At 39.1% G+C, this 258,114-nt stretch overlaps 15 protein-coding genes across 21 annotated transcripts; 8 read left to right on the top strand and 7 right to left on the bottom strand.

Annotated features, from left to right (window-relative positions):
* Positions 1-6,150: 6,150 nt before the first annotated feature.
* Positions 6,151-29,362, bottom strand: b4galnt1b (beta-1,4-N-acetyl-galactosaminyl transferase 1b). Of its 2 annotated transcripts, XM_041781772.1 has the most exons (13): positions 28,960-29,362; positions 26,162-26,263; positions 20,551-20,652; positions 18,773-18,992; positions 18,503-18,679; positions 17,978-18,084; positions 12,524-12,561; positions 12,252-12,432; positions 11,039-11,131; positions 10,726-10,913; positions 10,502-10,642; positions 10,175-10,412; positions 6,151-7,967 (listed from the first exon to the last, which is right to left on the bottom strand). In XM_041781772.1, exons 4-13 carry the CDS (start codon positions 18,982-18,984, stop codon positions 7,750-7,752), a joined length of 1,593 nt encoding a protein of 530 aa, XP_041637706.1. In that variant the 5' UTR covers positions 18,985-18,992; positions 20,551-20,652; positions 26,162-26,263; positions 28,960-29,362; the 3' UTR covers positions 6,151-7,749. The 2 variants fall into 2 exon arrangements, with proteins under 2 accessions (XP_041637706.1, XP_041637696.1); XM_041781762.1 differs by lacking the exon at positions 20,551-20,652.
* Positions 29,363-30,014: 652 nt separating this feature from the next.
* Positions 30,015-44,331, top strand: os9 (OS9 endoplasmic reticulum lectin). Its single transcript, XM_041783564.1, has 15 exons — positions 30,015-30,210; positions 30,638-30,820; positions 34,104-34,167; positions 34,260-34,336; positions 35,731-35,829; positions 35,996-36,197; positions 37,025-37,180; positions 37,301-37,416; positions 37,605-37,662; positions 37,893-37,975; positions 38,052-38,255; positions 38,341-38,542; positions 38,943-39,110; positions 39,626-39,735; positions 43,057-44,331. Exons 1-15 carry the CDS (start codon positions 30,061-30,063, stop codon positions 43,192-43,194), a joined length of 2,010 nt encoding a protein of 669 aa, XP_041639498.1. The 5' UTR covers positions 30,015-30,060; the 3' UTR covers positions 43,195-44,331.
* Positions 44,332-45,649: 1,318 nt separating this feature from the next.
* Positions 45,650-62,085, top strand: LOC121507007 (glycoprotein-N-acetylgalactosamine 3-beta-galactosyltransferase 1-B-like). Its single transcript, XM_041783111.1, has 4 exons — positions 45,650-46,159; positions 46,303-46,573; positions 57,818-58,482; positions 58,620-62,085. Exons 2-4 carry the CDS (start codon positions 46,348-46,350, stop codon positions 58,923-58,925), a joined length of 1,197 nt encoding a protein of 398 aa, XP_041639045.1. The 5' UTR covers positions 45,650-46,159; positions 46,303-46,347; the 3' UTR covers positions 58,926-62,085.
* Positions 62,086-66,879: 4,794 nt separating this feature from the next.
* LOC121507409 (glycoprotein-N-acetylgalactosamine 3-beta-galactosyltransferase 1-B-like) lies at positions 66,880-69,942 on the top strand. Its single transcript, XM_041783718.1, has 3 exons — positions 66,880-67,063; positions 68,817-69,481; positions 69,641-69,942. The coding sequence occupies exons 1-3, from the start codon at positions 66,880-66,882 to the stop codon at positions 69,827-69,829; spliced, it is 1,038 nt and encodes a 345-aa protein (XP_041639652.1). The 3' UTR covers positions 69,830-69,942.
* A 3,350-nt stretch (positions 69,943-73,292) lies between these two features.
* On the top strand, positions 73,293-77,929 carry LOC121507450 (glycoprotein-N-acetylgalactosamine 3-beta-galactosyltransferase 1-B-like). Its single transcript, XM_041783782.1, has 3 exons — positions 73,293-73,497; positions 76,568-77,232; positions 77,607-77,929. Exons 1-3 carry the CDS (start codon positions 73,293-73,295, stop codon positions 77,811-77,813), a joined length of 1,077 nt encoding a protein of 358 aa, XP_041639716.1. The 3' UTR covers positions 77,814-77,929.
* A 17,124-nt stretch (positions 77,930-95,053) lies between these two features.
* apof (apolipoprotein F) lies at positions 95,054-98,470 on the top strand. Its single transcript, XM_041783270.1, has 2 exons — positions 95,054-95,468; positions 96,202-98,470. The coding sequence occupies exon 2, from the start codon at positions 96,211-96,213 to the stop codon at positions 97,531-97,533; it is 1,323 nt and encodes a 440-aa protein (XP_041639204.1). The 5' UTR covers positions 95,054-95,468; positions 96,202-96,210; the 3' UTR covers positions 97,534-98,470.
* A 4,620-nt stretch (positions 98,471-103,090) lies between these two features.
* Positions 103,091-116,059, top strand: stat2 (signal transducer and activator of transcription 2). The gene is made up of 24 exons (XM_041782754.1): positions 103,091-103,270; positions 103,623-103,760; positions 104,194-104,338; positions 105,366-105,461; positions 105,650-105,742; positions 105,841-105,919; positions 106,058-106,137; positions 106,231-106,382; positions 106,637-106,795; positions 106,886-106,975; positions 108,433-108,492; positions 108,638-108,658; positions 108,793-108,886; positions 109,002-109,049; positions 109,171-109,254; positions 109,396-109,494; positions 109,583-109,718; positions 110,901-110,953; positions 111,277-111,362; positions 111,482-111,618; positions 111,718-111,906; positions 112,032-112,086; positions 112,264-112,355; positions 115,594-116,059. Exons 2-24 carry the CDS (start codon positions 103,630-103,632, stop codon positions 115,776-115,778), a joined length of 2,364 nt encoding a protein of 787 aa, XP_041638688.1. The 5' UTR covers positions 103,091-103,270; positions 103,623-103,629; the 3' UTR covers positions 115,779-116,059.
* Positions 116,060-119,737: 3,678 nt separating this feature from the next.
* LOC121507472 (G-protein coupled receptor 84-like) lies at positions 119,738-122,863 on the bottom strand. Its single transcript, XM_041783844.1, has 2 exons — positions 122,783-122,863; positions 119,738-121,774 (listed from the first exon to the last, which is right to left on the bottom strand). Exon 2 carries the CDS (start codon positions 121,771-121,773, stop codon positions 120,592-120,594), a length of 1,182 nt encoding a protein of 393 aa, XP_041639778.1. The 5' UTR covers position 121,774; positions 122,783-122,863; the 3' UTR covers positions 119,738-120,591.
* A 6,363-nt stretch (positions 122,864-129,226) lies between these two features.
* On the bottom strand, positions 129,227-131,036 carry LOC121507291 (G-protein coupled receptor 84-like). Its single transcript, XM_041783574.1, has 2 exons — positions 130,967-131,036; positions 129,227-130,436 (listed from the first exon to the last, which is right to left on the bottom strand). Exon 2 carries the CDS (start codon positions 130,433-130,435, stop codon positions 129,227-129,229), a length of 1,209 nt encoding a protein of 402 aa, XP_041639508.1. The 5' UTR covers position 130,436; positions 130,967-131,036.
* Positions 131,037-136,367: 5,331 nt separating this feature from the next.
* LOC121507171 (zinc finger protein 385A-like) lies at positions 136,368-192,624 on the bottom strand. 2 transcript variants are annotated; one of them, XM_041783365.1, is made up of 8 exons: positions 192,176-192,624; positions 156,703-156,848; positions 154,190-154,300; positions 140,912-141,083; positions 140,260-140,562; positions 138,920-139,107; positions 138,740-138,826; positions 136,368-138,080 (listed from the first exon to the last, which is right to left on the bottom strand). In XM_041783365.1, the coding sequence occupies exons 1-8, from the start codon at positions 192,267-192,269 to the stop codon at positions 137,853-137,855; spliced, it is 1,329 nt and encodes a 442-aa protein (XP_041639299.1). In that variant the 5' UTR covers positions 192,270-192,624; the 3' UTR covers positions 136,368-137,852. The 2 variants fall into 2 exon arrangements, with proteins under 2 accessions (XP_041639299.1, XP_041639300.1); XM_041783366.1 differs by lacking the exon at positions 192,176-192,624 and adding an exon at positions 180,239-180,417.
* A 10,905-nt stretch (positions 192,625-203,529) lies between these two features.
* LOC121507482 (neurogenic differentiation factor 4-like) lies at positions 203,530-204,528 on the bottom strand. Its single transcript, XM_041783866.1, has one exon. It carries the CDS (start codon positions 204,526-204,528, stop codon positions 203,530-203,532), a length of 999 nt encoding a protein of 332 aa, XP_041639800.1.
* A 9,894-nt stretch (positions 204,529-214,422) lies between these two features.
* endou (endonuclease, polyU-specific) lies at positions 214,423-220,669 on the bottom strand. The gene is made up of 9 exons (XM_041783733.1): positions 220,584-220,669; positions 220,355-220,477; positions 220,129-220,251; positions 216,098-216,260; positions 215,777-215,982; positions 215,153-215,266; positions 214,957-215,063; positions 214,728-214,870; positions 214,423-214,652 (listed from the first exon to the last, which is right to left on the bottom strand). The coding sequence occupies exons 1-9, from the start codon at positions 220,639-220,641 to the stop codon at positions 214,532-214,534; spliced, it is 1,158 nt and encodes a 385-aa protein (XP_041639667.1). The 5' UTR covers positions 220,642-220,669; the 3' UTR covers positions 214,423-214,531.
* Positions 220,670-223,690: 3,021 nt separating this feature from the next.
* tsfm (Ts translation elongation factor, mitochondrial) lies at positions 223,691-228,779 on the top strand. 2 transcript variants are annotated; one of them, XM_041777672.1, is made up of 6 exons: positions 223,691-223,736; positions 224,594-224,746; positions 224,864-224,992; positions 225,092-225,214; positions 227,755-227,836; positions 228,204-228,779. In XM_041777672.1, exons 2-6 carry the CDS (start codon positions 224,666-224,668, stop codon positions 228,596-228,598), a joined length of 810 nt encoding a protein of 269 aa, XP_041633606.1. In that variant the 5' UTR covers positions 223,691-223,736; positions 224,594-224,665; the 3' UTR covers positions 228,599-228,779. The 2 variants fall into 2 exon arrangements, with proteins under 2 accessions (XP_041633606.1, XP_041633597.1); XM_041777663.1 differs by lacking the exon at positions 223,691-223,736 and adding an exon at positions 224,141-224,288.
* A 2,153-nt stretch (positions 228,780-230,932) lies between these two features.
* myl6 (myosin, light chain 6, alkali, smooth muscle and non-muscle) lies at positions 230,933-237,817 on the top strand. Its single transcript, XM_041779443.1, has 6 exons — positions 230,933-231,074; positions 231,393-231,420; positions 233,631-233,774; positions 236,531-236,704; positions 236,842-236,919; positions 237,421-237,817. The coding sequence occupies exons 1-6, from the start codon at positions 231,072-231,074 to the stop codon at positions 237,447-237,449; spliced, it is 456 nt and encodes a 151-aa protein (XP_041635377.1). The 5' UTR covers positions 230,933-231,071; the 3' UTR covers positions 237,450-237,817.
* A 1,645-nt stretch (positions 237,818-239,462) lies between these two features.
* smarcc2 (SWI/SNF related, matrix associated, actin dependent regulator of chromatin, subfamily c, member 2) lies at positions 239,463-257,885 on the bottom strand. 4 transcript variants are annotated; one of them, XM_041779420.1, is made up of 26 exons: positions 257,771-257,885; positions 256,961-257,080; positions 256,278-256,363; positions 256,069-256,150; positions 255,379-255,471; positions 255,106-255,175; positions 254,959-255,028; positions 254,681-254,756; positions 251,820-252,064; positions 251,573-251,697; positions 251,391-251,444; positions 251,132-251,169; positions 250,913-251,043; positions 250,276-250,347; positions 250,064-250,177; positions 249,795-249,948; positions 249,585-249,701; positions 249,433-249,495; positions 249,072-249,330; positions 246,863-247,024; positions 246,714-246,775; positions 245,362-245,482; positions 245,116-245,279; positions 244,895-245,029; positions 244,437-244,794; positions 239,463-241,593 (listed from the first exon to the last, which is right to left on the bottom strand). In XM_041779420.1, exons 1-26 carry the CDS (start codon positions 257,879-257,881, stop codon positions 241,529-241,531), a joined length of 3,147 nt encoding a protein of 1,048 aa, XP_041635354.1. In that variant the 5' UTR covers positions 257,882-257,885; the 3' UTR covers positions 239,463-241,528. The 4 variants fall into 4 exon arrangements, with proteins under 4 accessions (XP_041635354.1, XP_041635363.1, XP_041635342.1 ...); XM_041779429.1 differs by having other exon boundaries at positions 256,069-256,144; XM_041779408.1 differs by having other exon boundaries at positions 249,585-249,948.
* Positions 257,886-258,114: the final 229 nt, after the last annotated feature.

The following is a 258,114-nucleotide window of genomic DNA, read 5'->3' as shown; positions in this document are numbered from 1 at the left end:
ACAAAAAGCCTGCTGGTGTACAGCACTCTCTAGTGGAGGATTTGTGGACACTCATGTCTGTGTTACATTTTGGATTAGATACAATTTACAGCTAGGGTACACCATTTTTAAGAAAAATTCCAGGCTTAAATAAAAAAAATCCTTACATTTTTTAATTTTTTAATGAACATTTTTTATTTATTTTGGACTTTTTGTGCCTTCGATTGGCAGAGGAGGACAGTGGACAGAACCGGAAACAGGGACGAGTTAGCGGGGAGATACATGCCGGAAAGTAGTAGTTCATCCAATAATTTAATCTTAGGAGTTTTACAGCTGAGCAGGAGGAGATGCGAGTGCCGGCACCTTTTTGTGATTACTTTTGTTTTCGAAGTAAACTTTCAAACTTTTTCAAGTGGCTTTATTCAGTGGATCTTACAGTCTTAGTCAAAAAACTTGCTCTTCACGGATTAATGGGATTTACAACAGCCTGACTTTCAAAGGAAGGACATACATGTGGACAGTCAGGTGGTTTGGAAGAGAGTACAACAAACCATAAGTTGTATCTCTGCTAGGCTTTGTCCGTTGTGTGTATGTCATTTAAGAAGAGGACGTTGTTCAAGTGAATAGAAGAATTGGAATACAGGCTGCGGTGCTTTGACATTTTATTGATTAAGTGTGGAAATTTTGCTGAACGGACAGTAAAAATGAAAGAGAAAGCTGCAGAAGAACAGAAGAATAAACAAGTGGATGCACGCAGGTACAAGCTATCCCAGCTTACCAGCAGGATAAGGTAAATTGAGCAGTTAAAGGAAGATGACACAAATGTCGATACTGTGAAAAATAAAATGCGTGTTGATTTTTGTGCTTTGCATGAAGAATTTTGCAACCTCAATTCTGGTTTAAAAGAATTCATGACTGAGGAGGAATTTTTGGAAGATCAAAAGAATTGGTTTGATCCAAAAAATAAATCATTGGATGAATTCTTCTGGAAATGTGAGGAATGGATGAAAGAAGTCATGAAACGCTCTGAGAATACAGAGAAGTTAACCTGACATGCCAGATGGATGTGTTTCACACATCCATCTGGGAAAGCTTCAATAGGAAACATTTGAGAAAAGGCAGAGGTTTTGAAAAAACTCTGAGTATGACTGGATGGACATTCTGTCTGTCACATCTCTACGGGCCAATCAGAGCAACAAAGCATGTGACGTAGCCACTAGCAAGCTGGGCATGCGCAGTTACTAAGGAATAATGCGAAATATGGCGACTAGAGACATGTAAGTACTCGACTTTTGTCGTTTTTTAAAAAGAAAAGAACTCACTGCTGTTCTTTGTTCTTCTTTAACAAAGAAATGTGGTCAAGTTCTGATAAAACTAGTGCTTTAGCAGCATCCACGCTAAGCTCTTCCTCCATAACTGCACCAGCTCTTGCTGCTGCTTGTTTACGTCACGACTCTGCTGCGCCTGAAAGTACTGCCTCTCGTAGCTGATTGGTCCTGTCACTTTCTAACGGGGCCCAAAAGGTTAAGATGGGAGTTTTGCAAGATGGATTCACCAGTGAAAAACAAGGAAACGGGCGTATCCATCTGCTTTGCAAGGTTACAGAGAAGTGTGATAAACAAGACAAGCATGCAGAAAGCAAGTCTACATCATCCAGCTCTACTACTAGACGTTCAAGGAATGCTGGACCACGATGTGGAAGCATGTTGTCTTAAGCCTCCTCAGTCTCAGTCAGAATTAAGGCTGAAATGGAAAGTGCATCATTAAAGGCAAAAGCTGCAGCTATAAAGGAAAAGCTAGCCATCGAAAAGGAAGAAGCAGAGTTTTATGCAGAAAAAAGATCTAGAGAGGCTTTACTGCAAGCTAAAGAAAAACGGTGAGAAGCAGAGTTTGAAGCAGAGCAAATATGGATAGAAGCTGCAATAAAAGCAAGAAAAGAAATGCTTGCAATGGAGACTGCTCTTGCTGAATCAGAGGCAAAAATGGAAGTTTTGCAAAAATATGAATACACGCAGGAGAATGTGAGCAGTGGTGAAGACGATGAACTGATTGAAGAAACCTAAAATAGAAAGTAATGATGGACCAGTGTTTGAAAGTTTATGCCAGGCCATCTCCCAGCAAGCCAACATCAAAGAGTACCTCATCAAAAGTTACAAGGCATCTCTACTGCCCGACTTGACGATTCAAGTGTTCAAGGGAGATCCACTGGAATATAAATCCTTCATCAGATCTATTGAACATAGCAGACTGATAACAATTGAGATCACCTACAATTTTTGCTGCTGTACACAAGTGGAAAACCACAGGAATTGGTTAAAATCTGTATTTACATGGAACCTTCAGCAGGTTATGCTAAAGAAAAACAAATGTTAAAGGATTTTTTTGGGGATGACTACAAGATTGCGGAAGCCTAGATAAAGGAGGCTTTGGGTTGGCAGACGATCAGGCCAGAAGATGGTGCTGTGCTTCAGTCTTTTGCATTATTCCTCGCTGGCTGCTCCAACACCATGATGGATATTACTTCATGTAAGACCCGGACAACACAGCTAATATAAAGGCACTGGCTAACAAGCTTCCCTATGAACTCAAAGAAAGCTGGAGGAACTACGCTTGTGATCTGCAAGAAACAACAAGGAAAAGAGTTAAGTTCAAGGATGTTGTTGACTTTGTTAATAAGCAAGTAAAGTATATGCTTCACCCACTCCGTGGAAACATAATGGAATCCAAAACCACAAGCATGAAAGACTCAGTTCAACAAAGACCAACAATATGCAGAGACACTCAAACCAAAAAAAGTATTCATGACAACCATTGCCCCCCTCTCAAGAAAGGCTATGCAGTGAAACTTGACGACACAGGAGCTCAGTCAGATAAAAGGAGAACATGGTATCTGCCTCAACACGGAGCTAGACATCCAGTCAAGTAAAAGCTGCGTGTTATCTTTGATTGTGGAGCTGAACCAACAGCTCCTTCAGGGACCAGATCTAACAAGTTTGCTTGTAGGGGTCCTCATACGGTTCCGCCAAGAGACCGTGGCAGTCATGGCTGATGTGGAAGCCATGTTTTACCAGATCAAGGTCACAGATGAAGACATGGACCTCCTCAGGTTTTTATGGTGGCCAGAAGGGAACTACAATTAGGTGCTTGTTGAACACAAGATGTTGGTTCACATCTTAGGGGCAACATCATCACTGAGTGTTTCTACCTTTGCACTTCAGAAGTGTGAGATGGATTTTGAGAATGAATTGGTTCAAGAAGCTGCCGAAACAGTCAAGAGAAATTTTTATGCTGACAACTGTCTCAAGTCAACTACTGATGAAGCAATCACTCTGTGCGCTGACTTGAGGAACATGTTAGCGAGAGGTGGATTTCAACTATCAAAATGGTCAAGCAACAGCAGGAAGCTGTTCAACTCCATTCCTGAAGAGAAATGAGTGCAAGGCTTTCAAGACTTGGACTTGGACGAAAACAGCTTACCAATGGAGAGAGCATTGGGCATCCAGTGGTGTGCTGAATCAGACCAGTTTAAGTTTAAGATAAACTTATAAGAACAGCCACACACACAGAGGGGTCTTCTCTCTATTGTCAGCTCCATCTTTGATCTGTTGGGTTTTATCACTCCAGTGGTACTGCCTGTCAAAAGAATACTGCAGGAGTTGTGCCATCTTAACAACAACATCTTAAAGGCCTGGGAAAGGTGGATCTCAGGTCTGGAACAGCTTGAGAAGTTTGGAGTTGACAGATGTGTCAAAACAAAGCAGTTGGGTGCTCCAGTTTTTGCCTAGCTGCATCACTTCACTGATGCAAGTGAACATTCTTATGGAACAGCAAGCTACATACTGCTCCGCTCCGCTGCTGGTCAAGTTTAATCCACGCTGATGATGGCGAAAGCAAGAGTTGCACCCTTGAAATCCCCAACCATACCCAGAATGGAACTGACCGCAGCCACAGTTGCAGTCAAGATGGACAGACTTATGAAGAAAGAGCTTGAGCTTGAACTTCAAGACTCAATCTTTTGGACTGACAGCACAGCAGTGCTAAAATATTTGAACAGGGAAAGCACAAGATTCAAAACCTTTGTTGCTAACAGAGTGATCCTGGAGAACTCACAGATTTCACAGTGGAGATATATAAATACCTCTCTGAATCCAGCTGATCATGTCTCAAGAGGACAAACTGCTGATACGTTCTTGAAAAAATGAAAGTTGGCTTTCAGGACCAAGTTTCTTGCTTTGCACAAAAGACCAGTGGCCAAATAATCCAGATCCTGGAATGATGAATACTGATGACCCAGAGGTCAAAAGAGTAACTCAAGCGCACATCACTCAGGTACAAGAGTATGAAGACACACTGGGCCAGTGGATGACCAGCTTCCTATCTTGGTCAAAGCTAACACATGCTGTTGCCTGGTTTCTGAGACTGAAAGATTTACTCAAGGAGCTGGCAGCAAAGAGAAAGGAATCAGATACAAGTGGAGAAAGCAGAGTGAAGGAGTTAAAAAGATCTTTCAAAGGAGCACACTTAACCTGATTTGACAAACGCAGAAGCAGAAATTGTGAAGTACAGTCAAGGGCAAAGTTTTAAAGATGACTTGGTCATGTTAAAGGAACAGCAGAGGGTGAAGAAAAGCAGCTCGCTGTACAAGTTGAATCCAGTACTTCAAGATAGAATCATAAGAGTGGGAGGAAGGTTGAGCCATGCAGCATTGCCAGAGGAGTCCAAGCAGCAGGCCATCTTGCCAAAAGACTCACACATAACAAAGCTTGTGCTGAGGCACATTCATGATGTTACTGCTCATGCAGGAAGGAATCACATGTTGGCTCCGCTTCCTCAGAAATTCTGGATTCCTGGAGCAAATGGAGCAATCAGAAAGTTCTTGGTGAAGTGTGCCATCTATAGGAAACTACATGGAACTGTTGGCAAGCAACGCATGGCTTATCTACCAAGATGCAGGGTTATGCCTGATGATCCTCCATTCACAAGACTACTTTGGCCCATTCCTAGTGAAAAAGAGGAAGAGAACAAGTTAAGAGATACAGTGTCATCTTCACATGTGTGGCCAGTGCATCTAGAGGTTGCACCTTTTCTTGACACCGATGCATGCCTTAATGCAATCAGAAGATTCCTCGCCAGGAGAGGACAAGCCAAGGAGATGTACTCTGATAGTGGAACAAACTTCCGATCAGCTGATAGTCAGTTAAAGAAATCCATCAAAGAATGAAACACCAGTAAGATCACAAAAGACTTGCAACAGAAAGGTGTTCAATGGCACTTCAACCCACCAGCAGGTTCCCACCAAGGATGAAGCTGGGAGCGGCTTATTCGCTTGATGAGAAAGGTACTGAACACCACAATGAAAAACAACTTTTGGATAAAGACAGTCTCTATACCTTGCCATGTGAAGCTGAGGCTGTTTTGAAGAGCAGGCCCATCACAAAGGCATCTTCAGACTTCAATGACCTTGAGGCCTTAATGCTGAGCCATCTGTTGTTGCTCAAGGTCAAGCCCCAGCTACCACCAGGGGTATTCAACAAGGATGATCACTACGCTAACAGAAGATGGAGACAGATCCAGTACCTTGCTGATATTTTCTGGAAATGCTGGTGCAAAGAATACCTCACACAGCTCCAAGAACCACAGCAAAGGTCAACACCTGGAAGAAACTTCTGTGTCTGTGATGTGGTACTGATTGTGGATTACACATCACCTAGAAGTTCATGGTCACTTGGGAGAACTGTGGAGACTTTTCCTGGCAAGAAAGGTCTTGTACGTCAGGTGAAAATCAAGACTAAAACCAACGAAAAGGAATCTTCGTGGGAGCGTCAAGTTGGGGGCTTCATTCAGTGGATCTTACACGCAGTATTTATTCAGCTGATTTTAGTAGTTATTTGGCATAATTAAGTATTTATTTAGCTGATTTTAGTATTTATTGAGCTGATTTTATCAGAACCTCAGAACCTCAGTACTAAGTTTTGTTCCTCAAGTAAACACACGTGTTTTAAAATGTCAATAAAGAGTCCTTGACTTATTAAATCCTAGAATCTGAGTCTGTGATTGGTCCAACATTTAGACAAACACTGACACTCTTGATACTTGGAGAGCCCCACTGAACACATTTATGTATGTTTTCAGCCAAGACCTTCACAAAGCCTCTTCTTGTTGGGAATGAAAGATTTTTGCACATACATTTTTATTTGTCAACACTGTAAATAAATAAATTAAAAAATGCTGTGATTGAATGACATACAGTGGTGCATTTTGAGTGAAGCAGGCAAGTAAATTTTCAGTGTGGTACAATACATGTCAATGCTGTATTTTCTCTTTAAAATAAAAACGGGTTTCAGCTCAGCTACAGATCTGTCGATTGTTACAAACCCTAACATGAGATGGATTTTAAACACACGACTACACAAAAGCATTTCATTTGGGTGTCAATGATTACGTTTGGTTGTGACTCCTGTCCACAGACAGAGCTGATGCTGCATTTTGGTGCACAAAAAAAAAAAAAAAAAAAAAAAACGGAAAAAGAGAAGAAAAAAATCCATGAAAATCCATGACAGAAACCTTGCACAAAATAGCTTTAAAATATCTCTCTTAAGATTTAAGAAAACATCTGAAGATAAATCTGGCACCTCTTTGCGAACAACAAATAATACAACAGAGGGATACAAGGGCGCCATCTAAAGGCCATGGTATAAAAGAACAGCATCATCACTTCAGGCGTAAGTGTTTCAGTCTTTGACGTACATAAGCTCTCTGCAGAGAAGAGAACAGAAAGGGCATCGTCTCATCACCTGTTCTCTCAGTGTTTTCTTCCATGCTTTGACTTTTTGGGTGTGAGTCCATCATCCTCTTCTCATTAAATTTCTGTTCCTCTTTTTCTCTCATAATGAGGAAAAATAATCATGCACTTTGGTTCATTCGACTTCTCTTTTAGGCAGCATGTATCACTTAAATCGTTTCTTGTCAGCTATGCGGGACAGAAACACCTCTCGTCTTCAGGGAAACAGCAGGGGATAAAAACAAACAGATTTCAAACGACTCTGAGGACTCTGGGATTTAAAAAAAAAAAAACATGGGTTGGCAGAAGAACAAGGTAACAAATAGGATTAAACACCCCAAAACCTGCAGCCAAACCTTTGGCACAAAGAGCGCGGGTACCACAGGTGGAAAAGTTCTGAGTGCGTTCTTCATGTGGCATTGGTAAGGAGGATACCTTTGCTCTGTGTGTACAGGATTGTCACTTTCAGGTTTAAGTCCCTTTTGTCCTCACTAAGGCTGAGTCATCGTCTGCAGGCGCTCTGATGTCACTATTGCTTTTCCCAAGCCTGTTCTGGTTGGATAGTGCAAATTGAAGGACACGCGTACCTCTTCTCACGTCAGCATAGAATGACAATGAAGTGATTCTGACTGTAAAGATGCTACCATTTTTTCCCCAAAGCCTGTCAACTCTAGGATGTACAGCCAGATAAGATTTGACAGACAAAAGAAAATTCTCCTCATAATCTTAAATCCATAAAGAAGGAGGGAGTATTGAACTGGGCCTGTGTAAACAAGAGGATATGTTTCCACTCAGCAAGAGACTGAACTTTCATATCTGACTTCTGAAATGTAGAAGGTAATATATGCCAGAAATCTCTTGTCTGTTTTTCAGGAAAAAGACCCACCAAAACATTTGTCTGAAATCTTATCTGATGAGACGCAGTGGAGGAGAACATCTTTGGCAACTAAGGAAGAGCAGAGGAACCCTCAGGATAAAAACAACAGGGACTAGTTATGAGTCAAACACTGGAATCGGTTCTTGAAGAACAAGAGGCCATTTTTCGTGTGTGTGGCGTCGGAGGAGGCCGGCGGGTAGCGGAACTTGGCATAAGTTTTGTCGCTCTCTGATTGGCTGACCCAGGGAAGTTTGATTTTGGTTGCATGATTGACAATGACATCATCGCAGGAGCCGACGTGCAGGGATCCCAGGCCATCGATGAAAAACTCTGCCAAACAAAACATTCAAAACAGTAACTTGATATTTATTTGAAACATTTAGACCCTAACAAACATAATTTCTACTGTTATGGATGATTCAACAGACAAAAAGTAGATCAGATAATAACATAAAATAAATCAGCAATAAGCATTAAGCTAGAGGATATCTTGACAAATATTGACTTAACCGTGCAACCACTGAAACGTGATGACATAATAAAACAGGATTTAAACAACCTTCAAGTTATGAACAGAGAGAAACTGGATATCAGATCATGTAACTGAAATATAATTCAATTTGATTTGGCACATTAATTCAGTTTATTAATGATGAAGCACAGCTTCTGGGATACTTGAATTGGCTGATAAGAAAATTGCACATTCTAATTGTTTTGCAGTTTTATCTTGGTATATGATACTATCTCAAAAACTAACGAGATGTGATGTAGCTGGTTATTAAACAGACTAGAATGGATACTGATTCCATTTTGTGACCAACAAAAGCAAACACCATCAGCAATAAGATTGAGCATTTCTGTAGAGTCTATTTAATGCCCTCAACTTCTGCCATACTACAGTACTAAAAAGTATTCACCCCGTAGATGTTTTACTCTTTCATTGATTTTATAAATCAGTTATGGTCAATATAATTTGGATTCATTTTTTTGACAAAAAAGACAAAAAAAAAAACCCCTCTTCTCCCCAGATATATGCCCTTTAAGTCAGTCTTTAGTAGAAGCACCTTTGGCTGCAATCACAGCACTGAGTCTGTGTGGATAGATCTCAGTCAGGCTTGCAGATCTGGATGCCTCAATTTTACTCCATTCTTCTTTGCAAAACTGCTCAATCTCTGTCAGGTTGCATGGGGATCGGGCATGAGCCCTTTTCAAGTCTGGCCACTCCAGAACATTCACCTTTAAATAAATTCTGTGTAGCTTTTGCTGTATGCTTCAGGTCATTGTCTTGCTGGAAAAAAAATCTTCTCCCAACCCATCGTTCTCTTTCAGACTGAATAAGATTGTCCTCCAGGATTTTCCTATATTTTGCCACATTCATTTCAGCGCCTACCTTTACAAGCCTTCCAGGGCTGGCTGCTGAAAAGCATCCCCACAGCATGATGCTTCCACCACCATTCTTCACAGTGGGGATGGTGTGTTTGTGGTGATGTGCAATGTTTGGTGTCTGCCAAACTTGCCTGATGCAAAAAACACACCATTTTGGTCTCATCAGACCAAAGAACCTTCTTCCATCTGACCACGAAATGTGCCAGATGCCTTTTGGCAAACTCTGTTTGAGATTTGATTCTAGTTTTCTTCAAAATGGCTTTCTTTTTGCCACTCCCATAAAGCTTTGACTGAAGAAGAACCTGAACAACAGTTGTATGCAGAGTCTCTCCCAACTCAGCTGCTGAAGCTTGCAACTCCTCCAGAGTAGGCATAGGTGTCTTGGTAGCCTCTCTCACTAGTCTCCTTCTTGCACAGTCACTCACTTTGTGAGGACGGCCTGATCTAGGCAGATTTACACATGCACTAGATTCCTTCCATTTCTTGATGATGGATTTAACTAAACTCCAGGGGATGTTTAGTGCTTTGGATATTTTTTTGTTTCCATTTCCTGACTTAGACATTTCAATAACCTTTTCTCCGAGTAGATTGGAGTGTTCTTTTTTCTTTGTGGTGTAATGGTAGCCAGGAATACTGATTAACAAGTGACTGGGCCTTCCAGACACAGGCGTCTCTATACTACACTCACTTGAGACACGTTTACTGCACTCAGATGATCCCCATTTCACTAATTGTGAGACTACTAGCACCAACAGGTAAGACCTCTGTTGAATTAGGTCAGTCACTTTAAAGGGGGTGAATATTTATGCTGTCACTTTTTTTACATCACATATTTTTATTAATTAATTGATATTACATTGTAGAAATTTGTTTTCACTTTGACACTGAAGAGGTTTTTTTTGTATTTTTATTTGCTAAAAAAGCCAAATGCGATTGACCATGATTTATTTCTAAAATCAATAAAAGAGTTAAATATTTAAGGAGCGGAATACTTTTTCTAGACACTGTACAGACAACTTTGGAAGGGACTTTTTTGGTACTTGTGGCAGAAATGCATGTTTGATATGTTTGTAGATGAGACATGCCAAATTTAAAAAAAAAGAAAGAAAGAAAGAAAAAGAGAAAGAAGACTCGTCACTCGATATACTGACCTAGGTGCGCCACCCTGGCCAGACGTGGGTCAAAGCCAACCTGCTGCACTTTGTCTGTGCGAGCAAGGAAGAAGTTGATGACCCCATCAGTGACCACACAGTTTGGGAAGCCTTGGATGACATGATGAAACCCTCTCCTCATGTGTAAACAGTCTCCGTCCTCCTCCCCTGGCTCGATGGAGATAGTCTGTCTGTAGGTGGCTGTATAACCTGTGGCCTCCCTTACCGCACCACCCACCTAGACTCACACAAACACACAGACACATTGAAGTGACTCAAACCTCCAAACAGCAGACCACCTTAGAGAACAAACAGTTTATTCCTCACCAGGTCCAGAGTTGTTCTCTCTAAAACATCCACCAGTTTCTCCAGCTTGGTGTTGGCTGTGAAGATGAAGTCATCATCCACCCACAGCACGTACTTCGTTGTCACTTGAGAGACAGCCAGGTTTCGACCTGCAAACCAACCCTGAGAGGCATAACACAGAGCGCTGATCAAACATCAATGCAGACAACAAAGATGTGAAATAAAAAGACTTTCTTTGTTCCTACCTTCCCAAAAGGCATAATGTAATGTTCAATGTAAGGCCCAGAGATGGTTTTGGGATTTTCGCTGTCATCAGCGATAACTATGGTGACAGTAGGATAGTATCTTCTCACGCTGTCGATCAGATCTTGCAGCTTATTGTAGCGCAGAAAGGTTTTTGTAGCTATGGTAACGAGAGCACTGACATTGTACTCTGTAGACAAGAGAGATTGAATAACCGCTTTTTAAAACAAAAAGTGTTCTGCAAGAAGCAGTCACATTGTGCAGTGCAGTGGTAAAAAAGCATTTTTTTTCTTATGTGTAGGAGGTCTGGCTTACCTCCTTTAGATCCAGTGTTATATAGTTTGGGTGTTGCACCATGACGGATCTTGATCGTGAAGACAGCTTGATGCCCCTCTGTCTCAAACTGCACTGAAAGACGATTAGAGGCAAAGATTTTTAATTACTTTGATAAGAAATTTAATGATCAAATATTTTTGGACAATTGTATTATTCCACAGTTTAAATATATGTTAAGACTACTTGCAATTTACTTATGTTGTATAAAACCGAAGCCATACCCACAATTAGCCACAATCCAATGCACACAATGCACAAAAATAAATGGCGCAATATCAGCAGGAAGTTGGGTCCTCAAGCACTCAATACACTTTTAAATGTCTTGATCCACTGTAAATATGTTATCTTCATTATTTTATGCTGTTGTTATTAGTACCCCTCCCATTCTGATTTCTTCTGCTGCCTCTTATATGGGCAGGACCATTCTTATGATGTAATCACGCACACTTATTAGCCTGTTCCAAATGTGTGTTCAAGAGTTGCCTGGGAGGACTCTGGCCTCCCGTCCGAGGGACCTGACTCGGGAGGATCCTTCCTCTTTCGGAAAGATCCTGGACTTTGAGAAACAGTTTATGTTTCGCGGACACCTAACACTGTACATCACCACAAACACACCATCCCCACTGTGAAGCATGGTGGTGGTAGCATCATGCTGTGGGGATACTTCTTGGCAGCTTGCCTTGGAAGGCTCGTAAAGGTAGGCGCTGAAATGAATGTGGCAAAATATATAATATATATGTTCGATCCATCCAAAACTTAACATAAAAAGTGAAGCCAGAGTCAGCGCTGTCTGCTGCTTTCAGCCTGATGTACAAAGTGGTGAAAGAGCAAGAAAGCATCAAAGCAGAGGCTGCTGCTGAATGCTATCTGCTTCTTTGTATTAAAGATAGATGTTGAAATATGGAACAAGTTAAACATAATAAGTGCATCTTTAGGCAGAGTTGCTGTAATTTAGCTCTTTCCTCCTGGTTAGTGACTTTGCTACTAAGCTTAGCCCTTTCTAGCTACAGCTTCATTTTAATTGTACAGAAATGATAGAAGTCACAATCTACTTTATAGACTTTCTGCAAGAAAGAGAACAAGCATGCTCCCAGCACTGAAAACCTTTTTAACAAGTGGAAAATCTGCAAAAAGTACGAACTAAAAGCCTAGAAAGCAGATGAGATTAAAAGCAGACTTTCAAAAACCTCACCTGTGTCTGCGGTGTTCGGGTGGAACAACGTGTTTGTGTATGTGACAAACTGAAGCTGTCGGTTCAGGTTCTGCAGGAGGATGCTCGACAAAGTCATGTGCATCTCACCATCACCTTTGATTTTTACCCCATCCACCTCTGCAGCCACATTCAGTGTTCCCAGCGTGGCAGTGATGTTTATCTTTAGGGGGATGAAAAAAAAGAAAAATGATTCAATGGCTGCTGGTAGCAAGAATTGGGAAAGGTAATAAAACACAAACTGAAATACTCACTGAGTAGTGGTCTCTGGGAAGGTCATGTAAGGCCAAACCTGAAAGAATATGATCATACATAATAAACTTGAAGAACACAGTGACAGGGATGCATTTAATCAATCTTCTAGTGGCAGAAATGAAATTAAAATGTCCTAAAGTCTGAAAACAAACTTTTCGGGACAGTCCTCTTTTGTTCCCAGTTCTCACAGATCTGAGGTGTCAAGGCTGACTTGACTACTTTGATATGCCTCACCTTTACTGTACTAAAGATAGTCAAACAAATCCAATGTAGATTAACATATGCTTGATAATTGCAAATGCTAAGACGCAGCTTACTTTCCATTTATGGCTGAAGAGACAGATTTCAGGGGCCCCCTATTATCACTGGTAATAAAAATTTGGAACTTTTTTTTCCTTAATTCCCCCCAAATGTTTTTATTAATTTTTTCGGACATTACAGAAAAGTAAAAAAAACAATCGGTTGAATATGTAGTGTAGGTGGAGTATGCAGACCAGAAGGCGCATAATGGACATATTTGGAGAATCTATCCACAATGGTGAGAATAACAGTGTTACTGTCAGATGGGGGTAATCCGGTGACAAAATCCAGAGCAATATGGGACCAAGGGTGACTAGGGATGGGCAGAGGGCGCAACAAACCAGCAGGGGTGGGTGAGAAGATTTTCCACGAGCACAGTCATAGCAGGCAGCAACAAATTGACGAGTGTCATTGGTCATACCAGGCCACCAGAAGCTTTGGCACACAGACTGAAGGGTACGTTGAAAACCAGGATGGCAGGTAAGTTTTGATGAATGGGCCCACTTAAGCACTTGAGAACGAGTGGCATCGGGAATGAACATTCAATTAGAGGGTCCAGTACCAGGGTCCGGTCGTCGGGCTTGTGCGTCTCAGACGATGGCCTCGATCTCCCAGGAGGCAGCTCTGACTATGCAGGAGGGAGGTAGGATAAGGCTGGGTTTATCAGAGTCAGGTAAGAGGGAATGGACACGGAAAAGTGACAGGTTTGATGTTCCTGGAGCCGGATCGGTATGATAGGGTGACATTAAACCTGCTAAAGAAGAGGGCCCAGTGAGCCTGACAAGGATTCAGGCAACAGGCGGTGCGCAGGTATGCAAGGTTCTTGTGATCAATCCAAATAATGAAAGGATGTTGGGCAGCCTCCAGCAAGTGCCTCCACTCCTGCAGGGCCCACACCACAGCCAGCAACTCTCTATTTCCCACATCATAATTTTTCTCCGCAGGTGACGGATGACAAGAGAAAAAAGCACAGGGGTGTAATCTCTGAGTACAGGGGTCTTATTGAGATAGGATGGCTCCCACTCCAGCATCAGACGTGTCCACCTCTACCACAAACTGAAGAGAGGAGTCAGGATGTTTCAGCACCGGAGCGGTAGTGAAGAGTGCCTTAAGGTGGCTGAACGTGGCTGCAGCCTCAGGTGACCACCAATAGGGGGAGCTGGAGGAGGTGAGTTTGGTGAGAGGTGAAGCCACTTTACTGTAGTCATGGATGAATCTCCTGTAAAAGTTGGCGAAACCAAGGAATCTCTGGAGTTCTTTGCGGGTGGTAGGGATGGGCCAATTGGCAACAGCTTTGATTTTCACTGGATCCGGTTGTAACTGTCCTTGAGCGATGATACATCTGTGAAAACTCACTGAAGAGGAGTGGAACTCACACTTTTCGGGTTTCACGTAAAGCTGGTTCTCTAGGAGCCTTTGGAGGACGATATGAACGTGTTACTGGGGTTCCTCCAGGGAGCGTGAGAAGATGAGTATATCGTCCAGGTAAAACAAACACGAAGCGGTTTAACATGTCACGAAGTGCGTCATTGATCAGGGCCTGGAACACATTAAGGGCTATTGTGAGGCCAAAGGGCATAACCAGGTACTCGAAGTGTCCAAGAGGTGTATTAAAAGCTGTTTTCTACCCATCCCCCTCCTTGATCTGGATGAGGTGGTAGGCTTTTTCTGAGGTCCAATTTAGTGAAGATCTTAGGGGCTCAAAAGAGGGATCGATGAGGGGGACTGAATACTTGTTTTTGATAGTGATGTCATTTAAACCACGGAAGTCAATACAGGGGCGTAGGGATGAGTCCTTCTTCTTAACAAAGAAGAATCCACCTCCCATAGGACAGGAGGAGGGACAAATGAGCCCAGAGGCTAGGGAATCCTGGATGTACGTCTCCATGGCTTCCTTCTCAGGGCGTGACAGGTTGTACAGGCAACTGCTGGGAAGGGGAGCACCAGGGAGGAGATCAATAGCACAGACATGGGGTGGTGTGGAGGTAGCAAGATGGCTAGCTCTTTGCTGAATACAGGAGCCAGGTCATGATATTCTTGAGGGACGGCTGAGAGATCAGGCTGAGAGGGAGTGACAAGGGGATGAGGAGAAAAGGGGTTGACTGAGCGAAGGCAGTGTGAATGGCAATGAATACTCCAGTTGGCTATGGAGACTGTTTTCCAGTTTAACTGGGGATTATACAGTTGAAGCCAGGGGAGACCTAACACTATGGGGGCATGAGGAGAGGGGAATGACATAGAGCTGGATGTCTTCTCTGTGGTTACCAGAGATGATGAGAGTTACAGGGACGGTGTGATGGCTAACTTTAGTTATAAGCCTTCCATCCAGCGCTGTGATGTCTTTGGGACAGGAAAGGGGTTTGAGGGAAATGTTCATTTGTCTCACTAAATCATCTTGTATAAAATTATCATCTGCTCCAGAGTCAATTAGTACTTTGAGGGGTAATGAATCTTTCTCCCACAGGAGGCAGGAAGGGACAGAGATCCGAGTAGGAGAGCTGGGGAAAGTAGAGGTTTGGCTCACCAGTGTGCCCTCCTTCACTGGCAAACCTGGTCTTTGGGAATTCTGTGGAGAAGTGGGTAACTGACCTGAAGGGGAAGCCAAACTATGGGATCTGACTGCTCTCTGCTGTCCTCTCTCCTTCTGTCTCTCCCTGTGGTGATAATCTATTTTAATGGAAAGAGCAATGAGGGACTCTAAAGAATCAGGCTTGTCCCGAAAGGCCAATTCGTCTTTGAGTTCTTCAGATAGACTTCTTAAGAATACTCCCTTGAGTTCTTGTTCCCCCCACCCAATCTCTGAGGCTATGATACGGAAATCTAAAAAAAAATCTGACTGACTGAGAGCCCTGAAAAAGGGAATTATCTCTTAGCTGCTTCTTGGCCTTGTAGGGGGTGATCAAAAACTACAAAATTCGCTAGAAAATACGGGAAAGGAGGCTAAAACAGGAGATCCCTGCTCCCAACCTACAGTGGCCCATTTACCACGTAGAAAGTTGATTTCTTAGGCTATTTTTGCTTTGTCTGAAGGATAGCTGCTGGGCTGCTGGTCAAAAACTAATGAGCAACGTATTTAAAAAAACACTATCGCCACCTATCTAGTCAGAGAATGGCTCAGGGGGAGGGACAAAGGGTTCCTTGTGAGGGTGGAGAGGTTGGGGAGGGGCAGTAGGAGCAGAGGTGGATGCAGTAGTCTCAGAAGGGTCTTCGTCAGGGGCGCTGTGTGGTGGGTTGGTTGTGTGAAGGTAGTCTGAGAGGTTGGAGAATGGGGTGCTGAGGGTTTTTAGTTTCTCCACAATTCCTCGGAGTATGTTTTTGTGTTGTCCTAGTTGTAGTTCTTGATGAGTTATGGCTGTCTTGATCGGGTCCTAGTCTGTGGGGTCCATGCTGGCCAGAGCATTCTGTAGTATAGTAGGAGTTGTGGACCCAGAATGCAGACCAGAATGACGAGTTTAAACAGATTTACTGACAATAGTAATAGTGTGTGTGTGTGTGTGTGGGTGGGTCTGCTGATCTGGGGAATGGGAGTTTGTGGAGAGAGTGCTGAGTTTGAGCTGTGGTGAGGCACGGAATGAGGCACTGGAAGAGACGGAGGAGAGGCAGGGTTAACAACAAGTTCACAAAAAGCACTGGAGATGTTTCAAACACGAAATACTGAGTGAGCCTGAGAGTGGAGGTTACCACTGGTGAGTAGCTGGCAATACTCTGGCGCTGAGGTGAGGCTCTGCAGGCTTCTTAAGGTCCGCTTGATTGTAGATCAGAGACAGGTGAGAACAGTCAACCTCAGCGCCACAGGGGAGAGGGAGCCTCAGGAGAAGCACAGTGAAGTTAGCGAACACCACAACCAAACGGGAACCGGAAATTGCCAAAATAAAGTTCAGTGCAGAAGAGAAGCACCACAGAATGCTGAGTACCAAGTGTGTTGATATGTCCATATGAATCACTGGAACACCTTCCTAGACGTCCAAACTGGTCCAAAATTGACAATATTGGAGGAAGGGAGGATGTAGGGTTTGAAATAAACAGCAACAGGTCATCGGCATAAAGGGAGATTTTGTGTACTCTACCAATTGACTGATACCCTTAAACTCATCTTGATTCCTAAGCCACATGGCTAATATTTTTCATCTTAAATTCTCTCTGACTTCACACGCTTAACAACTCAGCCAGACCGTCAGACTGCTGAAGACAAGACACCTACTGACCTGCCAGCGACTTCACCAAATTCCCCAAATACAGAATTTTACATAATCTCACGTGTTAAAACGTGACTTCAGGATAAAAAAATAAAAATACAAAAAAAAAAAAAAAACATGGATGACAATGTCTTTGGCTTGCTTTCCCTTCACCACGGTCTGTTCTGACATTTGTTAGAGGTGCAGAAGCACTGATAAAACAATGAAAATAATATGAATGAAATTGTGGCTGGAATAAAGGTGAAGTTGTGTTTATGTTATATTAAAGATGTTAAACATCTTTAATATTAATGATTCAAGATCTGGGAGGCTACGATGCAATTTGGAGCAGTAAAATAATCGTGTTGATACCATACACTTGAGGTTAATTCAGAAAAATCATCATTTATGATGAGCCTCCACTCAGGATTTGGCTACACAATCGTGGAAGAGGCAAATTTGGCCTCAAAACTGGCTTAAAACTGTGTAGTGTGTGGCCAGCCTTAAAGAGTAAGTAATGATGATAAATGAAGAAAAAGACTTCAGCAGATGTAGGCCTGTTAGCCCGGCCCAAAACCCCAAATTTAGTTGTTCATATGGCCAATATTTACAAGTAATATAGGCAGATTAATATTGCCAAGATATCAGTTGTAATTATCGGCTGAAATTTTTATATCTGCTGATTTGTTGTTTCACTTTTTAAGCTTACACCGATACTGATATCATGCTTATAATATTGTTTATCCCTACTCACTATGTACTGTGTAGTCAGCAGAGGTGGAAAAAGTTCAAGGGTACTGTACTCAAGTAAAAGTACAGTTACTCTGGTTAAAACTTACTCATGCGCCAGAGTCTGCAGGTACTGTTCCTGTTTATTAGCTGATTTAGTGGCCAATGCTTTTATGAAATAATTTACTTGTTCACACTGTGTGACTACATCAATAAGTTCAAATAGTCCAGCTCGGCCTAAGGTCTCACCTGGGATGATGATTGTTCTCAGGGGTCGTACATCCACCCCCTGCGTTGGATATTGTAAGGGATTGTTAGCCTCTGCAATAACAAGAACATCTGCAGGTGTCTGTGACCTGAAAAAAAAAAAAAGCCACATCATTAAAATGCCGTCGTCTAATAATAACCATTCACAACCATACACTGGAAACAGGTGACAAGTATGCTTTGATTGAAGTAAACTTTTCCTCCTCTTTGGATGCACTTTGGCAGCTGAATTCATCAGGTGATAATAATAGCACAGCCGCCTTATGATTTGTTCTTTACTGGAAAAGTTAATGCAGAAAAAAATATTCCATGTAACAGGTATAAACACAGCCACTGTACTGAGGTAAGATCATGATTTATTTCAGTTTTCAGTTTGATCTCCTGAATAGCACTGCTGCTGTGCTCTGGATTGTTTTAATCTGACAGAGAAAGGGACATGGCAGTCTTCTTAGAAATGAGCCAGGAATAACCAGAATTACAAAACAAACACACAGAAGAGAATATTACCTTTTCTGGAAACTTTTATACTCTTTGGCCCTTCTCCTCTTCATCTCCTCCAGCTCAGAGGCCTCAAAGGCAGTGTGCAGCGGGTGTGCTGACACCCTTGGGAATAAAAGTTGGGCGAAGGGCAGGTTTACTCCTCCGCTCTCACCCTCACATACACACCCATTACGTGCCAGCAAGCTGAAAGGTTCAGACACATACTTTATGAATATGTTGGAAGAAATGTGGCCTAAGTTGAACCCTGGTTAAGAAAAAATCTCTGTTCCCTCTTACCTGGCCACGCTTTCCCTAACATGAAAGGGGATGTGGTCTAATCGGTGGTCTAGTTCTGGTAGCCTCTCCTCCAGATGTTTTTCTATCAGCCCTGGTCGCTGCCACACATCCACTGTAGTGTAAGCCCGGGTAGGCCAAGAATGCAGTAAGGCCAGTACCAATACCACAGACACCAGGACGGCCAGCAACACGGTCTTTCTTAGTGAACGCATCCTAAAATCTGACAGACATAAGGCAATACACATAGTTAAATGTTGCTGTGGCTCTGCCTCCGGAGAAAAAGATAAGAAAACTTGATTTGCTACAACGACAACATTACGGCATCACTGGTTGTTGAACCAGTAGGGCAAGAGTCTGGGCCATACCCTCTTTTGAACAAAGACACATATTTTTACCATGGACTGAACACATGACTCAAAGATGCCTTTTTAATTTGTTTATCATTCTGCAAGACAAAGCCATCCATCCATCTTCTTCCGCTTATCCTAGGTCGGTTCGAGGGGGCAGCAGCCTAAGCAGGGAAGCCCAGACTTCCCTCTCCCCAGCTACTTTGTCCAGCTCTTCCTGGGGGATCCCAAGGCGTTCCCAGGCCAGCTGAGAGACATAGTCTCTCCAGCGTATCCTGGGTCTTTCCCTGGGCCTCCTCTTAGTGGGACCTGCCCGGAACACCTCACCAGGGAGGCATCCAGGAGGCATCTGGACCAGATGCCCGAGCCACCTCATCTGGCTCCTCTTTATGCAGAGGAGCAGTAGCTCTACTCCGAGTCCCTCCCAGATGTCCGACTTTTTGCCTTAGCAACCTCTGGAGCTGCAAACTGCTTGGCCTGCCGGTACCTGTCAGCTGTCTCTGGAGTCCCACAGGCCAAAAAGGCCCGATAAGACTCCTTCTTCAGCTTGATGGCATCCCTCACCGCCCGTGTCCACCACCGGGTTCGGGGGTAACTGCCACGACAGGCACCAACCACCCTATGGCCACAGCTCCTTTCAGCTGACTCAACAATAGAGGCATGAACATGGCCCACTCTGACTCAATGTCCCCCGCCTCCCTCGGAACATGGTTGAAGCTCTGTCGGAGGTGAGAGTTGAAGCGCCTTCTGACAGGGGCTGAATACCACCAACAGGTCCTGACTGTTGTTTGTGCTTATGCACCAAACAGCAGCTCAGAGTACCCACCCTTTTTGGGTTGCTGGAGGGGATGCTGGAGAACAAGACAAAGCCACATAAACTTATTGTATGTTTTTATTCTTTTAAAATATTTGAAACAACTTCTCCGAGAGAGATTATGTACACATAAGTAATTCAATGATCTATATAAATGTAATTTTTTTTTACCAGTTAGTGTGCGAAGGAGTTCTGTGGACTGCAGTCTTTGTTAACAGATCATTGCACTCTCATAAAAACAGCTCCAATAAGCCTTATGCTAAGAGATATCTGCACAGCTGCTTATCACTTGTAGCCTTTATTTTTGATTCTTTAAATACTCAAATAATAACCAGGGCCTTCATGACTTCATCTCATTGGACACTTTTAAGAGGATGCGGGAGGACATTGAGGCAAGAATATCTGTTTTTAGATGTCCTGCATGATTTATGGGGTAAATTCTTTTATGTTTTCTAGTGCGCTATTATGTTTGTATGTATGGCTGCTTATTGTCAGTCTGTAACTTTGTTAACTCTTGAAAAGAAGATTTTATAATCTCAGATGTTTTTCTGGTTAAATAAGGGACAAATAAAATAAACAAATCAAAAATGTCAACAGTTAAGACTAACTCAGCTTACCATCTAAGCTGACATGCTGCTCTCACCCTCTCACTTGTTTGAGCTTGTGCTGGTGTCACTGGGTTTGTGCCATGCTTGGGAGCTTTGATGTGTCATCCGTAACTGTGGAAGTTGGACAGATTGTCATCAGCTGATTGTCAGGGCACGTTCGCAGCAGGGACGTCACTAGAATTGAAAGACTGGGGGGCTTGGCCTCAAGGGTTGCAGGGAATGCGCATGTAGCACATAAGCCTCGATCGAATTCTTACTTCAATGAGTCAGTTGTAGAGTATTTATCAGGACCTATTATCTGACTCACTCTCTTTTCTTTCCCTGCTTTCTTTGGAAGACCCTGTGCCTATTCTTTCCTGACCGCCAATCTATGTACTGGTATAGCGACTGCACTGCGATCTGCCAGCAAATCAGACTACGGAGCACATCGCTCCCTCTCTAGTCCATCAGAGCAGTTCCACAGCTGGTGCTCCAGTCCAGCAGTGGAGCATTCCTGGAGCCCCTCTCCGCTTTGCTTCGTTTGAGATATGCAGCAGGTCTATTTTCAGTGCTGGCCGCTGCTGCCAAACCATGTCAATTCCCGTCAATCAGAAAACTCCAAACAGGAAGTCCCAAGCGTAGAATATCCGGTTCTTTCAAAATACAACAAAATACACAGACTCTTGATCGCAAATCACCACTATATCAACATTACTTCCCATCCTGCAGTGAGAGCAAAAGGTCACAGAGAGGTTAGGGAGTCAGCTACAATGGCGCCATTGAAAAGTTAACTTTTGAGAACATTTCGCCAAAGAATTTTACATAAAACCACAGATCTTTTAAGCAAACATTAACCTTTTAACTTCCTAATGTACTTGGCGGGAGCAATAATATTATGGACTTAAACCAGAAATGATGTTTAATTGACCCAAAAAGGTAAAATCATCCATTGTTCCTGCATAACCTCGCAGTTCCTCTGTGATCTCTGCCTGCTGATCAGGGCTGCGTGCCGCGGCGCAGTGCTCTAGACCCACTTCCGGTGGGCGAGGTCGCTTGCCCTCAGTCAGAGCAAACTTGCGTTGCTTCGGTGCGTAGCGCAGTTGTCCTATGTGGAAATTGCGGGTCAGCCTTTAGGAGGTCACAGTCTATGCAAGTTTACAGTCATGGACGAAAGTATTTTCTGTATTTTTTTTAGTTTTGTGTAAAGTTATGTCAATTTCAGCTTTTTCTTATGTTTTTGTGTTGTTCCAATGCACATAGATGAAATAAAAATGTGTATACCAAAACATTTGTAATTGCAACAATTTCTGGGAGAAATGGTATATTTTCTGGATAAAGCTTTGTGGAAATTCTGATTTCCTTCTCCAGCAGGACTTGGAACATACCTACAGTGAAGCCAAAACTACCAGAAACCAGTGTGCTTTCCATGGTATTACTGTGTTTGATTAGCCAGCCAACTGGCCTGACCTGAACCCCAGCAAGAGAATCTTTTGGGAAATGTCAAGAAAGATGAGAGACACCAGACTCAACAACACAGACGAACTTAAGGTTGCTATCAGAGCAACCTGGGCTTCATAACACCCCAGCAGTGCCACAGACTGATTGGCTCCATGCCATGTCCCATACAGTAGTACTGCAGTTTAGGAAAGGTTGCCCAATGCATTTTTGCAATCAATGTTCCTGGTTTGCTTTAAAAATAGCAGTTAATCCTAAAAAATAGCCTTAGGCTGTGCCTGCTATGACATAATGAAGCAGAAATATTAAGTACCATAATACAACAACAGAAAGAGTAGATATATTTCAATTTGTAGTTAACTCCATTATTACAGTTAATGTACAATTAATAACACTGACATATGATTATTAAATTATGTAGCCAACATGTAGAATGTACTTTTAAAATAACTGTTACTTTTTATGTGCTTCCTTGTGTAAGATGATTTTCTTTCATGTTCATCTCTGGCCATAGGGGAGTCAAACAAAACAGAGTGAACACACACCGAACGTGCGTCCATGGCATTTATTTCCCAGTGTGGGAACAGTCTGGGAGAATAATGTGATATCACTTGGAGTGGGACACCGAGAAGTGAACAGTTATGTTGTTTTTAACTGGGTACTGATAATCAGGGACATAGGGTTTGAGACAAAAAATAAAAGGGCCCATTTTTCTTCCCCATCCTGAAGCTGATACAGCTAAATCTCAACAGACGCCTGTTTCACTGGTTACATGATTAATCAAAACATACAGGCAGTTGCACACAAAATAAGTGTTTTTATTCAGTCGTGAAGCGAGTTGACTTTGTTATACGAAATACATAGCTATCTGATGTGGATTTATTTCATGTTACTATAAATTAGTGCTTGTTTTAGCACTGGGTAAAGATGCTATGCTGAAAATGTGCAATGCTGTGATTATCTTTGGCACTTGCCTAAAGAATCACAGCAGTGCTGTTATTCAGCACAACAACACTCCTTTGTATGTGATATATCTGAAGTACAGTTAAGTACTAGTCCTTATGTTCTCTGGTTCTTGTCCAGTTGAGGTACTTAGTTGGAACAAACTGATGTAGTGCCAATAAAAGGTCAGGTCAGTATAGGTCAGAGGTCAATATATTTAAGATTTTTTTTACCCCCCCCACCAAAAAAACAAACAAACAAACAAACAAAAAATTCTCTTTAATGCCAAAGTGAAAACAAAAAAAAGTCCAAAACAAAATATGTCATTTAAAATAAGTGACTGTATAAATATTTACCCCTCTAAAGTGACTGACCTGATTCAACTGAGGTCCAGCCAATTGGAGCTAGTAGTCTCACAATTAGTGAAACATGGATCACCTGAGTGCAGTGAATGTGTCCTGAGTAATTTCAGTATGAAGACACCTGAGTCAGGAAGGTCCAGCCACTGGTTAACCCTTTAACTCCTCGTCCGTCGCTGATGACGCGCTGTTGAAGCACACTTTGCATGACCATAACTGCATGACTGTTTGTGTTATTGGAAAAATTCAAACAGTTCCTGAAAGCTGAAAAACTGTGCTTCACAGTCAGCATGTGGTTATTACTGTAATTTCCCCTTTTCTCACTAAGATTCTAGCATAAAATTCCCCCCTTTTTTGTGTTTTTTCATTTCAAATTGTTAAAACACTCTTAACATGCAGTAAAATGTGTTTTATCCATGTTAATTATTTTTCCGTTGTCGAGTTATGATTACAAGGGTTTTCTCCGTTTTTAAACTTATTCAGCCGGGAGCTCCTCGTTTTAGCTGTCTACAGTCTCATCTACAAACCGGAAGTCCCAACATGCAGTAAAATGTAAATAACTGCCATATATTAAAAGTTCTAAGTATTGTGGAAAAATGGGCAAAAGCACGTACTCACAGGACATTTTCTAGGCCTTTCATGGTTAAAATAAGAAAAGAGTCCAGAAACTCAGGTTTTAAAGGGTTAATCAGTATTTCTGGATACCATTACACTATGATGACAAAAAAAAACACTCGAAGCAACTAGAGAAAAGGATAGTGAAAAATATGAGTCCTTTCAAACTGAGTGACCATGCAGGAAGGAGACTAGTGAGAAAGGCCACCAAGACACCTACTCTGAAGGAGTTTCAAGCTTCAGCAGCTGAAACTTTACATACAACAACTGTTGCCTGGGTTCTTCACCAGTCAAGCTTTAAAGAGAAGGCCACTGCTGAAGAAAACTCGTACTAAATTTCACCTAGAGTTTGTCAAAAGTCATGTGGGAGACTCCGCTGTCAATCAAAAAATATTTCTTTGGTCTGATGAGACCAAAATGGTGCTTTTTTGGCCATCAGAGAAGATGCTATGTTTGGCAGACACCAAACACTGCACATCAGCACAAACACACCATCCCCACTGTAAAGCATGGTGTCAGCAGCATCATGTTGTGGGGATGCCTCTTGGCAGCTAGCACTAGAGGACCTGTAAAGGTAGAGGGTAAACTGAATGTGGCCAAACATAGAAAATTCCTGAAGGACAATCTTATTCAGTGTGCAAGAGAACTATGGGTTGGGAGGAGATTTATTTTACAGCAAGACAATGACCTGGCTGGGGCATATATAATAAGGTGACTGTTCTGGAGTGGCTGAGTTAAAGCCCAGACTTCAGTCCAACAGAGAATTTGTGGCTGGAGTTGTAAAGGTTGTTCACTCCTGATCTCAGAGACTGAGCAATTTTTCAAAAGACTTGAGAAAAATTGCAGTGTCCAGATGTGCAAGCCTGATTGAGATCTATCCACACAGACTTACTGCTGTGATTCCAGCCAAAGGTGAAACTACTAAATACCAACTTGAAGGGATGAATATTTGTTTATTATTTATTGTTACAAGTAATTATTATTTTACATTAACTATTTTTGTTTAATACTAATTCTGCTTTGTATAAATCTGCATTCACTTTGACATTTAAGATTTTTTTTTGTCAAAAAAGATTATAAAGGGGATATATTATATTGACAATGATTGATTTATGAAATCAATAAAAAGGTAAAAAAAAAAAATCCAACAGGGGAATTATTTTAAAAGGTACTGTAAACCATTCTGAACTTCTTTCTTGAGTCCAACTGTCTGAGCAATTGAGTTTTCATCTTTACTATCCAGCTGCCACAGTTTGGAACAGGAAAACTTTCCAGACTAAAGAAAAAATGTTTTAATTTTTTTTCTTTCTTTCTTTTTTTTAATTTTTTTTTTTAATCAAAAAGCCTGAAGCCATGGAAGAATCCCCAAGATTGAACAAAACTTAGTCCACCAAAGAACCACCCCATCAACTCTGGCTGAACTTTCTGGCATAATTTTGTATGTAATAGTAAGATTGGCTTTAAAATCTGTCCTGTAAACCATCATCATAACTTAAGACATGCAGAATCATCATTTTTGAAAATGACTGTAAAAAATGAGGCCTATAGCCTTTATATCCACTAGTGGTTAACTGTGCTTACTCCTGAACTCTAACCACATTAGATATACAAAAACAGCTGGTGCAAATTCTTACAGCAATGCAAGAAACATCTGGAAGTTGTTTTCCTATTTCTGTCTGTTTCCTATCCTCTCTCTTTTAGTCAGTGAAACTACAGCCATTGAAGACAGATGTTTCACTGCCCGGAAACTTTCCACAGCATAATGAACTCTTTCTTTCACTTTCCTGCAGTGATGAACGAGATGTCTATTTCCGTTCTTAATGATAGGGAGTAAGTGTGTCAAGGGCCAAGTCTTTATGTGAGATTCATTCTCTGAGAGGAGCTATTCTTTTTCTCAAGAAACATTACAATGATCTCATCTCACCAAGAGCCTAGTGGCTGTCGAAACCTTCTTTCTTTATGTCTTATTTCCTTTCCGCTCATAAACTTTCTCCAAAACTAGACTGTTTTCCTGAAGCATACTTCTTTTCCTATGATTTCATACATTTTTGTGCCCAACAAAGCCTGTCATGGTGTAGCAAAACACAACTGCTTGTATGAAATCTCCCCTGCAACTGCTGTTTGCTGGTACAACAAAGAAATGTATGTGTATAGATGACTTGTGAACTGAAATATCCTCATTAAACTAAAAACAGCTTCATTAATAACTTGTTTAATTTTGCTCTGTTCAATATCAGCTCTGAATGTTTGATAAAAGCAAGAAAACGTACTTAACAGCCTTTATCCCATCAGTGAAAAGGCATCCTCTGAAGACATCTGCATCTCCAGAGACTGTGTAGATAGTCACAGAAATGTGTTAGTGTCTTCCCCATCTAGAAACAAATACACAAGAAAACAAATTATTATGAGGTTAAAAAAGGACCCGGAACATCACATCTACAACCCTTTCACTACAGAACCATACAGGAAAACATGCATCCATATAGTGCTTCAGCAGCTGCTTACATAGTCTCAAACTCCCCCCATGGGGAATCCTGAGAGGCTGGGGTGGTGGAGGTAATTTAACGTGACATAGTAAGTAAGAAAAATCAATGCAAGAGAAAGACAGATGGGATCAGCAGCCAATCAGCTGGGCTGTTTTTCAACCCATGCTCTTTAAATATAAGGAGGAAATGTTTTTAAGCACTCCTTTTAAAGCACTTCCACTTCCTCTCTCAGTCATGAAGCAATCACAGAAATGCATGTCCTATGTTCATCAAACTTTATCGAGAATGAGCATGGCCACTGCTTGGCTAAAAAGGGGCTGACTTTTATATGCTGGTAATTTCGCTGGTAAAGATTTTGCTATATAACTGACTTTTAGGTTCAGTGAGCTTTCTCTTGTCAGTGAGGTTGTTACGATATTTGAGTTTTTAACTTTAACATGATATAAGGAAAAATCAAACTGAATTGACACACTTGTTTTGATACCACAGCTACAATACTAGGAGTCCTAGTGACCCCATATTGGGTCATTTCTTGTTTTCAGTTATCAAATATTGCAGGCAAAGTCCTGCGCACTGCATAAATAATAAAGACATTGGAATGCAAATGGCTTTGTGGTTTAGTCGGCCCTGGTTCAAGTCTGGCCTGTGGCTCCTTTACTGCATGTCTCTTGCTCAATCTCATCCTTGTTTCTGACTCTATCCACTGCCCCCCTCCCAAATAAAGGCATAAAAAGACCAAATATTTCTCTGTAAAAAAACTATTAAAACATTGGCAACATTTGGGTACCAAAATGTAGCTAGTGTTTTTGTGCAGTGTAGATAGTGTGCAGAAATTGCCTACAAGTTTTATAGTCCCTGTAAAGTGAAATCCAAACTTTGTGTCAAAACACACTAGATATGTTGGAATAAGGTTTCTGTAAACATGTGAAAACACTGAGATCTACGTGTGACTGCATTTTTTATTTAGACAGTTATAAAGTTGTTTGCATCTTTCCTGGCTCTGTTTAATTTGAGCAGGGTAAATATCTGCTAAAATGCTACAATGATATAAAATCACTGAGCAATTCAACTCAGTACAGTCTGTTACAAGCTGATGTCACTGCCTTCAGTGAGAGTTAACAGCCAGCTACATGCTGTGTTTTTGTTGATTGTGAGGTAAATTTCCCTTACTATTAGCCTTGATGGCTGACGGATCATTAAAACTATCATAACAGTGGGATTTGGGCCAGAAAACAGTAAATTTAACCCCCAACTTCTGTCTCTTTGCTCTGGCACAGTGCCAAGAAGTTGCACTTTGATCCAAAGCATTTTTAAAATTTGAGAGAATTTTATTTCTTGTGAGAAGGCGTGGCTTCAGTCAACCAACAGCCCAACACCATCCTAGAGCAGATTTTACTGCCTCATTTTTCATGATTTTGAAGCTTTATTTATAAACTTCAAGATGTGTGGCCGACTTTTATGACCAAAATTTTGTCCTTGTGGTTCATAACACAGTGGCCTGTCATACAACAAATCTAAAACACAGATTTCTTTTTTATCACTTTACAGGGACTTTAAGAGATACAAACATGTTGTTTTTGTACTTTTTGATAATATCAATGATTATAATAAGTTGTGGATTTTGTTTACCAATATAGTATTTAGTTTTTTAATCATCTAGTCAGTAACCAACTTAACAAAAACATCAAAGACCCATAAAAATCCCTTTTCAAATGAGCCCTGCTCATTAAAATCTACAAAAGATGACAAACAAGAACAAAATAATTAATTAATTAAAAGAGTGTCATTATATGAAAGTAATGTTAAAATTGCAAATAGCACAATATGTGATTGCTTTATAAACCCCACTGTAGTGGCTGTGGCCTTTTCCCATGTCCAAATAGCTGCAGAAATAAGAATAAGAACGATGATTAGCTGGATAATATATATGGCATGTTGTGAATAAATACGCATAGTCCAATCAGACTGAAGCAGCGCTCTGCATTAGCATCTGTGCTGTTTTAATTAACCTATAAACAGGCCAGTGGGGAGGTGAGGGGAGCTGTGGACATGCTATACATGGGTACAGCCTAGTGGGTCCCTCCCAAAGTGCGCGTGACAGATTTGTTGCCTCATTCAGACTGTGGATATTAAATCTCTGCATTTTTGTTCTGCATCAGCGACTCCTCCTTACAGGCCATCATCCTCAAGCATAAGAAAGATGTCAAAGTAATGCATTAATCTGTCCAGCAATCCGGACCAGCGAGCACAAATGCCTAGCTGCAGATATGACACGATCTCTCAGACAGGCCTATTAGCCTACCTTTTCGTGATTTAGACTGCAGGAGGGAAAATCTTCACATAAAGCTTGGTTTGTCTCTCGGTAACGTTCCTCTAATGATGAAACATGCCACATTTAGTGCAAACATCTATTTAGGCTTATTATCGACAGCAACTTCTCTCCTGCCTTTTCTGTATTCTTCTCACGTTTTGTCCGGTACAAACCCCGTCATCAGTACACCACAGCCAAGATACCCACAAAAATAATGCAAGAGACACGGGCTTATTGTTAGGACACTAAAACATATGAATAAAGAGCTTACCTCAGTTTCAAAGACGCACAGTCTAAGCTGTTTCACCACCCGCCTGCATGTAGGTTGCTCCTCTCAATGACTCCGGTCCTTAGTGGTCCTGTAAATGGGATTAGATGTGGAGAAACAGAGAAGCCAGGAGACAAGTAAAGCGGCCGCACATCGCAGCACTGCAGGCTGTGGACGGACGCTCCCCCTGCAGCAGCAGCAGCAGCAGCGCAGCGGAGAGCGCACCGAAACGCAGCACTCAGCGGTCAATCAGCTGAGCAGCAGCATCCCAGAGCTCCAACATACAACATATAACACACCTCATGAAGCCAGCTGGTACAGCATTATTTATGTAAATCCCTGTTATTTTGCCGTTTTGTCAACTGGACCTGCGCATTAAGATACCTCAACAATGATGTGTAGTGATGGTGCGCAGATAGGGTGTGGGAGACTGCAAGGCTGTGTGTGTAGTGGGTCTGGGATCATGTGTGGGAATGTATGAGCGTATGCTTGAAATGGGAGGGGGGGGCAGTATGTTTGGTTAGACTATTACAGTCTATTTTCATACTTACTAGGGCTAAAATAATACAGACAACTAATGATAGGCCTTGAAAATCGATTTAGACGCAAATATCAAACAGTTGTTGTTCTAAATTACCCACACCAGTTTGTAGTTTGGCGCCGGTTAAAAAGAATTTGATCAAACTGTCAGAATATTTTTATTAAACAAAATATATATCATATATCATATTATCAGCCAATTTCAGGCACGCCTGAAATTGGCTGATAATTTGAGGCACGCCTCAAATTGGCTGATAATTTGAGGCACGCCTCACCAGCTGGGCTACGTATCTTAGGTTTCAACTTACAAATGTGTGAGTGTATTTTGTGAAAAGGCAGCTGACATGTGCGATGTCTAAAAAATGATTTCTTATGTATATATAACTACCGCCCAATCATTTTGCAACAGTAAAAGAAACTAACAAACCCCCGAACGGAACGGGGGAAATTAGCCAATGACAGGACAGCAGTTGCCCTATCGACCAATCAGCTACTACCATGTCAGGCGTTCTGTGTTTTGTTGCTGTCAGAGACAAATGGGGGTTAGTGAGGAGAGAGTCAATCATGGCTGCTTCCTTGGTTAGGTGGCTGAAAAGATTGTACGTTTTTGTGATGATATGTCCCCTCTGTGTCCCAGCCTTCTTGAATCTAGAGGAGCTAAATGAGATGAAATATGGGATTCAAATTCTCCCCGACCCCGTCATCTTGGGCCAGGTGAGTGAGGGTGTTTGGGGAAGCTAACTGTTAGCTTGCTAGCTTGAGAGTAGGCTTCTGTACCAGCGTGAAATATCTATTCTTAAATGTTGTGCGAGTATGGAGTAGCCTTAACGTTAGACTGGTGCCAAAGGTAGTTTTAAATGTATGATTTGTTTTTAAGTCATGTGAAGTAGGGTTAATACGGACGTTGTATTAATGATATACGCAGCAGACATTGTTGACAGCTGTCACAACAACCAAAACTCATCACATTTACCCTCCACCTCAATCTTTTTATTTTTTGACCGTAACGACTAATCACGCAGGAAGCTGTAAAACAGATTATTAATAAGGGTTAAAAATTCAAGCACTGTGCTAAATTGTAGCATCCTGTAGAATTATAATATAAGATGTTGCAGTGTTTATGACAATATCTCTCTTTCAGACTAAAACAGAGGAAGTTATGATGGTGTCTAATAAGTTCAAGCAGGTGTATGAGTGCCGACTTCCAGCCATGGCTGTTCGATTTCATCAGGATCTTGCATCTGAGCCTGAATCACCAGGATACACTGGACCTGACATCCCAGACCTACTGAGTCCAATGCACAGCAACCAGTGTCTTCTGAAGGTCAGTTCTCCACAGCCTGAGTGAGTGATATATTAATCAAAGGCCTGTAGAGTATGCAGGGTTTAATTTTATGCACCAGTGCAAACATATGTTGGAACAAGGGAACATAATATGAATATTGGAGAATAAAATGGTTATTTCATAATGAATTTGGATATATAAACTCATGTGTGTATTTTAACTGTCAATATATGTGCTTTACTAGAGGGTTACAGTATGACCAGTATTTTTCAACCAAGTCATATCCTTGGAAATGATATGGTAATTATTACTATTATCAATTTTTGTTAATTATCCATGCATTTTTTAAAAAAAGACAGTAATGTCTCTGATATTTGAATTATTGGTAGTATCATCACACAGTGCCAAAGCCTAAAAATCATGTCTATTTCATAAGACTAGTGTACTGTAGAGGAATAACTCCAAAGGCGGAGCGAGGGTGTGGCTTACGGGGCTTTAGCCCCAAATGTTATCTCAGAAGCTCCAGATCTTTTAGGTTGGTAAAAAGTAGTTTTCTGCTGAATGTGATGATGGATAACTGCTAAGAGAAGAAGATGATAAACAAACAAATGAAGCTTGCTGGTCGCAACATGAATATCTAATTCGTCAAATTGGCCTTTTTATAACTCATAACACCTGCACATACTGTAGAGTAAAAGAGTACTACTTGAGGTTGTACTAAATCTGAACCTTTTCTGCATTGTCATAAATAAGCATACTGTTTGTTTAGATCCACACAACTTTTTTTTAATGTTCTTCTTCAAATGCCAGTTTTTTAAATCTTATACTTAATTCACCTACCTATGTTATTTAACTTTAAAAGTTAACAGTTTCTACCTTTTTAGGTGGCAGAAATGGAAATGATTGACTTTCATTGTGTTGGTTTCAAAGGATAATGACACTTTAAATATCAAAAATAATGTTGGCTCTAAAGGGTGACTTTTATTAGTAAGAACTCAGTCATTTCCCCCCGATTATGCAGATATGCGGTTTAGAAAATGGATGTATGTATCTGAAGCTTCCTGAATTGGGCTAAGCCTATTTAATTCTCCTTGCTCTGCCCTGAATGACTTTTTATAAAAAGTGCTGTCAAACTTTTACACACTTTTTTAGAATGCACTGTAAATTAGCAATGCTTTAGTACCAAAAGGTTGCCAAAGCATTTGTTCATTTTATACAGTGTGCAGAAGTTTACCAGTAATTTTGAAACAAGTAAGATCTCTATTGGGTGCCTAAGGCTTCTATTATTGTTGCCATGGCATTGAAACGGATATTGTCATATTAACTCAAAGGTTCAAAATATGCTTTAATGGCATGAATGGTTAAAACTTTAGTTGCCAAAGCAGAGTACATAAACAAAACAAAACAAATAATAATAATAATGATGACAATCACAATAACAATAACACAACCGATAAAAATAAAATATTTACCAAAAAAAACCCCCAAAACACACAAAGTTATTGACTATTATAAAAATCATTACTATCTCTAATCTGGTGACATTCAGAAACAAAACGTGCAGCTAGGTGTATATGTTGAGGTTCTTCCGCTAGACAGAGTCTCATTATTTCTTCATGCGATCCGGCTGCTGTAACTTGACTCAAAAATGTCTTTCTTGCAGCTTCATACAGTGGGCAGATTAGGAGAAAGTGGGTTTCATCTTCAGTTTTTCCCAAATCACAATGTTTACAAATTCTTTGGTCTCTAGGTTTCCAGTCTTTATGATGACCTGTTTCAATTTCTAATTTATGGTCGCTGAGTCTGTACATTGTTAAAATTTTCCTTTGTCTGAGGTTTCTCACATGCACAAGATAATCAGCTAAAGAGTACTCTCTTCTCATTGGACAATAACATTCTAATTTATTGTAGGATTTAATTTCATTTGCCAATATTTAATGTATTTAGATTTGTTTTTTCTTTGTCAATCATTTTAATTTGTGTTTTGAAGAGATTTTGTAGCTCTTGGTTCTTTAGCTGATAATTTTCTTTAATATCTTTAAGGGGGTCAGTCTCTGGGCAGAGGCTGTTGCTCAGAAAGGCCAGGTGATGGTATGATTCAGGATCAGCTTGTGCTAGGTGAACCTGGAACTTAATGGCTCTTTTAATCATGTGAAAGAGGGAATTCCCCCAGTTCTGCTCTACATGCCAAGTGTGGACAGTTTCTGTGGACCTTTAGGGTCTCTTTACAGAACTGGAGATGAAATTTTTCTGTTGGAGTTAAGTCCCAGGATGTTTGCAACTGTTTTAGGACAGGGCCCCACACTTCACTTCCATACATAAGAATAGGACTAATAACATAACTGAATAATTTTAGCCAAATTTTAACTGGGGGATTAAGTTTATTTAGAGATGTTTTAATGCTGCAGGCTCTTTGTGCCTTATCATGAGAGAGCTTAAAGCTTTGTCAAATCTCCCTGATGCACTGATGACTATGCCCAGGTAATTATACTCCATTGTATGCTGAAGTGTACTTCCTCTGATTGTAAAATTATGTTTTAATTTTTGGGATCTGGCTTTTTTCTGAAATATGATTTTTGTTTTTTATAAATTAATGTCAAGGGCCCAATCTTGACAGAACCTCTCTAACAGTGAGAGATTCTGCTGTAGTCCATGTTCTGTTGGAGACAGCAGAACCAGGTCAACTCACAACATGAAAGATTTTAAGTTCTGGTGTCTTGATTGCTGAATTTATATACTTTTGATAAATCTGCTACATTTAATGTCCATGTCAACCAGGTGTTATTTGCTCTCCATACTCCCACATGTTAATGAAAAAGGGGAACTGAAACCTCATTTGATGCCTTTGCACAAGGTTAAGACATGAAACCTAAAGCAAGCTGCAGTAGAACTTCTTTTATAGTGAGCAAGTTTTTTTTAACAGAAAGAAATGTTTCAAGCTATTTTAGGACTGTGCTGTCCTATTACCAGAACTAAAAGGCAACTTATTTATTGGTAAGCAAACACATTCTTATTATCAAGTGGTTTTACGGAAGATTTAAGTGTATTTTCTAGTGTAGTGGCTATATTTCCCATATAGATATGTAAGTGAAAAAGGATAGTATGTTCTTGCATTTGAAACAGGTTTTGGGTTACAGATAAAAATCTGCCACAACCAGATTTACAGTAGAGATGATGCTATAAAACTTTACAAAATGGTCTTAAAATTCCTAAAAGGAGCTTTGAGAAATGAATCTTGTTGAAAGTGTTATGTAATTAAAATAAAACTTGAACACTTTATTTAAGAACCATTTTTCACTGTTTGCTTTTGTTCTTCCTCCAGACAAAGGACTGGTGGACATATGAATTCTGCCATGGCCAGTACATCAGACAGTACCACCTTGAAGGTGAGTGATTACCTCTCCAAACTTCTAATCTAAAGTTTTCATGACTATTCCTTTGTCACAGAAGATGTCATTGACACATGTTTTGTTTTTAGACACAGAAATCAAAGGTGACATACTCTTCTTGGGTTATTATGAGTCTGAATTCGATTGGAATAATGAAACAGCAAAGGTAAAGTTATTTCTCAACTTATTCATTGAACTTCTGCTATTAATATCTTGCACTACATTCCATTTATGCTTTATTCAAACACAGCTAAAATAATTTGTTGGTTTTAACAGTGCAAGATTGCCAACGTGTAAATAGCTTCATGATAGACCTTTGTTTACACTGGTAAAAACAACATGCCTCTTTAAGCCACCCTGGAGCCAGATACATCAACTGCTCATGAGGTTAATTTTGGCTGAGTTATGACAGCCTATTTACTGTATGGAGATTAACATTTCATTGAGTTTTCTTTGTAAGTGTTTGTGCCCGTACAGGGAGACTAGATAATCATTCACAGGAAATAACTGCAGGGTAGAGCTGTTGTTCATCTCAGCTGGCTCAGATAATTGACGGCTGTACCACACACACAGTGTGTAAGATATGATTAAATGACTGTCAAAGCTGAACTTACTGTTCTCTCTTAAAAATTACATACAGTTAATAAAAATAACACAAAGTAAAATTTAAAATTCCTTAGAATTACATTGGATTACAGAAATGTTGAAGTTTATTGAGGGCATTCACAGGACAGCACACAAAAAACTTGAAATAATAAACAAGAAGTAAGCATTTTGTACATAGAAAATAACAGAGCCACATGAAATAAGGTCATTAAAAGGTAGGATACACTGGATACAATCTCTGATATGTGTTGGTGATCTATTCTATCAATGTGTAAGGGCCGTGATAATCAAAACTTTAAAATGAGACCAACTGACAGAGTAAGATTATATTATTCTTACTGATGATACTGTAGTGATGGAAGGTTTCTTGTCCGATATTTTGATTGTCTTCTGGAATAGCGATCTGATGGGTTTCACTGTATTTGCTTTTGTAGGTGACCTGGTAGTAGAACAATTAGATCTTTGAGGAAAACATCCTGCATTCATGAAAGCTTTTGCTGACTTTAAAGTGTCTTACATGATAGAAATATGCCAAAGTAAACTGTGACATAGATTTTGTATATGTTTCTTAAATGTGAGATTTGATTCAAACTGCTAGACCAAGTCTCCTCATTGAGTTGTATGCATATTTGTTGTGGGCCCTCTGCTGGCTGATGGGAAGAATACATGCATACAGCTTTTAGTGTTGAGATGTAAACACGAGTTCTAAAGCCAGTGAGACAGTGCATGGCTGCAGAGTATAGCCACTTTGATTGACTGAATGATGGGATCATTTCTCTGTATAAAGTGTGGATTTTATGAGAACGCTGACTAGAAAAAAAGTAAATGACGTTGCTTTATGAAAGGGGTTATTCAGTTCACATTAGTAGCAGCACATTTGTCTTTGCTACAATGATCTAAGCCTGATTGTCTGAGGAGCTGATAAATCAATGTCTCTTTTTTTTTTATTTTCAGGCATCCAAACAGCACAGGCTGAAGCGCTACCACAGTCAGACCTACATAAACGGCTCGAAGTGTGACCTAAATGGAAATCCAAGAGAAACAGAAGTGCGGGTGAGACATTTGAACATGGAATGTTTTTGTCTTCTAAGCTGCCTGTGTTGTTTTGTCTGTTTTTCCTGTTCTGTTTAAGTTAGATATCTGTTACAGCCTTACAGACATACTCTACAAACATCATCCTCCTGAACACACCTTGACATTTTACTTTTATGGTTTTCAGTTTGTGTGTGAAGAAGGTGCCAGCGACTATATCGCCCGAGTGGATGAGCCTCAGTCATGCCGCTATGTTCTGACTGTTCACACCAGCCGCATCTGCCAACATCCATTCCTGAAGCCACCCTCCACCGCCAAGCCACAGGGGATCGTGTGCCAGCCAGCATTAAGTGCCCAGCAGTACATGGATTACGTCAAAGCTCAAGTCTGTGAGTTAAGAAAAAAATGAAGGTCACTTTGGAGAATATATAATATGTGACATTCAGAGTAGTTGTCCCACTTCAGCACCAGTCTCTCAGATCAAAATAAACTGCACTGCAATGGAAACCTCCCCTGCAAGCTGCAAGCAACAAACCCAAAATATTTAATGAATTTGGTTAGGTCTAGGGGTGTAACAGTTCACACAGGTCATGGTTCAGTTCTTTCTTAAGTTTATTTTTTCATGCTATTAAATAAACAGTAGGACAAACATTACTAGATTCCTTCACTAATATGGACTCATGGCAGAGTGGCTAGATGAAAAGCCTCTCCTCAGTCCGAAACACATAAACTCTTTTGGCTTTCCTGTTTTTTTTTTCTTGAGCTTTATATGAGCCAGGCACTTCTATTATGAAGAGCAAATTAGCTGGACCTTCATAGTGATACAATTAGTTGTGGTTTTTAATGACACTGTTGGAATATTAAGTATTTACAGACGCACGTCTGACCAGAAATCATGGCCATGGTACACTTCTTTTAATCATCTGGGAATAAACACACCTTCAGCAGGTAGAATCGTCTGAACCATGGGACAAATACAAAAACTATTAGTTATGACATATTTCAGATCTGCTACACTAATACTGAAAATGTTGCATATTAGTGTAAGTCCTCTTGAGACAGAAAATAATGTTGGTGAAGTTTTTAGAATATTATGCTGTAAATGTAATAGTGTTCACTTTTGAAAAGCTACTTTGTCATCTAGTTCATAAAAGATGAAAAAAATGTGTGAACTTTCTTTTCCCTCTTCCTCCACCTTTCTTCTGTTTGCTCCCAGCGGACACGAAGCGTAAAGTGGAGCAGATCTCTGAGGAGCTGAGGAGTCTTGATGAGATGCTGGCTGCTAATGAAGGGACGGATGGAGCTGTGGAAGTGACAACAGAGGAAACATCACCTGCACCCACTGATAACTCAAATGGTTTTGAAAAAGAAGGTGCATTTTTTTGCCTTCATATGACTTATTTGGTGTTTTACTTAGTTGTCATAGCTTTAAATTTAAAAAAAAAATTCTCCATAATTTATGGTTCTGAGAAACTCCTCTCATTTGAAACAGAAACTGTTCATGGATCAGAGGACACTGGGTCAGAGGATGGAGAAGACTCTGAGTTCTGGGAAGGTGTTACCAAGCCAGGGAGTTCAAAAACAACAGCTTCTCAGCAGAAGGATGAGGTGAAAGAACATTTAGGAATGGAAATAGCCTGGATCACAAGAGCTACTTCTATTATGTCTTAATGTTAGAAGATTGGTTGTTTTTGACAGAGAACTGTAACTTATTTTGAAAATACACCAGAACACCAGAGGCTGTAGTAGAGCAACACTTTAATCTAAATGTCATGTCTACTATCTGTCACCTGCAGGCACCAGATGGCTCAACATCAACTACAGACAATGAAGCTATAGAAGACGGTGAGGAAGGTATGACTCTGCGCTATCCTCTGGCCACGTGTGATCATTCGGATCATTTTTCTTCACATTTCAACAGATTCAATGAAACACAGTTCTAAAAGCTTAGATTAGTTAATTTCTGGGGATTTATACTGTCTAATTTGCAATTAAACAGTTTAAGTCTACATGAGGGACTTAGTGATAATTTGTCTGACTAGTTAGCCAAAGCGTTGTTTCCCTTGCAATATTGTGTCTTTCAGTTGAAAAATTCAACTTTAAAATCATCACTGATCCAGCAGACCTGATGAAATTTGTCCAACACCTCAAAGAGAGTAACAGGAAGGTTAGTACATAAATTATTATGCTGCTTCTTTTAACATTTCACCAATATATATAATCATGCAACCTTTTTTCCCCAGAAAGCACAAAACCAGGCTAAAAGTCACAGAGAAAAAACACTAAGCAGCAAGGTAGCAGAGAAACCTGAAGAGGAAGAGAAAGATGAAGATGAACGCCTGCTGCAGGAGTTTGAGGAAGAGATGGCCGACCTGTCTGTTCCTTCAGAGAAGATTGAAGAAATAAAGGAGGAGATGCAGAAGGAGTTTGACAACATCATAAATGAGGTTGGGTAAAAATGGAAATAAAATTTATTTTGCAGATGTGAGATGAGGAAATATTGTAATGTTTGAAGCTTTCTCTGTGTTTTAGGCCCAGCAGGAATTAGAGACAGAGGGTCTGAAAGGGGAGTTTGATCGTGCTCAGGCCACACAGACACTGGAGACCACACTGGACAAGCTGCTTGACCAGTTAGAGGAGAAAGATGTCCAGGACACTGAACCGCAAACAGCTGGAGTTCAGAGAGGCAGCGACCCGACCAGAGGAAGCCCCAGCTTAGCCCCCAAGCAGCCAGGTAACCTGTCAGGCATGTCTCTCTGTGCTTATGTTAATTTCTGTGCGGCTGCCATCATCTTCATACTTCATCCATGCACAGAGTCTGTTTGTCATCACATCTTTATTCCCACTAAGGACGCATACAGGTTTGTCAATAGAAATGTTGTCAGAATGATAAATTATTTGTCCTAGTCAGAGGCCTCTCTCCTGCTGTCATTAATGTATCAGTGGGTAATTTGAAGTGATTCGGGCAAAATAAATGAAATTAACTACAGTAATCTCTAAACCTATGGCAGTGCACAAATGTAAAATGTTTTGGATGACACATTTGTGGCTCCCGCCTCCTCCATCTTGTGGCACTGCTGACGAGTTTTGAGGTGAACTTTGTTGTTTGTCCCTCTTTTGTCTCGTCACCCCAGACCAAGCGGATGACGACCATGTTAAGATCAAAATTACTAAGTATAAGACGGGCAGCAGCCCTGATGGGGAGGTCAAAGTTCAGGAGATGGGCGAAGGAGACCCCCAGTGGCAGCACATAAAGGACGTGGTTAAAGAACAGCTAGAGAAAGCAGGACTGAAGGCAGAAGGTACGAGGGGGGAGTGCCCGAAACACTCATGGCCTTTTCTCTCTTCCATCTTGAGCCTTTTCCTCCTCTCATCTCTGTCAGATTTAAGTTTTTAAGGGCTTAGATTGTCTAAGACCAATATAATGTCAATAACACGAATGACTGCAAGTATTTTTCATGCTGCAAGCAATTCAACTCAATTCTGTAGACAACTGGCTAAAAAGTATTTGGTTGAAACAGTATGCAGACAGCAGATTAGTTCCTCAGTATTCTTTTTTCATGACCATAATTGGAAAAAAAGATTGTGGTTGTTAAAAAAAAAACCTGAGACAGCAGAAGCTAATCTTAAAGACTAAGGGACATGGAGGGCGTGTAATCCATGTTTGTTCTTTCTTTCTCATCCTCTTTTTTGTTTGTACCATTTTTCATCATGTTTATTTGGTCTTTCAAAATTTTTCTCTTTGTTTACTCCAAGACAACTGAAAGTACATATGTTTAACTAGAAAGTCCACTTTTTTCTTTTTTTTTCTTTTTAGGTAAAATTGAGGTGAAGATCTTGACAAGAAAAAACGCAGAGGAGGCCGGTGATCAGTGGCTGACTGAAGAAGATACAAAGTCCTTTAGAGAGCTCCTCATAAATCTCCTGGTAATTATAGACAGGACATTTTATTGGGGTTATTTGGATGCTTTTGAATGTGACTTTTACTCAGTTATACTTTGTGTGTCTTCAGCAGTGTGTTTAGAGTTTGCTTAGTAATAAAAAAAAAGCCTGTCTGAGAAAAGAACAGCTGTGCTGCTGGTATTTTCTCAGCTGCATAATGGGATTAGTTAAATCAAACAACTCTTTGGATAGATGTAAACTCTTTAGACTAAACTCAAGGATGTATGGCATTATTTTTTCTTGGTTTTTATTCTATTTCAGAAGGCTGTAAAATCATCTTCATAGTTCACTTTTTCCCTTATAACTACATATTCAGAATTCAAAGGTTATTAAAAAGTCATGTTAAAACAAAACGAATATAAAATATAACTGCAGCTTACAGTAGATGATGTTTCAGTAAAGCAAAAATATATATGAAATAGTAAAAAAGCACAGAAAACAAGGGAAGAGGTACAAGGCAGGGAAGGGAGTTGTGTTTTCATATATGCAGGTGCATCTCAAAAAATAGAATATCATGTAACTATATTAAGTTTTTCCTGTGATTTACTTCCATCCATCCATTTTCTATACCACTTATCCCATTGGGGGTCACAGAGGGGCTGGAGCCTATCCCAGCTGTCATTGGGCGAGAGGTGGGGTACACTCTGGACTGGTTGCCAGTCAGTCACGGGGCTGACATGTAGAGACAGACAACCAGGCACACTCACATTCACACCTACGGCCAATTTAGAGTCAACAGTTTACCTAATGAGCATGTCTTTGGTGGTGGAAGGAAGCGGGAGCACCCACAGAGAACCCATGCATGAATGGGGAGAACATGAAAACTCCGCACAGAAAGGCCCTGACCGGGAAGCAAACCAGGGACCATCTTGCTGGGAGGCTCACAACTCGCAACAGCGTTCACACAGCCATAATGGGGAAGACTAATGACTTGACTACTGGCCAGAAGACAATCACTGACACCCTTCACAAGTAGGGTAGGCCATAGAAGATCACTGCTGAAAGGGCAGGCTGTTCTCAGAGGCTGTATCCAAGAATATCCATGGAGAGTTGAGTGGAAGAGCGAAGTGGTAAGAAAAGTCGCACACGCAACATAGATGAGCTCAGCCTTCAGAGGATTGTCAAATAAAACAGATACAAGGAGTGGATAGGGCTGAGTCAGTGGATCAAGAGCCACCACACAAAGACTGGCCCAGGAAATGGGCTACAAGTGTTGTGTTCCTAGTGTTTAGTCAGTCCTTAACCCCAGAAAACATCATAATGTCTCACCTGGGCTAAGGAGGAAAAGAACTGGACTGTTCCTAAATGGTCCAAAGTCTTGTTTTCAGATTAAATCAAATTTTAAATTTCATTTGGTAATAAAGGTCCCAGAGTCTGGAGGAAGATCAGAGAGGCACAGAATCCAAGGTGCAGAATTCTGCGTTTTCAGTTTCTGCAGTCAGTGGTGGTTTTATGCCATGTGCCATGTCATCTGCTGCTGTTGGTTCACTGTGCTTTTTTAAGTCCAGAGTCAACACTGTCAACTGTCTACTAGGAGTTTTTAGAGCACTTCATGCTTCCATCTGCTGAGAAGCTTTATGGAGGTACTGACTTCTTTCTTCAGCAGGACATGGCACCTGCCCACAGTGAAGCCAAAAGTACGAGAGACACCAGACTCAACAATACAGATAAGAGAAAGGCTGCTATCAGAGCAACCTGGGCTCATAACTCAGTACCACAGACTGATCGCCTTCATGCCACATTGCATTTTTGCAGTGATTTGTGCAAAAGGAGCCCCGACCAAGTACTGAGTGCATAAATGAGTATAATTTTCCAGAAGGTCAACATTTCTGTAATAAAAATCCTTTTTTTTAACTAATGTTTCGTCATATTCTAATATTTTGAGATAGTTCATTTTCTTATTTTTGTGAGCTATAAGCCATAATCATCAAGATTTAAACAAAGAGTATTTAAATATTTTGCTTTGAATGAGATGAATCCAGAATGTGTGGAAGCTTCACTTTTTTTTTACAGGGAAAAAAAAGAACTTCAATGATTTTCAAATTTTTTGAGATGCACTTGTATGTGTGTGTGAGTGTAATGGCGTGGAGACTACATATACCTGCAAAGAGATGTGTAATCATTTGAAAGGCACAGATGGTATGTAACAGTTAATTGTCCGTTGCATCATTTACAGGAAGGAATTAAGATTTTAAAATTCAAAACCATACATTTCATATTTAGAATTGTATTATGCAGTTTCCAAAATTTCTCTTTAAGTAAAAGTAAATGATTTCCCTGATATTATGTTTTTACAGCAGACCTTCTTTTTTAACTCTGCTTTTTTACTTCAATAACACAGACATTAAATGAAACATTATACTGCAGCATTATTCCTATCAGGGGTAACATAGTGCAGGATCAGATAATCAAATGCTTTGAGTTGACCTGTCATTGAAATGCTTTAACACCTGTGGACTGTGGAACTGGTAGAGCCGGCAGGGCCGGGGTTGTCAGACTGTGTTCCATGGTCCTGTTAAAATATTTGGTCTGTTTTTTTTTCTGCTTGGAGGGTTCTCTGTTAGGATTTTCATAGCAGACTTAAGCTCTGTTCACACATGCACAAAACTCCTAAAAACTTTATGCAGGGCGAGCTGCATGTGTAAATGCGAGGATAATTTTTCCTGCCAGCTCCTAAGAAAATTTTGGTATGAATTTTTGGTGAGCTGATGTGAAAATGCCATGGGAAATATTCAAGAAAATTCACTGTGAGCACTTAGGGGTGGATATGGTGATGCTCATATCCTTTGCCTGGCACAAGAAATGCATCACTTCTGCGTGTTTTCCTTCTTGATAAACATTATTCATAAGGAACACCTCCTGCTGTCAGGGACAGGGGCAGTCTGCCTGAAATTTTCAAGAGTTGATATTTGAAAACAGCTTTGCAAAGACATTCTCTTACCATAAATAAATAATTACATGGCTATGAGACAAATAACAACCCGTAGTAGAAAAGAACAGTGGTTTTATTTCACAGATGTCAGATTCTCTTTTGATGAGTGTGATTAATGTTCTGGAAGTCATCAACAAACATACACCCATAGAAAGGATATGCCAGGATTTGTGGTTGGCTTACCACCACACTCAGCCCTGCATAACTTTGGTTAACCACAGGCCTGTTTCTCTCTTCCATAATAAACCAGTACATTGTGAGCCGCTACACACATGTAATTAGCACTTTTGCTGAGAAACTTCAAAGTTTTTTAAAGTTAGTTACACAATGCTAAATAGTCTCTGACATTACTTTCTCTCTCTTAACCATTACAGACTGGAGGTACAGAAGAGGTTTACAAAGAGCAAAAGAGGCAGCAGGAGTTGGAGAACAACTATAGGTTTGTGTGGGGAGAGTCTCAGGAGGAGTCACAGTCATCCAGCTCCTCTGACTCAGATGATGTGGATGTATGAGCTCCTCCAGTTCATTCACTGCACCTTTTCACACAATGAACTCCTTTGGAGACCAGCAAAGTGGAGGACTGAGTGCAGGCTCAAATTTGAAAGAGGAGCCCTTGTGTTTCAATTACTGCTATTAAACCTGGCAGAAAAAACAACTCTCATGTCTGAACATTCAGAATATCTGTTTGTCTGTCTTCAATAGGCAATATGTGTCTTTAGGAGGCACCACTTGTAGTGTATGTGCACAGTAAAGCCGTAACCTGTCAGCTTTACTTGTGCTGTTATATTAACTTATGCATTTCCCCTTTTGGATGGGATTCAGTTTGATATACTGCAACAAATGGCCATTGATTAAGGTACAATATGTACTTTTTTGGAAAAAGTCAGTGTCTCTGAGTATTTACATCTAGTTCTAACATTTTCAGCAGTACACTGTGCAAAGCTGAACTATTTCTTACCTTTTCTTACATGGAAAAAGAAGTCCCTCTGTTTTAGTACCACACCTCGGCATTGTTCATACCTCAGCAAATAGAGGAGTGTTTGCACAGGCTATTTATATTTGACTGTGAATGTGTTTAGCTTTGAAACATAGGGCATGTACTCAACAGTTCATATTTCACCTGTTCTTTCTGACGCTCTACATTTACAATGAGCAACAATGTAGATCTCATGAGAGTTGGTACACATGCTTTTGCACTTTATATTCTCAGTGGTGTTCCTTAAACTTATGATTCAAGCATATGTCCCTAAGTTTGTAGCTCCCCTTGGATTGCTATATGCTGTCAAAGAGTTCAGAATAAAATTACAAGAAGTTAGGGAGGATACAATTTTAAGTGTTTATTTTATTTTAGTGTCTCACTAGGATAGCCTTTATTTAATTGACCTTAATTTAAAGAAAGCGAAAACAAAACAAAAGCTGAAATAATAGTCATCTTCAATGCCTGACGGTTTTAACTGTTCAAAATATTTTTCAATGATCTTCAGAGGTGTACTTTAAAGGGCTGACTTTGTATATTTTGTGAATAATTGTGGCTTTGTGGAACTTCATTGTACATAATCGTTGCTTAAATATGTTTTTGAAAGGATTTGTTGTATATAAGCACATACTAAGTAGCGCTTGAGCGACTTAAGTAAACACTTTCAAATGTGTGGCTTTTTGTTGTGAAGCTTCATTTCAATGTACGAAAAAGACACAATTATCAATAGGAATCAGCAGTATGGATCTAATTCGAAAGAGGCCTATGCCCAGGGGCTGGAGGTGTGTCATGCATGAGCAGGAAAAACCTTCAGGTACAGAAGGCGTTTTTTCTTCATTTGCCCAGTTAACTTAATTTATTAAGGATGTAGGTGTCTCAGTCCTTCAAAGGAAGGCACACAATTTAAGGCCTATAAGTTTCATCTGATTAATAAATCTTTTATTATTTACTTAAATGTTTTATTTGAGCAAAATCTAATGATCTGATCAGGTGTGATAATTAGACTGAATCATTAGTCCTTAAAGGTCTGCGATGCAAGACTCAAGTAACCGAAGAGAGCAGGACAGTTTTGAAGTTTACAACCCTACCCAGGAAAGACAATAAGGAATGCACTGATGCCATGTTTTTTTTTTTTGTTTTTTTTTTTCAGACCAAGTAAAAGTACTCACATTTTGAGACTAACTCATACTGGATACAAATATGATCATACCATTACAGATCTTAACATTACTTGAAAGGTTGTTTAATTTTCATTAATTGTTCCTCAGCCCTCCTCATTTATCATGAGCACAGCACTAAACAACACAGCAAAGTTATTTTGGCAAGTAAAAACTTCTTGCAAAGTGGAAGAAACCTCAAGCAGCTCATGTTTTACAAGGATTTATTTTTCTTTCATAAAGGTCAGACAAAGAGCTTTTGTGCCTGCATGAAAATAACATCGAGATGGTAGGCTTCTTATGCTATTAAAATAATCTGTACAAATCAAACGGGGATAAAAAAAATGGGATGGTATACTCTGTATTCTTACATCAAGTACGCTATTTTACCTGCCTCTCTTTGATGCTTCTTAGTGAAGCCGCTGTATGAGTGTTGGAAAACAAACAAGAAGAGTTAGTCAAATATTAACATTAACCTGCAAGGAGTAGAAACACGACAGCAAACAGAAACTTACCTCAGTGTTTGCAGTCATAACTTTAAATCTGGAATTAAAAGATAGCACTGGGCACTTAGAATGTATATACGAGCATGATGTGTATTCTTCTTTTTCTTTTAACGGCGAAGGCAAACTACTTCCGTGCATAACCGCCACCCTTTGAACATGATACTTATGTGGCGATAAAAAATAATGACAGTTAATTATTTCGCACCATCTACTGCAATACATATGTTTGTGGTATGACAGGTTTCCGTGTTCTACGTTTACTGTGCTTCTTCTTTTGAAATCTTTGACCGGAAGTAGCGGTTTTTTTTCGGACGGAAGTAAGCAGCAAGATAAGTTAGATGTAGTTTTCACAGCGTCGTTTCATGTTGATATTGTAACGTGTGCGTTTTAAACACGAACGTTTTCGGCTTATCCCAGACACATTTATTATTAGCGAGTCTTGTCGGTCACTAAACACTGTAATGTTTCCGTTAGCGTTGCGCACTAAGCTAACTTAGCGCAGAAGTTAACCTATATGTCGATCAAATAACGGACTAGCCAGTTAGCTAACGCCACTTGTCAAGACAGTCAAACCAGGAACCATTAACTGAGGGGTATCATCATAGTTATTTTATATGTTTCGGAGATGGGCTGGTTGGCGTTTCTATTTGTTCTCTAAATGCTTAAATCAAATCCTGGCTCTTAGCAGCATATTAGTGTTGCTAGCTGGGCTAAGTTGTCATCAAGAGGTGACAAACGTAATCTTTTGGAAACTGGTCCCTTGTACAAGTTGATGGTTTCTTCTGAAATGAAGTAGCCGTGGGATGAAACAGCTGCTATGGTGCCTGCAGTACCCCTGGTGAGTAGACCACTCCTTAAACAGGTTGAACAGCTGTCAGGTAGCAGTCACAGTGGACAGCAGGGTGACGTGTAGTTTACTGTTCTTCACTGGGGCCTTAATGAAACTTCTGTACACATCGTCTGTCCTCCTCTCTCATTCAGCTGCTGTCGACTTAAAACGACCCACAGTGAGACACCTGGTCCAGCATGAAGGCCCTCGGATCTCGATTTTCCTTCTACGCTGGTTTCGTGGTGGGAACCTTTACACTGTATGTGTTCCTGCGGCAGGTTTGGTTTGAGAGGGCTATGTCAATACAGCAGCCCAACAGCCTTAACAAACCCCGCGATCGTCAGGAACAGGTCGTGGAAGAAACGAAAATATGGAAAAAGGAAAGGTCTGCCCTTTTCAACCTGAAGCATCCTCATCATACAGGTAAGCCTCACAGCAGCAGAGACAGAGGTGTTCATTTTTAACAATTCAGGGCACATCCCCATCTAGTTTTCTTTGCATTATTGTAAGAATTTAATGTGACCACTCCTGTTTATCACTTGGTCAATGTTTAATTTCCCCAGCACTTCCTTATTACACATACCAGTAAAATGTTAAGTTTCACAATAATGTGGGTGTATCTGATGGGCTGTAGAAAGGCTGAATGTATAGCTTACTCTTTCCAGGGGTGGAAATAACTTATTACATTTACTCCCATTACTGCAATTGAGTAGCTTTTTTCATATTTGCACTTTTTAAAACAGCTGCTTTTACTTAATTAATTAAGAGGGAAGTACTGAATTTCACTACATTTTTAAAAGCATGATGCAGAGTAAAAAAACAAGCACTAAAAGCCACAAGAAGGAGCTCCAAGCTATCTGTAAGCAACAAGAAAAAAAGCCAGTAGTTTGACTCAGCACATGACAGTCAGCAGCACATGGCAAGAGAATGATTGCACATTTCATCCTGAAACAGCTGTTGCATTCGACTTTTGGTTAAATAGCGGCTTATGATAACCAGGCTTGTAAGAGATTCATGTTCCCTTGTAGTTGTGGCACAATAGGGAAAGATTATATTTCACCGAGAAAGCCCCTCAAGTATTACAAGTAGCTACTCAGTACTTTGAGGAGACTTTAAATGACTAACTTTTTTCTTTCACTAGAGTGTATTTATAGACCAGTACTTTTACTTCTACTAAAGTAAATTTGAACCAGAGTAAGTGTACTTGTTTACCAAAGTCTGGGACATTTCCACCCTCTGCCTCATTTCCTCTTCTGTGAAATCAGGTAAAACAAGAAGATCTTCTTTAACATGTTAAAGAAGACATCTTCGCCCATTTGGTTGTTTATACTGTGAGTCACTGTGATTTATTTATAAACCTTTTTTTTTAAGAAGAGATTAGATGCTTCATTGCCGTTGTAGGGGAAAAATACAACCAAATTTAAGTTCTCTTCCGCTTGGCTGTAGTGTGTAATGCTGAAAAATGTACTAGTTCCTCACTATTTTTACAAAATGTGTAAGGCTTTTCAGTCTCCTTCCAACCAGGAAATGACATGTTAAAGTCACTCTTTACAAGTAAGTGTCATGCAGCTAAACTGCTAAACTTTTAAAGGTAAGATGACAGTCAATATATTATAGTACCAGAGACTTTACTCAATGTAATTATGTAACTCAGTACATAAAAAAAAAAGTATTTATTCCTGGTGGGGTAGTGGAAGTAGGTAAAGCAAGAGGGTTTGTTGGAAACAATTTCAAAGTCTTTATTCAGTGCAAACACTAAAAACAAACACAATCAGTTTAATCATTAAACACTGAACCAATATTCTTACTTATTGAGCTGCTTCCATTGCTGCTTTTCTCTTGCAGGATTGCATTTTAATTATTTAGAAAATAAATTTGAATATTAAAAGTAAGTCTGCATGATTACAGGGGTTCACTAAATTAGATAGTTGTATCTCTCATATATATAGTGAACAAAAAATGTAAATATTTGCATTTTGAGAAAACTTAAAGTAAAATCTTTAATTAACTGACCTAGATGCTGCCTTGTTTTAGTCTGAACTACACTCTGGGTAGTGTGACGTCATAAAGCTTCAGTGGTCCTCTGCTTGTACAAGTTCTATTCATTAGTTGCTCATCATCTTTATATTGTGGACATAATCCCATTATTAGTGAAAAGAAAATCAGGAAGCCCTTATTCTCGGTGTGAAATAAAAAGTGAATATAGTCGTAGAGGCAAAAAGACAGCAAGTAGAGCTGATTTTATGGTGTCTGTATTCGTGCCTGCCAAAGAGAGAGAGTGAGCAACCCTAGATGTTGACACTCCTACAACTCTTGTACTGCTATTCACACCCAGTCTGATCCTTGTTATATCCCAGTGTCTCCTTGATCACCTGGTCTGATCCCTCATGCCAATGTCTCGGTGATCAACTGAAGGCTTTTTCTCTTCATATATAAATGAACACAGAGCCCCATTCACCTTTAATCTTTAAAAACAGAAAATAATGACGACATACTGCAAACATGAGCAATGTGTTAATGTTTTTTTCTTTCTTTTTATGTGTACAGAGACTCACCTCACCTCACAAAACAGTGTTAAGCATGCAGAAACAGTATTTAATAAAGATGGACTGGTGTGATTCAGGCCATCAAGAGTTAACAAAGTCGCAATCATTTATCTTGTGAGTCTGCATACATGAAAAGAACTAAGAGACAGATCCTCTCTGTTTATATATCTAGATGCATGGTTCACAAAATGCAGAGAAATTGTTTTTGTCAATGCTCCATGTAACCTGGTTCATGTCTTAAGTTTTAGAATTTAGCTGAAATTACCCTGATTCCTCTTAAAATGCTCTGTTTCTACATGCTTAACACCATGTTAAATGATGTGAGTCTCTGTATACAGTAATCTTAAAAAAAGTAAAGGTCTGCCTAATTAATTCACGGCTCATGTTCGCAGAATGTCATCATTATTTCCTTTTTTAAAGGCTCTTGAAGGTATGGGGCTCTGTGTTTATTTGCATATAAAGAAGGGAAGCATTCAGCTGAGACATTTGAATATGATTAGGATCAGACCGGATGTGAATAGCATTACTTAAAGCTGACACAGGTCTAAGGCAGTGGTTCTCAAGGTGGGGGTTGTAAGACACTGAAAGGTGGTTGCTGGATGCCTTCCTAAAAGCAAAGAATATTCTCAGATGATTTCAGATTGTTTTAATAATTTCTATAAAAATGCATGCATTCAGTTACTTAATGTGAAATTTAAAAAATGACCATTTGTCGAGAAGTGTGCTGAAATCAAAGTAATGTTTCAACAATCCTTTAGATACAGGTCTACACACAGTTATTCTTGAATGTGCACTGCTGTGTTCAACTATGCTTCAACCATCTTCAGGTACACTGGGGGTCCCCGTTCTCTGGCACCTTTATTTTGGGGGTCACATGTTGAAAATTCTGAGAATCTTTGGTCTGAGGACCACCCTGCAAAACTGTAAAGTAGGAGTGTTGATTTTAATTTGAAAATTTGAATTTTGAAAAAGACACATTTACATTTGTTGCACTACAGAGCTCACTGTCTGGATCCCCTTCAGTGCTGTTTGCAGCTCTAGAAAAAGGAGATAAAGCTTGGATTTACTGTCACTAGTAAAATAAAGGGCGTGCAATGCACACGTTATCAAAGAAAAGTCTTTCAGTTTTCCTTCATTGAATGATTGTAGTTAAAAATATTATATCTGTAATTTATTGTAGAATCAAATGTTGCATGTCGTGTTTTATGTTTCTTAAACAATTTGACTGACACAATAAAAGTAACGGTTAAATTCTAGTTCAGGACAGTCTTGTTGTATTGGCTGTATTGGTAATAATTAATTTGAAATAAATACATATTCCAGCTATCAGAAAATCCCAATAGTGTACATCCCGTTTGAAGCAATATGACTCTGGTAGGCTTAGAATGTGTTGCAGCATTTTGATTATTTGAATTGAAGCTGTAGACATAGCATATGAATGCAGGCATGTAGGTATAGTAATATAGATTAATGTTGTATGATATACCAACGTTTAAAAAATTTTTTTTTACATTTTTTAGTACTTTTATTTCTAACTGTGTAGTACCAAAATTTCCTGGCATTTGGTTCCACTTATTAATCAAATATGGCTTCAGTTCAAGAGATTGGTAGAGTACTATACAGGATGGGAGAATGAAAAAGTTTTAGGGGAAACTTTTTAGATGGCAGTGTGATCAGGGTAGGCAGACAGTGTCAGCAGTGGAGTAGATGACTCCAGTCATTCATTCAGTTTTATACAGTGCAAGCCTCAGCTGCGAGGAGAAGCATGTCTTTTACAAACAGAAACAGCAACAGCGAGTCATCCAAAGTAATAGCTCCGCTACCAGGTAAACAGAACAGATGTTTCTTACTACAGAGCTAGTTTACCTACAGAGCTGACGCAGGGACAACAGACTTTCTGGTCACAAAAGCATAAGCTTACAAGATCGCCAAGCACCTCAGTGAAAACCTGTCCAAAGAGTACAAAACACAACAGGTTAGTATAAAAGCTATCAGGCTGATGATGGGCTGCTAAATTATGTTCTACCATAAACATAGCATTAGTAAATCTGTAGTACATCGATATCACCTCCATCTTGTAGCATAAAAAAAGCCTGACAGGCTTACAGGAAAACATTAGCTCTAAAATGACTAATTTATGGTGCTAAAGATATTTGGTGTTGCATTTAGGTTCTTTTAATACAACTGAAAGGCTAAATAGATTACAATACCAGCTTATCGCACGTGTCATTATGGTAGCTCTATAATATGATATTAAACATTCTGTTTAACAGAAAAAAGTCACATTCCCTCTGTGAACCTATCAGCACCCAATGTAATTTGATTACTGAAGCAAATTTTTAGTGTTTAAGGCCTGCTCACAGATTTATAGAATAATATGAGCGTTGTGCTGGGCAGGGCTAGAATACAAAATATGTTCTGTATTAATGTTGACTGATCAAATGTTTACCATATTTTCCAGAGTATAAGTCACATCAGTCAAAAAATGCGTCATGAAGAGAAAAAAACATATATAAGTCGCATTTATTTAGAAATTGACACACCGTTGTCCGTGCTTTGATAGAGAGGCAGTTGCGTTGCATGAAGCGGTAACACCAAGAAGGCCCACCTGCAAAGTAATTTATATTCATCTCCTTGGCAACTACCAGGGCGTGGAGACGTAATTGCACCGTTGACAAGCCTCTCCCGGCAGCACGTTGTTCAAGTACCCATCTGTGAACTCGTTCCTCCAGCTCTGGCCATCTTGCTTTCAGCCCGCAATTAGCTTTCTTTGTTTTTTTCTTTGCAGTAAGAGTAACCTCTGCTTTTTCTCATTCACTCTAAACTTTCTTTCTGCTGCTCAATTACCGTTTTCGTTCATTTGTTCAGTGGTACAGGAGCAGCATATAGTTGTCACAAGCCAAGAGGGCCCATTCGCGGCTGTAGACGGTACTATTTACTCCTTGTGCATGTCAGTCAGTATTAATTAACATAAAAAAACATGTTAAATTATATATATTTTGATTTACAAGTCGCACCTGACTATAAGTTGTAGGACGAGCCAAACTATGAAAAAAAGTGCGACTGTCCGGAAAATAGGCTATATAGAATCACATTTAATTCAGATGACAATTATCTACCGATTAGCTAATAACTGTGATATGCATGGAGTTAGGTATTAAAAGCATCTCTGAAAATGTCTTTTGTAAACTCAGTGAGTCTCCTCATTTTGCATGAGCCCAGTGTGTTTGAGCAAACAAATATACAGAAACAATAATTCATTATAAATAAAGAAAGAGTTGATGGTGAACAACTAGAATTTTATTCTAATGTATTTTCATAATTTAGGTTGTAAATAAACAGTCATTTCAAAAATGTGACTATCTCTTGTAAACATCCTGCCTCTGAATGATTAGGTACTGAGTATCAAACTAGCAACATTTTAAGTATTATTTTGGTAACAAGTATCATGATAGTAAACTTGGTATCAAAGTTAAAATTCTGATATTGAGACAGCACTAATGTAGATTTAGGCCATATTACCCTTTAAACGTACAAATTTAATCATAGACTTAAAATGTCAGAGTTTTATCTTTAGATGTTACGTCTTTAATCTCAAAATCTCATTTTAGAAAATATTTTATTGTGCCCTGACATAACCCACCAAACCAAAATCTGCTGCGGCTACTCTCCTGTTGATGCATCATGGCATTGGAGCTTCACGACTTTATGTAGTTGTGCTGCAAGTGTTGAATTTCAGGTAACTGTTCTGGAACAGAAGACTTCCCATCTGAGGTTAGATCAACTCAGAGTTAAGATTTAGGGTCAATCCTTAAAGGATGCATCTAAAAAAAACATGAAAAAGTTACTTTTAATCATAGATTTATCACACTCAAATTGAAATATTTTAATGTTGATTACAGCTAACAGCTCAAAAAATCCAGTATCCGTAAAAAGAATATTCTGAAACACCATTTATTAAAGGACTTGTGTTCAGTAATGCATCCGGTACTTGGTCGAGGCTCTTTTTGCATGAATGGCTGCATTATCTTCCTCATAACAATACCCAGAGATTTTCGGTAGGGTTCAGGTCAGGCCAGTTTGATTGCCAATCAATGTTACAATGTCATTTAGCAGACGCTTTTATCTAAAGCAACGTACATTCGAGAGCAAGAATAACACAAGCAAAGATCTAGACAAGAAGAAACAATATGTGCCACAAAGTGTTTCAGGTCCAATTGGACGCAGGTGCTGCCATGCAGTGTTAAAAGCAAAGCACATAATGGATACAAGGGGTTTTTAAAGAAATAAATGTCAAAAATGAAACAACCAAAATGTGAGATCTCATCGTCACCATCCATTAAATTGTCTTCACAACAACTTATGACCAAAGTATCAAATGCTGGGTCATTCACAAAATGCTGGACAAAAATTCCCAACTGTAGTTGGGAGACTCATTCTACCACGGGAGACATCAGTGGAGAATAGTCTAGCTAAGTGCATAGTGTTCTCCAAAGAGCCGGGTCTTTAGCTTTTCCTTGAAAGTAGAGAGGGACTCTGCGGATCGAATGGAGTTGGGTAATTCATTCCACCATTTAGGGACAACAGAAGAGAAGAGTCGAGCTAGTGATTTAGGTGCCTGATGTGCTGGAAGTACCAGGTGCCTTTCACTGGCTGAGCATAGTGGGCGAGAAGGAGTGTAGACCTGGTTGAGGGAGTCCAGGTAAACAGGAGGAGTTTTGGTTACTGCTTTGTAAGCAGTGATTAGAGTATTGAATTTAATGCGAGCTACAACTGGAAGCCAGTGTAGAGAGATTAAAAGAGGAGTGACATAAGCTCTCTTGGGTTGGTTGAAGACCAGACTGCTGCATTCTGGATCATCTGCAGAGGTTTAGCTGTGCATGCAGGGAGGCCTGCCAGTAATGAGTTGCAGTAGTCAATGTGTGATATTACAAGAGCTGGTACCAGGAGCTGTGTTGCATGCTTTGTCAAGTAGGGTCTGATCCTCTTGATGTTAACAGAGGGCAGTTCAACAGGACTGAGCAATCAAGGCCACATGAACATTGAAGGTTAGCTGGTCATCAATCATGACACCCAGATTTCGGGCAGACTTAGTGGGCATGAGATTATTTGATCCAAGCTGGATAATGATCTGTGGTTCCACAGTAGGATTGGCTGGAATGATAATAAGCTCAGTCTTGGACAGGTTGAGCTGAAAGTGATGTTCCCTTATCCATTCAGAAATATCAGCAAGGCAGGATGAGATCCGAGCTGAGACAGTTGTGTCATCTGGTGGAAAGGATAGGAAAAGCTGTGTATCGTCTGCATAGCACTGAAAAGACTAAAAAAGCACTGTGAGAGCGCAGACCTCCGCCATTAGCCCTATCTCCCAATAAAAAAATCCTTTAAAAAATTCCTGGATCCAGACGGTGATCCGGATCACTCCCAAAATCTAATCAGTTCTTCCTTATGCCATTTCTGACATTTCCTGAAAATTTCATCAAAATCCGTCCATAACTTCTTTAGTTATGTTGCTAACAAACTAACTAACAAACTAACAAACTCTGCCGCTGAAATGTTCCTGTTTCGTTCTAACATTTCCAACACAGATTATTTCCCATCAGACCCATCCTATAGAGCTTAGAAGGAGTAAAGTCAAATCTGTGTAATAACTTGTATTGAGTAAATTTCCCCCTTGCCTCTTTTATGTTTTTGCCTGTATTTGATAATATTTTTAACCAATCCTCACTCACATTACACCCCAAGTCTGTCTGCCAAATGATCCTCAGGTTTTTACTTTTTTTTTTTTTTTTTTTTGTAATTTATTGAAAGTTTTATAACATAGAGCTGCTCTGTGTGCTGCACCGGGCACTTCAAAAAAGTCAACCACCGAATTCCCACTAAGACTAAATTGTCCTTTGGGAATACAGTCTCTAATTTGTAAGTAGTTCCCAAAACTGCTCTTATTGTCCAGATCATATTTTTCCACAAGTTCTGACCAAGACATAAAACCTCCATCCTTGTACAGGTCACTTATCTTACAAATACCTTTTATAAGCCAGTGATTCTAACAGACCGATCTTTTCCCAATAAGGATGGTTGGATTATGCCTCAGGGAGGAATAAGATTGTCTGAAATGTGACACACCACAGACTTTATGTATCTCTTTGGCCTGCTGCAATTTACAAATCCCAGAGGGTGCAACATTTTTTTAACCTAAAATTTGCATCAAAATACCAGTTTGAAAGGTTTTTTTGTTTTTTTTTAGCAGAGACATTATACATAACATATCATGCAATAATTTTAGTGGCATATTTTTGGAATAGTGTACCAAAAAATAATTTTCTCTTTATTTTTTATATGTTCACTTATAAGAATTATATAAAATTATCGTTCCTTTAAACAACAGTTCATATCCAGTTTGCAAGATGAGTCAAAATCATGACAATCAGATATTTTTTCATAATTGTTCTGCCCTAGTTTAATCTAATATTGTGTTGTAGGGCTAGGTATTGCTAAGAACCTCACGATTCAATTCGATTTTGATTCTTTAGGTTGCAAATCAATTTGATATCGATTCGATATTGATTTAAATGCTTTGATGTTGATTCAGTAAGAAATAGAAATACACAAATGACCTGTTGAAAAATTTTTAATAATTATTTTCATGCCCATGTGAACATATATGGTAGGTCACCTCACATTTTTTAGCTATAAAACATTTGAAAATAAAAAATTGCACAATAATAACTTATTTGTGCATAAGGAGTACAAAAGTAAAAAAACATGCCAGTTCTGTATAAACACTGAAAAAGTAAAGTGCATGTAAACTTTAATAATATTTCTTTCCTCTTGGAAATTGTGATAAACCTCACATAACATGGTTATGGTTGGTTGTTGTTTGGTCGAGTGCTGCCTCCGTCCATGCACGCACAGTGACCCCCACTGGCCAGGAGGTGAATCGATTCAGAGGATTTGCTGAATCAATATTGAATTGAGGGGGGAAATATTGCGATGCATCAATTAATGGATATTTTTACCCACCCCTATTGTGTTGATTATAGTTTAGAATTAATTATTGTTTATTTTTGTTGGAAAATACATGAGATGAAGAACTTAGGAAATAATCGCATATTAAATCCCAATGTTTGGTAAAAAACTAACAATTAGATTATTTTCCCAAATCGTTCAGCCCTTCTAGAGGGCAGATCCTGAGATACCATGTGAAGAAAGTGTGGAGAGGAGGATTTGGTGGTTACTGTATCAAAGGCAACAGACAGATCCAGCAGTAAGAGAACTGTGGACTGACCAGCTGCTCTAACCAAACAGCGATTCCATTACTGACAAAAGTGCAGCTTCAGTAGAGTGGCCTCGCCTAAAGCCAGATTGATTCTAATCAAGCAGATCATTGTTCTGCAAGTATTCTGAGAGCTGGTTGAAGACCGTGCACTCCAGAAGTGAGACTGGCTTGTAATTTTCAACCTGGGATGGGTTGAGAGTGGGTTTTTTTGAGCAGTGGTATGACCTCCGCTTGCTTGAATGCTGCAGGGAAAACACCTGTGGACAGAGAGGAGTTGATGATACAAGTTACAGCAAGGCTGATTGTGAGCTCAATTTCCTGCAAGAGATATGAAGGTATTGGATTGAGCGGACAGGTTGTGGGCTTCAACCTGATTCATGCTTTTGCATCACATCGACATCGTAGCTACGTGTCGACCCCTACGCCGTAGCCTGACGTGCACCTCCAAAAAATCCTAACTATGTGTTGCGGCGACACAGACCGCAAGGGCTGTGATTGGTCTGCTCAAAACGTCATCCTGGTCCCTCAGTGGGCGAACCAGGGAGGTAAACTCACCCATTCTCAGCCTTGACTCGTTTAGTGGTCATACAGACCACCTCCGCAAACGTCTTCCCTTCTGCCTGCGCTTCAACATTTGCAACAAAAGAATTTGTTTGATAAAACGCCTTCTCAGCAGATTTTAGAGCAGAGGTGAAAGAGGAGAGTTTTTGCTGATAATCAGTCAGGTCAGTGGATTGTTTGGATTCACGCCATTTGCTCTCTGATGCCCTGAGCCCTTTGCGCTCTGTTGACCTCAGTGAGCCACGAACAAGGTGGAGTATTTTGAGGAGGCTTAGACCCCATAGGGCAGAGTTTGTCTAGAGAGTAGGTCTTTGAGGAGCAGAGTGTGTCTGTAGCCTCATTAGCAATGAGTGTGAAGGACTCATTACATGAGGCTAAAGCAGCTGAGACCTCATCAGACAGCTGTGTTGGGTCAAGTGACTGAAGGTTTCTGCGGTATCAAACACAGTGAAAAACATTTTAAATGCTTCACTTTGTGAATGAAACATCAAGAATGTATTTAAGTTGAATTTTTAAAAATTGAATTATGGGAAAAAAGCTGTGTACTTCTAGAAAATTGATATATATATAAAAGAACAGGGTTTCAATACCTTCACTGTTAAAGAAGGAAATCTCTTTGCTCATGCAGCCAAAGAACTCTGGATTTTTCAGATGCCTTTTAATCTACAACCTCCTTTCCACGTTTTTCTGTGCCAGCCTGGTGCCTGCCCACACACTGCCCACAGCTGGAATCAAAACACGTACAAGATCAGCTGGTGATCACAGGTCCATGACACAAGGCAGAAAGCAGGGTGACTGTGGATTTAAAGGATTTTAAAACGGTGAAGTTGGAGTCAGACACGCAAGGCCACTGATATGTGACAGAATACAGAGCACAGGATTTGGACTACAGCTTGTAGGGGAGAAAATTGCAGCATGGCTAGAGCTGCAGCAGGTACAACTGGTGGTGATAACTGTGCACAGATAAAACCTGACATCAACATGCTGCTGTGGATATCACAGTGGCATTCTAACACATCCAAACACTGTAATGGTCTTCTTGTCATTCATATCATTGTTTGGAACAAGGGATGTAAATGCTTACCTAAAACTTCACCCTGACTCATTTTGATGACTGTCTCTCATAAATAAGTTCCATTTTGTGGGTTAGCCTTTTGACTATTAAGTAATTTGTTTGAAACATACTGATTTACATTAATAAACTGATAACTTCCCAGTATTTTTGATGTTTGGAATTTCCACATTAAAGTTCACATTTGTATTTTTTTAAATCTTTACCAGGAGAGGACAGTCGCATGGCTGATGAGCTGTACAAAAGGGTTCGTGTTCTTTGCTGGGTGATGACTGCACCAAAAAACTTGGAGAAGAAGACCCGCCATGTGAAGTCTACTTGGAGTCGTCACTGTAACATTGTGGTATTCATGAGTTCAGAGGACAACGCAGACTTCCCCACAGTGGGCTTAGGCACAAAGGAGGGGCGTGATCAGCTGTACTGGAAAACAATAAAGGCATTCCATTATGTCTATGAGCATCACTTCGACGAGGCTGATTGGTTCCTCAAAGCAGATGACGACTCTTATGTCATCGTAGACAACCTGCGATTACTTCTTGCCAACCACACACCAGAGGAGCCAATTTACTTCGGCCGAAGATTCAAGCCGTACATAAAGCAGGGCTACATGAGTGGTGGGGCAGGATATGTGCTGAGCAAAGAGGCTCTGCGGAGATTTGTGGAGGGATTTAAAAACAAAGTGTGCACTCACACTTCCTCTACAGAGGATCTTGAAATGGGGCGGTGCATGGAGAAAGTCGGGGTGTTGGCAGGGGACTCCAGGGACAGTTTACACAGGGAGACATTTCACCCATTCGTCCCTGAGCAGCACCTCACATACAAGTTCCCCAAGAGCTTCTGGTATTGGCGCTACTGCTATTATCCCATCTCAGAGGCAAGTTCAGCAAACATATTTTTTGTGACATAGAATTAAATTGGCTTGAAGATTGTTTTCTTAAATAAAATGCTACCTTTTGATGTATCTACAATGTAGCATAACTTTACATTCTGTCTTTTCTCTTTCTCTCTCAGGGTCCAAACTGCTGCTCAGACCTGACGGTGTCTTTCCACTATGTAGGTGCTTCACAAATGTATATATTGGAGTACTACACCTATCACCTGCGTGCCTTTGGATACAGCTACCGTTACAAGCCCCCTGCTCCACTTGGCTACAATATTGAGAAGACAAGTTCCATAGAGGCTGCTGCAGGGAACAATAGGCCAGCTTCTCAGGAGAAAGGACAAGGAAAGGGAGGCAGGGCGGATGAGTCCAGGACTGACAAAAGACAGAAAACAGATTCCTCTCAGGTGGCTGCTAAAGACCCTCCACCTGCTTAATCAGGCTAAAAACAGAAGGACGTTTTAAAGTGTGTGAAGGAGATCTACCGTTAGTGGTAGTGTGTTCAAGTGTTTGCTCATTCATTCTGATAATCTTTGATCATATTTCCACAAAAAAGGAAGATAGACTATTTTGGTTTTACATGCCACAGATTTTATTTCTTGTTTTTTGCTTGTTTTATAAGACTATCATCTTTTTTATATATTTTAAGGTTGGAACTGCTTTCTGTCTGCTAAACTTTTTAAAACTTAATCAACCCAGTTTAAGGAATGCTTTAGACCATGTCCTTTTTTATGACAGGCTTCACAGACACCTATCAAGGGTCTACATCTTTTGACTTAATAAGAAGGAGGTATTTGACAAGATCAGGAAATTCATTCTACCTTATCTTTAAAACTTTTCCAAACCATCAAACTTGACTTGGACCACTCTGTTCAGCATTGTAGCTTTTTGACTTGCTAAAATTGTTTGATTTAATTTAACCACAAACTCTTTTTTACCCATAAGCTCCAATTCTCCAGATAATTTCAGAACATGTAGCCCTGACTTTTTGTCAGGAACTTACACTTGAAACTATTATCTGCCATGTTCACACACCTGCCTATCAAGACTATACATGCTAAATTTAATAGTGAGCTGGCAGAAATAGTCACAGTGAACAGATTCAGCCATTTGTGTTAACGCATTCTCCACTTGGAAACTGTTGGGAAAACATACAGACATGCATGTTAGGTGTGATAACGAGGTACCTCATAGGCCATCATGACCACATTTATTTACTTAGAGGTAAGAGAACAAAATGTATAGATGTTCTGCAGCTGATTTTTTTTATCTGGAGGGTTTGTTCTGAATTGGATCAATTTAAATCAAAGTGCCTCAACCTGTACATCAAATCTCCTCTCTCTGTCTGCGACATGGATGATTTGTGCACTCTGTGGTTTAGTAGGGAGCATGTCTTAATTTGCTTTCCCTCAGACAGGAGTCATGCAAAGTTTGAAAGCATTGTCAGCATTAAATAAATGTCCCGTGTCTTTGGTTGTATGCTGCAGCAGCCCTGAAAAGTTTTTTTTTTTTTAACGAGGAATTTTTCATATATGTCTCAAATAACATTTTAAAGTTTTGTTTTTATTTTAAACTTACCCTCAAATAGATAAAGTTACATTTATGCTGATAGTTTACCCATGGATTAAATATTGATTTGAATAAATGTCTGGGGGAAAAAAACAATGAAAAGGCCTGTTTTGATTTTTATTAAGCCCAAGTAACTTGTTTTTCCTGAATAATATTCAAAATTATAAATTAACAATTACATAGATCATGTCCTAGTATGTTTGGCTTCTGTCAATTCTGTTCAACTTTATGGAAATGAAAAAGTACTGTGAAAATTCAACTAAAGCATTCAGCTCTGTTGACTGAATCATTTGGACTGCAGTTTTAGTGATGATCGTGCGGTCTTAAATTAGTGTGAAGGAGATTTGAAAATGTTAATACACTAAACCTAATAAAATTAGAAAAAAAGAACAAAACACCTCCAGAAACAATCCAGCCAAAGATTTTTATATAATGACGGGATTGACTTTTCATTTCAATTTTACTACATATCTCTTCTTAATGCTGTGAATCTCCTATCAGTTTTAAAACAGTAGGTCTGTTCTTTGTCTTTATTCAGATATGCCTCTGGGGGTCAACAGAATTTCATAATAGCAAGAGTCTGGTGAAACAGCACTTGTTATGATACCAGAGGCTTTAATTTACTACATTCCTATCTGTTGTGATCAAGTGTGAAAGGCAGTGTATTTCTGTTATCTGTTTATCTAATTGTAGAGGGTTGTTATGGCATAAAGAACAAATCACCTCATGACAAAATAAATATATTATTTACAATCAAATCAGAGAGTGGGATCTGCATTTGTATTACAATTCCTGTAACATCCAACATCATATAACTGCCATCTGAGCAAACAGTTGAAATTCCCTACCTTATAAAAAGGAATCTGAAATTTGCATGTAAACTACTCCAGCTTTACAAAAATGATACCACAATAATATTTCAGTGATTTCTTACAAACCCAGTAGCAGGACTCGTCTTTGCAACAAAACACACTCTCCTAATGCTTCACAGCTCCTCACTCATTAGCTTGTGCCTTCTTTACTGAGATTGTATGAGCCATCAGCTGCACGCATGACTTTGCACTGTGACTTCACCCTGATGAGAGCGACACTTTGACATTGACGTCATCTATATTGTCTCTTTCCAATGTTTTAAATCTGACCTGTGGGAAAGCCAGTGGGAGACTGGTTTGTGGTGATTTTTTGATTAGAAGAAATGTTTTCTCTGAAATTGTATCAACTAAGAAGCTTTCTTTAAATTCTGTATTGATCAGAGCTTATTTCCTTTATGTTGATTATATTGTGTATTTAAACCTTACTCATATTGAAATCTACTTTGTTACCAAATAGTTAACCACAATTGTTAAAGATCCAAAAATGGCTGAATATAAGAAACTAAATGCAACTTTTTTGGGACAGGATTCAGAGATCACTCAAATTTACAAGACATTTACATAGATATTTAACTGTATTTTTTTCTTTTTACCTCTTCAACACCTACCCCTTCATTAATATCCAATGTCAAAAATCTGTTATTGAACTAATGCCTGTGAAAATGCCTATTTCAAGTGTTTACACCAGTTTTCTTCTTTCTTCCCACTATGAGTACAGAGCTTGCTCAGTGTTTTCCTCTTGAATGGAGTCTGAAGTGTTGTTCAAACCAAATAAGCATGTTTAATGAATTAATTTCTTTTGAAACGAACTTGTTTTGAACATTTAAATTAACAGAGCACTGCATGTTCATGAAAGCAGTGTGTTAATGTCCAGGGGCCCAAAACTTCTAAGAGTGGTGTCTTTTTCCAGTGATTAAACACATCAAGTCCTTGAAAACATGCTGCCCATACTCTAAGTTTTATTAAAGGGAAAGATGTACAGTACTGTATTTATATTTGAAATGTATTTATGTTGGTATGGATGTCTAAATTCAATCAATAGCCCTGAGTTTGAATAAGAGTTTTTGTGAGTGTGTAAGCACACATGATTAGTGTGCAGCATTGTTTTCACTGAATGGAACTGTAATCACTATAAATAAATACATATTTTATTGTACATTTCTCTTGTTTTAAATGTGTTTCCATAATGCGTCATGGTTATGTTGGATTTTTAACCAATTGACTCTACAAAAGGAAAGCTTTTCAATCTGTGATTGACACATTCTCTCACTTTATACAAAAGCAGTATTATAATCTATGGGAATATACTGGTAGGGACAATTCAGTGGTAGTTGGATATTATTGGGGCATGCTTGTAGCCATAAAACAGACAGCATAAATATCTTTATTTCATCCTCTGCTTTCACTTTTTGGTCCTCTTTTGCAGCATCTTTTCTGCTGTGCTGGAGTGATAATACCGTGCCTTGCTATGCTAGCTTATTCTCAGAGTGCTGCCCTCAGTAAACTGTGTTCTCCATGCAAACACCTGTCACATTTTGAAGTGGACTGGGAAAGGAACGATATTTGGCAAAAGTAGCCACCTCAGAATTTTATATGCAGGGAAATCCAGTATATACAGATGTGGACAAATTATAACCCCCCTTTTGAGTAAGTAAATTAAAGAAAAAATCCCAAGTGCTGTGAAACATGGCAAGTTTTTTAACACAGTCTTTTCAAACATAGTTTTATTCTGGATACTTAAATTATTTTACTCTGCACAGACAAATATAGTAATTCCACAAAAATTACCAGGGTCTAAATTATTTTCCTTCTTTACAAATGGCCCTTTTTATTGAGCCGTAGCACAAACCACTGTTGTGCAATGATGTGCTTTAAAGGTACAATGTGTAAAATTTGGCATTTTAGCGACATCTAGCCTTCAGATTTTAGAATGAGCCGATGTGTTACCAAAACGTCACATCACTAAGCAACGAGAGCCTGTGAAGACCAAAAAGGATCGTGAGCCAGACATCAATTACAGCAGTGACGAGGTGAGGGTTTATTCATTCATTTTTGTAACCACTGTTTTTATAGATTATAGGTCAGTCTTCTTCTCCACCTGCCTTCCAGGTAGCTTTCAGGACCGACGGGCAGGTTCGTATTTAAAAATCACGTTTCACTCTTTCTGTCCCCCAAACGTTGCCGTAGACAACATGGCGGTTCGTTATGTCAGCCTCCATGAGGGCAACCCACGGTAATGTAAATTTAAAAAGCTTTTTTCTAATTTTGTGAAAAGAAAACGAAAGTTTAAAGGGGATGATTGTGCACTTATTTTAACATACTTCACATAGATATATAAACATTATATCCCATGTACACCATTTCTGTTCGGCGAAATGCAGCCAAATTTTACACATTGTACCTTTAACTTTGTGATGCTCAAAGATGGTAGAATCAAGTTAAAACTCAGGGTACAGTGTTATATTCCTACCCTCCAGCCCCTGATGAGGCCCAGACTGACACCGTTCTTAATACTTTACTCACAACAGGCCTGACCCCAGATTTGGCCGGACCCCTGAAAAACCAAGTGAATAGGCCCTCCCGGTTATAATTCATTGATAATGCCAATACATGTGTGCTGAATCAATAGCATTTGTGCTAGCACCCCGGCTAACAGTCACTTCATTTTGGAGCTGAAAAGTGTGTTGAGCCATTTTTGGGTTCTGAGAGTCAAGTCTTTCATCCGTGCCACTTTTCTTCATCTCTGTTTCTGCCAATTTTTCCACATTTGTTTCAACATCACACCAATTTTACACACTTAACCAATTTTTGCAACTTTTTAACCCCTTTCCACTACTGAAGCAATCAATTTTCCCCATTTTGACCACTTTTAAACTGCTTTTCTTAATTTTGTTCTGCCCATATTTGCCATTTTGCATTTCTCAAGCTCAGTTATTCATTCCATTCTGCCACCTTTTACCCACTTTTGACAGTTTTTTCCTTTTCAATTATTTAACTTTTTTCCCTTTTGGCTATTTCAGTTCCTTCTACTTTATTCCCTGGCATCCAGTCATTGTGCACATCATGGCTTAGCAATGAAGTCTGACATAACTTCCCGAAGGGTTTAGTTAGCGTGTGCCTATCCACATTGTTAACATTACCAATAAAAAGGTAATTCTGTTTTCATTTTGAAAAAGGCCATATTTAATTACAGGATTAATAAATAAAAATCATGTTTGTTGCTTTGATAGGAATGGTTATTCAGGTTTGATAAAATATGGTTATCACAGCTTACATTTACAATGCCCATCATTTTTGCTGACGTTCATGGGCCACTGATTTGGCTAGGCCCCAGAAAGCTCTGCCCTACTCCTGAACCTTTAACCACTCCCTCATCAGAAGTCATGTCAGCTGGGTTTACGAGTGTTTCCTCCACCCCCCAACAGTATCCCCCAGTCTGGGCCAGCAGCTCTCTGCTACTACTGAGAACATCCTGAACCAACCCTTCGTTCTCCCCGTGAGCCATCAGTTTTTCAGAACTTCCCTGAGACCTTTCTACAGTCCGTCCCTTAAGTCACCCTGAATTCCTGCAAAAGCCAGGAATGGCCATCTGGTACTGTTCTGCTGCTTATAGAGACCCTTAAGCTCGCCAAGCACAAGATGCCTCCTGCACACAACCAAGCTGAGCTGCTTTACCTATGAGGCCATTTTGTTGCTGAAACTGAGTCATGTCTCTTACTGTCTTTTACTTTTAGTATTCAAAAGAGGTTGTTGGACTTTTTTTCAGAATGATTTTAGGGCACCAGCTCCAAGGGCACAAAATACCCTATTGTTTTTACTCTTGATCACTTTTCCTTGAGTTTTTTTTTTTTTTAATTTAACAGCATTAGCATATCTGAAAAGTCTTGAAACTTGGCATATGCATGGGGCCTGGTGAAAAATTTGATATTTTAATGGTTTTTAATATGGATAATGGGAATTGACTAGCGAGCACCCCCTAAACCAAGGCTAAAATTCAGCCCCTCAAGGCCTTCTTACCTAGAGAAATTAAATTTTGTACACATATTCCCCTTACTGTGACGAATAAAAAAAGTCTCTTATCATCACAGTGTTTCACAACAGAAAGTCTGCTAATTTGAATCAAAGTTTAGAATTTAGTGTTTTAGATCCAAGGGATCTTTGAGTACTAACTTGTCTGAGGGGGTTCATACAATCAAGCTGAATTTTGGTGAACAGCTAGAAGACACCTGAATGATGAAAAGTTATGTAGCTTCTGTACTAAACTCAAAGGGCGAGGCCATGGCGAGCCCCCAGATTTGCATATTTTTGAAAGAGCACTCAACTCAACTCAACTCAACTCAACTCAACTCAACTCAACAATGCATTGTCCAATCTGGCTGAAACTTTCCATGTTTATAGAGGGTCCGGTTCTGGACTAACCTGACACGCCAGATGGATATGTTTCACACATCCATCTAGGAAAGCTTCAATAGGAAATGTTTGAGAAAAGGCAGAGGCTCTGAAAAAACTCAGAGTATGACTGGGTGAACGCTCTGTCTGTCACATCACTACGGGCCAATCAGAGCAACAAAACACGTGACGTAGCCGTTATCGAGCTGCGCGTGCACAGCTACTGAGGAATAATGCAAAACATGGCGACTATAGACATGTAAGTACTCAACTTTTAAAAGAAGACAACTCACTGCTGTGAGTTGGCCATGGTGGCTTGTCAAACTCAGATGTCTCAAAATAGTACAAAAATGGACTATTTCTCAAATAAACAGAGGTAGCTCTTGCAAAGTTGAGAATTTCTACCACAAAGCTGATGTGAAACATCCTGGAAGTATTCCTATGCTATGTTGTCAAGCTTACAGGGCTGCGATTGATGTTGTTGTCATGGTGACCCATTATTTGCCATGAAAGAGGAGGTAGTTTCTTGAAGGGTTTTAAAGTGCTTTAAAGGGATTGTACTACCATGAAATTGGTAGGAATAAGCCTAGTGAAAATTTTAAAAGCTACATGTGGGTTAAGTTGCAAGGCATGGCCTACTGGCTCAGTATTGCTCCCTATATAAGTTTAAAAATTCAGCCCCTGTGACAAGTACAACATAGAATTTTGAAATTTGGTACAAATAATCAGCATAGCATGATCTACCAAAAAGCCTCTTGGGCTTCTTGTTGCCAAACCAACAGAAGGTAAGCCATTTTAAATTTTTGTTTAAAAAAAGAATTGGAATAAAATCATTTCCAGGGATCCATCTAGACTTCTATTTTTTTAAGGGGGTCTTCTGATCCTCTTGAAATTTGATTTGCTTTTAGAAAACACCTTTGTGAATTTTTTTTTTGGCTTGCATTCAAAACTGATAGGGTCAGTCTTAAAGCCAGACTTTGATGTCTCACCATGGTGCAGAATGTAAATTGGGGACTCACTGCACACTGATTAGCAGGTCTCATTTGATTGACAGTTGAAAGATCAGTTGGGACAGGGATTTCAATATGGGAGCCGCCATGGATTGGCTTCAAAAGCTGTTTGAGCCTATTGTAATCAAACGGCTGACGTCATATGGGCTTTGTCCAATTCTTTTTATAGTCTATGGTATTTACTGATTTTTTTAGTTCACTTCTTTGGCTAAAATGAATACATAGGTTTCCTTGTAGATGCTTCTTTTCAAAGATAATTTTCAAAGTAAGATGTGCATTTTTAAAACAGTGAACTTCAATGTTAAAAGAATGGCTGGCCAAACTTGTTTGTTAACAGAGACATGAGACCTGTCTAACACATATTTCTCCAGCCACACCTTACACAAGGCATTGATGAATATCAGGCTCATTCAGTGTGAGGACTGTCATACTTTTCAGCACTGAAAGGAGAGGTGCGGTTAACAGCCTCCAACTGAGGCCTTATTGATAAAACAGTTTCTCCTCCTCTCTCATTCAATCTGAAACGACACCAGTGAGACATATGGTCCACAATGAGGGCTCTCATCTTCTGCTCTGGCTTTTTGCTGGGAACCTTCATAATGTGCATTTTCCTGCAGCTGAAGAGGTTGACTTCATCTTCATCCAGCCTCCATGATCATCAGGAACAGCTCAAGGAAAAAATAAAATTATGGATAAAGGAAAGATCTGTCCTCTCCAACCTGACACATCATACAGGTATGTCATATGAAAGCTGAGTCTTAAAAATGCAAAAGGTAAAATGAGAAAGAGAGAGGAAGGAGAGAAGAGGAAGTGAAGTCACTACTGGTTTTAAAAGCAGGTGAAGACAAAGAGAGGCAGAAGATGAGACTGTTGATCAGATAATATAGCTTAGTTAGCTTAGTGTGTAGTATCAACCTCAGTGGTCAGCCAAAAACAAATGGCTGAAGATTTTTCTGACTGATTTTTTTATGATCTTGAGGCTTAATTTTATAAACTTAGAGATGTTTTTCATGACTGATATTTGGTGTTGTGGTTCATTACACAGTGGCCTGTCATACACACATAAAATACAGATTTTTTTTTTTTTGATGTTTTCCAGGGACTTTAACCTTGGTTCATTGTGTCTGTCTTTGTTCCTGCCCATATTGTTGGTGCAGGAACACTTCAGTCTAGAGCCAGATTGGAAAACATCCAACCTTACCTATTTAAGATCTACACATGAAAATGGCTTAAACCTGATTTTACGAGATCAGATGCCATGGGACTTGGGTTGTTTAAACTGTTAAAATCAGATCTGGGCTCACAGCTGGCCTAGCAGTCTGGGGCGTGACCCATGTGCACGGGCAGCCTGGGTTCAAATCCGACCTGTGGCCCTTTGCTGCATGTCTCTCCCCACTCTTATCCCATTTCGACTCTATCCACTGTCCTCCTCTGTCGAATAAAGCCACTAAAAAGCCCAAAAATAAATCTTAAAAAAAAACATCAGATCTGAGTCACATCTTGGTTTGGAAAATAAATTAAAAGAATAAAAACTGCATAAAGTCTTTTTTTTTCAGCATTCTAAATACTTATCCATAGGCGTGTCTTCAAGCTGCACAGTTCCCACTCTTTTTCTTGACCAATTTGAAGGATAACTTCATTCATTAAGGACTGCTGTGATTATCTGTCACATTTGATAGGATGTATGTATGTAGCATAAAATCAAGATATCTGCAGATTTTTCCCTCAGCATGTCAGACTATGTAATTATCTGTAAAGATTTAATTAAAAATATCAATCATACAGATTTCTTTTCACATTTTCCAATACTTGGTAACATTTTTCAAGTTTCCTAGTATTTCAGCTTTATTTTTATTTTATTAATCTCTCCATATTATTATATATAGAGAGAGATTTGTGCTGTCATGATATTAAAATAAACATCCTCTATGATTGCAACTGGTTTTCCCTGAGTTGTTTTTTTACTTATGGCAGTGTACTGTATGTATCCCAGCTTGAAGCGATGTTGATTTAAACACATATGTGTAAAAATCTTGAAATGCTGTGACTTTCTGCTTATGAAATAAATCAAGTAAACTTTAACATACCAATAACTTATGACTGGTTTGATGCAAGAAGGTTCCTGGTTTGAATCCTGACCAGACAGGGCCTTTCTGCACAGTCTGCATGTTCTCCCCATTCTTGTGTTGGTTCTCACTCGTCACTCTTGCTTCCTCCTACAGACCCAAAACATGCTTTTTGGGTTAATTGATGACTCTAAAATTTTCTGTAGGTGTACATGTAGCATGACTGGTTATTATCTTTACATGACTGATTGGTGATCAGACCAGTCTATGGTATATCCCGCCTCTCACCCAATGACAGCAAAGATTAGCTCCAACCCCCCACAACCCCAAATGGGAAAAGTTGTATAGATGATGGATGGATGATTTGATAAGAATTTAATGCTATGTTCATTCGTGTTTTTTTTTTTTTTTTTTTTTGCCAGGAGAGGACAGTCGCATGGCTGATGAGCTGTACAAAAAGGTTCGTGTTCTGTGCTGGGTGATGACCTCACCAAAAAACTTGGAGAAGAAGACCCGCCATGTGAAGTCTACTTGGAGTCGTCACTGTAACAATGTGATTTTCATGAGTTCAGAGAACAACACAGACTTCCCCACAGTGGGCTTAGGCACAAAGGAGGGGCGTGATCAGCTGTACTGGAAAACAATAAAGGCGTTCCATTATGTCTACGAGCATCACTTCGACGAGGCTGATTGGTTCCTCAAAGCAGATGACGACTCTTATGTCATCGTAGACAACCTGCGATTACTTCTTGCCAACCACACACCAGAGGAGCCAATTTACTTCGGCCGAAGATTCAAGACGTTTGTAAAGCAGGGCTACATGAGTGGTGGGGCAGGATATGTGCTGAGCAAAGAGGCTCTGCGGAGATTTGTGGAGGGATTTAAAAACAAAGTGTGCACTCACACTTCCTTTATAGAGGATCTTGAACTGGGGCGGTGCATGGAGAAAGTCGGGGTGTTGGCAGGGGACTCCAGGGACAGCTTGCACAGGGAGACATTCCACCCATTAAACCCTGAGGACCACCTCACACAAAGTCTCCCGAAGAGCTCCTGGTATTGGGGCTACTGCTATTATCCCATCACAGTGGCAAGTTCAGCAAACATCATTTTTGCTTATAGTTATGAAACTGTGTTAGAAATTCTTACCACACATCTCAATAAAGTTTTGTAATTTAATTAAATGCTATGTTTTGATGTCTCTATAACGTAGCATAACTTCACTTTTTTCTCTCTCTCTCTCTCTCAGGGTCCAAACTGCTGCTCAGACCTGACGGTGTCTTTCCACTATGTAGAGGCTTCACAAATGTATATATTGGAGTACTACACCTATCACCTGCGTGCCTTTGGATACAGCTACCGTTACAAGCCCCCTGCTCCACTTGGCTACAATATTGAGAAGACAAGTTCCATAGAGGCTGCTGGAGGAAAAAAATAGGCTAGCTTCTCAGGAGAAAGGACAAGGAAAGGGAGGCAGGGCAAATGAGTCCAGGACTGACAAAAGACAGAAGCAGATTCCTCTCAGGCGGCTGCTAAAGACCCTCCTGCTGCTTAATCAGGCTAAAAACAGAAGGATTTTTTAAAGTGTGTGAAGGAGATCTACCATTAGGTAGTGTGTTCAAGTGTTTGCTCATTCATTCTGATAATCTTTGATTACAATTTTTATAAAAGACAGAAAATAGTCCAGTGCAACAGGAGACTGTCTTACTGGTTTCTTTTCAGCACAATAGATTCAAGTCAATACACTGTCCTTTTAATTATACTCACTCTCTGTAACATAAATAAATTATCTTTCTTTTCCAAAAGTGCCCAGTGCTTGACGTTTTTAAAACTTCTCAGTGTTTAAGTCCAACTCAAAATCTTTCTCCACTGAGGAGCACAGTGTCACTGTTCAGCTAAGGGTGTGACCCAGGGCTTTAACTGAGCCCATCATGGCTGCGCTGCAGTTTGAATCTGTGCCTCACTGTCTGTCAACACCTACTAACTCTGTTTTCCGGGCATCACCGCCGGGCTGCTCGACCCACACAACCAAGGGGTTCATGTGGTAGTAACAGAGTCCAGGGCCATTTCTTGCTATATGTGGACTATGCAAATGCATAGGGCCCCACGAGCTAATAGGGGGCCCCAAAGCTGAATGTTCAGCCCCATCTGAGGAGAATTAGAGGGATACTTTAACATTCTGGCAAATTTCCCCATTAGTCTTAGTGAAAGGTTCATTACCTTTAGTTGTCAGTGCAAGCTATTTTTAGATCGGCCGCGCTAAGATGCCGGCTGCTCTGCCACCTCTATGGAGTCTTATGGTAATTCCGGCTTTTCCTCATCAAACTCATCAAATACACAATCCAACAACTCCAAAATGCTCTCGTGGACAAGTTGTAATCTGTACATTCACCACGCTATGAAATAATCATGGAACATTACGAGACGGAGTTGTTTTAAAGGCAAATGCAAAGCTGGAACTACCAAGTAACTACGGCATTGCCACAGGTGCGCACTGTGTCACTCCACCCAGTGGTTTACTTGGAAAGTAGTTCAGAGTATTTGCTTCATGTGTCATAATGTTACACAATTATACATTATTGTTACATAACATTTTTAGACTGTAAAAACAATTCCAGACTTGTCAGTGTCTTTGAAATACAGAATGAAACAGAATAAAGTTAACAAGATCAAGTTTTGGCCCTGAACCTGCCTCACATGGTCTTGCTTCTCTTCAACCCATCATGGGTGGTGTAGTGGTGCCCACTGAAATGGGTGTGTCCTTAAATGTTCGTCAGATTTTTTAGTGACACATCTGCAAAGGAAATGGTCAGTTATTTAACCTTTATTTAGCCAGGTTAGTCCAACTGTGTTATAGACTGCTTTTGCATACTCAGTACACTTAAAATATGCATTTGTATTTGCACACTGACTACCTACTTCTGCTGCTTGACTTTAGGGATAAGGATGACAGAAGCTTTGCAAGTGGCTACCTGACTGTAGGGGTCTACTCTAAGGGGCTAAAGGGGTTTTATTTCAGTCCTTCACTCAGCAGTTTTGGCAAATACTTTAAATTTAGTCTTAGATTTAGATGTTGGATGAAAATCCCTTTGACTTTTAGTCATATTTTAATAACCTCTGTAGTTTAAGTCGATGAAAACTCAAAAACATTTTAGTCCAGTGTTGGCCTATTAGTATATTAGTCTTTACTTCTTCTCAAAACATTTATTTCTTGAAATAAATCCAATAAATTATGTTATTTTTAGAGAGATTAAATAAACTAAATACAAACTCATATTCATGGACCATCAGCATTTGAATTGATTTGAAATAAACTGATAAAAATAGGGTTTCCATTGTTGAGTTTAACCCCAGCATGCCACATTGTGACTGGTTAAAGACAGATGCAGGAAACAGGTCTTTAGTTTTGATTCTCAGGCAAGGAAAAATGCGTTATCGAGGGCCTGAAGTGGAAAGATGACGCAGAATACTGCAGCAATACTCAAGAATGGACCCTTAGGTATGTGTTTATATTGCTTTTAGAAATGTTTTATGACTTTTTTATCATTACGTTGAAGGTTTTCATTTAGACTTAAAAAAAAGAAAGTTGAACAAATGCGTGCTTTAAACGATGTTAAATAAGAAAAGCATATGGGGCATTTAAAACAAAATGTTTAAAGAGAACTACCAGTTTGTCCTCATTCTTAGATGAGGGTGATTTGGTTTAAGCTCTCACTACGCTTCAGTGCAAAACAATGGCAGCAAGCAAAGCCTTTTCTTTTTTAAAGTGATAGCTCTACTCCTGCTCTTTAATAATGGCTGATAGGTGGATAAACAGATCAAACATTAAGTCATTCCAGAGATTGAATCTTAATTGTTCTCTTGGTTGCTCTAATGGCTGTGGGGAATTAAAAGTCACATATTATGCAAATATCAATTTTTTGGCTTATCTAACAAAAATGTGTGCCCCTGGCCTGTCCACAATCCCCCCGAGAATAAGAAAAATCCATTCCTTCCCTCCCCCTCTTTCTCCCCCTTCCAGAAAAGGTGTGCTAAAACATGCCATTCTCAGATTTCCCCTCATGATGTCATGTGGGGAGTTAGCACCACGCCCAGGTTCGGTTGGCCCTCCACACTTGGAAGAAAGTTCACCCCTCCTCTCCTGATCCCCCTCTCAGCAGCCAGCTGAGCGGAAGATCAGGAGAGCCACATCCATTAAGCCACATCAATTTCCTGAGAAGGGTGGAGTCAGGGGCAAAGTCACACCGCTCAGTAAGATTTAAAGCTACAGACACAGAAACCCCTCGTTCTGAGCAGGGCTGAAATAGAGGGGTTTTTAGACATGCAAAAATCCAACACCGGGATGTTATTTCAGAAACAGAATTCACAGGCATGTTTTGGGGAACTAGATTAAGAATTACATTTTCTCAATGTCCACCTGTTGAGTTTTAACATCATTTGAAGTGTCTGTTCTTTTGTTTATAATTAGTAATTCAGCTTGCAAAAGTAACATTATCCATACAACACAACTGCTCAAATAACTAAAAGCTAAGATCATGTCTGTCAACCTTTCTGTAAACTTTAGATTGATAAACTTATTTGACACACATCTTACACACAATGTATCAGTCAAATGACAGACTAGACAGCTCGGTAGCACATGTTCTCCCAACACCTGACTGCACCCATGTGGTCCCCACTTCTTTTTAATATCATGAAGATCATTTTTGTGAACGTTTTATTTGATCTAACCACACCTTAAACAGGGAATGCCACATGACATTTGGATATTTACTCACACAACACAGTCACACTTCCCAGGACAGCATGGATGTGTAGTTAACATCTTCTTGCTTTAGTCTTTTTTGTAACTCTACTACTATCTCTCTTCCTCTCTTATGAGAGTCAAACCTACCCTCAGAATGAAGGCCGTCCCCTTCTACGTTGGCTTTTTGGTAGGAACCGTCACAATGTACAGTATGCTGCAGCAGGAGTGGCTTCAGGGGACTTTGTCAACACAGAAAGCGTTGAACCTCAGTGATTACCAGAAACAGCTTGAGGAAGAAATTAAGATGTGGAAAAAGGAAAGATCTGCCCTCTTCAACCTGAAGCATCCTCATCATACAGGTACACCCGTTGAGTGTTAAAGATGTTCATGAGAAATAATTCAGAGAACGACACTAGGTTTTTGGCTGACCACTGACTGACTGAGTGATGCTACTTTCAGTGACATACCATACAGAGTTGTGCTATGGGCAGGGTTTAGTTGTGATGATAGCCCTGTAATGGCCGCCTCCACTGCTGTAAATACTTAAGATATAGCTTTAGCATTATGTCCATTTTACCTCCGCCAAGGAGGTTATGTGATCTGCAGGGTTTGTTAGTTTGTTTGTTAGTAACATAACTCAAAAAGTTATGGACAGATTTTGATGAAATTTTCGGGAAATGTCAGAAATGGCATAAGGAAGAACTGATTAGATTTTGGAAGTGATCCCGATCACCATCTGGATCCAGAAATTTTTTAAAGGATTCTATGCTATTGGGAGATAGGGCTAATGGTGGAGGTCTGCTCTCTCCGAGTGCTTTTCTAGGACTAGAACTGGGCCACGTCTCTGTGTAAAATAAGGAATAAAAACAACCCTAAAAGTTTTTGATATTGGGAAAGATTTTTTTTCTCTTCTGCTGACCTGTTTTGGCATGAGTATGTGATAGAGGGACAGCATTTCTTTATTTAAACAAGTGCAGAGAGAAACACTGAAAGCTTTATGCAACAGAAAAGGTATTTGCTCTGCACCTACACATATCATGGTTGTCTCACATTAAAACTTTGTTCTGTACAGACTTTTAGTAAAATAAATATTCACTCCTTACACTGTGGAAAGCAAGATTAAGTTTAGAACAAACTGCATAGACCAAATTCAGTACTGACTGTTTTTAGGGTCTTGCTAGATGAGTCTGTCTGTTTCGGGTGTGTTTTTCAGCTGCATGGTTTTCCCTTCCCTGATGATGATTGACGGCCAACAGCATTATTTAATCACTGATGACAGATCTTTTAATGCCCTAGCTCTGCCTCCCCCTCCCTCTTGCTAAACCTGAGTCTGTTGGAGGTGTAATTATGGGTTGTGCTAGGATAGGTTGAAGGGGAAGGTAGAACATACGCTCAGTCCTGTCGGGATGAAGGTCATCCCCAGTCAGGGCACCTCACCCTAACTCTGCCTCCCCCATGCTTTTGCTAAGCTCTCTCTCCTCAATATCTTATGTGTTGCTTTAGCAGTTTCAGTGTCATGCTGGTGCTAGAAAAAAAATTGTCCCAGAGTGCACAAATCCATAAACGACTACCGTTTCGTCTTCGTGTGGGCGGCCAACTGCATCTGTCTTGAAATGATTACGCCACACAGAGCATAGCTCCTTTAAGACGCATGCGCGGGTCTGGCCAAAACAGCTATGGCAGATTACATGGTTGTGTTCGTGCTGCAGAAGCTACTGAGCTTGTTATAGCTTTTACAGCCAAATCTGATGCTCCTTTACCACCACCGCGAAACGCATACGCCAGATGTTCTTAAATCCAACGCAGAGACCAACCAGAAGGGCAACTAGAAGAAAATTTGGCCCAATCCCAATGTCCACACTCACTGACTTTGAGGCACGCTCCCGTCCATGAGGGCTTAGGGCTGTCCCACTGTCAAATCATAAAGTGCATGAGGGATCTCTTGCTGACTTTTTGGGCCATTCATGATCCCTTTCCGCAAGTGGGCATCTCTGCAGACTTAGCGTGAGGGAATTACCCATAGTTCATTGCATTGTGACATATGACAGGGATTCTTGGGGGACGCCCGCTGGTAAACACTACAAAAGTGAAGTGAAAAGAGCGGAACTGTACACAAAGAACATGAAGGGGCAACAAAGGGGTGGACGTTGCAAAAAATAAGTATTTTCCTGTAAGTATATAAAATAATACAGCCTTCATCTACTGAGAAAGCAGGTATATAGGTGAGGCATGCTTGTTTTTATCTTTGTTTTAAGCTCTGCAAGATGCCAACTGTCAACTAAAAACAAAGGGCTGTCCCATTCCTGTTTCTATAATTTCAAGCCCTTGCAGCCTCACTCACTCAACCACTCTCCAGGTGTAGTCAGTTAAGTCAATGAGGGCTCAGAGTTTAGGGAGGAGATTGAGATTCAGCCTTTGTGTCAGTTTTTTGTGATCTTCTTCTCTCTTTTGGTGCATTTCCAGGGCAGCAATAGAGCCCCACGTACAGGCTTGGCATATGCACTACTGTGTTTTCAGTAGTTTTCTGTGGTGCCGTGCTTACGAGGATATTTCCTGAAACTATCCCATCTGTACGGAAACGTTTTCAAAATGAAACTGCATTATATCATTTTCTTCTCTGTTTGGAAGGGGCCTTACTAAGCCTGAAGGTGGCAATGCTGTTTGGCCATGTTGCAGGGTAGGTAAGAAAGAGAATGTTTCCCTTTTGGCATGGCTGGCTGTGGGACCTGGCATGGAGGGGGGTGGCTCTGGGGTACTTCTTCTGGAAATGGCGTGGGACTAACTGGACGAAACACAGACGAAGGATGGTTCCCACTGACAGCCCTCGTAAAGTGTTGCGTCTTTGCACCTCTCTATAGAAGGCCTCACAGCTGACACTAATAACAGAGTAAATGGGTCAAGAGATCAGACGAACTGCCTACAGAGCTCAGAGTCAGGATTGTTGCAAGGCACAGATCTGAAGAAGGCTACAGAACATTCTGCTGCACTGAAAGTTCCCAGGAGCACAGTGCCTCTATGATTCTAAAATGGAAAAAGTTTGGCACAACCAGGATTCTTCCAAGAGCTGGTCACCTGGCCAAACTGAGCAAGCAAGGGTCTTAGTAAGGAGAGGTGACCAAGAACCTGATGGTCACTCTGGCTGAGCTCCAGAGATCCTGCGGGACAAAGTTCTAGAAGGAAAACCATCACCGCAGCGTTCTACTAATCCAGGCTTTATAGCAGATTGGCAAGGGGGAAACCTCTCACTCACGTCTCGGCTTTCACATGGAGTTTTTTGCAAACTCCTTGTAGGCTTTACTGTGTTGTGCGCTGAAGTGAGGCTTCTATCTAGCCACTCTGCCATAATATTTGTATTCTGTTTTCGCTTTGTCATGATGGGGCACTGAAAAAAATTTCACATGTAAGTTGACATATTTTTTTCTGTTCAAGGAGAGGACAGTCGCATGGCTGATGAGCTGTACAAAAAGGTTCGTGTCCTGTGCTGGGTGATGACCGCACCAAAAAACCTGGAGACAAAGGCTCGCCATGTGAAGTCTACTTGGAGTCGTCACTGTAACAGTGTGATTTTCATGAGTTCTGAGGACGATCCAGACTTCCCCACCGTGGGCTTGGGCACGAAGGAGGGGCGGAGGCAGCTGTACTGGAAAACAATAAAGGCGTTCCATTATGTCTATGAGCATCACTTCAACGAGGCTGATTGGTTCCTCAAGACAGATGATGACACTTACGTTATCGTAGACAACCTGCGATTACTTCTTGCCAACCACACACCAGAGGAGCCAATTTACTTCGGCCGAAGATTCAAGCCGTATGTAAAGCAGGGCTACATGAGCGGTGGGGCAGGATATGTGCTGAGCAAAGAGGCTCTGCGGAGATTTGTGGAGGGATTTAAAAACAAAGTGTGCACTCACACTTCCTCTACAGAGGATCTTGCAATGGGGCGGTGCATGGAGAAAGTCGGGGTGTTGGCAGGGGACTCCAGGGACGGTTTGCACAGGGAGACATTCCACCCATTTGTCCCCGAGAGCCACCTCACAAAAAAGTTCTCAAAGAGGTCCTGGTATTGGCGCTACAGCTACTATCCCATCTCAGAGGCAAGTTCAGCAAACATCATGTTTGTTGTTTATCCTTAAAATTAAACTATTATGTTGCACTATAGTTGATATGTTTAACAGATGAAGTCTGCTCAAACTTTGTCACAATAACAGTTTATTACACTGAAATATTGCTGCATATTAGATGCTATTCCTGTATGTTTTTCTCTTTGTATTGCTAATATTATTAATGTCTAGGTAGAATGTCAACTCACACTGTAGAGTGATTCATGATGAATTGTTTACAACTGGAATATATCCTTGTGATGTAATTCTTACCTTTCCACCCATTTTTATTGGCCTTTTTTAGCATAAAATGTGACCCTCTTAGTTCTCTATTCTCTAGAAAAACTTCATATTGTGTTTTTCCTTAGGGTCCAAACCACTGCTCGGACGTATCGGTGTCTTTCCACTATGTGCATACTTATCGTATGTATTTATTGGAGTACTACACCTACCACCTGCGTGCTTTTGGTTACAGCTACCGCTATGAGCCCCTTGCTCCATTTGGCTATGATATGAAGATTTCAAGTGCCCAAGAGGCAAATGAAGGACAAAAGAGTCCAACTTCTCAGGATTAAGGACAAGGAGAAGATGTGGAGGATCTCTTCGGGCCTGTGAAGAGACAGTGTAGGCTGAACAGTAGGCTTTTTAAAAGAGTGTGCAGGAAACCATTTGACATTCATTCATTTACTCATCAATTGTATTCCTATTATAGAAAGAAATAATTCCAGCTTTCAGAGAAGAATTGATTTATTGACTGAATGCATCTTTCCTATTTGCCGCCTGAGACTGCTGTCAATTTTAAGCCCATTTTTCCACATTATTTAAATGGCATATAAACAGGCAGAGGCACACACACTCTTACTCTCATGCCACAATGAGTTGTAGTGGTTATTGTAATCTATAAAAGTTATGATAAAAGCAACAACAAAGACAATGGATACTGAAATTTCAGAGAGAAATCAAACTACTTTTTCATGTTAGAGATTAGGTTTGATAGCCTGTTAGCATTAGAGTTCATCCACTTCAGAGTTAACATTTTACATTTGAGAATCACAGACATGACAGGAAAAGGCATTTAATAATTGTGAATATTAAATTAAAAAAAACTTACATGTTTAAATACGCACTGCACTCTGGGTAGTGTGATGTCATAAGGCTTCAGCGCTCTTCTACCACCTGCATTAGTCGGCAATCAGATCTTCATATTGTGAACATCTCTATTTATATAAAGAACACTCCTGAGTTAAATCCTTTCTGTTAATATCGCTGGATGGCGTGATTGACATAATTCAGATGTTTTTTTCTGTTAATGCTCCATGTAACCTAATTCATGCCTTCAATATTAGAATTTAGCCAAAATTGTCCGGTACATCTTTTAAATGCTCAGTTTCCACAATGCTTAACAATGAGTTTTATGGTGTGAGTCTCTGTATACATATAAAAATAGGATGGGGTAAAGGTCTGACTATACAGCTCGTGTTTGCCATTTTTTCCTGCTTTTACCAGCTATTGATGGTGAACGGGGCTCTGTGTTTAGTTGCCTAAGGAAAGGTTCAGGTGATCACTGCTCTCTCTCTCTCTCTCTCTCTCTCTCTCTCTCTCTTTCTCAGCAGGCACTAATAAAATCAGTTCTACTCGCCATCTTCTTGCCTCTATGACTATATTCACTTTGATTTACACAGAGAGTAATATTTTCATGATTTTCTCTTCATTAACAATACAATGATGTTCATTTTATAAAGATTTGATGACCGCCTTATGCACAGAAACAGTATTCGCAGTTGATAACTGAAGCTTTATGGCGTCACTCAACCCAGCAGAATAAATCATGGCTTCCTGGTTAGTTCATAAATTTAAACTTTCTCAAAATGCAGATATCCATGCAGTTGTTTTTGTTTGTTTGTTTTTATTTTTTATTTTTTTAATATACATATTAGAGATATAAATATCTACGCATTCAGATAAACTTGTTTTAGGGTTCCTTTTAACATTCTGCTGTTCAGAAGAATAAATCATTACCAATAATCAGCTAATTCATCCCCAGGGTTGGGAGTCTGATGCAGCCATAAATGTTCAGTTTTGTCTCAAACTGTCTATTATTTTTTTCCTGAAAATTTTACTTTTTTTTTTTCTTTTTTTAAAGAAACTTTATGTTTAATTTCTTTAAGAGTGGCCCTAATATCACTGCTGTCAGGACCTCATATCTCCAGACTCACCCATTTTTAGGGAATGAAGAATTTGTTTTTTTTGTTTTTACAAATAATTTAATACAGACTTTTTACTGGTCTTTCTATTTGAATCAAAACTCTGACAGATGTAAAGGGATACCAGTAGCATTGTTTCATGAAAAATACTAAAATCCTGAAAAAGGAGACAGGAGGTTTTGGCTTAATGTGCCAACATGCTGTCAAAGTGTCCAGTCCTGTATTTCTATCTGAAATGTACTTGTGTGTGTATCAATATCAGCATTTGGTCAACATCTTTGAGTGTGAGCACATATTATTTGTACAACAATGTTTTCACTGAAGAATCACATTAGATAAATGCATATTTTATAGTTTATTTGCTTTGTTTACATGTTTTCATTTTTATATCATTTACCAGTGACATTTCCAGAAAAGTCATGCATGATTCATATGGCTTTTCAACTCTGTTGTTACAGTATGTAACTTGGATATTCTGTGAAAGAATGGCTACGAGGATTTAATAAGACACTGTAAGAACTGAGGGTTTTGAAATATATGCAGGCTGTGCAGGACTGACGACTCCACTACAGGATACGTTGAATTCTAAGGGGAGAGAACAGGAAGATACTGGTATGTCATAAGGGATAAAGTAACAGAGAAGTAGATTAATCCAAGATGTGTATCAGTGATTCCTACCTCTGCCTCCCGCGGTTGATGAATCGCCCTTTTGTCTGTAGATATTCTCCAGCACATGGCAAAGGGAATCCTGTTGCAAATAGAGAGAACAGCCTCTAAATCACCTAAGGTTCATTTTAGGTATGGTAAAACTTCAGGACATGATGCCATATGGTTGATTTGCAAAATTTTACAAAATCTTACTTCAAACACATGAAAGTTGATATTCAAACATATGTATATGAATGGAAAGCAAAACTTTTTCGTCATGTTTTCTGACAGATAGTGAATTTGCAGCTGACTTGCAGGTGTCACTTTATCAGGTAGCCAACTGCTGTTCAGATATGGTGAAGATAACATTCACACTAAAAACAGAATGGGCAGCACAAGACTTGTAGCTGCAGAGTGAGCTCCAAATTCCACGTCAATGCCTATAAAATGTATTCAACCCCTTGGAGTTTTTTAGCCCTTTCATCATGCTGTGGGGATGCTTCCTGGCAGCTGGCACTGGAATGCTTATAATGGCAGAAGGTAAAATGAATGCGGCAAAATATAGGAAAATCTGTAGGACAATCTTTTTCAGTCTGCAAGAGAAGCTTGAGAGATGATAAATTTTCCAGCAAGACAATGACCTGAAGCATAAAGTGAAAGTTACACAGAAATGGTTTAAAAACAACAAGGTGAATGTTCTGGAGTGGCCAAGTCAAAGACCAGATCACAATCCAATAGAGAGCTTGTGTCTGGACTTGACAAGGGCTGTTCAAGCCTGATCCTCATGCAGCCTGACAGAGCTTGAGCAGTTTTGCAAAGAAAAATGGAGTAAAATTGCAGTGTCCAGATGTGCAAGCATGATTGAGACGTATCCACACCAACTCAGTGCTACGATTGCATCCAAAGGTGCATCCACTAAATACTGACTTGAAGGGATGAATATTTATGCAGTCACTTATTTATTTTATTTCTATTTAATTGACATTACTAGAAATCTGTTTTGACCTTTGATTTTTTTTTTGTTTGTTTTTCCAATAAAGCCAAATTACATTGACCATGATTAAATCATAAAATCAATTAAAGGGTAAAACGTCTGAGGGGGTGAATACTTCTTTAGACACTGCATCTTGAAGGGTCATCCCATTTTGTAAGAGTAGAAAATGAGAGTTAGAAATGAGGTGGCATCTATGTCGATGACAGCAGGAAGTCTTTTCGAAACACTGTTTGAGTTGTTTGTTGGTCACAAACAGTAGACTTGTAGTTTTGATTCAAGATTCCTGGTCAAAACTAAAACAGTTTTTTGTTTCTGTTGTCTTCTAATGACCCTTTTTAAATCTGAATGTCCATGACTGCCCTGACAGTTGAATACTGAATATTGCAGCAATTGTTGATGCAACAACAGTGTCTATGTTGTCCTGCCTCTATAGCACTTTTTGACATCTAATTCCAACTACAGAAACCTCTGTATGTAGAGCTCAACCTGCAGCATGTTGTCATTTTATAGGTTTAAGTTCATTTTGTATTTTTAGGAGGAAAATGTGACACAGATGATAGAGAACACAACACTGCACAGGGTGAAAAGGATACATGCGTTTGGAGATGAAGCTACATGCAATACACTATTCTTCTGGACTATCTAAATAGCCTTTAATGCTATGAGTACTTAATCACTGATAGATCTCTAGCCCATCATAAACTTATTTTCTTAATGAACTGTGGCTACACCCCTGATGTACTTTCCCTGTAACTGCAGGAATTCCTTCTTTTTCATTCATTCTGAGTGAATCTGCAACAACACCTCAGAGCTCATTTGAAAAGTGTCCCACCATCACAGAAACCGTTTAGGACAGGGTATGTACTTTGAAAAATAACTCACTGTTTGGCTGAGCTGCACTTCTCCTCCCCATTAAACTCACAAAGCTGTCATAGTCCATGTCTTCATTAAACCTTTTTAGCTCTTCATCTTCACCATGGCAGCACTCTGGTTTTCTCTGAGAGACAAAACAGCAAACGATCACTCCTCTGCCCACTGGTACGAGTGTATATTTTAACCTCCTGTAAAGCTGTTCTGTAGCCTGTAGCTCGTCTTACCTCGGTTAGTGATTTGTAGGTTTCTTCCTTACACCAAGACCTCACGGGCAGTGAGACAAGGATGGCTAAAGCAAGCAGGGAAACGAGAGTGCTGCAGTTTGGACTTCTCTCCATTACTCTGAAAAGTAAATCAGATTTAAAGCGGACAAAACATACACATAACTAGGCTGGGTTAATATCCCTACTCTGATCTCTGACATTACTGGAGTCTGATGTTTGTTAGTAGGAGCCTGTTTTGAACAAATCATAATCAGGACTGGATTTGAGTTTTATTTTTACATACAAGGAAAAAGAGTTGGTGTTTTGTGCAATATAGATAACACAGAAGATAAATAAGAAATAAGAGGCAAATAAAAATATTAGGAGGCTAGAAACTCTGGCACGGACAGAGCAAAGAGATAGGTTCAGAGATAGACTACAACCTGAGCTGAAAACGAGCACACTACCTTTTAATAGAAACCATGTCCTGCCACAGGCAGGGATGGCCGATCCAGTGGGTAACTTCAGTCATGGTGCAGAAGTGTTTAACGTAAAAACAGCAATCCCTCAGAAACATAAGCAACGGAATCCCAGCAGTTATCACTGTATAACATCTGACCAGGTATGAATACACCTAAAAACACATAAATACATCTAAACATTCTGCATGATGGAAAAAAACCCACTTCTTTGTAAAGGCAGTGGGCAAAGCTTAGATCATCTGACTCTACAGATTGTGATAAACCCTGAATGGACACTCCTCTTTTTGCTTTGCATACTCTACTGATTAAAACCATCGTAGATTGACTAGTAAATGGAAATCTGCCCTTGGTCTGCCCTTGGTCTGCCCTTGGTCTCCCCTTGGTCGATTGTTCAATTTATTTATTGATTTATTCTTGGAGAAATTACACACACACATTATTTATTAAACACATACTCTCCTTGCACTCTGCCCTTCAGTGCAATGCTCACATGATGCTGTGGAGCACACTTGGTACAATCCTTGAGTAAACAACTCATTGTTTTTGGATTTCTTTTGTTGAATGTCATCTTTCTGCTGTTAAGTCAGTACAGCTGTTTGTAAACAGTGGTAAAATTATCACGTCTTTAGATCATTTTGTTGACTTTATTAATACTCACTCTGCGACTCACACATTTCTATTTATTTATGACCCTTTTGTGTGGCACAGAGCCATAGATGGTCACTGCAGTCGACTTCCTTAATGGCCTCCCCCCAACTCTCTATGATACAGAAACAGTTTGATTTGTCTCAACCAATCAGAGATTAATCAGCGTCACAGAAAGTGGCCTCACACTGTCTGACCATTCAGGCATGGCCCAGAGTGTCTCAAACCTCCTGTTTTCTCCAGAACTCAAACTATGCAGTTTTACATCTCTGTGGTCACAAAGAAACGGCTTTGATTCCCAACTAACCATAATAAGTTGATAAAACTCACAAACTAGAATGGTGATGATTGTCATGATAGGTTTTGTTTGAGTAGGATTTCTCTAAGTTAGTTCTAGAAATCCTGACTGAAAAAATAGATGAATAATATTTGGACATCTGCCTGTTGAGGGGTCTGAAACAGTGTCAATATTAAGACATATGGCCAATCCCTCCAACAACTATACTAAGACTATTTTCTTGACAAATAACTTCATCATGTAGGACAATAGTACCTTATAGTGTAGCTGGATGTGGCCACTATAAAAAAATTAATAAATAATAACTTTAATAATAACTTTATTTGTATAGCACTTTTAAAAACATGGGTTTACAAAGTGCTTTGACAAGTGCAGAAGCAAGCAGAAGAACAAAGCAACAACCCAAAGAAAAGATAAGAAGACAGAACGTGACATGCAGACAACATCAGCAGAATCCACACATTTAAAGAAACTAAACAGAAATATAGATGAGATAATAATTCATCAAGATCAATATACATCAAACCTAGATGTCATGTGATGCCATGCAAACTAAGACATCACAGATATCAATCAGAGTGCAGACATGAAGCCATTCTACACAACTAAGACATCATGAACATCATCAGGATGCAGGCAAGACACAGACACCAGGTAACATTAAACAATAGGAACCCAGGCAATGCAGGAACCCAGCTACACAGGCTGAGACCGAGAGGACCAGAATTAAAACATGAGAAATTAAAAAAGAAACAAGGAAGAATAAAAACAAAACAGGAGATAAATGAGAAAAAGAAGTAAAATGTAAATAAGAGGGCAAAAACAGACAGTAAAACGAGGTGGAAATGACTGCAAAGATCTAACAATGTCATAAAATAAAGTGGTACTAGGTTACAAAATGAACCCATAAAGATCATAACAGTCTCATTCTGACTTGGCACCTGAGGCTGTAATCTAATCTGAATATAATCAGAAAAGTGCAGAACAATGATCCTTTTTTAAAGTGAAGATTTTTAACAACCCCCTTATTGGCTTTGGCCTTCGAAATGATTAAATCACTTAATAAAGTTAGTTAATCACTAAATAAACCCCTTCTGTGCATTAAACACAAGACTGTTTTATCACTATAATCCATAAAAGTAATGTAAGGAATAAAGTCTTACCTGTTGATTAGATACGATCTGACAGTAGTAAGAAGCAATCGGTTCAACAGTTTACTTGGTTTCATATGAACTCTGTGCTGATTCAAAATATGTCTTTCAGCTCAGACGCCTCTGTTTCTCAATTATTATAGTCCATGAGCTCATTTATAATCCAATTAGCGCTCCACCCACCACTCAAGATGCTGGCATCCCACACTGTCCACACATACACTTTCACTTTCATCAAATAACCAAGAGCAACTGTGGGATTTTTGGCTGCTAGAACTATAAACTCAATAAAGTATTTAGATTTTTAGTAAATATGAATTTTATGATTGATGACAATGATTTTTGGTGTATTCTGCTTTAACCACCATGACTAAGGTCAAGGTCTCTTAACTTTTCAAGTACAAAGGACTGTAAAGCAAGCAAGCCTCCCAAAGAAATATAAGACTACATCAAAAGAGCATTTAAAGCATTATGACAACAGGACATGAAGAAATACAGACAGTGATACATGCAGATTCACACAAACGCATGCACATGACACAGTTTATAATGATGCATCTCTGTGAATTTCACTGATCAATTGTCTCAAAAGGAGAAACCTTTAAAAGCCTCCATCTATTTCATGACAGGGTCTAAGGAAAAGAATAAATCAGTCAAAAATTGCCAGCAACTTGCTACCCACTGTCTAAATTGCACAACAATGCTGACAATATTTCACACAGACTTGAGCACTTTTACACAGCCAGACAGATAAAAACACTTCTGTTAAAGGTGTGATGCAAATCAAGTGGAAGGTTAATTGTAGATAAGAGCTGGTCAATGAAAAAGAGTCTTTGTGATGGAAGGGAAAGCCAGAGTTTTGGTGTGCCTATGCTCTGTCTCTGAGAGGTCTGTGATGTGAATGTGAGCTGTTTCATTGCTGGGATGCTGGGATGAGAAGGATTTTTCCCTTCTTTTGAATCTTGGTAGCATTTTGGAAGCTGAAGTTTGGACAAGGTGTAATCAATTTGTTAGTCAAATTTCAGGTTTTTTTTTCTTTTTACTCATTCAAGGATTAACGCATAGGGCTTCAAATAGCTTGCACTGCCTAAAAAAGTAATCATCCCCTTGGATGTTTTATCCTTTTATTAACCCTTTAAGCGCCAAAGTTGCAAAATTGCAACAAGCAATATTGCTGAATAAAACGTGCTGTAGCTGCAAATGTGGTGCCTAATGCTGTTACAATCCCAGCAGCATATGTGGGCGTGTTTCCATTCAAAGTTTTGGAGAGAGAGAGTTTGGTCGAGGAGAGGAGGAAGTGGTAGTAGTGGTTGTATTTGGTGTGTAAAACAGTAAAAGAGAGCACATTTTAGCGAGAATACTCACAATTTCAGGAGCAATAGTGGAATATTCACCCCTGTGGCGATGACGTTCAGTCATCCGGTGAGACCAAGATGTCGGAGCCACACGAACTCCATGTGCCATGAGGGTCCACAAGCAGCACATACCGAAGCTGACACTTTTCCTCACGGTAGCCAGGGTGGGGACATGGCAGGGGTTGCAGGGGTGGTCAAAACACGAACATTGACGGAGGTAGCGGGAATGAAAAAAGACAGCGGAGGTAGGGGCAGCCGTGGTAGAAGCAGTGGTGGTGGAGGCTGCCTGGTGACATCAGAATATGCGAATTAGATGAGTGAATTTACTCCCACCACAAACTTTGGGTCATACTGAAGAGTTTTCTCATTTACAGTATGCCTTTATCTCTAACCACTTTCAAGCTACTGCCTTTTGAAATCTTGATATCAAAATTGAATATTTTCTTGAGGAAACTGTGGCACCCAAAGGGTTAATTTGCTGTAATCACAGCACTGAGTCTGAGTGGATAGGTCTCAATCATGCTTTCACATCTGGACACTGCAATTTTACTCCATTCTTCTGCTCTGCCAGGTTGCATGGGGATTGGGCATGAACAGCCCTTTTCGAGTCCAGCCACAAATTCTCTTCTCCCAACCCATAGTTCTAGCAGACTCAATAAGATTGTCTTCCAGGATTTTCCTATATTTTTAAACTCTCTAGCTTTACAAGACTTACAAGGCTGGCTGCCAGGAAGCATCCCCACAGCATGATGCTGCCACCCCTGTACTTCACAGTTGGGATGGTGTGTTTGTGGTCATATGTGGAGTTTGTTGTCCGCTAAACATACCATCATATTGGTTGCCAAGAAGCAACATTTTGGTCTCATTAGACCAAAGAACTTTCTTCTGCTTGACCATGGAGTCTCCCACATGTATTATGGTGAACTCTAGTCAAGATTTAATATGAGTTTTCTCCAACAGTGGCTTTCTCTTTGCCACTTGTCATCAGTGTCTTGCTAACCCCTCTCACTCTCCTTCCTGCATGGTCACTTTGTTTGTGAAGATTCCCTGATCTAGACAGATTTATACATGTGCCATACTTTCTTCTGTTTCTTGATGATGGCATTATCTGAACTCCGGGGGATGTTCAGTGCCCTAGACATTTTTTTGTATCAATCCCCTGACTTATACTTTCAATAACCTTTTCTCTGAGTTGCTTGGAATGTTCTTTTGTCTGCATGGTGTAATGGTAGCCAATTTACCAGTGACTGGACCTTCCAGACACAGGTGTCTTTATACTACAATCGCTTTAGACACATTGACTGCACACAGGTAATGCTCATTTCACTAATTGTGAGACTTCTAGAAACAATTGTCTGGACCTCTGTTGAATTAAGCCAGTCACGTGGGTGAATATTTATTCAGTCACTAATTTTACAGTACATAATTTTGTTTTATTGACATTACTTTGTAGAAACATGTTTTCACTTTGCACTGAACAGGATAAAACATCCAAGGAGGGAAAATACTTCTTATAGGCACTGTACATCTTCTGAAATTTGTTGTGTTGATGCTAAAATCAATGCACTGTTGACCCTAGGGGGAAATGATATGCAGTGAAGAGGTTTGAATTTGACACAGCATGGTTCCATGTAGCGTCTATAGTCTTCTATTTGCAAGTGTGACATGATTTAATTCGGGCATATTCATCAGCATAACTCCATTTATGTCCAAAACTAAAGAAAAGTGTGTGTATCAGAATGTAATTAAAAGTATGGCAGTATGTGCCTGTGTGTGATGATCTAGCCTTAAAAGTGTACACGAACCCTGTTAGCAGAGATTGTAGTTTTGTCTTCTGTTTCTGGCTGGTGTGCCGAACAGAAAGATGAATCTCCCTCCCACTCTCTCCAAATCAATCATCCCTCAGATGTAAAGCGGAAGCCCTTTAACTGACCTCTCCCTCCCACAGACACAAACTCAAAAACATTCACTACACCCACCTGATGTTTAAGGTCAAATAGTCGGCCCACCAATCAGAGTTTCACAAAACATCTCACCTACTCAACATGCATGTCTACACTGTTTCTCCTGTTCTGCTCTGCCTGTTTAATCTCAGAAGTTTTGCCTTTAATTTTGATCAGAATGAAACAGAAAAAGCTCACATCCAAAGGATGGTTATTATCACATTTTCCTTTGATACTAAAATATCCCCTTAATTGGGCAACTACATCTATGCTGTAGTTACGTGGGAAGGTCAGTTAAAACAGAATTTAGGTTTTCTAAGCAGAGTTACAACTCTAGTGAAATACAGGTAATCCTGGTGTTCATATATATCTGCACAATGTGTTTTATGCATATACTTCCCTGTGTTGCAATGTTGATACTCAGACTTGGTAATTACACATGCCTCCATATCAGCAACATAAGGTAATAGAAGCCCTGTGCAGTAGTCATTGAATTATGTTTTTAAAAACTTGAAATGTGACCTTTTTGGGGGTCTTTTGGCATTTTGCATTTTTTCCCATGGCACGCTGGCTTCTTCCCACAGACCAAATAAGCCTGCTTATTAAGTTAGTTGGTGACTCTAAATTGCCCATAGGTGTGACTGGCAACCAGTCCAGGGTGTACTCCATCTCTCTTGCCTAATGGCCACTGGGATTGGCTCTAGCCCTTTGCGACCCTGAATGGGATAAGTGGTGTAGATGATAGATGGCATTAGGAATCATGAAGCTGAAGTTCCTCTTCTGCAGGGCTTCCCACCGCATCCACTCCTGCCTCTGCCTTCATCACTGAGATCCAGCTGCTCATTGGTCTTTCTCACAATTGATCACACTTCATTTACACCTCATAAGTTGTTTGGATTATCACTGGGTTTCACATGCTAACAAAAATCATGAGTCACTCTAGAACCAGTTAACATCAGGTGCTAATTTGACTCTTGCAGAAGGAGTTGGATGTATTTCTTATAATTTTTCTTCACAGTAACAACTTTGGTCTGTTCAAGAGGTTTTTAACTTGTGAAAGGGGATATTCTCAGCTCAGTGCTTCAGTCAACTCTGCTTTAACTTTATCAATCAAATGCTCCAAAAAACTTAAACAAATTAAGTTCAGCTGGATCTGTAAAGTCTGTATAAATAGGGCTGTAGCCCAGTGGTTATGTTCACGTATCCCGTGCAACAAGGCTGTTAAGTGGCAAAGCTCAAATTCAGCTACTGGCCCTTTTCATGCAGTTCATTCTCTTCACTCTCTCTCCCAGTTTCCAACTCCAAATTTCTTCTAAAATAAATGTATAAAAGCCAAAATAAATTAAAGATAATAATAAACAGTCTCCATAAATTTGAAACCCTATTTAACCCCTAGTGCTATCTTTTCAACACGTTCAACATTCAGTCAATAAAAATGTAGGATCTGTAAGAGGTCTAGATTGTCAGCGTGGGAAGTGTTCTGGTTCCTGTTTTGATTCTGAGCTGTATTGACATTTTACTTATCAACAGCAGAAACAGTCCATGTGAACAGCCAAAGACATGCAAAACCTCTTTAATGAAATACTGGCTCTCAGGGCTGCCCATAAGAGGGGAACTTTCTGGGCCCCAGCGACATGGGGGTCCATTGAGGTTCACAAAACAATATCAACTGTAAAGTTAAGCTGCAATAACCATATCTTAATCAGGGGAGATTCAAACATGAGTGACCAATTATTTATTTTGCAAGTTTGGAAAAGAGAAATGTGAAATGTCCCATGTCAGGTTGAGGCCTCTTATATGGGAAAGGCCTGGGACGTTGGTCTGCAGCTGAAAGTTCCTTGCTGCACTTAAAGCAGATGATAAGAGTTCCTCTTTGGCTAAAACCTGGTTTGATTTCACAGTTTTGGCTCAATGGAGTTTTTAGGCAAAGGGAGATTATGGGTTATAGTGCAACAGGTACTGTACTGTCTGATTTACATCTCCAAAAATATGTTGTTAGCTTGGTTTCACCTGTTAGGTCGGGACCTCTCCTTTCTCACAGTGGATGCAGTAAAATGATAAAATAAAGCAGTTTGTTTGCTTTATCCTCCTTTTAAAAAATTCTTTTTTCTACCTAAACCTTTTCTGTTTGAGCATATAAAGTCAGGGTGACTATACTACATGTTAAAAGAGTGACTATGAGAAAAAATGTATATTTAATCAGAAAAACCTGTGAACAAAAACAAAGTAGTATTTCTACTTTGGTGGTTTTTCATTATTTGCTCAAATTAAGCAGTAACTCAAAATTTTATCATTTATGATTTTTAATTTTCGAACATTTAACTGTAACCTATTTATACTACATAGTTTATGGTTTTACTGTTAGGCAAAGGTAGGCAATATCTGTGTGCCTTTGGTAAATGTTTAAAAAGTTGAATAATTGGCACATGTATTATGAAAGGAGCCGAGAATAAGTAAAATAGCAAAACAGGCCAGTTTTAATTAGATAGATCCATTAATAAACAGGTTGAAACAATAGATTGGTGGATTACTGTGCTGTAAAACGGCATGCAGTGAATACAAATGTTTGATTTGTGGCAGAAGAACAGATATAGCACCATTGATGACCATATATTTTATTTTTATAAGGTCCAAACAGGCCGAGAGACATGTTAAAATATTACAATGTAATGAGTTTGAGATATGATGTTTAAAACATTTTGGTCCGTGCTACAGTTACTTAGCTATGGGGAAGGACCTAAGTTGGTCTTTGCCTGCCTCCACATTACTGAAAGTGCCTCTGAGACTACATGCCTGGTTTATATATCTGACAGACCCAAACATGATAATTGGTATGGGAGTTGCAGTGTGGCAGTGGCAGTCACATAGGTGACTCATATCAGATGAGTGTATACCCTGTAGACTTTAGATCCTGATAGTTAATCAAATCCATGTGTGAAGAGCCAGGATCCAGTCTGCATCAGCATGTTTCAAGAGTTTTGATTGGACTCTGGAGGGTTGTCCCTGTTCGTCAACTATAGTGTCAGGTTTCCCTAAGGAAAAAAACTGTTCATATCCAGTTAACCATGTCGACTTTTGAATCACATCAGCTGGATGTTTGATTCTTTAGGAGGGGAAACCAGCTGGGAGTGCAACAGTTTAGAACTGCATCACCTTTATTCCCAGCTGGAGGTTGTGAAGGTCCTTTGATTCACTTGAATGTAGATGAGACCAGCTATGGATGACATCTCCATTCCTTGTTTAACACCTCCTCCCCTTCCAGCAGAGGACAGAAAGGAACAGCAACCCCCTTATTTTAGTATGAACAGAGAGAGGAGACATTTAACAGTGTGTCAACTACAGCTGTATTATACAGAGCAAACGTCATCCTCAGCACACTGGTCACAGCATGTTTCCAAGTCTCCCTGTTGTTTGGTGTACGTCTGTGTTACAATGTCATTTAGCAGACACTTTTATCCAAAGCAACTTACAGGTCAGGGACAGATGCCCCTGGTGTTAAGGACCCACATTAGATACTTGGGGATTCAAACTACAAATCTCCCATATCAACATCAGCAGTGTAAACCAGTATTGCAGTACTAGAGAACGGTCTTGGTCTTGAGATCGGTCTCAAGACCACATTTTTGAATGTCCTGGTCTTGTCTCGGACTCAAGAGCATTTTTACTCGGTTTTGTCTCGGCCTTGGACTGGCCAGACTCAGGATTTTCCATCAAGACCAGTCGAGACCAGCACTGATCTGCTATTCTTCAACTTCATTAATGTGATAATAAGGGGAAGCACTTGCTAAAAACACCTGCAAAAACTTGGACATCAGTCCATCTTATTTCTAGTCAGAAATACGTCTGAACACTTACTCTAGGCCTCATTCACCTGGCAAATGTAGATAAACATCTCATTTTCAGATATTTAAATAACTCTGGACTTGTCAGTGGCTTTCATATACATATAGGGATTTGTTTTTTATGAGAAGTTGGTTGAACAAATTTTTTAAGATTTGAGATTTTTGCATGTTGTGCTTTGAAAGAGTTGCAGACAATTTGTTTTTATCTGTCAAATTTATTTAAAAGAAAATAAAAAGAAAGAGAATGCTCTTTAATTGTTTAACCTTGTCATGGGTTTTTAAGTTGATATTTATGGTCTTGGTCTTGTCTCAGTCTCCGTCTTGACCCCCAAAAGTCTCGGTCTTGTCTTGGTCTCAGTGCACTCTTGTCTCAGATAGTGTGGTCTTGAGTACAACACTAGTGTAAACCACTGTGCTATCCGCCATGCTGTCTTCAGTTATTCTTTCTGAAAATATTCAAGAGGCACCTGGCTGCAGACACTGGACATCCTTAGGTGCATTTATGGTTTACATGTTGTGACCCTTATCCTAATGGATAAGGCATCAGTCTCTGGAGCTGGGGATGGTGAGTTCAAATCTTACCTGGGTCAATCAAGTCATCCAGGACAAAGCTGTGAATGGAAGAACCGGTAGGAGATTGGTGGTTCAGTCAGTAACTAGTCCTCACACCTGCCCTAGATGCAAGTTACTTTGTCTGTCTGCTGACTTCTCTAGGCACAGATTCTGTCTTGCTATGCCTATGTCTGTTAGCCATAGCTTTAAAGTAAGTAGGAATTTGGAATACAATGCTTGAGCATTGAGGTGGAGTTCTTAAATGGCTGACTCAGACAGTAGGCTACAGTGACACCTTGTGTTCAGGTTGGGGAAGAGCAACTCATGCCTGCAGTAAAAGTGAACGGCATTATAGGATTGGGGAGAAAATTAAATAGATTCCATGAAGGAAAGAAACATAACAGAAAGTGAAAATGGATCATTTTCATCTGACATTCTTTTTTCCTTTATTTTGTATGAAATACTTTACATTTTCTAGAAAAGTAGTCCATAAAAGCAGGTTGTGTTAACACAATCAAACCATGTCCAGAGATTAAAAACACATTACAACAGCAGGAAGGGAGGATCACATGCTAAAACAATCCTCCATAAGTGAGGTTCGCAGTTGGAATATTGATCCTGGTTGATTTAAGGGTCAGTGTGTGATCCTTTTAACTCTTCTTTCTCAATCTCAGCCTTATGTTTGATATTCTAAATGTAGGGCACTTGCATGTTTCTATATCAAGCTATTCAGCATGCAGTAAAAATGTACAATCATGTTTTGTGTCACAGTTTTTCCAAGACTTTGACCTAGTAAAATGGCTTGAACTGCACTGTGAAGATTCTTTGGCACACATTTTTGGCTGTAGGAGCATTTGGTCTTTAATGAGTTCTGTCCTTTTTGTGCTGAATGGAAAGAAAAAAAAACTCAGAATAAAGACATTTTTGTGTAAAAGGAGAGAGAGTGTCAGAGTGTAAAAGAGCTACAGAAAGAGAGAGCACAGGAAGAAGAGAGGACTAGAGGATTTATCTGAAACTGCATACTTTCACAGTATTTATACAAGAGGTGACATCACATTGACTATATGGTCTGAATCTATAGTATATAACTCTGTGTATCAGAAATCACCTGACTAGCCAGGATTTTTAAGAACAGGAGCACACTGTTCACACTAGACCACTACACAATGTACCTCAGCTCTCAGCAGAGCTCCAGCCAGCCAATGAACAGCTTTGAAAAAAAAGTATCTATACTTTGACACATTTAAATGTTGGTTAATAAAATTTGAATAATTACATAGCTGTAATAAAAAGTGATAGTATGTACTATTGTTGAAAACTACTCATGGACTCACAGTTGTGCTAGACAGGTCCCAGCTTAGCAACATAGCGTGGATCATTAATACGCAAGCAACAGTCAAGGTTTTCAGAACGATATGGCCGACAGCTGTCTGTCCAGACAATCCAAAACAGACCGCACGCAGCCAATCTTCAGTCTCATTGGGCTGCCAGGAGGCCTGCCATGACTGCCCTTCACCATCAGGCCCGTTTGCACTGGAGTCAGCAACATGTGCACTGGAACCTGAACATGTGGAGGAACGTTACGTCCAGCGATGAGTCCAGATTCTGCCTACGGCAGTTGGATTGTAAGGTCAAAGTCTGAGAAGACACAGAGAACGCTAAGCAGATTGCTGCACTGATAGAGTAACATCTTTTGGTGGAGGCAGCGAGATGGTTTGGTGCGGCATCTTGGTGCAGAAAATAAGGCTTATCATCTTTGGAGGCAATCTCAATGCAGGGATATCAGGATGAGATTCTATAACCAGGGGCAATCCCATATCTCTACAGTCTGGGACTGAACTCTGTCCTTAAAATGACAGCGCTCACCCCCACAGAGCGGAGTTTATCAAAGATTACCTCTAGAATTTGGGAGTGGCTGTTGTGGCTATGTATGGCTCTTCCATGCACTACTGAGGCTCCTATTCATTAAATGAACAAGTTAATAAATTGTCAATTTGTCTTGTTTCTTCGGACTTCAATCATCCAATCCACCAAACAACACCAAACAAGAGTCAATGCTAGAATAAGCTGTTTGGCATTGGTAGAGAAGATTTGACAAAATTTTAATGGGTGCAACCCACATACTCAGCTTTGCTGCTCATCCCACAAATGCATGATCCTTACAAATGTGGCACCACTTAAAAGCGTAATAAAGAGGCTCGTGAATGGTATAACATTTATTACCAAGAAGCATTGTTAAAACAAAGATAATCTACCAAAAAAAATGACATTACTTTTTGAGCTAAGTTTATATGACTTCTAGTGTAACAACCAAATAAATTCTCCTGACAGGGGCTGTAACAGATTTGCTGGATATTGTTAATGAGAGGATACTGATGGTGTGCAGCAACGCAAAGTCAGGCTGAAGTTTCCTAGCTATGAGCGAATGGACAAAATTTTTTAATGTTTGTTTAAGGGAATAGAGCAAGTCATTTATTAAAATGTAGTTTGTGCAGAAGTGCGTTAAAAATAAATAGGAAAAATATATCCTTCTTAATATGGATTCCTGTATCCACTTAGGTTAATTTTTCCCAGTCTTTACCTCACATAGCCTATGTTTGCCTCTCTTGCATTGGCTGTATTGGAGATGTATTTGCTCGCTGCATAATGGGAGATTTCTTTCAAGTATTTGGGTCATAAACAAACGACTGAGTGAACAAGGAAGCAGGGGGGCGAGGGGGCTACAGGGGTGAGGGGATTGTAGGGCAGGCAAACAAAACTGCTCCGAAACACATGGACTTTCCCCCACGTGAATTAACATTCAAGCGCTGATCTCTCCCTGTTGAGCAACGAGGCCAAAGAGAAGAGGAGATAGATGAGACAGAGGGAGGGCTGTGGGATGTCATGTGTAAAGAAGGAGAATCTCATTGGAGGCAAAGAGAGAGAAGAGTGCAATGCATGTTTCAGGGGGCGAAAAGGAACAAAATAGAAGCATTTTACATGTTGAAGCCATCTTGGTCTCACTGCTACAGCCAGAACAGAACATCAGATAAAAATTGAGGTAGGTGCCCACTGCTAGCTGCTAAAGCACCAACAGGCACAATTAGTACAATTTTAAAATAATGTGGGTGGAACAGCATTTCTATTTTTAGAAAGAGTCAGAGCAGAAAATAAGGGCTGCATAAATGTTGCAGCTCTTGAGTGTCTCTTGCATTGCTAAAGAAAATATTGTTGAATTGTTGTTCTTTGTTTGACCATTTGCTCCTTTTTTTCTTAATTTTGTTGTCACTTTCTTGTTGTGGTAAATTGTGAATTGTTTTATTTCTTCATTTTTTTTAAACCACTAGAATGGGAAACTGACAAATGTTGGCAAGTGCATTTTTACAAATTCTAGTCAAAATATATTATTAAGATATTGTGAAGCATCTGAAATTGCTACATTGCTACAAGCTATTCAATGCTTATTTTTACCTTTTTAAAAACCTGAAATAAGATGGTTATTGACCTTGTTATGAGGAGGCAGCTTAAAATAAATGTAATTATCTATTTTTATAAAAAAAGAGAGAGAAAATGCACTTGCTTGTATGCAAGGTTTTGCAGTGTAGATAAACACATAGATGCTTTACAAATCCAGAGGGAATGAAGTAAATGAAACATCCTCAATACCTTCTTTGTATGTGGAAAAACTATCAAAACTAATAACAATTGTCTAAAAAAGCATACAAAATATTAATACAAGAAATTGAATAATTTTAACAAGGCTGGCTTGTTTTCTCTGTTTTTGTCTCATGTAGTGGCCTTGGATGCAAAGCTGTAACAAAAGTGAAATGATGTCCTCAAAGATGAAGTGGCTCCTTGTGATCCAGCTCCTTCTGGTTGAACAGGCTCTGTGCAGGGTCCCTCCTTCTCTGGCACCAAGAACCCCTCCCCCTCCACAAACTGACCTTCATGACGATTTTGAGAAACAGGATCATCATTCTTTCCATGGATCGCAGCTCCAGCTTGGCCTCCCAACAGCAGGAAAACCTGCATCAGAGATTGACAAAAAAGACAAGAGAGTTCAAGCTGAAAAACTTTTATCACTTCTCAGGGAGAAACTTCAGAGTCAGATACAAGATCATCTGCGCATTCAGGGGAGTGTCAGCTGTGCTGAGCTGTTGTCAGCCAGCACCCTGGATGACCCATCATCCTCCATGTTCCCACAGGAGCTGCTAGGCCTGTCTTTAGTGCCTGTGCTGGTGGTGGCAGGCTGCCAACAGGAGGCTCAGACCCTAGTGCTCAAACTGTACGAGCTGCTAGGAGAGGCTGACACAGAGGATCTCCTGATGGAGGTGAAGGATCTGATAGAGAGGAGGATGAGCAAGTCTGCATCGAAGCCTGCACCAGCATCTTCAGAGAGGGACCAAGCAGGGCGCCACATGGAGGCTGTGATGTTCAACATCCAGCAACTGGCCTGGACAAGAGAAGAAACCATGACACAGGAGGGGCACTGTGAAGGCTGGAGCAGGGTGAATGGGACAACACTGGTGGGAACAGCTGTGGAAGGAGCCACAGGTGATCTCGAGGAGGCTGTGAGCACCTGTGAGAGACTGGGAGTCATGTGTGCTGGTGTGAGCAGCAGTGGGCTGCTAAAACACAGGAAATACCAGGCCCTGCTTCGGAAAGGTAGTCACATCCTGCCCTCTGAATCCTCCGAGTCTGAAATTTGGATCCGACAGTGCAGCGCAGAGGAGGATGTTTTCATCCCTGCAGGTTCAAGTGGACGGACGAAGAGGAGCCCCCAGAGAAGCTGCATCAACAAGAGCGAGGAACGTGTGTACAGTGTGGTGGAGTGGATCCCTGCCGTCAGCACCCTCTACAACCTCGGAACTGCTGTGTATTACGCCTCGGTCAACTGCTCTGAAACGGCCAAAGAGAGAGCCATCCTCAGTGCCGTTGACATTGGCACCGATGCTCTCATGGTGGCTACGGGGGGGACAGCCGGAGTGGCAGGTTACGCGCTTGGTGCAGGAGTGAAGACGGGGGTCAAAGCTGGCGTCAGGTATCTGCTTAACTCCATGAAGCATGAAGACGATGTATTGGTGAACCAGCTCAGCACGGAGGATGGCATCTTCACCATCCAATAGACTGGAAGATCAATAAACCAAACGATGAAGCTCCAGCAATAAATACGATCATAAAAATATAACACATTGATTTTTGGGATTAAAAGTAGAATAGATTATATGAACACAAGACAACATGTACTTTGGCTCAGAGGATTATCAAAAACAAGATCTGTAAAAACAAGCCTAAAGGTATAATATGCAACTGGTAGAGTAGATGTCCATCAGTCTCTCAGACCAAAATAAAGACCTCTCACTGGTGATTCAGGGTTAGAGTGCAAAAAACTGCAGTTCCTACAGAGTCCACTTGAGGCTGACTAAAAAGTCTCTCAGGTCACATTTATATCCTTTCAAAATGCCCACTTTTATGGCAGAAATACCTTGAAACTAGTCATCCTGCTCTGTAAGCTGCTGTAAGTCTGTTTTTAAAATCTCTAAAAGAGGATAAAGATTTAGGTTGTCAAAAGTCATTACCCAGCAATACATCTTCTATAGTAATGTTAAAATGTTGCATATTATGCCTTTTATTTTACATTATATGTCATAATAACATTTGTTTATTTTAAGCTATTTCAATGATCTTTGATAAGCTCTTAAATGACTGGATTAGGTTTTGTACATAAAAGTGTTATTTAAATTTTGTTTGAGTGAAAAATTGATTCAGTACACATCCACTGTACACATTTCAAAACTTGTACAGAAATAAGCAGGATCCTCTAAGCTTTGAACTGTTTTACTTTTGTATTTTGGGCAGAACAGTGGTGCCATTTATAATGTTAAACAAATTTGAAGAAATGGTCTCAGGAATTCAACGTTCAATCCCTGAACATAATCATTTTCACTTGGTTGGATTACTTTAAAACACTGCCACCTAAAAGTCACCTCAGCTGATATTACAGGGACTTTATTTGTGATTGTTTTTTCTTTAATGTCACTAAATTGTATATTAAATCTGTTTGCAAAAAGTGACTGAGTGTGGTACTTAATGCACATTTGAAGGTCTTTTTGAATGTCTGCTTGAGCACAGGTGGCTGACAGCTTTATGTGTAGATCTCTCTTTTTCAGTTTATCTTTCTACAGTCGATGGACACTCCAGTGGCTGAACTCAATATCTGTGCCTGTGGCCTTGCGACAGGTTGTTGACCTGTCCAGAGTGTTGACTTCTTCTTTATATCCATGACAAAGCCCTAAATAATATGTAAGGACTGATTTGAGCTTTATAGAAGGATTTATACATTCTGACATGTTTGTCAAAAGCTCATCATAAACAAACGACTGATTGCAGTTCAACAATCTCTCTTCTCATTCTGAGTGCTGTCCTGTGAACTTTGCTCTCTGAACACATATTTACCAAACAGATAAAATCACACTGCTAAGTTCAGGTCAGCAATTCTACTTTTAACTTAACCAAGTAGATTGGTTAGACAATTTAATCCACACTTGAAATACATGTCAACATATCATGTGAGCTTTTCTACACTGATAAAAAAAATATCCAGCCTAATCTACTTAGAAAAAACTAGGCAACTTTTTGCATCTTTTTTTTTTTTGTAGATTAGTCAGATTGATCTTTGTAAAAACTACTAATTTGGTTTAGTTAGGAACAAAAAAATTGAAGTGAGATTTACTTACATTTTCAAGTAGAGTCAACAAGACTAATCTCTGTTTAACTTATGCTTTCATTGCAGTCTAACACAATAATAGGAAAAGTATAATTTATGATTTCCTCCTACTAGTGGTATACACCTGTAACAATGCTTGCAAAAGAACGATCTCTATTTAGTTCCACACCTTCCTGAATTTACCTCATGAATACAATTACCAGAGAATGTTTAAATTTTAGACTACAAATGTAAGTAGGCAGTCACACTCGTTGAACAAAGGAATCCCAGCAGTGATCTCTGTACAACATTCAACATCTAAACTCACCTGATGACTTTTAAACATATCTAAACACATATAAACACTCTGCCCCAGGGTATCATGGGAAAATTCCCCAGATTTGAATCCCACCAATCTGATCTATCATCACTGCCATGTCTTCAGTTAGCAGTTCATCTATTCTTAATTGCTAGAAAAGCCATTTATAACCAATTTGAAAAACCCACAATGCATCACAGGGGGCATTTATTCATGGATGATGTAGTATTTTGTAGTTTTGAAACACAGAATGAAACTGAGTAAAGGCAACAGTCAGGGTTAGTTATGTGGATAAACTTTGGAAAATTGGCATAAATTACCTAAATGATTCTTGTTTAGGAAAAAATTCACAGTGGCTTTTATTTTTAACAAAGAAACTGACAATAAAATTAGATTTACTCATGTAAAGCTAGAAACTTGGACTTTTATTGTTGATATCGAAGATTAAATGAAGTTAAATTTACTGTTGCCCAGATTCATTCTTCTCACTGTAATGTGGTGGAACCAGCTGGGTTTTGTTTATTCAGTTGGGCAGGACACAGTCTTGTTGTTTAGGGATTATTTTAATTGCATGACTCACACAGGTTTAAGATCCTGTAATAATGTGTATTCCTTCTTTGTTCATCTTAGATTTAACTTTATAAAATAACTTGTTTTTACCATCAGTCCTCAGAAGTATTATTATTTCAGGCCAGGAAAAACTTGTATCTCTTTAAGGATGACAGAAAAAGTTGTGCTGATCTTTTACTGACAAACAGTAAAGAAAATACTCTGTGAAACAAGTCAGTTTTAATTAGTTTAAAGCTTGGTGTGTTTAAGCTCCAGCAGTCATTTTTTCCTCATTTTTTCAACTCATTTCCAAAATGGTGTAAATAGTCTGACATCTACTGGTGAAGTTGGGACTGCATGGATGAAAGCACTAAGAACTCCACATGCATTTGAAATGTATATTTTTCTCTCCTTTACCCCCTTTACAGATGCACTGGAATGTAAGCATCTTATTATATTTCAAGAATTTAACTTACAGCAACCGCAACCTTCGATCTTCAGACACCGGCCTACTTTCCATGCCCAAAACCAAACTCCGAACCTATGGAGACAGAGCCTTCAGTGCTGCAGCTCCCACCCTCTGGAACACTCTTCCTGCAGACATCTGTAGCGCTCCATCTCTGGACATTTTCAAAAAACGTCTCAAGCCCCACCTGTTCACCACAGCCTACAGTCTTCACTGAACCACCCCTTACACTCATCCTACCCCTCACATAGTTTGTCCATGCCTGTGTTCCTGTAAAGCGTCCTTGGGTTTCTTGAAAGGCGCTATATAAATTCAAGATATTATTACTATTATTATTAAATAGCTTTTAAATAAGAAAAAGAAATATAAATAAGAATTTATCATGATAAATGGCACCACTGTTCTGCCACTGCTCTGCCCAAAATACAAAAAAAAAAAAAAAAAAACAGTTCAGAGCTTAGAGGATCCTGCTTATCTCTGTACACGTTTTGAAATGTGTACAGTGGATGTGTACTGAATCAATTTTTCACTCAAACAAAATTTGAATAACACTTTTATGTACAAAAATAAATTAAAATCAGACATCATCATATAAATTGTAGCCTATAGGGGAGAGTGGGGTGAGATGTGCCACTTTTTACTCAAAGTGATTTTTAAGTGAGGTCATGACAGTAATGCCTCTAACTTAAGTATGCACATATATTTCAGGATGTGGTGCATCCCTGGGAACAATAACTTTGGACCTGAAATAAACTGTTTAAGAAATACAGTTTTCAGGAAAAAAAGGGGTCTCATGGCACAACTTGCCCCCGGTTCGGGGTAAGTTGTGCCTTTGGGGAGAATACGTTGGGGTAAATTGTGCCAGTGATTATTGAAGATAATTAAAGTAAAACAGAACATTTTAATCTCATAAACTGTAATGCTATATAAAAACAAGACAAATTCAATACAAAATTACTCATTTAAGTTTTATTTAGATTTCATCACCCTATTAAACTAATGGAATAAGTCATATTTTCTAGTTTTGGGGGAAACACAAAAATCTTTAATACACAATATGTGATATTTGTGAATCATGTAATAAAGTGATATTGGCCAATTCTGAACATCTCATTGTGGCTTAGTCCAGTTAAAAACTGAATAAAACTGCTCTTTAATAACAGTGCAAACTCAAAACTGAAATCAGTGCTAGCTAAATTAAACAAATGGCAGGTAAAAACACTGACTCAAACACTGATGAGGCATGCCCATCTCCTCACTTCTCCAGCTGTTCTTGGCCTTTCTTTACTGGGTTCTAGGTGTGTAGGTCTCAGTGTGTGGATTTGTTAGGGTGGGTGTGTCAGTGTGTGTGGGTCTGGGTGAGAAGGTGTGTGGGTTAGGGTCTAGGCCTGTTGGTCTGGGATTTATGTGTCTGGGTGTGTGGCTCTGCATGTGTGGGTATTTGGGTCTGGTTGTGTGGGTGTCAGGGGTTGGATGTATCTTTGGGTCTGGGTTTATGGGTGTGCCAACTTAACCCAGGCCCTTTGGCACAAATCACCCCACCCCCATTATTTTTTAAAAACTAGCATGATCCAGCAGTTTAGAGCTAATATCATGCTAACTGTATAGACTCATAGTGTAGCCTAAAAAAGCACTATAACATGTGTGAAATGTTTTTAAACTTGTCTGTAATTGTTCAGACACAACAATCAAAAAACCTTGATCATAGAAATTTTACTCTGAAAGGCGAAAATCAGTTTTTTGAGCTAAAATGTGCTTACCTCTCATGCCATGTGTCTCCCTTTTATACAGGATGAGTAAAATAGATGGCTCTTCAAAAATAAGTGGTGACATGACCAATTTCTTCTATGGTTTTCTAGAAACAAGGGGTGGCACTACTTCCCCTTTGGCACAAATCCCCCCACTCTCCCCTACTCTGTTTCAATTATTTGAGACAACAAAAAACTAGTAGGCCCTCTACTATATTAGTTCAATAATTAGATGGTACAAGGTAATCCAAACACCACAAAACTTTGCAAAATTAGCCTAAAGAAGCCTTTAAAACTTATGTAATAAACTGAGTTAAACGGTCCACTAGATACATCCACGAAAGTAAAAATAAGGGCACGAGTATTTTTGGATACTTCATCTCTATTAGGCTATGAAGTTTGGGTGAGAATAAGTGCAAATGTTACTTTACTGATGAAGTCTGTAATTTGTGGTCCCTGCTCGTATCTCACAGCGCATAAAATATTAACAGAATTACGTAAACAGTATATCTCTGGTGAATTGTCATATTTCTAACCACGTGTTGTTTGTTAAAAGTGAATAACTACCTGTACTGAGTGGAAATCATAATCGAGTGCGTCACAGGGATGCTGCAACGTCACTCTCACACCGTAGTTTCCCCAGAAATGTTCTTAGGTTTCTATATTGCTATTCACCCCGCCCCCTACAAGATTGACGTGCGGGTGTACCAACAGCACGTACCGCTCTTTGTCCGTGTTGACCAATCAGCTGTGAGCTCTAAACGCTTTTGGAAACTGTGTAAGGTGATTTGGACATTTTGGCTCTTAGCTGCATGAGAAAGCGGCTGTCAGATCCCGAATGATTCCCGTGTTTGGCTTGATATGAACATTTTGGGAGGGATAAGAAGATGGCCAATAAAACAGCGTAAGAAGAGAAATAGACGAAGAGGGAAGTAACGTTGAGACGTCTGGACAAGTTGTTTATTTCACAAACGTTTGTTAGCAACTATAGCTATGCACTTGTGTTGAAGTTACCTTTCAAACACATCATTTAAAGAAATTTCCAAGTGGACTCGAACTGACAGAATAAAACAAGGTGAGTAAGGGTGCTATAACTCGAGCGTACGCTATTGTCAGACGCTATTTGAAATGGTTTTCTATCATAACAGGCATTATGAATATATAACGTTTGCAGAATTAACAACCAATAACTCATATATCAGGTTCATCATAGCACTGAAAGGTCGTCTTTTCGTTTAGAGGCTGCACTTTGCACTGTTGATAACTGTTTTGTGTAAATCCGTCATATATTGGTATCTTCCACTACAGAGGCTTAAGGTTGGGTTTAGGAGGTTAGCATAGTAATTTGTACATGTATTAAATGTGTTATTCCTCAATCATCCTCATTATTTTTGTATGTGTGTGTATGTTGGGATTTCCCTGGACAGTCTCAGAATGGCTCAGTGGGAGAGACTGAGGCAGCTTTCTGCTGCGTACACACAACAGCTACATGAACTGTATGACAGAGATGCTCTGCCTATGGATGTTAGACACTACCTGTCAGCCTGGATAGAGAAGCAGGATTGGTAAGACACCACCATCTTTTCATTCCTGCTTTCTATTTTTCTCTTATCTGCTTTTGGCAGTTTCATGTGTAATGTTTGTACCAGGAATAGTTGTCTAATTAGAAGTGGTGTAAGGGTAGGTAGTATCAGCATTGTCACTCTCCTTATGTGTGAGTAAGTTATGTGGTCAAAGTTGGAGTCATGCGCAGTTTGACAATATTTTAACATAAATGAACATCTGATGAAAATAAAATCAACTTTCAACAGGTATTCTTTTTAAAAAAAATACTCATGTTTGTACTTGTACTGGTATTGGTAAGTACCCAAAAGTAAGTACTTGTACTCGGTCCAGAAAGATGTGGTATTGGTGCATCCCTGCACTCCATCAATATCAAAATGAATGACCATGCTTGTTAAATATTCTACTTGATTCTTTTTTGCTTATTATTTTCAGGAAAAGAGCAGCAAGGGACCATGACTGGGCTGTGGTGCTTTTCCAGGTCTTGCTGGAGAACCTGGATATTCAGCACAGCCGTTTTGTTCAGGAAGAGTCGTTCTTAATGCAGCACAATATTAGGCGCTATAAGCAGAACTTCCAGGTTTGTAACCACAGGATTTGTGGAAAAAAAACTTTTCTTGTCATTTTTTTTGTTAAAATAAATATCTGTTAACATAAAGAGAGAGTTTGTGATTTCCCAGTATGTCTTTGACAAAATGTAAAGCAAGAAAATGTAATATGTCAGAGTTTAACGGTGCATTAAACTCACAATATGATACACTAGAATGTTTGGTTAACAAAACAATGTTATCTTGATTTTTAAAGTAGTTTCCCATGTTCAGGAAGAAACACTTTTAAATGAATCAGTGTATTAATAAATAGTATTATTTTACTTTACTTCTCTGACATCTGCACCAAAAATCATCAGTTGCTTCCTCAATGTCTATAAAGCTCTCCACTGCAAAAAGCAGACAATGCTTTCTACTGTTTTTTTAAAGACAGTATTTCAATATATACAGTGCTTAACAAATTTATTAGACCACCACCCAAAGTAAGGTTTATGCCACAGGTGCCCTAAATTAACAGCATTGGTAACTACCAAAATCTTTTTTAATGTTTCTGCAATGGTTAATACACCAATATGTAGAAGCTCTTTAACCAAAATGATATTTTTAATGCGAAAAGATAATTCTTATTGTTATCCATGAATTTTCAAATTTACTGATTTATAAACAAACTGAAAAATAGTAAAGCACATTATTATTTCTTGATTAATATGTCAAATTATAGTTATTTACTTGCATTCCTGAAGAGAAAAATGAGTTTTAGTGGTTGAATGTTATGCTTGATTAATTTCTGACTTCTCAGAGAAGCCCAGTGAGCCCGCTCAAATTTTGGTATAAAAAGGTGAATTCAGTTTGAAATCCCTCATTCCTGTTCAAAATGGGAAAACATGGAGAGCTGACTGAAAATGAAAGAGTCCGCATTAAAGCACTTCATGATGCTGAATGGTCTCTGAGACAAATATGACAGGTGGTCTAATAAATTTGTTAAGCAATGTATATTTTAGTCAAATTGATTCCGCCTGTGTAAATGATATGTTTTTACTCTAAATCACATACTGACAGAGGTACTTGGATGAGCCATGTGTTCTGGCAAATACAATCCTGTGGTTTTTGGAGAAAGAAAAGGAAATCCTGCAGAGTGCTGGTCTGGCTGAACAGGTTAGGGCATTGTTACTAAAACTGTTATTTTTATAAACACTACTGCAACACACGAGACACACCCTGCTGCTTTTTTGCCTTCAATTTGAATGCATGCAAATGAGCTCTTCGTATTACAGTACGTGTTTCCCTTAGTTCTTATATTCAGACATCTTAACCCATTCGGCTATACCTTTGCTTTGCTCCAGGTCCAGTTTTTGCGTGTAGAGCAAGAACCCATGGAGACAAGCAGCCTGCAGGACCTTGAACGTAAAATGGCTGGCCTCAGGAATGATGTTCAGGTTGGAATTATGCCACTGTATGACACTATGTTAAGTTTTTGTAAGTTAAACCTAGTACTGACCATTCAGTATTTTATTCTTTTTATTTCTGTATACAGTGCATGGAACATGCCATGTTATGTTTAGAAGAGCAGCAGGATGAGTTTGATTTTAAGTATCAAACTTTCAATATGGAAGGTGAGACTTTTGAAAAACTCTGCTTGGTTTGCTTTCATGATGTTCTCTGTGAATAAGTAATAAAGTGATGTAAATGACAACTGTGTTTTATTTTTTCTTTTGTTTAATGAAAACGCTGATCTGGAAACCATAAAGCAGCTGTGGCAGATGAAGCTGCAAAAAGAGAACGATTAAAAATGTTTCAGTCTCTTATCAACAAACTGAATGAATGTCGGAAGGTAGTGTCATTAATACACCGATATTCCATATTTTTTTCTACTTTCCACTGTTATTTCTCTCTCTTATTTTTGTCTCACTTGTCTCTTTCTTAGAGCACACTCTCTGACCTAAATAAACTCCTGGATAGGAGTGAGGACCTGATTGTCATACTGGTGAACACGGAGCTGATGGAGTGGCAGAGGAGGCAGCAGAAAGCTTGCATCGGTGCTCCAGACAATGTTTGTCTGGACCAGTTAGAGAAGTGGTACTTTAATCTTTGCTGCTCCACATCTGTTTGGATTTACTCTTAACACATCAGTTAAACTTGAGTTACTTCGCTGTTGTCATTATTGGTTTTTGAAAAACCACTCAGTTTTGACAGAAATAGAGAAACTGTCTAAAGGATGTAAACTTTGTCAGGATAGTCATCACAGCTACAGTTGTTTTTGAGGGGTATTTGTCATTTTCTCAGACCAATAAGAGCATTATCTCTTTGGCCCATGTCTTCTTGTTTTGTAGGTTCACTTGTGTGGCAGGGTGTCTGTTCCAGGTGCGTGAGTTTCTTAATAAGCTGGATGAGCTGGAAGGCAAATTGTCCTATGATGGAGATCCTGTGAAGGCCCAAAAACCAGCACTGCGAAAGAGGACAGACACTCTTCTCAAGAACTTCCTGAAAAGGTAGCTTTCTTTGGAATAATTTTCTTACTTGATCACACTGAAAAGTTATTGTGAAATCCCAGGACATGATTGTTTTACTATTCTTTTAAGTTCCTTTGTTGTTGAGACTCAGCCGTCCATGCCTCAGGGGAAAGGACCTCTGGTGTTACGCACAAACGTCCAATTCTCTGTCAAGACCAGGTCAGTGCACCACTTCAGGCTTATCACATTATTATATTTTCTTCTAGTACACATTGGTTAAACTGTTAAAATGTTTGTTTTTATTTTTCACTGATCACTAACCCAGACCTGCATATTCAGCTTTAAATTTTTAAGTATTGTATTTATTTGTGTTGTACATTTGGTTATTACAATAGGGGAGAAAAATGATCATTTAAGTTCTTCTGCAGTGTCTTCATTTATATTTTTCTTTACAGAGTTCCTGTGGATTCTGAAAAAAACTTAAGTCTAACTCTAACGCTTCTCTAAATTGGACATTTGAAATTTAAGACACAAAAAGTCTCAAAAAGTCAGATTTTTACTAATAAGAGGTCTCAAATTTTTAAGACACTTTGACTTGTCTGTCAAATCTTAATTTTCTTGCTAACCTTATTTAATTTAATTTTATTTTAATTTTTGTGCGTATAATGCTTGCACAATACAATTCTCGGTATTTACACTGCTGCTGCATAGATTAAAGTTTACACTTTAAAATTTCAAGGTGTAAACCTTTAAAGTTAAAGATTAAAAAACTAAAATAATTTTAAACATACATTGAATGTCCTGTACAATATTTACATGTTATTGCCTTATTTCAGTGAAATTTGTAGATTATACTATTTCATGTTTACCTCTATTTAAGGTTAGCTGGTTAGCTTTAAGATAGTTTTTATTTTTTCAGGGGTTAAGCAGTAAACATAATTCTCTCATGTGATTTTTGTTTTATATAAAACTACTCAGTTTTAACATGACCATTTTAAAAATCACATAAACAAGCTACAACACTATAGCATAAGCTTGATCAAGAAAAAAACATTTATTTTTGATTAATCAGCAATAATTTTGTTTCTAACTGAATTTCCTATATAAATTATATCATGAATATTCTCCAGAATTCAGGATATTCAGTGTTTTATGCTCAAAATCCGAAGGGGCTCTAATTTCATGATATTTACTGTGATTAAATAAACTACACTGTTGTAAAAAAAAACAAAACAAAACAAAAAAAAAAGCTAGTCCAGTTCTCTAACATGTGGGCCACCAAGTTTTCCACGTAAGAATATGTACTGCCCACTCTTATTTTAACAGGTCTGAACTGACTAAAGATTTTTTTCTGATTTTTAACATTAACAGTAAACTCTTTAGAGTCACCTCAGCACGCCTGCGAAAGTGTGTCAAAATAGATATCACCATATCACCATAGAATAGGGATATGTGCTAAGAATCATTACAGTTGGGCATTAATGGACAAAAATGTTTTGTCCTATACCATTTGATATTTCACAAACAGGACATTCAATCCGAAAACAGATTTGCTGTGCAAAAAGTAGTTTTTCTTTTTTGTTCAGGTCTTTAAAAGTCTTTAATTCTATTTTTAAATATTTACAGATGCTGTTTTAAGTTCTGATATTTTCTAATATTCAACCAAATGCTTTCAGACTTCTTGTTAAGTTTCCTGAGCTGAACCACACCATGAAAGTGAATGTGTCCATGGGCAGGTGAGGTTTCTCTGCAGCTGAAGTAATTTTCACCTCACACAAAGTAAAACCGCAGCCTTCAGTTCTTGACTTCAAACATTAGAGGGCATTATTTTGATGCCCCCTTGTAATAACTGCTCTGTTTTTCTCTTCCTGTGAAAAATAGGGAGACTCCCCAGATCAAAGGGTACGTTTCATTTTTTGTACAGATGCATTTAAACATAACTAAATCCTGCAAATTAAGCCATATTTTCAGATGAACTTTACTGAAGTTTCTCATTAAATGCTTTTCCTCTTTAAATTAACTTTTCATGTTTGTAGGTATCGTCGTTTTAATGTTCTGGGGACCAGTACCAAAGCCTTGAACATGGCAGAGAGCCAGAGTGGAGGAATGGTGGCAGATTTTAGACATCTGGTGAGTGCTAAATATTTTAGAAGACTTACTTTTCAGGGATCATGAGACTCTGACATAAATAAGGTCAATCTTTTAACCCTGATGCTTATATTCATTGTGTGACTTTAATGTGTAGACTCTGAAGGAGCAGAAGTCTGGAGGAGGTGGCAAAGGAGTCAGTGAAGTGAGTTAATGGACATCTCTGAAGAGATCAATATGGGATTTTAGTCAGACTTTGTATTTTATTATTCAAGTAGATGCACTCAACCAAATATCAACAGCTGTATGTATTTTAATGTTGACAGATTTCGCTCAGTGTTACAGAGGAGCTGCACATCATCTACTTCGACACTGAATTTCAGTATAAAGGCCTGTCAGTTGTGCTAAAGGTATAGTTTTGGGCTTTACAAGGATGACATAAATCTTTTTTGTGTTCAATATAAATGTTAAGCGTTTTATCTTTGTATTTGTTCTTCTTTTAATGGAAATATAACCTTATCAAAGTTGTCTTTCCCTGGCACCAAAAATAGGCAGCCTCTCTCCCTGTGATCATCATCTCCAACTCCAGTCAGCAGCAGAGTGCCTGGGCATCCGTCCTCTGGTTTAACATGCTCAGTCTGAACACCAAGGTGAGAGGTCCACATAGCTGACAAATGTCATGCTGCATTTGGCAATTCAGTTAACAGAATTCATATATTTATGTGCATCTTCCTCTAGGATGTCATGTTCTTTGCCAACACTCCTGCAGCCTCTTGGCCACAGTTTGGAGAGATGCTGAGTTGGCAGTTTCTCTCTGCCACTAAGCGAGGTCTGAATGATGCTCAGCTGGAGATGATTGCACAAAGACTCTTTGGTAAATACAGTCTCATCAGCTCTTTGGGTCATGGCCACAAAACTTTGAACTTAGCTTAAATTTTATCCAGTCAAACACTTTAAAATGTTCATTTGTTAAATGAGCTTCTATACTGTAAAATGTCTTATTTCATTTTTCTTGTACGCATCAGAAAAAAACCTTGGATTTAAAAGGGTATGCACTAGCATAACTGAAAAAAACAACTGAAAGACTAGAAAGTGTGATTGCATTTCTAACTTCTAAACTTCAATATCCAAATACAGCTGATGACTTTGTTTTTGGTGTTGTTGCTTTTTCCCTTGTGTCTAAACTAGGGATGCCCTGATCAGCATTTTTGGCCTCCAATCCCAATCAGATTTTTTAATATTGAGTATCTCACAATGCAGAGTCCTGATCTGATACTCATATTTGCCTATATTAGAGTTTCAATGCTTTTTGTTTACAAAAATAACTTAAGTAAACAAATTTAATTTAAAAAGATGTCTCAGGCTTATTCCATTTACCTTAGAAAATCTACAATCATACAACCAAATTTCAAAACACATACAATCAAATTTCTACTAAGAATGGTGTAATAGCTCAGTTTCACTTTAATAATTAGTCAAAAAATAAGTTACTTTTTTCACTTAGTGGTGCAGATTTGAATTAAATCAGACAAGAGTCAAAAATCCAACCAAAGTCCTCAAAAAAGCTGACAGACCTGAGCAGTCAAAAAACATGAATTCGAAAAAGTGAATTCAGTTCCACTTAAAAGTTTTGCGAATAGCTTTAATAGTCAATAGAGAATAAACTCAACAAGTGAATTTGAATTATTGCAATCCTACTTTTAAGTAGTATAATTAACTTGACAATATCATTCACGAAAAAAACTGAACTAAAAAAATGAATTTAAAACATCCCAACTCCACTTTAAAGTGGTGTACACAGATTGACTTGAATAGATAACAAATTAATTGATACAGACTCAAATCAACAATCCTTGTTAAAATGTAGCAGCTCAATCTGAGTCATATACCATGGTGGCACTGGTCTCTCTGTAAAGGGACCATGCTGACTGGGATCTTCCAGCATCTCCAAATTATACAACCCTTTTCAAAATTACAGTATAATCTCTTGAGGATTATTTTGATATAATTGTGATTAAGATTTGTGTAATGTGTCACTTGTGTTATATCCCACCAGGAAAGCAGAAGAACTATGACAACTGCAAAGTTGCTTGGTCCAAATTTAGTAAGGTGAGAAAACATTTTTTTTCATGGCTTTTTGACCTCCCTCGAGACTAACAATAAAGTTAACATTCTTGGTTTTAAGAGAAATGTTGTGATTTTAGAATATGTTTGTGTATAAATATCTCCATATCCACTCCTAACATGTTTTACATTCAATTCAATGTAACCGAATGGCTTATTACATTAAAGAAGAGAACCCCCACCTGTTTCACTTAAAGTTGGATTTTCTTGAATTAAGTATCAACTCACAGAGCTACCTACTTGTTCTTTTTTTTAAAATCCAAGATACCCTTGTGTGTTCAATGAGCTTTTCATTCACTTTTTTACAGGAAAACTCTCCTGACACTTTCTGGCTGTGGTTCGATGGCATCTTAGTGATGGTGAAGACTTACCTTGAAGACCTGTGGAGGGATGGGTAAGTTGTCTCAACATATTATCATGATCTCTGTTCAGCAGAGACCCATTTTTTTTTTACTCAGGATTAATGGGAGAAGTGTCTTGAAATGAGACCTCCTCTCTGTTTTTGTACTGTAGCCTCATCATGGGTTTTGTGAGTAAAGGCAGAGAGAAGTCTCTCCTGACGAAAAAACAAAGAGGCACCTTTTTGCTACGCTTCAGTGAAAGTGTCATTGGGGGAATCACCTTCTCATGGGTGGAGACCACCATGACTGGTGAGATATTTTAGTTTCCTAATCCCTTTAAAGAACATTCTCATTCACTGAGTTGAAGTCACATTATTTTTCATGAACAATCATTCTCTGCCATTCTAGGTGAGCCTGATGTAAAGACAGTTCAGCCCTTCACCAAAGTTGACCTTTCTCAGATCCCCTTCCAAGAAATCATTAGGAATTTCCAGATCTTAGAAGCTGAAAATGTCCCAGAAAATCCTCTGGTCTACCTGTATCCCAACACACCAAGGGATGAGGCTTTTGGAAAATACTACTCTGAGAAGAGTGGAGGTAGGATACCTACTGAAATTTTATTCAGTCAGATTTGGAAGAATAACCATTTTGTTATCTGGGTGAAGTTGTACCACAATGATCATTTTGGGATGAGTATGCTAAAACTAATTGTTGTCTTTCAGATCACAGTCCTTACATTCAGTACATCAAAACCAAACTGGTGTTTGTGACAAAGGAGTAAGTATATCCATTTTCTCTGGCTTAGTTCCTGATTTTCTTGAAAAAATGCCTTTTTTCTTAATGTGCTCTTCAAACAGAAAAGTCGACCAAAAACACGAAACAAAGGAGAGCATTCACACCCTTTTTATGTCATGAGCAACTGGTTGTAATGACTGTTTGTCACTGGTCATGTAGGAACTCTCTGGAGGCTAAGTCACCCATGCACTCTGACATGGCACAGGGTGAGGGCCTGGAGCCAATGAATGGCCTGTTTGAAGAGGCAGTGGGTGAGTCCTGGCTCTCCTTGCTGTCCCATCAAGCTGATCACCTCATTAAACAAGTTGCTCTCCCTTCGCCATTAAGCACTGTGTCACCCTTTTCGTTTTTGCTCTGGGGTTTAAGAAATCATTAGGGATGAATATGCTTAGATAGATGTCAGACCACAGCTCTGAAATAGTTGAACTTTTTTAAAATTCCTGGGGCTTTTGGCTATGGCTACTTAACACAAACGCTGGACAGGTGTGGAAATGATCGGAATGAGCACAACTGTTACTAACATAATGGTTTACTTTCACAGCTTTCTGAGCTGCTTTCTGTGCTTGAAAGCTTTGCTTGGTGTATGTACTAAAATCACTTAAAGAGACAGTTAAATATAAAACAGTAAAAAGCTAGTAGGAAGTGGTCCTGTTTACTAAGTATTGATGATGAAATTAAGCCATCAGGGCTCCTGCACATCCAGGAAAACCTTAAAAACAGATGGCCAGTCATAGAGCATGGAAAATGAGAGAAAAAGCAAAATGTCTCTCATCTGTCCGAGAGGATTATTTAAACATTTGAGTCATTCTTGTCAGGTTCACCAAAACAGATAACATTGTCATCCAAATGATTTTAAGGGTCATATCAAATAGTGATGGCAGTTTATGAGTAATTATATTAAAACAGGCTGCATGTTGTAAACACCCCCAAGTAACATCATACAGTAGCATCTGCATGCTGGATGGAGTTAATTGGAAAGTACGAACAAAGTGGCCTAAACTTCAAATAATCAAGGAAATATGTTTCAGTTGAAGAAAACGACTCAGCGCTGGCTGCGTTCTGTATTTTTTAAAATTCAGTATATGGATTAATATCGCTTTTTCCTCGTCTTGTTGTAAGCAGTTGAAAAATATTAAATCGGTCAGCATCTTTGGCTCAGTTGTTCAGCTGATGTCCTTGCTATCGTGTTTGCATGCAAATGTTGATGGTTTGGGGTTTAACTCTGGCTTCAAGTGTGTGTTGGGCATTTTTGGGAGAGTTTGACAATGAATGGGATGCCATGGTTAAAACTATGAGTGTCAGCCAAACCATGAGTGAGTCAAAAAGTAGCTGCATACCGACTACTGTTATGTATAATTTTCTTTCTTGTTTTCAGAATTGTCCCCACAAACAGTGTTACACTGTGCAAAATCGATGAAGACTCCACTTATAACTAATTAAGAGATTACAGTTAGTTGTGATTAACTGGTGAGATTCAGTGGTTGTTAATAATTCTAGCAAACTCCACTCTAACTTTAGAGTCTAACCTTAGATTTTATAAACTTGCAAAGCAGATGGATATGTCTGTTTCCTTGTTTTTCACTACAATCAGCGACGAGGGGCAGTACTTTCAGGTGCAACAGAGTCTTGACGTTAACAAGCAGCAGCAAGAGCTGGTGCAGTTATGAAAGAAGAGATTAGCATGGATGCTGCTAAAGCGCCGGTTTTATCAGAACTTGATGACATTTCTTTGTTAAAAGAGGAACAAAGAACTGCGCTGAGTTTTCTTTTCAAAACGACAAAAGACAAGTACTTACATGCCTATAGTCGCCATGTTTCGCATTGTTCCTCAGTAGCTGCGCATGCACAGCTCAATAGCAGCCACATCATGTGTTTTGTTGCTCTGATTGGCCCGTAGAGATGTATCAGACACAACGTTCACCCAGTCACCCTCCGAGTTTTTTTCAAAGCCTCTGCCTTTTCTCAGATGTTTCCTATTGAAGCTTTCCCAGATGGATGTGTGAAACAAATCCATCTGGCGTGTCAGGTTATAGATTTTAACCATTGAGTGTAAAATACTTTTTCCATTCTTATTTTATTGTATTTCAATTAATTTTCTGTAAATATTGGTGAAACAACCAGATACAACTGTGAACTATCCACACAACATTAAGAAGAAGCAGCAGATAAAAAAAATACAAACCACACAAAATAGAGCTAGGAATGAATGTTGTGGGAGGGGTGAAGAGGAAGAAAGAAATAAAGGCAGTTACGGTAAGGGTAGAGACAGGTGGAGGGTGGAGTAATGACAAACGGACTACATAAGGCACATTTTGTTGGCTTCGTGTGCTGTGAACATGACTGGGGGCAGAAATATTGCTTTGTATTATGTGATTGGTTCAGCCAGCTAGGGAGGATTTTTGATCAAATTAGAAGATTAAAAACTGTTTTTTTCAAATAACCGAAATAATAAATGTAAACACACTTTTATTAAGAAAATTAAGAGTTATTTATCTATTTAATATTTGATCAATTCAATATCATTTCTAAGTGTACAAGAGTGCTCATAGCCAAAGACTGCACAATTTAATCAGACCTCCACAGAAAGTAGCAGTGTAACTAGTAGTGTATGGACATGATGGGTTCCCATCATACCAGCTAAATGGCCACTGAAATGTCCTAAAAAGGCCTGGAAATGATGTGATGTAAAGAGGGGGGACCCTGATCATATATTATTACACTGTTCTAAAAGGTATGATGGCCTATAAATTTGAAATTTGTGAGGTAGATTTCATGTTATAGAGACTGAATCATTCAAAGCAAAATACATTTTTTGTTTTTGTTTGTGTTTACAGTCCTGTAAAAGTTGATTATCATAACAAGCCTGTCCTTTAATTTTAGTAAAAGTTCTAAAAATATTAGGACATTTGAAATGAAGGAAAAAAAAAACAGGACCTCTTGAACATAATAATTTACAACTTGTACTTCTCAGATCAGTAAGTGAGCATCAGTTAATCTGGCTGGCAGATTCTGAGAAAGAAATCTATCTAGATATCATCTAAAAAAGAAAACAAGGTATAATACAAAATTTAGAGCTATTCTTAAGAATTAGAAATTGTATTTATGCCATATTTATAAGAAAACATACTTGGAAGTACTAAATCAACTTTGTACCAAGATAAACTAAAAGTACATTTAGAGTACATACAAAAATACATATTGCCACAAAGCACTTTTGAGCCTTGTTTTGTTGCTGCAGATGTAACTCAATCTTCAATGAGAAGTTATGATTTAATAAGCTGTGGGGGAAATACCAAAACTGCATGCAATTTTTCCAAGTGCAAACCTTACTGATTTAAAACTCTCACTTCCTCAGCTCAGTCTTTTTTGAGTTGCATGACCCATCTTCTTGTTGTGACTTTCATATCCTCCGTTAAAGCAGCACCAGAAAACACAGCCATGTCATGACGGCAGAAATAATATTTTTCTCCTCCCTTTCTCTTCTCTTAGAACCAAACGAAGATTCTCATCAGTCTGATCCCATGCTCTCTGGCCCTGGTGCAGCCCAAGAGGAAGATTTACTGCTGTACCTCAACAACCCCAACCTCTTTGACGACTCTGACTTCTTGCAAGATGAGCCTGACATACCTTTTCAAGTGTTTAACTTTGTGCCACCTCAATCTATTTTGCAGTAAGCCTGTGTGTTCATGCTTAACCACACCACAATCATGTATCAGCAACTTTATTTTAGCTGCTTGCATTACAACAAGGTTGTATTCTGTGCATAGAAAATCTGAAGTCAACATACCATAGGGCAGGGGTTTTCAAAGTGTGGGAGAGTGTGCCTCTCTTAAGAGAAAATTATTCATACGGTGGACCCACATCCCCATAAAGATTCAGATTAAAAAATAATAATTAAAAAAATAAATAAATAAAGGGATATTTCAACACTTTGGCAAATTAACCCATTGCCATAATTCCTATAGTCTTAGTAATAGGTTCGTTTCCTTAAGTTGTTGGTGCAGGCTGTTTCTAGATCTGGGGGGGGCCGATAAACCAGCTGTACAGCTAAAGCTATGGAAGCAGACAGAATTTTTTGCTTTCCCTCATCAAACTCATCAAATACACAATCCAGCAACTCCAAAACGCTCTCGTGGACAAGTTGTGACCTGCACATTCACCACGCTATGAAATAATAGCGTATAATTATGTAACATTACGACACATGAAGCAAATACTCTGAACTATTTCTTGAGTAAACCACTGGGTGGGGTGACACAGTGCAGGCACAGGCTTTGCATTTAACTTTAAAACATCTCCGTCTGGTAATGTTCCATGATTATTTCATAGCGTGGTGAATGTACAGGTCATGACTTGTCCACAAGAGCGGTTTGGAGTTGTTGGATTGTGTATTTGATGAGTTTGATGAGGGAAAGCAAAATATTTCGTCTGCTTCCATAGCATTAGCTGTGCAGCTGGTATATCGGTCCCCCCAGATCTAGAAACAGCTTGCACCGACAACTTAAGGAAACGAACCTATTACTAAGACTATAGGAATTATGGCAATGGGCAAATTTGCCAAAATGTTGAAGTATCCCTTTAAACAACTATATTTTCAAACATTGATTTATAATTTTAATCATTTTTAACATTTTTATATCTTTGATATTTTGGTCTGTAAATGTTCTTAAACATCCATCTTTCCCAGGCAATCAGTTATTTCTTTTCAGTTATGTATTTTTTTTGCCAATACTACCTGATTATTGTGCTCTACGCTCTTGTTTAGTGGGAACCGTAAGTTTTCATCTCTACATTTGATGCAGGATTGCATAACAGCAGACCATCCTCCACCTTCAGCCTTTCCTGGCACTTGCTTTTGATCAGTGACTGAATTTCCTTTCACGTCCTGTTAAAAGGAACCCTGCATGATCAGACAAGTTAATCTTGCTGGATAGATATTTGTATGTCTCAAATGTATATTAAACTAAAAAACTCAGTAAATATCCCACATATCTGCATTTTGAGTTCATTTCAGCTCATAAACTCACCAGGAGACGGCCATGTTTTCATCCGTGTCACGGAGTATGACGTCATGGTTCCGCAGTCTCCTCTCTGTTATTGAGCAGTAACCATTTCCTGACGTTTTTTTCTGTTTGCAGCTGTTGCTGACATGAGTTTGCTGTGTGTTGGTTTTGCCTCCCTGCTGTCAAAGCTCTGTCATTCCTACAAAGTTTTACCTCAATAAACCTCCGTCAAATGACTACATTGAGTGTATAGTGGAAGCCTGCCGGGAGCTTTTCAAAATAAAAGTATTATGTACATAGAACTGAGTTTCTCCAAAGAATTGCTAAAGCGGACTTTTACTTTGAAAGGCGCAAACCGGAAGTGTGTTCATATTGCGTTTATCTTTACCTGAACCATGTGGAAACAGAGAGCCTCATAAAGAAGAGAAGTTAGGGGAACAAATTTATTAAACAGACGCATTTTAGCTCGTGGCCTTCATCTGGTTCATCAAGAAACAGATTTCAAACATTTTCTCCCCGTGTGGACATACATACTTGCTACAACAAGGTAAATATGGCTCTGCATTTATCACTATCCTGTGTAGATGGACAGATAACTGCTCGTGGTGCAAAAATAATATAGAAGAGACCTCTAATTTTAGAATTCTTTGTGCGTGAGATGTGCTGCATTTCTGAGATGCAACCCTAACACAGGCTGCCAGTCTGAAACAGGTTACTGCATAGGATCACCCTGAAACTGTGACGTCATGGCGCCAGGGCGGACCAAACGGGACCAAAACATTGCGGTTTCCTGGTGAACTTAGAAACTCAAATGACTCAAAATGTGGATATCTTGTGAGTTTTTTTAGTTCAATATATATATGAGAGATACAAATATCCATCCAACAAGATTAACTTGTCTGATCATGCAGGGTTCCTTTTAAAATTCCCCTAGTTTGGTCACTAGACTTTGTGCTCAGTCTTCAGATGACCCCAAGGTTTGCACAGCCTGCTGTCATTAGCTTAATACATCTTTGCAAATTAAACAGTGACTTGTGCATAATCGGGATCAATGTAGGAAAATCCTAACTTGAATAGCTGACTCTATTTCATAGTCCTTAAAGTAACTATAAGTCTATGCATTTTGCTCCATGCACAGCAGAAGTTAGCAAGGCAAGTCACCTTTTTTCTGGTTTATGGTTCCGCACCTCCCCTGAAGTTCTGTGGCACCCCCCAGGGGAAGCCCGCCTCACACTTTGAAAACCGCTGTCACAGGGCACTATTTCAATTAGGTGCATTTGGCATACCCTGTATAGATCCTGATGGTCCATTTTGCAGAAAAGCTTTTGTAATCAAAATTTGTTTGCACTTTAATACTTTGGAAAACAGTTATTGTTGAACTAATGTTATTAAAAAAAAATCACTGGAATCATTTTAAGACAGAGAGGAACCACTAACTAGGCTCATATGAACCCCGGTGTTTCATGAATCTTTACATGACCCCTAAACTGTTAACCATCATCACCTTTTTTAATGAAATAGAAAGAGGGTTTTTGTTGCAAGATAAGACCAATAATGAACTTCAAGTAAGCAAAAGAGTAAAATGAAGTTTTTCAGATGCTGTAGATTTTCCATATTTTGATGTATGTTTGTCCAGTTGTTGTGGTTTGTTTACACTGGGACAAAAATGACAACAAAAGAACTGATTCCTTTAAGTTTTATTTTAACCTGTTCATTTACAACTAAATGTTATATATTTCCTAATAAATGTGAAATAGTGAAACATGAGTCAATTACTGAGTTTGTTACGTGATCAAAATATGCATTTGTAATAGGTCAAAGATCAAGGGACCTTTGAGCTTATACACATAAAAATACACTTAAAAAGAAGGCAAGAAAGTGGCAATTTTGAATAAACAATTTAGTTAAGAATGAACAAAAAGTTCATTCTAAATGTTAGTTAATTTTATTACATGAATTCAATTTCTTCAAGATATCTTGGAAATATAAATAAGGGATGCATAATATGGGATTTTTGCTGATACTCAATTGTCTGGTATTTCCAAACTCGTTTTAGCCAATACTGATATAGATGCACGTTCAACCATGAGGAAAACCAAGTCTGTCCTGTCCTCAAATTGAGTGGTTCCTCAAGAATATTTTAGAAAAACAGACGTAAAAAAGACAACCTTTAGTCCCACAATTAATTATGTTTTCTTTCAAGTAAAGACATTGAAAAGTAAATAAATTCGTTGGATTACATGCACAGTTTGGTCAGCAGTAATGACAAACCAAGCTTCATTTGATTTGTAAGAGTTACAAACTGTGCACAAATTAAACAAAAACCAACATTTAGTCATAAGAACACATTCAGCATCTAATGAATTAAATTAAAAAAGGGGGAAAACATTCACCTGAGTAAAATCTGCCTACAACTCCACCAACTTTTTTGTACATTCTGCTAATATCTATGGGCAATATGTAAACTGTAAGTATTGACAGAAAATTTCCCTGAAAATAGCATAAAATGGGATGCTGAGAGCTGAACTGTGGAAGGACTGCTGAAAATAGCTGAAAAAGCAAAAAATAGCTAAAAGTAGCAAAAAAAAATCCCTGAAAATAGCATAAAATACCTAAATAGCATCCCTAAATAGCATAAAAATAGCTGAAAATGGCATAAAAAATCTCCAAAAAATTGCATAAAATAGTGAAATAGCTGAAAATAGCACATAAGTATAAGTAGCTAAAAAGAATAAAATGGTTGAAAATTGCATAAGAGCTGAAGAGTGCAATACCTGATTAGTGAAAAATGTAAAAACAAACAAACAAACAAAAAAAAACAATAAAAAGAGAGCCATTTAGAATTAGCCCGTATCAGGTTGAGGTTTGCTGTTAGCCATTGTAATGCACCATTATCTCAGGGTGTTTAACTTTTCCTGAGGCGGAGGGTACTCTGATTCATCGCTCCCATTCTTTTAAAGCGCTGCAATAAAACTTGATTATTGAACAGGGGACAAGTTGAAACAGGAAATGCTGCCTTAGTCACCACTTTCAGATAAAATGAGCTATTTCTTGTAAATCAACATTTAGGAGGTGAAGTAACTGAGGCTGAGGTGTCAGAGGTTTAGGAAATACTTATAAAACTCATGTTGTGAAGGACGGAAACATCCTGTTACGACTATCACCGTGGTAGGTTTCCTTTGTTATGTAAAAAACTAAAATTTTATTAGATCACCCATGAAAGCTGAGGGTTGCTCAGACTTCTCATACAAATACTGTGTAATCAGAAACATTCACTGTGTGCTTTTTGAAATGTATCAAAATTTCATAAAGAGCTCATCATATCAGCGTTTTTAAAATGCTTCTCCATTAAACTCAAACTGTAATTTTGTTCATTATATAAATATTTTTAATGCTGAATGTCAGCTGTGTTTTAGCTGTCTGAAGACTGTCATACTGGACTGTATTGCGACTGATACCAAGCAAGTTTAAGTTACAGAAAGTTTCACTGCTGTCTTCTCCATAGGCAGGTAAATGGTGTAGCAGCTTTGGTGAGCAACACATGATAGGCCTGTCGAAACTGTCTGTTCATGACAACATAGAGGATTGGATTAATACAGCTGTTGAGCCAGGTAAGGTTTGCACTGACCATGTGCAATACCTGCGGTGCACGGTTCTGTTTATCGACTATGTTGATCAAAATAAAAGGAAGAAAGCAGACCACAAAACACAGAAAAACTGCAAAGCACATGCGTGTCACGCGCTTAAATTCATTATCATCTCCTGATGATGCTGACGTGGTTGGGGTAGGTGTGGCAGCAACAATATTAGAGGAAGAATTTTTAGCCTGGGATGAATCTAGGGCCTTAGCAGAGCTCTCTTTGCTGGTGACCTCAGTCTTATTTTCAGATTGTGCTGCCTGGCTGCTCAGTTCAGTGCTACATGCAGTGCTACTCTCTACGCCACTGTCATCAGTTGCATGAGAAGAAAAAGCAGGCTTTTTTCTAGATGAACGGCGGCTGAATCTGTAGCGGAGCAGCGCCTGTGATGCAGTCCTGACACGTCTGTATATAAGGAGATAAAATATGCCAACACAACCCAGACCAACACAGAAGTAGAAAAAAAGTAGGACAGTGGTGTAAGGACGGCCTCTTGTCCGATGAAAGCTGCATGTGCACACATGTGGCACAAACACAAAAACAGACCAGAGTGGGCCAAAGCTGGCTAGACCTAATGCCCACACTGAGATCAGGAGTAAGGTAAGACCATAATTGGAAAAGACACGGTCAAACATAGCCCTTTTTGCCACCAGGAGGTATCTGCTAAATGCTATCAGGCACAGGGTGATGATGGACACAGAGTTGGAGAGGAAGAGGAGCAGCCCAAAGATCCTGCACCAGAGCTGGCCACTGCGCCACCGTAGGTGCAGATAGGAGTCAACTGAGATGGGCTGCAGTATGGTGCAGTACAGGAGGTCAGCTATAGCCAGGTTGATGATGAGTACATTGAAGCGAGTCCGCAGGCGAGTGTCTGAGGTGAAGGCTAGAATGGTCATCAGATTCCCCAGCGTACCAACGATGGTCACAGCACAACCCCACACCACAGCAAAATATCTGTAGCCAACGACTGAGGGACTGTAGCAGGAGAAGAGGTCATCCTCTGTTTGGTTTGTGTGGTTCATCAGCATTCTGTTGCCCAAGAGACATCAAACTATAGATGAAAATGTCTGTAATTTTCTACAAAACAACTCACTTCAAATAGAAACCCATTCCCCTTAAAAGCAGAAAAGTTACTTGATATAAAGGAAGTTACAGTTGGTTAAATCACTTCGACAGCTATTTACGATTCAGTGTTCGTCTTTAGACAAAAATGTTAGTTTAACCACATTGTGGTAATCTGTATCTTTTTTTTAGTTTATTTTAGTTGAAAACTTGAAAATGTTAAAGTCAAATTGAAAGTACTTGAATTTTTACTCCTCCGTTTTTGTGAAAACATTGGCTATCTTAAATTAATTTAATAACCCAAACTGTCAAACTATTATAAAACACTCATATTGACGCATCAAAGATATTTGATTTAATTTAAAATAAACTGATGAAAATACTGAAGGACTTTATGTGTAGTAGAGTACATTCACAGCAGGGTTGTAAATCATTTAATTTTATTGAGGTCAGTATGGTACTGTTACTCTTTAGCTATCTGAGTCTTTATTGACAACATCAGTTCTTCTCTATTAGTGATTGGCTGCAAAAAAATTAGACAATATCACATTCTTAACAGAACTCATACATCTGTTTTGTATTGCAGAGAAAGCAAACTTCTCCAAACGACCGTTTGTATTCGAATTTCCTGACAAAATTTTTTTTTTTTTTTAAATTTCATGTGACATTTGAACACATAACGATGTTACATTTGCCTTCCAGTCATAATATAGAGCTCTCCCTGAGCTAATTAGCTTTTTTCGCCTGCAGATTTTAACTCAGTCACAACTTTGGAGTACTATAGTCCTTTTTCATATCACTGAGATGAACTATTTTTAAAGAATGACTTTTGTGCAGGTTCAAACCAAGTGAAAATTTAAAAGAATAAAGCTAGAGCATAACATTTGTTTGGGATAAAAATGGTCTTCACCACATTCAAATGAATGTATTATTTATTTATTTAATACTCTAGATAAATTAAAGGAACTTCCTCACCTGAAATCTGATGATTTCTGCTGCCCTGCCTAGTCGATGTAAAGCAGTGTCATTCTCTGCTGTGATCTGTCAGCTTCTTACTGGTCTTTCATTTCATCTACTTCTCTTTGTTGCGGAAGAACTCTCTGTATGATGGAGTTGTGTAAAGGAGGGCTTTTCCATCTCATGTTATTACAGGAAGTGGCATCTTGTGAATTTATCATGATACCTTTAAAAAAACAAACTTAAGTGTACTGAATTAATGTGGAAAAGAGTTAACTCTGATAGGAAAATATGGTTTACTAAGTACATATATTTGCATATTACATGCAGACATTTAGGAGACTGTCAAAACAGAGCAGGTCATGGCCTCTAAATAAGTCATATTTTTTAAAGTATGTGGTTAAACTTGTGCTCAACATTGTTCTAATGACATGTATACTGTTAGTACACATCTCTCTTTATTTGACAATATGTAAATATAGTTTATAGGTAACCTAATCCTTTCAACATAAATCAGGATAACCTTTCAATTCGCATGATCAAAAACCAAACAAATCATTCCATTTGCCTACAGCATGTGAATGGTTATTTCGCCCGTCTATTTTGCTGTCAAATAAGTCATGCTGCTTCTGTGATACTGCTCAAGGCTTGTGACAGATTAGTAACAGTGCAATTAGTGAAAAAAGAATTATTTGTATGTGCCTTGGTCTATATAAAAAGATGGACAACAAGACAGTTCCCCTAGAGTGAAGCCAAAACATTTGCAGCTTCCCTGACTGACTGGCCGAAATGTAGGTTATAAGTAGTGCTTTTAGTTGATAAAAAAAAATCACATTAATTCTAGGCTTTGTGATTAATTAATTAATAGTAGGGCTGTAGTCAACCAAAGAAAATCTTGGTTGACCGAATTTATACCCATGGAGCAACCAATCGATTGGTCATGCAGATTAAAAAAACAGGTTAATCCATAACAGGGTCCTTATTGCAGCATCTGGTATTCTGGGTGACCTTAAAAATCTACATAACAAGCTTTAGGAGGCACTAATGTTTGTTTTTATCCTCATTTTGTTGTACTAAAATAACAGCTGACTCTGAGACAATCAGAGTGCACCCACCTTTAATCATATAGTTTCCGTGACCACGGCACGATAACTTTTTTGGCATCAGAGCCTACAAAATATCCTGAGACAACTGTTTGTATTAAATTATAACAATAACTGTAAACAGGATCCCTTGTTCCAGCTGGGGATGTCAATTATGAGCATATATCAGACCGCTTGAGCGTTTATTTCTGTTTACTCTTTGTTTCTCTTTTTAATTTCTCACGTTTTTTATTTTGGTTCTCTTGGTTCTCATTCTGCTGATGTTGTTTGCATGTCACGTTCTGTCCTCTTGTCTTTTTGGGGGGATTTGTTGCTTTGTTCTTCTGTTTGCTTCTGCACATGTCAAAGCACTTTGTAAACCCATGTTTTTAAAGGTGCTGTACAAATAAAGTTATTATTATTATCATTATTATTATTATTTGCTGAGATGAAGGGAGAAAAGTTAATGACAAAGAGACATTGTCTTTTTTTCTCTTTGCTCTCTGTCTGCCTTTAACAGACACTAACCCTGCACTCATGCATTGTGTGGTCCTTGTTATTAGCAATATTTTCCCCTCTAGAATTGTCACAAATGATGTGTGTTAACTGGTGCTAAAAGCCTTAAGCCCCCCCCCCCTTTTTTTTTTTCTTTTTTTTTTTTTCCTTTTTGAGGCTTATGTCCCTCTAGAGTCACCGTGGTTGTAAAGCACTTGCTGCTGTATTCTGGCTCTTTGTGTTAATGTAACCAGAGCCATGGTTGTGTTCTGAGAGGTTTTACACTTTTATTTCCTTACTTGTCATTGTTTTTCAACAAAGATATTCAGTTTGACAAACCTGAAAAGTTTAAGAACACATATAATGTAAAAATATTGCAGCTTTAAACAGCGAGTGCACATTATATGATTAAAGAAACATTATTCAAGTAATGAGGGCATTGAGTACTTCAGCACTGGAGTACTTGTACCCACCCCTAATATTAATTCTTCTCGTTTAAAGATCTATAAGCACATGCTGATGCAGTAGTCATTTTCCAAATCATCTTGGGAGTCATAAGGGAAAGCTGACTGGCACAATTTTTTTTGAGAAAAATACTGCCATTTTTCCCTCGCTGTTTGTACTTTTACAATTGCAATTATAAGCAAGTGCTTGAAAATAACTCAATTGCTTCTGCTTTTGTACATCCACTTCCTACTTCTGTCACACAGGGGTAGACAGGGATAAACCATAATGTGCAAACCAGAAGTGTTAAAATGGTACACATGCAAAGCAGTAACTGGGAAGTGAGCAATTCAGGGCAAGCACTGAAACTGTCAGTGTTCTGTCTTTAGGCCAGTGAGGGAAAGTTGAAGTGTTGTAAAACACCAGATACAGTGCCTATTAAAAAGTATCCAACACCCTTGGATGTTTTCCCTTTCATTGATCATTCATTATAAATCAATCATGGTCAATATAATTTGGCATCTTTGACAAAAAAATGATGATGGATTTAACTGAACTGTGGGGATGTTCAGTGCCCTAGAGTTTTTTTTTATCCATCCCCCGACTTTTATTTATAATAACCATTTCTTTGATTTGCTTGGGGTGTTCTATTGTCTTCATGGTGTAATGGTAGCTATGAATACTGATTATCCAGTGATTGGACCTTCCAGCCACAGGTGTCTTTTCTACAACAATTACTTGAGACACATTCACTGCGCTCAGGTGATCACTACTTTACTAACTGTGAGACGACTAGCACCAATTGGTTTGACCTCTGTTGAATCTGGTCAGTCACTTTAGAGGGGGTGATTATTTATGCAATGACTTATTTTACATTTCATATTTTTGTTTAATTGACATTATATTGTTGAAATATGTTTACACTTTTACATTTAAGTGTTTTTCCTTGTTAAGGTTTTTTTTGTCAAAAAAGTAAACTTATATTAACCATGATTGATTTATTAAAATAAATAAAAGGGTAAAACATTCAAGAGGGTGAATACTGGTTCCAGTCTGGCACCTGCACTCTTTAACTGTGACTTACACCAGCATAGCTTACAAAGGTAAGCTATCAGTAATGGCTACAACTCTGTGCAAGCTGGCAACTGTGTGCGTGTTTGAACACACCTGTGTGTGCAGGTGAGCTGGTATGCATATGCACCAGTGGTGTGTTTGTGTAAGTGTCAATGTGTGTACTGGTGATGTGGCAAGATGAGTCAATTTAAGGTTCTGTTTGGAGGAACTATAACAAAAAAGGCAGATAGCTGATAAAGGCAGAATAGCGATGAAATAGTTCACTGAATACATACAGTCATAAACATTTTTAATATTGGCAGTTGTCAACAAATATAAATTTTACTATTGCAAATTCATATTCCTATGAAAGTCAGTGACTATTTTTTTTGTGCTGCACTAGTTTCAGATTAAAGTGACTTCTGAGAAAGACCCAAGAGTCTGTATTGGTTGTATTTGTGCCCTTAGTCGTTGTATTTGTGTCTGTAGTCGTAAAGTGCAGGGGTGTGCATGGGTATATAGATTACAGCCACTTGTTTTTTAGTCCCCACAGAGTATACCCATCTCTAAATGAAGAGTATACCCAATAAAGAGAATCTAAGTTATGAGTATGCAAACTAACACACTCATCACTACATGACTTCTGATAGCTATAGCGACCCCTAGTGTTTGTTTATGAGAAATTGCATGTTTTACTCACTGTTGGCCCACCAGCAGAAGTTGTAAATGACATTAGTTAAAAATGTAATTTCTCTATTCACCTCATGATGGCAGCAGACCTCAATTGCCTATCATTTGGAATGAGCTCTTATAAACTTAGCACAAAAAGTAAGGAAATTTTTGTTTGGTAGATTATTTCTCTGTTGTAACAATGCTTCTTGGCAATATATCTTTTACCATTGGAAAGCCTGTTTATTTTCCTTTAACACGATGCCACATTTGTAAGGAACATGCATTTGTGGGATGAACAGCAAAGCTAAATATGTGGGTTGCGCCCAGAAAATGTGCCAAATCTTCTCTGCCAATGCCAAACAGCTGATTCTGCCATCGACTTTTGCTTGGTGTTTGGTGGATTAGATGAATGAAGTCTGAAGAAACAAGACATATTGGCAATTTAACAATTTATTCATTTAACAAACAGGAGACTCAGTAGTGTGTGGGACTATACAGAGCCACACCAGCCTGGCACCTCCTCATGCTGGTCACCAGCCCGGTCACAAACTGCTGTGGGATGGGATCCCATTCTTCAACCAGCATTTGTCGCAAGTCAGCCAACGTGGTTGTGTTGGTCACTCTGGCACCAACATCACGCCCAAGCTGATCCCACAAGTGTTCAATGGGATTAAGGTCAGGACTGCTGGCAGGCCATTCCATCCTCTCCACTCCCAAATTCTGGAGTTATTCTCTGATAAAACCCGCTCTGTGGGAGCCAGCGCTGTCATCTTGGAGGATAGAGTTCGGTCCTAGACTGTGGAGATATGGGATTGCCACTGGTTGCAGAATCTCATTTTCATATCTCTCTGCATTGAGATAATGACAAGCCTTGTTTTTCCAGTGAGGGAGATGCCGCCCCACACCATCCCACTGCCTCCACCAAAAGATGTTACTCTATCGGTTCAGCAATCAGCATAGCATTCTCCGCGTCTTCTCCACACTTTGACCCAACAATCGAACTGCTGTAGGTAGAATCTTGACTCATCACTGAACATAATGTTCCTCCACATGTTCAGGTTCCAGTGCACGTGTTGCTGACATCAGCGCAAATGGGCCTGACAGTGAAGGCCAGTCATGGCAGGCCTCCTGGCAGCCCTATGAGACGGGAAATTGTCTGGGCAGAGAGCCATCGGCCATATCGTCCCGTCATACCTTAACTGCAAATCTGTAGAAGATAGCCTACGGTACCTAAGTGCTGACAGGGTGAGGAAACGGTCTTCTTGGGGTGACGTCTTCTTGGGACGCCCACTTCGCGGCCTGTCTCTGACATCCCCCAGTTATATAGAACTTGGCCTTCAGTTTGGAGATGGTACCAGGGCTCGCTCCAAACAATGCTGCAACTTGGTTTTGTGGAACACCAGCTTGAAGTTGCCCTATCACACAGGCCCTATCCAGATCAGCCAAACATGGCATGCTGATTCTTGGAGCAGACACCTACCGACCGCTGTAGCAGGTCCCATGCTCAGAGGTGCTGACAATCAGGCACCTGACTGACAGGGGGTACCAGAAGCTCAAAACAAGAGCCAATAGCAACAGCAAAATAAGCTGTTTGTCACTGGCAGAGAAGATTTGGCACATTTTTCATGGGTGCATCCCACATACTCAGCTCTGCTGCTCATCCCGCAAATGCATGTTCCTTACAAATGTGGTGCCCTTTAAAAGGGAAATAAACAGGCTTTCCAACAGTATAAGATTTATTGCCAAGAAGCATTGTTACAACAAAGAAATAATCTACCAAACACAAATTTCCTTACTTTTTGTGCAAAGTTTAGTTTATCTGGCCTGTATTGAAACAAAGTTTGAACACCCCAGGTTTACAGGACCACTTACACACAATTGTAAGTCCCGGCATACCCCTGTGTAGAGGGCATTGCAAAAGTCCCAACAGTGATGTATGAAAGCATGGACAACCTTTTGCAAAATTGTAAAGGAAACATACAATTTTATTTTAGGGATAAACTGGAGCAGATAAACGCAATTCTGAGCAACTTTCTTTTTTATGGCAAGGAGGGATCAATCTTCAGACACACCTATCAGGAGACAGCATGATAGGGCAAACTAGTACTGAGTAAGAATGCATAATATTGGAGTTAATTTTAGCTGATACCAGTATCTACACCACTACTTAAATGTAGATCAGAACTAAAACATCAGTCCTTAAAACACACAATTTAAATTTGAAGAGAAACAAATAAAGAAATTTCTGTCCTTAAAACGAAGTTAAAAGTGTAAGGAATAATGATGAATAAAGAAAAGCTCTTCAGCTGATGAAGATCTGTTGGTTCAGCCCTGAAAAAACACTTTAGATTGACCCTGTTAGACATTTAAGCCAAAACTAAAAGTAAATTAATGAGTGTTATTCAATTAACTGTGATTGTTGACTTCATAGCTACGCTTGGTCAAATGATTTCTATAGATGCATAATAATATCCAAGCGTGTGAATCACAGTTGAACTTTATCATCCCAGCTTATGCTGTGCCACAAATATCATCAAAATAAATGTCATTAAACTAAACACCATATGATTAACCCCAAATGTGTAAAATATGTTTGAGAGCTACTCCTTTCCTAGTTTCTCTGACTCTGTCACAGAAAAGGAACTTGATAGTGGCTGAATACTCCTTATCCGTAGTGTCTCCCCAATAATATTGCATTGTATACAATTGTAGCAGGTTAGGAGCTCTTAGCCTGTCTCAAGGTCCAGAGGTAGGTGAGTGGAGCAGCAGCACTAGTCAGTAGCATTTCATAGGCCTTTCGAAACCTTCGGTTCATGGCAGCATAGAGCATTGGGTTGATACAGCTGTTGAGCCAAGTAAGGTTCATACAGATCATGTACAGTATCTGTGGTGCACGGACATGTTTGTCAGCTAGGTTTAGTAGTAGGATTGGAGCAAAGCAGAATGCAAAACAAAAGAAAACAGCCAGACACATGTGGGTAACATACATCATTTCTTTATCTTCTCTTGATGCTGTGGAGCTGAATGTGGTAGTTGCAGCAGTTTTGGGAGGAGGTGTTTGTGATCCTGGTGTAGAGACAGTATCAAAGGATGGATTTGATGTGGTAATAGAGCTCTGCTCAGGTTGGGATGACTTTTCACTGGTTTGTTCTCCCTGGCTGCTTAGTTCAGTATTAAATGTGTTGGTCATACCACTTTCTGCACCACTTTCACAAGTTCCTTGGGATGAAGAAACTTGAGTCCTTCTGGATGACTGGTGGCTTAATCTGTATTGGAGCAAAGCCTGTGATGCAGTCCTGACATGGTTGTAAATGAGAATGCTGAATGAGCCAATACAGCCCAGACCCCCAACAAAGTAGACAACAAGCAGGATGGTAGTGTAAGGACGGCCTCTTGTCTGATGGAAGCTGCACATGCACACCTGTGGCACAAACATGTAAACAGACCAGAGAGGGCCATAGCTGGCCAGACATAATGCCCACACTGAGATCAGGAGTAAGGTAAGACCTTGATTGGAGAAGATGCGGTCAAACATGGCCCTTTTTGCCACCAGGAGGTATCTGCTAAATGCTATCAGGCACAGGGTGATGATGGACACAGAGTTGGTGATCAAGAGGAGCAGCCCAAAGATCCTGCACCAGAGCTGGCCACTGCGCCACCGTAGGTGCAGATAGGAGTCAACTGAGATGGGCTGCAGTATGGTGCAGTACAGGAGGTCAGCCACAGCCAGGTTGACAATGAGTACATTGAAGCGAGTCCGCAGGTGTGCGTCTGAGGCAAAGGCTAGAATGGTCATCAGGTTCCCCAGTGTACCAGTGATGGTCACAGCACAACCCCACACCACAGCAAAATATCTGTAGCCAACGACTGACGGACTGTAGCAGGAAAGGTCATCCTCTGTTTGGTTTGTGTGGTTCATCAGCATTCTGTTGCAGGAGAATCACAATACAGGTCAACATATTTCAAAAGGTGGTTTGAAAACAGCCGTTTGTTGTCTGTAAATATTTTTTTCTTTTTTTTCTTGGGAAATTTGATTCTTATGAGGTTCTACAGGTAAATTTGAATAAATAAATAATAGGACATTTTTTGCCAATCTTTTTATAGAAATGGTCATACCCATACTCAATTTAGATTAAAAAATGCCATTCTCCTTCCTTTTATCTTTCTAATATACTACCTAAAGATAGAAAAATAGCCTTCCTGCATTTAGAATTTTAATCTGATGCAGTCCACATGGATGCATTAGCATAAAACCGACTTGAAGCAGTTTTGGATTCTCCCATAACAGATAATTCTTCATTTAGGTTAGATTACATCTATATTTTCACATTTAGGCAAGAATGCATCCATCTGAAGTTTTAAGTCCAACAGTGAACAATCCTTTTATCTTTAAATCTAAATGTTAAGGTCTACGGAAGTGTTCAAGCAGAACAAACTTTTAGATAAGATTTCTCACCTCAAAGTTGATGACTTAGTAAGTCCTTTATTCTCTCATCTGAGGCGTGTTTTACTCTGCTGTGATCTCTTTCTCTTGTTAATGTTCTTCCTGTTTGAGGTTCTTATTATACACACTATTTACAACTTCCCTTTTTTGGGAAAGTCATAACCAACTGTGTATTTGAGAAACATAATTTGCATGAAATCATCAGTGCAACATACCACATACCTGAATGTGAGCAAAGTTGTCTCTCAGTAGTCATGGTTGAATAACATGCTTAAGACAGTTGAATTCTTCACCTGTTCAATACACTTCATAAGAACTTACTTTTCTGGATTTTATAAATAAAAAAGGTCAACTAGGCTTAGACTGGGTATTTCCCATAGTCTCATGATATGATATGCATCACCATACAGAGGCTTTGATATGACACACTTTGCTATACAGGTTGATTCGGGATAATAAACATGCCCTAGTAAAAGTCCTGCTCAGAATTCTTTATAGCAGCACTACTTATTGTAAAGATTAGAAGAAGTTTTATGTATCCTATACTTTAAAGCATTTAATTTCAAATCCTCAGAGATCTGAGAAGTAAATTAATTCATTTTATTATCACTGAGCTGTTAATAAATGCAGATACAATAATATCTAACTTCTCAAACTTGAAACGCCCCTCTCTGTTGTCTCTCGCTGTTGTTTTTCATACGTTTCATATAATGATATTCTGGTTTCACTTTGCTATGTACCCACTTGAATTTGCAAGAGTGTCTTTTTTGCTTTACATCTGCATAAAATGGCACTGCAGTCTCTGTAATGAACCAACAAGTTTGGATTAAACAGTGATAATTACACTCAAAAAGCTGCTGCAGCCTTTGTTATAAGCTACACTGTATAGCACAAGCCTTTTCAAATAAAGCACTAAGAGCCGCTTGTGATCTTCTGATCCCATTTAAAGGCTGAGGGAAATTTTGACATTACAGCGTCATTTAGTGCAGGTTTGGATGGCATGTACTGGTTCGATGTAGCAAGCCTATCTGTTGTCGATAACTACTAATTAGCCTGACATCTTGTTATGTGTAGAAGATGATCGCTTCAATATTTTACCTTGTTTTTTGCACAGCTTGCATATTGCATGCTGCATTTTTAACTCCTGACTTTCCAGTGTTTCAGGAAATCCAAAATAATCCAGTATCTTTGCTTTTTGTCTTGCTGGTAGCAGATAGACTCTTTATCCATCTCACAGGTAACTTGTTTTGTTTTTTTGGGCATGAGATCCATCATGCTGTTTAGTCTCTGAAGCCATCTGTTGGCTTTTTGTTGAATGCACCATGGGAGATGTGTATTCTAAAATTTCTGTTAAGGAATTTACAGCCATATTGTTTCTGTAACATCTGTATTAATACACATGTCTGTAAGGAGCATCTAATGACATGTTACATGGATTTTTTGGGCACAGGCTGATTGAAAAGCACTTGCAAAAATACAAGTTGTAGGCTTCTTATATGTAGAACTGGAGGCTGCCCAAGTTTGTCAGGCATTGCTGACATTGAGAGTGGATAAATACGCTTTGAAAATTGAAAATGAGTGTGTGATAGGTTGCTGTGAAGTGGATTCTTGTGTGTCTACATTTGTGGTGACTAACCATTGAGTTAAAGTTCAGAAAGGGGGAACTGACCCTGACTGAATTCAATGACTGGCCTGTTTCAGGTGCACTAACATTTATTTAGTTCCTCCAGCACCACCCTCTGCTTTTTGTGTATTTGGTGTATATTATTTATGTATTTATGAACAGAACCCTTACTGGACTTTAATTCTAGATACTTGGTGTCTCCCATTGACTTTTAAAAAGATAGAGATTGCCACAAAGACATCACTCATTGGACTGCAATTTGAGCAAGTAATAAAATATGATGAGCTAAGCCAAAAGTAACATGTTGAAAAATGTTTCATATATTCATTGCATGGATGTTCATCTGGGTAACCTCCCATAGAAGGTGTTTGGGAAGGACAGGACTTTCCCTAAAATTCTCAGTAGATGATTGGATTCATGACGGGCCAATCAGAACAATAAGACAAAATGAGGTTGTACACACGCACAGCTCTGGTACAAATGCCACTGTAGTATATGAACACTGGATCATTAAAAGGATAAAACTTTTTCCAAGGCCGATTAGGAGAAGACAAAAAATGTCTTCTGCCAAGAGAAGCCTAAGGGTGGCTCTTTGCTCTTGTTCTAATAAAGAAATGTGGAACAATTCTGATAAAAATGCTGATTTTCTATAGCTACAACCATGCTAATCACATCAGCAGTAGCAGCCATTGTGTACACTGGCTGACAGTACATCTAACTAGGGCTGAAATGATTCCTCTAATTATCCAAGTGATTAGAATAAAAAAAATCCCTTTGGGGCTAATTATCTGCCTCGAGGCTTCGCTAAAATCAGTCATGTATCCATATACGTCCACACTGTAAGCTTGGACATCGTGCTGTGAGTTGCACGGCATGCTGTGTTTTGCACAGATGACTATTTGTGTGGCATAATGCACTTGTTTTTGCTGTTACTATTATGTAACATGCATGATGTGAGGCATGAAAATCACAAGGGAAGAGAAGTTGATGCAGTGATGTTTACAGGTACTCGTCCTGTGTTTTTACGCAGCCACTGGCCGTGGTTTCATGGAAAATATGGCACTATGCCTGCACTGGTGAACTATGCAGATCTCTGAGTTTATGCGCTGCCTGCATGACGCTCAGTTTGTGTCTGCAGACTTCAGGGAATTTCATAAACTTCTCTGATTGACCCGACAGTTTCACAGAAGACAGTCAGGCTTCACGATTAAAGCCCTGCTTTGGTGCTTTCCCCCTCTCTCTCTCGCTCTCCAGCATATTTTTCAAAATGTTTCAGCATCCTGAAAGATTTGACCAGCCTTATTTGATAATGAATTCACACCAATTCAATAGAAACACCTTAATGCCACAGACAGTGACTGAGAGAAAGACTAAGTAGGTTAAAGTTCATCATCATACAGTCAGGATTCAACAGGTCATAGAAGCAGCGTTATCCCTTAAAATGTGTTCTCCATGTCAGTGGATGGTCTTAATAGGTCAAATTTTTATGGTGGGTGAACTAATAAACAACAATGGGCAAAAATTAAAAGTGAACCCCCTTTAAAAAATAGACCATATTCCTGCAATTTAAAGGTTCACTTTTCAGACATCATCAGACCCCTGTGTGAATGATGAATCTCTATTTTTGCTAGAATGTGAAATATTACATTCATGCATAAAGTAGAGGATATTAAAATAATTAAGTGCCCCTTTACTTTAATGGCAAATTGGAAAATAAATATAAACAATGAAAGAAATAAAGTGCTGCCACCAAACATTTCCTGGGAGAGGATCCCTAAAACCTAAATATGGCATCTTATGTAATTATGTAACTTCCTTTCCTTGTAACTTTAAGAAATGAAAATTGTCACCAAAACTTTTTTAGACTTTGTAAAATATATTCACTTTAGAGAAACTGTTAATACCAATTTTTAATATAGATGTAGTTCATTTAAGGGATCAATCTTCTTTTCTCATTTGTCTAGTACTACTTCTCTTGAAAAAAGCAAAAGTGGCTGATTTAAAAAAAAATGCAATATTTCTTATTAGAGTACTCGATTAATCATCAGAAGAATCGATAGAGTACTTGACTACAAAAAGAATCTATTGCTGCAGCTCTGCATCTAACCCCACCCAAATCAACTGTAAACCCGCACCAAAGCAGGGCAGGAGAAGAGTGAAATCATCTTTTCCTTCATGAAAAGCTCTTTGTGTGGCTTTTTACTCTAGGTTAATAAAAAAAATGCAATGCAGTTCTTATAAAACTTATAAAACTGCCGCTATACTATAGCTAAAGTGGAGCTTATTGCTAACTGGAGCCATTACTAACTGAACTCCGCCTGTAGCTACCATCTCAGGTTTATACTCTGTTCATGCTGTCTTTATTGGGACCACTCAACTCAAATAAGCATGGCTTCCTCATCAACTAAGCATATCCAAATCACAGCCTGTTGCCCCAAATGCAGCCTGCTGTCCATTTTAAATGACCATCGGCAAATTATAAAATTTTGAAAAGATGTGATGTAAGCTGTCTTTTTCCTTAAGTGTCCTCTACAGGAAACATATCCTAACTAGGCGAGCTATATCAAAGTGGCTATGTCATTCTGATACTTTTCTTTAAGTGGCCCTTAGTGGAAAAAGTTAAAATATATGAATGTTAGTCCAACTGAACTCTTACTAAAGCATATTTCTTGAAATTGGACTGACATATCCAGAAAACGCACCGGCAGATGGATTTCCACTTACTCTGCTCATGCCCCACAGTTTACATGCTGGGCTTTGACCCCAAAGTTGAAGAGCATATATGAAGGCATAGATGAAGAAATGTTGTCTGCCTTAAAACACAATCTTTAGATAGAGGGACACTCTGCAGTGCAGCCCCACTGCCACCAAGCTGCTGAGAATTTAAGCTACTTATTGGTTTTTAGCATGAGATGATGGGCCTAAAGAGGAGAAACAAGAAAAAAAAAAAGGTAAAATCCTATCAAATCCCAGAATTTATAGTATGTTTTATTGTGAGTTGTGAGTGTTGTTATATCTCTACCAGTTAGCATGGAGCAATACTCACTTATTAATGCTAATGTGTAACTAAATAGATTTAAATTTTCCAAATCCATGATAGCATAGAGTTTTGGCCTGTCAGTTTCACAGCACTGTATGACACAAGTTGAATAATGCATAAGAAATGATACCTAAAGCTCCAACACCACAAATATGATCACACTACCAACAGAACCACCCTCACTGTGGTTATCAAAGCCTTTAAATATCTTAACCTTGTTTGTCTTGTTGAAATTTAAACTGTTGAACTCTCTAGGGAGAAGTTTGCTCCATGTAAAAATAGCGTGAAGGAGACATTTGTAATTTCTCAATGTTTGTTTATAAGCTACACTTCTCTGACAAACTACATGAATACCTAACTCTGCATAATTTGAAAGCCAAATTATGGGTATGTGTCATAGTTGCTTATCAACTTCAGCACTGTTCTGACGGTCAAAACACCACTCTGAAATATTTCAATATCTCACACATTACCTATACTATAAGAACAAATAACTGAGCTGCAAACCAAATTTTGAAAAAATACAAATCAACATTGCTTACAACCATGAACTCAGTTTATTATATATATAATGTATATTTGTTTTAACAATGTAGAGCCCAACCTGTTATTTCTCATTTTTTAATCTACATTTACAATATTGATTCAAGACACTTCTCCTAAGTAACAATTCAAACATTTGTAGACATTTTCTTTTATTGCATTGAACAAGAAAAGTTAGCAGGAGTGCTTTAAGTATTGCTACAGTTTCTTTTTGTAAAGCTTCCTTCTAATGTTTTACAAGCCATCATGAGAATTTTCACTGGGATAGTCCAGGGTCATGTAGGAAGCACACAAGGCAGAGCAGACAGCCTAAATACTTTTATCCCATTACAGTACTACAGCACTAACGCAGTGTGTTGTTTTTTGCATACAACTACTCACTTGGGCATGTGGTCCTCTTCTTCTCCTTCTGTAACATAATGCTGGTGTCTTTCATCTAACTGTTTTCCTCACACCTCCCATGGGTTGTGATGAAATGTGGTCTGCATAATCAAATGTGCAGGTAATGCAAATACCATGCTGCTACAGCCATGAATCAACCATTTTTCTGCTGTGCTCACAGTGAAACCATCAAAGTCACAGAAGCCTGACAGTTTTGCACAGTATGCTCCGAATACAAAAATAAAACATGGTCATTGAAAGTATACTGAAGCTGTTTACACAAAGGCTTTGCATCACAGACTTTTCCTAATGTGCTTCGAGGATAGTTATGCAAAGGCTGGTGGCTGTTGTGGGCCATTCAGAGGGAATCTGGTGAAACATCTTTATAAGTGGGGATGGTAGAATCTTAACTTGCCCTACAAAAAAAACTGATTTGGTTTTCTCTCTTGTTCTTTTGTCATTCATTCCAACCTCACAGCATTTTACACACACCTTTATAAGAAACCTTGAATAGCTAAATAGTGCACCAAAAGCAATTACCTCTGCTCCATTTTGCCAACTCAGAGAGGGTTGATGCACTCATCACTTCAGATTGTGGACATAGTATTTCTACTTACTGTAGGCATGTTCCTCTTTTTGTACTTCCTGTTTCTGCCCTCCAGTGGTACATATAGACCATACAGTCATGCTGTGAGGATGTAGAAATACAGAACAGAGAAATGTGTACTGTAGAAACAGTACACAAGAGGTTTCTACCTTTTTCTCTTGATATGCTACAAAAACAGGACTGAACAGTGGTACAATCCACTATACTGTGACAGCTACTGTATGATACCAGCTAACATCTGAAGCAATTACTATTTCTAACCCAGCAGGCAACATTAATGCTTTGGATATGTCATAAATCTTTGCAGAGGTGAACACTGGAAAAATAAGAGAGGTAGGGTTTTGATTCAGGTACAGTGGATCGTATGTCAGATGAAGTCTAGATTTTAGGATGCTCAAAAAAGTCCATGCTTGATCATGTCTATTTTTAAACTATCTGCAGAATCAGCTTGTTGATTGGCAGACAGTAGAGTGATGAACTGGGGAGGATGGACATACTAAGTCTCTGAAATATCTGAGATTTGTCAGTTTTACCATTGTTCAGTTTTTCAAGGTAACAGAAGTGGTCTGCAACCAGAGATTGCACATAAAGAGTCACAGTCCACCGCAGGAACCACGCCAGCTAAATGAAGCTCTTGTCAACAAACGGTTGCAGGCCACCACTTCACAGTGTGCTTCTTCCTGATTTGTCCTCATCCTTCGCATCAGTAAGGAGTAAAGAGGATTGGCCCATGCGTGGTGCGAATTGGACCTGGAGCGGGTCTCAGCAGGCTGAGGGGTGTTCCCTGCAGGAGGTGGTGATGGGGATGAGGGTGGGAGGTGGGACCAGGAGGACGTAACGCCAGCTGATTGGAGGATGCTGCAGCTGCCATTGCTGCAGCAACAGCCAGAGGACTTGGTAAAAGTCCAGCCCCCAGAGTTTTTGGAAGTTCCTTTGAGAAATTCAAAGAAAATATCAATGAATATGACAAGTATTAAAGACTGCCAGGGTTTGCTTAAAGGTACAGTGTGTAAAACTGGGAATATTAGTGACATCTAACAGTCAAATTCTAGATATTGTCACTTCTGGAGGCAACCAGTGAAATGTTTCTTTTTAAAGATATATTTTGGACTTTTTATGCCTTTATTTTAGGGAGGAGGACAGTGGATAGAGTAAGAAACAGGGAGGAGAGAGTAGGAATGAGATATGTGGGAAAGAGGACGCAACTTGAACCCAGACCACTCACATTAGGGGCACAAACTAACAGCTAGGCCATCTGCACCCCCACCAGTGGAATTTAAAACATAATGCAGATCTGTAATTTGGTCCCTTCTGTGGTACTGGAGAAACATGCAAGATGCAAAATCCAAGGTGGCAGAGTCCATAGGGGAATTCTCCCTATGTATGAATACAGAGCTTAATCTAAGTTGATTAAATCAATGCAAAGAATTTATATATCCCACTGATCAAACACTAATCTACACAGGCCAAATATGTTTCATTATTACCAAGTTTGTATTATACACTCTACCTCTAAAACTTCATCACAATGTTTTTATGGAATAGAAATGAGAAGAAATGGCCTGGGAGAAGAACAAACTGAGCCACTACCATAAAATCTGTGCGCTTCTTGTGTCGACTGAGAAGAGGATTAGGTTTCCCTGCAACTCCATCCCGGTGCCTCCGGCTGGATATATGCTGAAACAGTAAATGAGAGAGAATAGAAATGTAATTTTTGAGGTCGCTAATCTACCCTCTGAGTATGTTTGATTCTCCATGTAGGTCTCTCACCTGTTTGAGCTGCAGCTCTGAGTTGACTCTGACGTTGCAGATCTCACAGTGAAATGTACGTTCCTGAGCGTTGGGGTCAGAGGACAGGTCCCCTCCTAGCTCTGGGCTGGGTTTAGGACCCAGACGCGGGTATGCCTTAATGGGGCCCAGTCCGCTGCGTGCCTCCAGAATGGTTTTGTGTTTGGTACCTGAACAACACAAAGAAGGGTATCATCTGTAGTTGTAATGAATGCTAAGTAATACAGTCCCCATCATCGCCACTACACCTGTCCTCAGTTGAAAATTTATAATCTCCATTCATGGCATCCTGCAAGCAGCCAGTTCACTAAATGGCGATGTAGCTTTATTGTAGCTTTTCTGTAATTTAGTTGTAATCTTGTGCAAATTGGTTGGTTGCCTGCTGTGGGTCTACTTAACATCTATAAATGGTACCACTGAGAACTTGATTACCATACTGGAAGTCCACATGGCAAAAACAAACGGAATACATAACTACACATGAGCTACCCATTCTTTACTTTTCTGAACTCAATAAAAATAGTACTCATGAAGACAGTTTAATTTTTACTTTGGTGGACAACCAAAACATAATGGTGTGACTTGTATTGCAAATGTTACTGCAGATAGGAAAAAAGTTTAGTAATTCCATTAAAGCTTGACAAATGATCCAACAGGATCATGTTGTATGGCTGCTGTATAGCTGTATGGTTCTTGTCAGAAGTTCTTTTAAACTAAAAAAAAGAAATCCCTGAACTGTAGACCCACAAAAAATACCAAGGGCACATTATTACCTCCACCAAGGAAGTTATGTGATCAGGTGGGTTTGTTTGTTTGTTAGTTAGTTAGTTAGTTTGTTTGTTAGAAACATAACTCAAAAAGTTGTGGATAGATTTTGATGAAATTTTCAGGAAATGTCAGAAATGGCATAAGGAAGAACTGATTAGATTTTGGGCATGATCTTGATCACCGTCTGGATCCAGGAAATTTTTAAAGGATTCTTTACTGTTGGGAGATAGGGCTAATGGTGGAGGTCTGTGCACTCAAAGTGCTTTTCTAGTTGTAACTGCAGTAATATAGCATTACATTTAAGTGGTGGGATGTGGAAGAAAGGCTGTAGCATCCATCTGCACTGATTCAAACTATATAGTAACCTTACCACTAAGTGGCACTAACGTACCTTCTTTACTTTTTCAGTCTACAAGCAGATAAGTTTAGAGTTGCATTTTCAAAACTCTCTGGAGTTGTTTTCAAGCATGCATACTGCATCATACTGTTGTTTGTAAAGTATATACTCTGAGGCCAGATTTCCAATAATGCTTGCAATGCTGTGCTAGAGTTACCTTTGTTGTGTGCCTCCAGTTGTGAGAGGGAATTAACAGCTACTTTGCACAGGGAACAGTAGAGAAGCTTTTTGGCTTTCTCTTCCTCTGACTCCCCTGATGAAGGGCTGGGTGCTGGGGACGGTGTGTCAGGAAGACCAGGCACAGCTGGATCCACGGCAGAGGGTGAGGGAGAGGATGACAAGGACATGCTGATGGAAGGCAAGAGGGGGCACTCTGCATCTGTAGAGCTCAGGGTGGGTGTTGGAAGTTGGCTTGTGGTCAAAGGTGACTTGCTGGAGTTGGAACAGGATTGAATGTCATCTATAAACAAGACAAAGGTAGGAAAGTTAAGGTAGTTTGTAGAGTTTCAACCCAATATTTACTCTTCATCTCTGAAGATAATGGTTATGATTCAAAATGATTGATACAGCGTTGTGTTTTCTAGTTCTGGTGATTTTCTTAAATAAAGAAACCTTCATGTAGGTATTTTCTTCTGTAAAAAAATGTCCTATTCATCATAATTTCACATTAACTTTACAGACACAGGGACATTCTCCCATTGGTGGTTGTAAGCCTGTCTCCATCTAATCTGTGCATCTTTTTATTTTATTATTATTATTTTTTTTTTTTGTGCCGGATTTCTTCATGTGTATTTGTATGTGTTGCTCACCCTGCTTTAGATCTTGTTCTGGGGTGGGTGGTGAGGGGCCTGTTGGGGAAGGTGAAGCAGTTGGAGGAGGATGCTGCTTGTCACCATCTAGAAGACGAGCTGTCTTGGACGTCTCGATCCCCTTCACCCTCCGAGCATGACGATTCCCCTTGTAGTGGGCCTCTGCCTGGCTCTGGCAGAAAAAAAGTTATGGGTAAACTTCACATGATACCTTTGATTTGAAAAGCCACAGCCAGATTTTTATTTTTATTTTCTAACACAAAGTTTTTCACGTGAAAGATATCCTCCTTCAATTTTTAGATTTTATTTAAATAATTTTATTTTTGCTGAATGCCATAAGCTTCAGGCAGCGAGCCAATGAGGTCAGCTAAGTGAAGACGCCTAAATACTGCAAGGATTAAGGGTGAAATGATCCATCAATGTATATCAATACATTAATTAGATGATCAGTTAGCCAGTCAGAAGTAGACAAAGCATCAGTCATGTTTAAACTAAAATTTTATTTTGAAATTCCTTTCACATGATTGTTTCCACCAAGCTGCGTGTCCTGAACTTTCAAACAAACTAGCAATAACAGTATTGGACGTAAACCACACAGGGCAGACCCCTCACCTTTTTGCTGACTACATTTGCATATTTTTTCTGTAAGTGATTGCTGTGTAAGATCTGTAATGGATAGAAACCACTCTCCACTTGTTGTCTACTCATGGCTGCAGCAGTGAGAATGGTGCCTAATAACAAGAGAGATCATCTGTTAGAATTATTGTGTCCAGACCTCTCCATTTATCAAAATCAAATAATAGATTCTTCATTTATCACAGGTTTAATCTCATTAAAATCTCCTGAAAAAAAGACATAAATTCATGGACTGTATGCCAGATTGATATGTTAAGTATGAGGGGCTGATATAGGACAGAAATACTTTTCTATATCAAGTCCATATTTAAATGTCCATAAATGCTTTTAAGATAAATTTTTAAATAGAATAACAGGCTACGAGATGTCATGGTCAGAAACGTTGCTGAAAAGGTTTGCAAATGGCCTTTAGACTGATCATAATATAGGAAAAGAAAGAAAAATATGTTTGGAGCTTAAAATGTTTGCTGCTTCATATCAGTAGGCTTTTAAAACAACAGGGATAAAATGTTGGATCTGGTTTCTTTTGCCTCACTCCAGTGATTGACATGTCTTGCTTATGCCGTCTAAAATTGATTTAAATATCTGGCATTCTTCCTGAAGCTAAGGTTTCCCCCAGTCACCACATAGCTGATTCAAAGATGGAGATGGATTTCAAAGCTCTGCAGCGTGAACTTGCTATATAACTCTCTTCTTTGTGTGGTCTTCTTTTCTCTTTGATAAGTAGTGGTTAGCAAACAGTTATGAGCATCAATGCCATATTGCAGTGTTATAGATACTGCAGTGCATGACTGCCTTTTTCTCCTCTCAGTCATATTCTGTGTATGACTGCATCCACCTAATAGTGACAGTTTGTGAGGAATACAAATACTGTTGTACAGGCCTATCATGAATTCATGATTATGCCAAATCAAGAAAAGGAACTCCGTGAATGACTATTTTAAATCAAGGATACCTCAGGGATTCATAATAATAATAATAATAATCTGGTAGCCTGGGTTTTCAGTAAATGGCTGTTGAGCTGATGGTTTGCAGGTTTGATTTGCTGATGAGGCTGTCAGGGAAGATTATCCTCCACAATGTTCTCATTTTTCTTCACTTCTGGTGTAATCACTAAACTGGCCTGCTGAGCTCATGATGGTTATTGAGAGTTGGGATTATCTGAAATGGGCTGTGAATGACTGGCAACAGTCTGCTGCTGGGAGAAAAACTGAAGCTAATCAAGAGGAGATCACATCCATGAAGGTGTGTTTGCCTTTTTGTCCTCATGTGATTGTATATTACAGGATCACTTTAAACCCGAGAACAGGAAATAGGAGGAAGTGTGGACCTTTTAACCAATCTGGTAAAATGGTGATTATTTAAATGGAGTTGAGGTTGGATTGATAGAACAGTATCAAATGACAGTTAAAAAACAAATATCTATATCAAATCAAATCCCTTCTAATAATATTTGAGCTTGGTGTTTTTTTCTACATTAGACAGTTAGTGTGCTCGATGGTCCGGCCTCTTCTCCTCTTCTTGGGTCAAATTTTCTATGCTCCCATATATCCCTTCTACCAGTGTATCAGTAGGGAATTCAGAGGTGTGCACAGTTGAAATTACAAGTGCCAGCCCCATAATTTTCTCTGCATACAACATGGCGCCATTGAAAATTCCCCCCCATTTATTGTGTTATTTAGTACATGCTAAGCATTGTGCACAGGGACACAAAACTAGCTGGCAGTGCCTTTTATAACAATTTTCTCCCTCATATTTGGTCATAATACCCCATTTAATGAAAAAAAAAATGATACTGTTGAGTAAATAAATCTTTCTGTTCTGTTACGTTGAGTTTGGGTTTGAATGAAAAGACCCCTCAAATAAAAACATCAAAGGATCAACAGAGGTGGACAGTGCGATATACAGGCTGTGAGTCTGTACTTCCCAGCCATCACCATTGGTTGACAGCTTAAATACCGTTACGTGTCTAGTAGGAATAAGCACTCCACATTGCAAAAACAAATGGCTCTAGGAGCTACACAGCAGCACAGAATCTTTGCTGATACAATGGAAATCATCACACAAGAAAGTTAAGGCCTTTTCTCCCTCTTGGACGTCCCCAGAAACAGGCTGTGTCATCAGTGAGACTTGCAATCTACAATATCTTTATGGGCTTATATTTGGAGCATTTAAGTTTTTTAATAAGAGATTTTAGAACATCAGATGCCATCAAAAGCAAGTGGATCAGAGTTACAGGGTAGTGAGTATTTGTAGCAGAGAGTAGCTGGGATGATCATTGATTAATGTAAGCCTGCTAGCTTTAGCTTGGTTAGCTCACATACTACGTTAATGTATCTTTTTGCAGAGCTGTTAGTAATGAGAGAGTGAAATCAGCAGAGTGTGTACTTGCAAGGCTGCCGCTTTATTCAGTGTCTTTCTTATGGTGTTTAGAGGTTTTGGTTAGTCTACACTAAAAAAAATAATTATACTAACCTGGACTTTAAGGGATTAAATTACATGTAAATTTCCCATGTGTTTTTATTACATTAGTTTAAGGTGAAATACTACCATAAAGTAATAAGTGATAATTTAGTTACTCAATGTAAACTTGAGTTGATCTTTCACATAAACTTTATTTGTTAATTTAAATACGCATTGATGAAATTCTGCTCTCCCTAAGCAAGAGGTCAACCCAGAACCAACCACTACACCATTGTGTGGCTTATATATCATTAACCATCTGCAACTGTCTTATTAGACTGTGCTGCTGCCTATCTTGGCCAGGACATTCCTGAAAAAGAGATTGTTAATATCAATTCTTTTTTCTCTTGGTTAAATAAAGGTTGAATAAAACAAATTGTAAAATAAAATGAATGTATTTGACTTTATGGACCTGTTACCGACTGCCACCTGACAACCTGGGCTGTGCATGGGAATTGTCCTTTCCAATCAGACATGAACACTGACTTCAAAACTTAATAAAAGAGTTGTTTCACTGCATTGAATTGCATCAGCCCAGTCGTGGTGCTGCCTGTGCTATCACACATGTGCACAGCCACCTTTCAGTGGAAGTTAGAGTAAACCCATCTGATCACATAGAGTTTACTCAAATTGCTTTAACTGAGTTTATGCACATTATATTTATGTTTGGTTTAGTTATTATTATTGTATAACTTTTAATTTGATGTAATTTAGTTACACTTTACTAAAAAATCTATGTTAAGTTTACTCAATATTTTGAGTTTATATGAAGCATATTTACATTTTGTTTGGCTAAACTGATTAAATAATGTTTGATTTGATATAATTTACTTTAACTTTACCCAAAAATAAAGCTGAACTATTACTAAGGTCTAGAATCGTTTGTTTTTTTTTTTTGTTTGTTTGTTTTTTTTTTTGTGTTTACAGCTGTTTTAGGGGCTTACACACATTTCAGTCTTTGCTGTGCGAGACGTGGTCCAAATGTTACTGAGCCAACCAATCACTGTCTGCAGTGGGACTTGTTTTGCCTTGAAACAAAGAAAAAGGATTCATGTGAGATGATCACATAGAAAGTGATTTTTTGGGGGGATAGAGCTGCATGTTCCAGCAGAGTATTTGATAGGAACTCATGAAAGAAAATTAATGATGGAAACACAACGCTTGACTGATTAGCACGTGATGTGATTGCTTTTGGTAATATTACCAGAAATATTCTCTCTTATTGTATGATCTGAGTATGGTTTTAGTTTAAAAAGGACAAGACAGTCACAATAATTGAAGAGTTCATTTGCATAAACAGTCAACTCCGTTTTTATAAATTGTCATAAAATGTACTTTTTCATTGTAATATCAATCAGACTGAAGTTGATTAAGTATAATTATAATAAGTATAATTAATTATTAATTTTTTAAGATATTAGATCAGAAGACAGCTCAATTTAATTTTTTTTTCATTATTTACCAGAATGGTGTTTAACTGTTTTTGCAAATGAACTCTTCAATTGTTACGATCCAAACATGACACTTACAGTCCTGCAATCATTAATGTCATTAATAGTCCTCTCCATTTCATTAACATGCTAGCTGCTAATGCTAATATTATAGTGTTGTGTTTTCTGTCAGTCATGGTTGTTATTTCTAATTCTTCATATATTGCTACCCTCATTATTGATGTTATAGCCATATCTCACAATGGAAGATACATGTATGGCCATGACAGCTGTACATTTATCTTCCTTTTGTTGTATTCTTGTTTCTCTTCTCCCTCTTTCTGCTCCCCCACCCCTCTCTCTTCCTTCTTTTCACCCTACACCCCTTTCCAACCCCAGCATGGCTTTGGCAGATGGCTGCCAACATGAGCTTGGTCTGCTAAAGCTTTAAAGGGAAGGTTTTCCTTGCCGCTGTAATGTTGCTTGAGCTCATAGATATTTGCATTGGAGCTTTATAAATACACATCAAAGAGACCTGCCCTCTTTGTAATGTCTCTTAAGATAACTTTAGTTATGAATTGGTAATATACAAAAAAGATTGATTGATTGATTGATTGATTGATTGATTATGGAATCGCAGTATAAATCCTATCTCCACCCTAGAATCTTGATAGAATTAAATCAAGACAAAGGCATGGCATCCCAGGCCTAGTGCTTGTATGAATCCTGTGATCAGCTCTGCTCTTTCCTCACTAAATGTCACCCAAGAGATTGGAGGCAAACTGTGAAAGGCAGAAACGCTGAATATGGAGATAACTTTTAGAGACACTGAGCTACAAAACCAAGGTCATCCTTCAAACCCAGACACCCTCATCAGATAAAATCAAAGCAATGAGTGATGTGTAAGGGCACAAATATAGTTCCTCTAAGCTTCTCTTTAATAGAGTAATACAAGATTGCGTGTGTGACTGTCAGTGCATGTCTGTGCACAAGCAGAAGCCTGCTGGGATTAGAGGAGTTTCGTTGTGTCAATAGTAAGGCTGAGGGACCTGCGTAGCGCATGTGACAGGTACATGTCTTAGATCTGCATCGTGGGATGCTTTATTGAGGCAAGTGGACCACTGGGACGTGTTCTGGATGCCTCTGTAAGCCTGAGGTTTTAGCTGCCAGTGATAGTTACCCATATAGCTCTCATCCTGATTGGCGATGACAGAAAAGCAGATATAGCCCTGCTACTGTAACCCAACTCCTTTGACTGCTGCTATCAAAGCCCTGCAATCAGACAAGAGAGGAAGGCCTAGAAGGCAGATGTACTAAATGACCACTTTTCTCCTTGAACTCCACACTGTCACTCTAAATTGTTTGCTTTTTACTTGAGCTCCTCTACTTTAACTTCTCATGACCTTCAGTTGACATCTTCAGACATCGATAAAGTTAGTGAAATAAGCTAAAAAAAAGAATTTTGGGGTGCAGACATGATGCAATAGACAATAAAACGTAAAAGAATTCAGATTTTGGAGTTTAGAAGTGAATAATGATAAAATATAAATGATGTTCTGAACAGAAAGTGAAATGGACTGAGTGGGGAGACAAGGGAGCCTATGGAAAGGGGGATTAAGATGAATGAAGAAGCAGAGATGGGATTAAAGAGGGAGAAAATGAGAGCAAGTGAATGTCCCTGAAATCCTTTTTCTCTCTAAGCAGGATGTGCTTTGATGTTTTATCTATAAAGCGACAAAGGCACAGAAAGCAGAGAGAGCGGGTCTAGCAGCCAAATCTACTGTATGGGGGTACTGGCAGCAGTGGCAGGAAGAGGGGGTGGGAAGGAGCTGGAGAGGTGGAGAGAAGGAGACAGGGACAGATGATTCAGTACACCCCACTGAGGGAGAAGCATGCAAAAAAACAAGAAAATTAACAAGAAAATCTGGGAGCAAACTGATGCACTGAGCAGATAAGAGTTATGAATGAACCAAGACTTGATGTGAAGAACAAGGAGAGTAAAAGACAGAGAGACATGTCCAGTATGGTGCTGCTGCTGCAGTGGTGACGATGGCTAATGCAGCATGGTGTGACGTCAGCCTTGCAGCAAAGCCCAGCTAAACAGTGGCAGGCTAAGTTGTCCTCTGTGGCCTGAAATGAAATGTTACAATTACAACATGTGTGGCTACAGTTTAGAAGTACTGAGAAAGGACGTCCCTGAATGTCCATTATCAATCAATGTTTATTTGTTTACATACTCAGGAACTTTAATTACACAGTGTTCTCTCTTTAACATAAACTGGAAAGAAAATGTAGATGTTATCGAGATACTATGGTGCACTTAAAAAAGCTTTTTTGGAAAGGAATGTGTGAAATACATTATGATAACTGACAGTTTGTTTTGTGGTAGAATGAAAATAGACCTTATCCACATGTTTGTGCACCAATTTTGCACTGATATACAAGCATAAGAAAAATGAAGCTTTCTTACGGGAAAAACTATATGAGAGAATACACATCCTTTCTGTTGCATTGATATTAAATTATAGAACAGATCACTGTGATTCAACCTTTGCTGTGTTAACAGAGCTGAAAGTATTGTGGATAGTGTGAAAAGAGGAATCTATGATGTTCATCATGCCATCATTTAGACACTAAAAGCTTTGTTTTCTGCATGAAATGTCCCTGGGAAATAAAGCATTTTTAAATGTGTAGCATATTGGAAAAAGTAACTGCCAAACAGGCATAGCTGATATGAGGGGGCTAATACGGCTAAGCCTTCCTTTTCCTTAACAAAAGCAATGAAAAAACTTCCTTCCATTTACTCACAGCATACTGTTTTAAATTTCAATAGAGCCTGGAGTAGCAACTAAGAATTGGCGATGATAAGGTATCCCTGGCTAAAAATAGCCATAGTGCCCTTTTAATTACAAATATGAAAAAAGACTGCTGTGTAATATGTGCATGTTTGTTTATAATCATTTAAGAGTGTGTTTGTTTGTTTGTTAAAAATTAAAAGAGAAGTTTTCCAAACATAAATACAGTATGTATGTTTATATACAAAAGCAAACCAGAACCACGCTGTACAGTTACAGTAAAAAGTTGAAAGCCGAGGCTGAAGTGCAAGGAGACAAAGATTTCATCTAGAAAGAGTGACTCTGTGACTGTTGATTAGTCATCAGAGTAAATCTGTGACTGTTGATTAGTCATCAGAGTAAATCTGTGACTGTTGATTAGTCATCAGAGAACCTCTGTGATTGTTGATTAGTCATCAGAGTAAATCTGTGACTGTTGATTAGTCATCAGAGTAAATCTGTGACTGTTGATTAGTCATCAGAGAACCTCTGTGATTGTTGATTAGTCATCAGAGTAAATCTGTGACTGTTGATTAGTCATCAGAGTAAATCTGTGACTGTTGATTAGTCATCAGAGTAAATCTGTGATTGTTGATTAGTCATCAGAGTAAATCTGTGACTGTTGATTAGTCATCAGAGTAAATCTGTGATTGTTGAGAGGTCATCAGAGCAACTCCAGGACTATTAAGTGGTCATTAGAATGACTCTCTAATTCAATTCTAATAGCAACAAAATGGAAGAGCCTTAAAAAACAGAAACAAAACTCATAACGGGCTTTTTTATACAGTGGTCCTGTTCAATGCATTTCTGCAGTGTATAGAAAAAGTGACAGGCATAAGGGTATTGCCAATTGATTTGTTGTTCATTTGGGCGTAATTCAGTCTGCCTACAGGCCACAGACTTTTGACCAGTGATTTTACTCAAGGGTTGAAGACTTCTGAGAAGTTAGGAAATTAACGTAGCATGTCCTCACTTAAGAGATGAGGTTCGGTACGTTTTCGGTACGGTGATTGAACTGGATGAATACCATTTAATTTTAATTCTTTAATTAAACTGTATTAAAATAAATAGGCTGAATAAATTACATTTAAATAAAAAATAATGCTGCAACCTCCCTCCAAAAGTTCGTCAATGATTAAAAATATTAATAAATAAATACATTTTTTAATAACTAGGTAATTTTCATTGATATATTGACATATTTATACCCATTCTCTGAAAACTAAAATTTCACAGCTAACTTGAACGCATCATCATACAACCGCAAGTTAGCTTTTTAAGTATGGAACTTAGCATCTTTTTTTTTTTTTTTTTTTTTTTGGCCGATTTCAACGCGGACTTCAGCACTGGACTACTTTTTTAACCAATGGGACCTACTACAAAGTTTGGAAGAACTTTTCACATCCCATCCTGGAGGACAAAGAGGTTAAAGCCGCGTGAAATCTGAGGATAACTTCACCTGTGACACAGCTGCAGAGTCCCTCTCTCACTCCTCCGAGGCTGAAGGTAAAGTTAACATGATTCACAGAGCCAGAGCACCATTGCTATTCTAACTCCACATGCGCCATCACTCCTCTTCATTTTTTTGTAACTGCTCCTTCTTCTGTAATGATGGTAGCTGGCAGATTTTAGCCTCATTGCCATCACCTGGATTGAAGTAAGAAGTCGACTCTCTTTTGAATACTCAGTCTGAGGTATTCGTCTATTACTGCGTGCACCGAACCGTGACGGCTGTACGGTGACGTATGGGACGAATACTAATACTGTTACACCCCTCCTATCTATACTTAGCACTGTTAGAAGATTGAGGTAGCTTCTTTAGATTACCTCATTTCCTAATTCTGTGAAAGGTGGGTTAGATAATCTCCTAACAAGGTGACAAGACATACACAAATCTGTGAGAAATTGGGCTCCCCCCTGAGAATAATGCACCAGCCATCACCAATGTATTGTGACGGGTCAGTATTAGCCTCATAAGTGGAGCGATACATCAGTCCAACTGTAATGAAAAATAATGATTGTTTGTCTTCTTTAGAACTGCATTGCAGCCCAGACATCTAAAGTAGGCCAAGAAATGTCCTGTAAGCAGAGTATTCCTTCATTATTAAACAATGTCCACTGTGCTTAAAGCTCCTAGTAGATCAGGTAACTATAGCTTCAGCAGAGCAGACATACAGCACTGATCAGTAGTAAAACTAAAGGCAGCACAGACAGCTGGTTCTGTATCTGAGTGCTAAATGCATAACTCAGTCTTGCCACTAGCTAAACACAGTTTTTGTACAAACAGGCATTTTCAGACATGTACATATAATTTTAAGATTGTAAATGTGGTTCTTTTTGGTGTAAAAAAGGAAGCCCCCCCAGTCAGTGTAGACCATGTGAGAACATGCAGGTCTGAGCGAGGGAGATATAATTAAGCCACCCCTCACAGAGAGAACAGGGCAGTGTTACATGAGTTTCAGATGACGGCCTGTGTCCTTTACACATGACTGCATTTATAGTGCAAGTATTTAGCACTTGATCACAGGAATGCATTGATATTTTTAGCTCCACTTGAATGTCAGACTTTTGTTTGATTTCTACTCATGTTAGAGGTAACAGTTTAGGTCATCCACATCAGAAGTCTTCCTGTTCAGTATTGATCAATACACATCATTTCAACTGAAACAAGATGCTCAGTTGAGTGGCAAATTCAGCGTAGGATATCTGTCTTCTGGCAAACAAAGTACAGTCACAGGTTGATCATAACGTATGAAAAACCATTTGGTGGTCTACCAGTCATAGAGCTATCTAAACATAGTCTGAGGCCATAAAAATGTTCAGCCACACACATGCTTACCAACACACACTGTAAAAAACCGAGCACTAGACCTGTAACACATTAATCATGTCAACAGGAGCTGGGTTTGAATGTCCACATTATGAGTTATTTACTTTTCTGCTGTACTTTACACTACTGCCTCTTTAATGCGGGTGCTCAAATATTCTTCTAGAGTTTCACCACTTCTGGCCTCTTTTATTTCAGTCCCTTGGCCTCAGCTTCTGGAAGTGCCGTCTGTCAAGAGTGAAATGCTTGAAATGTGCTAAGTTGGCTTTGAGGACAAGCTCACTTTAGCTGTTTGACCCCTAGATGTCCCTCACTTCTCCCTAAAAACCTCATAAGCTGACTTCTTGTTAAACTCAGAGCATCTCTCTCAGTACCTTTCATATGTTTTTCAAGATCCACGCACAGTTTAAGTTAACCAAATATCTGTAGACTGAAAAGTTATTGCTGTTTCTCTGTTTGAGTTTTGGCACAATATTCCCTAAAAACTTTGATACTAGAGTGTGGAAGAACATAAGAAATAATACTGTACTCTAGCTGAATAACATATGCAAGCAGGACTCCCCCCACTCCCCATCCTAGATGGGCTAAAAATGGAGCTGAGAAACTGTGAACCAAGATCTCACCTGCTCAGATGTACACTCAGTCACCAGCAGACCAGCCAGTCTAGTGTTTAGGTCATGACTTCAGGAGTGTGGACATTTTCTCTGGAAGTCACATATTTTTGAAAGTCACATATTTCAGAAGCTTACCTTCAGTTCTGTTGTTTTTCTACAGTATGGGTGTATTTTTGATGTGCACATCTACTGAGAAACATCAGTGTAGCTGTATAGCTATGTAGCTAATAGAGCTGGAGGAATTTTATTTACAATTTTAATTTATTTTCTTTGCCTCAGAAACACAAAATATTATGAAATGGCACAAAATATGTTTTGCTTTTGTTTTATCAGTTACATTAAAGTGTAAGCTTCAAACTTGTTAAAAGTGAAATGTTTGTTTTTCACAAATTTATTAAGCGTCTGCAAATGAGTCCTGGTGTGTTCTAAAAGCAAACAGGACCATGAGAAGAACAATGATTAGCCTACTTCTGTAGAGCCAATGATGTGATTGATTTGAAACCGTCAGCAGAATTCTTTTCTGGTATGAAACAGATATAAATGAGCAGTATGTAAATAAAACGTGCCTTTTTTTTAATTTTTTTTTACAGGAATCACCAAAACTCAAAAGAAAATTAAGCTTCTGACCAAAGCTTTTGCTTTTGGTATTAATGCAGTGAAGATCAAGAGAAAATCTGGATTTTCAATTTTTAAAATCTCAGTTTGATTTATCAATAAAATTGATTTATTGCCCCTAGTAGGTAGGTATATATATATATATATATATATATATATTTTTTTTTTTTTTTTATTTTATTTTATTTTATTTATTTTTTTTTTTTTTTACTGGAAAATTGAATAATTTTTAAGGGTATGAAAATGTCCCAGCAAAGAAGCATCTTGTAATTTCTTGTCAAATCTTGTAAGTTTTCATTATCTTGTCATTTACTCAAAAACTAAAGCTGGTATAGCTGTATTAAGGATCAGCTGTCATAAAGTGAAGGAAAAAGTTAATGTGCTGGTAGTTAGGGATGTAAGGATATATCCTGAATTGGCTAAAAATCAATGCAAATAAAGGGGGATTTAAATCAATGCAGCACACTTTGTGTTGCGATTCTCTGTTTAAACAGTAGGGGATGCTGTCCGCATTTAACTCCATTTATTCAATGTCAAAAACTCTCTTTATCTGACCTCAGCAGGTAAACACACCAGCTATGGCAGGAGCAGATGAAAACCTTTTGGCAGAGGACGTGTTGCCATGTTTCAGTCAGAAGTCCATACACTCAGATGCAGATAGCATTCAATAACAATGGCCGGCCTGACCTCTGACGATTACAGCTTATCTAACAACCAGTGAGTGTGAAATAACAAATTTTGTTTCACAAACTCATCCTTTCTTTCAACACATACATACACATGCACATCAAGTGCTTTGCCCACACACTTAGTTTGGCCACCTGCCGGTCTGTGTGAACCCTGCCTCCATCGTTTACTGGGATGAGTGAGGAGAGATGCATCTTTCTTCCAAAAGAGCTTAGCAGCCACTACTGTACTCCAAACAGAAACTACAGAAACTGACCCTAAACAAACTAATTATCAATGTAGCAATACGTGGTGAAGTGGAGCTGCCTACTCCAGTGGTGTAAAGAAACTGCTTTCTCCTCTAGCAAAAGCGTGTTTCTCCATACCAGCCACTTCTGTCCCAAGTTAAAGGGTTTATTTAACTGCAGAAGACACTGTGTATGTTGAGAGATCTCAGCTTCTGCCTGGGAATGTAGATATGCTGATATTCCTCTGAAAAATATGTAAATTCCAAAATAAAGTGCCTCATTGCCATCAAGAAGAAATGAAAGGGAATTACCTTATTTTGTATTTTACTTCAAATTTTTTAAAATGCCCTTTTTTCTATTTTCTAGATACTTCTAAAAGATACACTCTTAGTTTTACTTTTTCAAGGTAATGAATTTGAAAAATGTGCAGTTTTTTGAGCCAGAGAGTAACCATAAAATTGAAAAACACTTATTTGTTAAAAAAGAGATTTATTTCAAATTTTGTACTAAAAAGTATGAAAATCAATCTACACTGTGACTTTGTAGTTTTCTTCAAAGGAAAACTGTGATTCGAACTGAATCGGTTGACTGTTTCCTGACACCTCTTCTAGTGGTTAATAAGGGTTTTTTGTTTGTGTTTAACATAACCTGTTGCCCAACCAAACTCGTCTTTAGTTCATGACTGACTTGGCTGCTGATGTCAGTGGTAAACTGTTTGGAAAAATGCTAACAGTTACAGCTAGAATTTAGCAGCAAAAACAACCAAATGCCAGGTATCACCCTCACTTTGCCCATGCACAATGTTTTGGCATAGAAAATCTAGTCCTGGACTGGCCTGTTGTTCCAAAAAACAGCTGCTAATCTATGATGTTCTTCTGGGAGTGGTTTAAGCAAAAATTGCCCATAAAAGCATCCCATCCTTTTTATCTGTTTAAGGTTTCATACCTCTGAGTTGAATCGTATTTGACAGACGTTGCAGGAAATGATTGGACGCTTTGTCTTCACTATAGGTGGCCCAAATGTGTGCGTCATCACAGCCTTCTGGACAGGGTCCATCTGAGGAGAGACAATCCAGAGGTCATATCAGTAACTCCATAACACAGGGAGAGCTCAGAGGACAGTGTGTCTGCCTTTCTCCTGACTGCAGCTCAGTGATTGTGGATGAGAGAGAAAAGTGTTGAGGAAAAAGTGTAGGTGAGTGACGCAAGTTGTAAGGGAGGGTGGGGGGGGTCTGAGATAAAAAGAGTGGAGAAGGGTGAATTGAAGAGAGAACGCTGATTGATGTGGACAGGAGGAGGTGTGTTTTCTCTACAGCAGCTGGTGCTGCTGTCTGTGCCTGAGTTCTTGGGTGCCGTTCAAACACTTTAATTCATGCTGGGGTTGAAGGCCCTAATTACAGACTCCCTGTCTCCAAAAATGTCGACTTTGTTTGTGTACTACAAAACCTCTGCTTTTCAGTACATCATGCCAAAGTAATGCTTAAAACATTAGAGCTGTTTCCTGTGGAGCATTTTGATGAGAGATATCATGTTAATAGATACCATTCAGCTGATTACTGTAAGAACAGTGGGTGCTTGTGTCAAGAAAAAATGACCTATTTTGCTTGTAGGGAACGCGATTTTACATTACCCATTATGGCGAAGCTGAGTAATTATCACACAGAAACCTATTACAATTGTATTACAGTAAAACTGGCAACACATAACTGAGATATCAGGGTTTACAGACAAGTGGGTAAATATTTAAATAAGGGACTGAGAATGATACCTCTTCTGAAAAAGGTTTATGTAATGAACAAAAAGTAGGAAGAGGTTTTTAATAGAGGTAATGTTCTGTCAATACAACAGTGGAGAAATTTGAGCCCGCTTGCCTTACTAGACGAGTTATAAAAAGGATAAACTTATTTCATATGTATAAAGAGAAAAAAATGTAAATTGAACATCTGAAATTCAGTGACTTCAGCAACACTAAATATACCCCTCATGCTGCTTACACCATGATGTTCCCTTATGAAATTTTCTGTACCTCATATTTAGATTACCCTACCAGACTCATGTGAGCTCTGACCTGCTGGCGGGGTTCAAGAACCACAGCTCTGGGTGTTGCCCTCATTCAGCAGCAAAAAAGGACATAGCGGTTTATACTCAGCCTCTCATCTCCAGCTTAGACTGTGATTCTAAGCTGCCGAAAGAAAGACTGTTTACACTCTCAAGCTCCAGGCACCAGGGGAAAAGGTATAATTGGTCTGAAAACCTAAAACCCTGTTTGAATGCAATGTTAGACATATTTATAGACTGCTTCTTCTCCAGTTTTTGTCTGACTCAGGTCTCTGGTTCACCTCTCTTTTTTTTTGTGGTTTTCACCTGAAACACCATTAAATTATTGAGTTTGCATGTTCACATCTGTCTTCAAGTGTCAGTGGGTTTGTGTCAACAAGATAAATAAAAACAAAACCCTCCTTTATTTCAATTTGTTCACCATGTTGACCCATCTCTGTATGTTTTAATACCATGGAAAAATCACTCCTCCTAACTACATATTAGGCTGACTGAAGAATTACTCTCTTTTAGATTGGTACAAATCTTCAGGGTGACAGGCTCATTGTCTCTCCCTGCACACACCAGGACTCAACGTGCAGCTCAGGTCTTTGTTCAGGAAGGTGAGAACTGCCGTGTACTTCTGAGAATCCTAATAGACTGAAACTGTAATCCTGGTGAGTCATACCTGATTTAAGTTCTCTGGATAACTCACACAACTCCACAAAAAGGTTTTAACCCCGACAGGAACATAACGGCCTAAACACAATAACCAGGTGTTCTCTTCCTCTCAGTGCAGGCTGGCCGGCCCACTCTCAGTGAGCCACAGCTTTCTATCACTGGATGACAGCTTTGTTGTACTTGTTTAGATTTAATGTGCAGATGGGGAGATTTGAATTGTGGTGTCCTGGCGTCGGTGGTCACACTCAATGTCCGCACCGAAGCAGGATGAATGATTAACCTACGGACAGGTCATTTTGTCTAAGTGCATGACAATGGGCTTGGCGATTTAATGTGTATGTGTGCAATGCACGTGAATCCCTGCTTGTCACCAGACTGACCTTCACATGAAACCCAATCTGGAAATGAGAAGGAGCCGCAGAAAATGCTGACTGTAGAGAACGCAGCCTGTGCCTCTTATACCATTGATTAACTGTTAGTCATTTTATTGCAGTAAAACACTCTACGGGGCATTTTCTCAATTATGCTGAAACTCACTGTGCTGAATGAAAAGTAAACAGCTGTCACCTTATCATTTTGGATTATACGGTATAAGCCCTCAGTACTTTATCACTTGTCTACAGGACGTTGACGCTCCAGCACCACAGCTAAAACCCAGCTCCGTCTGCTGTTGTGAGAAACCCAAGACACCCTACATTACTACATTCACGTTCATGTGCAGGTATGTCTGTGGGCACTCACTGTGTTAAAATTAGGGAAGAGACCAATACTGGCTGGGTGAGGTGACTCCAGGGGGAACTGGAGGAAGGGCTTCATGTCAAGTGGGGGTGGGATGACAGGCGGGCTCCTGAGGAAGGCAGGGACCGGCCCGGGTCGGTTTACACTTCCTGCGAAAGAGACACATAAACAGGGACATTATAGATGAGGAGGAAGTCATGTTAGAGATAACATTAACATCTATTTGATTCAAGTTTTTAGCAATACCAGGAATTTAAACACACAGTATTTAAATTCTGCTGCCAGCAAGAACATAAAATACAAAGAATAGAGACCAGACCATTTCCACCCATCTCCGCTGTTTACTTCTTGTTTTGAATTGAAGACTGTTCAACAAAATCAACACTAAATAATTAACCAACATTTTGGTTTATTCTACAACTTTCACATAATGAGGGAGAAATGCGGTTAATTTTTAGCACATGAAAAATACAATTATTGTAAGTAAAACCTCACTAAGGCATTTATCATTACAATACAAAGAATAATGGCCTTCCCGGTTCTTGCTTAACCTTGCAAAGCTGGTGAATTTGCTAGTCTCCATCTCTATCATTAGGCAAATCCATCTTTAAAAACTCCAATCCACACCATTTGTGTCAAACAGCATTCTCTTTGGACCAATCGGCTTGATATGAGGAGAACGAGGCAGAAGCTATGGGTGGGGTAATTTGTACTCAAAGCCGATTGTCAATCGCTCGCTGGCTTAACTAACCAGCATTCTTCTTTTAAAAGCATTAGAAATTCTCTAAAGCCTCTGAAAACTGAATTAAATGCTGAAGAGGGATAATGTGTTCAAATTATATGCTGATATCAGAGTGAAGGCAGGTGCATTAAGGAGCATCAAACACATTGTCAGCATAGTGCAACAGTCACTGTTTAGTTTGGATTTTGCACCAAAATACTTGGTAAAAGGAAACCTGCACAACATTCAGAGAATGTGAGAAGAATGTGAATAGCTCGGGGTGTTTTTGCCTAGACATTTCACTGAATTTTCCCTGCTACCTTGCTAACCCCCCACCCCCACCATCCCTCACATGACAGGGACACTTCCTGCTGAGGGACAACTGTGAATAAGCAAGCCTGGGAATTTTCTGAGTTACCATTATGTAAAAAGGGCTTATGAAAAATGTGAGAGCCTTGGAGTAAAACATGACGAAGTTGATGGAAGTACCATCCCATCAGTGTGAACACAGAGCTGAGAAAAATAAACCCAAAGGGAGTTTAATTTTGCTCTTTTCAGAAAGTCAGTGCTAAATAATATTTTAGGTGATAGTGTATTTGAAAGTTGCTGTATTACATTAAAGATATTTCGAATTATAAGTTTGGTTCATAATTTGGATTTAAGTAGGTGTTTTTGTCAGTTAGTTATGATACCGTTATGATTTCACTAGAAGCATAGAGTTACTATAAGTTTTAAAAGCAATTTTCAGAAGATCATTTTTGACTCTCAGTCAAAAATAGGACAAAAACTCTGGTATTTGTTGCATTCACTCTAAACCTGACGGTCTACGTTCCCCTGGGCATTACCCCACATAAACTTTAGCTGTCTTTTATATACTTCCCTATATACTACTGCTACTAGACTTTTACAACAAAAAATAATTCTAGTTGACTTTCCACTAACATTCTCTCTGTTATTTAGTCCCGTATAATGTGCCATCAATAAGATGTGGACTTTTCACATTATGAGAACAATACAAACAAATTGATTGGCTTGCTACCTTTTAACCAAACAAAATCAATATTCTCAAAGTATTCCCTAAAATAAAGCTTCTTGTGCAATACTTAGCACCATACAAGAACAAGTCTGTTCTATATGCATCAGGTCACTAAGTAAATAAATTCAGTTCTTCTTCCAAATCTAAACCTTCATCTTCTCCCACATTTATACTGAGCCTGGTACACGCACACCTCTCTTTCTCTTCATTTTCCTTGCTCACTTTTCTCTCAGTCGTAGCTCAGCAATAGTGAATGCCTGCACTTGAGGAGTCTTCTGTGATGGGCAGGAGGGCTAAGCTCCTTAAGCCTCGCAGCTGGGGTGCTGCAGATATCCGCCTTTTCTCCATTTCTCCATTCCTCCCTCTGTCTCTCTCTCTCCAAGCATAGTTTTCTATCCCCATTTCATGGTCCCTTATTCTGTCTGCCTGCCTCTGTCTCCCACATCTGCACTTCTCTTCGTACCAGTCCTTCTCGCTGTTTTGTTCATGCTTCTTCTCATCCTCTTTCTGTTCTGTGCTCTTCCTTTCCACTTCTCTTTCCCGTACTTATTCTTTTCTGTGGCATATACCAGCAGGCTGCTTCAGGCCCTATCTAGCTACGCAGAGAGAATTTGTATAATCTTTTCTCCTGAGATTATATGCAATCATCATCCTTTATTGCTGCTGCTTTGTGATGACTACTTACCAATTTTGCTACATTTGAAAAGAAAACTGTCCACTTGTAAAATGACTGGGAGAAAAAAGCTATTTTGGTGACACCAGAGAATGCTGCTTTCACTGACTGCAGGGGAGACATAAAGAATGTGCTGTCAGGATTAGAAATAGATGGAGGGAAGAGCCTCTCCTTCTAACATTCCTCTTCAGGCTACTTTAGTCCTTGTGAGACTGTGACAGCTGACGCTCAGCTGTAGCTATTGTCATTTTTTGCCTGGCCAATTTTGCATACGCTGCATGTGAAGGGAGGGAAGTATGAGGGAATACAATATAAAAGTGCAGGTCACGCTTTAAACATCTTTCAGACATGCTGTGAATGCCACTGCTCACATGACTGCCATTATCACCTCTCCAGAGCAACCACAGCAAGGTTTGTGTGGTGAAAAGAAACAGTCATAGCGACTTAGTTTACACCCACATATGGACATGATAAAATGAGTGAACACTCACACACCACACTGAGAAAGAAAATGTGTCAACAATGGCAAGAGAGAGAATAGCTTTGGTTGAAAAAGTCAACCTCAAATGAAGATAAAGGATTGAATACAACATATAAATGGACTGTTTCCTAACATGAGTCTAAAAACACAGGGAAATTCACCTTTTTTTCTGATATATGTATCTCAAAGATTTTTTGTTCCTTTAGATGCAAATCATTAAAAAGGTTGAACATGTTTACATAATTTACTTTCAGCAGCTGTACACCATGGTTGAAAAATACCTTACTAAACAGGGCTAAATGCTGTTGCAGACTAATTTTAGCCATTTTTTTAAAAGATTTATTTATAGGCATTTTTGTGCCTTTATTAGATAGATGAGGACAGTGGATAGATAGGTTTTTTGTTGTTTTTTTTACTATTTAAGCCTCTGTAGTGATTAAAAAACCTGTATCTTAGGTTTGTTGTATGTCAGGCAACTGTGTTTTGAACCACCAGACCAAATTTCAGTCATGAAAAACATCTCTAAGTTTTAAACTTAAGCTTTAAAATAATGAAAAATGAGGCAGTAAAATCTGATCTAGGATGGGTGGATGTGTCGATGAATGAGCTCACAAGAAATACAATTCAATAAAATAAAAAAAAAAAAAACAAAAAACAAAAATGCTTTCCCCCTATTCAAATAAAACCAAGCCAGGAAAGAGGTCAACAACTTCCTGTCTCTATCCAAAATTCAGTCGAATAGATCTCAGTGTTTTCACATGTTCACCTTATTCCAACATATCTAGTTTGCTAAGCCACAAAGTTTAGATTCTCCTTTGCTCCTTTTTCCTTTTCTCCTTTGTGGGGATGTAAGTATAGATCTGCAGGTTGATGTAGGAAATTATTTCCTCCCCCAAGGAGGTTATGTGATCAGGAGGGTTTGTTTGTTAGTTAGTTTGTTTGTTAACGACATAACTCAAAAAATTATGGATAGATTTTGATGACATTTTCAGGAAATGTCAGAAATGGCATAAGGAAGAACTGATTAGATTTTGGGAGTGATCCGGATCGCCGTCTGGATCCAGGAATTTCTTAAGGGATTCTTCGCTATTGGGAGATTGGGCTAATGGCGGAGGTCTGCGCTCTCCGAGTGCTTTTCTAGTTCATTCTGGGGCAAAGAAATAAAGCCAAAGCAGAAGAGTAAAAAGCTGCAGTTCCACAAGCCGCCACTTGAGGCTGGCTTTAAGCATGCAGTCATATGGTCAAATATACAAGAGACTTGAGCATGTTTATCCTGGTACTAACCATGCTTCGATCACCATAGCTTATTTCTCTTCTGAAACTTTTGTTTTGTTTTGTTTTGTTTTGTTTTGTTTTGTTGTTTTTTTAATTTGTGCATTATAATGGAGGTATAATTCCTTTAAGTGCAGGTGTCTGGCAGGTAACATATCAGTTAATTAACTGAAATAGCAGAATTGTATTTTGGTTGCATTTTACTAGTTCTAAATGCCAGAGGTGGAAATGAAATAATTATATTTATTCAACTTAATGTAATTGAGTTGCTTTTTTGCAATCTTTACTTCTTTAAATACATTTTGAAATCAGCCATTTTACTTTTATTAAAGTACTGGTGGAGGTATTGTACTACGTTTCATTTTAAAAATAGTCCTTTACTGAGTAATAAAATAAAGTCAAAACAAAGATGGACAAGCTCACTGTGTATGATATGATTCTGGCTTCTGGGCTTCTGTAACCGGACATGCCAGATGGATGTGTGAAACACATCATAGTCTCATCTTTACAGGCCAATGAGAGCAACAAAACATGTGACGTTGCCACTACCAAGCTGCGCCCGAACCGAGGAGTAAACTCCATACAGAACTGCATAACACGAACCATTGCGACTGTAGAAATGTCAGTACATGACTTTAGTCATTTTTTAAAAGAAAACAACTCACTGCTGTTCATTTTTCTTCATTTAACGAAGAAATGTCGTCAGGTTCTGATAAAACAGGCGCTTTAGCAGGATCCAATGTCTTCCCGCCATAATTGCACCAGCCTCTTGTTGCCGCTTGCCGCACCCGAAAGTACTGCCCCTGGTCGCTGATTGGTCCTGTCACTTTCTAACCGGACCCAAACAGTTCAGATGAGAGCTTTGCAAGATGGAGTCACCAGTGAGAAACATGGAAACAGGTGTATCCATCTGCTTTGCAAGGCTAAGGGTTTGTGACCTTCACTGAAACCAATCAAGAGGGGCTCTGAATATTTTGTTTTTATCCCCGGACTACTGTTACTACGTCCATTTTAATGTACAGTCTGTGGACTCGACTCACTGCCCCAGGCTTGTATTGTTCAGTGTTTCTTGGTTATTGGATTAATTGAATAGGTGCTTTTTCCCAGCAGAAAAGATGATAGTACGGCAGTTATGACAAGACTAGTGCATTTTTTTGTCATCAGGTTTGTATCTGCCAAGACAAAAAGTCAAGGTCGTTTCAATCCACAATTTCTTTGAGCTCCGGCAGTCTGCTAATTCAACTTCTCTGGTCTGTTTCTTCCATAAACAAAGAACAACAGCATTAAGACTGCCGTGCTCATACTCCGCCCTCTTAAGCAGCAAATATGGTTACTTCTAGCTGCTTTAAAAATAACATAACTGGGTGCTTCAGACAGGTATTACACAAACTATTTTGAGATCCTGCATCTCAAGTCTGTACTCAAAAATCAGATTTTAGTGCAAAACTAATGTTCTCTTCAGTAGTGAGGGGTGTCAGTGGTGCTCAGTGACACAAGGGAATTGGGTTTATAAAGCTACAGTGATACTTGTAAGTAGTTCATTAATCCTGCTTTTGGGATTTGATGCAGAAAAATACAGAACATGACAAGGCTTCTTTTTTCCTCCTAGTTACTGTGTCGAAACTGAAATACATCGTGGAAAATGTCTTAGAGGTAATTAAACATTTGGTTAACAAAACACGCAGAGGGACAATAACAGTTAAGCTTTATGGATTGGCTCAGAGGTATCATCATTGCAATTCCTCTTTGGTCAGTGAAGCATATTCCCGACTCACTCCTGGTAAATCCGCAGCTCATTTTACGCCACATTACAGTTTAAAGGTCAAAGCAAGTCCTCTGTTTCATATAAATCTAAATTCTCTCACAGTAGATTGATGTATTCAGTGGTTGGGGTGATATTCTGCACCCTTCCACAGCAGCTGAATGCAGTAGCAGCGGCATCCTCTGACCTACCCTCCTCCTGAGTGATTTACAATGACATCAGATAAGTGAACGCCACGTCTCTTCGACAGCAGCCATGCAGGGAGAGAGAGCATTGATCGGACACATTCTAAGGAGCGTTAAAGTGTTAAAGTGCTGCCAAACTCTATAAATCCAGGGAGCGCCGTCTATTGCTCTTTCTCTCCACTAAAATGAACAAGACAGCGCTCTCTCACCCAGCTCCCTTTTTTCTAATGTAAATGTTTGGGTGAGAAAAAGATCAATGCCTGTGTAATAGCTTATTGAATTTTTGCATGAAATGTGAGGGAGAGGTAGTTGGACAGAAATGAAGAGATGCAGAGGAGGGAGGAGGTGAACTTAAGAAAACCAGAGACAGGAACCAGAGACTGGATCTAAACCTCACAGCGTGTACACTCAGCGGCACACACACACATACCAATATGCTGTGACTAAGGCCTCTCAAATTGGCAATTCATTAAGCCAATTTAGCTTTAATGATCATAGAGGTAATGTCAATGTCAGTGACGTCGCTGGAGCCTCTCTGTATTCGCCGCCTGCCTCCATCTTTGTGCTTCATGATCGGACCAGGGTGCTGGGTGACAGTATGAAGACCCATTAGAGGAAACAATGCAGGTATCTTTCACATTAAAGGGCAACAAAGCCACACTTAAGAGGACCAGAATGACTTGGTACTCGATGATAACCATTTCACATCTGCTTGTGCATGGGCTGCTCTACACAAGACTCTGACATGAGCCTCAGTGGCAGATTAGCATGCCCCCCACCCCCACTGCTGTCACTGCACTAGAGAAGGACACTGTAACCCCAAAAGCCCCTGAAAATGTGTGCTTAACCATTTTCTGCAAGGAAAAGTGATTAAAAGAATGAAAATTTGGTCGATGACACAATTCTAAAACTGAAGGATGCCATGCTTTTATATGCTTGACTCCTTTCAGCTGATCTGTGACAGAAATGCTTTTACCCCCTCTTTTTTAGGTGATATAAACAAAACAAAAAGTAAGTAAATTTGTGTTTGGAACATTTTTTCTCTGTTGTAACAATGCTTCTTGGCAATATATTTTATACCGTTGGAAATCCTGTTTATTTCCCTTTTAAATGATGCCACATTTGTAAGGAACATGCATTTGTGGGATGAGCAGCAAAGCTAAATATGTGGGTTGCGCCCAGAAAATGTGCCAAATCTTCTCTGCCAATGCCAAACAGCTTGTTCTGCCATTGACTCTTGTTTGGTGGACTGGATGATTGAAGTTTAAAGAATCAAGACATATTGGCAATTTAACAATTTATTCGTTTAACAAACAGAAGCCTCAGTAGTGTGTAGAAGCACCATCCATAGCCACGACAGCCCGGCACCTCCTCCTCATGCTGGTCACCAGCCTGGTCACACACTGCTGTGGGATGGCATCTCATTCTTCAACCAGCATTTGTCGCAAGTCAGCCAACGTGGTTGTGTTGGTCACTCTGGCACCAACAGCACGCCCAAGCTGATGCCACAAGTGTTCAATGGGGTTAAGGTCAGGACTGCTGGCAGGCCATTCCATCCTCTCCACTCCCAAATTCTGGAGGTAGTCTCTGATAAACCCCGCTCTGTGGGGGCAAGTGTCGTCATCTTGGAGGATAGAGTTCTTGCTGACAGGGTGAGAAAACAGTATTCTTGAAGCAGACATCTACTGACCACTGTAGCAGGGCCCATGCTTAGAGGTGCTGCCAATCAGGCGCCTGATTGGCAGCACCTGGGGGTACCAGAACCTCAAAACAAGAGTCAATAGCAACAGCAAAATAAGCTGTTTGGCATTGGCAGAGAAGATTTGGCACATTTTTCATGGGCGCAACCTACATACTCAGCTCTGCTGCTCATCCCACAAATGCATGATCCATGCAAATGTGGCATCATTTAAAAGGGTAATAAACAGGCTTTCCAACAGTATAAGATTTATTACCAAGAAGCATTGTTACAACAGAGAAAGAATGTACCAAACACAAATTTCCTTTTTTTTAATATTATCCTGTAAGCCCTAAGTGGGCAGAAATCCTAACATATAAGTTCATTTTTATGTGATAAGCATAAAAATATCTCAATTTAGCACTCAATGTCCCATGACAAAAAGACTAGTTTACCTATGATAGCAAGTTAATTTTCTCCTAATCTTGAGAGTCTAAATCATCGTCAACAACCTTCAAACTTCAAAAATCATTGAGGTTTCCCTCATTTACAGAGATGTCGAGTTACAATATTAAAAAATGGACAATTACAGCTATAAAGACAAATAAAAACAAATTACTCAAAGGAAACAGTCACACACAGAAGTGAAATGATTTGAGGTTATTATCTCGAATTGGCTGATTGAATTAGAATGTCAACTTTAAAAGTGTATTGTAAAAGATAACACATACGATGGAGCACAAAAGCTAATAGCAGATTTATCAATCTCAGAGTGAGCTTGAGGGTCTTGAAGCATCAGACTGTCAGTAGGGTGAGTTTGGTAAGGTCCAGTGGAACAGTTCAGCATAGATGTTGCGTAAGATGGTGAACCTCCAATGAAGGATTTGGAGATAAAGTTTATCACGCCTCAGTGCCAGAGAAGATCAGCCAGATATGTTATACAGAACACAATGATAAATGTTAGAAGATCTCAAAGTATGAATCGAAGAGCAAGTGGTAAAGCAAGTCAAGGGATTAGAGTGTGGAGGCAGTAGCATGTCTGTATTGCCACAGTCTAGCCCTGGCACACCAAACAGACATGCTACTGCCTCCACACTTAATCTGAAGTTAACAGGGAAATAAAATCTATTTCTGTACAAGAAACCACGTTTCTGACAAAGCTTGTTGATACGGTAGTCAGTGAGTTTATTTACATGGACTTTAGTATCCAGGTTATGAGTCATATCCTGTCTTTTATCACATTCAGGATACTGTTACATATGCACAGAGAAACCTGGTTATTTATATCCCTGTAAACATGAGAAATACTAGTATCCTGGTTTCTGATCACTGAATCATATCTGCGCAGGCATCTGTGATGTATATTTTCACAACACAAAGTGTGGCATTTTTTTAACTCTGAGAAAAATTAGACCACTCTGAATTATTTTATTAAATGTCAACATCATGTGTAAAATTTAGTATTTATCTAGTTCAACAACATTTCATTTCTTATAAATATTAGGTGATTGTAATTATTATTAATCATTAAGAAAGTTTTGCTGGAAACAACTTCAGAATACAAGCATCATGTAAAACTCAGGTGGCTCAAGCTTTTACTTTGATAAGGACACTGGAAGAGTTATCGTGTCCACATTTCAGGTCTGAGATGTGTTGACAGATTTAGCTGGGTGCTAACCAAGTGCTATCTATCCATTTTTGGCTCACACAGCTCTGAACTCTTGCTAACTCAAAGTATGAGTGGTTACTCTCTATCCCCACTGTAAACTACGCTCTTGGTTTATTAATGGCTGGAAAATCAACTGGTCGGTTTGATTTTATCTAAATATGAGCATGTTTAGATGCAAAAATCTAACAAAAAAAATCCAACAGAAACTAGGATACTCAAGTCCATGTAAACTCAGTCAACATGGCATTTAAAGGATCCAAACTCCAAGATCTGTATACACTATGATTCTTAGATTAAAATCATCCTGTCAGGATGGATGTAGACAGTCAAGTTAGACTTTTTCCTCGTCTAGAGTAGCATCTCTAGCCTGGGGGAAAAAAAAGCATGTGTTTTGTTGTGCTACAATTCAGAACAAGCTTAAAAGGATACTTCAACATTTTGGCAAATTCACCCAGCGTAGTGAATGTGCAGGTCACAACTTGTCCACGAGAGCGTTTTGGAGTTGCTGGATTGTGTATTTGATGAGTTTGATGAGGGAAAGCCGGGATACCATAAGACTCCATAGAGGTGGCAGAGCAGATAGCACCTCAGTCCAGCCGATCTAAAAATAGCTTGCACGGACGACTAAAGATAATGAACCTGTTACTAAGACTATAGGAATTATGGCAATGGGTGAATTTGTCAAAATGTTGAAGTATCCCTTTAAGGCTCAGAGTTAGCAAAACAAAAAAATCATATCATCTGCATAGAGATAGACATTACAGTCATTTATATAGAATCAGTGTTATTTATATAAAACAAAAACAAGACAAGGCCAAGAAGTGACCCCTGTGGAACACTTTTTGTCAACAGTAAAAACACAAACTGAACACGTCCAGCTTTTACACGCTGTGAACTTTCACAGAGGTAATTCTGGAATAATTTAAACCATAGATTTATAGCTGAAATTACAGAGTGCCTGATTGAGAAGACCAAGGGCAACGGTTTTTAAAAGCTTTTGACAAGTGAATTAAAACAATTAGAAAAAACCTCACTGATAACTACAATCTTATTAATAAATAGTAAGTTAAGATCAAATTAAAACAACTGACATTTGCTCATCACTGAAAAAATAAAAAAGCATGGATACATGTCCTCTTGGGGCTTCCATAGTAACCGCCTCTAAAATTGACTGTATAAACATGTAATGTGAGTGTGTTAACCTCTGCAGATACAGAGTGCTAACTTTGTTTGCAGCAGTGGGAAGATGGCTCTGTCTTAGTGTCGCATACTGCTACTGTGAAGAACTGAGCATGAAATCCAATTTACTGCAGCTCAGCTTAGCCTCCAGTTAAAAGCAGCTGTTTCAACCTAAGCAGGGGACAGACAACACTACGCACATACACAAACCTTTGTAGTCTGAATGGCTGAAAAGGAGTCACTTATAGGCTCAGTGGTGATGATTGTCTGAGTGTGATCTGGACAGTGAAGGGAAAGGACTGGGTGAAGAGGAGGAATGGAGTGCTGAGTACTGCTGGAGGAGAACACGGCTGATTTCAGCCCGCACTTTGTTTTAATGATAGATGCTCTGCGCCCCAGTGGCCACACTTAAATGCCACCTCCTAGAGAAGCCCTCTTTCACTGGAAATGTGTGTGCATGTGAGTGTGTTAGCTCATACAGCGCTCTAGAGATCAGCAAGTCCTCTCTGATTTAATGCAGTATTGTAACTAATGATGACTTTTGTTTCCCCTCACAGATTCAGACCCTCTCTCATTAAAATTAAAATCCATTATGTAACAAATGTAGTACACTGCTTGTTTGGACTTGTCCCTGTTTGGAGTTTCTTATGAAAAATTCTGTCTCTCTCTCTCCATAGTGTTGGATTATGAAACATTATTAAGAGGTAAAAAAAACCCTGATTAGCGAGGAAGCAGGGATGAGGACTCTGGTTGGAAATAATGGCGGCGAAGCAGAGCGGCTGGAGTCGATTGAGCGAGGAAAAGAGGTCTGGATCAGAGGAGAGATGAGGTGGAAAAAGAAGGAAAGCATGAAGGAGGGGGGAGGGAGCTGCATGTTTTGAGGTGAGTCCAAGGTGACCAGAGGAGGTAAAAAGCCACGTTAACCTGCAGGTTAATGCACAGGAAAAACGACACCATCTGTTATAACTGAAGAAAGCAGCTCTGCTGCACACAGCATGTGACGCACTGTACTGGTCATGTGTTCAAAATCTCATGGTAACATTGTCTGAGCAATGAAAGCAGTCCAGACGGTGCAAATGTTTGTAGGAGTTAACCTTTGGCTGTCACATGCAAAATGTCAGACGCGCATGAACACTTTTGGGTTATTTGTTGCCCTCCTTGTAGGTTGTCTGCATGTCATGTCTTGTTTTAAACATTCACATAAATCCTGAGACAAGAAGTTTGAAGCGTGGGTAATGCTTGGTCCATTTTGTATGTGTGGCTGTCAGTCAGTGTGGTTGAAAGTTACCCACAATGCTTTTCTTTGGATCTGCTTTTACAAGTAAAATAACATCTAGTTTTTAAAAAGGATCAATTGTCAGGGGTCCTTTGATTAACTCCTTCTGGGGAGTTAATTCTCTACACTTAAAATTTGTTATATGCTTATGAGGCTACTTATCAAAATGTGATGCCTGGTTTAATTTATTTCCTTTATTCCAGGGGTTCTTCTTGGACTTACTCCCCCTTGGGGGTTCATCTGATCAAACTCTAAGTTGCTGTACGATTTGAAAATATCTCATAGATGAAAAGAGCTTCTTGTTGTGAACAACGCTCACAGCATAGCCGTGGCATCTCCCCAAAGTTTGATGTCTTGTCATAAAACAGAATCTATAACTCTTACTTGAACAAACAGGATCCACACTAAACATTCAGCAGTTATGGCACTTGGGGGCACAGTTGTAGACTGGAAAAACAATCTTGGTTTCACAGTTATTTTGAACGATTTCTGAATTCTAAAGTATAAAACATAGTGATCTCTACAGAGATCTAAATGTTATTATTGCTTCCATTTTTGATAGAGAAACATAAAAATGATCAAACTATCCAGTACAAAATAATTCATAGAAATAGAATTTGCAGTCAAGGTTAGCAGGATGATATGGCAGATGGGTCTCTGCTCGGACTGCACACAGCCAATTTCTGATGTTGTAGGGCTGCTAGGAAAGCTGGTGTCGCAACATGTACACTGGAACCTGGAAGACTCAGAGAACTCCATGCTGATTTCTGTACTGTTAGAGTGACATTGTTTGGGGGAGGCAATGTGATGGTTGGGGCAGCATCTTCCTTAAAATTGAGTTTTTTTTGTCATTGGAGATAATTTAAATGCGGAGAGATACCAAGATGGGATTCTGTAATCTGATATCTCCACAGTCTGGGACTGAACTCTATCCTCCAAGATGATAACGCTCGCCCCTATAGAGTGGGGTTTATCAGAGACTACCTCCAGAATTTGGGAGTGGAAAAGATGGATTGGCCTGCCAGTAATCCTGACCTCAACCCCATTGAACACTTGTAGGATCAGCTTGGCTGTTCATGCCACAGTGACCAACACAACCACGTTGGCTGACCTGTGACAAATGCTGGTTAAAGAATGGGATGCCATCCACATCCACACGCTACTGAGGCTCCTGTTTGTCAAATGAGGAATTGTTAAATTGCCAATATGTCTTGTTCTTCAGACTTCAATCATCCAAACAAGAGTCAATGGCAGAACAGGCTGTTTGGCATTAGCATACTCAGCTCTGCTGCTCATCCCACAAACGCATGCTCCTTACAAATATGGCACCATTTAAAGGGGAAATAAACAGGTTTTCCAATGTTATAAGATGTATTGCCAAGAAAGGTTATTACTACAAAGAAATAATCTACCAAATACACATTTCCTTACTTTTTTTGCCAAGTCTGTATTTAATTCCCAACTAACTAGATGTGGCATTTAGTAATTTTTCGCTAATGTTACATCCTCAATTATTGTGTTTTGCTTTTACTTTGGAACATTGTGCTGGGTGGGATTTAAACTTTAGCTGCAACTGCTTTCTATCTGGTTTTGCAGAGGGGGGTTTGTTCCTTCTGTGGATACCAACTTTTACTTTACTAATGAGGCATAGCCTAAAAAGCCATGTTGCAAAAGCTCCACAGCTGATGTCACTTTGTTTTGGTTCCATGCTGGATTGTACTGAAAATATCTTTCTGCCCCCATATTTGCAAATGAGAACAGAAACACATGGTGATGCAGATCCTTTAGGATCAATTAACCATGATTCTTTATGTTGCAGTTAATTGTCACACCATGTAATTGTCTCATCCTTGATCCAAACTGCCTGAGACATTACTTGTTTGATAAGAGTCAACTTCTGAACAGCTCTGCGTGCCAAAATGTCATATTTGTCATAGCGCCTCCTACTGGTAAAGCCCTTCATGGCAGACCTCAGGTTTCCATAACATTTACACTTCATGTTCTCACTTTGTGTCATTTAAAAGGAAGGACAGTTCAAAACTGTTTTCTCATGAATCCCAGGAGCATCACACAATGTGGCTGTGTCATGACCATAACATGTACCAAACAATGTCGTGCTCAGGGTGCGAGGGTCTTTTCTGTGCCAGAAGGCTGTTATGGGTAGCACTTCTTCTCTGGTGTAGACATCGTGAATCAGTATGGTTCCTGATGATCTTGATAACTTCAGCAGGCCATATGGAAGTATTTCCGTGATCAGTACTTTGATTATTTTACAACTGAAAACTTTTCTGTGGAGTTTTCAAAGAAGAGTCTCATGGACATCTGTCTGCCCATTGCTCACTCCTCTCAGCCTTCAGCTGTTCGGGGAGTTTTCTGAACAACCTAACTTGGCTGCCAACTTTCTCTTTCATCAAACTGAAGTCATGATGTAGCACAGTTTGAGGCAAATGGAGAGCATTACGACGTGAAAACATACACAGCAAAGCAAGGGCCATTAAGAGATCCCCGTGCCAACAAGATCCACAGCCCAGCCCTACATTATAATTCTGTTTGTCAGACCATTTACACACCTGCTGGGAGCTGGAAGATCACACTAAACAAACACACAAAGGCACACACGTACAAAGGTGAACACACAAACACAACAATGGCATCAGAGGCACAGAGGCCAGGTGCATCTCCTTCTGGTTTAATACAATAAGAATGAATAGAAAGCACACAAAGGCAATGAATACAGGATCAAAAGAGAACAAAAGGATGATGTATGCAGCTTAAACTCATATAACTTGATGAGAAACACAAATTACAGGCTGTGTTTCAGGTGTCTGAAGGGCAGTGTGAGGTTTTATGCTGTAAAAGTGGCACACCAGGGTTACAGAGGGTAGGAATCAGGTGGTGGGCTGCATAGCTTCTGGACAATGAAGAACAACAAAGAGCTGTTATGATCAGCCCATATGCCCCCCTGACTCTTGATCCTTGAACCGTTAAACGAGGGACATCAGGTTTCAAGACCTTCTCTGTTATGATTATAGTAAATTATTCCTTTAAAGAACATTATAGATATGTTTGGAGTATTTTAAAATTTTATTAAACTTTCATTTGACCGGGAGTTAAGTATGTTAAGTAAGTATGACATTTTCTAATCCTACACTTATCCAGCAGACAGTCCAAAACCATTCAAATCTGAGAAGGACTTTTTGGCGATATTGAGCCACTGGGCCACCACAAGATAGTCACAAAGTTTGCTCCAGTCTTTCATGGTCTCCAGTGAGTGTATTGTAAAGATTTTGTCAATCCCCTGACTCTTAATCCCTCATTCTTTTAGAAATTTGAAATAATTGAAATGCATGAACTATTTGATAGATCACAATAAAATGTTTAACATGGGTTTTCTTCATATAAATTTGTATACATTTAGTATCATTATATGAACTTTGGTGACTATTTGTACCCCTCTAAAATGTTTGCTGCTGCTAGTACTCTTTTTCCCTCTTCACACAGGATCTTCAAATGGTGGACTTAGACAAACTGCATTACCAAGATGGCACCATGTAACACGTCACCTGTTGTTACCTCAACCTGCTGTATTTTTACTATGTTGGTGGTTTATCTCAGTAATGCTTTGATCAGAGTGATGTTGACCTGGCCTTAAAGGTACAAAGATAATACAAACATTTTATGTTTTTCTCCTATAAATAAAGCGTCTTTCCTCTTAAATACCTAAATATATATTTTGTGAACACTGGAAATCAACGGCAACTGATGCATTTTTCTCCAGAGGTTTATCTCAGATAGACTTAAGTGTAAGATTAAAATCTATGTATGTATATGGGTAGTAGCAGTATTTAGTACAATTGATCAGGAAAAATCTTTACATTTAAGTTTAAAGAATTGAAAATACTTTATTTTGTATCAGAAATATGAATAGCAGTAACCCTGACTGATCTGGTGGCAGGTGAGATTAGAGGTGCCACACTTTTGACTCCACAAAGCTCAACAGTGACGACAACTTTTTCCACAGTTGATACCTTCAGTAGTAGCTGCCAAATGTGAAAATTTGTAAGTAACATTGGGCTGTAGTGACACTCTAGGTCATTGGTTTCCCAACCTGGGGTCTGGGAAGATCTTAGGGGGGGCGCGAGGCTTTGTCTGCTCTGAGGCTACCAAAATTAGATTTGTAAATATTGACTAAAATCACGATAAAGCAGTTATTAAGTAGTTTATACAAAATTCTTTTGACAAGAAAAGCATGCATAGGTGGGTGGGGGGCTCCAAAGAAAAATGGTTGGGAAAAACTGCTGTAGGATAAGTATATATATATATACATACATATATATATATATATATATATATATATATATATATATATATATATATATAGGATAGTGTCGCTGTTTCCCATGAAATCCCAACTACATCATTTACTGAAGACAAGATCGATGACATATGAACTTGTGACACTATTATTTTACTCGCATTAGGTGGTTGTTAGCCCTGTCCATGGTGCTATAAAGGCATTTTTGAAATTTCAGGTTAGATGCCAATAAATGCCCTACTACAGTGCCTCTGCCAATAAACTGGGGTTTAGCTATAAGTTAAGAGATAACAATAGTTTTTGTTTGAATCTCTACAGTCTTACACTGCACCTGTGTCATTTAAGGGCAGGAGTGATGGTTGAACATCTGTAGTTATATTAACAGTGGTGAGAATATGAGAGATGGTGTTAGTTGTCTCATCACAATAGAGAAAGAAAATGTGAGAACATTGCAACAACTTTGTAATCAACTTTTGAAAAAAAAAAAAAAAGGTTCCCATACTCAGATCACTTCCTACAAATTGTGCATCCATCCTCTGATCTGTTTGTTGTTTTTTACACTTCATAGTCAAATTCATAGCTTCATAGCTAAAGGGGAATGACCCAAACAGAAGACAAATTATACATGCTCTGTAAGCATCAGAAGTAAGCAAATAAATGAAAGAAGTCTAAAGTTATTAGAACACAAAGATAAAACCCCCACCTTTATGACTGTCACAACTGAAAGTAAACTTTTCCTGCTGCAAACTCTCCTCCCTCTCCTCCCTTTCATCTTACAGTGCTTTTCCTGTTTTAATGTGAGCTTCAGTTTGTTACATGCATGGTGTCTGTCTAGAATTACATGCCTACTTCACAATAAATGTCAATATAAGAGCATCACTAGATAAGCATTAAGACTACAGATGAGATATAGGATTAAGGATATTGGATTTTTGCCAATATGTGCCAGTATTTCAAAACTAATTTTTGCCAATATAGATATCGACACTGGTATATAAACCCCCCTGGTTTCAATATTGTACTCCCACTAGGTGATGACTGCAATGCATCTGAAGGCAATTAGGTTACCACCATTAAATAACGCTGATAAAGCAGTAATGCCCTATGATGCAACTGAGGTGATACAAAGCTATCTAAACTTTTCTTAACTTGAGAAACAGTTTGCTTTATGTAATCAGTTAAACAATACTTTTTGGGTTAGTGTTATCAAGTAAAACAGAAGTTTCCATTTTGTGTTAACAGCAAGCTAACAAGCACAGATACTGTAAAATCTGGTGCAGACCCACACTTTTGAAACCTTTTTTTTCCCATGTTAAAGGTTGGCCGTGGCTGTTGGCTGCTACACACCAGAATGACTTATAACAGTAGAAAGTGCTAAGACATGCGGTGACATTACCGCAAGTGCATGCACCTGCATCCCTAGACAGGTGTGTGGTGAGCTTTGGCTTCACTGCTCAGAACATGCTGGAATACATAACACAAACCACACCGACAAAGGTTGGCACCATTTTATAACTGTGCATTTAAAGAAAACGGGAAGTATACGGTGAAGGAAAAAAAAAGACATACACAGCGCTGGTTTTGTCAGAGAACAGGCGATGGGTGGAGGTGGACAGAGCAACTTGGCAGGCTGTGCGTCTGTTTCATCAATGAAGAGCAAGAGCTCAACCACCTTTTTATTGCTAGCAGATACGCAGACTCTGTACCGCAAAAACAGGTCATACTAAAATAGCGACACCTTGCAGGTCACAGACTTTGCCAAACAAAATTTAGAGATCGTTAAATCTTTTTCCCCCTCAGGTGATTGACAGTTTGTCAGTGCACAATTTTGATTTTCACTTACTTCTGTCATCCTCATTTATGTTAAAATTTTACCAAACTGCAGACATGTCTCCTACCTTGACTACATACTCACACAATGAGAGGTTTTAAAAGAGTGGTTCTTAAAGGGATACTTCAACATTTTGGCAAATTCGTCCATTGCCATAATCCCTCTAGTCTTAGTAATAGGTTCATTACCTTCAGTTGTCAGTGCAAGCTATTTTTAGATCGCACCTGCTGTGCCAACTCAACGTAAGCAGACGGTATTCTGGCTTTCCCTCATCAAACTCATCAAATACAAAATCCAACAACTCCAAAACGCTCTCGTTGACAAGTTGTGACCTGCACATTCACCACGCCATGAAATAATAATGTAGAATTATGTAACATTATGACACATGAAGCAAATACTCGGAACTATTTCTTGAGTAAACCACTGGGTGGAGTGATACAGTGCGGCAGCCATGTCTGGAGAGTAGTTCTGGCTTTGCTCTCCAGGAGAGCGTTTTGGAGTTGTTGGATTGTATATTTGATGAGTTTGATGAGGGAAAGCCGGAATACCGTCTGCTTACATTGAGTTGGCACAGCAGGTCTGAATTGGCATCGGCAATCTAAAAATAGCTTGCACCAACAACTAAAAGTAACGAACCTATTACTAAGACTATAGGAATTATGGCAATGGGCAAATTTGCCAAAATGTTGACGTATCCCTTTAACTGGTCTAGCATCGGGACACAAGGACAACTCCTTGACAAAAATCATGACACAGAATTCTTGAATTTTTCAATCATAACTATATCTTTTCAACAAAAATATCGTGGCAGTTTGTACTTAATCTAGAACACAAGATTGGATAGACCAAAGATATGGAGAGATCCTTCAAAATAAAAACAAATTTGTCTCATATTTTTTTACCCAAATAACCCACTGGAAAGGGCTTTGCGACCCACTTTTGGATCTTGACCCACCAGTTGAGAACCACTGCTTTAAATGATACCCAGTACAGCAATACTGGTATCTGCATCTCTGCATCCCTACATTGAAGCTCTTTTCTGCTGATATCGGCATCATACTGATAACATTTTGCATCCCTTATAGAACAGACAGCAAACTCAAAACACAGCTTTGTTTCTTTGATTAACTGCCGAAATTCAGTACGCAAATGTATACCTAGAAGCTCTTGGTGAGGACTTTGGGTCTGTGTTGATTTTGGCACCCTGTGTTGAGTAAACAGTACCTATCTCTGTTCTAATCTTGTCCTGTACATGCATAAGTGGTGTTTCCTGCAAAAAGATCTCACCCTGCTGTGTTTTAAAGGTCAGACTTTTAACTCTTTGTAAAACTTTGGTGTGGGAAAGGTAAAAAAGGAAAAAGCTTTTACCTCGAAGCTCCATTAGATGCATACCCAGCGGAAATGTTTACTTAAAATTTAGAAATGATCTTGTTTCTAAAGGTCTGTTCTGCATTTGTGTGCACACCTTTTTATTTAGTTGAATGAACAATATACATCTTAAGACCTTCACAGTTAATTTTCCTTGTCTGCTTTGCTTACATGCTGGTTTTGTTCAAAGAAATTGCATCAACACCTTCATGTATGATATATGTATCACTTACTCAAACGTTCAGAGGAGCTGGCACATTTTTTCTGTTCAAATGTCAATACTTGTCATCCCTGACTGCATTGCCTCCATTTAAAGGTCACATTGTTTATGCAGGACAACGTACACCTGTGAGTCTTTTGGAGAACATTGATGAGTGAGTACATTTTGCATGTTTGCCTTCATGCACACCCGCAGGCACACACATACACACACAAATATGTATTTATAGATTACTTTATATTGGTTGGGTGAACAGTGATGCATGCCACAAAGCTCTTTCCTAGCGCTGAGTGAGGTTTTTGTGTTGGACTGGAAGAAGACTTGGCCCATTTTTAAATAAATAAAGAGCTCAAACCTCTAGGTCTGAAATATTCATCATTAAAATCACACAAGAGTTACTAAACTGCATTCCCGGGGCTCTGCACAGATAGAGACGAGCAAGCTTTAGCTCAGTTCTTTCATACTTCGCTGCTGATCGTGTCGACGTGTTGTTGCTTTCATTAAAAGAAATACAGTATTTAGAAGGTGCTGCTGTATGAAGAGGCCATGATGAACTGGAGGAGAGGATAGATGACTCTTCCTCGTGTTTGTCCCTCCATCTCTTTTTTTTTGTCAACACTATCACTGTCATCGCCCTTCACAGAAACTATTTTAGTTTCCATCTCTGTCTCGGTAGAAGGAAACTCAATCTATAAAACCCCCTCAGCCTGTGTTGTTGTGATCTTGTGTCAGTGTGTTTAATGTTTTAAGCACACAGAGTTAAAGCTCCTGGGAGGGATTAGCACCAGCTCAAACTCACAGTCAGATCACAGGGACACTCGAGCAGCGGAAAGAGAAAATAAAGTGGTCAGATACTGATTTAACAACTCATGCATGAGGAAGGTCATTGTAGATGGTCATGTCAAATACTGGAAGAGTCAACGTGAGTCTGATGTGATTAGATGTTTAGAATTTTAGAATACAGCAACATAAAGCAAGTCTTATAAAAGTGACATGTTGATAAAAATCTGCATTTTTGCTTTACTTTATTGACAAGCTCTGAGGAACTTTTGGTCTGTGTCAATTTTGGCGCCACCTGTGGACACAGCTGGAACTTTTATCTTTGCTGATTTGTCAGATACTGTACATATCCTCTTCAGACCCTGTGTTCACTGGTGAAGACATGTTTCATTTTAACTTCCATACAACCTGGTAATAAATTCTGCTATTCTGCTAGAACTTTAGAGATAAGTGTCCAGCATTTCCATGAAAGTTTAAAGAATATGCTTTGAATATCTGGAGAATTTGCCTGAAATTTTCAGGAATTTTTTTTGAAAATGCATGGGAGTATATTTGTATATTTTGGAGAGCTTGCTGTAAATTCCAAAATTTTAGGGAATTTCATTGAAAATTTGGGTGTGGAATTTCCTCTGAAACTTTTACACAATTTTCTAGGATTTTTTTTAGGGGAACTTGTTTTGATTTAGGGGGAAAGGTCTGAAAAATTTCTGTAATTTTCCATGGGATTTTGGAGGAATGTTTATGCAAATTCTTGTGGATCTGATTTAAAATTTGGGGGAATTTCATTGAAAACTTTCATGGAATTTTATGTGAAGATCTGTATTTTGTTATGTATTGTACAGAGAGATAAGCTTTTTCCGCTCATATGCAGACATCATTTTTGCTGAAAACTACTTCCTATTCGCAGACAAGGCCTACTGATCCCAAAAAAGAGTATAAACTAAAAATACATGAGAAACTACAGCACAGGTCTCAGGAGGATATGTGTTTGTTTTCAAACAACAAATCTCATCCTGCTTTCTCTAAGTATATCACTTAGGCTGGCTAAACTCTAGACATTTTTCAAATATTAACTTACTTTTAAAACAAGACATGAGGACAGATGTAACTTTTTAAATAATAAAATCCCAAGCCAATTATAGATTCTAATCTTCACATACTCATCCAGACTTTGGCCGCTCCACACAGCTAAATCAGCTAATTACAATAATAAAGAAACTGTAATACGTGCTTACATTGCTAAATATTTTGATATAAATAAAATTTGTGGGCTTGTGCAGGAAATCAGGAAAAAGTGTTTCGGTTTAACCAGCAACCGTGTTCATTGGTGACTTTTCAGCTTAAAGTGTCAGTGGTTGCCATAGTTACAACACTGTCAAAGCACTGAACATTTTGTTATGTCTAAGATATGCTTAGGAGATATGACTTTCATGAAACAGTCAACAATGAGGCTCTTTAAGTTTTTGATACTGTTACTATCCCAGACACTTTTGACATATAGTTACTAGTTAATATAGTTGCTCGTTAAATCCCTTCCCTTTCTGTCAGCAGTTGTTTACTGAAATTCACTCCGGGTGAACATGTACGTATGATGTGAATTCGAGCATATGAACCGTTCCTAAAGAAGGCTACATGACTTTAGTTTAGCACAGTAGGCAAATATGTTGAGTCAGGCCTCCTCGTAGCTGGGATTGTAGAATCCCCAGTGAGTCTTAAAGCGTTTTCTTTAAGGAAAACAGGACATGCTGAGTAACTCAGGGCTCCATACGCAGTGCCGGGGATACTTAAGTATGACAGACACAGCACTGGAAACATTAAAGGCACTATGAGCTAGTGCTGCTAATGCTAACAGCGCAGACATTAAGCCAATCACTTCCTACGGCTTGAGTTTCTGACACAACACACAGAGGAAAATACAGCAGTTAAAATATACTCAGGATGTTGTAAAGCATGTTTAAAATATTGGGTCTTTAAATCGATTCAGAATCACATAAATTAATATATGTGATTCTGATGTAATCAATTTTTTCCAGCACCTTTATTGGGAGCTTTTAAAGTGTGCTTGCCTTTATTTGATATTGTGCATATTGTGACCAGCCCAAACTAGAGTGGTAAACATCAAACATGTTTGATATTACATGCTTTAAAGGCATTAAAAATGACTTCTGTAACAGTAACAGTAAAAATTACTGAGTGAATACACTCAGTGCTTTTGCTGGAAATCATTATCATATGAACGCCATGATAATAATTCTGAAATCGATGCAAGTTATAGCATCACATACATTTAATTTCAACTGATTTGATTTGATTTGATTTTAATGTATTCCATTTAAGAAAGAGTGTATATGTTTTTTTTAAGTATTTGGAGCAGGACACAAAATCTGCATGCAGTCATGTGCACATGCATGTGTCTCCTCTGATACATTATGTTTAAGCCTTTTATTACATGCAGGGAAGCAGACTAGCTGGTTAGGCCTTAGACTAGATCCATAAATAAATGGTGAAAACTGAGAGCTGTCAGTTATGATTGTTAATGAGGCAGGGCATTATTTTAATGAATGATATTCAGACACTTCAGGTAGTGAGAAACTAAGAGAACTGATCGATGACGTTAGACTAAAATCAAGAAATTCCTCAACTGAGGGTCGGGTTCAAGAAGTAAAATATGACCTCCAAATCGGACTTTACTTTTTCAGTGAATTTGTTGCAAAATTTACCAAAATATATATGAAACTGATTGTGATGACAGCCATGCTCTGTCTGTTTGTTTCTTCAAAGTGAGAGTACCCCAGTCCTCAGACGCAGGGAATAATGGGATTAAAGTTCTTCTGGAAACATCACACCAACAAAAATAGCAACACATCTTTCCCACATCATCCAACAGATTCTTCAAAACTAGCAGCCCTTCCTCTGTGCACTTTTTCTAAACATGACTACATAACAGTGAACAGATCAAGTTTGAAACTAAAACACATGCAGCCAACTTTGCACCAAATTTGAAAAAAAAAAAAAAAAAATCAGCATAGAAAAAAGGAAATCAATCAGATCAATATAAAGAAAGAAAGAAGAGCTATCTGATACTCTTACCCAAGATCATCCTGTATCCTTCCACTGTCAACTTCTCTGTCCCACGTTCTCCTGCTCGACTCTTCTCTCCCTTGATCTGCTACTGATGCAACTCAAAACTCAACATGGAGAACACAAATGGCATCACGACCTTCACTTTGCAGCCCTACACTGCTTCCCTTCTCCCTCTTCTTCCCCTCGTCCACATGAGATGCCTCTCCTTCAGATCTCGACACGCGTCTCCTGCTCAGCCAGCTGTTGCAGGAGGAGGAGGAGGAGGAGGAGGAGGAGCAGAGCAGCAGCAGCAGACCTGACCGCAACACAACATGCACTCAAAACTACTGCAAGGGAGCCTGTAATTTATTCACTGTTATATATTCAGTCCGGCAGGAGGAACAGCAGAGACTGCAGCTGAGATGGAGCCCTGCATCAGTGGAGGAACCTCTGCACCACAGCATGTCTCTCTGTCTCTCCCTCTCTCTCTCCCTCTCTCTCGCTCTCTTTCTCTCTCTCTCTCTCTCTCTCTCTCTCTCTCTCTCTCTCACATCTTTTGGGGTTGGGTATAACCTAAAGGCACCTTGCATTCCTAAACCATGATAGGCTGCAGGCTCAGCCAATCAGAGCAGTCCGTGCTGAGCGTTTTCTTTGGGTGTTTGAATCAGGAGGCACAGTGATAATGCCGCTGTCGATTCTGCTCTCCCATCCCCTCCATCACCCTTTTTTCACCCTGTTTACTTCTGACCATTTTTATTCCCTCCTTGTCTCGCTCTATTTTCTGCCTCGTGCCTCACACCACCTGCATCTAAAACATGTCTATAGTCCACAAATGTCTGCCCTCACAGCCATCCTCCCCCCTCCAGGTATCTACCCTGATCTCCTACCTACCTGCTAACACAGAGAGCAGAGTGAACTTTAAAATGCTGACCAAGTTTGTGCTCTGTTCATGAACAGAACAAAGAAGCAGGAGCTGAAGAGCGACAGAGACTGACAGCTCCAGACACTCGATGAAGCAGGGGGGGAGGGAGGGGAGGCGAGATTGAGGTTAACGTAGAATGACTGGGGATGAGGAGGAATGGTGAGAAAATGTTGAAGACATGTTAGAACAGCAGGATGAAGGAGGTCACTGACAGCTGTTTGACACGGTGGGAACGCTGAATGAGCTGAAAAAGTGAGCGGTCTGCAAACTCGACCGTGACATTTACAGAAAATGATCTCTTTAAAGATGGACAGTGTGCTAATTTGCATTCACAACTGTATCAAACTCAATTAGCACAGCCCATGTCTATTACAGTGTCACTTCAACAAAACACACGCACAGAAAATCTGATGATGTGTGTTTAACTTGTGTGAACCTAGGATAGGGTTTGTGTGCATGAGATAAAGTTTCCTCATTAGCTGAGTCGGGCTGAATAATGCAGGTAGGTGTATTGTTGTGGCCAATGGGCCAGGTGCTAATGTGGCTGTCTGAGACAGGAGGGTCAGACACAGCATGACTTTAATGGATGTCACCATGGGAAACTGAAACAAGATCTCTGGACTCGGGTAACGCACCATCCTGCATGTGTGTTTTACTGGGATGTAAGTTAGGGCTTTAAGTTGCCCACTTATTAAACACTTGGCTAGTTGCAAGTTGTTAAAGCCAAAACCAAGCCTTTATTTTTGCTGTAGACTGAAAACATTTGGGCTTTACATCAAAAGATGAATATGAGACACCATCTACTGTTCACAGAAGACTTCATGAACAAAAGCACAGAAGATGTAAACCACTCGCAAGAAGAACAGGAAGGCCAGGCTAGAATTTGCCAGAAAAGTACAGAGATCACCCTCAAACATTCTGGGACAAAGTTTTATGGACTGATGGGACAAAGATGAACCTTTACCAAAGTGATGGAAAAACTAAAGTTTGTAGAAAGACAGGATCTGCTCATGATCCCAAACATACAAGCTCATCTGTGAAACACAGTGGAGGTAATGTCATGGCTTGGGCTTGCATGGCTTCTTCTGGGGCGGGCTCATTGATCTTCATTTATGATGTAACACATGATGGCAGCAGCAAAATGAATTCAGAAGTCTACAGAGACATTTTGTCTGCCAATTTAAACAAAGATGCAACCAAACTGATTGGGAGCTCCTTCGTCATGCAGCAAGATAATGACCCAATACACACTGGCAAACAACAAAGGGGTTCATCAGGGGCAAGAAGTGGAAGGTTTTAGACTGGCCAAGTCATTCTCCAGACTTAAACCCTATAGAGCATTTTAGCTGCTAAAGAGGAGACTGAAGGGAGTAACCCCCCAAAACAAACAACAACTGAAAGAGGCTGCAGTGAAAGCTTGGAAAAGAGCCAAAAAAAAGAAGAATGCAAAATTCTAGTGGTGTCAGTGGGTCACTGGATTGATGTAGTTATTATAAGAAAAGGAACTAACTAAATATTAAGTCTTATTCACTTAAATCCATTTTGAGTCTGTCTGTTTCAATACTTTTGCTCACCTAAAAATTAGGTGTTTCATTACAGTTAATGCTATCTTCTAAGTTGTGTATCAGATCCAGATGTAAATACCTGGAAATAAAAGCTGAAATGTTGATCTCTTGTCTCATATTCATCTTTTGATGTAAAACCCAAATGTTTTTGGTCTACATCAAAATAAAGGAAATGGCCTTCTCTGACCAATTTGTAATTGTGGACTTAGTTCATTTTGGTTCAGAATCTGCCTCTCAATTGGCTGTCGTACACATGTGACTTTTGCAACACTTGTACCGCACATGATTTGTACTCAGATCTGTAAGCGTGTGCTTAGATCTGTAAGCGTAAAGCTGGGTCTGTTGCCCTCAGCGCAGGCTCACAGGCAAGGCTGCCTTTGTCATCACAAAGGCCTCACACAGGAATGGAAGATGTGTTGGTCAGGTGGCTGAGTGGCTGCACTGCGGATTTTCATTCACAAAGTCCTGGGTTCAAATCTTGCATTGTTCTAAAAATTAATTTTTTTGCCTGGCCAGGAAACATATAGGACTTGAAAATTTGCTTCAATGTGTGATCAGAACGACCGGCCTGACGAAATATTCATTTCAGTCCATTACAGTTCACACTAAACTGTCGTTTTAATATTATGATTATTTGCTCTGACATCACGCCAATAGTTCCGTCAACTGACCTTAAAATAGAAAATCGCTCTGCAGTCCCGTGAGCAAAGGAATCCCAACATAAAAACGTAATCTAAAGTTCTGCTGTGGCTACCAGAAAAACTCTGAAATTAGGGACCTCAGAGTCACCTGGTTCTGCCCTATGTGATGCTGATCCTACACCTGCAGCACAAACGGTGACAGTGTGATGACTCTTTGTCCACTGGTGAAGACTCTCTCTACCTGTCATGTACTCCCACCCATGCATGCGTGGATTCTGGCCTGATGCTGATTCACTGAAAGCATCCAGCAGAACAAACACTGTGTATATTTCCTGGCCTGAGTGATTAAATTCATGATCAGAGCATAAGAGTTACCAGCAAAAAACAAACAGGTAATAAGAAATAAATCTTTAGAACACTGAAAGATTCAAACCCAGGACAACGTGACTGAAAGTCCACGGTGCTGCCACTCAACCACTTGATGAACACACTCTGTCACTGGAGTAATGAGATTTAGATGTCAACATTGGTCGGTACCATTTAGCTCTGTGCAAGACTGACAATCTTTCTCTTCCCCTGTTATTTATATAAATATAAATGTTACAGACCACTCTATCGATCTTATTGCTAACATCATCATACATCATACAGCATCATAATGGGGGATTTCTGTTAAATACAACACAATGAGCCGATGTCTTGTAGAAACGGCAATTCAACCACGGCTGTGATACGATTTTGGAGATAAGGAAGTCATTATTTTATTTACTCTTTCAATCAAAATATGAATAACAATAAAAGTTTAATGCGATAACATTTCTCCTTCCACAATGATGTTATATAGAGCCCTTACTAAGTCTTAACTGCTGCCTCAGGCTTGTGTGATGCCTTTGTGATGACAAAGGCAGCCTTGCCTGTGGGCCTGCGCTGAGGGCAACAGACCCAGCTTTACGCTTACAGATCTAAGCACACGCTTACAGATCTGAGTACAAATCGTGTGCGGTACAAGTGTTGCAAAAGTCACGTGTGTATAACAGCCAAATGAGAGGCAGATTCTGAACCAAAATGAACTAAGTCCACAATTACAAATTGGTCTACATATTTGCAGATAAGTGCACGCATTTGTGGATCTTTGTACAAATTTGCAAAACTTTGCACACATTTGCAAATCTTCACACGGATTTGCAGATCTGTACACACATTTGTGGATTTGTGCATACATCTGCAGATTTGTGCACGCATTTGTGGATTTGTGCACAGATCTTTGTACGCATTTGCAAATACTTTTGCAACAATTACAACACCATACTGGTGGAGCCTGATAATGAATAAAACTCATGGCTGGTTGGTAGAAGTACAAAAATGTCTTCTCTGCCAAGAGAAGCTTTTAGTTTGGCTCCTCGCCCTTGCATTTATAAAGAAATGAAGGAGAAGAGACAGAAAGAGACCGATGTAAACAAGGAACAAGAAGGAGGCCTTGCTAGCCATAAATGAGAGCTTTATTGATAATGTTAGTTTTGTAATGACCCAAACAAAAGCTGGGGGAAAAGCATTTAAATAATCAATTAACTTTTAAAGATATTTGAAAGTAACTTGAAATTAGCCATTTTATAAGATCTGTTATAGGTGCCTGTTCTCGGTTCTAAACATTTAAATTGATCACAAATATATATTTCAGTTTATAATTTGAAATCTTTAAATCTATGAACTCTTTAAACTTAAAACAACACCAGAGAGCAGCTTTCACCAGTGAGTCCTCTGGATTGTCTGATCAGCTGAGACCTAAAGCGCATGCGCTTATGGAGGTCCATGTGTGCATTTGTTATGAATGTTTGATGTCTGAAGGTTCTTTTAACTAGTCTGGCTTTGCAAACCTGTATTAAAAAAACAAAAATGGAAGAGAGGGAACTGGCTCATAGAGAACACAGCCCCTTTCACATAAGCATTTTACACTAAACAAGAAAACAAAAATTCTAAATAAATGCTTTTTAAAATAAAAGAAATATGTTTTATGTAACTAAAAATTTGGCTGAAGAGAAGACCAGGAATAATTGTATTATTTTGAGAAAATATAGGAAATGAAGTCATTTCTGTGAGGCAAGATCTACTTTTTTATTGCCCAGAAGAAGAAATTGGGGGAAAAGCAGAAGAGGCAGGAGAGAAAGAGGAGGTACTTTAGTAATTTTTTTTTTTTTTTTTTTCCAAACAGAATTTTTAACTTCTACAATTTTGGCAGAAAACCTTTGTCACTTGTTTGCTAAATGGTGTAGCATGCTCCGCAGTCATCACTGAAAATGTTTTGTAGAGGCTCTAAGCACAGTAAATACCAACAGTGGAGGTGGAGTTGCATTCCACTTGTCATGCAAAAATATTTATAATTTATTGATAAAATGATAAAAAATGTTTGTGAGCTGTGGAGCTGGCAGGCCTGTGTGTGCATGTGTGTGGTAATGTGTATGCGATCTCAACCATCCTATCATTCTCTCGGGCTGCCTAAGGAGGCCATAACTGTGTCGACAGGCTTGTTGGGCTCTAATTTTAGCGGTGATCCTTACTTTGAGCCCTTCGGAGACCTGAGGAGCTCTGTGAACATTTAATGCAGGCTTCATTCAAGGCCTCACTTGTGAATCCCCCTAAGGCAAGTCTTAAATCAACCACTTTATGTACGGTATATTGCTTCTTTATTGTTGTTGGTTTTCAATAGAAACAAGTGGATTTACAATTGGTTTTACTGTATTTTCAGATTGTACTATGGAGGATGGTAACTGTGTATGATATGTGATTTCTCTAGGGCAGTGGTTCTCAACATTGGGGTTGCCAGATACCTTAAAAATGGAGAATATTTTTTAAATGATATCAAACTGTATCTTTTAGCCATTTTAATGAAAATATTTGCATGAAATTAGATAAATGTAAGATAAAGTTTTATCAGTAGCATCCTGAATAACTGTTCCCTCATTTGGGAGCTGAAAAGCATGTCTAACTGTTATGTTTGTTTTTTATGTTGATAATATCTATTTGTGTTTAACCAATTTTGCCACTATCATTAGCAACTTTTCAACAACTTTTGCTGCATTTGGACCCTTTTTGTCCCTTTCAACCAACTTTTGCCACTTTACTCGAGTTTTGCCTGATTTTAACCAGTGTTGATCATTTTTTCCCCACCAGTTTTGACACATTTGAACACATTGTTTGCACTTCTTGTCAGTTTTTCCCTATTGCCCATTATTAGAACTATTAGCCCCTTTTTACCACTTTTGAAACCCATTTTTGCCCATTTTAACCAAATTTCACTATTTGTGATGCCCATTTAAGCCAGTTTAATCCATTTCTGCCAGTTTTTGCCTATTTTTCTGCCTCAGTTAACCCATTTTTGCCAGTTCCAACACCTTTTTTCCACTTTTTAATCTCATTTCAACAAAATTGCCCCCTGTTTTTGCCACTTTAACCATTGTTGCCATTGTTTTCTTATTTTTGCCACTTCTAACCCATTTCTGCTACTTTTAAATTCCCATTTCACCACTTTTTCCACCATTTTTAACTCACTTTTAGCAATTTATAATCCTCTTTAATTTTTAAGAAAATGGGTTTACATTTTTACAAAGGCTATACTAAGGCACAAATGAATAAGAAAAGATATTTGTTGCTTTGATAAGAGTGGCCAATATTCAGGTTAAATGTATAAGATAAGATAAGATCAGACAAGATAAGATAAGATAATTCTTTATTAGTCCCACGAGGGGAAATTCATCACATATCACAGCTTAACTTAGACATGGGTCCAAAGTTTGAATGTTACTGATTCTGCACACCTTATCTCCTCAGGCAGGTCATTTCAAAGTCAAGGGGTCCTGACGGAAAAGGTTTTAAGTCTTGACTTTGGAACAGCCAGGAGGCCCCCAACTGAGGATCAAAGGCTGAAGGCTGGCTGACTGGGAGTTTATAATTCTGATATATAGCTTGGAGCCAGACCCTTTAGTGCTTTAAAAGTAATAACTAACATCTTAAAATCAATTCTTGAATCAATATGAATCCAATGTAGAGATGCTAAAATTATACCATCTGTTAAACAGTAAGAAGGCTAGCTGCTGTATTTTGTACCAGTTGGGGGCGAGAGAGGTATTTTTGGCTAACACCAGAAAGAAGAGAGTTGCAATAGTTGAGATGAGGAAAATGAGGGCTTGAATAGCTTTTTTTTTTTTTTTTTTTTTACCATTTCAGATTGGGAGATGATCGATTTTAATTGCAATAATGCATAAATGAAAGAAGCATGAATGTATTATTTTGTTTACAGACGGACATGTGTAATATCATGCCAACACAGTTTCAATACAAATGTCTCAATGCATGAAGACGTCAGAGTTTCATTACGGCGCTGATGCAGAAATACACTGTGAAGATGTCTACAGATGAAAAAAAAATATCTAGTAATGAAGATCTGGAATTTTCAAGCATTTTTTACTACTCTATGGTGTGTGTTTAAGTATATTTCAATCATGTGTTATGCTGTTATATCTTAATTCCCAAGAAATCCTTAAAGTTGTAAACAATGTGAAGCTGAGGTGTGTTCATGGCTGTTAATCTAAATCTTGTGTTTTCCCTCTGGTGGCAGAGAGAGAGCAGGGAGGGCAGAGGGCAGAGTATTTGTTTACTGCACCTCAGAGGTTAAAATAGTTGCTACAAGAATGGAGACCTGAGGACCTGAGAAGCCTAGCTGCTGTTACTGACTGTCTAAACGATATTAACTGCTGGATGGCACAGAATTTTCTACAACTCAATAACTCAAAATCAGAAATTTTACTTTTTAACATTCAAAACTCCTCCAACCTCATGCTTTCCGGTCTCCGTACTTTTTCGTATGAGCCAGGCCACAGCCTTAGATCCTCTGGCGGGGGCCTCCTGGTCGTTCCAAGGGCGAGGCTTAAGACTAAAGGTGACAGGGCCTTCTCTGTCAGGACACCTTGACTTTGGAACGACCTGCCCAAGGAGATAAGGCGTGCAGTGACATCTTTTAAATCACTTCTTAAAACTCATTTTTATAGAATTGCTTTTATGTGATGTCGTCTGATGTCTTTTAAAGTCTTTTACCACATCTTCCTACCACATCTTTCCCTCTGCCTCCTGAAATTTTACCTTAATGCTTCTATGTCTGCTCCTCTCTGCTTCTTATTGTTACCTTGCTTGTTTCTTATTGCTACTGTATCTCCTCTCTTCTCCCAGTTATTTTCAGAGCTCTTACCCCCTCCTCCTCTTTTACTCTCTTAACCTCTTTATGCTGCTGTGTCCTTATAACTGATTAATATTGTTGTTATGTTTTTATCATGAACAGTATTTTACCACTACTAGCTTTCTAATTTTTGTATTATGACTCACTATCTTTACACATTTTAATTGCTTTTATTCTACTTCTTACTGCTCTGATTCATATTCCTTTTTACACCCCCCCATTATTTTATTGCTCTTACAGTTCTGGTCCTTGGGTCTCTTTTTAGGTCTCTTTTAGCTGGGTTCCTGTGTTGCCTGGATTCGTCGAGGTTATTCTGGGTTTTTAGTTTTATTTTTTTTCTTTGTCTTTAATTCCACAGTGGAATTTTATATATCAAGGATTCATAATGTATTTTCAACTCGTCATGCTTTTGGATTCTGTAATGGGTCTACTAGGATGATAATGATGTTACATTGCTGGCTTTATCTTTCACGGGTTCACCTGTTGATGTGGTTTTGTCTTTATGTTCTTGCTTGTGTTATGATGATGCTCTGTTTTATTGTGTTTCTGTTTATTGTCAAAGCACTTTGCAAACCTCTGTTTTTAAAGGTGCTATACAAATAAAGTTATTATTATTATTATTATTATTATTATTATTATTATTATTATTATTATTATCATTATTATTATTATTATGACAGACCAGAACTACACATAAAATCACACACAGAAACTCACACACTGGACTACACTTGTCAACAGTTCAGTTTACTGACTATAACAACACACATCATGTCTTTGTGAGTGGTGAATAACTTACATGATCAGCTGTTGTGAATTTATGGTCAAAATAGTCTTTGATGCTTCCACCATGAGGAGTTATTTTTTTTAACTAGTTATGAAACACATTTACAGAAATTCCTCATTATGACCTACAAGGCAAATGAAACCATAATTGACAGTTATGTAATGTAAAAAAAAATGTATTTCTATATTGTTACTCTTTAAGGCTGGAATGACTGTGAGGGGGAAGTTGGGGGAAAAAGTTGGAAACAGTAAACCATAGAAACAGCATTTTTGTTTGACAAAACCAGCTTAGAGAAAAGAGGCACCTTTTTGTCCATAGAGTCTCCAATTTCAACATAAACTTAAATCTCCTCACAGGAGCTTCAATCAAATGAAACCAGTATTATTTCAGGTGCTCATTGATGTATACACTTCAGTGGGACTTTTATACACCAAACAGATGATCATTTATAGAAACTTCCGAAGTAATAGTAATTGGAGTAATTAGTCTGTATTAATATTGTTTTTAAACTCAGAGTTCAACCATTGTCCAGAGTTAACCACATCAGAGACAGGCTTTAAAATCCCCACCAAGGCAGTTCAGCTCACATGATTGAACGAGTTCATAGTCGAATCACATGAACACCACAGTAAGTCAAACCCATCATCTAATGGAGATGACCTTTGGTGTGTTTTTTACAACTCAAAAAACAAACTAGAACGCAGATCTTGGTTCAAGATTTATTTCTTTGTTTTTTAAAACACAGCCTTCAGAAATAATGTCGACATAATAATAAACTAGTATAGCCAGTGAATATGTATGAATGGGTTTAATTAATACTGAAGGGCACTTTACATCATTGTATGAACATGTTTATTGATGAAAGAATAGCGAGTGTAATAGCACTTTGAGCAGTCAGAAGACTGGAATAGGATTATAGATGTACTATCCTTTTACAATTTATTACAAGTCAACCTTTCATGCAGCTATTTAATGAAATTCAAAGAGCCTTAACCTTTTAGATAGACAACTATTTAACTCTTAAGCAGACAGGAATCACACCTCGTTTTAAGGCTTTAACAACATAACAACACATTTAGGTCTAACCCAGGCAGTATTTGCACCTGTGGCATTTTGGAGGACTATTTTTTCCCACAATCCCTCCCACTTAGCTTTTCTACAAAACTACTATTATTTAGGGTGTTTAGAGTTCATGTCTTTATTACATTGAATATAATTGGTTTGGTTGGTTTTGATTTTACACTGTAAGTATTGCAGACAGACTGACAGACTTTACGTAACAAAGTTAAGTGATATTGTGATCAGCTACATGGATGTGTATCTCTTTAGTTTACATTGATTAATTTGTTGGTCAAAACGCGTCTGACGTCAGCATGTTGAGTAATGAAATGGACATTTCCACCATCATATTATTGAAGATTTACTACTATCAATAACGCTAACTCAAAGAGCAGTATATATGGATATCCGGAGTTTGGCTTATGAGCTTCCTCATTGGACAACAACTTTATCATTGTAGACAGGAAAGGAGAAGACATATGAGCCTAGCAAAGCTGACTTCATGTACTGTTTTCTTTATCTTCAGGTGGCACTGTTCTCCCATCTTCTTGTAGCCTCTCTCTTTCATCCTCTCTGAAAACAGTTGGAAACTTTCTTAATTGTTATGTGTTTTTTCCAATTGGTCTCTGATAACATCAGCAGGCTCTCCTCCTCATGTGCCTCCATGGCTTGTTTTGTTTTGGTGTTGGATTTCCTATTTCTGATTTTCATACCATAATTTACTGTCATTGTGAAGAAGCTCTGGAGCTTTCGAAATAATGCTGTTACACTAGGCATGAAAAGTGGTTCTCTTTGGTCCAGACTGAACCACCACTTTTTTTTGTCGGACCAGCTGTTTGGTCTGGACAACGGTCCAGGGGAGGTTTCATACTTGTCATTTGGATTTAGATCAAACCAAAAAGTCCAGACTTAACAATGTAGATGTGAAAGCACCCTAAAAGACCTGGCTTCAGAGCTGGGCATGTATACCTTAAACTCTTCATGAGTTATCTCCATTAATTTTAAATGTACTTCAAACAACAGTTATTTGAAAAGTAAGTGTCAAAACCTTTAACTTCCTGGAAACCTAGTTTTGGTCATCATTTTCATTACTTCCACTGACTTGTATTCAGTGAGTCTGTGGAAGATGTTAAACTTCTTTCCTCCAAGTGGCACCAGTGTACCACTGACTTGCACAGCAGAAGCTGGTGCTTAAACACATACTTGGTTTACCCACAGTCTCTTTGTTTACTGAGAAAGAAGAAGGGTCCAAACCCAGCTCTTATATAGTAAAAAGGATCATGGTCAACCTGAGCAATACCACCTACTGTACCAGGTGAGCTTATTGAATAATGAGCCAAAATCCTCACCTTTATGCCAAGGTGCTTTTGTTGTGAAATGCTGCCTGACCTGCATGAATCTGGAAAGTTCTTTTTACTTTATGAGACATTTCTGCAGACCTGTCCTGTTTTTGTGATGCAATGAAGTATTTCACGCCCCTTCATCCACCATTTCTCTCATGTACGATAAAAGTCAGAGGTCAGACCAGGTCTAAGTGTTGAGTCTTATCTGATGCTGAGTGCTGACATTTGTTGGAGACAGCCCTAACTTTCATCAAAGAGAGAAACCTTCAAAGTCTTCTGTCACCCACTCTTTCTTTCTGCTCTGAATATTGCATTAATGAGGGCATTACCCAGCCCTCGGTTCACTTTAAGGTGATCAAAGGAGGAATGCTGGAGGTTGTCGGTGGTTTCACATTGCTCAGTAGTCTGTGATGAGCTTACCTGAGCCCCACATAGGTCGCCTCTGTTCTTCACGAGGCTCCAAGCAATCCAAGTCCAATAGAGTTTTCCTGAAGGTCAGTGTGTCAGCCGGCATAAAGTAATACAGAGGTCCTGTTTAAGTGGAATAAGTTTCTGCTTGAAGCTCCTGCTGGGAGATAGATAAGGGAGCAGGCAGGGACTTGGGTGCAGATCCTGCAGCAGTCAGCTGGAGAGAGGAGAGGGAACCACTCTGCACAGGCAGCCACATGCTAGCAGTGTCTCTGCATTAAACAGCAGGTGGCTTGTTTGGCTCCTTCATCTTCCTCACAGTCCCTCTACCTCACTCTTCTCAGATTCTTTTTAATCCCGCTCCGTGTTCCTCTCTATCTTCTACGTGATTTCCCCTTCATACCGACACTTTTTTTCCATGAAGCCAAACTGGTTCAAGATTCCAGAGGCTCGCTCTGCTTCTTAGGACGGGGGAACCTAATATGTGAGGACAACTGTGGAAGGAGGGAGATACAGGCAGCAGGAGAGAGAGAGAGCGTGTGAGGAAGAGGAGGGGCAGGACACCGAGAAGGGGGACCAGCGACGGATGGCAGATCAGAGGAAACATGGACTGGCGTGTGTGCGTGTGTTGCTGAAGAGGAGGAGGACTGCAAGTCGTCGTAACTTGAGAGACATGAAGGGAAGGAGAAAATGTTGACACAGTAAAGCTAAGAGGAATATGACAGCAGATGAAGCAGATTGCTTACAGAGAGATTTGTTTGTTTGATTTGCAATGAGTGCATGTACAAGTGGCAGTGCCTAACAAGCTTCTTTCACAGAAATGTTATAAAGGATGTGGCTTCAATACATAGCACACAAGTTGTTCCTGTCACACAGATAAAATTGGATGAAATAATGCCTTATATCCAAGGCATTATTTATGTTAAAATAAAGAAGAGTTAAACCTTGAGTTAAAAAGCTGCTCTAAAAATTCATATTTTGTAAAAGCTGACATCTGATTGGGGCAGCCATTTTTTGTCATCATTTGTTTCATTGTCATTCTGATTTTTTCAAAAATATAAAGTATTCATACTGACATTAACATTAAAGTAGTGACTTATCATGAAATGCTGGCCATGGAGGGGAGAAGAGGAAAGCCTGTAGAAGATTTTGAAAAGTTTCAGCATTGTGTGGCACCATAGCCATACAGGAAACCAAGACTCAGTTTTGGAGGCTTATGTTGAACAATGGACCATAAACACAGAGGACTCATCTTCCCAGTAGTCCTTGCAGCACTTGACACTGAAGTGTGGAAAGGACACATTCTTCTCTCTTACTGGGGGAGATAGAGGGAAAACTACAGGGGTCCTTGTGATGTGGCACAGGTAATAAAAGCCCCTGTGACACCTCTTTTCCATCACCATACCATCAGCCTACATTTTCTGCAGCCTTACACAAAATCCAATGCAGCTACAGACCTAGAAAGAGGCAGTGTTGATATTGTTTCAGCAAAGTACCTAGATGGGTTGGTCTTATCAATGCTATAGCAACATCTTTGCTAATTACTACTCCGGCGGCAGCCATTGCTGTCAGCTCCAACTTAACTTCGCCCTTAGCTATCGCCTCTTTCCTCTTTAAATAACACTGATTGGCCGGATCAGATCTTAGACCTGGCACAATCATTACAGATTGGACCTTTTCAAGATGGATCTGCCTGGTGACAGATCTGGCCAAACCATCAGCTTTGCAAGGTACTGGGTGTCTGTCCATCAGGTGTTTAGCTGATTGCGAGTGCTCCATCGCTTTGTTTTACCTTTTTTGAGGCACCTTTGGCACAATGACATCTACAAATCTGCATTTCCCTCTGCATCCACCACACATCTCCTGTTTTCTCTCTCCACTGACATTACTTTTGGAGTCCAACTTCTTGTTGACATGTTTTGCCCATCTTTCTCCTTAAAGCTTTGAATTCATTCACATGGTGCTGCAGCTGCACAGGAACAGGTAGAGGATCACCCACTTGACTTTCATTTGGAGTTTTTTGCAAACAACTTTAAAAGTATGTGTCATTCACTCAAATGATCGAATCTAAACCCTCAGCTAGTTAATCTCCCAAAGCTCAGAAAAAAAATCACAATGTAGTGTTTTTGAATGGCAGGGTTGATCAAACTAAAGCATGGGTGCATGGCAGTGGGATGAAGACGGTAGCAGAAAATCTACAAGCATGATACTGTTCAACTTCTCTATGTGAGCCATCTGAATCCTCGCTGCTGCCTGTCAAAGTGTTAATTCAGATCGGATGTCGTAAATGTGCTTACAAGTGTTGTTTCAGAGAGGTGGGAGAGGATTTGGTGGAGGGGAAGGAGGGCAGGCTTGAGGTGAGACTGACGCATGGTGCACTGTCGAGCAAATGTCAGGCTAATTCTGAAAAGGACTGTGAACATGGAGTTGGCCCCCTCTGCCCCCAGAATTACAACTCACTGTATTATGAACAGATGAGTGCTTGAGTGAAGTCTAATAGAGCTATATGGACGCTTAAATGACTCTCTGTTTGGAGCTCTCTTGTGTTAATAAGATCATCTGCTTATAAAAATAAGCGTTAAGGGCAGCCAGTAAAAGCAGTCATGGAGCGTTCAGTCAGGCTTGGCACAGTCTCAGAGAAATAGATGAGCGTGTAAACTCGTCTCCTACTTTAAATTTAGTCAGACACCTTCACTTTCATTTCGTTTACATATTATGGAAACACACACACAGGCAGACATACACTCTGGCAGTGTGCCATGTAGGGGTTAGGTTAAGGGACTTTGAGGAAGGACAGCAAACTGAAGCAGTAAGCACATTTCACCTGAAGGATACAGTTACACACACATATACGCTGAGCCCGCCCTCTTTCCCTGCTCTCTCTCGCCCTGGCTCTCTCTCTCTCTCTTTCTCTTGGTCTCTCAATCTGCAATAAAATGTTTACAAGAATGCTCACCATTATTTCTGTCAGAGGAACGCAGGATGTGGCTCTCATCTCTCTCTTTGATCTTTGTGAGGCACATCAGTGTTTACATACTGAATGCACTCATTTCTCCTCATCTAAAAAGATATTTTAAAAATTCATGTAACAGCCATTTTTCAGATCACTGTAGGCGTAATGGATGCCTTGATTTTTGGGGGGGAAACGTAATCATCCATGACAGAAATTCTGACCTCAGAGGAAGGTCAAACAGGGACAGCTGCTGCACATGTGCAATAGAAGATGTGACATTAAAAGTATGAACTAAATGTCATAACTCAAAAATGGTTATGGACACTTGAACGAACAGTTGGACTACCCAGTTTTTAAAGTAGAATTTTGTTTGTTGTAGAAAAGGTTTCCCTCATTTTACAGCTTGTTGTCTAAACTCCCCATTTTTAACTTATTTTCTCCCTGAGAAGGTTTGATATTTATGTTGGATTTTGAGTAAGTACAGAAGTATATGGAAAATTCCTGCCTTAAGCTCTATTTGCACATTTATTAAACTGCTGAAAATTCCCCAAATGTATCTAGGTGAGCTGCATGTGTGAATGCAAACAGCTGATTTTTTTTCTGCCACCACCCCTCCAGATACATTATTGGCCCCATGGGCGTAGCACGGGGGGGGGGGGGGGGGGCACAGTAGGGAGGGGCCCTTGAGAAGCCTGCAATTAAAATTGTGGTTTTATTTATTTTTTCTAAGTAATTAGTATCATTACTGAATCAAAAGCAACTAAATCAATTAGACAACAGACTGCAATTTGTATGAAATTGAGTAAAATACAATTCTGTCGGGCCCCTGCTCCTACCTTAAAAATGGTATAGTCCAGTGCTGCAAAATAATGCAAGTAAATTTAATTTAACTGTAGTAAAAAATATTTCTCATAAATGTGGAAATTATGATTCAAAATACATTAAAACACATAGATATTTGTGGAAATAATGCAATATTTGTTGTGTGGCTAGCCAGTTAAAAGGGGCCCTGTGTAATATTCTTTCTAAAGTCCCTAGCTACACCCCTGCTGGGCCCACCCACTTATTGGCCTAAAAGAGAATAGATCACCTACCAGGCGGTTCAGGTAAAGTCACATCTCTATAATAAAATAAAATACAAAGAAAAATTGACTGTGTTAATAAAACTTACGTAGAGTTAAATTTCACACTTTAAAAGTGTCTGTGATAGGCCACAAAAATAAAAAATAACGTTAAACTACACTTTTGAAAGAAACGTTCTACAATATGACAGAGCTGCAGCAACTCTTATGGCAATGTGTGTCCCCTCTGGCAAGAGCAAAGCAGAAAGTCAACCTCATAGCAAGGCAATGTACACTGATGAAGAATGTGCACTTTGTCCTTTAGGACCTAAAGTCACATGCAGCAAACTCTAACTCAGTGGATAACTTCACTCAGCATGCAAATGTGTCTCACATCCAAATTAACAACAACCTATTAGAAACATGAGCAAAGGAATCTAAGAAGTGATCACTGTACAACAAGCAAACCCAAACACCTGTCCACACATCCCTCAACATGCTGCAATATTAAACAGGAAGTGCCATTGACACACCTACAGTCCACCCACCAGAACATGATCATAACAAGCTCGGCAGTCAACAGCTGTTTGACTTGTGATGTGGAATCATTCTCTCGTTATGTGCTACAGTGTGGAACAGAGGTGGAATAAAGTACAAGTGTATTGCAGTCAAGTAAAAGTACAGTTACTCTGGTTAAAACGTACATAAGTAGTGGTAAAAATATCAAAATGTACTCCAAAAGTACAAGTACCCACAAACCTACTCACTTACAGCAGTCTGAGTAAATGTAACTAGTTACTTTCCACCCCTGGGTTAAATTTTGATCAACCATGTGGTTGTGCAGGAATTCAGCAATTTTTGTGTGCAACTAGAGCTGCATGGTGGTGCAGTGGTTAGTAACATCCCTGTGTGATTGTGGGTTCTCTCCAGATTCCCCTGCCTCCTCCCACAACCCAATATATGCTGATTAGGTGCTTATTATTAGAGTCACTAATAATATGCTCATTATTTATGACTCTAAATTAACTATGGGTGTGAAAGTAAGAGTGAATGTCTGCCTCTACATGTCAGCCCTGTGATTGACAGGCGATCAGTCCAGTCCAGGGTGTATCCTGCCTCTCGCCCAATAACAGCTAGGACTGGCTCTAACCCCAAATGGGATAGTGGGAGGGACTGAGGATGTTTGTAACTAATTAAACATTGGCTTCATTTAAGACTACCCCTGATTATCTAAAATCTTGCAATATTTATCTATAACAGTCATCTTCAGATGGAAAGTGAAATTTGTGGGAAAATTGTGCCTACAGCTTCGCAGAGCTCTATCTAATTTGGTTATTTGTTTTTTCCACCTCAAGGATAAAAGCCCAAACCACATCCCTCCTCTCCAGCAGACTTTGCTCTTCAGTGGAGCCTTTGAAGATTAAATCAGTCAGATTTTCTTGATTAATCCTTTTTCATGTCCTTTCACGGTAAATAATTACACAGTTTGATACGATCGGAGGCTGGATGGAGAGGACAGTGTGCAGATTTCTGACAGAGCTGAGTCCCCAGGTACCGTCATTAGCCTGATTATTCTGATCCAAACACTCAACCAGCCAGTTAGCATGTAAATAGGTTAATTTTATTCCCACTCCTCCCTCACTGGGCTGTGTTTATAGTTGCAATCACACAAAATGGTTTCTGTTATATGTTTATGCAACACTTTGTGTTGGAGCCACAAGGTTGTGACATTTTTTTGTTCAGCAGATTGTGTAATAAATAAACTGGAATCATCAGTCAGCGGCTAAAAAGCAAAGAATGTTCATATTGTTTCTGTTGCAGTATTTCTGTGAGGCCTCAGGCCTGCAGCAGGTTGTCTTACAGAGACATCTTGTGGACAAATGCACAACTCTCATCTGAATTATGATTTATGTTAGGGAAAATAACACTCTGACCACTGGGTGGCGTTTCAGCTCCACTGATCTCTGTGATCTCAATTATAGACTTAAGTGTAGGCAATGCATCCTTTAGACCCACAGCAGGTCTTATGCAGTAACAATATTAGATTTTTTTAACGTCTTTTGCACTAAGACACCTGAATTGGTGTGTGGTTCAGTGTTTAGTACCAAGGCTTGCTTTGATGTTGAATGCTGAAGTGCACAATAGCTGCCTGCTGCTGAGTTGCACAGCAGAGGAGATGAGAAGCTGCTGCCCTGACTGCCCCTCTCCCCTTCGGATTAGTGCGTTAATGCAACCATTCAGACACTGAGCTCTGATCAGCTGCTTAATACCGTTTCATCCTCAATAACACAGCCACGGACGCACAATGTGCACACTGGCACAGACAGACAAAGGATAAACAGACAAACTTGTACTATATCTAACACTCACTGTTATTTATAGTAGACTTTTAAATGATTATTAGGCTTAAAGAAGCTGCCCTGTGACAAATCTACTCCAGAGTGCCACCCTTTATTTCAAAGTTTTACCATTTTCCACTTTTTTGAATATTTCTGGGAAAAAAAGAGTAAAACCAGAATCTGTAGGAAATAATAAAGAAGAGAATGCCCAGTAAAACCAAATTTGAGAATTATTTTTTTTGCCATGGGAGTCTCCACTTGCCATGTGTTGAAATTGATAAACTACTGACGTTATATATCTGTCTACTCCTACCACTTATTCAGTTCAGGGTCACAGGGGGCTGAAGCCAACCCCAGCTGTCACTGGGTGAGAGGTGGGGTACACCCTGGCCTAGTTGCCAGTCACATGGCTGACATACAGAGACAGCCTAATATTCAAACTTCCACCTACGGGCAATTTAGAATCCTAAATTCACCTAACAATCATGTCTGTGGGCTGTGGGAGGAAACTGGGGTACTCAGAGAGAAACAAAGCTTACAAAGGGAGAGCAAGCAAACTCCACACAGAAAAGACCCGTGGGACAAGGATTCAAACCAGGAACCTTCTTTCTTGCAACAGCATTAGCCACTTCACCACCTGTCAGCCCTTATATTTTTATTAATCTAGGGGGTAAAACACTATATTTTGTATTTATGTTTTTCTAACAAGATAAAGGGCAGTTTTCTCTTTAATTATCAAACTCCTGCACAGTGTCTAAGCTAGGGGAACCCCACTTCCTGCCAGTTCCTCCCACTTTCCCCAATGTTGTCCACATATTGCTATTTAGACATAGTTCTTTCTTTCATTGAAATTATGACTGGAGATCTTCATGATTCTCTGTGTTTTTGATACCACTGATCATTAAAATAATGGAAATTTGATCATTTAAAACATTTAAGATTATTTAGGAGGATCAAACATTTTGTCAACCTAAATATATAAAAATATACAAAAATTATATTTTTATATATTTAGGTTGACAAATATAAATATATAAAAATATAATTGTTACAAAAATTGTCTGGTGTAGGGGTCTGAGACTTGTTTTTTGGTCGATCATGTCAAAGTTTTTATTTGGAAAATATTGTGTATCATCATTCAGATTAAAAATATGGAGATATGATTTTTGTTCCATCCTGTCCAGCCTTACAGTCTGTTACGTTCTGTTGAGTTCTATGGCTTGTTTATTTCAAAGAGATGCTTTAAACTGTTTCTCACTCACCATGACTGCTTTAGCTAAATGGAGATGGCCCTCATTCCTGTCTTTGACTTGGGCCTCAGATTTATTCAAACCACTCAAAACTACTTAATGGCTCCTGTTGGGGAATTGTTCTAGCTATAAAAACTCAGAAATTAATACGTAAGTGTTTTTTATGTCCTGAAAGGCCAATAAGACCATCAGAATCAACAAGACAGTGATTTAATTTGTGATTGTTTGCCTTACATCCTTGCTGTTGGGTAGGAGTCAGATCCAATATTAATAATACAGTTTGCTTTAAAAAACAAAAACAACCTGCTTATTTTATTTTATTTTATTTTATTTTATTTTATTTTTAAATGGATCATATACAATATAAAACACAAATAATGCCATTTGATGCATTGTACCAAAGCTAGCTTAAAGCTTATTTATATCAGCATTCTCTTGGCAGGTTACTATTAAAACACCATCGACTATGATTGATGTTATAAATCAAAGTGAAAACATGAAGTAATGTTCTTGGCCACCCCAGAACATTCACCTTGTTGTCTTTAACCCCTTAATGTCTGTTGTTGCTTCTTTGATACATACTTTTATGATACCTCTATCTAATCAACATGCTCAATAAATTACTCAAAAAAAACTTCTGAATACAATCTGATAAATGATAAAAATGCCCTCGAGTGGATTATCAATAACCAAAAACAGCTAATAAAATGAAATGAGATACTAAAAATATATTTGTTAAATTTTAAGGAAATTTGGATTTTTAAAAATTTCGGTAGAAAGTTAAATGAACATTTCAGTTCCAAAAAATTACAATTTTCTGGCTATTTATTTATGTTTTCAGGCTTTAAGGGGTTAAACCATTTTTGTGCAGCTTTCACTTTGCAGCTTTTGCTTTGGCTTTTTGTCTTGGAAAACAAATCTTCTCCCATTTCATAGGTCTCTTACAGACTTAGTAAGATTGTCCTCCATTTTCAAATATTTTGTAGAATTTTGCTCTCTGCCTTTACAAATCTTCCAGGGCCGGATGCTGAGAAGCATCCCTACAGCATGATGCTGCCACCACCTCTGTTGAATTAGGTAATTTACTTCAAAATGGATAAATTATGAATTTTTATATTTTAATTCACTTTGGAGAAATCTATTTTCAATTTGACATTAAAGACTTTTTTTTCCTTAGATGTTTATCAAAAAGCCAAATTATATTGACCATAATTGATTTGTGAAATCATTTAAAGGGTAGATATATAAGGGGGTGAATACTTTTTATAGGCACTGAACATATACAGTATATCCCTGGCAGTACTCATGTACAGGAAAAGATCAGTAATAGGATAAAAGGTCCTGCTTTGTCTGAATGGGGCACCAAAATTATCTGAAGCTGGAAGCTCTTTGCACTTTTTACTGTCATTTAGAAATGATAGCCTAATGAAATGAAACTTTCTTATAAAGCTGGATTAGAAAGTCTCATTCAAAGATGCCCTGTCCAGTTTAGAAGTGGCACATGAGACATAAAGGCTCATCTGGATCTAGAGTCACAATTGCAGAGGTCAAGGTCAAAAAGGCTAAGAGTGAATCCAGCCCTCTTCATTTGTCTTGGGGGGGCGGTGTCCTTTTTAGATAAGCAATCTTTTGTCCCCTTGAAACATCGGTCTATCATTGTCTATCATCTATCATTTGGAGTATCACTGACCATCTATAAACTCTAGTGTCACATGTTTCAGGAAAGTTTCTGCCTTCTTAGAGCAGAGAGATGCCCTGTTTTTGTTATTTATCCTTGATGTTATTCATCAAAGTTAGACTGCTTAGAAGTGCAAATGTTCTACAAACACACACACACACACAGGCTTAGACTAATCCTTGCAAAAACAAAGTGATATATTTCTCCCAGTGCGGGTCAAGCGTGGGATGTTGGTGGGGCATGTTTATCAGGATTAAGAGCATTTTATCCATAATATAACCTCTAACATCATACTTAGCAAATACTCACTGTTCCAAATAGAAAGATGTCGTCTAAGTGGAAGTGATGATTTCTCTACCAAAGATGATAGAACTGGCAGCCATGGTGGTTTTTGACCATTCCCACCAGTGAGCTGTGACCTGTGTGACATTTTGACCCCCTCAGACTGACCTCTCTGTGGGTGGCCTTCCCACTGACCAGCCTCACAATGATTCAACAGAAGTGGCTGCTCTTAGATCAAATCTCTTTCTGTTGTCACTTTCTGGTCGAATTGGAAGGCAAAATTTTTAGGCCTTTGTAAGTTTCTCTTTTTAATGTTTTATTTTCTGTACCACTGGGTGTAATGTCCTGATTAACTGCTTTTTATCACCTATCCTGGGGGTTTCATGATACTAAAAATGCAAACCTTGCTATGATGAGTACAAATCAAATAGTATCAATGACGGTTTTGCTACTGTGGCCACAAAAGTCCAAAGACACCTGAGCTGGGAGATTTTTTCTTTGTAATGTTCCGACAGAAACATTGCCGACATATTTATGCAATTTAGACAGTGTGCAAGAGTTTGCTTGCAACTTTTGGCATCTTGCCTATAACAAATGCACTTGTCTTAAGTAACAGATGTTTTTTTTAAGTTATGGTACTTTTTGAAGCTATCAGCCATTAGAATGATGCAGATTATGTTGTTTTAAAACATTTGGTATAAAAAAATCTAATAAAATATCCCAAAAAGTTGATAATATTATTGTTTCCATCAAATGAAAGACTCCTAACAATTCAGATTTAACTACAAAAAGATATATTTATGTTGACAAAATATAGTGTGACGTAACATAAGGAATATCAGGACAGGATTTTGCTGTCGGTGTCAATGAAGAAGTGCGTCTGCATTGCCCAGCAGCCATGTTAATCATAAATCTTTATCTTACAATCCTGCCTCCCATGTCTAACCTTTCATTAAATGGCGGGTGAAGGATTAGTGCAGATAAACCACTGAGATCTGGGGAGAAAAATGAGAAACAAAGTAAACAGGATCCTGCTGACGTTCATGCTGAATTGATGTCAAACACAAAAGACGAGGATTAATTGAATTCTGGGACATTTTAATGATGCCACTGTTTCCAAAAGAGACACACAAAAAAAAGAAACATACAAAGAAATAACGTGAGGTTTTTTTTATGCAAACTATGTTTGAAATAAGATTTTTGTTCACCTGAGAATGACATTGTTGCTTCTTCACATTGATCCAACCCCCCAGTCATTTTTTTCCCAGTTTTTAAAATATAAATGCCTTCCGTCTGTCAACAATACAGATGAGCTAGTGGGCTACAAAATCTAGATATGATAATATGATGTAACAAACATAAGACAAAAACATGGACAAAACAGGAACATCAGATAAATTATTTCTCTAAAAAGCAGAAAAATATATACAGAAGAGAATCACCACTGCACGTCAGAACAAAGTCAGTATATGCTGTATTAAATAGAGAATAAATAGAAATACTTTAAATGTGTGTAAAATATCTGACAGTGCCAAAACTAAATTAGAAGAGCTTATATTACAGTAACAGGATGAGTGGTCAAAATCATCCTGTGAGGATCCTTCAGGTCCTTCAAACATTTGGTAATCCATTTTTTTTTTCCAGAAAATGTGTCACTAATTTTAACATTTTGTTTGGCAGTGCAGGTCTAAATGCACCACACATGTAAACAAACTCATCTTCATCCAGCAGTCTTTCTGGAATAATCCATCAGTGTTCATGAAGAAGAAGATGAACTGATGGCCAAAGCAGAGTCTACTCTCCTCAGTCTCTGTAGACAGAGGTGATCTGTCGGGGGGGCATGTGTCCTGCATGGTAGGAGTCATACACCCCCTCTAAGTGGATGTCATACCCAGGCTGAGTCTGATACAGACCCTGCTCAGCAGGGGAGGGGGAGTAGTGCTGTGTGGGTGGGTAGTGGGGCGACGGCTCTTGTTTGGGCACCAGGTTGCTGCTGATGCTTAGAGGTGGTGTCGGGGGCCCGTCATATGGAGGGGTACCCACACCACCGGCATTGTAGTCATTTGGTGAGTGGTTCTCATACACTCCTCCCTTCATTGCCCTCAGGTGGAGCAGGTGAGCAGAGTCAAAGGTGCCGTATGGGGGACTCGGCAGGCCTGGGGAGGAGTAGCTCACCATGCCTCCCAGAGGAGTGGGTGCCACCCTGACCCTGTGTCTGTCCTCAGGTCTCATCCCAGCTCCAGGTGCTGATCCCAGCTGCAGACAGCCAGCTACCAGGTTGGTGGTGGGCTGCGAGAGCCCCTTACACAGCGTTTCCATGAATGCCCTGCTCTCTGTGGACAAACCCCCCTCCAAAGCCTCGGACAGAGCACAGATGTAGTTACGAGCAAGCCGAAGAGTCTCAATCTTAGACAGTTTCTGAGTTTTGGAGTAGCAGGGCATGATGCTGCGCAGGTTCTCCAGAGCATCGTTCAGACCGTGCATACGTGAACGCTCCCTGGCGTTGGCTTTCACCCGCCTGGCACGGAACCGCTCCTGCCGGGCCTTTGTCATACGCTTTTTCTTGGGCCCTCGTCGTTTGGAGCCATTTTCATCCTCATGGCCCTCCTCATCTTCCTCCTCGTCTTCCTCTACATCCTCGCTGCCCATCTCTTGGGTCTGCTGGTTGGCTCCACTTGCTCTGAAGTGGTGGGACGAGCCTGAGGCTTCTCCATCAGGTGAGCTCATGTCCCCATCCATCCACTGCAGAGGACTGACCCCTTCCTCTCCCTCACCCTGTCTCGCATATGGCTTGATCATCATAGTCCTGTAGAAACAAGAGAACATCTATGGTTAATCATTCTAGAATCCTTATCTCAGTGTATTCACAAAGAGTGTTCTCTTTTGGCTGCTACTCAACAGATTTTTTTATATATAATAGGAGATATCTTTAATAATTATATTTAGGCTTTCTGAGTTTTTTGGATGTTTTAAGATGTATTTATATGTGTTCATATGTGTTAAGATGTTGCTTGTTGTACAGTGATCACTGTATTATTGGTTTTTTATGTTAGACACTTCTGCACCATGAGTGAAGTTATCCACTGAGTTAGTCATTTCCCACCTATGGCAAGAATGAGTCTGCTGTCAAGGGTGGTGAACTGAGTTTCAGACTTGTGGCCTTGCCATATGTTTTTAAAAAGATGGTGGTCTAAGTATGAAAAGTGTTTCAACTAAATGTCAATAACTCAATATGTTAAAAGTCCACTTTATGTGAAAAACATCTGTGAGTCTTGAGAATTAACACTACAAGAAAATTAAAATACTAACACTTTCCAAAGTGTAAATTTAACTCAGAACCCATGAGAATTTCATAAACGTGTAAAAAGTATTTAACACTGTGGGAGTTGAAGTGACACTGATGTATAACCTTGCATATTTAGATCACATATGTTTTAATATACATGACGTTAAAAAGCTACCCACACCACCTTGACCAACCACAAAAACTCTCCAATGAAATAATGAGCCAAGTGATCAGCACTGCCTCAATTAAAATAACTGTTTTGTCATTCTTAAATATTCATGACTTGCTGTGGGGAAAAAAATAAATAAACCATTGTTTTTGTTTGTTTTTGGCCACAATTTCATTTTTTGGCTTCCTTCAGTGTTCATTTATACCCAGTGAAATGACAAGTGAATTGTGATCTTTATCAAAAAGAGTTTTTATGTTTTGGATGAGTGTGTTTGAGGGGGGCTCAGTACAGAACGGCCCTGTCAAAAGGGTTCCCTCATTTTTCTCTGGAGTTATAAAACTATTTAATAAACCCATATTCAGGCAGCCCTTAACCCAGCGTGACACTTTCAGCACCGGACAGCTCCTTACTGTCTCGTGCCCCTCCTCTCTCTCAGGTGTTTTTCCTGACAGGCTCAATGAAGCGCAGAGAGTAAGATTAAAATTCACGTAAACTTTGTGGGAAGTGATAACTATTTTATATTATCTTGCCGTATTCCTCTAGCCCCCCCCCCCCCTCCCTGCCCTCTCTCGGGGTAATCCCGGTCATCTTGTGGACTGGTAAAGCCCCGGCAGCGCTTCAATCTGGGCCATCGCAGGATTTGCTCCGTGGATGAAGCGGCGACCATGGGATTAAATGAAAGATCGACGGCCCCAGATCAGTGACAGACGACTCAGAGGGAATTGAATTCGGACATTTGCACAGAAATATTAATGTTATACAATAAATTGCTTGCCCGAGCTTTTTGTTGTTACCGACTGTAGCATATCAAAAATTGAGAACAATAATTTTGTACATTTTTAAAAATACAATATGGCCTATAGGCTACATTTCCTGTTGATTTTTGAAACTTCTTATGCCAAAAAGTTAAAAATAAATGGCCTAAATGAAACTTTCATCTCTTCTGCGCTTCAATGTAAAAGTGATGATGTTTTATCTGATATGTACATGAACTCACACAAGCAGACAAAATTCAAATGAACCTTTCATAAATAAGACAATAAAACCTACCCGTGCTGCTGTGTCTCGCGAGCCTCCAAGGAAGTCAGCAGATGAATTGTTTTTGATTCTTCTTCTCTCTCTGTCAACTGTCAAATGTTGAGGAGGTCCGAGCTGTGTCCCTGCTTAGACTTGTCCCACTGAGTCTCAGCTTGGGTCACTCTGCGGGGGCTCTGGGTTTTAACCTCCACTTTAAGCTCCTCCCCCCTCCTTCCATCCAGTTTCTGTTGACGCTGATGAGCTCGCGCGTGGCCGGCCCGTGGCTCGAGCCCCTCCACCCTGCCCGCCTGTGTATGTATGAGTGAGGCCCGGGCCCCCTTTGTTGAGGGGCGGCCGCCAAATCTGCGACACGTTCGCATTGAGCGAGGAAGAGACGCGCTCAGTCGGCTGAGCTTAACTGTATGTGACAGCTTGAAGTTGCATGTGAGCAGGTGTTTTTCCTCCATCCCCTCTCCCAGTCATACATCCCTCTGCAGGCTGCTGAACAAGTTCCTCTCACCCAGGAGGCAGCTCTGACCAGACGGGGAGAGTTTGCTCACATTAGGGGTTCAGCTACGAGTCAGAAGTTTCTCAGGGACTCATTAAATGGTCTCTTCACTCCTAAGTATGTAGGTCCATGCTACCAGGATTTTACCATAACACCCACACTGGATTCTAATGCAGGAGCCGCCATTCAGTAGGCCTATTAGACAGTGGTGGAAGAAGTAAATAAAACCCCATCACAAGCAGAGGAGCTAGTCATATAAGGTACGAGCAAATGCTATTTAGTGATTTAGCTTTGTTCTCGGTATAATATTCCTGTACTTTCCCACCTCTGTTGACTACATAGTAGCACAAAGCAAGATAATGATTCCATGTCACATCCCAATCAGCTGATGTACACAGCAAAAACTGGAGCCTTTAAATATCAGGGTTAAACATTTCAGAAATAATTTTAACTTCCAAAGTGTATTTTCACTCCATTCTGCATGAAATGGTCTTCTTGGAGTTATTTGACAGTGATAGTTCAACTCTGTCAAGAGTCAGTTGGTTTAAGCTGTGATTTCAAATCTGGGGGGATGTGTGGGCAGAGTTCCCCTTTATGCCCTTGGGCAGAGTGTGAACATGTGTTTGGTTGTGTTTGGATGTTGTCTGTTGTGCAGTGATGCCTGCTGGGGTTCTTTTGGTCATGATTCAGGTAGATTGTTGTTGTTTTTGATGTTTGCACCCTGAGTGAAGTTATCCACTGAATAAGAGTTCCAGCCTGCAACTTTAGGCGCTCCTAAAGAACACAAAGTGTGTGTTCTTTGTTTAAATTGCCTTACTGAGGTTGACTCTGCTTTGTACTTGGCAGAGATTTACATTGCACTGAATTTCAGGAGTTTCTGCACCCATCCAATCATGCAGTTTAAGCATGTAGTGAGGACTAATAGAGACTATTTGAAAGTGTTAAATGTAATTCTGCTACAGTTTAATTCAAACTGTCAATTTTACTGTAAAATTTACTCAATAAAGTAAACTTTAAATTGAATATTTTTTAGTTTGACATAAAAATAGATTTATAGATTTATAGTACTTTTACTGAAGTGAATGTTAACCAGAGTAACTGTACTTTTACTTGAGTGCAATAGTTGTGTACTTTTTCCACCTCTGTAACCGAGTAGCTTTTTGAGTACCTGTACTTTTTAAAGTACATTTTTTAAGTCAGTAATTTTAATCTCTTTACATATTTTGGATAAATTATTGTACTTCACTACATTTTAAAAAATCAAATTACATCCAGAAACAGCTTTTGTATTTCCCTTTGTTATGAAGGTGTGACTTTACCTAAACAACCTGGCTGTAGATCCATATCATCATGTTGTCATTGCATTTAAAAGATCATATTTTGCTGTACAACTCCTTTGGGTGTCTAAAGTAGCTACTCAGTACTTTAAGTTAACTTTGAATTAATTACTTTTACTTCAGTAGATTAATAGACCAGTGATTTTACCTTTACTTAAGTAAATTTTAACCATACTGTACTTTTACTTGAGTACAAAAGTCTAGCATCTTTTCCACCTCTGGAAAAAAGTATAATACAATCCTCTCAGGAATATAAACCCTCAGTTCCAAGAAAGTTGGGATGGTGTGTAAAATCTAAACAAAAACAGGAATTTGCAAATCCCTTTCAGCCTCTGTTTAATAGAACACAGAAAAAAAACACAAAATGTTTCATGTACACACACACACACTGATAATTTGTCACATTTTTGGATATATACACACACTCTGAATTTGATGCCTGCTACATGTTCAAAAAATTTGGCACAGGAACATATACCATTGTATGACAACACTTTTTCATCTAGCGACACTGTACGTTTGGGGACTGAATTGTTGAAGTATTTAAAGTGGGAATTCTTTCCTTTTCTTGCCTGATTTACATCTTATGTTGCTCAACAGTGTGGTGTTTCCATTGCCATATTTTGTGCTCCATACAGCACCATACATTTTCAGTGCCAGTCAGCTCTGTGCTGCATACAGGCCAGTTTAGTACCTGCACTTGTTGACTGTGAAGCCATGCTGTTGTAACTCATGCAGAATGTGATTTGGTACTGTCTTGCTGAAATACCCCATACCATCACAGATGCTTTTGAACTTTGGGTTAACAATCTAGATTGTCATTTGACTCTTCAGCCCAGAGGACTCAACAGTCATTATTTCCCAAAGCAATTCAAAATGTGGACTTGTCAGACCCCAGTATACATTTCTACTTTGGGTCAGTCCATCTCAGATGAGCTCAGGCCCAAAAAAGCTGGTGGCACTTCTGGATGTTGTTGATATGAAGCTTTCATTTGCATGGTAGTCTTAACTAACATTTGTAGATCCAGGGATGTAGGAGATGTTATATGACAATGGTTTTCCAAAGCATTCCCAAGTCCACATTGTAATATCCACCACAGAATGATGCCTTTTTAATGCAGTGCTGCCTGGGGGATTGAAAGCAACAGGCATTCAGTGTTGAATTTTGGCCATGACCATTATGTGCAGAGATTTTACCATAAATCTTTTGAGGACTGATGGACTGCAGATTGAAAAATCTCAAAATTCCATTACCTGTAGAAAGTTCCATTTTTTTTTGTTTTTTTTTGTTTTTTGTTTTTTTTTTGTTTTTTTAATTAAAAAAACAAAACAATCTTCAATCAGACTTCAATCTTATAGAGGATTTATGACTGGGTTTAAAAAGGACTTTTCACGCTCTATCCCCGTGTAACCTGACAGAGCTTGAGCAATTATGCAAAGAGGAATGGAGTAAAATTTCAGGGTCCAGATGTGCAAGTCGGATTGAGCCCCATTTACACAGACTCAGTGCTGTGATTGCAGCCAAAGGTGCATCTACTAAATACTGACTTGAAGGGAGTGAATATTTACAGTCACTTAATCACATTGTATTTTTTGTTTAATTGACATTCTTTGTAGAAATTTGTTTTCACTTTGACATTGAAAAGTTGTTTTTTTTTTTTGTTTTGTTTTGTTTTTTTTGCCAAAAAGCCACCTTGCATCTACCATAACTGATTATTGACATCATAAAAGAATAAACCATCCAAGTGGAGGAATACGTATTATAGGAACTGTATCTCACTATCAGAGAACAGGGAACACAGTGTCCGTGATTCAGAGACTGAACATCACACTCGCTAAAGGAGAGACTGTAGGTGAGCTAGAAGGTAATCCACTCAGCCAAACTATGAGCTCCTCATTCCTAGGTCAACCACTTCCCTCACTTCTTCTCCCCCTGGGTCTCGGTCTTTCCTATTCCACACCTGCAGCCTGAAATGGGAATAGCGGAGCTAGATCATCCCTGGAGTGGAACTAGCGAGGGAATATGATAGCTGAGGCCTCATGTTCCCTGTGAATCCTCCCTTAACACAGATGATACTCAAATAAATAATCATTTTCTCTGATTTGAAACAGGCAAGTTAGTCACAATCCCATTGGCTAACTTGGACTTTCCTTTTTCTCTTTTTCCTCCCTCATTTTTTTGTCTTTGTCATTCCATTTGCAGTCTGACCCACTTTATCAATATCAGCCAGTCTTTATGTTCTACAAGTGTTGCTCAAGTGTAAAACTGTATGTGTGCCATGATGTCCCCAGGTCCCAGAGTGCTGACCACACACGATGAAGTCCTGCTGCAGATGGCCTTCTCCATCTCTTGTTTGAATGTGTGCGTGGCTCAGATGCTCATCTATCCTCCACTGGCTGCTCCGCTCACTCAGCATGTTCACATGGCTCAGAGGAGACTGCTGCTCTCACCTCCTTTAGGTGTGTTTGAGAGATGGGGATTCAGTAGTAGAATGAAAATATGAAGGACGCATAAAACCTCACTCCAGTACACACACAAACATGACCTTCCTCTGAATCCCCAGAGTTTCTGAGTGTTTCAGTTGGGGAGAATGGATTTTGTCCATCTGTCATACTGGGAGTCCTCTGAGAGATGCCATTACCACAGCATGAGGAGTCGCAGCATGAGTTTGTGGAGCTGGGTAGGTGGTGTGTGCAGAATAGTTTGGGATTTTTCATTACTTTTTTTAATGTTTGTTTTTTTTCATTTTCCATTTTGTTTTCAATTTTAGTTTAGTTATAATGAATTTTGAATCTGGTTTGTTAGTTTATTTAAGTTTTTATTTTTGAAAATGCTTCATTTAGTTTAGTTTTTTATGAGTTTTAGTGTTCGTTTTAGTTTTTTCAGTAATATGAGATACTTATGAGATACCCGAAAGAGACAGAAAAATAAAAATCATTCCATTTTTTTACCCATCCATTCATCCATCCATCTTCTTATCTGGGGTTGGGTATCAGTTGCAGCAGGCGAAGCAAGTCAACCCAGACATCCCTCTCCCCCGCAACATTTTTCCAGTTCCTCCTGAGGGATTTCAAGGTGCTCCCAGGCCAGATGGGATATATAATCCTTCCAGCAAGTTCTGGGTCGGCCTCGGGGTCTCCTCCCAGTAAGACGTGCCTGGAAGACCTCCACAGGAAGGCGCCCAGGAGGCATCCTGATCAGATGCCTGAACCACCTCAACGGGCTCCTTTCAATGTGAAGGAGCAGCAGTTCTACTTTGAGATCCTTCCGGATGTCCGAGCTTCTCACCCTTCCTCTAAAGCTGGGCATACATTGTGCGATTTTTGTCCGATTCAGCTACGAGTTTTGACTCACACAACTCACTTTGAAGTCAGGCTGACTTTCGGTCAGATCGGGCATCGTTTGTCGTGCTGTGTAAGGGCATACGACAGCCGACCATGGCCCGACTACAAAATGATCACAGCGTTTACAAGTGTCAACAAACGGAATGAGGAAGTAACATCAAGACATTCAAAGAGAGCTACACAGTTCAGAACAAGCCTGGCAGAGTCAGAAAGAGAAATATTTGAAAGACTCTGGAAAGAAAACTAGTGAGAGATGTGTCTAAAGACCCCAGAACAACTGCCAAGGCACTAGTGAAGGACTTAGCCAAGTCAGGAATTGTAGTCTCAAAGAAGACGATCACTAGATACCTGCACAGGAGTGGACTGAAAGGTTGTGGACCAAGAAGTAGAGAGACACCTTCAAGCCAGACTGAAGTCTGCTAAGGACAACCTGGAGAAAGATTATGAATACTGGAAGCATGTCCTTTGGTCTGATGAATCTAAACTAGAGCTCTTAGGCCATAGGGATGTTGCTTATGTTTGGAGAAAGAAGGGAGAGGCGTATTACCCATCTCTCATGGGTCTCATGTCCCCACAGTGAAACATGGTGGTGGGAGTTTTAAACTGTGGGGATGCTTCAGTGCATCTGGAACTGGAAAGCCTGTAAACTTGGAGGGAATCACAAAGAAAGAAGGATGTGTAAAGATTTTGAAAGACTACTTGAAGCAGTCAGCAACAAAACTCTGTCTGATTCGTCACTTATTCTTCCAACACGACAACGACCCAAAACACATGTCTCTCCTGGTGAAGAACTACCTTCAGAATCCCTAAGTGACATTACTGACCAGCCTGAACAAAACCCTGACATGAATCCTTTTGAAAATCAGAGAGGTGAACTGAAGATGAAGGTCCATGCCAGAAGGCCATCAAATCTGGAGGAGGTTTAGAGATTGGCCAAAGAAGAATGAAGTGGAGTTCTTCTTGTCAGAAACTTTTTGAAAACTACAACAAATGACTGCAGGCTGTTCTCCAGCAAAAAGGGGACATAACTGACTACTAGCATCAGGTGTCTTTACCAATGAAATGGGGAATTTTTTTTTTAAACAGTATTTCTTTTTCCCCTGGTGTCTTGTGTTAAGCACTATGAGTTGCCTTGATGTTGAAATGTGCTATACAAATAAACTCGCCTCGCAATTTAACGCTCTCCAGGTTAAGGTGTAAATATTGGTCAGCATGCTCCTGTCAAAAACTAGAACTAAGGATATTTTGTGTCTATTTTTATTTAGTTTTAGTTTGTTTTGAAAGCCACAATAAAGTTAGTTAGTTTTTACTTTGTTTTGTTTTTTTGTAAAGCCTTCTTTTCTAACTAAAACTATTTGTACTTTTTAATTATTCCATTAGTTTTAATGCGTTATAATAACTTAATATCAATTCAGATTTTCCCTCAGATTTCTCTGACTGCAAAGTTGTATTTTGAGAGAACTTGCTTTAATCAACAGAGAAGTTTCTCTCACTGCATGTGTTTGCAAACAAATCCAAATCTATACTTTTTGTGATAGCACTGACAACAGGGTTATCAAATTGTTTAGAGAACGAACAAAGAACTCAGAGAATGAATGCTGCTCTGCATTTCACGCTCCCCCATCAACTTTAGAAATGGCCAGCATCTAAGCCAAACTTGAACCTCTTTCCAGCCCAGCACCAACCCGAGAAGACAGGGCTGATGTTGACCATTTGTCCCCCTACTAACTATCTTATTGATGGACCCCACTACTAGGTAAAATAGAGACCCCTCCTCTGCCTGAACCCCTAAACCCCCTTAACCCTTCCCTAAACCCCCTGTCGACCCCCTGGTGTGCGTGCTCATTGGCTGACCGCCTTCAGGCGTCCCTTTTCCACGGGTCCATTGTCTGGCCCCATAAGCAGCTTTGTTTCTGCATGTGCAGCTGGGCTAGCCCGCGCAGCCATTAGCCACAACACGCTAAAGGGAGAGCGGGATAATATAATTACAAAACAAAAGTCAGGTGGCTCACGAGATCTGCCAGGAGGAGCTCTTTTGGGGGAGATGCGAGGACACGCTGGCGGGTGGCCAGCTATAATTCGATTATGAAGTTTTGTGGCCGACAAAAGACACAATTGAATTTTTTTTTCTTTTATTTGCCCCACTGTGATTTAATTTGATTCCACTGGGGCTTTTAAAAAGGAGGCCAAGTGAAAAGAGAGAAGATTTACTCTTCTAATTTCTGGAGTCACCAGCTCAGAAAATGTAATATAGTCTGACAAAATAGTGAGAAATTCTTCTCGGGGCTGACTTTATTGTTGTGTTGCTGCATGTGAGGCCCAAATCAGATGAAGGCTGCGTTCTCCTCCAAACTGACTGGTCTTGTGCGCCTGTTTTTGCATGAATGCACTCAGACTGCTGGACAATGGGATCAGTGGCAGATCCATCTCCTGTAATACTTTCTTCAAACAGAGCAGCAAGTGTGTCCCCCTGTTCTGTCGGCAGACCCAAATTTATCCTGTTAGTCACCCTAGATGAGTGAAAGAGTAAAATCAACCCCCATCCCAGCTGGACACGCACACACAAAGATGCGCCCATTCATACAGGCATACACACACTCACTCAAGCCCACACTGGGGAGTTATACACAGCTTTATGGACAGCTGATAAGAACAGGTTTAGCTGGTGGCTACTGTTTGAAGCAGGTCAAGCAGAACAGGATCTGTTAATGTCTTTTTGTTTCTATAGTTCATACTGCAAAAGCCTGTGCTTAGTTTTTTTGCTTTGTTTTGTTTTGTTTTGTTCCTTTATAAGACAATAAGCAACTGTGTCACATGCACACTGACGGACTGGTGTCAGTATTGTGCCCACTCAGGCTGTGTAAACGCCCATTTTTTGCCCCATTAAGCACAGTTTGATCATGCCCCTGGGAGAGTAGTAAATTCCCTTGTTCTGTAGAAAGGTTACACTGCAGATAATCCACTGTCTGGTTTACTGCTTTATTTATGCAACTGCTCGTGTAAGAATAAGCCACATCTCACAAGAAGCATTATGGTAAGATTTATTCTCCTGTTTCAGATTATTAAGGGCTGCTTCATTGAAACATTTTAAGAATTAAAAAAATATTTTCAGTTTTTTTTCCTTTGTATATTTCTATGTAACTTTAGTTTCGGGGGGTTGCAGGGAAAGCAGAGCCGATGTACTTCTTCCCATCACCATATGATGAATTATTCCAAGTGTACGTCTGGATTATGAGCTCCTTTCCTCCCAGACTCAGTCGACACCTGAAGATAACAAAACGGCCATAAAAAAATCTACAAAAGTAGGCAAAAAACATCCCAGGAAGTGTAGCTACTCACTGTTTTCCAGGCCGAGTGATGTAACAAAGGCTGTACAAAGCAAAGTCAAACTCAGGGCTGCAGCCAATCACTGCAGAGCCCACCTGCTTGTAGTAGCCGTCCCACATGAACTGCATCCCCATGACGTCAGGGTAGGTGGTCCACTGAGAGCCAGGGGAAAAAATATCAAAAGTGCTTCATATAAATCTGTATAAATGAACACATTAAATGATGTACTGTGTATGCTTACAGGCCCATTGAAGCTGTGGCTGTAGTAGTTCAGCTTTCCTCTTTTCTCCAGAAGATAAAACTGGATCCAGTTGTGGAAACCAGACACCTTTCCTCCCTTGACCTCACCTATAAAAGAGGTTGTTTACTTTATTATGATCATGAAAAAAAGGTTGGAAATATGTGTGATTTTTGTGAGAAATCTGATTCTTCTGAACCTGCAAAGATGTGTTCAAATCCACTGGAGTCCATCTTGTTGTTATTGCGGGAGTAGAGACCAAACCACATCATCTTCAGATCATAAATGAACTCTTCCTCTGATGCATAAACACCTTGAAAATAGATAAGCAGTCTAAACTGGGAAGCTTGCCTTTTTGATTGTTAAACATAGTTTATATCTTCCTTTGCTAGGAGGTTTTCAATCAAAGCAATAACAAAAATTGAGGAGTGTAGGTGTTTGGAATTGCAGACTGCTTAAGAGTAGCAGCACTCTATATGGTATATTTACTAAACAGTAAACCAGCGCTCTGGTATCACTGATGGAGTTAAAATAATGAGGTAGAAAAGCTTCTTCAGTCACATTGTGAGCTGCTGACAAAGCATTCTGAGGTTGCTTTGAACAAGTCAGGGCACTTTTAACAGCTTTTCTCCCTCATTTTGTTAAATTCATCCATGAAACCATAGAGTAGGGGTCCCCACTATGAGGTGAGCTTTGGTGATTGAAGCTATTGCATGGTGTGCCTTTAGTTGAGCAGTCTGGGAAAAGATCATCCCTAATGATCAATCAAACAACAAACAGCTGTACACAAAATGTGCAGAAATGTCCGGATGGTCTCAGTTACCCTTGGTGTAGAGGAAAGCATACAGCTCCCTGCCCAGCTCAGTGTTGGACATGGTCTCCTTCAGGAAGGTGTCCTGCTCAGCCAGCTGCTGAGGACTCCAGTCCTCTGTCTGTCCTGTCATCCTGTTGTAGTTGTCCAGCACAGCCAGCAGAGCGGCATACGTGGGTCTGGAAAACAGAGTTTGCTCATCCAGGTATGTGAACAGCCTGAAAGCACAAAGATACACCAAAGGAGAGAGAAGAGCAGAGTTAGAAATTAACATTGACACAAGAAGAGCCAATGAGAGAGATGACTTTAGTAGTAAGCGTATTGTCTCCTTACGGTCTGGGGGAGCGATCAGACTGAGAGCTGGTCTGAGAGTCATGAACCAGAGCCTGAGGGTCAATGATCAGCTGTGAGGCTGAAGCTTTGTTTGAGTCCAGAGCATAGAGGGTTTCAGAGATAGCCTTGATCTCAGCGTCAGTGATTGAACCACCTCCATCACCTATACATAACACAAACAGAAAACATGTCTTCCCCATGTTAATGATGTTAACCTGTAGTTGTTGGCCTGTTGCCAGTTATGGAAAGATTTTTACTGAAGGTCATACAGTTTTGGGGTGCTTGAAATGCTTGGATTTAATGCTACTTAAAACATTTTGGAGCGTAACACTAAACCTTTCAACTTTCAATCAAAAATTAAAGGATACTGGATGTAATATTAGACAAAGATAAACTATTACATATAACTGGCAATGAGTCTTTCACATCGCTGTGGATGAATTCTCGCCCACTCTTTGCAGAATTGTTAGTTTGAGGTCCTGCTACAGCATCTCAATAGGATTTAGGTCTGAACTTTAACCAGGCCACTCTAAAACTTTAACTTTGTTTTTATTTAAGTCATTCAGAGGTGGACTTGCTGGTGTGTTTCAGATCATTGTTCTGCTGCATAATCTAAGTGTGCTTGAGCTTGAGGTCATTAACCAATGACATCAGACATTCTCCTTCAGGATTTTCTGGTAGAGAGAGGAATTCATGGTTCCATCGTCCAGACCATCACACTGCCATTGCCATGTTTGACTGTTGTTCTTTTTATGAAATGCTGTGGTAGTTGTACATCATGCAACAGGATGCACACCTTGTAAAAAGCTCAACTTCTGTCTCTTTAGTCCAAAGAATATTTACCCCAAAGCCCTGGAGATCATCAAGATGTTTCTTGTCAAATCTGAGTCATTTATGTCAGCAGTGGTTTTTTGCCTGGGAACTCTCCCATCTATGCCATTGTTGCCCAGTGCCTTTCTTATGGTTGGATCACGAACTCTGACCTTAACTGAGGCCAGTGAGGCCTGCAGGTTTTTAGATATTGTTCTAGGTTTTTCTGTGAACTCCTGGATGAGTCATCGGTGTGCTCTTGGAGTTATTTTGCTAAGCTGGCCACTCTTGGGAAAGGTTTCCCACTGTTGCAAGCTTTCTCCATTTGTGGATAATGGCTCTGACTGTGGTCACTGGAGTCCAACACCTTAGAAATGGCTTTTCAACCCTTTCCAGACTGATAGATAACTTTGTTACTCATCTGTTCTTGAATTTCTTTAGATCATGGCATGATGCGCTGCTTTTTGAGATCTTTTATCCTACTTCACTTTGTCAGACAGGTTTTATTTATGTGACTTATTTATTTAACAGGCCTTGCAGTAAAACATATTACCAGCATGTGCTGGGAGGCAAATGTGACACCAAGATCACCAATAAGTGTGGGACAAAGTGACATTGGTGGCGAAAAGATGATATGACCATACAAGAGCCAATTGTAAGAACCTAACATTAAATCACTAAAAGTCATCTCATCAATAAACAAATAAATATATATGAAAGTTCTTTTTCCAAAAGATTATCAGTTATTTTTGTAGAGGAAAAAATATGCTTGGTTTTATAAGTAGCTGCAAAATCTCAAAATCAATAAGTTGCACTCATATCTATAAAAACAAAAATAAGAGATTTTTTTACATTGTTGTTGGTCAGAGAAGTAAAGCAGGACAATTATATCTGTTCATAAATTGGCTTTAATCTTACGTCTTTGTGAGGCCATGAGAGACTTCTTCATTGATTCAATATTGAAAATCACAACAGCAGTCTGTTTAAAATAGGTAACCAGAACATCAACACACTGTTTATATCAGAGGACGTTGGATGGAAACCTTTAATGTGTAAATTTCAAACTAACTACCTTTTATGAAATGACTCCCATACTATTCTGTACTTGGTGCTGTGTGGATATTGTGGTATTATATCTTTTACCTAATAAGGGACCTGACAACCTCTCTCTTCTTAAAGTATAGTAGCAGGAAGAACCGAACGTTTGACTGATTATAAGATGTTGTATAAAGCACCACAGTGACACCTACTGGTCACATATGGAAAGATGCTTTAAGAGACCTGTGAGGTCATCACTTTATGGATAAAGTACTCACATATGTCATTAAATAAAAGCAGTGATACAATGATGTTTACCAACTTCTTCACTATTTAAATGCTGTGTAACATAAGAATATCACTGAGAACATGTTCTCACTGTATCCAAGTGCAATCAGCCATGTGATTAATATACAATGTTAAATGAGAAATACTCCTGTGTCGATGAGTAGGCAGTATTTTACTTAGGTAGCAGGTCAAGGTGGAGGTAGTTTTTTCTTTTTAAAACCAGCTGGGTTGTTTAGTCCAGCTGTTCCAACCTTGGGGGTCAGGGCCCTGTCAGTATAGCGCATATGTTGGAAGGAGGGTTGCACACAGGTCATGAGGCCTGAATGTTTTCACACATGTTTTCAACTGAATATTTCAAGTAGATCAAAGTATTGCGGTTGCTGTTAAGAGTTATGATAGAGAAATACTAAAAGAAACAGATGATGATCAATGAACCCTGATAAGCACTAAACTTCTAAGAGTATGAAAACTATTTAAGAAGTGCACAGAATATTAACATTTTCAGACTTTCATGAATAGATAAAATTTAAATCCACACATTTTGCTTTTTATGTCCTTTTTAAAATTCATATTTTTACCTCTGTTCCTCTAAAAACCTAAACCTCCACCTGTTTTTGCTTATTTTCAGCAGAAAAAGTGAAAAGTAGTGATCTTTAACAGGTTTACTTTGACAAAAAGTAGATTTTTTACAGTGGAACTGCCTCATTTTTGCCCAAGTTATTTATAGTGCTTGGCATATAGTGCACAGTTTATAGTGCTTGGATATTGAGATCCTGACATCATCTGGATCTGTGTGTGAATTGATGTATTAATTTATTGTTTGGATGTTAATATTTTGGACTTTTTACGCCTTTGTTAGAAGACATGACAGTAGATAGAGTGCAGGAGGAGCGCATGGGGATCATCCTGCAAAAAAAGGAGCCACAGGCTGGTTTTGCAGCTAGGCTGCTTTTGGGACTGCTTCTGTACATGGGTTGCCTAGACATAACCACTAGGCTGCCGGCAGATCTTGTACATGAATTACAAATGACTCCACTTTTAAATTATTCAACCAATTACATGACTACATCAGAATGTTCAGTGTGTTTCAATCAGGGACTTTGTTATTTTAAGTCAAGAAAAAAGCTATGCAAGGCCTCTTACAGGACATTTAAAGGTCATGTGACACCTGTGTTACGGTGGGCTGCACAATCATGTCACAATTCCTGAAAGCTATTTTGCATTGTTTCATGATGGACTCCTTAAACCAGCTTGGTTCTGTATGACTTAAATATGACCTTTTTTTGTTAATCAGTAGCTGCTTTCTGGCATTTCCAGCTACCTTTTTTTTTTTTTTACTAAATGGAGTGCATGCCGTGGCTCCCTCTGCTCTTCACTTAAATCAAAGTGAGAGCTGTTTTGTCAGGAGCTGCAGAGCACATGGTGTGCTGTAAAGAAACTGAGGTCATGCTCCATTACCATCTAAAACCGAATCTACTGATGAAACAAGCTCAATATGTCATGCAGCACAGTAATTCTTTCATCTTATTTTGTTTTCATGAACATGGGAGGCCAAAATCATAATTGAAATTACATCCCACAGCACTATTTATTGATGTGCTTTTAGCTTTCCTTTTCTGTTAAATATTTTATAGCTAAACTTCCATTTTAGAGATGAACCCAAAAACTTTACTAGGAAAAAATCTCAGTCCCGTAGCTTGAAAAAATTGCTCTTTTTTATTTGGCATTGTGGGGCTTTGACTGCAGTGTCCACCATGTGAAAGTTTTCAGCTGCAGCATAAACAAAACAGCTGTTCAAAAGGAGGAACACATACAGAGAGAAAGCTCTCAGACTAAAGAGGGGGTCAACTTTGCAGCATGTGAGACAGATCAGATGACGTCTGGCTGATTCTTACCGTCACAGAACTCTGTATAGTCGCTGCAGCAGTTGCCATACTGGCTGCACTTGGAGTTGCAGTGGCACTCGTTCTCATGGTCATAGTCTTCATCACATCTGCCTTTGCAAGATGTGGCTCCAGCTGGAAAACAAGAAATACACTTTTAAAAAAAGGTGTACATCATAGTAAATGAATGCATTTCTAGTGTTTAGTTGTAGAACAAGAGTCTGCTTTAGTCACTCACCTTTACAGACCTCAGTGTAGTCAGAGCAGCAGTCTCCGTAACGCTCACAGGAAGGGTTACACTGACAGGAGAAATCATTGTCTGTGCCATAACCACAGCGACCCTCACATGAGTCCAGACTGTCTGAGGATGAACAGACAAGACAGTAAATCCCTTTTTAACCCTAAACATGGTTTTGAATAAACCAGGAATAACAGATCATGGTGATAAAAAGGTAGAAATCTCCTACTGCTGAATCCCTGGTGGAACAGGGTCACCAACAGGGCAAGGACAGTAATGACCTTCATCCTGGCTCAAATGCAACCTGAAACCAAGGTGAGCCAGCTCTTATCATGGTCTCCCTTTTATAGCAAATTTAACTTGACAAATCCTAACACAGCATTCAAGTTAACCCAGCCCATTAGCTAGGGGTCAGCCATTTCATCAGGCCATGCCCCCCTGGACACAAAGTAGCCTCAAGTACAAAGTTTCACTTTGTCATATTATAATGTAAAGCAAAAACAAATAGCATAATCATTCACCCATTGTTGTAAAACAAGACCTACTTAAAAAGTGGGAAAATTAATTACACTTTTTCAAGCTGCAAATAGACTTTGCATTTTGAGGCTGTACACTTGCATTAACTTAACTGGTCCATAATAAAACCATATCAAAGTGTGAGGCAGGATGATGACAACCAATGGAAATATTTTGCTCCTTACAAATAAAGTATTTTAAGTATTAAGTGTTCAGAAATACTTGACTACAGCAAGAGCTTTTCTAGTTTTGTTGCCAGATAGAGCAGGTGCTGTTTTTCACAGGCCTAGAAGATAACAGAGAGTAGCTCACCTACCTCAGTCTCTGTGTTCATGTTGTGCTCACATGTTGCTCTGCAAATACATTGCAGCAAAAATGTATGTTTGTCTTTGAAGTTATGCAAACAAAATGTTTCTTCTGAGGCAGAAAGCTGCTTTACAAGAGACCTTGAACATATGACAGCTTACTTCCATTTCTAAACAGAAAGAGTCACAGTAGAACAAGAATAGCAGCAATGTGCTTTCCCCTTATGAAATGCTGCCTTTCTGTCAGTTCTCCATTTTAAACCATATTTTTATCCACAACCCATTGTTGTATTTTGAATTTTCTGAATTTTCTTCTATTTTGTCGCATTCATTTTACCCTCTACTTTTACAAGCCTTCCAGAGCCAGCTAGTGCGAAGTATCCCCACAGCATGATGTTTCCACTACCATGTTTCACAGTGGGGATGGTGTGTTTATGGTGATGTGCAGTGAATGGTGTCCGCCAAAAGTAGCGTCTTGTCTGATGGACAAAAAGCACCATGTTCTTCAACAGCGGATTTTTCTTTGCCACTCTCCCATGAAGCTTTGATGGGAGAAGAACCAAGGCAACAGTTGTTGTCTGCAGAGTCTTTCCCATCTCAGCTGTTGAAGCTTCTAACTTCTTCAGGGTAGTCATATGTGTCTTGATGGCTTCTCTCACAAGTCTCCTTCTTGTGCGGTCACTCAGTTTGTGAGGACCAAGGTACTCATTGTTTTGTATTTTTCATTAGTTTCTATTTTTCATTTTGTTTTCACTTTCTGTGTTTGATTTCAGTTTAGTTTTTATTTGTTTTGACTGCTGGTTTGTTAGTTTAGTATAGTTTTTATTTTGCAAAAATGTTTCATTTTAGTTCATTTTTTATTAGTCAGGGGTGAGTAAATGTCATACATTTATAAAAACATATTCAAACAGGCTACTCTTCACTTATCATTTTGTTTACTTAAAGATGATGTTTGAATGCAACCCCAGAAATTAAACTACCACTGTGTGAAGTCTTAACCAATCAGATCAGGCAAATTCACATTACCCAGACTTGTGTGTAGGTGCCCTACAGTATGGTTGTGTTAAAGGGGACAGATTTTACCCTTTTAAAACAAGTTTATATCAGTCTCAGAGGTCCCCAAAACATGCCTGTTAAGTTTGTTGCTGAAAAAACAATCCAGTGTTGGATTTTTGGATGTCTAAAAAACCTCTGTTTCAGCCCTGTGCAGAACGAGCTGTTTCTTTGTCTGCGACTTTAAATGTAACTGAGTTGTCTGACTCCACCCCTGACTTCACCCATCTCAGGAAATTGATGTGGCTTAATGGATGTGGCTTTCCTGAGCCGTTTCTCAATTCAAAGTTCACAAGTTCGAACTTGCATTCTCTGGAAGTTCGGACTTTGCAAGTTCGTTCCAGAGTTCGGACTTCAGGGGTACAGGAGTCCGCCGAACGATCCTACTACTATTGGAACAGCAGCGGACTTTGCTAGCGTCCCCTTCTACGTACCTACACGTCACATCCGGTTGTCCTGTTGCTAGCGTTTCCAAAAACACTGACATCGTCCATTTAGAATTTATCAAGGATGAATTTTATCCAACTCATCCAACGTTTCTGGGTTTCAAACACAGTTCTATCACAAACAAGCCATGTATTCATATTTTTACACGGCAGCAATGGTTGCTTACAATTGTGTGACTTTTCCTCCGCCATTGTTTGAGTTTTCTGATAGACGGCGCGAATTGCATTGTGGGATTGTAACTGTGAAAAGTCTGCTCAAGTTACGTCCAGCAGCAGACTCGGTAAAAGGGGCGGGGCGAGTCCACATCCGGGTACTTCGACCGAACTTGTTTCGATGCGGACTTTGAATTGGAACAGAACTTTGGCTTTGATTGATGACGTATCACAAGTCCATAAGTCCAGAAGTACGCTGAAGTATGCATATTGAGAAACAGCTCTGAACTTAGGAGAGGAAGGCGGGACTTTCTTCCAAGCGGAGAGAGCCAATCAAACCTGGGGCCGGGGCTAACTCCCCACATGACATCATGAGGAGAAAATCTAAGAACAGCTTGTTTTGGCACATGTTTTCTGAAAGGTGGGGGGGGGTAAATTGATCTGGTACTTGAGGGGATTGTGAGCATTCCATGGGTACATATTTTTGTTAGAAATGTGTGAAAAAATTATTTCTGCATGATGTGTCCCCTTTAAAGACTAAAACTAAGGATATTTTGTCTCCATTTTTATTTTATTTTAGTTAGTTTTGTAAGCGCACTTCACAGTTTTAGTTAGTTTCGTTTTTTTTTGGTAAAGTTTAATTTATTTCATTTCTGTTAACTAAAACGATTTTTGAATTCTAGTTTTAGTTATTTAGTTAGTTTTAACTATAATGACCTTGGTAAGAATGGCCTAATCTGGGCAGATTTACACATGTGCCATGTTCCTTCATTTCTTGATGATGGATTTAACTGATCTCCTTCCAGACACAGGTGTCTTTATACTACAATCACCTGAGACACATTCACTGCACTCAGGTGATCCCCATTTCATTAATTGTGAGCTGTTGGCTGGGTCTCTCTTGAAAAAGTAAGGTTTAAAGGGGGTAAATATATATGCAAGCACTTATTTTTCCTTACATATTTCTGTTAAATTGACATTACATTGGTCAAATCTGTTTTCACTTTGACATTAAAGATAAAAAAGCAAAACTGTATTGAACGTGGTTGAGTTATAAAATCAATAAAAGGATAGAACATGGTGAATGTTTTTATAGGCGCTGTAAATTAGTGTCTTTACAGCTCAGTGTATTTCCACAAGTCTACAGTTTTGATCTAATCTTTTGTTTTTGAGATTCACTTTTATGGTTCCCTTTCACGCCAATTTAAATTCAACTCTACTGATGGAAAATCCATAGATATATTTAAACTACCGTTTTGATTTTGACGTCGTGCCTTACTCCCGTCCAATAGAGGGCGCCAAGCAGCAATAACCAACTTAATCAATTTTGAGCTTACACGGCTTCCTTACACAGCGTGTGTGTCAATGACATTCTGAGCTTTCATAAGACGGTTCACTCGTACAGACTATAAAATGTCGTTATCATTTTTATTTAGAACAATTACCAAAGACGTTGTGAAGGTGAGTACACTAAACCTCATACTTTGTCATGGAGTCAACAGTTTACGTGGTGTTTGAACTGTCACGAGCCTGTCTGGCGGCTGATGTGAAGTCAACTCTCTGATAAACCGTCAATTCACGTCAAGTTACCTTGACGTGAATTGCACTCAAAGTCGAATTAATGTGTATAGTGTTTCACTCGACATGCCATTGTTGTGGCATATTGTGGTACCTGGCATGGGTTTGTGTTGACAGACTACACCGAGGTCAGGGGTTTTTAGTTGTTCTTCACATGGTTTTGTACCTTTTTCTATCTGCCATCCCAGGTTGGTGTTTGCCAGCATGCCCAGTCATTACACACAGGTTGTCAGCTTCTAGCAGCCGATAAAGCCCTCCTGATGAAACTGAGGAAAGGCACTGGCTACACCTTCATTAGCTGCAAGAAAGCACTGGAGAAGTTTGATAATGACATAAATCAGGTAAACTCATCTGCTCTGCTCTTTCTGCACCTGCTTCAAACATTGATGTACTAATAACTTTGGTATCTACTTAAACTACTTGCTTTTTGTAAATTGATATGGTTCACAATCTGTCAGGCTGAGACATGGCTACATGAGCAGGCCCAGAAAGAGGGATGGAGCAAAGCAAACAAGCTGGAAGGTCGCAGAGCAAAGGAAGGTCTGATCGGCCTGTTTATAGGGGATAAAGCTGCGGTTATGGTGGAGGTGAGGCCAAAACTACAGGGACGAAAATTAGCATTTTTTTTCAAACATGATGTCTTTTTTTTAGCAACATGGGTTGTCTTCCTCCTTCCTTTGCTGCAGGTTAACTGTGAGACAGACTTTGTCGCCCGCAATGAGAATTTCCAGCAGCTGGTGAAGGACGTAGCATTTGCTGCATTGACACATCACAAGAATAAAAACCAAAGTAAAGGAGGATATGTAAAGGTAAGACCTTAGAGTGCACAGGGAGCACATGGCAAAACCCCCCATATGGATGGATACATAAATGACAATGTGTATTGAAAAAAACTGCATTATTTCAGAACAAATAACCCATAGTAGCATGATCCTAAATATGATGGTGCAGCAAGCTCAAATCTATAAAGGAGCTGGCTGGGGGGAAGGAGGTGAAGCTGACTATATGCTGACCACAGCTGGGGGTATGACTTCCATGAACTAATGCTAAGCTTCATCAGTATTAGATTGAATTAACTACTTATTTTTGCTCGTATTGCAAATTTGATACCAGTTGCTTAATTAAAGGACATAATCATTTTATGTCAATCATTTTGACTAAAACAAAACATACATGAAACATGAAAACAAGGATTTTTGTAAACAATTTTCTAAAAATTGACACTTGAATGTTTGCATAATGAAGGGTTTGAAAATTATTTCAAAGTCTTAATGCAAGACTATAAGGTCTTACATTCTGCAGTTCTTTTAAAATTTTATTTCATAGCCCAGTCATCTAAAGAGGTTGTAGGCTAGTTCTTCTGCTTTTGTTTTTCATATTTAGATTTAATCACACAGTTTTTTTTGATCTGACCTGAATTCTTCCCAGACTTATGGAGAAAAATTATTGAAATGAATACAAGTCAATCATTGTGAGTCACAGCTGATCAGCTGCAGTAAAGTGATCACTGACATTTTAATACTTTCAAATAGAAATTAAAGATTCTAATTATTCTGAAATTGGCAGTTATTTCTAGCTCATTAGGGGTTTTGGTTTTATTTTTCTTAATACCTAATTTAGGCTGTACATGTTTTTTTTAGTTTTGACAGCAGTGCTCGTTAATAGATATTTCTATTCTGTTTATCTCTTGTTCTTCTTTGCTTAAGAGGGACAGTTTTCTTAAGAGAAGGACAAAATTTCTTGAGAAATTACCAAATTTCAGTGCTGTCTTGGGAAAATGGTGTAAAATAAGATGTATGCCTGCAGGTTCTTCTTTAATGATGTGCTTTTTAAACACATTTGTTTTGTCCTGTCCCTTAGTTCAGTTATGCTGTGTTCCATATGGAGTCTAAACTGCAACAGTTTCATTAGATAAATTTGAATGGTTGGAATTCTTTTTTTTAAATTGGGTCACAATATCCCTAAAGGCGGCGGTGGTGGGTCCTGATGCCTGACCAGTTGAGAGCCACTGCTCTTTAGTTCCCTCCAAGTGGAGAATATTTGACAAAGTTACTTCCAGTAGACAATGTGATCAGCTGTCCTCTAGGGGGCTCTCTCAGTGCACATCTCCAACAGTGGAGGAAATGCAACAAAATGCTATAAGCTCCTCTGTATTAAGGTCATTTTGACATCCTCCCTTGTGTATCTTCATGAAATAAACGGTTCAGAAGTTTGTAATTCCTCATCTATTTGTTAGGTATAGTCATAACAAAAGGTTTAATCCTAACCTGGGTTTTTAACTATTTGACTTTAAATGTTTGACTGTCTGTATGCTGGTGCCCCACTTTATTCATTAGATGCCTCCACTGCCTCAACTTCCCTTAATTTGGAGGCTCCAGCATAGCCTAGATGAACAAAATACTATCAGTTTTTACAGCTTTCCCCCCACTTATACTTGTTTTTTTTTTTTTTTTTTTTTTTTTTTAAGATTTATTTTGGGGCATTTTTGTACCTTTATTTAAAGGAGGACAATGGATAGAGTCGGAAACAGGGACGAGAGTGGGGAAGAGACATGCGGTAAAGGGCCTCAAGCCGGATTTGAACCCAGGCCATCTGCGTACGTGGTGTGCACCTTATACTACTAGGCCACCTGCGCCCTCCACTTATACTTTTTAACTTAGTATTGACCCTTACCTCTTCATTTAGCACAACATCCAGCAGCAAGTGTTTATCCTGCATGATGCCTGCAGTAAGCCTGGCACTTCCTCATGATCTTCTAGGAGTGTGCCTAGATAAAACTGCCCATCCACCTAGGCATTTCAGCAGTTATGTCCTACAGAGGTGTTGCTAAAAATGAATCTGTTTGAAAGACGTTATAACCATTTCCAAAACACTGTACATTAATTATACCCACGCCGATAACTCAAGAACGGAAAGTCGGATCTTTACCAGACTTTTAGGGAATATTGGGATAGTGGCCGGGAAATATTGATTAGATTTTGGTGATTATCCGCACACCCGTTCGGTTTTTCTCGGACTTCGAAATTTTGAACACCATAGTAATCATTGGGAGCGTAAGTTCCTCGGTGGCGCTGCTTAGGCGTGGGTCTGCAGCCTCAGACAGCCATTCTAGTTAACTCTTAAGATACATCCTGCATATTTGTGAAGAACAGCTTAATTGCTTTTCTTTAAGCAGAGTGCAAAACCTTTTATTGAGTATCCACTGTAAATTGTATCATACAACATGGTGCAGATAAAAGAAGTTAAACTCTGTAAATTGAACACTCTTGACTCAAAAGTGTCTTGCAGCCAAACACATCAGTCATACTTCCTCCATTCTACTTAAATTCTAACACACGTTTGTTTACAGAGTGTCCTGGCAGGGGAGGATGTTTCCAAACTGAGTGTGGATGAAGGAGCATCACTTGCTGACCGAGTGGCTCTAACAATAGGTATGTAAATCATGAGCAGACAATGTTATTTATAATTTATGTAATTTATAAGAGACTGTTGTTTAATTTAACACACACGCCCCTCTTATTCTCCTGGGTTTACCACTTTTGTTTTTAGTAAATAATGTCTGTTGGGGCAAACCTGTTCTCCCAGACACGTTTAAACATAACTAAGGAGCTTCCCTGTCATTTTTTGTGAATAAATACTTTTGCAGATACAGACGGGTATTTGTTGATTGAAGTTGTTGGCATTATCCCTGAGAGCGTTAAGTCAATCAGTGATCTTAAATGTCGTGTGAGAATACAAAGTAAATTTTCCAGAAATCTTTTTAACACTATTTCTGGATTAAACCTTCTCTACTCCTAGGTCGTCTTGGAGAGAACATGTCAGTGAAGCGGGCAGTGACCCTGAGTGTCCCTGATGAGTGGGATGTTGGCTCATATGTACATGGTGGTGTGAACAGCCAGGCCGAGGTGGCCATGGGTCGCTACGGCGCCCTGGTTGTATTTCAGGGTGGAAGGGAGGGGGAGCAGGACATGTTAGGACGTAAGCTGGGACAACACATAGTCGGAGAAGCCCCTGTGTCCCTAGGCAACATGGATGACCTGCCCTGCGGCGAAAGTGAGACCCGGCTGCTGCCTCAGACCTTCCTGGGAGACCCCAGCAGGACGGTGGCACAATTCCTGAGGGGGCAACAGGCTCGAGTGTTGGACTTTGTCCGATTTCAATGTGGCGAGACAACCAGCGAGGATGCAAAATGAAGAAGGGGGAATTATTAACTGCGAGTTATACATGGTGTGTCTTTTAGTGTTATAAAGATGAGATGAATCTGCAGATTGATTCTTGAATACTCAAGTCAAACAGTGACATCATGAATTTAAAGCTAAATATATATGCATACCTGCACTGAAGCCCAATTAAATCATTAATTTAACAATAAAACTGTTTCTATTCAGTATCTTTTTTCATATTCATTCATGTTTGATATTCAATATTTTGGATGAGAAGATAAGCTTTAGATATGTATTTTCAATGGTAATATCAGAATCATTCTGTATAACCTGCGATTTAATATCATTTTGTTCAAATTACCATCCTTTAAATCCGGTCATTCAATTGCTGGAACAATTCTGCTCAATTTTGAATATTTCTGAGTTCCTGTCATCCTTTTGTCCATGCATTTTCATTTGATAAAAGGGAACACAATTGTGATGGTTCTTTTTTCCCATTTCTCTACTCATTACTAGCTATTGTATGATTGGTGGCTGAAAAATAGGCCTCTTTTTATAACATATTACTGACTTAACCCCTTGTCAAAATTACTTTGAAAGGACACCCCAAGGGTAGGCACCACAGTTATTGGTTACCATAATACAACAATGTATTATGGCAACCCCAAAAGATGAAGAGGATCAGTTAATTTCCTTAAAAAAAAGTTGAAATTTTTGTCAAAAACTCGTAAAATTTTAGATTACAAAGTTGTATATTTGAAACACAAAACTCAGAATTTCAAAGTTTGGAAAATGTAAATTTGAAAGAGAGAAACAATGAAATTTCAGAGTTTAAAAATGGTTACATTTGGAGATGGACTCAAAAATGTCAAGGTTTTAAAGTCAAAAACAGATATGGATACATCTTGATATCTATGGTCAAAAATGTTCAACAATGTAAAAAACATTTGTGAGAAACCATAGTGAAAACAGTGGTTGGATAATGCCAGTTTTAAGAAACTTTACCTCCAAGTCCAGTCCAAAATGTGATGATTCTGGGATAAAATCACTAATTTTTCCTCATTGCACAGTTCTCTTAAAATCAAAAGCATCATTTTCATAAGGTGCCCATCTGCAGATGTTGTACACAAAAAACAGCTCCATCAGTTATGATTTTCATTCCAACAATTGTCTGTTTTTAACTTTATAATCTCAAAAATCGAAGTTTGGTTATAGCAGATTTTCAACATTAGAATTTTAAAAAAATCTCCATTTTTTTTTCTTGTAAATGTATGACTGTATAAATGCAAACATTTCAAGTTTTTCTCAAAATTTTACAGATCCACTTTAATTTTTTTATTATTATTTTAGAGTGGCCCTAATATGCTTTGGTAACAATGGATAGTTCAAAACAAGTGTATGTAGTAGGGCTGAATGATTTGGGAAAATAATCTCATTGCGATTTTTTCCCCCCAATATTACAATCTAATATTCAACTATTACAATTCCTCTGCTTATGTATTTCTCAACAAACAAGTGATAAATAAGCAACAAAAAAAGTAATTGTGATTATTTTGACTTTGCAAATTTGATATGAATTGTATTGAAGGGAATACCAATTTAATGTCTTCTCATTTTTAATAGGACAAACATAAAATCAAGTAAAGTAGCATTTTTGCAAATCATTCTTGAACAAAGTTAACACTTGAATTTTTAAATGATATGCAAAACAACATTTATGATGGGAAACAATGTATTGAACTGGTATTCTTACACAGTTCAGGTCCAAGAAGATTAGACCTTTTGCAATTTGAAAATTGCAGTAGGACATACTGCAATGTAAATCTATAATTAGATTAACTGCCCACCCGTCAGCTTTTCTGAGAAGATAAAGGCTGGAAACCACTGTTCTAGGCCAAGACCTGAACGAAATACTTTAAACCAGACTTGTTGCTACTTGTGAGAGTTGGTGAGGATTCATCAACTGTTTGTCACTTTACATTCTTGGCAGATTACCAACACAGAGGTGCTTTTTCCTCAAACTGGAGATTCTGCTAGCCACAGCTTTTATATGTGATCTAATCAAACAGTTCCCCGTGATAGCAGGAGTAGATTAGATACTTTATTGATCCCAAAGGAAATTTGAATATGTAGTCATTACTTAGCCCTCAAACTTTTGTTGAGCCCTCTCAACAAAAGTTTTTGTTATTTTCTTATAAATCATTATTTTAAACGAACCAACTGAGTGTTTTCCTAATACTGTAATAACACATCATGACAACAGTAAAACAGGGGAGTGTGTGGTGTCTGGGTGATGCCCTGAGGCTGCGCAGCCGCCTGTGCAGAAATGCCAGCAATGCAACATTAAAATCGACGCATGTGATTGGCTGTTGCTACTGCTGCGTCACGTCATCAGTGATGTAATGAAGCCGGAGCTAGCCGCTGCTGCTGGTGTCATCTTCCTCTGAGCGAAGTGAAGATATCAGACCCTCGCCCGTCTGTCATCCAATAATCCAACCTAAACATGGTAAGTCCGTGAATTGTTCAAAATATTGAATAAGCCACTGAAATAGGTTTTAACGGATAAATTCAATGCTTTGTATTTCTGTCGATGGCTTTGAAAGTATGTAACCCAGTTAACGTTAGCTAGCTGCCCGGCCTGCCTCGCTCATCCTAACGACAGCTAGCTTCAACGACAGATAAGCCTTTAGCCACCGTGCTTGTTTTAACAGTGCGTTAGCTCTAATGGAGGATTAATCACACTAATGCCAGCTTGTTGTCCGCCAGTCGCATCTAACCTATGTGTTATTTCCTTGTGCTCTTTAACTGTGCCTGCCTCAACCAGTCTGACTTCACAGAGGACCAGATCATGGGTGAGTTCACATCTGATTAACAGAGGAGATTTCTCTATCATTTTATGTGTACGTAACCCTATCCATGTCTTTTATGAAGTGCATATCTAAAGTAGCTCCATAAATTCGTCACCCTGACTTTTAGTTCGGCTGTTTTCAGTCACAGTATCTGGATCATTTCAGGTAATTCGATATGAGTGAAATTTTTGCAGCATTTACTAACCGTGTGAGGTTCAGTGTTTATATTCCTAATGCTTGTCGATGCCACCGCTATATACTCTCCTACTAACATCACACGTTTTGTTGAAGCATATTTGTGTATTAGCATGATGACAGCCAAATATGGATTTGGATATTCAGCATGCTTTGCCAGCAGTAGTAATAGTAGTAGTTCAAGGACAGCTTATGTTTTGCAAAGCAGTGTACAGATCAGGGTGTTGGCCCAGAGTTTTTTGTGTGTGCACTAAAAGGCGTGGCAGAGGACACTGAAGCTACTGTTTAGTGGCCCACTTAAATTAGTGACTGACAGAGACAGTGCATTGATGCAGAACACTGTTTACTTTGTGGCCTTGTTTTAATGACAGAAATGTTTTTAACAGATAATTTTGAACCCAAATACCCCCCCCCCCCCCACTTGTACACACCAGTGTAGTTGTAAGGGATACATACAGAAGTGGATTAGAGCCAAATTAATGGAGAAAATAATTTTGGGCAAGTCAACATTAAAGTTGAAATGACAAGAATAAAGTCAAAATGTCGAGAATAAATTTGAAATTTCAAGAATAAAGTTAAAACAATTATAAGATGAAAGTTGAAATGATGAGAAAAAAGTCAAAATTTCTAAAATAATGTTGAAACACAATTTCGAGATTAAAGTCAAAATGAGGAGAAAAAAAAGTCAAAACTTGTTATTACTAACAGCAGATCATAGACACTGTTTATGTTGCAAAGAGGGAGAATTTCTTTGTTATTAAAGCCAATAATGAGGTATAATTTCACATATTCAGTGATATGAGACATAAGGCATTTTATAGAGACATTCACGCGTCTCTGTTATTGTCTAAAATACTCATACATCAACAGGAGGGACATAACAGCTTTCGCCTTCCTTTCCGTCTGATCACCTGTAGAGATGCACAGGTGGCGGACTCAACCTCGGTAATGGGAGAGCCAAGGTAGATTGATCACTTGTTTATTGATCAGTGTTTGTCGTGGTGGGATAGACATCATCAGTATAAACAACTCTACTGACATATCTGAAGGGAAGCATGGAGGCCATGCATGAAAGCAGCAATGAAAACATATGGGGATTTTTATCTCTAAATTCCATACAAAAATTTAATGTACATCGTGTAAATGGTGTTTTGCAGAGGTAACATTTTCTTTATGTATCATACACAATACTGTTAACTAGAGTTTCCAATTGACAGCATGTGACATAGTGTTCCTAGTTTGCCTTTATTAACATTTTGTCATTAGCAGCAAATTGTCTATGATCAATAAACAAGCGATCAATCTCCTTTCGCTCTCCCATTACGGAACGATGTTAAGTCTGTCACCTGTGCGTCTCTACAGGTGATCAGACAGAGAAGAAAAGGAAGAAAGACATGAGCACTGTTATGTCCTTCCTGTTGATGTATGAGTATTTAAGACAATAACAGAAAATCGTGACTGTCTCTACAGAATGCCTTATGCCTCATATTAGTGAATATGTGAAATTCAACCCCATTATTGGATTTAACAGCAAAGAGATTCTCTCTCTTTGCCACATAAATACACAGTGTCTATGATCTGCTGTTAGTAATAACAAGTTTCAACATTTTTCTCGTCATTTCGACTTTCATCTCGACTTGTCCAAAATTATCTTCTCCTTCAAAAATGGTCCTAATCCTCTTCAGTACATACACTTAGACTTGATTGTTAAGCAAACACATTTTTCCTTCAGAATGCATTTGTTTGATTCAATTCATACCATGGTCAAAGTTCAGTTAAATACTGTGTTTAAATTTGATCTCACCAGCTCAGAAATGTTTCCATTGTAAATGATTTTTTTAGTATTGGTCACAAGAGTACCTCCTGATTTATTTATAAGGAAGTTTAATCAAAGCTGCAGTGTTATCAGCTGTTCTTCTACATTAAGTCTGGGCTTTGTGCACAAAGAGTGTTGGTTATGCCCCTTTTTTAAATCTAAACACCTGAGTGTAAACCCTGCCCTTCTTTCTCCATGTAAGAATTTAAGGAGGCTTTCCTCTTGTTTGACCGGACGGGCGATGGGAAGATCACCTATAGCCAGTGTGGTGATGTCATGCGGGCCCTCGGTCAGAACCCTGTTAATGCTGAGGTGCTCAAAGTCCTGGGAAACCCCAAGTTAGAAGGTAAGCTTGAATTTTGATTTAAGAATCACAACTAAAATAACTTAACGCACGTGCGCAAAAAAAAAACCCATGGAGTTTGATTTGGAACTTTCATTTAATGTCAAATGTAAACGAACACCAAATAAACTTAGCATAAATACATTTAAATAAAAAATACAATAGCTTATTTAAAGAAATAAATAAAAATAAATAAATGAGAAATTAGGTTGAATAAATAAAGTAGGTAACTTGAATCAAAAGGAGTAACAATTTTATTAAATTTTGTTTCTGCAGAGTTTGCACCCTTTCTCGAGGCATTTTATTTTACGGGGCTTCCTTAAAAAAAATAAAATTAAAAAAAGGCGTAAAATTAATAGCCAGATATATTTTTTGCTATATCCTGATACACTATATATATGACGATATTTTGAAATGGCCTCTCAGCAGCTGTATTTAATTCAACCCCAAATGACACTAGTTTGGTGATTAAAATAGACTGTTCTTGTGCGCCAGTAGTCGAGTGGTTAAGACGTGCGCCATGTATGCATGTCTCTCCCTGCTCTCTTCCCTGTCTCTGACTCTATCCATTGTCCTATCAAATAAAGGCAAAAAGACCAAAAATAAATCTTTAAAAAAAAAAAATAGACTGTTCTTTTGGATTCTTAATAAAATTGTATGCGGAAAGTAAAAATCAATGTAAAGTCAAATTTAGCAGTTTTATTTTGAAAAGGATTTTACTCAATCTTTTACTAATAAATCAAAAATACATAAATCATGAAATACTCTGTCTTTTACAGTGTATGGAAAGTCCTGAAATGTTTTCTGTGTTATGTTTACTATTGCTGATTATAAAATGATTATTTCCCTCATTAAGGGTGAAGCAAACCTACACAGAACTCACCAATCCTGCATGCAGCCAGAGGCCAAAACCCTGCAGTCTAGTCCTCCATTCAGGCCAAAACCCTGCAGTCTTGTCCTCCATTCAGGCTCACCGCTGTGATTATATTAGTCCGTTATCTGTGCTGATAAACACTGGACAAGTTTCTGACAAGTTCATGACACGAGAGCATCTTTAGACCTTATTCAGTAAACTCCTGTGTGATCATGGGAGGGGAAAGCTTGTCTGGAGGCGGAAATATTTTAACTACTTGTTGTCGGTGTTTTGAACTGTTAGGCTGAGATAAGGCGCCATTGTTTTGGAGGAGTGGGTCACATTTGTCCGCTGCTGGGCCATCTTCTCTGACATGTACGACTCTGGCAGGGAGTTTTCAGCAAAATGTTTGCACCCAGGCAAATCTTGTATTCTGGGTTAAATGTCATTATGAGATTTTTAAATCCTGGCTTTTTAACAACAATGGGCACATGTCTTAAGCGGTGTGTTGTGTTACTGCTGCCATTATCTTGGAGTCATCTTGCGGCATATTTTAACAAATGCCGTGTGAGTTAGACCTCTTCCTTTTCAAAGTTGAACAACTGCTCAACACTGCAGATCCAGCGCTGTTTCTTGGTGTCCACAAGGCATCTAACTAGTCGCTAACTCACCACGCTGCTCTGTTTACCTTCTTCTCCCTTGCTTCTCTCGCCGCTGATATAAAAAAATCTGGCCGCATGTGCAGAAGTTTTCTGGATGGGCAGAGGAGAAAAAGACAGCTCTCTGCTGTGAGAGATGCATTCAGGGACAATGGGAGAAGCGAAATTCCAGCAAGAAATGCACCCTGGCGGCTCAAAACTTCCAAATTGTTTATACTCAGATATTCGCGATATAGTCATTTTAACAACACGCTACATTCACAGAGCAAGGGTGAACAGGTAGTGCCAGAATCTATTTATGGCGGGCCTAATTTATTTGTGGCAGTCTGCCACAAATAAATGAATTTATGGGAAACACTGAGAAGGTAATTCATGTAAAATAGCCTTATAAAGAAAGATAGACCAATGTTCCATCCTTCTATTGTATAAGGAAGACCAACCCAGTCTCTCATAAAAAAACACAATGATGGGTGTGAAAACCCAGGCCAGTGAAAAATCGCAAGGCAGCATGGTACACTGAGTCCGACATTTTCTGTGTAGATGAGGTAGCATGCATGTAAAGGACATCACCATAATCAATTACAGACAGAAATGTTGCTTGAATAAGTTTCTCCCTTGCAACAGTGTACCCTCAGTTGCTTTGCAAGACAATCAATATGTTGACTAAAAGACAGATTTTCTTCTAGCAAAAATCCAAGGTGTTTCTATGTTTGAACACCTTCAATTGCCTCATTGTTTAAGTAAAGAGCAAAACTTTTAAACTTTTGTTTTAGACCTTGAGAAGCGCATTGGTCTTGTTGACATTAAGTAAAAGTCAGAAGTCACAGAGGTTTCTCTGGACAACATTTAAGTCCACTTGTAATTTATTTGTTGCACTTTCTAAGGAAGAAGACAATGCGTTAATCACTATCGTCTGCAATGAATTGTTGCATCAGTAGTATAATTCATACAGAACTTGTTAATATAGATAATGAATAAAATCAGGCCCAATATGGGCCCTTGTGGGACACAATTTTTAACATTTAAAAAGCTAGATATCAGACCATAGACTTTAACACTTTGTCTTCTGCCACTTAGATAATTTGCAGACCATTTTAGTGCTGTTGGGGAAAACCCGATATCAGCCAGCTTCTGTAATAGGACAGAGTGGTCAATGGAATCAAGAGAGTTTCTCTTACTCATATGCAAGCAAACCAACTACCCAAACATGCCTGATGTCATATGATGTTTCTGTTTTTCCCCTGCAGAAATGAACCATAAGACTCTGGATTTTGAACAGTTCCTGCCCAAGCTTCAGGCCATCGCTAAGAACAAGGACCAGGGCTCGTTTGAGGACATCGTGGAGGGTCTGCGTGTCTTTGACAAGGAGGGAAACGGTACAGTGATGGGGGCTGAGCTACGTCATGTGCTCACTACGCTAGGTAAGGAAACAAAACTCAAGCTGATTATATTGATTTGGCAAAAGTTTTTTGTTCTCCATTTCTCCTTCATTTATCTGCAACAAAAAAGAGTTGCTTCTTGGACATACAGTACATAAAACTTCCTCTGTGTGTTTAAGGTGAGAAAATGACAGAGGAGGAGGTGGAGACTCTTCTAGCAGGACATGAAGACGCCAATGGCTACATCAACTATGAAGGTAAAAGGGCACTGTATATGAAACTAAACCTGAGAACAAAACCAGATTGTGCAAGGTACCAAGTACAAAATGTTGCAAATGAAAATACAGACGGAGAGACTTTAGGAATCCCAGAGCCCTTTGGTTCATCCCTGTAGCAGATCATGACCAGCTTGAGCAAGCTTGAACATGCAGTGTGGCAGTTCTTGTCATTTTCTGGCCTCTGAGCATTGCTGTGCTCTCTGTCGACTTTAACCTTCTATCAAAAATAAACTTCTATATTAGAAAGGTTTTTAAAAAAAACAGGTTTCAAACAAAAATGTCTGTTTTTTAATGGTCAAAGCAGCTGCCAGTCTCTTGTTCTTCCCCTTGTTATATTTATATTTTTTGATCACTTGGCCAAATGTTGAGTGGAGCTCACAATCCTCAACCAAACAAGCCTCAATGGTTTTCAACTGTTGTGACTGGCAGGGAGAGCGCTTGTTTCACTATGTTAATTTTTTCGTGTCTCTCTCATCACAGAACTCGTCCGGATGGTGATGAGCGGTTGAAGATTTCAGATTCACACATCTCCAGCTTTAATTTTATTCCTAATTTTTTTTGTTCTGTTTTTTAATGTGACCTTTCCATCCTGTTTTCCTACCTCTAATGTGTTTTTGTCTATGTATGTTTTTTTTTTTTTACATCTCTATGACATTTTTTTAAGTGCCTTTTCTGTCTAATGTGAATAAACCCTTTCACCTCACTTCCCCAGCAGTATTAAGTCTCATAGGTACAGTGTACGTTCTCCTGATAATTTCAAATGCTCCATCTCATTCAGTCAGACTTGTCCTTGTTTTTCATTTTGTTTGGGTGGCTATGAAAATGTGAAATGTTACATTTACCATTATTGAATAAAGATCCTTGTTTCTAAAGTTTCTCTTGGGCTTCGAGTTTTACTCTTGAATAAAAAAGATCACTGATTTTTTTTTTTTCGATGTGTGATATTAAGAAACTTCGAAGAAAATTCTATTTTGTAGGTCTTGTGTGAAACAAAGATGGAAATAAGTAGTAAATAAACTCAAAGAGGGGCTTCAAGGTGGTGCAGCAGTTAGCACTGTCACATCACAACAAGAAGGTTTCTTGTTGGAATCCCTGTCAGACAGGGCCTTTCTGTGTGGAGTCTGCATGCTCTCTCAGTGCATACATGAGTCCTCTTTGCATACTGTGGTTTTCCCATTAGACACTAAATTGCCCTGAAATGTGACCAGTCCATCTCTCACCCAAGGGCAGCTGTCGTCAGCTCCAGCCCCCCTGCAACCCCAAATGGGATAATCTGTGCACTTGATGGACTGATTAATTCATAGAATTTTTTTTTTAATCATTATAATTCTTACAACTTCAGTGAATATTGTTCTGTGGCTATCAAATAAGAAAAGAAAGAACTTAATCATTACGATTTCATCCTCTGAGATGCATAAAAACATCTCCTGTTATTAAGCATGAAAACATTACAGGAAGTTAGCTCTGTGTAAAAATATTCTTGTGAAAAAAGGCATGGCAGTAGTGATGCCAGGGGTGGAAAGTAACTTATTAAATTTACTTAAAGTACTGTAACTGAGAAGTGTTTTGGGTACTTGTACTTTTTTTGAGTACATTTTGAAATGGGTACTTTTAATGCTACTTAAGTTTTAACCAGAGAAACTGTGCTTCTACCTGAGCACAATAGTCTTGTGCTTTCTCCACCTCTGTTCGGTAGCACACATCAAGAGAATGATCCTTCATCACATTCCAAAACAACTGTTGTACACAGCAAAAACTGGAATGTTGAAATCTCAGGGTAAAACATTTCAGAGTTGATTTAAACTCCTAAAGTGTCATTTAACTCAGTAATAAGTGAAGTTGTCTTCAGTGGGTTATTTGACCTAGTTAATCCACCAATGTTAGCTCAACCCTGGAAAAAGCCAATTGATCTGAGCTCCAGCCAATGTGCTTTCAAATCAGGGGGGATGTGTGGGCATTCCCAGCATGCCCCTGGGCAGAGTGTTAAGATGTGTTTTAGATTTTCCTTTGATGCCCTAAGCTCATGGAACACCCTCCAACAAATAAATATCGAAGTCCTATCCTCTCTTGCAGAGTTTAGGACCTTTGTTTCCAGTCATTTTGTTTCCAAATGCTATTTTTTAAATTGATTTCTGCTGGTTTTGACTGATTGTATTTGACTGTTGTTTTTTCTTGCGTGTTCTAATGTGTTTGTAATCTTGACAACATTGGAAATGAGGGAAACTTCAATGTCCTTTTCAGAATAAGTAAAGCTTTGAATGAATGAATGAAAGATGCGTTTATGTGGCAGTGATCCCTGCTGGGCTTCTTTTGCTAATGTTTCTGGTGGATTGTTGTTTAAGATGTAAGGCGAATTTGCACCATGAGAGAAGTTATTCAGTGAGTTAGAGTTAATACTTGTGACTTTAGGTGCTCCTAAAGGATGCAAATTGATTACATTTAATAAAAAAAAAACCTGTAGATTTACAGTTACTGTTTTATTTGAGTTACCAGTCTGTAACAAAAACACTTGCCACAATGACTCCTCTTCAAATCTTTATTTTTTCCCCCCAACATGTTGTAATTAAAACCTGAACCTCATTTGCCTCGCCATGTTTAATACAAACTGCCAGAGTATCTGTCAGCACTAATGTGATGATTTTTACTGAGGAAAAATTGATTTCTATTGTATAATAATCAATGCAACTGCTGCTACCTCCAGCATAGTGAAAAACATACAGAAACTGAACAGACACTTATTTCATATCACAAAATCCACACAATGTAGTAATAACACAGATTAAAGAAGTCCATTGACTCTCACAACCATGGTGAGGTCTGCAAAACTGGCATGACGGACATTAACTGTAAAGTTTCACCATCTGACTGGGTTATATTTCATGACACTGACATGACGTGCCTTATGCAGAACAAAGCATGTTTTTTATATTATTATTATTCAAATTTTGCAACAAACAGTAAACGGCACTGAAAAAAAAACTGAATGGTAATGTTAACAGATCTTAATGGCATGCGTCCACATACACACATGCTCACAGTCACATCTCAGGCAGATCCAGCAGAGCTGCCCACATCATACACAACAGTGGAGAGGGTAAATATAGGCTACAAAGGTAAGAATATACAGGTACAATGTTGACATATCAAATAAAGAGGATGGAAAAACAGTAAAAAATACAAAATGATCAATAGGATATAAAGTGAGGATACTGTTGCCGATATTAAAGACACAACTCATCTGTTGTCAGTTTTTAAGGTGCGAGCTCCCTTGTTTTTGGACAGCTTTGACATTTCCTCCACGTGTAACTTGAAATGCACCGACGAAAAAACAAGCTGCTTTAAAAAAAAAAATCCTCTTCATTTACTGAGCAACCGTAATAAAACTCACTGAATAAATGTGATAAACATAATTATAAAAACATTTTGGTTTAGCAAGAAACATAATGTCAGTTCACGAATAAAAAAACAAGCTAAGTGTGGTCGCTGGTATATTTTCTCCTTTCAGACCTCTTTTTTAATTTGCTCTTTTTGAACAAAATTACATTCCTCACAAATATCTGACATGGATGCTTTGAATTCATCCAGATTTGTCAAACATGAGTTTTCTCATGTTATTCTTTAAGTGCTGCTGAAATGGGGGACAATATTATTATTGTTAAATAGAAGTCTTTCCAGGATGATGGTCTCATGCTGTCACTACTTTAAATATTATTACAGAATAACTAAAGGATTTTGTAACAGAACTTCCAGTTTACAGTACATTTTTTCAACCAGCTTTACATAATTTCTAACTGGCTACTTTTTTCATTGGTTAGACATACTGCCTTTATTCTAGAGAGAAAAGTTGGTTTTAGACACAAGACCTTCAGGCCTGACCCTGTACAGAGAATGTTCATCCATGTAATAAAATCAAGAGGAAAAATTAATACTCCCAATCAAGTTTTCAAATCCTCCAGAATGCAAAAAAGCATTTAAGACAAGAAAAAGGCAATATAAGTGCTGTAGTTCAATTTCATGGATGTCAAGTCTTTCAAAAAGACCAAGGTTCAAAGTGCATTTTTTCTGACATAACTTTTCATCAGTACCTTCAGTACAAAGGGGAGAGAAACTATGAAGAATAAAACTTCACAAGCGGTGACAAACCATTGCAGAAAACAAATGCAACAATTTTCATAACACTGAAAACAAGAGATGAGTCTTTTCTTCGTCAGTGCCAGCAGGCTGTTCAGACCCTTATAGCCCATCTGATACCCGATGTAGAGCTTAAAATCAGGGTGTGAGATGTTGCCGTCCAATAGACCAAGCAGGATGAATGGTTCTTTTTAGACTTCTTCACGTGTAGAATCAAATTTGAGGACTTCTTCATTTTCATCAGTTATTCAAAGTAGAGGTGGTTTCACTTGGACTGTATTTTTTGTCTTTCTCACAACAAATTGTCTTGCAGAAGAAAAATAAACATAGAAAATAAAAGCTGATCATGTAAAATGTGTTCTTTTCCTTCAATTTATGACTTCTTCATTTCAGATGATACAGGCAGGATTCAAAGTGGTCAGAGTCATTGATCAGATCCTCAGGCGGTTTCTCTCTCTCACTGTGGAGGCGGGACAGGAGTGGAGGGGTGGAGTGAATCTCCATGGTGAGGGGCGCTGGACTCTGATGATGAAATAAGGGAAGAGGAGAGAAATTTTATGACTGCTTTAGGAGCTGGTAATAATCTGGATAGTTTCAGGTAGACTTACTGTGTAACAGGACAAACAGTTTGAATACAAGGAAAAATATTATGAAATATTCCACATCAACCAGACACAATGAACAAATGTTATGCAGTATTGCAAGCTGTCTGAGCAGAAGAGAAAGGTTTAACAAATGCAGAATTATTTTAATTTACCACTAAAAAACCTTGAAGTACTGGTTATTGATTATCTGGTGAGTGTTCTGACATAACCCCAAACATTTCTACTAATGGCATTACTGGCTAGATCAGTTAAAATGCAAAAAATGCACATCAGCTCAAACAGGGAACAATGTTCTACTTTTCCCATTTTTAATCATTTTACCTCGCAGGTTATTGTTTTGAGATTAAGACTTTCCTTTAGACATAAAAACAAACAAACAAACAAAAAAGACAGATTAGAATGTAAAAGCCTAACATTTATTTGCAATCTGCATCTGTAACTTACTGTAATTTTTGTTCACAGCTGTGTTAAATACTAAAATCTGAGTGGCCAATTACAAATAGCATCAGTCTGCTATTCCTTGATAGATGATTGCTTTAATAAAAACACACCACAACAAAGGATAGCAGTTGGCTAGAAGGGACACTACTCTTATTACTGACTCTAGAGGACTAACTTTAATCAAATCAACCCGCAGAAAAATGTGGTTAATTTTACATCCATCTGTTAAGGGGAGAAGGGGTGTTAAAAGCAGAGTTAAGCGGATAAATAAATGTCAGTGACTGCATAAATATTCACCCTCGTCAAGCCTCAATCAGGCTTGCACATCTGGACACTGCAATTCAAGCTTTGTGAGATTGATAGGGAATCGGGTGTGACTAGCTCTTTTCAAATCCAGCCACACCTTTCTATTTGACTCTGCCACTCCAGAACATTCACCTTGTTGTCTTCAAACCATTTCTTCCTTCCATTTCTTTTTTTTAAATTGTTTTTTGGAAACACATTTACAGAAAGACATCAGTTATCACATTACAACTTGTCATGAAATATACATTACTTCACATCTTGCTGAGTTATGTCTTTTCTTTTTTTTTTTTTTTTTTTTACTAACACAAAAGAAAGTCCATTTTCTAGCAATAATGCTCAACTTAAGCCAGAATGGAGAAAGAAACAAAAACATGAGCAAAACGTAAACCCTAGGAAATCCAAGCAGATAATATTTAGATAATAAACAGATTAAACAGCTTCATTCCTTAGTAACCATCAAATGCGTTAGAAAAGGGCCCCACACATCAAGAAAGAGGTCCTCCTTCCCAGCCACTCTATGAATTACCTGATCATAGCTTGCCATTGTGCTCAACAGCTCTAGCTATTCTTTAAAAGTAGACAAATTGGATGATTTCCAATGGTGCAAGATAATCCTACAGCCAGTCATCAGGGCTAGACGGCACCACAATTTTTTTCGTTTTGATATTTCAACATTATCTGGTAGTATTCCAAAAAGGCATAAAGTGGGATTTTTAATCAAATGAATATCAAACAACTTATTCAGGAAAGGAATTATTTTAACCCACATTGTTCCTGTCCTATCACAGTGATATACCATATATACCCGGGGTCCCCACCTCTTTTTCACATCTCCAGCATGTGTCACTGTTCCTGAGTTTAAGTTGTGCTAATTTAGAGGGAGACCAATAGGCTCTGTTTAAAATCTTATAAAACATTAGTTGTGATTGTGCTTCACGTGAATGGCAAAACCATGAAGCAAATATTTGTTTCCAGTTATCATCTGAGATCTCCTGATCCAGGTCCCTCTCCCAACACCTCTTCAATCTATCCAGTTTTGGCACTTGTGTACTTCTAACTTATTCATAAAATTTTGATGCTCCCTTAGTTTTCTGTTCTATCTTAAGTGAAATCTCCTGAATGCCTGTGTTCCCTTTGAGCATATAATTTTTATTTGCAAGGATGCAATGTCTAATTTGTAAAAATTTCCAAAATTAAGAGTTACCCAGCTTATATTTGTTTTTAATTTCATCAAATGAGCTGATTCCTGCCTCATCCATCACATCTCTAATAGTGTGAATGCCGGCTCCAATCCATTTATGCCAAACAATACTCTTTTTATCTATTAAGAGCTCTTTATTATACCATAAGGAGGATCTAGCTGTTAACGATGGATCAGATTTTGTTATTTGGTGTGCCCTTTGCCAGGATTCTCTAGCAAAGACTAGCACAGGATCTTTAATTGGAGCCGGCCTGTCTGTCTGTGAAAGGAACGTCTCAATAGAAAAGGGATATACCAACTGCTGCTCAGTTTTAACCCAAGAAGGGACCTTAGCTGGAGGAAGGTGTATTTTAGCCAGTTGAGAATATTTATGCAGTCACTTAGTTTGTATTATGTATTTTTATTTTATTGAAATTACTTTGTAGAAATCATGTTTTCACTTTGATATTAAAGAGGTTTTTTAGTCAAATTTTTGTAACAAAAAAAAAAAAATATATATATATATATAGATAGAGAGAGAGAGAGAGAGAGAGAGAGAGAGATGATTCATAAAACCAATAAAGGGGTAGAACATCCAAGAGAGTGAATACTTTTTATAGGTGCTGTACAACAAAAAGTGTTGTACAGCAAGTGGCCCTGGTGGGCCTCACAAATGAAGGAAGAGACTTAACCTTCATAATGAAAATAAAAAAATATCTGATCACAAAAACAAAATGTATATTCTTCAAATGTGGAATAAAAGCCATAAAGTCTGTTTTTATAACATGAAAGCTTTTGAGAGCTGCTCTTTTGTGCTTTGATATGATACTCACCGTGGAGTCCAGGGGTAGAGCTGGAGCTAGAGTGGGCACCTGGGGCCTGACTTGGGGGGCAAGGGGGCGAGGTGTGAGCACCCTGAGTCGACTGGGGCTCAGGGGGTGGGCCAGATGAGGCTGGAGGAGCGGGACTGGGGGCCGACTGTGGCGCTGGTGTGCTTGGAGCTTGCTGACTTTGACCTTGGGGTGGCTGGCCCGAGGCAGCCTGATTGGAATGAGAACCCCCAGATTGGCTGTGCTGCTGGTGCTGGATCTGCTGGAAGTGCTGCTGGCGGGCTCTCATCTCAGCGTATTTGAGCTGCTCCATGTGGAAGGACTGACGGTCAGCCAGCAGCTGCTGACGCTGGTACTCCAACTACACACAGACACAAAAGAATATCAAGAGTGAGAGGTTTGAGCTGTAAGACCTTTGACTTTCTTTTGCTATAATACAAATCCCAGCATCCATTGCTTACAGCCTCCCTCTCTCTGTCCATTATGGTTTCCAGTTCTTCAAAGTGTCGCAGTTTAATCTCCAGCTTTTTCATCTGGGTCTCCACCAGCAGAGCAACAAGAGATTTGATCTTCCTCTCTTCCACAGCAGCCAAATGCTGTGCAGAGAAAGAGAAGAATTAAAATTGAGAAAAAGAAAAGTGAAAAGGACAAAGAATGTCTCAGCCACTGAAAATAACTCTACCTTTGCTTTTACAGCAGCAGCAGCGAGTGCGGATGCTGCAGCAGTGGCCAGGTTGCCCTCTCCCACATCACGCTCCACCTTTGCTTTCCTTTCTCCTTCGCTCTCTGCTTCTTTCTGTCCCTCCTCTGTGCCTTCTTTTCCATCCTTCTCCTTCTCCCCATCCCCTGAGACAAAAAAAGTTATATTTTTACTGACACTGAAAAACATTGTTTTTATGTCCTGTCAATAACAGATATTCTGTCATACCCATCTCTGACTCTGCCTTGTCCCCCTCTCTCTCTCCTTCTTGTTCTCTTCCTCTCTCTTCTTCTTTCTTCCCATTCTCTGCCTGCTTCTCCTCTTCCTCTGGGGCTCCATCTTTGCTGTCCTGAGTGGGCAAAGTAAACATTAGGGGTGTGTATTGGCAAGAATCTGGAGATGTGATACATATCCCGATACAGGGGTGCAGATATCGATATTTGCGATACTATGAGCAGGGCAATATATTGCGATATTTATATATATTTGTATGTATATGCGTGTGTTTTATATCTATTAATAAAAAAATATATAAAACAGCTATGAAATTTGAAGTTAATGTGGAAAATAACAGAATTAATCTATTAATAAAAATGTATTAGATTTATATGTATAGTATATAAATAAAAAATATATAGTGTATTATAAAATATATGGTCCTGCATGCAATCTGAAGATGAAGATTTTCCCATTTGTTGTAGTGAATTAAAATGCTTTCAGGATTTTTATGAGAAAATTGGAAAAATAAATTAATATAGAGTAAATGTACTCAAATCTTTTCTATTTCACTGTATATCAGCTTGTATGCCTTTGTGTAGTGACAAGGTGCTTGTGGAGAGAGACTGTGGGACACAAGCTAATCCTCATGTCCAGCTTTAAGGACTGATGGACTTTGTTGAGAGGACATGACGTGACGGGCAAGTGTTTTGATCGTAATACGGAAGCCGTGATTGCTAACGTGCACTACACGGTGCAGGTCCTTACAAATAAAACAAAGTATTGACTGTATTTATGGTTGCATGAGTAAAAACCAGCGGTAGCTTCAGCAGGCTTCTTTCACGTTAGCTGTTGATCGCTAAGCTATCTCTATGTTGTCAGGTCTGTCGTGTTGTCTGAGTAATTTACTCTGGCGTGGCATATCTTACAAACGACTTGACTCCTGTCTAAGTTTGTACCGTCTTTAATGTTTTGGAAGCCAAAATAAGTCCACATATCTGCTACGAATGCAGCAGAAGCTGCACTGCAGCGGTAGGCACGAGCAACCAGCCCGCTCAGATGGTGATCTCATTGTCTAAGCAGAGGAGCAGAGGGAAGAGTCAACTGCCTGCTGCCAGCTGGCGGTGCCGGCCACCAACTAGCAGTCAGGGGGTGAAATTACACCACAAACTACTGCACCAAGAAAGTAAATCATTAATTAATACAATATCAATACTGCATTTTAAAATATCGATACAATATTGCGCCGCGAAATATCGCAATATATCAGTGTATCGATATTTTCTTACACCCCTAGTAAACATCATGATGAGCCTTGCAGCAGAACTCTTGAGTTTTAACATCATGACAAATATGCAACATACCTTTGCCTCCCTTTTCTCCTCACTTGATTGGCTGTCACTCTTGCTTTCATCACTGCTCTCATCTGCAGAGAAGTCATACCCTTTTAGTTGATTTTTCAGTTTTCCATGCAAAGGTGCTGTGTGCCTATGTGTGTTTGAGTCCACCCTACCAGGCCTCTCTCCCTCCTCAAGCCCAGTGCCTGCTATCCCGCTCCCCTCCAGTCCGTACAACGGGTCCTGCCTTCCACTGACCCTGGCTGCCTCTTCCACTCGTCGCACATGAGCCTCAACAAGCGCTGCAGGTACCTCCTCCTTCATGCGAGAGAACTCCTCTGAAAGGGGAGAGAAGATTAATATAATATATGCACTATAAAATGAAGATTTAGGGATGAAAAAATGTAATACAGTGAACAGGAATATATTATACGGAAGTTATCAGTAAGGCTTTCTTGTGCTTAAAAGGGTTCTAATCCATTAAAGTCAAACAAAGTTCCCCAGCCCTGGTTAAACGATTTTACTAGAGGCTTAAAAAGAGACCTCCTGGTCGTTCCAAAGTCGAGACTCAAATCTAAAGGTGACAGGGCCTTTTCCATCAGGGTCCCTCGACTTTGGAACGACCTGCCCTAGGAGATAAGGCATGCAGAATCATCAACATCTTTTAAATCACTTCTTAAAACTCATTTTTATAGACTTGTTTTTATGTGATGTCATCTTCTTCTTATTTGGTTTTTATCTTCTCACAGATCCTTACCCATTTCAGTTTCTCATCTTATTTAATTCCTCTTAATCACACCTTTACTCCCTGTCAACCTCAATTTATTTCCTTGCCCCTTGGCAGTTTTTATCGTTAGTCTTCCTCACTTTATTGCTTTTATATCTTTATTGCCTCCTTTTTGTTTACCTTTGTTAAAATATTTATCAATTTTACTGCTTTTACAGTTTTAGTGCTTGTTTTATCTTGCTTTACTCTCTGTTTTTGCCCTCTTTATTTACATTTTACTGCTTTTTCTCATTTATCTCCTGTTTTGTTTTTTTATCTTCTTGTTTCTTTTAATTTCTCACATCTTTAATTCTGGTCCTCTCAGTCTCAGCCTATGTAGCTGGGTTCCTGCATTGCCTGGGTTCCTATCGTTTTTATGGTACTTGATGTCTGTGTCTTGCCTGCATCCCGATGATGTTCATGATGTCTTAGTTGTGTAGTATGGTTTCATGCCAATCATGCCTGATTGATGTCTGTGATGTCTTAGGTTGCATGGCATCACATGTCGTTTAGGTTTTGATGTATTTTGATGTTCATGAATTATTATCCCATCCTTATTTTTGGTTAGATTCTTTAAATGCTTGGATTCTGCTGATGTTGTTTGCATGTCACGTCTTCATGTCTTTTGTTTGGGTTTGTTGTTTAGTTCATCTGTTTGCTTCTGCACATGTCAAAGCACTTTGTAAACCCATGTTTTTAAAAGTGCTATACAAATACATTTATTATAATTGTTAATAAAATGTTCACCTGAAAAGAATCAGTAATTGTCACCTCTTTGTGGCAATGCCGGGACTTCTTTGTACAGACTTTTAAAGGTTTGCTAAATGGAAAACTTTCTTGTGTTTTTATGCCTAAAGCAGTGCTTCCCAAAGAGTGGGTCACAGCCCTGGAGGTACTGCAGGTGGGCTGAGGGATACTTTACAATGAATATTAAACCATGATTACAACTAATGGGGCTTTTCCACTACAGCTTTTGGCGGCACCAAGCCAAACTAAGCTGTGCTGATTTGCTTTTCCATCACCAGTTTGGCCGAGCCAAGCCACGCTCAAATGGCCCTGATCATGAGCAGGGCACCTCCAAAAGTGCTGTGTTGATGTCAGAGTGGTTCGCAGGGTGTGATTTGTCAGGGAGATTTACCTTTTCTGCTACTGATACCTCCCTACCATGATAAATTTTCAGCCAATGGGGAGACAGGGAGATACGATTATCCCTGTTTCTGCTCCAGCTGTCTATAACTCTGTTACAGTAGTGGTCTAATGTCACCATTCACTGTGCGGCTTTAACATTGATGACAAAAGACCAAAACTCTAGATTTTTGTGCATATTACAGTCTGATAGTTGCACACGGCTTCTCATCAACTTTGGGCCGGATATCTGCATGTAGATCAGTCCTATGAATGGCTGCACTTGGTCACCTCACTGGGGGAGAAGGGGAAGCATTGTGGTTTGTTTTCATCCAAAAGACAAGTACTAAAGTACAGAACCAATGAAACCCACTCTGACAGTTGCCCAGTATAGCTTTAAGAAGCCAGTTATTACCACATGTCTACACTGTCCTCAACGTAGTAGTAAATTGTGCTTACCAGTAGGCTGTTTCAAAAAAGGTATTCACCCTTACCCAGAGCAGATTTGGCTGCAGCTGAGGCCACACGCGGGTCAACCACAGAGGCAAGGAAGGCCACTGTGCTCATGACGGGGTTTCCTGCTTGGCTGAAAGGAATTGGCTGATAGGCCAGTGGCCCCAGGGACGATGAGTGGTCCTCCAGGTAAGGGTCTTCTATGGGCAGCCTCAGAAAGTGCAGGATACACTCGTCCTGAGTGCGGCTGCCCACATGTTCTGACACCTTGTTCCAGTCATCCTTGTACATCTCCAGGCCCTGTGGAAGGAGTAAGCTGTTTTTAGCCATATCTTTTTCATACTTGACACCAAACAGAGCAACTATTTTCCTCACAAAGTTCATTTTAAGGATATTTTTTACCTCTAGAAGTAGTAGTGTTTCTTGTTCTGTCCAATCCCTCATAGAGCTGGCTGCACTCTTGCTCTGTGCAAAGACATTAACATCAATTTTATCAGTGATGACTTGAAAGCAGCAGTATGATCATTTAGTAATGCCTTCTGCTGAGCATGTACCTTTGTAGAGCCACTCTTCTTGCTGTACATATCAGTGCGCAGCCCAAAGTTTTGCAGATCTGCTGGTTTATCCTTCACTTTATCAGGGAAGGACATCATCTGCTGGGTGGCAGGAGTCTGCAGGCACACAGTGACAGAGGGACAATGTAAACATAACAAAGATGATGTGTGCGTGTGCCTGTTTGTCTCTGTGTGTTTGTGAATGGGGACCTGAGATGTCTTGGGCTGCAAAGGCACCAGACTGGAGGGAGTGTCAGCCAGGACATGAAAGTGAGAAGTGGGTGGAGGACCCATGGGTGTGGGTCTACTCTCAGAGTCCACCTGGTAGTTGATCAGACCCCACTGCTCCAGAAAAGCGTGGACTCTGCAGCAGAAAAAACACATGTACATCACTGATAGAAGTTTGACTAAAATAATGACAGTGTGGAAACTGGACAGCTGAATTTATGGATGACTAAAAATATTTAGTTTCAACAAACCTCATGATTGCACACACATCACCTGCCAGGTTCCTGCGGCAGGCAGTGGAGGTCAGGTACTCTTGAGGATTCAGTCGGTAGGTGTCAATCATGAAGTTCCTGTACGCCAGGTAACTGAAATAAGAAAGTTCATCAGTAAAAAAAAAATGTATTAGAAAGATGAGTGAATGTTTTACCACTGCTTTTTCGCCTTTAATTGATGGGATACTTACATCTCTGGGGTTTTGGATTTATTCTTCCCATTGAAGAACTCTGGCAGAGCTCTGCGCTCAATGGCATGAACACTGCAGGAAACATTGATGGAAAGATGAGGATTCAATGCTGAAGTACATCGGCAAGACTAACTTCTGACTTTATGAGATGTATCTCAACCTCTCTGCACCTGAGCACTGAGACTATCTAAGATTTTACAGACTATGTGCACACCATTTAAAATTCAATAAAAGACTTTTCAGGACACAAACAAAGAGAAAGTAAAACAATTTTTGCGCTGCTTAGCACTGGTGCTTCTCACATTTCACACTGGCATGCAGGTCAATGCAGATCAATCCCCCACCTAAATGACTTGATCTGATGTGAAAATTTGCATAAAATTGAACCTGTTCCAAAAAATAATGGCAGACTAAAGTCTCAGCATCAGTGTGCAAACATGATTAGGACAACATGAGATTGAACAGACTCAGTGTGCAAAGACCTTCAGGCAAGCCATATGTATGCAGACGGCCAGGGTTCTAGTCCAGCATGCGACTACTTTTCCGGATGTTTCCCCCTCTCTCTCCTTCCTGTTTTTGACTCTATCCAATGCCCTTCTTTATGAATGGAGACATAAAAGCCCCAATATATCCTTACCTGTTGTAGTCAAACCAGGCAGCATAGCTTGGTATAATGATGTGATGAGTTTGCTCAGTCACGTTATCCTCGTGAAGGTCCGCACCTTTCACTGGTTCACCCTTTACACTGGGTGAGCCTTCCTCCTCCTCCTGTTTGGGCACAAACACATTCAAGATGATGGATGGGTTTACAGCGTCCCCTCTGTCATGTTTCCTGAACTCTTACAAACTTTCTTACCTTGCCTGTTGTTTCCATGGACTCGTCTTCTGGCTCATCTGTTCAAATTAAGGAAAAATAATGGGTTAATGTAAATGGCCAGTTTAAAGATTAACACTTGGATGAAAAGAAAGCCCTTTCCAAGTTCTGGTGAGTCAAGGTGGAGATCTGCTGCCTTTCTACTGTTTTATATGAATCATTATTCACAGACTGAGTTGTTTTCTTTATAAATTAGTCTGAGGTGGCCATGTTGGGGGAGGCACAGAAACTTTTCATTTACCCATATCTGTTCCTCCCTTCACTGGAGTTGAATCAGAGTCCTTCTTTGTGTTATCTAAAAGAAAGTAAAGACAATGTTGACGACAAATTCAAAGCCCAAAGAGAAGGTAAGGTCAATTCAATGGTTAATGAATGTTGGAAGTGAGCTCCTGTTTATATATGTGGCATTTTTGGTCTTTGTACTTGTCTTTGCTGGGTTTCCATCTTCAGAAGCTGGAATGGGTGATGCTTCATCCATATCTTTACTCATATCCTCCTGTTCCTCCTCCCTCTGCCCCCGCTTGGACTTGGTGTATGGGGTTGTTGGGCTGCTCACACACATACATACAAAATACATTGTTTTATTGCATTTAATGTTCCTGATTATGAGGCAAACATCTAAAGTAACACTTATTATCTTGCAGATGATGTGAATTATGAGGCAACAGACCCTTTTTTGGTATTCTTCTTCTTGCTCTCCTGCGGCGGGGGTGTAGGGGACGGTGATGGCGACCGCTTCCTCTTCTTTGCACTGCCAGGTTTCTTGTCCCGACGCTCATCAGGTGTGGTGACCTCATCAGTCAGTGTCTTGGCTGAGATCCTCTTCCTCTTTGGGCAGCCCTCACCCACCTCATAATCCTCCTCGTTCATCCACTCATTATACTGGTCAAGATCTAAAATCCACTTGGCATGGACCTGTGGATGAGAGAACGATACAGTGTGTGACCAGGGCTGAAATGTGTCATCCACCTGAGTGCATATTAGCATAACAGATAAAGCAGTGCACTGTCTAATAAGTCGGTGAGGTTTGGGGTCTGGATACCGTTTCTGTTTTATAACTGACAAACCATTATATTTATGTCGTAAGAGCTACATTAAAAGTGACTGAACTTTAAGTGTTCAGAAAAGCTTTTGATGTTTTATTTTTACATTAAAATAATCAACAGAGACATGAAAAACAGTAAACAAGTTAAATGTTATGCATGTGGCAAGTATAATGTTGAGAAAATATATAATTAATAATTGCATAAAAGCAGCAGTCAGTGAAGGGATGATATGCAACTGCACATAAACATCATGTCAGTTAACAGTTTTAATCTTAAGGAGACTTTTTCTACTGTAAGTAAACAGAATTAAATGGCTCATCATCGTGTGAATTCAGTGCAACAATTTTAAATGCCTCACTGCCTTTCTGATCATATCTCTGTGAGAATCCAACGAGTACGAGTTTCTCTGAATTGTAATAAGAGCCTTTGATACTGCTTTGAGTTTAAGGTTCAGTTAAGTGCCAGAGAAAGGTCTGCTTCTACACGTTCCAACTCAACACAGAAATCCATTCTCCAATGCTAAGGCAGAGGAGAAGTATGAAACGTTACCAAACTGGGAATGCCAGGTCAAACTGGAGTTTGTGATCTACCTAAAAAATCATTCCAACAATAATAAAGTATTTAAGATTATTTAAAGAAAAAATGTAAATAGATAAATATCAATAAGTAAAGTTACAGGTTTAAAAAATCTGTTAAAAATAGGTTTCTTAATATCCAGCTAAAACTAAAGATAGCATTACTATATTAGACATTATATAGCATAATTGAATTAATATATAAAAATGAATGAATAATCAATGTTCAGACTATTAACATAAATAAATAGACAATAAATAACTTGGTAAATAGGAATCAGCTGTCAAACAAAGTACCACAAACAAAAGCAGAAATAATCAATCTTTACTACACCTGGAGCATTAAAATAGGAGGACAGCAGGTAACGTTAAACCTACAGCAGCAACCTAAAAAAAAAATCTGACGAATAAATGAATCCGAAGACTTTACAGATTGTTTTTCTCATACAGTTTAGATGCTGAACTTTTTGTACTTTTGGGGACTGTTTGCTTGCATGGCTTACTGCTGCTAGGCTGCAGGTGTTGTGATTCAAACAGAGTCTTTGTTAAGAGGTGTCCTCTTGCCGAGATGTGTCTGTGGTTGTTGAAGTTTCAACAAATGTCCAAGACAAAAATAGTCCTACTGAATTTTTCTTTGTTTAGTTACATTTTTTTATAAGAATGTAAAAATTCAAGATATTTATAATGAAGAATAAACAAAATGGTATTTATCAAGACATTTCAGTGTCTTTAACATTCACTTTAGTGGTGACAATCACTGACAGAGTTGGTTAAGAAAGTCACCAACCAACATGGTCACTCCTTAAACTGTAACACCAGTCCAATCACATGCTACATATATAATATTATATTATATTATATTATATTATATTATATTATATTATATTATATTATATTTTTACTGCACCTTAACTTTTGAACTCATGCATGCTTCTTCTATTATTCCAAAGACATTCATAAGTGATATTAATATTTATACCACAATACCAAACTGTTCTGTTTATCTGCTTCCTTTTTACGCACATCTAACGTCCCATTCTTATTGGATTATTTTTGTACAACCCCATGTTCATGTCATACTAATCTGTGTATATAATTGACTGCTGTGTACCATGTGACTTTACAAAAACACCTGTCACTTTAATTGCTTATGACTGCACAGGATATTAAATGTATACACCTCTTCTATACATTTTAGTCTAATTTTAGTTTTGTTTTTACTTCTAACTTTTGTTCAAATTATTGTATTTACCACAATTCTCTTTTGTTATGACCTTTGTTATGACCTTATGACCTCAATAAAGTGCTATCTTTGCAAAAGAATGCAAATTCAACAAAAATGCTTGAATCTTTCAAAATAAAAGAGACAAAATAAATATCTGTGTTTGTGTTGAACCAACTCAACATTCAGTGGAGAAGCTGTACAGAAAATATGTTAAACATCCTGACGAGGAGGCATTAAGATCTGTGAACATTTCAGCCTAATGTGTTAATATAAGAGGCTGAGACAAAAACAAAACTCTGTGCTCCAGACAAACTTATACTGGATTATAAAAAACACCAGAATAAAGATGTTTAGGCTACAATTATGCACACACAATGATGCACAGCAGTCTAAAATCCAGATGTAACAGTGCAGCCTTAAAAACAACATTTTTTTTTTTTATCCATATCTATAAATCCATGTTATTCAGACAATAAAGGTCTGAACCAAAAAGAAAAGGATTATGTTTAAAAAGATATTAGAAAGTCTTAAATATGTGCAATTACACCAATGGTTAAGTGCATTTTAATAAAGGATTGATATAAAAATATAGGACACAAGTTTGAGATACAGAACAGACTTTGACAAATTTAAATACCAGACAAAACCAGCAACAACCAACAGAGATCATGAAGTAATGAAATACCTTTCTGGGTTTTTCTGGGCTGGGAGGATCCTCCACAGCAGCTTCAACTTCACTGGCTGGAATCCAAGTATCATAACTGAAAGAGGCAGAGGAGGACTACAACTTCAGTACATGTAATCTCTGTAATGTGTCAGAAAATATGTGTATAGAGGGAGAAAAAGCTTGAAAACAGACACACAACTTATCTACTGTGTTAAACTGTTACTATGAGATCAAGCAACAGTCAACAGTAAGGTGTTGAATACTTAATGGTGTTCACATCTCTGTAAATTCAGCACCTGTCAGGAAAATATCCCCAGTGGAGCAGCACTTGCTTATCTCTCTTCATTACAGGACGCACCCACTCCTCTGGAGATGGAAAGAGTAAAAACATCAGAGCAACATTTATGAGAAATAAAAAACAAAATGCTCATTTAAAGTCTCACCTTCCTCAAGGCTGCTGGGCATAGGTACAACAATGTGTGAGCTGGAGGCCTTGTCCTCAGTAACTGAACCCTGCAAAGAATAAAGTTAATACAATTATCATATGAGCTGGAAAAACATCCTAACCGCTCTGTTTAGTTTGACAAACACGAGAAAATACCAGTGATGCTTTAAACATGTAAATATTTTCAAATCTTCCTATGGGTCTCTTATGCAGGGGACTTTTTATAACTCATAATTAAAAATTACAAAAAAATATAATTAACAACACATACCTGATGTCTTTTGATGATGTCTTTCAGTTTGCCGAGCAGTTTGGGCTCTATGTCAGAGCTCAGGTAGATGACGGGTCTCGTCAGGCAGTTGTTCTGAAATGATGCAACAGATGTGTAAATGAGGGAAACATACTGATGAATAATTCACATACATATTTAAATAGTTAGAAACAATTCATTTTTAAAAACTGTATCAAATAATTCCCACAGAAATAAGAATTCTCAGCAGTATAAACTCCTCAGATTAGCTGATCTTGTAGAGTCACTGAAAGACTGATGAAGCAGGATTACAGGTTTTGTCACATGACTGGGTGCCTTTCATCATTTCTGTCCATTAAGCTCAGGCAGCATGATTCTCAAACACTGCATAAATATGTCTCAGACAAAGAAGAAATGTAAAATCTTAATGAGTGTTTTCTTTCCATAATTCACTCTTGGTGTCTCTAGAAGGAGAGAAAAATAATTATCGTCCAACTCACAGGTGTTAACAGTTTTATCTTTTCAAGCATCTATATTTATAGCAAAAATGTGTAGAAGCTATGACAGTGTATGATGGAAAAGAAGCTTTAAAATGACATAACTTTAATAATAATAAACATTTCACAAATTTGTGATTTTAAAATATTTACATGTGCATTTTTAATTGTCAGTAACAAGGGTATAGAAAATTCAGCTCTGTGGTAAACTTACCTGCACTAAGGACTTCTCGATCGTCAAGAACATCTCCACATTTCGGTCCATCCTCGAAGGATTCTGGAAGTCAAACCTGCGCCTACCAGGAAATTAGACTGGAGTTACACATGAAACGGCTCCATAGCAAATTACATTTAGGCTCTTTTTATTTAGATTACACAGGTTTCTTAACTGAGTAATCCTAGCAGCTAGAAAGAAAGTCTTACCATCCTTGGTCGCTCTTGAACTTGTAGGCAGCAGCCAGGATGTGGCAGAGAGCCCCTCCTGACTTGAAGTCCAGAAAACATTTCATCTGCCAACACAACACATAACAATTTCAGAATACTTCATGTCTTTAAATTATTAAATAGCATTGCAATGTAAACCCAAACAAGTCGAAAATACAACATTTTTTGTAATAACTGATTACCTAAAGGTTTTGAGAGGGAATACATTTTAGGTAACTTCACTTGTGGTGCAAATGTGTTGTGTGCCTAGGGATGAGTATCGAGTTTCTTATCTTACATTGCATCTTTTTCAGATATTTTTGCAAATCATTTACAATACCCTATCATTTTTTATTATCCTGCCAACTTTCAGCAACCTTTTTTCCTCTCAAAAATATTCATTTAGCACAGAAAAAACCCCAAACAAAACCCAACCCTACTAGTGTCCATAGGCAGGCTAGGAAAAGAGTGCAGATTAAGGGATCATTGACTTATAATTTGAGTACAATGACAAAAAACACACAAAGTGATGAAGTGCTGTTCACTATAAATCAAAAATGTGTTCTATCAAATCAGATAATTGGCCTGAAATATTTGTTCTTTTTTTTTTTTTTTTTTTTTTAGTTAACACAACTCATTTTTAACAATGTTGTACTGAACAGTCTTACGGTGTCGGGACATACCGGCAGCTTTGTAAGTGGGGGGTTGCTGACATGTCGTCCAAACACCTCCTCCTGAAACTGGAGCAGCTGGACCACCAGGCTGGACAGAGACTTGTTGGTGGGGGGTTCAGCCTGGATGTACTGAGAGGACAACACAGAGAGGCAGTTAGAACTAGGAGGACACATTAATATCGCCTACAGCACTAAACAGTGTTATTAATGATAAGTATTTAAAATATTTCGGGGGCACACTGCTGTTTTCTTAACCTTTTCAAGGTGCGTTGGTATTATTCTATTCTACATATTTAGTCTGGGGTTTATAAAGCAAACCACGTCAATTTTATCATTATTAAAAGCATATTCATGAAGGTATGTTGTATCGTAATCGTTAATCAGCGTGTAAAAACAGAGCAGACCGCTCACTGATGTCCCAGACGGGCCATGGCTTCAGCAGGCGCCGCGCGCCACAGAGCCAACATCTGGAACTGAGCTGCATTACCGTTAGCCGACTAGCTAGCTAGCTAACAGACTGGCCGGCTAAAGTCACCGCTTTTACTGAAATATCCTCCAGGTCAGGATATGTTCAGTTATTGAATAGGTTTAGTCTCAAAAACGTAAGGGTTATGAGGAGAAAACCCTACGCGGATGCTTGTGGTGCAGCTGTTGTCTCAGCATCCTTTTGTATCCCGGCTCGAGTGAATCAAACAGCTGGATGTTCAGCAGCACCCTCCCTCCTCTCTTTGTCACTCCTCTGCCTCAGAGGTAAGTGCCCTTATTTCAGGCTGGAAATTTAAGCTTAGTGTGTATGGTTACAAAACATGCGCTCAATACCTTTTTGTAATTCTTTCCCAGCCAGACGCGGACATTATCAAACTGAGAAACGGTGTCAGACGCTTCGAAATATTTTACATTCGGGCCGCCGTCTTTCTTCCGCACCGCCATCTTTGCCTGCAGACAACCAGTCGACGCCGGCTGCCGCCCAGTGGCTGAAGTCTGGTACTGCACATATCTAAAGCGCTGTAACATCAACCGATGAACGGCAGATGACGCGGTTGTGTTGGTAATATTATTTGATATTGACTTATTTATTTTGATTACATCTCGCTATAAAAAAAGATTCTAAGAGAACAGTGGTAGAGGGGCTTGTCATATAAATTACTTAAAAAGCAGATAAC

The sequence above is a fragment of the Cheilinus undulatus genome, linkage group 3 (assembly GCF_018320785.1).
Source record: "Cheilinus undulatus linkage group 3, ASM1832078v1, whole genome shotgun sequence".
NCBI lineage: Eukaryota > Metazoa > Chordata > Actinopteri > Labriformes > Labridae > Cheilinus > Cheilinus undulatus.
This window is presented reverse-complemented; position numbering and strand designations above follow the sequence as displayed.

Bases quoted from the DNA above. Each gene is read 5' to 3' on its own strand.
- b4galnt1b (XM_041781772.1), bottom strand. From the start codon at position 18,984: ATGCGTTCACTAAGAAAGACCGTGTTGCTGGCCGTCCTGGTGTCTGTG. The intron at 10,914-11,038 runs GTAAGCCAGACC...TCTTGTCTACAG, and splicing joins TAACACTGGATCTAAAGGAG to AGTACAATGTCAGTGCTCTC. The intron at 10,413-10,501 runs GTGAGGAATAAA...GTGTGAGTCTAG, and splicing joins AGAGAACAACTCTGGACCTG to GTGGGTGGTGCGGTAAGGGA.
- os9 (XM_041783564.1), top strand. From the start codon at position 30,061: ATGGCTGCTTCCTTGGTTAGGTGGCTGAAAAGATTGTACGTTTTTGTG. The intron at 30,211-30,637 runs GTGAGTGAGGGT...TCTCTCTTTCAG, and splicing joins ACCCCGTCATCTTGGGCCAG to ACTAAAACAGAGGAAGTTAT. The intron at 37,181-37,300 runs GTGCATTTTTTT...CATTTGAAACAG, and splicing joins AAATGGTTTTGAAAAAGAAG to AAACTGTTCATGGATCAGAG.
- LOC121507007 (XM_041783111.1), top strand. From the start codon at position 46,348: ATGAAGGCCCTCGGATCTCGATTTTCCTTCTACGCTGGTTTCGTGGTG. The intron at 46,574-57,817 runs GTAAGCCTCACA...AATCTTTACCAG, and splicing joins GAAGCATCCTCATCATACAG to GAGAGGACAGTCGCATGGCT. The intron at 58,483-58,619 runs GCAAGTTCAGCA...TTTCTCTCTCAG, and splicing joins GCTATTATCCCATCTCAGAG to GGTCCAAACTGCTGCTCAGA.
- LOC121507409 (XM_041783718.1), top strand. From the start codon at position 66,880: ATGAGGGCTCTCATCTTCTGCTCTGGCTTTTTGCTGGGAACCTTCATA. The intron at 67,064-68,816 runs GTATGTCATATG...TTTTTTTGCCAG, and splicing joins CAACCTGACACATCATACAG to GAGAGGACAGTCGCATGGCT. The intron at 69,482-69,640 runs GCAAGTTCAGCA...TCTCTCTCTCAG, and splicing joins GCTATTATCCCATCACAGTG to GGTCCAAACTGCTGCTCAGA.
- LOC121507450 (XM_041783782.1), top strand. From the start codon at position 73,293: ATGAAGGCCGTCCCCTTCTACGTTGGCTTTTTGGTAGGAACCGTCACA. The intron at 73,498-76,567 runs GTACACCCGTTG...TTTCTGTTCAAG, and splicing joins GAAGCATCCTCATCATACAG to GAGAGGACAGTCGCATGGCT. The intron at 77,233-77,606 runs GCAAGTTCAGCA...GTTTTTCCTTAG, and splicing joins GCTACTATCCCATCTCAGAG to GGTCCAAACCACTGCTCGGA.
- apof (XM_041783270.1), top strand. From the start codon at position 96,211: ATGCAAAGCTGTAACAAAAGTGAAATGATGTCCTCAAAGATGAAGTGG.
- stat2 (XM_041782754.1), top strand. From the start codon at position 103,630: ATGGCTCAGTGGGAGAGACTGAGGCAGCTTTCTGCTGCGTACACACAA. The intron at 104,339-105,365 runs GTTTGTAACCAC...ACATACTGACAG, and splicing joins GCTATAAGCAGAACTTCCAG to AGGTACTTGGATGAGCCATG. The intron at 109,495-109,582 runs GTGAGAGGTCCA...ATCTTCCTCTAG, and splicing joins TGCTCAGTCTGAACACCAAG to GATGTCATGTTCTTTGCCAA.
- LOC121507472 (XM_041783844.1), bottom strand. From the start codon at position 121,773: ATGCTGATGAACCACACAAACCAAACAGAGGATGACCTCTTCTCCTGC.
- LOC121507291 (XM_041783574.1), bottom strand. From the start codon at position 130,435: ATGCTGATGAACCACACAAACCAAACAGAGGATGACCTTTCCTGCTAC.
- LOC121507171 (XM_041783365.1), bottom strand. From the start codon at position 192,269: ATGCCGGCTGACACACTGACCTTCAGGAAAACTCTATTGGACTTGGAT. The intron at 140,563-140,911 runs GTGAGCAACACA...TCTTGTTTATAG, and splicing joins AGAACAAGATCTAAAGCAGG to ATGACATTCAATCCTGTTCC. The intron at 138,827-138,919 runs GTGAGAGACCTA...TTACTGTTTCAG, and splicing joins CAGAGCTGCAGCTCAAACAG to CATATATCCAGCCGGAGGCA.
- LOC121507482 (XM_041783866.1), bottom strand. From the start codon at position 204,528: ATGATGATCAAGCCATATGCGAGACAGGGTGAGGGAGAGGAAGGGGTC.
- endou (XM_041783733.1), bottom strand. From the start codon at position 220,641: ATGAAGGTCATTACTGTCCTTGCCCTGTTGGTGACCCTGTTCCACCAG. The intron at 215,267-215,776 runs GTAACTGAGACC...TCTATTTTCAAG, and splicing joins TGCTTTCCTCTACACCAAGG to GTGTTTATGCATCAGAGGAA. The intron at 215,064-215,152 runs GTTCAGAAGAAT...CCTCTTTTATAG, and splicing joins ATTTGAACACATCTTTGCAG to GTGAGGTCAAGGGAGGAAAG.
- tsfm (XM_041777663.1), top strand. From the start codon at position 224,241: ATGTCGTTATCATTTTTATTTAGAACAATTACCAAAGACGTTGTGAAG. The intron at 224,747-224,863 runs GTAAACTCATCT...ACAATCTGTCAG, and splicing joins TTGATAATGACATAAATCAG to GCTGAGACATGGCTACATGA. The intron at 225,215-227,754 runs GTAAGACCTTAG...GTTTGTTTACAG, and splicing joins GTAAAGGAGGATATGTAAAG to AGTGTCCTGGCAGGGGAGGA.
- myl6 (XM_041779443.1), top strand. The intron at 231,421-233,630 runs GTGAGTTCACAT...TCTCCATGTAAG, and splicing joins CACAGAGGACCAGATCATGG to AATTTAAGGAGGCTTTCCTC. The intron at 236,705-236,841 runs GTAAGGAAACAA...TGTGTGTTTAAG, and splicing joins TCATGTGCTCACTACGCTAG to GTGAGAAAATGACAGAGGAG.
- smarcc2 (XM_041779408.1), bottom strand. From the start codon at position 257,881: ATGGCGGTGCGGAAGAAAGACGGCGGCCCGAATGTAAAATATTTCGAA. The intron at 255,472-256,068 runs GTAAGTTTACCA...GCATCATTTCAG, and splicing joins TCGAGAAGTCCTTAGTGCAG to AACAACTGCCTGACGAGACC. The intron at 252,065-254,680 runs GTATTTCATTAC...TCTCATCCACAG, and splicing joins GCCCAGAAAAACCCAGAAAG to GTCCATGCCAAGTGGATTTT.